Source organism: Psittacula echo (assembly GCF_963264785.1).
Source record: "Psittacula echo genome assembly, chromosome: 7".
NCBI classification, from domain to species: domain Eukaryota; kingdom Metazoa; phylum Chordata; class Aves; order Psittaciformes; family Psittacidae; genus Psittacula; species Psittacula echo.
Genome location: NC_137740.1, coordinates 27119139 through 27407496, shown reverse-complemented (window position 1 = coordinate 27407496; position 288358 = coordinate 27119139). Strand labels below are relative to the sequence as shown.

Genomic DNA, 288358 nt, shown 5'->3' with positions numbered 1-288358 from the left:
AGAAGGGTCATCTTTTTTATTCAGCTTGTATTACCATTGGAACACTTGTAGTTATTCCCCCATCAAGGCACACTAAGTGAGGATGCCCCACAAGACAATGTAAGTGCTGTATTTTATGACCTGAATGCAAAACCTTTATTAGTTTCAACCTGCTTCTGGTAACATGTGTCTAATGTTAAATTATCTCTTTTATGTGGTTTGTGTATTACACTCTAACCTCAGATTGCTTTCATGTGTTCAACTTTCAGGAGTTCAAGAGTTTTTCAGGAAGAGCAGCAGAATGTGTTTTTGTCAATCTGTTTAGTTTTTGCGCCAAGCTGGGTTTCTAATGGGCAATTTGAACAGCAATGACTGCCTGGAAGAGCAGGCGTAAGCAGCTTGCATGGTGCAGACGTGTGAATGCGTGTGCATGGGAGACAACTACCAGAGGAACTCACTTGGTTGGAGCAGGTCAAAGGCTAGAACAACCCAGTGACAAGCAGACCAGGATGAACTGGGCAGTCACATCACGAAGTCCTTATTTTCTTAAGCAGCCATGCTTCTAGAGATACAGGTAAGTGTATAAATGATAGACCTGGCAATGGTTCATGCTGAGCAATGCTGAGCAATGCTGTGCCATGATAGGGGACTGGACTGACAACTCTAGGGCTGCTGTGCTCAATCCTGCTGAGCTGCCTGAGCCTGAGTCAGATTTTTTGACTAAAACTCATGTTTTCTAAACTAGATTTAGATGCCTTGGAAAATGTTTCGGATGAGTGACCCACTGGCCGGTTACTGAGATAGGGTGAGTAGCAGCATGGCAATAGTCAAAGAGGTTTCATACTTGTCATGGTGCCATGTGGATTTTCTAATCTCCTGCCTTTAGAGCCAAGTACCCACAGCCCCTTACTCTACCTTGGCCCATAGTGGTCTTCCAGAGGCTACCCATGTGAAGGATGAAGCTACAGGGGGTTGTATTAATGCACATGGTGAGGCAGGAGCAAGGCAACTACATTATGGTGGGGCAGCACAGGGGTTACAGCAAGTTCTGGGGAGAGGGGTGGAGGCATGCCAGCATGCTGGGGCTATGTGCTAGGGATGCTCCACCCAGGTTGCCTGTGGCCAAGGACTGTCACTGTGATGGATGCCATAGTGTGGGCTGTCAGACAGCATCTTCCTCAAGGCCCGTTCTCTCTCCTCTGCAGAAAGGAATCCAAGGAGCAAGGCAGCAGGAAGCTCCAAACTTCCCTGCTTCCAGTACCTGCTTTGCTCCTCTGTGCTGCAAGCCCTCCCTGGAGGAAGAGGTGGGACCTTCTTCTGTCTCTTCCTGAGTGGGATGATCTCAGCATGAGTCACTTGCGGCACGATATGGACCCTTGTTCCTTTGGAAACAGCGCCCAACTAGCAGCAGCACAGCTCAGCACGTCTCTGACGCAGCTTCTGGAATAGGGCAGGGCACCTTCCTAACCAAAGCATTCAAGGGCAAGGCTTGAGAGTGCTCTAACTTTGTGAATGGCTTTTGCCTGAGAGCGGGATGCAATGAGCAGAAGAGGGTGCAGATGCTGTGGATCCATATCGCTCATTCTTGGTGTCCATTTAGTGTCTGCAAAATATTCACTTTTGAGCCTTCAGGGAAAGCCACAGGAAGAGTAAGTACACTACTAGAAATGTTGGCTGTAACACAAAGGGAGATCTTAGTTTGTTGGTCACTGGTGTCTCAGTAGGGATTCAATGGCTGAGGATTATTCCTGAAACCTCCACTTGAGTCCCAGCCTTTTTGCTGTGGGAAAGTGCCTTTCTCCTGCTTGAGTCTTCTTCTCTGGTCTTAATTTTTAATGTGTCTCACGAGATTCTCATATATCTCCTAGACCAAGACCTTCCTTCCCTCACATAGGTCTACCCTTCCCTCGAGTCATTGGAAAACACTACCCGAAAGCCATTTGTGTCTGAGTGACATGTTGGGCAGTTAATGAACCAGCACAGCTGTGTCAAAGCATCTCAGCAATGAATATAGGCTAAAATAGAAGCCACAGGCGGGAAACATGCAAACCCTTCCTGTGCCAGAGATGAAATCCAGGGAATGCTGGGCTGAATTGCTGGCTTTTCACGCCTCTCACTAATTAAATCCTAGTCTGTAGTCCACTTGCTCACTCTTTCTGAGTTGGTGGCTTCTTAAAAGCTTTATGAAGGCATTTCCACTGGGGCATCTTCCAGTAACAACAGAAATCCTCATGCAACACCTTTAAAGCAGACACATGTAATTAGGTTGTTTTTTGGAAGGTTGGTTTGTTGCAGGCAAATGGCCCATCACAGAGTTTAAATGGCCAGCTTGTCCAGTTTTTAACCTCACAAAGATTTTGTTACAGTTGATCCTTCCCTGTTGGTCCCTGTACCCTGTTCCAAGTAACTTAAATGATACAGCTTAAGTCTATTTAAAAGAAGGGGGTGGAGTACTTCCACTCATTCCAGCAAAGAAACAAACCCAGGCCAGTCAAAAGGTTTCAAGTAATATTAGACGATACTCAAAATATGAAGACATTTGGTTTGTTTAACAATCCCCATGTGGTGAGTGGAAGAAAGTTGTCTAGTTTTTAATCAACTTAATGTTTTTGCAATGCTGCATGTTGAAGTGGGAGTAGTAGTTACTATGTAGACAGTTCTCATAACTTGATGCTGAATTTTGCAGTGTGATGCTTTTGGAAAAAAGTAATGTTATTATCTAAGAAAGTAAGTTCTTACCAAAAAAAGAAAAAAATCGCCTCTAGCCCTTACACTTCTGCATAGAATGTATACACCCACATTTACTTGGGTACACACTTTGAGCTGTACCCAAATACACCCTGAAGTAAAAAAAAAGACAAAAAATCCCTCACCAAACCTTATGGCTTCTGAGTCAACCCCATGTAGTCATGCTCCATTTTGCATTTGACTTTTTTTGTTGTTGGCATTTCTGCAGTTATAAGTCAATGGATGCCCTGAAGCAAAGATTTGATCTTATTTGATCTTTCTTGCCTGAGCTTGTCCCACAAAAGGCTATCGGTAATAAATATTATCCCAAGTGATTGTGGTATAAGTAATAGCATTCCTTACCCAAAGATCATCCAAAAAAAAAAAAAAAAAATCACTCTGTTCACATTAGGAAAGAACTGCTGGGAAGAAAGGTACAAATGACTCTTGTCTCTGCTCTTTATGTCAGATACAGCTCACCTATGAACCAAGAACCAGATAAACCCAGCTGGATCTGAGCAGTCTCTAGTTCTTGATTTCTGCCTCTGTTTTGGTGGTGAAGCCCGTGTCTGAGACTGTGCTTGAACCACCCTCTTCTTCCTTTCCTATATGGAAGTACTGAAATGGCAGCCTCTTTCCCAAAGGGGGAAAACATGGTGTCTTCCCTCTTTTGGCCTGACAGCTCAGGCCAGCTCTGCACAGCTGTGCACCATCACAGCAGCAGAAAGTCCAAGCTTACTCTTCTTCTGTTTTCAAATATAGGTGGTAGAGGGTGAGAAGACTTGAAAGTACACTGGTTCATCTGTATTTTTAACAAAGTGCTTTTGTGTTTTAGGCTTCCCTGTAAAATATAATGATAGATTTCTTCAATAATAATTACAATGGGAAAAAAGCTTCATTCAACTTGCATAAGACTAGCTTTATCTGGGCATGCGTGCTTATAAGAGTTTAATTGTTTATTATCTACCAAAGACCATGAGTTTTTATTTAGTGATAAGAAGGGTCAAAAAAAACCATAAAGGAAGCCCAAACCAGAAACCCCTCTCTGTAGGCTTTTTAGTTCCACCACAGTACACTAGTGATTCTCACTGGAATAGCATGTGGTTCTCTTATCTTGCGGTGAGAAGATAGAGAGTCCCTGGGGAAAGCAGTAGACTGCTTTGAGTCAAGCAATGGCAAATGTGGAGTGTGATTTTTGGAATCTCTGTCCATAATCCGTCTTTAAATGTTCCTATAGTTCTGTGCAGTTCGAATTACCTTAATTGCGTGATGGATTTACAGTTGTATCATTTCAGATATAATTACCTCTATTATCAAAAACAAAGGGGACACGTGCCAGTCTGAAGTATTGAAGACACGGCCTTAAGGAAAGGCTTGTCTCTTCCCCTCACACGTGCACACACAAATATTTCTGCACAAATCCCTGTCTACCTACTTGTCAGTGCATTCGTTGTACCTTGACTTCCAGGGCTGCCTTTTCTTCATGCTTCCAGGAAGGTTGAAAAGACCTTTGATTGATTAAGTTAATGGTCATCATCACACGCCTGGATACCAAAAGAGGTACAGCTATTTGAACTTTGATATATGTAGCAAGACTAAAATAATCTGTTTAACAGTGCTTCCCCAGGGTTTGGAGAAATGGAAACCTACAAGCCATCAAACAAGAGTAACAGGGCACTCAGTGGAATTGCTGTACCTGGTTTGTACAGAGTAGAGCTCTTCACATGAATGCCCTCTGTGCAAGCTAGTAAATCTCATTCTGTAAATCCTCTCTTTGGAGTCCAATTTTGTATTCAGGGTAGGCAACTTGCCTGCAGGATCTTCCAAACCTCACTTGTTCTCTCACTGCAGGTATCTCCAGAGTTACTGTTTGGACCTGTCTGCTCAAGAAGTTCACTGCAAATGGAAGCAGGACTGGACTATGAATTTCTGTTTGCATTTAGGCATTTTTATGAAAACTCTTCACTTACCACTGTTCAGTCCAAAGCTATGTGAGCCCACTCCCAAAGACAAATATAATGGTTGCTGCCCTTTGCTATAGATGGACATCACTAGGATTAGACCATGAGTAGTGTGAGGGGGGAGAGATTATGCTTTCTTGGAATATGTTAGATATAGATTTTTGGGCTTTCTTAACTCGTTTTAAGGTAAGCAATACTGATATACTGAGTGGTATTGTGACGAAGGGCAGCGAGGTGTGTGTGTCTATGTATAAACGTATGTAGTAGATACATAGTCATGACACTGGAGAATTAGACACATTACAGCAGGGTGGTGGCGTTTTTCATATCAGCCTCATTCATCTCTCTGTGCTCTGTGCCAGGAATAAAAGGTTTTGATGATGTTTGGTGGCACGCAAGCAGCCACCTGATGGTCCTGTTGTGTACACACCCATGGATGTTGCCCTGGAGACCTCACGGCAGTGAGGGCGGCATGCCTGTTTGCATCCAGATGCTGAGAGTTGCTCGGAGTATCTTATCCATCAAGCAGGTTAATTGGGACCTTCGTCAGCACCTGCCCCCTTTGCTGTGTGGCTCCTTGTTGTCTCTGCAGAGCTCCAAGAGGGAAGAAGCAGCGTTACCAAAACACAGCAGGAGCAGAAGAGAGTTGGGTTTGGGTGCTGTTTTTTTCATGTAATCATGCATGACTGTGCAAATCAGCCAGGAGTGAGGCCACTAAATCCTTTGGGAGTCTAGACCCCCTTTCCCTGTTCGTAGCACTCTGCCCTGCTCACCAGGGTGGTGTCAGAGGGCGTCCTTGGCACAGCATGTTGCTCTCCAAGGGGGATTCATCCCACCGAATATGGACACAGTAACACCTACACCTGTCTAGACAGCCCTTCTAACAAGCAGAGAGCAAGAGGTGTGTCTAGTGGCTGAGTCATTTTAACCTGAAAGCCCAAATAAGCCTGGATAATCTCCCCTAAAAGTATGCCTATTTCCTCCAGCAGCTACGGATGGAGATACCTGCATTGTAAGGCAAGCTGTCTCTGCCTATTCTCTTGTTGACTGTGGCCATGTAAGCATTAACAGATGAGAATACTGATTTGCTCTGTCCTTGTGCATGTCTTCCAGGTCTTTTGCTGTTTCTGGGTATGAGAAAGGAATAGCCAGCTACTAGCCAGTGCTCCATCTTGAATTTTTATAGCTCCCTCTAATGAACTAGGCAGCTGGAGGTGTGCCTCAGTGGTTAGTGCAAGCAGCTGACCACAGTGCTGAGGCCTTTCCTTGTTCTAGGATGTCATACTCTACTGAGAGCTACCATCAGTTATACACAAAATCCCCGAATCTCTTGGTATCTCCTTTGCTCAAGCATGAGACCATACTACAACTTGTTGTGTTGGGAGGATGCTGGGTCCTATGCTGAATAAAAGCCCACACCAGACTTCAGTCACAGAAGAGATTTTTAAGTGACTTTTAAATATGTGGGCAGGGGACTGCTAGCTGTTCTCCAGCACTGTGCCACTTCCAAATCCTGGTGATAGATACAGACATTAAGCAGAGGCTCTACCATCCAGTCCATCAGAGCACTGCTTCACAGAGCAGGGGACGGATGCAGGAAGTCATCAAGGGTGAGGAGCTGGCTTTAGAGAGTATGTTTGTACACATCTGAAATGCATTCACTACCTGTGATGTTAAGCCATTTTCTGAGCTTCAGTTCATTGTGTTGTGCTCTTTCTGGCTCTTTCATCATGTTTGTATAAGGCATAGGCCTTTGGGTCAGAACTTTTCTTCCTTTGACACTCCTAACTCATTCTTGCAGGCTTACATTTGTTGTTGTTGCTGTTGTTGTTGAGTAACCAGTAATAAATAAGGTTTGGTCAAGGCATAGCTGAACCTCAAAACATCTCTGAGTTGTCTGTAGTATGAGTACCATTGCTCCTGATTTATGATTAGGAGAAGCATGGTGCAGACTGTCCACAGATCAAGACAAAAAATACCAATTTGTGCAGTATTGTATTTAGGGGGATAACATATTCCCTGTCAGAAATTCTGTACACCTGGATGTAGACAAATGAAGAAAGGCCTGAACAGACTAAAAGAAAATACCCCTTTCATCTAGAAAATGTGTTTAGGAAAGGAAATTTTTACCTTGTGTCCCTTTTTTCAGGTAAGAGTTGAACAAGCATCTTCCTTCTAGAGACACAGGGTTCCTGTAAGTGGGAGAACAAAAAACACTGCAGTGAAAACACCCAGCCCTTGAATTCCAAATACAACATTCTCCTTTCAAAGTAAGATTTATATGCAAGAAGACAATCTCTCTTACAGAGTTTTTCCTGTTGCTCAGAGTGCACTCACTGGAAACAAGCACACGATTTTAAAAGATATTGGAAGAACAGCTTGAACACAGAGAAAGGAATGACCTGGAGTCTTAAAAAACAGACAAGCTTTTCAGTAGCTGGGAGCTTGGAATAAGAAGCTGAAAGTCATGTAAGGCCAGTAAAATTTGGGACATTCTTTTTACCTAAAAAATAACCAATCTTGGCTTCACTCATTGGTATCTCTGCTCAGGGATTAAGTTAACTGTTTTGTGGGGAAGCTGGATGCAAATCTGCAGCTGCAGTGGTGAGTTTTCTTGAATGTGTAAAGGGTCAGGATGAGCGAGTGCTTAGGTTATTTGAGGGCTGGTGTTCCTGAGCCCTCTTTGTCTGGGATCCAGACAACCCTTCCTGTTGAGAAACACTGGCCTACTTCTTCAGTGCAAGACAAACAACATACCAGCTCCTACTTTAGCGGGACAGTGGAAGCAGTGAGCTATTTCCATTTAATGCTACAAGCATGTAGTGGCTTCTAGAGGTAATCTAACCAGAAGTAGCACAGCTCCTCTCCGTCTCATTCCTTGGTTTTATTAAGACAGTTCAGGCTTTTGCAAAATTTTAGAAGATGATGTGGGGGCTTCGTGCAAGGAAAAGGACATTGAAAAAAAAATCTCTTTTGAACAGAATGGAGCAAGGGTTTGTTTGTCATGCAATATGGCATCACAGCAATGATGGAAATGGCTTTGCTGCTTTGACATGCTGGTAAGAGTCTAAGCTGTGCTCTGAGGAGCACTTTCTTTGCTGTGTCCCTTAGGAGCCACTGTCTAGGAAATGGGGAAAGGCATACAGAATATGTTTTGACACCTTTCAAACTGGTAATTTGTGGCCATAAATTGGACTGCTTTTTTGCAACTTTGTCCAAGTTACCATGTTGCTACTTTAGAACCACCTGAATCCCGTAGCACTGGCTACTACAATGTCTCTGTCGTGGTTTAAGCCCCGGCTGTAAATCAGAACCACGCAGTCTACTCCCCTACCCCCCCCCAAGAGGGATGGGGAGGAGAATCGAAAGAATGTAACTCCCACGGGTTGAGATAAGAACAGTCCAGTAACTAAGGTATAACACAAATCACTGCTGCTGCCACCAATAATAATAATGATAAGAGAAATAACAAGGGAAGAGAATACGATACTGCTCGCCGGAAAAGAGAGCCCGACAGAAAGAGGACGTGCCCTTCCGGGTAGCTCCCAGTTACATCCCCTGGCATGACGTGCTGTGGTATGGAATACCTCTTTGGCTAGTTTGGGTCAGGTGTCCTGTACCTGCTTCCTCCCGGCCCCCCCTCCTCCCTGGCAGAGCATGAGACTCACAAAGTTCTTGGTCAGTCTAAACATCAGTGTTATCAGCTTTGTTCCCAGGCCAAAAGTCAAAAACACAGTGCTGCAACAGCTACTAAGAAGGAGAAAAACTGACTGCTACTGCTGAACCCAGAACAGTATCCACTCCTTATTCCATATCATTCACGTCATGCTCAGATCCCACATTTTCCATATACCCTCACTCTCATCTCAGTGCACTGTTATCTTAGTGCACAGACCAATCCCTATAAAGCTGCTGAGTCCATTCGGTCCATGATGTTGGGCTCCATCTCTTGTAACAGTCTTTCAGGGCAGGAGAAGCTGTGTGCAGTGTTGGATCGTTGCCTGCTGATGCTGATCATTCCTTTACTGTAGAACTCGTCCGGTTCTATCAAAGTTCATTCTCTGTTGGGATGATGGTCGGAGGGAAGTCAGGGCCAGTCGCTGGTGCCCTGCAGACTTCTAGTTGATGGGCTATAGCAGACAACAGTGTACAATTGAGTTCATTGTCTGTTTTCCCCTAAAATCAAATCCCCTTGAGGTGCACATCGGACTTCCCCATCTTCCCGCATTACCTGTCTGTTTAACCACAGATGACCTGCACAGGGGCAAAACCAGATGCAGGGACTGACCTCAGCAGTTTTTTGGTTTTATTCTTTCTTTAGGGTTGTCTTCTTTATGGTAATTGAATGGTATAGTCCTTTCATCTCCTGCCTCTTATACACCCTTATGACAGTTTAAAAGGATCAACCAATAAGAACATTGTGTGTACATAAAGCCCATATATTCTACTGATGACTATGTAGGCTATTACATATACATTTAATAACTGTATCACATGTCTAGTTTTCTGTGTGTGAAAAGCATAGAGGTATCTATCAACAGAAATAATGCATACTAAAATGCTATGATGTGGTAGAAGGGCTCTTAGCAGAAGATGTGTGGGAAATACTCTTTGTTATGGCTGTACCAACCTTGACTAGCCCCATTGTGATGAACCCAAGCTGAAGAAACCTTTGTACCACACAGTATTTTCCAGTTAATTATATATATTTGTACATCTGGGCGTGTGTGTGTGGACAAGTGAGATCATCCATTCCTTTGAGATTTTTTTATCCTACCCAAAACATTTTTCCTTTCCCGAGCTCCTGGAAAGGAGCTTGACAACAACAATAGAGCCAAGAGCCTTCTCTCTCATCTGGTGTCTGCAGTCCAGTGTCTGCTCCAGGGTGTGGCCTCTGGGCACTCAGGTGGTGTCAACTCCAAGGATTCCAAGGTCCAGCTTGAGTCTGCTGCAGTTCCAAGCTCAGATAACATGGGATATTTTCAGGCCAGCCTGGCTTCTGGCTGGGTTCTTGACAGAAGTGGGAAACAGGAACCAGGAACACATGTTTTTAAATTATTTTTTTCCCCCTTTGTATTTGTCTGAATATGAGAAAAACATAACAAATTAAAGCTCTAGGTTTTGAGCCACCTGGCATCCCTTAGTGGTGTATATTTAAGAGTCTAGCTCACCTTTAATTCAGACAGATTTTTTCTATAGTTGTACTTGAAAAATTCTATTTTAGTACTTGCTTAGAAGTGTTGGGGTTAGTTTTGGTTGTTTTTTATAGAGGTGGGCTGGTTTGTGTAAGGTTTTTTCTTTTTGAAAATGGCATTATTATTTCTTCCTTCCCATATTATCTTGGATCAGAAGGTTCACTGAGATTCCAAACTATGGCTGGCTACAACTTCAGCACATCTGTGACAATGCAGGCCATGACATGCCAGAGAGATGGAGCGTGGTACATACAGTCCGAGAAAGATGTGACAGATTAACACTGCTAATAATGTTTACTGCCCTGGATCTTCTACTAAAATCCCCTTCTTCCAGGTAGTTTAACTCTTGAGACACTGATGTAGCAAGTACCTAAAGAAAACAGATGCCTACAGACAACTGCAGCAATGGTGGACACCTGGAATATTTTGTGCTCCACCAAACAATATTTCTTCGTTGTAGAACTCAACAAAAGTAGAGGTGTGGGTTACTCTTTACTAGCAAGGGAAGACAATTTCTGTTTAAATTCTCTGTGATTTCAGGCAGTGTGCTGGCTGGAATCTGCATCCTGCTCCCTGCTTCCATAACAAGTATGAGGAATGCTGGGCAGCACTGACCATGTGATGCTTATCTGTAGCATAAGGTGTGATGGCTCCAAAATACACCCCTCTTCCCTTGTTCTGAAAGGCCAAATGGTGTTCTGAAATGCTGGAGATGGTGTGGGGGAAAGGGTTGTAGGAGTATGAGGAAAGAAAACAATCAATGTGGGGAAAAAAACCCCACCTTTTCTTCCTCTTTCCATTCATCATCTTCCACTTTCCCTACCTAGAAAGCACAAAGTGTGCAATGACTGGAAAACTTACATAGCATAGGCTGGGCTGTGCAAAAATACTCTAGGTATATCTTGATTTTGGGGATATAAGCAGGTTATATTTATAGTTTTGCTTTGGGTAAGGAGCTCATGAACCAGTGAGAGTCCTGCAGCCCTGACCTACATAAGGGAAGGAGTCAAGCCTGGATTACAGGATCATTAGTTCTTAGCCTAAAACAAGAGGGATGTGCAGGATGGATAGGTGTTATTGCACAGTATAATGCATCTTTCCAAAGGAAGCTGCAGTCTTGTCTAAAGAAGTCTTAACCATGTGGGAGACAATGAAAGTTGATTGCTGCACTCAACAGGATCAGGGTTTCCTTTGTAGTCTCTTTCACTCCCCGAAGGTTTATAACATCTGCCTGGATAGAGGAAAAGACTGTAGAGGTGGTCTGAACATTAGGATTGCTCACCTGTCCCAGAGGGCTGTTCTGGAAGAGGCAGAAACTTTCTCCTGCACACCTGAGCAGTAGTGGGGCTCTCTTGGCAAAGCTCTACCATAGGAGGTATAAGCAGTTTCCAAAATTTGGAGAGGAAATACGCTTACAGCTCTCTCTTCATTGCAATAACTAGTGGGAGGAAAGAAAGGAAAGTCCTGCAATGATCATAATTGAGTTGAAAAAAAAAAATCTCCAGGCTCCAGGATACCCTAGCCACTGCGGTTAGAAAGACAGAGATTTTCCACCTAGCATTGGACAGGCTCTGGAATGAATCCTTGATTTGGGATAGGAACCCTGTTGTTCTGGTTTTATCAGAAGCACACTCTATAATAACTGCAGCAAGAAATTCTGGTCTTATTAAAGTCACAGGTAGAACTTGATGAATTTTGCTTGGCAGAATTGATAGATGGAAGGAAAAGTCAGATCAGTGGAAGCAGTCTGACTTCAAATAGTTGTGATTTTCTGGAAAGAGAGGAGAGAGGGAAACTCTTGCTAGTTTATAATTTTTCCATGCCTCTTCAGTAGAGCTACTGGTATAGTGAAGCTAGAGCCCTGCTTATTATTTGCAAGCATTTATTAAGTATTTATTCTTACATGAAACAGAATCTCCACATTAGGTTCTAGCCTTTTCCATTTACCTTCTTGATTATCTAATTGTGTCCATTTCTATGGCATTGGCTGTTACACATAGTCCATCCATCCTTGCATCTATGCTGGAGAGCAAAGTTACTAGAAGACAGCTATTGCACAGATTTACTAGACCTTACCTGTTCTGTTGGAGCGAGCCACATGCATGCCCTTAGACAGCAGCCCTTAAAGGGCAGCCTCTGCCATGTTGAGCAAGGACTTAGCTGCCTCCCCTAGTCCCAGGACAAGAACTGGCAAACAGGAAGTTACCTTATTGTAAGTGGTGTGCTCTAAAATTACACCGAAGCTTACCTTGCGGTAACTTGCTCGTGTAGTCATGGCCTTAAGGTTTTTCCTTAGTATCCATGCCCACAACATCTAAGCATTTTATGGTACAGCGTACACTAAACATTAATTTCAAATTATTGAGACTATTTTCATGACTCAACAACTTTCTAATGACTGTGTACCTTGTTAAAGTCTTGCAGCTCTTTAATAACAAAGTTTTCCCTGATCCCTTGGCATTTAAACACCCTGTATAACTGAAATGAAATGCATAGCTGAAGTGTTTTTTTAGGACACTTGATTTAAATTGAGCCCAAAGCAGAAAAGGACTCTTTGAACATCTCCAGAGTGGACACTCCCAGAGCTGTCTGTATACAGTTTGAATTAATTATTCCCTTCATGGAAATTGTACAAGATGTCCCCCAGGCTCTTTTTCACTGCCTTGCTGCCCTTTTGTGATAATCCCTTGCTATCCTCTGGGCTTTCTGTGGTCCTAAACTTAACATATAAAGCTATTTTTATCTAGGGGCTAGGGTGTGAATAAATTCAGAGAATGTCTCTCAGCATGACTTTGTGTTTGTGAGCCTTCCTTTGAGTTGATGCTCAAACTTTCTTGCAAGCTGCCTTTGAGCATCCTCAGGTGAAATAGCTGCAGTTATTATATATTATATTATATAAATATGTTATATATTATATGAAGGATTTTTTCCCTTGGGTCGCAAGAGGCAGCAATCAGCCAAGAGCAAAAGGGAAACTTCAAGGCAGACAGGAGGCTTAGGAGGTGGAGCCCATGATCTCTGTTCTTCAGTGCACCACTGCTGCATTAAATGCCCTTGAACGAGTTTCCTTGCCACTCTCAGGTAATGCAGGTGAGACACAGGCATTCATCCCGCAGCTATGCCAGAGCTGCACTATGTCTTTGCTGGGCTTAGCTCAACTCATTCAGCTGGGGTTACAATAGCAGCTTAGGGAGATGCGTTCCCAACCCTCCATTAATTTTAAATGGGGACACAGGTGACTCTAGGGTTCTTGAAAAAGCCAGCCCTTCTAGTTTTATGGAAAAGGTATAATGAGCCAGGAGAAAAGAAGGATTTTGTTCATGTCACTAGTTGTCATGAGTCCTTAGGATGGAGGCAACAAGATCCACAACCTCTTTAATGACCAACAGCAAAGAAAATGCACAGCACAAGTGCTTTGTACCAAAATGCCAGTTCACTTAGCCGGCAACTAGTAACAGGTTACCTACCCTGCAAGAGCCTCGCTGAGCTCCTGCCGGCAGCAGGGCTGCTTCCAAGAATTGAAAAAGTGTTGTAAATCTAGCTGTTTCATCATTTAAACATCAGCTGAGAAATAGCTTCTGCTAAACTTTAAAGAATATAAAAAATAATAAAAAAACAACCCAAACAAACCCCAAACCAAAAAAAAACCCTAAAACCCAAACCCACTGTACTCAGCTTGGGGCCCAGCCATGGCAGGAATGCGTTTTTGGGGTCAGCCAGATAGGTGTCCTAAGGTTCTGCCAGCTGTGCTTCCTCTGTGCTGCAGACCACACTGGCAGGTTTGCTGGCTCAGGTGAGCCTGGTCTCCGTACTGCCTCATACCTGCCTGGCTCAAGGCTTGCACAGGGGTACTACAGAGACCTGCTACAAGCTAGACTGGGATGAAAGATGTCTTAGAGCCAATGTCAGCTTGTTTGTGAGAGGGACAAAACACCTATGAGCACTGGACACCCATAGCACTGGGCAGGACACTATGTGTACTCAGTGGGCTCTGCTGTGACAGAGAACTGGTGGTCTCGGATGTTCTGAACCCATGGGAGCTGCAGTCGGTCAGTTTGGGTCACAGGTAACGTGACCAACATTCTGTCAGGCCATCATCCTTCTTATTTCAACGTAAACACTTCCCACCTGTCCCAAATATGCATGCCATTCTTCAGGACTTTCCAGCATTGCTTACATTTGTAGAACTTTATTCCCTGCACCCGCTCCCTGTGCCGCATCTGTTCCCATCACAGCTGTGGCCACCCTGTTCTGTCTGGCTGACACTCTGTCCACCCTTCCCCTCCAAAATACTCCCTCCCCTCCAAGATCAGAATACTCTGTTTTTATTTATTTACCCTGCAGCTGTCAGTGTTGTGTCTGGGTCAGTGCACTGCAACATGGAGGGACACAGGATACATGGAAAACCCTTAAAACTGTCAATCCTAGTAGTAACCAATATACACAGTGTCAACAAATATATCCCTTGCCCCGCTGCTCCTTTGAAAAGAACAGGTCCAGATGATGGAAGAAATGACATTGTTGGAGGCTGGTGCAAACATCCTGGCTTGAACCAGCACTGGATTTGCATGTGATCAGGGAGAAGAGACAGGGCTGAAGACAGAGTATATCCCAGGGCTTGCCCACTCAATGTTTTTTCGCACTGCACAGAAATGCGCAAGGCAGAGACATGGTTCTGAGATGTTGGGCAACAGCTTTCCTGTCTTTCTGCTTTCCTCACATATTGCTTTGTAAGATGAAGGGAAACCCTGTAAGTGTCACAAAGTGGAAGATGCTGTTGAGGAACAGGAAGCAGCTGCGATGGTGCATGGTGGCAAAGAAAGGCAGAGCCAGGAATGAGTCTGATTTCTTCTGTTTCTCTGCTGATTTAAAGCTGAGTATCTAGACACCAGCTTTGGTGGAGATGAGGCCTTAGCCCTGTTCAGCCACAGCATCCTATAAAAGATGGCCTAGTACATGGGCTCATCAGTGGACCACTCATTCCTATATCAGTGCAAACCTTGTCCTGGTGTGAAGACAGAAGTCTTTAACTTAGTAAAGAAACGAGTATGACTATGATTTAGGGTTGTAGAGAAATAGGAAGAGCTTTTAAGTAGCCAGTGCCTAGTAAAAAAGATAGTTGCTGCTGACCAGTGTTGATTGATGTAACACACACTTTACGTGTTTCCAGGAGGGCTTGCAGAGTGGCTGGGTGAATGGACTTGGTCAAAATTCCCTGCCATGCTGCTGATACAGAACTGCAGTGGCTCTTCTTCATGTTGCCCATCCCATGCTCAGCCCAACAGCTACAAGTGAGGCCGTGTTGTGCAGGTGCTTGTGCTGCTTCACGAAAACAGACCTGCAGGACCAGGTGCTGATGGATGTGTAGGATGTTCTCCCAGCTCTGGGTGTGTGATAAGGAGTTGCTCAGCATGCAGGGCAATGAGTTCAAACTGTCCATTTGAATTCAATGTAACAGGTTATTCAGAGGTTCTGCTCTCTTTAAACAGCTTTTTGTTTCTGCACAGATACTCAAGGAAGATAAGTTAACATTCCAGCAAAGTCCAAAGGTTGTGTGGTACCCAGCACTGCATGCAGAACAGTTAGTTGATTCTCTGGGACGCTGTTATGGCCATTGGGAAACAGGGATGGATTGACTGGCTCAGGGCTATTTTGTGTCAGTAGCCATCTTTTTTTTTAGTATACCAGACACTGTTTTTTAGGCAATCCCTTTGTATCCTCTACCCCACCAAAATGCAAATGCCCACATTATAGCTACACCACTAAACCAGGGCTGTGGTTTCCTGAGTGCAAAGAGCTGAGTGCAGCTGAAGGCAGTGCTTCCCTGCAAACCCGGGTGCTTGCTTGTGCCAGCAACTGTAATTCAGGCTAAGGTAGGATGCACACCTCAGCAGCTGGGTGCGTGGCTGGAAACCAGGTCTTCTTCAGCTGCCAGCTTCTGCCTCAGGCAGTGCTCAGGGACACAAGAGCTGTTCTTTCCTCTGTATCTTCTCAGGGTGTGGGAGAAAGAGGCATCACTTTTCCCTCTTTAGCTCCAGAATGATGTTAGGAATGGCTGGCATGGAGAAAGCGATTTCCTCCTCCCTTTCTCCTTCCCTAAGAATAGCCAGTTTGTACGTCTGTCAAAAACCAGAATAGCGACTAAAGCCCAATTGAGAAAGGAGCAGGTTGCAGCACTGTGACCAGGTCACAGGTGCCTTTGATCAACTTCCTATCTGCTAAGAATCATCTGCCTTTTCCCTGGCACCATGCCAAGTGCTGCAAGGCAATTAGCAGGCACTTCAATGAGAACCTTGCTAGAACCTCTCCCTCCCACCTCCCAGAAGGACATGCTTCTGTCACCCAGGCTTTTGGAAGAGGGAACAGAGAGGTGTAGGCAGGCTGCGGCAAATGGCTTCAGGATACCTGGAGTCCTGCATCTGATGTAGAAGTAGGATTGGGAGCATGAATTAAAGCATGTGTTCAATGGGGACATGCTAGCTCCAAGCACCAAACTTGCATTGTGATTGTCAGTTGAGGTGTTATACTGCTATCTCTTCAACCTGGGGACCTGAGGGCTGCAAAAGGCACTGAAAGGACAGAGTCTGTATCACACCTTTACTGCCATCCATACTTCAATCTCTGCAGCTAATGCAACTTGTTGAGAATCACAACCCTGACCATGACCTCCTTCCTTGCAGCTCTGCCTTTGTCCTCCCAACCTGTAGGACTCACCTCCTTCTTGCATTGCTGCCTCTTCTGCCAACTGCAGCCCCACAGGTTGTGGCAGTAAGAAAGACCTACAGGTGATAAGAGGTGGGAGAGAGAAGATGACTTTTTTCCTGGCAACTTGACCCCTTTACCACCTGGTGTTGGTTCCTCTCTCACAGGCATCCTTTGAGAAGGCATTCCCTCCGGAAGGCACAGAAAGTTGTGATCTACATTTGTATTTATCTGTTATTGGTCTATAGTGTACCTAAGTGATGAAAACAGCTGCCGACAGCCTGGCAGGTTAAGAAAAATTGACTGCCTGGAACTACAGGTTCACATCCCAGCAGTAATATTTTTAGTCCTTCAGATGCAGCTAAACTTGTAGCTAGCAGCTTACTGGGTGTTCAGAGATTGATGTTAATGACATGTTATGCAAAAGTATCTCTTCCAGGACAGAATCTTATTCCTCCTAGTGCAACATATGCAGTTATTAGTCTTCCACCCCAGAAGTGGCCACATGTCTGATTCTGGCTACGTATACAGCAGCTTGTGAAACATGCCAAGACTCTCCAGTATGGAAGGCATTACAGAAATTTAAGACAGGATCTGAGCTATGACAAGCAGAGTGCATGGCATCATATTCCATCGTGCAGCAGGGGAAACAGGGATGCAAAATACGTTCTTGAGCTGAATAAGCCATTTGGACAAAATAAGGACCGAGGTGAACTTTAGTCTCCAAATTTAAACCGAAACCGGATCAGAAGCCTTCTCACATTGATGTGTCACAGTTACCTCATGAAATTACCCCACCTCCATCGCCACCAGCTGTTTTTTGGTGTAGGAGTTTAATTCATAGTTCCAGTTGCTGAAAAACACCCAAAGATTGGGGCAAAGCAAACAGGAAATCTGGTAGCTCAACTATGGCAGGCTGAATCATTTCATTACTCTGCGTTGCAGAAACTCAGACCCCAACGATTACTTTTCATTTTTCTTTTGACCTCATGGGACTTTTTATTTTTTGGAACTGCTTGGTGAGAAAGCATTTCAGATATGAGCATTGTCTTAGGTCTTCTTGCTGCTTCATGATTTGTGGTTAACATGATGCTGGAGAAACCCAGCAAAAATCCCTCTGGTTAGCCCAGCCTAACTTAATCTAGTCCAGCTGCAGCCCCCGAGCACCAAATTGTAACATCTGAAGATTTTCTTCAGGACAAATTAGCACCTCATCACATCCAGTCACCACCTCTACCTGGAGTAAAGGGAAGGGGTGAGCCCCATCAATGGGTGGATGATATGTTTGGGCTTAGTTTGTATTCATGGGGCAGAGACCCTGATCGCAAAGCAGGGGAGGTAAGTGTCTCTGTTCTTAAATGGGAGTTGGAGTAGTGTTAGCTGGAGAATCTGAATTCTCTGTCTCCTACTGGTTAAACTGGTGAGTCTGTGGAGCCTGGATGCTGTTCAGAAGCATGTATCTGTAATCTGTGTTTCTCTTTGCTGTAGGGGAGGCCTGGTGGGTGCAGTGCTGGCCACGTGGAAGGGCATGCACAGGGTGATGGCTTTATTGTACTCTATAGCATAGGTACAATTCCTTAAAACCATGTAGGTAGCAGCATTGGCCTGCATCAGGGTTTCAGCTTGCACAGACCAGTGCTACTATTAGACTAGCTAGCATAGGTAGCACTGGATATGCAGACACGAGAGTTGGCTTCATGTGTAGCAGTAACACAAGAGTTCACCCAGTTTCTAAGGAAGGATTTGCTGAGCTCTCCATTATGTGACTGCATGGCTAGACAGTTCAAAGCTGCTTTGGCTACCCGTGCATCAGCTGTGCTCAATGCCTAGAGTTGCTTGGGGATGTTTGTTTGATTGTCAAAACATTTTGGTGTCAAGGGCCTCTCCACACCTCCTGGTGCGATGTGATCCCCAGTTAACAGACTGAGCTTGACTGTTTGGGAATCCATCCCAGTACTATTTAGACCTGCACAGAGAAAGGGCAAGATACTAACTACTGTGCTGAAATGATAGCTGATATGACAGTACCTGCTTGGGTGAGCAAAGCACTGGGTAGGCAAGTTCTGAAGTAACAAGCAAGTATCTGAACTCATTCATTTGCCCTGGTAAAGGATTGAGCTGGAGACAGCAAAATCTAGACTTGCCTGTCCCACGGGGGCCTGGTGGTCTTAAAGATGACCAGAGCGACTGTTTCTTGGTTTGAGGTGCTGGGTTTCTTTTTTTTTTGTTTTCTCTCTTTATTTTAGTTCTTTTAGATCCTCGGTCTGGGCTTGCCTATAGGCTTGGGTCTGCAGTGCTTGACCATGGCTTAGTGAGCAAAGTTCAGCTGTTGCCATGCTGGGGTTGGGCACAGCTCCTCATGCGCACCCCAGAGGAGGAGCTCATCATGGAGCAATCCCTGCTTCTTCCTCTCATTCCGGGGAGAGGAATGGCTACATCATGTGTAGGTTGCAGCCCCTACACATTAGAAAAGAGGAGCACAAGCTGGCAGGTCTTGGATGCTGGTACTCTCTCCTTTCCAATATCTGGTGCTGTGGAGAGGCAGAGACAGAGGCAGCAGCTGCCAACCTTTGACAGTGCCTGGCTCCAAACTAACCTGGCAATCTCCCTGCTGGTACCCACTCTGTATTCATTGGGATATCACAGCCATCATTGGCAGAAGCACAGTGACTCGCCTGGCCCTCCCTGCACTAAATCCTACTATCAAGCTGATGATCTGGTGGTAATTTTGCTCCATCTGAGTGCTGTAGACCTGCTGTCATGCATCCTGCTCTCCCTGTAGGCAAAAAGCTTCCCCCCAAATTACCCCACCCTCACTTGGTGTACCCACAGCTTCTGGCCATTCTCCAGCACATTGTTTCTTTTGGAAACCAAAAACCTCTGCCCTAGTACCTTATTCCAGGAATATGGCTCTGGAGACCAATGAGGTGCCATGGGGAGATGTGGACAAGTGCATTTTTGTGGAGGTCCCACAGCTGATGTCATTCCTCATTAAGACAGGGAGGTGATGCCCATGTTGGCCACCTGAGTATGGGCATTACTGTTAATGCTGAGAAGCTACTCACTAAATAGTCCCTCCTAAGCCCTGTTGTGCACAGGGAAGGACACTGCACAGCATTGGGAGGGGCCTTCAGAGCAACTCCAGGGCACAAGCTATAAGCTGCGAAATGCAGATGTGTATTGCTGCTATGATCTCTCTTTGTTGTGCTGTCTTCTCTATTCCTCCTGTCACTCATTTACCTCCATTTTCTTTTTATCCCCTGTCTTGCTTTTGTGATGTTATACTTGGTATAGCGGCCTATGCAAAGATGATGCTATACTACAGGGCTGGGCTCATTTCATGCAGGACACTGTCAGTCTAGCCTCCTTGGACATAGTAGAGGTACAGAGAGATGCTTTAATAACTGACTTCCCTGGTCTGACTTTGAGGTTTGGGGTCTTTTTGAAAAAAGAGCAAACATTCATACATAGTTTTCAGTATCACTCAAGGGGGGAAAAAAAAAAAACCCAGTAAAAAATGAAATGAATCTGTTGCTTCTGATTCCTGGGAGGAGCTCCCTGTTGAGCACCTGAATGATTTACCAGTTTGGAGAGGGGACCCCTCATGTCCTTGGAAAGGGTGTCCAGGTCATCTCCTCTGCTGTCATAGAGTGAAAAGTGAATGGTGCTGAAGGCAGTAACAAGTGGCAGTGAGCCCTGCAGTGCCACTTTCAGTGGGACAGCAGGAGCCTCATGGGAATTCTTTATGCCAGAGACTTCTCCATTCCGTGAGGAGAGCCATCCCTATCCATATGCATATCAAATCTATTTGCTAAGCTGAAAGGTCTGACTATAAGAGTACTTTGGGACTTGTTTAGAGTCTTCTGTGGTTTATCTTAGCTGGGATTGTGAAACTCCTTAATAATGTGTTGCAGCTACTAGTAACACAGGAAAGCAAATATCCCTTTCATATGTGAATCCACAGACCGGGAGTAAAGTTAAAGATAACATGAATTATGTTTTACTGCAGATCCCCTTCCTGTGGCACCCTTTGATTTAATTTATGTTATTATTTATTTCAGGGTGACCAGGGAGGTCAATGGAGATTTAGCTGCCAACTTCGTGAACAGGATTTCAACCTGTGTCTGTGATTAGTGATGAAATGAATTCCACAGCTTGAAATCATTTATCCAGGATCTCCAATCAAACACAAACATCCTCTGAGCTTGAAAATAAATGGGGGCTGGAGCCAGCTAAACTGGTGCAGAGATTTGTGATAGATTGATGAGCTGAGAACAGGCTGCCACCCTCCACCCCTATCATCAGAGACTTTCCAGCCGGGAGATGGGGAGGCTTGGGCTGGAGGTGAAGGATATACTTTCTGATAAGTGTTACAGTAGGAGGTGAGAAATATAAGCCCCCAGAGGAGAAGAAGGAAAAAAAAAGCAGGCACAGTGCTCTGTTAAGCAGGGTACAGTTTAGACAGAGCAACTGCTTGTTGGGCTTCTGGCACAAGGGTCAGGGCAAGAGCAGCCCTGTGCTTGCAGCACCTGTTATTGAATGCTACCCGCAGGTACCAGGGCGGCACAGACCATGCTTTCTGGCTGATACAGTCTTTTTCCAGTTGTGTGTGGAGGTAAAGGGCCTGTGAGATGAAAGGAGAGAGCTGATGAAACAGCTGATGAGGTCTGCCCTCTGTGAGATGAAGTCACAGGAAGGCTCGCACTCAAGTGGCTTTTTGGGGTTAAAGCTGAATATGAAGTCTGAATTTGAGTTCCATTGTCACAGTTCAGTGATTTTTAATTGGGAAATTAAATGTTACTTGCCCTTTCCTTTTTTTCTCCTCATAGCATGCCAGCTCCAGAAGCGTGGCAGAGGGTTCAGGCTCTCAGATTAACATGCTTCCCCTGCACCACCAGCTGAATTGAGCTGTCATGGTCAGGGTGGGAGAGTGGTGAGCCTGTGGTTCAGCTGGGGAATGGTTATGCATTAAGCTGGGGCCAAGCAGTCACTTGTACTTCTCTGCCCCCATCTCAGTGTTCATTAAGATTCAAACTGAATTTCTAGTTCCCAGATTTGCAAAAGAAATTTTGAAAGGGAGAATGATGGGTTGGCTGAAAGTGAAGAAACCAGAAAGCAAAGGAAACCTTTAGCTGATGATTTTAACTGATGATTTTGGGTACACATTATTTGTGATTTTGTTGTTGTCGGGTTTTTTTATAACTGGGGTAAACTATACTTCAGAGAGACTTTGTGATACAAGGCATTTTATAAATGATGAGTTAATACTGTAAGTTTTACAACCAAAGAAGATGAAAGAGAGATCTCAGGGCTGAGACCTGTGTGCCTAGTGAGTGAAGAATTTTTGAACTCGGTGACACCCTTTTGCTTAAACACAAGAGCACTGTGCTTGTGGGCAGCTGGCAAGAGGAGCTGATACCAAATGCAGAGCCAGGGGAGCCTGCTAGGCCTGTACCTTAACAGCACCGCATTTCAGGCTGCCTTCTAAAACATCCAGTATGTGCTGGAGATACACAACTGCACATGGCAGGGGAAAATGCTATGCTGATCCTATTGGAAGGAGAAAGGTAGTGCAAAGTTTTCCTTCCAAAGAGGGCAGGCAGATTAAGCTGATTTCGTAATTTAAAGTAGCTTCTGGGGTTCTCAAATTATGCATCTTCATTGGCACTACCTCTGATACCCCAAACCCACACAGTTTGAGTGGTATGAGTAGCTTCTGCCAGATGTTGTGTCCTTTCACATCAGCCCGAGTGCTCCTCACATAGGGTGGCTTTGCCCTGGCTGCTGGAAGGGCTCCAGAGGGTGAGGAGACACCCAAGTAATAGAATTGTTATCTGCTACTGGAAGAAGGGCTTGTGAGGCCCATGGGACACTCTGCTATGCAGAACACACAAAACTCCTCTGCTCATTCTTTCAGCAGGAAGCAACACAGGACAGCATGGCTTTACTTCCCCAGGGCCAAATCAGCTCCACCAGCTGGCTGTACCTATGAGAATCTTCTGGATGGACTTTGGTAGCTTGTAGGAAGCAGGTGCCTCTATAGCTCCCTTGAACCAGTCTCTGGAAGCATATCCCTGTGTGATGATAACAGCGTCATTGGAGCTCAACTCTTCACACAGGCATTGAAGCAATGCTGGCTCTCCTAAAGCTGTCCCATCAGCCCCTTTACAAAGAAATGCAGAAGAGACTTCCTTTTAAGACAAATCTTAATACATTAAAAAAAAAAACAAAACCACCACAACAAAAGGAAGCGGCTAAGGGCATATTTTACTGCGCACTAATGAACTGTAAAGGTTATAGTCTAAATATTTCAGATGTTTCGAAAGCAGAAAAGCAAAAGCACTTCACAAGAAATCTCTTTGATTTCTAGGTTGCTTCCTACATCTTGCTGCTAAAGTAGAAGCTCCTTGAGCTGAGAATCTTTCCTTTTCCCCTTCCCCCTACTGCATACTGCCTTCTAACCACTGAGAGTGGGTAAAAAGTATTCATGTTTCAGTCCAGTACCTTTATGCGTCTCACACTGGAGGGTTTTTTCCATTCTCCTGGGGTTGGGCAGGCCATGATTATCGCTCTAATAGAGTTAATTAAAAGCCTTAGGGCCCTGATGTTTTGTTTTCTTTGGGACCAGACCTATGGCTTGGGCCTCTAAGCTACCTGCTCTGCTGCAACCCTTTCTCTGAAAAAAAAGCCAGGCAAAAATCCAGCAACTGGCTCTTCAGGAGCCATGTGCATGCTACTGCTTTAGCGTGAGCTAGGGGAGCAAATGTCTTGTTTGTCCTCTCCTTGGCGTGTAGCTGAGCTCCATTAACTGCAGTGAACAGCTGAAACCAGGACATGGACAATAGTTCAAACAAATAAGAATGACCCTTAGAACTTCATTAGTAAGACAAGGCACATCACAAAGAAGTCCATCTCCAGGATGGGCTTGATGCTCGGAATGCCACCAGAGCAGCAGTCTGCTCAGGGAGCAGGTGAAGACTGTCAGGTTAGGGGTATAATCACTTATTCTTAGCATCTGGGAGAGCCATCCCTTAAAATGCTATTCCCCTCTTGCCACAGCCTCACTCAGCTCAGTAGGAACCTCTGAGATCAGGGAAGAATCTTTTTTTTTTAATAACTACAGGAGCATAGGGTCACTCCTACATGTGGAATAAGATAAAAGGCTTTTATGTAGGAATTCTGCTGTCCTCTGGAGAGTTATAAAGATCAAAGACTAGAAACAGTGGTTAATTGTAGGTGAGGTTACTACTGTGAAGCAATTAGCCCATGTGTGTGCGTGTGAAAATGGAGAGGGTGCGTTGCTAGCAAACTGAAGTGTCTGCTATAAAACTGCCCTCAGTTTTAGGGGATGGTAACTATTCCCTTGCTGAGTTACGCTTCTTTTGAGTGACCAGTTTGAGTCCACAAAACCTTAGTACCTCACTGGCTCCTGTCCCCTTTGTAACTGAAATATGAGTCTAAAGACCATGCACAGGACTTGAATGATAGATAGAAATGAGGACAAACTATCATGATGTTCTGGAGAGGAAACTATGTTCTTTAGTCCATGAGAGCTGTTAACGTAACAAAGAGGAAAAAGGAGATTTGAAAGATATGATTTGGGAGTCTTGAAGCCTTTGTCCCAAATCTTTACAGGGCAATTCAGTAACTTGAAGTATGTGAACTATTGCTGTAATTTGAAACTGTCAGACCTACAAAACCAGGATGAGAACAGACAGTTTTCCATAAAGCTGAAGGCCTCCAAGGAAGTCTCTGAGCTGTACAGTCAACTCTAGTTTGTTTACTAGTGCTGTGGAAACGGTGATGAATTGTAGAAAACATTGCTATCAAGAGTAGTGAAGAGCGGTTTCAAAGGGAGGGAGCTGAGCTGCAAAACAGCCTTGAGAATTTGTGCCTGAGAAGTATGAGTCTGGAAAGGATAAGCAAAGCTGAACAGGCGCAGCTTTTGGATCCAGGGTACCCAATGTTCAAGAGACAAGGCCTGGGGCTGGCTCTGTGGTGAGCTTTGTCTGGTCAGAGGAACAGACCAAACATGAGCAGTGAGCGATAGAAACTAAGACCTGATGTTTTTGCAAGGGCAATGGCCTGTTCTGAGATCTTGTGTTTTCCCCTCAGAGACAGGAGATACCAAAAAAGCCAGGGAGAAGGGATGGGAGCTTGGAAGCCAGGGAGTAGCTCTGTGTCAAAGCAGAGTAAAAGACTGTGCTTATGAGAGTTATTGAGACAGTAAAGTGAATTGTGAAGAAGTGAGGAAATGGCAAATTACAAGAAAAGTATATCTATCTTCCCTTTTCTTTCATATCAGATGTTCTGTGAAGAGGTGAACAACAAGCAGGTTTTCAAAAAGCTTGAAAATAACCAAAGAAAAATCTGAAAGTCTTCAATCTAGCTCTTTAGGCAGTTGATGTTTTAATTTTTTTTTCTTGATTTGTAATTATTCTTTTTCTTTTTTTTTTTTTTTTTTGCTAGTATCTGTGAACTCTCCAGACTGACAAACTATGAAAAGGCTACTAACACGCAGCTGAGCCTGGAGGCACATGGACTTGTAAGAGTGGCACTAGTCGCATTGTGTAGTCATTGGAGTTCACTGTTCAGAAAGTTAAAATCTGTATCCTTGTTCCCTCCTGGGCTTTTCCAGTTCTGCTTCACGTCCTTATAATGTCTGAGGCAAGACACCTGTGCTCTGATCTTCAAAACATGGCTGCGGCTGCTACTTAACCCCTCTTTTCACAACAGGTATCTCTTCTTCTCTCTGCATCAATGACCTAATTGCATGTGCGCATGTTGACACAGGATGGAAAGAAGAAAGTCTTTAGTTAAGCAATTAGTTGCTACCATTGCAAGTCCTGCCACAAGATAATTGAGCACCATTAAGTAATGTTTGGTTCTGAAATACAGCAATTATCTCAGTAATTGCAAGGATCTTACTTGAATTCTAACCCATTTTTACTGACCTGTTGAATGTTTCTGCTCACATCTAAGCTTCTGGAGTGCCTGGTGTGAGATACTGGGGGAAGCAAGCAGGGAAGCAGAAGGAAGCATGTTCTATTGAAGAGGCTTCCCAGAGCCCAAATTTGGTGGTGGTTTTTGTGTTGCAAGCAGCTGATATTGAGCTGGCTTCACCCTGCTCTTGCCAAGACCTCAGCCTGAGCAGGGCAATCTTCCCCTTCCTAAGACCAAAGCAGAGACAAGGTGGTGGAGCACACTCTGCCTGGGCTAGCACTTGACCTTGCTAGGTCTCTGCCTCCTTTCAAATGTGCAAGTCATTCTTGCGCAGCAGCAAGCTGGTTTCTGGTCTTGAAGATATGCAGTCCAACTCTTCTCCTCTGTAAGGAGCAACGATCTGAGCTTCAAGGGGATGGCATTGGCCACTAGAGGGTAGCACAATTAAAAGCATAAGGAAGTCTCATTTCTTGAAGTCAGACTATCCGTGCTGGGGGATTCGCAGCACGGATGGTCAGACCTCTGCAGACCTATGGGCACGCGGTGTCTCCAGGCTACCTGCTCCTGGATGGATGGGGCAGTGCAGGAGCAGAAGCAAGCACATGGTGAGGAAAGGACTTGCCACGGTGAAGCAGGAGCTTGTGGCAGCAGGAGTAGGACTCCCAGTGCTGCTTCTGCTCTTCCTGGCCACCATCCTGCTTGCTCTCCCCTTATCAGAGTTCAGGATCCCAGAGGAGCCTTTTGACTTTGCTCTACTGCCGGCTTAATGTAATTTCTTGAGTTGTGGCTCTGAATCTAAGCTCAGGTCTGGGACACAACCAGGTCAGATGAACAATACCAAGGTCTTTTCCCGTTTCCTGAGTTAACACATCTGTATAAGACTTCTTGGGTTAAAAATACTAGAGTACATACTGCCCTTCTCTTGGCCTCTGATGGCGCATACAGAGTGCCATGCACACTAGCAGACATGTGACCAGTTCTTAAAATCACACTATTGTATGAATGGAGAGAAATCAGTGCTGGGTCACATAAAAAGCAAGGTTTTAATTTTAAAGCATGCCTCTTGAGCCAAAGGTCAGAGCAGAGCCATCCTCCCTTGAACAAAATCCTCACCACGACACTGTATTAACATGATATTTAAAAATGCAGCTGTGCTCTCGGGTTAAAGTCCTGGCTCTGCAGAGAGCACACTCCGGCAGGATCAGTTTCAAGGATGGAGAAATGTGGTATCTGACGCACACTGGAATGTCTGTCTCCTGATCTGCTGTGCAACAATGCATCAAGCACGTCTTGAAACATGGGCTTTGCCAGTTGCCAGCATGTGCCAGGGATGGGGGATAGTTATGATGTTAAGGAGAAGGCGAATGCTTTTCTTATAGTCATGTGGCTCATTAGAGCAATAGCAAAGTACTGGCAGGGTGAAAGAGCTTTTTCTCTTCAGGGGTATTCGCAGCATGCAAGGAAGCCTCATTGCTTCATGGGAGTCATGATGATGGTTCCTTGCCATGTTTTGGGCAGCACTGGGACACAAGCAGGTGTCCTGCGATAGCACAGTGCAGTGTTATGACACTGCTGTGAAAGAATCTGAGTGACTCAAGGTAGAAATATCTCATTGCGTAGAAAAGGGCTGGCTTGAAACTGATCCTCACTAGTTGCAGGATATCACCACTGTGGTAGCAAGACAGAACAGCACAGAATGCTTTTTTAACCATGAATATGCCCTTGTAACCCATAGGACAAACTGTGGCCTTTGTGCTGTGTATGCCCATTTTAAACCAAAAGATCTATTCACCAGATCAGGTTAATAACCCATAACCCATCAGGCTAATGCCTCTTCAGAGGTGGCTGCTGGTCTGCTGACAAGGACATTGGAAGATTAATCTGCTTTTCCCAGGTTACCCTAATTGTGGGACTCCCTACCCATGTGTACACTAGTTGACCTCCAGGAATTCTTGCAATACTTCATCTTTTGATGGGTTTTATACCATCCCCCTCAGACACATTATTAGGAGGAACGGGGAAAGCCATGTATGTTTTCCACCTTCTAGTTTTCACAGGCTGCCTCAGATGGTCTGGGGCTCTTGAAGTTTTGCTTTGGAGAGGAGTGTGTGTGTCTGTGCAGGGTTATAGTCATATCTAAAGTGAGGGCCGTTGCTTTGAAAAAAGGTCTCCTTCCTGGAGACATGGGCAAAGAGGCAATGGCCTTTGAATGTAGACTCTTCTGGAAGTGAATTTATCTTGTGCCTTCCCTAGTAGCCTCCATGTCCCCTTTGCCTCCCACTGCATTGCTCTGAGTGGTCTATGTGGGCAGGACTGCCCAGGGGTGGCAAGCAAAGACCACAAGGCTCTGGAATGCCTTGCTGAAAGAAATGAACACTCACCAGCTGGCAGCATGGGTATGAACCACTCCCCTGGGGCATTCAAAACACAAGCAAGTACAGTAGTGTGTTGAGTTGTGTATGGTGGCTTTTTCCTTGTTGCCTTAGGGAACAAGCATGTCTCTTGTTAGCCCTTGAGTGGCCTGGTCTGGGCTCTGTATTCAGAGTGGCACACTGTTTCCCTGGCCTGACCCTGACCCTGGAGTGCAGAGGGAGGAAGATGACTGGGAGGGGAGAGCATGGGAGCTATTTTTGCTCCCATATCGCTATCTAGTTAGACTCCAAGATGCTGTCCTTCACTGCTGTATGCCACCTCACTTGCTCTGAGGCTCTCAAGTGTTTACCATTGACAGGCTGCGAGCAGATGGACTGGCAAGAAGAGATAAATTTGACCCAAGAAGATGTCATTTGAGGAACAGCTGAGGCTAATGTTTCACCAGATGTCCCAGCTTTAACCCATTAGGAACTTCAAGGAACTCAGTGTTGTCAATGGCTTAAACACAGTCTGTTACCACAAAGGCAGGGCAAGAAAGCTGTTGTTAAAATTTGCTCAACAAGCCGATATTCCAGCTTTTTTCAAGAGGGCTGCTATGAGCTCAAGCCCAATAGGGGAGCGATGTGTAGCAAGGCTACATAGCTGTCCTTTGCAAGCTTGGTTCAAACAACTGGATTGGTCAAAATGTTACCCATTAGTGCTAAACAAATCTGCTGGTGCATGAACCAGCAGATATCGTACTATGACAATACTAACAAATGCTCCCATTTGACTGGGGTAGCTGGTCTTCGCCTTAGTGATTCTGTATTGAACATCTCAAGAGACACTGCCGTTTCTGGTGCCAGATGAAATATGCTTGCATATGCTTGGTGGCAGGGTACCTCAGGCTGTGGCAATGTGGGCTGCTCATCATCAGGTTGTGCCTAGAAAATACTGCAGGGTGGTGAATGAGCCCACATGAATGGGTGAGAATGCACAGTCACTGAATGAGAAACTTATGTATAGCTGCACTTTCCAGCATCGTCAAGTGAGAGCAAGCACAGCACCAGAATAGTGATGGCTCTGCATCTGCACTGAATGTTTCCGTAACTGCCTGGTGTGGTCCTCCAGGAAAGCTGTTATTTGGTGATAAGATAGGTTTAACAAACCACATTCAAACTGGTAAAATGAAGTTTTGTCTATAAGGTCATCCCCTACTGTAGAGGTGTGGGATTTGTGGGTGTTTGAGCTAGTAAGACAAGCTAGTTGTGGCCTGATCATGGAAACATTTCCCACAATGGCAGTATGTGGCACATTCCACTGATGGCTTTATGCTGCTGTTTGTTGGAGGCGACTTCACCATTCGGTTTGCTGGTGTGGCAGTTCCTGCCCTGGGACAGTGTCTGGGCTGGCAGGGACACAGGCAGGTGTCTGTGTTATTTGCACATTCACACTTTCTTGCTGTCAGTGTTGTGAAAAGCTAAGCATCCTGGGGTTGTTTGCTCTATGTAGTCTGAAAGAGAAAGTTTACAGTGTCTTGTGTTAAACACCTATTTGCCATCTTTAGCTCTGGTGAATTGACCACAATGCATGCTCCCAATTGGCATAGACTGGAAGCCCAGGGGAAACTGAACACCCTCTCATTAGCTGGTGCTTGTTAATGGATGTTTTTACCTCAGGCAAATTTGAGTCTAATCAAATTGCCCTCTTCAAATTAGTTGCCTTGTTCAAGGCTTGATCTGGGAGGTGGAAGAACAACTCTCCTCCCTTTATCTGGAAGAGTGTGAGGGAGTGTTTGGCACTGCATAAGGCTGTTTCAAATGAAGCACTTCTCTTGCTGGGCCTCTACTGGGTGATTTTGGGGAAGTCATAGGCTCAAATTTGCCTCTGTCTTTTCTCTAAAGCCCTGGAATGAAGATCCCTCTTGGCAGTGGTCTGCACAGTTTTCTACCAAATTTTCTAAGATGTTTAGAACTAGATTTTCAGCCAGTATAAACCAATGTCCCCAGATCCCAATAAATCTGTCTTCCCACTGAGGGGATGCCATACATTTCTTGAGCTATTCCTGCTCAGCTGGGAAGATGTTAACACTTAATTCAGGGCCAAAGTGTACCAGGAAAATCCTTCCTTTGCAGCAACTTTAACCTGTGCTGGTCTCAGGGAAACTACTCCTGGGCTCGATCACAAAGCTAAGAGCTTCCTACTGCAAGAATTGCACTGAGGCAGGGATCCAAATGCTCAGCTGCAAATGCCAGCATCTACACGAGCTGCCCAGCTGCTTTCAGATGCATGCACTGTTTAGATGCTGACTGCAGCTGGTTGCTATAGTAGGATTTAGCCAGGCAGGGTCTGCTGGGGAAAAGCTTCCCTCATACAGAGATGAGGCAGTGTCTGTGTTGCTAATAGGACAAACTGGCTGGTTTTAATACTCTGGGACTTGCCGCTGGACAAGAAAAACTACAAAAGCTGCCCCACAAGGGAGAACGGGTTAGTGGTGCTAATCTACACAAGAGAGGCTGGCAATCCCAGTGCTGAGGTACTCGATGTCTCTGTCCTTCTTGAAGTGGCAGGTCTGTTGTGACCGGGGAGGCCAACTAAAAACTGAAGAACAGACAGCAAAAAATCCCTTTTTCTTCCCTAGCAATTATGATTTTGGCTACAAAATGGCCTCTTTTCCTATGTATTCACCTCCTCCCCATTCTTCCTGTCCCTTTGTGTGTCAGAATGGGAAGATACAATAATGAGGACAGGCTTCATTGGAAGTAGTGCTTGGCTGGACAAAACCAGAAGCTGTTTTGTGCACTGGACTGGGGAATCCAGCACCACTGCAGGCAGACCTTCCCAGGCTGTCCATATGTGAATGGGTGTTTTAAGTATCAACGTTTTAATTGCATTTACTTCAGTGTTTTGTTCAGTAAGGATTCTGTATTCCACCTGCTCCTCTCCCCTCTCTTCAAGAGTGCTGGGAAGTTCATCCCAGAAAAAAGCAAGACTGGAGGTTGTGTGTGTCTTTGGGGCTTTTGATAAGAACTATGGAAAGTCCCATAGGTGTGCATTTTCCTTCATTACTCAACCAGACTTGGCAATAATATTTCTTAGGAACCTCTGCTCTCTGTGTCTCTTTTTATGCAGTTCAATTGTTATGACATGTACAGCACCTGAAATTTAAACTCTATTGAACCAGGGCCAACATTTAAATGGACACTGATGGGAATTCTTTGATTTTTGGATACCTGATGTGAATGTCTAACCCCTGACTTTCCAGAGGAGTCGAGTATTTGTGAGTGCTCTGAAATGGAGCATGCTGTGCTCCTGGGTTAGCAGTTTTAATGAGATTTGTGGAACAGCTCTGCTCTGCATTCTCATTTATTCTGCTGCCTAGTAATTGTTAATGTGAATTTTCTTTGCAGAGAAAGTGAATATTTTGTCAGAATAAAAATTGATGGGGCTTATCAGCTTCTTTCTGATTAGCTTCATTAGTCAAGGTTTTGTGATTAGAAAAAGAAGAATTTATTGGAAATGCTATGTTTAGAAAAACTACTCTGGACAGGTGGAATTTTGGGAGTTTGCTAACATATTTCTGATCTGAGATGCAAATTTTTTGGTTTAAAATGTTGCATGAGAAAATTTGGCTTTGTTTTGTTGGGGATTTTTTATTATTTGTTTTGGGTGGGGTTTTTTAATCAAGTGCAAACAAGAGAATAAGGTGTCTTCCCTCATTATACTGGACGAAAGTGTTACCTTTTCAGTATTTGAATGCACAGCCCATGCTAAGCAGTAGAGCACTGTTTCCTTCTTGATGGGTCACGGAAGGCAGGAGTCACTGATGCTACAATTAAGGTCAGACCCTGGAAGGACAGAACAATATTAACCCCCTCGTGGCTGGTGGCACCATTTGTGTTGTCTTTTGGGCAAGGCACCTCGTCTGCCCTTGAGCCCATGCTCTCCTTCAAACTACATTGCAGGGATGCAAACCCACATGTAGGTTGCTTTAGGCAACCTTCTTGGAGCAGTGGGGAGAGGAATCAGTGCCCCATGCTGTCCCTTAGCATGCACCATCCTGCAATGGCAATGGTGCAGATATCTTCTGAGTGACCTGGCTCACCTTTGTACCTCCTCCCTCCTTGCAGCACTCCCAGGTGATAAGAGACCTGTTCTTATAAAAGTCCCGACATCCCAGAGCTGGTGAGGTTGGTGGTCCTTTGAGTTTAAGCCATTCGCAAGCTGTGCTGACATTTGCTTGTGAGCTGCAGGTGGCTATGCAGCCCTGTGCTTCATCAGAGAGCAGACAGTGTTTGGCCTGGCCTCGAGGATAGCCTGCGCCAAGAGTGGCAGGTGATTTCCACAGCAGCCTTCATGGGAGATGCAGCCCAGGGAATCGCTGGGTTCACCTCCAGGACAGCTCTCGGGGGTTCACTGCAGGCCAGGCAGGAGGAAGTCACCACCGCTGCCTGGCTTAGATCTTCCAAAACTGCTGAAGGCAGAAAGGTGAACGAGCAGCAGACAGCAAAGGAAAGATTAATTGGCTGGCTGCCTGAAGGGCTGGTTGGGGTTGTATTTCTTGTTCTTACCCTTGCAAATTTCTACAGGATTGTAAATCTTGAGCTGCTTCCCAAATGTGGAGACTTCAGGTGTGTTTTTCTAAATAAGCAAACCTGAGCATATTTAAGTTCTTTGACTCAACACACAGGAATTCCCATTGGCTTTATTACATGCTGACAAGCATGCTGGGGAAAGCAGAACAGATCAATGGCTGTGTTTGAAGCAGGCTGTAAATCACTCGTGACACCAGGCAGCAGATTGACTGACTAGCCTTCTTCCTCCTCCCCTTCCAGCACACCAGCACTGACCCCAGCTTGCCCCCAAAACACCAGGGAGGGCTGCCTGTAATTAGGGCTGCAAACAAAACCCTGGCCTGGTTGGCAGCAGGCAGGCTTGAGCTGAAGGTCTCTGGAGGAAAAGGTCAGAGGACAGCAGTACAAGTCAGATGAGAAGTAAATCTTATATTGGTTAAATCCTCCCTAGCTCCCAGCACCATTGCACCATGCTATATTTATTATTTTCTCAATGCCCCTGCAAAATCCTTGCTTTGCACGAATGTCTATCCCTGACCCAAGCACATTGTGTGAGTGTTTGATGGCATGGTTTGAGAAACAACGATGTTAAAGCTCCAACATGGACCAGAGAGTTTCTGATGCCAGACGTGGGAATTTGGCCTCTGAAGGGTTTTGACTTTTCGGAAGGAGACAAGATGGGCAGATGGTTTTGAATTTAATATTTTGTTACTGGAAACTGTAGCCTTGGGGTGATAGAAAATCAGACGTAGCCCTGGTCTAGACAGGAGAGGGGTGTGAGAACCTTGAGAGTGCCAAGGACTCTCCTCCCCTGCCCCTGTGTGCCAGGGCTGGCGTGGGAAGCAAGGGACAATAAGAAAAACTGCTGGAAAAATCACACCATTCTTGTTTGAATCTTTCAGACCGCTCTTTTGTTTTTACTGATAGGTTGAGATCATAATTAGGGAGATTATAATTAAAAAATGAAAGCACAGCCACTCATCCAGCTTAGTTGAAACCCTTCTTTCTGGTGGGAGGAGAAAATGAGAAAGATCTAGATTTTTTTGTCCAAATAGAAAAATGAACCTTCTTCGATTCCAGCAGTGGCTTGTTACCTTTCTTTGGAGCTGGAGGAAACAGTTTGGCAACTAAAGAAACCCATCCCTGCATGCACAGAGCTTGCTTCTTCCATGGGAGCACAGGATACTGGGAGTGTCTTGTGCTGGTAGATAAGAGTCGAGATGCCAGGGCTGTGGGTCTGCCCACAGGCAAGATCTTAATTAAAATTTATCTATATCGTATCACATATTTTTCTGAAAATTTTCAGAGTTGTTTCCATGTCTTGTGCTAAAAAGAAGTCAAGAGAATATTTTGCAGGTTCTTTACCGTCATACTTTTTTCACCTAAATGATATCTTTTTCTTCTAAAAAGGTCCAAGTCCTGTAGCGATGCACTAGTTGGTAAATAAGAAATCTTGGTAACATTGATAGAAAATTATTTTCTTCTTTTTTTGCCTCTTTTTTGCCTCTTTCCCCCCCCCTCCCCCTTTTTTTTCCTCCCTCTCCTTTTTGCCCTTTTCTCTTGTCAATAAGAACTGTTCAAGAAGCAGGAAATGCCATTAATGATAGCATCTTCAAGGTTTTCCTCTTGAAAAAGCAGACCTGTAATGGACACCCAAAAGTCCTGCCCTGTGTGTGCAAATAACCTCAAAATTCAGCAAAACACCTTAGAAATCAGTCAGTATCAGGATGGGGTCCTTCCACTTTTGTGGGCAGTGCAGTTGTGCAGTGTTGGCACATGCCAGGGGACTTCTGCCAAATGGAGAAGAGGGAGTTTGAAGTTTGTAGGCACTTTGGTTCCTCTGCCCTGGGAGCGGGCAGGCCTGGCCAGGTTGCTTTCCTTTGTGTGTTTCTGGGGCAAAGCAAAGCATTTAGGAATGGAAACTCCTGGTGAGGAGATAGATTTTCTTTTCCTGCCATCACGCTCTTCTCGAGCACAGCTCAGTTCTACTTTATAGGGTTTCCCTTTCATCTAAAACTTTCCAATTTCAGGCAGGTTAGCTTGCCAAGGTGCACCTTCCCTTTCATAAATATTGCAGTAGCTACAGGCTATGGAGAGTTAGCCAAGCAAGTTCTCTTCATCTATCATGATCTCACCCCTCCCTTAACCCCCTCCTCTCCCGCCCTCTCATTAACTAAGAACAAAAGGTAAACCGTAGCCCTCTCACATGCCACATTAATATATGGTATAATTTTCCAGTTCTGCCCAGTTCTGGTATGGCAACTGTGCGGTTGTGTAGAAAATGGGGCATCCCTCATGTTGGGAACACTGGCAATCTCCTGTCCAAACTTGCTTGAAGCTGGAACATCCTGGGCTGCCCAAACACTGCTGAAATAACAATGAGGTACTGGGCACTTCTCATGCCTCTGGGCATTGGAGGTTGAAGGACCTGTCTCTGCTCCCTGGTACCTAAGCAGCAGCTTCCCGCAGTCCTGTTTCCCTGACCTTCAGCTCATCAAGGGTTGGCAGAGCTGCTGTCTCTGACGTTTTGCAGGTCAGGCTTTTGGGGAACTGGCACATATTTGTGCCCTGCTGTGGAGGTTTCCTCTTCTCTGGACTGGCTGTGCTACAAGCTGTCCTCTGCGTATGTGGGGGCTACAGGGAGCTCTGCAGCTGGCGTACCTGCCGCAAGCAAGGGCTGCTCTGCCTCCCACCTGGGTTGCAGGGGAGTTCAGCTTAGTTCTGCAAACAGAAATTACTTGAAATACAGGTTCTCAGCGCTAAGTAGAGAATGCTTTTTGTTCCCTTTGGCCTTCTGGCACTGCTAACACGTGGGAGAATGGGGTTTGTGTGCATCCTCACTGCACTTCTGTTTGAGGCTCTGTACACATGCACGCGTGTGTGTACATGAGTGCATAAAGATACACTTTAAATAAATATTCTTTCACCGTGCTTCAAGGATACAATTGCTCCTCGTTAAAGGAGCTAAAGATAAATAACTAATATATTAGCTCATGGAGGCATTCCTTTCCTGATGTCCTGAACAGACGATACACCAGATGCTGAACTGTGCAGAATCTTATTAGTGGCTGCATTACAGCAGTGCCCAGAATGCAAGATGGTCTGACCATGCCCACTGCTGTATATAGTGAAGCTTACACATGTATGTAAGCCTGAGAACATAAGATGATGAAATGGGTGAAGGAGGACAGCAGCATCTGCAAAATGATACGGAAATGTTTTTCCTCTCAGTAATTTCAGGCATAACAAGGAAACAAATTCTTCTGTCTCTTTCAAATTTTCAGGGAAAATCACTACATCCAAACAGGACTTTTTTTTTCCTTGGAATGCACAAACAATTATAAACCCCCAAACTGCCATAAAATCTTAAAATTTTACCAGAAGGTAGCTCAGATCTTGCAGCTTGCATGAGAAATGCATTCCATGGAGGAGGACAGTGGCAATTGTGCGACAGTTTTATCATGAATGTATTCCAAAAAACATATTTCTCTTATGTTTTCTTTAAAACTTTTTATCTAGCTCTCATCATCCCTAGACTGAGCAGGTTATACGGAGGCTGAGTTTGCATGCAGGTAGGCTTTGCTATTAGTACCACTCCCCACTGCTGCCAGAGCAGGGAGGCACTGCTCTGCATTTTCTGCAGCCCCTAATTCTCTTTTACTCCAAGTAGCTTTTGTTCTGTGTAGAACCTTTCTTCAGCAGGCTCTGCTGGACCCTTCATTGCTGCTGAGAAGAGTTTTCCTTCCTTCCCTGTTTCTAAAATGCCACCCCTCACGTGCCCACACTTACATCTGTCAAGGACACCAACAGGTGACTCCTTCCTCCTCCTCCTCAAGTCAAGGCTAGAAAAGGCTGTGGCAAGAGGAGCACTTACAAATAAGGCCAGATTTGGTGACCGAGGTCCATGATGCATTTTTTTATTTATACCCATGCACGCACACTTGTGTGTATGTTACAATGACTTCAGGGGACTGGAGGGGACTTTCCACAAGGATTAACTGAGTGTGCCTTCAACAAGGTAATACAACAAACTTGCCTCTGCTGCTGTGTCCTTAATTAGGGCTTTTTATCATATAGCAACTGTATTTTAAAAGATCTTTGTGTGGTTAGCAAAATATACACTATATTTAAGATACACTGCAGGAGTGGATCCTGCAGTCCTAATTTGCTGAAACTCTCACTGGAAAACCAAGCAGGTTTGTAATAGGTGTTCATTTAAAATCATTGGTTTATTCTGTTACTGATAGTGCAATAGTACAGGGATGGTGTCTGCTAGTTGCCACCATGAGCAATGAGTCCTTGCTCCAAAGACTGCACAGATCCAGATGCTGCGTGAAGCCTGCAGAGCATGAAGAAGATTCAGACACTGAAAAATATGCAGAATTTGTGCCAAGTATACTTCTCTCCCTAAAGTCCAAAGTAACAAGCATTATGGTTGAACTGCGTCCTGAAAATAAATTAGGGGGGAAGACTGTGTGCTTTCCTTTCACACTACCCTTCCCTCTGCAAATGCTCAATTCATCAGGTGGATCTGTGAAAGAAGGTGACCAAGCAGTGGCCACAGAAAATGCTGCCAGTGGAGTGTTGACAGGCCCAATGGTCTCTTTCTCAGACACTGAGAAAAGCTATTTGCCATCCTTTTAATGCCCATGGATCCCCCTTGCTGTATCTAAACTTCAGTACAGCATCTTCTGATAGTAGATAGTAGCCCATAGTAACTTCTTGCTTCAAGGCATCCAGACTCTACTCAGTACTGTATTATCTATAAGGTACAGAGAACTGTGGGCATCACTTCATTTATTGATGGTAAAGGCCACTTCTCTTCTGAGGCAGAGACTGTAATGAAAAATAGGAGGTAAAAGCTGTGAACAGTGCACATACAGCAGTACATGTGCTCTCCCACATTACTAGCATTCACCAATGGAAGATTCAGTAAGTGCACCTCAAACATTTGGTGTATAACAGGGGTAATGAGCTTCTGAAACAGAGTTTTTATGCAGTGGGTGGTACACTTGAATTTGAAGGCTCAGGGAACTATTATGAAGGATGAGAATACTGACACTGACACAATGAGGCCAAATCACTTTGATCCTGTATGCAGGCCTTTGACTCTGAGCCACACGTTACGAAAAAGGCCAGTTGCCAAAGCAGAGGTTGGTGCTGACCTGCCCCTGAAACCGTCACAGATGTGGGGTAGGAAACTTGCAGTTAATACTTTTGGGTACAAGAAGAGGAACCTGTTGTGTTGGTGCCCTAAACTGAGCTGAAAATGCTGTGAGAGCATACTTTCTGGAAATGAAAAAAACAAACCCAAACCAAACCCACAAACAAAACCAACTAGGTCTCTGGAGCTCTTTATATGGTGCTAAAGGACAGAGCTGGCACATTTAGGAATCAAGGGAATTAAAGAGTGTGAATTTAGACTTTTCCAAGGCACAATTTCATGTATTGCAGGGAGCTGCAGAAAGGGAGTGATAGGGGTTGCTTTTATTCCATCCCAATCCACTCAGTGATCCTTGACCTTGTCTCTTTTGAAGTTGCCAGCTGTAATGCAGAGAACCTCCTAGCAGAAGTAGCATTCTGTTGTGAGCTTTCTTCTCCAATCTGAGTATCAGTGAGGGAGTTTCTCCGCAGTTAAGGACCTGTCATGGTGCCTCCTAGACTAGCCACACTGCAATCATGGGGACCATGAACCTCATCCTCTCTTTCACCTGCTCTCGCCGCAGCTCCTTTCATGAGTTAAGTGCAAACTGCATTCACGAGCACAGGCAGCCAGGGAAAAATAGTTTAATAGGGTTATTTTACACATCCTGACTCCAGCATGTTTCTGCTCATCCCAGGAGTCAGCTGGTATTGGTAAATTATGACTTGGACTAACCACATTCAGTTTAGTGCCTGCAGAAGCACTTGAGGCTCTTCAACACTCATACTTGAAGAAACACCTGTATAGAGTGGCCAGGAAAGGTGAACAGAGACAGCCTTATCCTGCCCTAAAACCCCAACATGCTTGAGAGAATACGAATGACTCAGCAGAGTGGCTGCTGACTATACCTACTCTGAAACACTCTATAGCTGTTTGCTTTCCTTTCCTCTCTTTCCCTGAATGATGTTTAGTCTGTAGTACAGACAGGTAACATTTTCAAAGGCACGTTTTTTTGGCCAAAGGACAGTCATCATTGAGCAGTGCAGAGTTTTATGGAGACTGAACCAGCTACCATGCTGTTGGGCATGTTCCAGTACTGGCATAGCCTCGCTGGGCCACTTGTAGTTGGTTATTCCATAAGCACTGACATCTCTGTGCTGAGTTTTATTAAGAAATATCAAAGCTCTTTGTTTCTCAGTGTGACATTAGTGGAAGTTGGGCTCCTAAGACACCAAGGGTCTAGGTCAAGGTACCCAGCTTGCTACTCACTCTCACATCCAACACCAGCCTCATCTCCAAAGCTTGGGATGGTTGAGAGTGGTGGTTCTGGTGACCGGAAACTTAATTGTACTCATACTGACTAAGTATTGAGGGGTGAACTCAAAAAGGCTTGGCTATCTTACATCAAAAAAATATCCAGCATTTTCAAAATTAGCCTGGTTGGCAGTTTGATGTTTTGATGTTTCTGTGAACAGCCCTAAATTGAAAAGGTTTTCTTGCTGGGATTTTATTTTTTTCTTCTGGTATCCCCTACAGATGAGAAAAGGTTGAAATGAAATTTAGCCATGTGCTTTACAAGGTTCAATTCAATGTTGGTAGAGCTGAGTCACATGCCTGTTTGACTGATGCCATCACACCCATGAAACACACAACATGTTATTGCTCAGTGGCTTAGCAACATGCACCATAGCCTGCCTTCTGCGGGCTTCTCACCTTTGCTTTCCTTTTCAGGGTCAGTATTTAGCAAACAGAATTTGCAGTGCCATGGTTACCAGCAAGCAGAGCTTGGGACCTTTGAGCCATTTGCCAGTGTCTTGGGTGATATCATCAGCTTATAATATTGTAGTACCTTTTGCAAATTCAGCTTTTCATAGAATTGGAGCTGCTGGGAAAGGAATTGAATTTTTGGGGAGCTCTCAAGATTGTGTCATTTGGTCTCTAACTGCAATGACAGCTGAAGCTTCCACATGCTGAAACACAAGAGAGAGTAAGGGAACTTGTGTTTAAGCTTTCCATACCATCTGCCAGCCCTGACCAGTGAACTGTAACACCCAATGTGTGCAATTTAATCCAAAGAAAATTTAGGCATTTATATGGAAGTGAAGCTGTTCCAAGAGGAAAACTCCAGGAGGCCACAGAGCCACTAAGAAACTTCCACACTGGCTAAGGATTTATGTAGCCCAAACCCTTTCTCTGCTTGTATCCTTTTATGGCTTGGAATATGTCTGAAAACAGGTGAAGTAGTGCTGCTTGCCCCAGGTGTTTTCCCAAACCATCATGATACTTTCTTGGTACTTAATAGCTGCAAATTCCATAAATGTGTTCAGTCACCTCTTCCACTCATGTAAGCTTTTAATGACCTAACTGGGTTTCCAGTGTTGCACACGATCATGCTGTCATTGTGCAGCAGGAGCCTGCTTGCTTTTTGCCTAATATTCTCCCTCCTTTAATTATCAGAGATCCCACTCTGGATGATAGAAACTTGACCAACCCAAGGAAAGTTTTGTGAAAGTTGGATTTTGTGTTACATTTGGTGAAGAATGTTAATATTCTGAAAAATATACAATCTTACAAAAAAATTCTGCTCTGTTCTGGCCCCAGCAAGGTGCCCCAGTGCCCTACAGAGTTTCTAGTGTTTCCTCCATGTGGAAGCTAGAGATGGTAAAGAGAGTTGTGCCAATGCTGTGCACCCATCACTACTTAAAGCACGAAAATGGGGAACCCTGTGTTTTTATGTGAATAGAGAAGGTAAATTCAGGCCAGTATCTATGTAAAGGGTTTACATATGTGTCTGTGTGACAGAGGAGGTCCTCACACATGATGTGGGATTGTAAAGTACATCTATGTGGGCTTTCTTCACAAATAAGTGTTTGGTGACTGCGAGCCTCACCCTAACAAGTTTCGGCATAGGGGACAGCTTTGTGCTGTTTTCTGCACTGAACTTACCTACATGTCAAGGGTACCAGGGCTGGACCCATGTTTTGAGGGTGAATTTGGAGCCTTGGAGTCCTATGGGAGCTGGCTAGCTCATAGCACAGGTCAGGGCCTCTGCAGGCCGAAAGGATTTTCTCCTCCTGGGCATGCCAACTCCTGTGCCCTCAGGCCCTGCCACTCAGAGGTTTTCTTTTGTAGCTTCATCGCCATGGTAAGTGCCCTAAATCAGTCACCATAAGGAGGGGGATGGCTGCGTTCTGGTTCTGCAGGAATGGGTACTGGATAAGCTCACAGGGATGAGAGTACATGGCAATACAGGACCATGACAGCCTGTGTGGGGACTATGGTGAAAGCAAAGCAAATAGGCTACCCAAGTCCCTTTCCCTTTACACTCAGTGGTCTGGCAGCTTCTTGACTTGACTGATGGATGGCAGCAGTGCCCAAGCACCTCTGCATACCCTCCTCTCCTTCCCTCTCATCTTTCACACTGTTGTCATTCCCTTTGCTCTCTAGATGACCGTTTGCATAAGCAGCCTTGGCAAAAAAGCTAGCGAAGGCACTTACAGTCCCTCGGGGTGTTAACAGGCTTGCTGGCCCTCAGAGGTCGGCTAACCTCACAATTTATACATGTTCGTGGGTTTGAGGTTTTTGACAAGCTCAGTAAAGGGCCTGGGAAACTGATCAGCAAGAAAGTGCACAGATGTGTTTAGTGCAGAGCTGCTAGAAAAGCATGGCATTGATGTCTCCTGCTGCATTACTCTTCCAGAAGTCCCTCAGTGGCAAGATAATGTGTTTTCCTGCTATTGGGCAATAGGATTAAGATGTTTTCCCTGCATGTGAATTTGCAGCTCGTCATTCTCTGTGCTTCTCTGAAGATGCAAAGAGAGCTCATATGCACGCCTTCCAAGCTACCCAGTCAAGAGTACCATGGTTTGTAATGCCAGGAGCCTTCATTGTGGCAGAGAGCCAGCTATGATGTCCCTAATGCATGCCACTACCCTTGTTCTGCAGGTTTACATGTGTTTACATAAAGTCCATAGATCTCCTTTCAGGTAGTGGCCAGTTTTGCTGGAAGACAGCATGCTGCTGGGCCAGTTCACATTCACAGACTGGAGACACTACGTACTTTCTCTCCTTGCTGCTTGTGAGCAGGTGATAACTTCCACTTGTATCTCTTTTGACACACATCAGAGGAGGATTTTTTAATGAGCTTTCTTGTCTTTCTGTACAATTTTGTTTTTCAAAGGCTATATTTTTCTTTATTTTGGACTAGAAGGTGGTTACTTTTTCTAAGGTGTCAGTGAATTCTTTTCGTACTGGGGAAGAAATCAAGCTAACAACTGCTTGCCAAGCAGTTTTAAGGAAATTTGCAACTAGTATCCAGTCACAGGAAAGAGGTAACATCTGCCTCTCAAGAGTATACAGAGTATGTGACAAGGAGGGAAAAAATGGTGTGGTGTTCTGTAGTCTCAGAGTCAGACAGGTAGAAATGGGCATCACTAGAGATCAGAGGAGCAGTTGCCCTAAGTACAGAATTCAAATCCTGCTCTTCTGGAGGGGAGATTATAGAAGTCTGTTTTGCACATGCATGTCATCTTTTTTAATCTGACAGGACAAAAGAGGGGAGGGAGGGGATCTTCCCTCCTGCTTACACATTTTGCTTTAAAAGCATTGAAGACTTTCACTTCTTCATGCTGAAGTCTTTGCTGTCTGACTCTTATTCCCATTGGCTGCCTGTGGCCAGCTGTTGCTTCTCTTGCACTTTAGTTAAGTTCATAAGCAGTTACTTTTTTGCCTCTAGTTATTTACTGCCTAGCATAGTCCAAGTTTCTATAACAGCTAAGCACCTAAATCTGGCTACCAAGTTAGCATTGTGTAAGTGATTTTGATTTGATCCTCTCCGAGACAAAGATGATCTGTGATCTTTGAGTGAAGGTCCAAACTTTCCATGAAGCTCACAGATGTCTGGGTCTAGTTGGGAGGAATTCCCCATGCATTACCTGGGCCATTTAAAGTGTGCTTTCTCCTGATGTGACACTTGGGTAGTTGCCTGCACCCATGGTAGTCAATATTCTCAGGACCTGCTGCGGTGAGTATTGCCCCTGGAATATGACTCTTATCTGGCAGACCATGTTGCTTCCCATCCCAACAGCAATCAGAACTGGGCTGAGGTTGAGGTATGTTAGGTTGGGTCTAAGCAGAGGAAAAGGGGGCCATTGAATAGGAAAGTGACTGTTACAATTTCCTTTTGCTTCTGAAATCCATTGCAACCATCACTTTTCACCTCAACAGAAAAAATATTTCACCAAATTTTGCCCTGAAGTATGAGCTCATGTTGTGCAAGCAGACAGTTTTACAGATTTGTTTGCATGAAATTATTCACCCTAAGTTTGTTGGCCATGTATCCACCCTGCTGGTTATTCAGACATTGTTCACCACAATGATTGTTCTGACTATGCAGTAGTCATCAACTACTGCAAGGAGTGCCTGTCTCATCAGTCACCTGCCTGAAGAACACAGTTTCCGCTCCCCAGCTAGCTGGATCCCACGTTTTCATGATGCCCACACAAGCATTTGCAGGACGAAGTGTTCGTGACCTTCCTTGTCTTCTTCCAAGGACCTTCCAAAATGAAAAGAAAACACACGTGCACTTTTCTTTTTTGGTTTTTGTTTTTTTTTTTTTTGGTAAGGAAAAACGTTCTCCATTGTACATGAAGTAAAGGGCTTGAAGCAAAATTGTTCCATGAAATTAAACATTTATTCAAGACCACAGATGAAGGTATTTAAGCATCTAAGGCTTCACAGGAGCACCCAGAGGCACCAACCTTAAAACATTTCTTGTTCTGCAATACCAGGGGTTTGTCAGTCAGACTCTTGGGAGACATAAGATGGAATCTGGAAGACAGCCCAATTCTGAGATACTATTTAGTCCATATTTTAATCTGTAGCTAGAGTATTTTGCGAACAAAAAGATAGGAGTTTGTGAGTTTAATGTCTCTGAGGAATTACAACTTGATCTTCTGTCCTGCTTTTTGCATCCGGTTTTCCGTGTAGCCTTGCCTATGCTTTGCAGGATTGCATTTCTTTGATCAAAATCATGAGAGATTGGCTCAGTTGGGATTAACAATGGCCCATGAGCCTGGCTGCTAGTGCTGAGTTTTAGACATTAGGCACACAATCCCAAGATTGAGTCACAGAAAGGCACAGTCTTTCCTTAAAAGGACCCTCAATATACAAGCAGTTGTCAGTAAATCTCTAGCTAACTGCTATTTGGATTTTCAGGACCTTTCCTTCCCAGAGCTGTGCAGTGATCTTAGCTCTTTTCAAGCTTTATTTTTCCCATAGTGTTCACTGTGGGTGGTTTTTTTTTTTTTTTCCTGTTTTTGTGGTTGCGTTTTTGTTGTTGTTGTTTGGGGTTTTTGTTTGTTTGTTTGTTTGTTTGGGGTTTTTTTTCCCCAAATGCATCCTATTTTACAAGCAACACCATTTTACAGAGTTTTCATTCAAGAAATTAAATGAAAACTTACTGTGGAAAGCAGTACCTCCCTAGGAAAGCAAGAAATATTTTTCAGCCAGTTCACCTCTTTACCTAATATAAATGGGAATTAGAGAAGAGAAAGAAAAGAAAAATAAAAGAATAAACTATGCTGCCTCCATAAGCTGAAGCTATTTACAAACTGCACAGTACATAAGGCTTGTGCCTCCTGCTGAATTGATCACCAGGTGGTATTTCTCATAAAGCTTACCTGGCTCAGTGAAATGCAGGTTCTAGCACCTTTCGTATTCATGCTCTTGACACAGGGACTAAGCTCCAGCAAAACATGTGGCCACAAAAACAGTTTTAATGACTTCAACTGGCCACCTTGTAGTCAGATAGCATGTGCTTATGTGTTCTGTGAGGTCAAGCCTGCCTTTGTTTGTGCCAGGAAGGGCATAGGCATTGTTCACATTACAGTAGCTCAACTATATCCGTTGCTGTATGATAACAGCATCTAGTTTGCAAAGAATTACATTTAATGTGTGAGGAAAGAGAGACAAGTTTCATTTGCTGCAGGCAAAGGCCAGGACATAATCACTTGCACCTTGTCAGATGATGTGCAATAGCTCATAAGGAAATGGCAACTTCATCACGCATCAGAGCTTTGTGTCTTGACCAGTGTGGGAGGGGGACAGGAAGTAGACAATCTAATTTCCTGGCATCCTTGTGTGATGTGTGTCATCACAGTAGCTGAAAATATATCTTGAAGGTATTTTTCCTCAACACTTTTCACTCTAGCACAAAACCAACATATGTACACCTGCACTGAAAAGAAGCCCGTCTCAAAGCAGGGAGCTGAGCTCAAGTCTCCCAGAGTGACAATAAATGTTCTCCAAACACCAAGACCCCTATCCTGAAAGCCAAATGCTGTTGTACTAACCTTAACAGAATTGACCTGCGCTTTCGTTTTAACTTAGCATTCTCCCTAGTGAAGGCACAGCTCCACCTATGCTCTTGTGTGCCCTTTGTGCTGGGATCACAGCATGGGATATTTTTGTAAATTATCTAATGAGCAAACTGAAAAGATAGTCTTTCTAGGGTTACCACTGAAGGCAGAACGTGACTCCAGAGCACAGTATCCAAGCATCTTTCCTTACTATGGGGGGGTGGTTGGCTGCAGTGTTTTCCCTCAGCACCCAATGGGAAGAGCTGCAGGGCTTGAGTTAGCAGTATCTCGGTGATATGAGCCTCCATAGGGTTTATGTCATACCTATATTTCAGAAGTTACAGAATGCGAAAGATATTATTACCAAAGAAGCATGTTGCAGAGCCAGCTCCTCTGGCCTAGCGACACCTTCTTTTTAAAGATTTCTGTGTAATGCAAATTTAAAATAAGGATTGTGGAATGGTTCTCCATTAGAGGTAAAATGAATTTTTCTTGCCCCACTACATCGAGAATGGGATGGTTGTGCAGTAGTAAGCTGACTTCAGGAGAAATCCAATGTACAAAGCTGAGACCTGGTTTGGGAGAGCACAATACTACTGAGCACCGGTTTTGTGTTGACAATTACACTCACAATCTCTCTTCTGCAATTGAAGTGAAACAGAAATTATTCCAGGAACTGAATACTGTCAATATTAATCCTGCTGATGCCTCTGTTAGCTGAAAACCCTGTTCAGATATAGTAGTGCTGGAAGCCAGATGCTTTTAATGATTGAAAAGCCAGGCAAAATATTTTTCTCTGTTTTTTCAATGAAAAACTGTAGATTCTTTTGTTTGTGACATTAAATTCTATTGAATTATTTTGTTTAAGTCTGTAAAATTAATAAGCTTGTAATAGATAAAGGGCTAAAGTTGCCAGTGGTTGGCTAAAAGAACATTTTATCCTACAATTTTCTTCTCACTTTAGTTTACGTGTAGAGTTTGATCTTTTGTATTCTTTTAAGCCATCTCTTGTTGGTTAACCAAAGTATTTCAATCAGAAGTGAAGTATTTGCTTTCCATCTCTGCTCTTCAATGAAAACGTGCTTCTATCTGCATCCTAGCACAGCAGACATCTCTTATTTTGACTATCGAAGCTGCTGGTGACTAGAAAGCAGTGATTTTAGTAGTTCTGGGCCTTCGGCTGAGCAAGAGCTGCTGCCCTCTCCTGGAAGGAATGTCAGATATCTGGTCACATGTAAAAGCATCAGTTCCTGAATCTACGACAGAGCCCTCCACCATTGGAGGACTGGAACATTTAGGACTAAAGCATGTAACATGACAAATGTGGTCCCAGGAGTGGGTTTGCAAGATGCAAATTGGAAACAAATATGGGACTGTGCACCTAGAACTAAGATACAGAAACTTTATGACCAGCTCTAATGGCACAGCAGCACTATTCCTACTTTTTCTATTACTAAATGTGCCCAAGTGGCAGTATCTTCTATTTTGAGGAGTGGAGAAATCTGGAGGTGTATCTCATCTCCCAAGTGCAATGCCAAGAAATTGTTGCAGAATGATTCAGAAAGCCTCTTATTGCCTGTGCATGGGCTAGTCCTCATTGTTCCCCCTGCCTTGGGAAGCCAGTGGAATGACTCACTTCTTCATAAAACATGGCCTTCTGCAAAGGATGAACCCCCCAAAAAAATACAGCAGAGAATGAAATGAGGGCAAAATTCTCAGTCATGGCTCTGAATTTTCACTGTGTAAAGGAAGCAAGAGAAACAAACTGAAAGACTCATTTGAACATTTGCCCCTAAAGCACCAGAGAATTGTTTAAACGTAGAATACAGGGGAGATCAGGTTATAAGCTAAGAAGCAAAGCTAATGAATTATGAAGGGTTCACCTGAAGTTCATCTTGGAAACTCTTCTGCTTTTTGAGATAGAAGAGCGTACACAGATTCCTGTCATTTGTAGGGTTAGAGTATTCCTCCTGCAGGAGATGTAAAACCTCTCTGGATGCTTAAGATATCTTATCTGGCTTTGAAAAATGAAAGGTGCTAAAACTTTTTTCAAAGGACAGAAAATGGGGCAATATTTGACTTAGTGCATTTCCAATGCTAATGCTCTCTGCAGGTCTTTGCTTTTTGACATTTTTTTCTATCTCTTTCCTTTTCCCTACACCATCTGTACAATTGGTTGAACTATATCCCATCCAAGTGCCTTATATTCTGTGCCTGACAGGCAATTCTACTTCTCCATCCTCCCAGGAATCATCAGGCCCAAGGGGATAATAAGCAAGGGTGACTGCAGGATGACATGAACTGGAAGGTCCTGTAAGGGTCACCAGTTGTGATCTAAGGCTTGTGAAGTTTCGTAGGTTTTGAGGAACAAAATGGTAGAAGCACAGAGTGTGTTTTGCTTTCTCTCTCCCAACTTCATTTACTTGCTCATTAAATTCAGAAGCATGTAGCTACACCCATAGAAAATTACTGCATTTCGTAACCTTTAATTGATTTGCGTATTTATAGAGAAACTGGTATTTCGGGACTATCCAACTTTGCCATCACTATCACCTTTTCATGGGTCTCTGATTGCTGCAGAGAAGCTCTGGTGTGTGTCTGCCTGGCATAGACCTGGCAGGTCCACAGGCTAACTTCTTCACTGCAAGTTATTAATACTGAGATCAGGAGAGCTCTTATTTGTAGATGGGGAGATATTTGTTGCAGCATGCTCTGTTCTGTTTGTTTGGCTGGGTGCTGGTATTCCAGCAAAGAGTTCTAAACACATCAGCATGCTGCATTTTTATATATGCGTTATATATTATATATAATATATATATTATATGTTATATATATGCATATATATTATTTTATATGCATTTCCTATACCATTAGGAAAGGTAGGGCCACTGCTGGCATGGACAAGTACAGAAGTACTTCAGCCCAGTTACTGACATGGGTGTAATTGCTCCCCACATCACCTCTCTGGGTCTCCTGAGATCTTCAGCCATTGTAAATTCATGGATGCAGTAGATGTCCATGTGAGCTGGGAAGGAGGTGAGGGTCATTCCAACTCCTTGTCTGTCTCAAGGGAACAATTGCTGAAAATCCAGTTCAGTGGCCTCAGCTTTTGCTTTGATGGTCACAGCTATGAGAAGGTAGTGCATGGCAAGAAAATACTGCTTCATTCACCTTGTTGACCTCAGGTTTAACTTTTGAGGAAGGAAAGCCTTCATTTGCCATGAAGACTGATCACTCAGTGTCTTTTCTGTATCTAATGCCCCTGTTTCTGGAGTTGGTTATACTGCTAACCCTGCTGGCATGAAAGGTGTTGCTTTAAGCTTGGATATTGCAAGAATCTTGCCCTGAATAAATAGTGATTGAGCTCCTGAAAATAGCCCAGGACAAGCACCATCTAACCTGCATCACATGTGTAAGTCAGAACTGAGGGTCAGCTCCAGCTCTGGGTGAGGGGTTTGCAGCAGCTCAAAGATGGTGGTGGTGGGCACGTGACTCAGTAAAGTCTGGTGCCCCCAGAGAGAACACAGTCACAGTGTCCTCTGCTTTGTCTCCAGTAAGTATTTGGAAGATATGACCAGTGTGGGGACTTGCTATTGGGATGTATAAACCTTCCTGGTGGAGCTGCAGCCAGCATGGGGCAACCACAGGCTGTGGTAGGTGGTAGGTCAGACCAAGGGTTCTGCTGTCAGCTTTGGGAACTGAACGTTCAGCCATTTGGGAACTGATGTTGCAGCGTTGGCAGGAGGACAGGAGGCTCACCTGGGAGCTGAGGCTGTGTGATACAGCAGTTAGGAGAACCAGCTGCAGCCCAGAGGCACCTGAGGTCACTTTGTGGTGGCTGAGATTTACTGAGGCTTTCAGACTACGCTGGTTCACAGCAAGCTAAGGGCACTGCATGACCGTAACATGACCTGCCCTTCTTAACCCAAGAACATGAATGCTTACTAAATTTTCTATGTCTGGTGAGAAACACTGCTCTTCAGGAGCTAGACTTGATGCAAGGATGCTTTGTGGAAGGTCACTTTGCAAAGAGCTTTCATTGTAAAACACCCTGCCCACGCAGTGGGACTCTGCAAAACTGTTAGCCCAGAGTTGCTTTGTAGCAGCAAACTGAAGCTATCAGATGGGCATGTGCTCACAAATGCAAACACAGCAAAACAGACCAGAAAGGAACAAGAGACTGTTTTCTTAAAAGCATTTCCAACACTTCCATCTTAATTTTTTTTGTTCCTTTTTTTTTTTTTTTCTTCTCCCTTGTTCCTCCCTTACCACTGCATCTGTCCCCTATTTCTCAATCTCTCTCTTTTTTCCTGCTTTTTGAATGCAGAGCCATGCACATTTGACCACGCACCTCTGCAAGTCCCAGTCTGAAATCAGGCACATTGTGTGAGAGTTTCATTTCACTCTAGCCAAAACATGGTCCCCAGAGGGGCCACACTGAATCAAGCCACAAGAGCTGGGTCCTCCTTTGTTGCACCTGGCCCAGTGTCTGGAACTTATTGCTACATCAGGAACCTTCATGCTCTCTCACCCTACAGAAAAATGACCTCAGGCCAAGCCACCATCTCCATGTTATCTCCTGCTAATTGCAGGACATCCTGGGGAAGATGGTGGTGTTTGCACCTTTGATCCCAATGCTGCAAGGTTGGGTTCTCTCCTCTGCAGGCTCTGAGCAAGTGTAGGTGTTTGCTTTAGGCTATGATGACATGAGAAATACTTTAGTGAGGCGAGGTGTGGGTGTATTGGGGCGTGACTCAGAGGAAGTCAATGTACAGGGATTTGGTTTGTGTGCAAGAGATCTATTCCCTTTAGTTACCAGCATGGGTGTAATTAACTTTTCTTTTTACATTTTATTATTTTGATTATTAATCATGCCTTAGAATGGCTGAGCCAACGAAGATTTCATATGCTATTTCAGAAAGTCAAAGATTTATAGTACCAAGGGCTGGCTTGAGGGAGCCAGGGATTTTGACGACAGTTACTACCTTCTGATGATGGACCAGGACAAATCAAAGAGGCTGGTAGCCTAGGGGAGGATATCTTGCTTTAGAAAGGTAGAATAATGAAGGACATACTTAAAATGAGGCTTGGAGATGTCTTGCCAAGACAGCTTAGGAGAGGATAAGTATGGACACAGCAAGATGCAAAATCTATCAAGTTGCTGTGTTTAACTAGTCCGGATTTCCTTGCCTTTGGAGATGGATCTCTTTTTCTCTTATTTGTTTTAATTGACAATAGATGAGATTAGCTGCAGTTCTTACACAGGGTAAGGACCACTCTGAGGTTATTGAAGTTTGCAGTAACTTTAGTCATGTCTTAAGACATCCGGAGTCAACCTTTCTACAGCAGACAAGGCTGCATAGGTCAAAAGCTTGCCACAGTTTGGAGCCCTATTCTCATTCTGCTTGTGTGCCAGTACAGTTATTGTGCTGTGTATAAAACAATTCTAAGTGAGTTGAATGCAAAAAGGCCACATGGCCCTGCTGCAGGAAAGCTCTTCTTGTTACCACCCTGCTGCATTCTGTAGTGAGATCAACGCAGTGATAGAACAATTTGTGCCAAAACAACTCAGCAAGCAGGTTTTATTTCCTATAAAATTTACCTTGAGAGAAATATAACTTCAAACCAAACGACAATTCATTTTCCAAGAAGAAGAGGGTGGGTTGAAGTGAGAGACACATGAATCATGCTGCCTGTATTTGGCTTCTGCCCTGATTTGAGACTAAAATCAATATGTTAGAAGGTGAGTCAAAAGAAGTAGCTGGGGAACCTTGAGCTAATCAAAACCAGGAAAGGTTCCTACAATCTCTACAAGCCTGTGATGTTCTAATATTCAGGTTCAGAACATTTTTATAATATAGGGCATTGTCTGAATTCCTTTGTTCTGATCCTGTTTTGCCTCGTTGAATGAGAAGCACCTTTTAACGAAGGTGTCTACTTTCCCAGTAAATAGTCAACTCCAGACCTCAATGCGCAGTGTATTCAGTTGGCTAACAGAGCAAAACTGGAGAGGAAAGAACATTTCTGTCACTTGGGAATCTCTATGATATGTTTGCATTCATCCTAAGAGGGAGAAATTATGTCAAGATACTGAGGAAATAATAAGGATTTGGGTTTTGTTTTGTTTTTGTTTTTGTTTGTTTGGTTGGTTTTTTTGGTAATCAAATAGTCTGTTGACCTGGAAATATTGAATAGAACTTCTGTAATATATTTGCTTGAAAGAAAACATTTTTCTGTATCTGCAGGTATTAAGTATTTTTAAGCAGTTCTCAGAAGTTGGTTTAAAATTAAAATTTTTGCTTTGCTAAGAAATTTAAATTCAAATTATATTTGAGCCAAGACAGGCAAGAGAAGGAGAGAGGAGAGGGAGACCAGGTGGTTTTGCCATGGTAGAGCATAAAATCTGGGTCTGTCAATTGGAGATATGAGCCAGTAAGTGCAGCTAGAAAAATGCCATTTAAGCATGTTGCTCCTCTCCAGAAACAAAGTGGGTTTGGTCAACAGTGCCTGGAAGTGGAGCCAGGTCATTTCCAGACTCAAGCTGGTTGTGTGCCATCAGTATAGAAGTATCTGTGCTGTTCTCATTGATCCCAGTAATCCAGGGCTGCTGTGTGCAGAGCCTGCTTGGGTATCTGCACCTACTGCATTGACAAATCTGCATCTATCATGTTTGGTGAAGGGGGATGACAATCTTGTTGCCTGGATGGTTGTAGGTCTTCTTGTTGGGAATCTTGATCTTCTTTTCTATTTCCAATGTTTTCTCAAATGAGGTGCCAGAGTTTTCCTTCTGGTTGCTGAAAGAGTACATGTCACTGGTGGTGTTGGATATATTCTCCAGAGGGTTCAAGGGCCGAAAAGGGAAAGAGACCAGTGGTGGTGAGTGTCAGACATAGTGAAGACCAGGAAAACTTCCAAGCTCCTTGCAGCTTGTCAAATCCCTGGTTGACTTTTCCCCAACTCATTCGTTGTACCTTATAAATAATACTTTAGTCAACACAGACAATTGTGGCTACTGGTAAAAACCACGGAGAGCAACTAAACACAATGGAAATGACTTGCTCCATCATTTGTTTTTACTTCGTAACAAGCAAAAAACATCTGAAAAGAAGTGAGTCATTTTTTTAATCTGTCTTGGCTTTTGTCTGCTCAACAATGTGTCCTTTTTGTGTAGTTGTGGTCTTAATGTGTTGAACTTTTTTGGTTGTGTTTTTTTTAATTTATTTACTTTTTTTTTTCCTGCTTTGCTTTCTTGGTTTAGGATTGTCTCCCATTGACAACAGCTAGCACCACAGGGCTAGAACCTGGTAAAAGACAGCAAAACCACCATGCCTTTGGGGAAATGACTCTTCTACCTTGCCAAGAAACATGTTTGACAGGTTTATAAGCCAAGGTGGAGTTGGAGTTCTCTAAGCCCTTCTGCCCTCCTTGAAAGATGTCAGGTGGGAAGCTCAGCAATCTAATATCTTGAGTAGCATCTTCAGGGTTGGGCAAACTGGTTCAGGTGGAAGAAATTGCAGCTCACACTGAACCTTTGCCCATTTGTTTATGGGCTGAACCTAAATTTTGTCTTCTTGCACACCTCACAGCCATAAACCTGGAACATGCCTGTCCTCAGAGCTGAACCTTCATTGATACTGTGAAAAGTATGGCTGATATCTTAAAATCTTTCCCTGCACATCTGCACTTCTACTCTCCCTTGAGGTTAATTATTTGAACATCAGCCGGTATTTACTTCATGCGTGCTAATGGGCTTCAGGCCTCTGTTAGGATTTACTCCCCACAGGACCACAAACCAATGTGTCCTTTTGGCTTTGCCAAGAGTGTATTAGAAAGTAGGGGCTGTGGGGAAGCATGTGGTTAGCCTAAGCAGCCACTTGTCATTGTTGGAGAGTCTGTGTGGTTTTTATGAGGAAAGGAATTGAATAGTCTTCCTCTGAGTTGACTCAGATAAAATAGGGCAAGGGGCTGAGTGTAGAGGTTGTGGTGGTGGGTTCTTTTTGTCCATAAGGCAATCTTGGCAATTATACCTCCATAAACAAGGAGCTCTACCATTTTCAGTTGTATTAGCCATACCCATTGCTTGAAAGGGTTACCAGCTGCTCACACAGCCTTTGTCCCAGCTGCTATAGGAGAAAGAGAAATTATCCTGATCTTGTAAAAAGACATTTTGCCTTTTAGGGAAAAACCTTCTGAGGGGTCCTTCCAAAGGAATAACTTGTTAAAGCATCAATACCTCCCAAGTCATGTAGTGTGGGAAGCTATAGGATGGCCCCCTGGTATATAAAATCTATGCCCAAGGAAAGGACCCTCTGGGGAAGCAGCTGAAGGGTGACTTCTAGGATATATGTGGAAGGAAGGGCTACAGGGGACAGAGAAGTGATAAAAGATACAGAAGAGAGAAGAAGCTTCACGCAGGATAATCTGAGGCATTTGCTGGCCCAGGATGTTCTGATGCTTATCATCCTGAATGGTGAGTGATAAAGAGCAGGGATATGTACTGTGTCCCTGAAAGCTGGGATGGGCTCTAGACTGCAGATAGCTGTGTCAGTTTTGCCAGTAAGCCACAATGAGTAGGATATCATAAAGAATTGTTCTAAATCAAATGAGGGATTTTGGTTCAAAGTGGCTCAATATCCAGATTGCTCCACACCTATTGGGTTACTTGGCAACTGCAGCTGAATCTGTAAACTTCTGCTCCTTCTGCTAAAGGGGATAGAGGCACTACTTTCCAGTTGCTCAAGCATGTAACATCAACAGGTCTTCTGAGCAGAAAAATCCTTGAGATAGCAAAAATAATGCTCCTCTGGTCTTAAACTCAGCTCAGAAGATGCTTCCAGGGCTCCACATGTAACTGCTGCCCTGCTGCAAATGTTCATAAAGCAGAAAGCCTTCTGTTTATGTTTTTGCTTGCAATTGGCAGGGGTTGGCAGGTTATCTGAATACTCTATGTCTGTATTTGCCTACTTCTAGATCTGTTGACAGTATAAGAGTGTAAATATTTTTTTTCTTGTAAGGAGATATAAGCAACTGCCTAACTATTGACTCAACCGTAAGGACTACTAATTTCAATAGCTAGTTAACAAATCAGCCTACACTCCAAGTATAAGTGCAGTGCCTACTGCTTCTGGAAGGGTTCTGGGAAGCTAACAGTGATCAGCTGCTTGATCCAAGGCTAAGCCAGGGTGGAGCACAATGGTGCTCCCTTTGGGCAGGTGAACCACCTGCACAACAGAGAAGCTGGGCTGGGGGGAGTCATTCCATGGGAAGCACTATTTCAGGATGTCTCTTCCTGTGGTAGCTTCCTGAAATTTGCTTTGCATTTAAACTGTGGCAGGTAATTGCTGGATTTCCTTTCCTTCTCTTAACGTGGTTTTATAAAACTTATACAGCTAACTTGGATGTCTTTACACAGAGAGAATGATAGGGCAGACTGTAGTGAAGGTTTGTGGAAGTATTTGCAGGGGGCTTGCCAGCCTAAATCCCACTTAGCTGAGTCATAACAGCTTTTTTTGTCATGTGGCAGCTGTGGAGTGCGTTTAAGAATTAGTTGGGGTTTATTTTGTGCTGACCTATGCCTTGTTCCAAGCATACAAGCATTCACACTGAATGTACACAGTATATGCAGGACCTGTACCTAGTCATTAGTACTTCTACTCTAAATTTTATTTTTAGTCAGCTTTGAGATACCAGGACATGGCTCAGTAGAAATCTATCTACTCCATTTCCCTGTGCCTTGAAATGTTCTTGAGATGGGCATTGCTCTTGAGAATGTAGTGTAAGCTGCCTGAGTGTATCTGACTCTGCTTTCTATTTGTTCTGCAATTATCCTCTGAAACACTGTATATGCTTTTAGGCATGATTTTTTTTCCAGTTCTGCTCATCCCTTTCCTTTGCACACATGTGTTTGAAGTTCATTTTTTCTAATGGAAATAATGTTCCACAGAGGTCTGGGGTGAGGGAGAGGGAGGAGCTGCGTGTATGCTCTTTTCATTAAGTTAGAAGTGAGCGTTGATCAGGTTCTGTTGGAGTGAGTTTACTTGTATTTTCATGTAACAATAGACCATAAAAGATTTTTATTCTGTATTTTTGGGGTGGGTTTTGTTTTTTGGTTTTTTTTTTTTCTTTGGTTTGTTGGTTGGTTTGGTTGGGTTTTTTTTTGTTTTGTTTTTTGGTTTTTTTTATAGTTTCACTATGTGCATGGATAAAAGGAGCTCAGAATTTAAATAAAAGATGTGATGTGGGGAAATGTCCATTTAGTAGCTTGTGCACATGTCCATGTTGCTCTGTTGGTATTCTGCCTGACATGCAGTGTCTCTACTTTAATGAATTTTTTTGCCAGCTTCCATGGAAAATACCCCAAACTTATCAAACCTATTCTGATTGTCTGGCAATACTGTGAGGCATCCATTATGCCTACAGAGCTGCTGTTTCAGCATCCAGTTACCCATCTGAATGCACAATAATAAGTGAAAAGCAGCTGGCAGTATTACAGGACCAAACTCATGGTTGAGTTACTGGTACCCACACATTATCAAAAACCCTAGCTGCCTTGTTGTTTCACAGCATCTTTTACAAGTAAAATCTTATCATCTAGGTGAACAAAATGGGGTGGGAGAAAGGAAGTCTCATCTCTGTTTTTCTCTACTCTGCCCAGGTGGTTTCAGCACTGCATCTGAAGTTGTGTGAGAGGTCTGTAGCCAGCTCTGAACTGCAGTGCAGTAAGCCTGAGAGCATCTCCCCTGTCTCTTCTCCAGGGCTGAGGACAGCCATGGTGTTGATGTGACAGGGAGAGCTTCGTGAACTCCACAGTCAATCCTTGAAGGGCAAAGCTTCTCAGGGCTCTCTGGAACTGGCCAAAGACAAGAACCAGCACCTCTTGCTAAGTCATCCTAGGGCTATTTAGAGCACTGAAGATCTTGATAGTTTGGACCCATAGCTTCTCTCTTCAGTAGTATAGAAGTTCCTCTCTAAGCTGGCTAGGGAGAATGTGTGCTCTTCTTGACAAGAGTAAGACTCTCCCTGCTTATCTTGCTCAAAATCATCTATTTCACATTCATCATCTGAATTCAATTAAAAATAACCTGCAGCTGTAATCGTTAAGGGCTTTTTTTAACTGAAATCCCTTCATCCCAGAGTATGTGGGATTTCCCCTGCAGTTTCAAGTGCAGGTGGTCAGTGGGAAATCCCTACAAGCCCCTCAGCGTAGGGTTGCTCTTGGGGGCTAGTCAGATGTGACTTTGCATTCATCTCTGTGAAACAGAAGATTGATTACTTCCCCCTTCTATCAATACCTGACACAAGCTATATTAAAAGGGGGACTATGGGATGCATATCTGTTCTTGAGTTTATGCAGTGACTGGGTATGCTATTTGTAATAACCAGTCAGAGCACTGTCCCATGATTGTTTTCCGGTAAGATTGTGCAGCATGCAGTACAGTGCAGGGACAAGTTATGCCACAGAACCATTTTTGTTCATTTTGAACATACAGAATACTAGTTTCCTGAACACTTGTGTGACTAGCATAGTTTATATCATAAAACAATTAGAAGTGAATGGGTTTGGAGAGTGTTTCAGCATTCATTCGTCATCCTTCTCTTATTGTTAAAGGAAAGCTTCCTGTTAAGAACTGGGTGAGGCGCTGCCTTGCAGAAATCTTCACAAGCAGAGTGAGATTCTTGCTTTTGTTTCCACTGTGTGGGAACTTTGCAGAGTCTGCAGCCTGGACTGAACTTCTGCAAAATCCACACCTCCGTCATGGAGACAGAACTTATTCTAGCAGAGGAGAGGACATTGGTTTGACTTGAGTTGTTTTAGCTTTTCTGTCCTCTGTCTCTGTTTCCAGGCACTCTGGTAAAATTTCCTATGCACTTTTTTCTTTTTAATTAGACTGACTTTTTGTGGAAAATTTAAGCTTCAGCGGTTTAGTACTCCTCTCTGACTAACAGCAGAGAAAAATGTTAAAACTTGTTACTCTCTTTTCACCTAACTTGGCATGTGAGGAGCAATAGTTTACCCAGAGAAAATTTGGCAGAGAAACTATCTTGATTTCACACAAAGTCTTGGAGTGTTGTAGTGAAAATGGGTTTTGATTAAACAAAGTCAAAAGCCCTTGAAGTCCTCATGTGTACAATATAAGACGTGGAGTCCTTCTCTTGCAGTTTGTCATCAGTGCATAAATGTGAGCTCTTGGTACCTCTTTCACTGGCTTTGAAAAAGCTTTGGATTCAAGAGCTGCTATTAGGGAAAAGGTTTCTGCTGTGTGCTGGCTTACCTGGCAACACAATCTTTCTCTGACTGATGGACCAAGACAGAAGCACACTCACAGGTGCATCTCCCACCCCGCTCAAATAGGAGCCTTCACTGTGGATCAGTGCTCCCCCAACCCACTCTGAATTTGGGATCTGCTTACTGCACACTCTTTCTGTTTGTAGCTTGAAAAACTGTATTTCAACTTCAGCTGGGGAATTCTGTCTCCTTCTTCCTCTGCCTCCTCTTGTTTTAATGGAACACTAAGAAATGAGCATCCAAAATAACACACCCATACTGGAGCTCATCCAAATTTACATCTCCAAAGCAACTAATCCTACAACCCACTGGTGACTTTTTTCAGTGCCAGGGTGGGTGTCCCTGAGGCCCTGGGTTACACCCTTGTGGCCACTCCCTGAAGCATGGTGCAAAACAGTACCTTGTGCCACTTGGGTTTTGCAGGGCTTCTCCTGCATATGCACATCTGCTTTGCAAGTCACCAGGCCAGCTCTTTCCTTGCAGCATGGGGTCTGGGGTGTGAGCTCAGAGCTACTTCCTTCTGCAGCGAAACCAGCAGTTCTATTTTCCTCTCATGCAAGTGGGAAAGAAAAGCTTATAGGATGAGCCTATTCCCAGGATCTCTTCCTTCTCTGCTGGGATAGATCATGAAATTTTTCAGTTTTAACAACAGGCGAATGAGTCCTGTGATTGGCAGACAAATAAATCAGATTTCCTAGGCTTTGTCTGGTGGTTAATGCAGGGCTGGGGTTTTTTTGTTTGTTGGTTTGTTTTGCCAGAACTTTCTTTCCCCTACTGCATTATATTGAGTCTGCAATGCAATAATAAGCATTATAAATCCACAACAGAGAGATCCCCTGGTGAAGGAATGGATTCTGTGCTGCCTAATAAACTAGTCTCCCCTGCTGGTACTTCTCCTCCATCCTAGTTTTATAAATGTTCTCATTAAGATTCTCTGAAATCTGCTAAGACCCAGACTACTTCTTGAAACCTTCCCTTCAAGGAGAACAGGGCACTTGTGTTTTCTATCTACCTGGGCACCAGGCAGCATAAAATATCTAGGAAGGTATTGAGTATTTTGCTAAACATCTGTCAGCAGCAGTGGGAACTGGCCAATTCTGACAGGAAGGAGACTATGGATGCTGTAGAGGGAGAGGAGGAAAAGCACACTGTCATTTTCTTTTAAAAGCTTTCTTGCAAAGATACTACCACCTCCTGCTGAAACTTCTGTAAGGAGAGATGGGAGCCCACCATTCAGATGCTGTTACAGTGAACCAGGCCCCCAACAAAAGGCATTTTAACAGAGCTCTGGAGGTTCCCTACATGTGATTTTAAGGATACAAGTGGGAACACATGCTTCTTTCTTGTGCTTGAGGAAATGGCTCAGATATTACAGGTCTGTCTCTCTTTAATGGCTTACAGTCCCTGTCCTGTTCCTCATGTTCACACATTCTTAATTAGCACCACTGCATGTATGTCTTACACAGAATGATTTCTATTTGTTGATTCCCAGAAGGTCTTATCAAGGAAGAAGAGCTTCAGCATATGGATGCAATTGGCCTACAGACCTTACCTGAGCCAAGAAGTGTCTCCCTGCTACAGCTATTTGCTACTTTCTCTCTCTAATACCTCTTAAGGGGTGTGTATACATCTCCTAGTGCTGCCTGAATCCCAAGCTACAGGGCTCTACAGAACCATCCAAAGAAGTCTAGTAATGTCCCTTTACTCTGTGCTGATGACATGGCAATTTCAAATGACTTGAGCATTTCACATTTTTGTGTAATCTCCTTAGTGTGGGGACACTCTGGGAGCTCTCAGATTGCAGGGAGTTAAGGGTAATTTTAACTTGTTGAAACACTGCAACTTTCCACAGATGTGAGCGTGGAGTTTTGGGGGGAGGGGTGGGGTGGTGGTGGTGGAGCTTCAGTGTTGGCTGGGAAATGAATGTGTGGGGGAAGCAGCAGATCCATTTGTCTTTCTTCTAGAGCAGGCATTTACTGAATAAATAAGGACATTGGTTGGCACCTCTAACAGCTGCCGTGAAGAAATAAAGATGAAAGTGTGCCAGGGAGATGGGCATGTGCTTATTTGCAAAGGTGACATTTTAAACAGGACTGAGTAGTGATGCTGTCTGTGAAAGCTGATGTAGTCATTTGCTGGACAGTTAGATTGTATTTTACAAGGTTACTATTCAGTCACGTTTTATTGGCAGTGCATTGACAGAAAGATTATTATGCTCTGTGAAATGCTTATCTGTTGTTTGACACTGATGATCTATAAACAGGTATAGAGGCAGGGAGATTATATCTGTCAAGCTTCAAAAGAATCAGTGGATGAGCAAAGAAAAAGAAAAGAAATGAGAAAAACATAAAGCAGTTTTCATAAACGAAACAGCTAAGCAGATCAGGACTCCAGCCTCAAAAAAAGTGAGGAAGAGAGGAAGTATTTTAGGAGTCAGCCAACTAGTGAGTAGCATGGAAAAGGTTATTTAGATCCTTAATGCTCACTTGCAGGAGCTAGAGTATAGAAGCAGACAGTGTCAAAAACTTGCACTTTCTTTCCCCTTAACTTTAGTTGCTCTTCTTGGCTCACTGGGAACAAGTTATACAGTGTAACTGCTCAGAGGAAGCTACCAGTACAAAAAGCTTCTTCCAGTTTAAATTTAGGTAAATAATGAAAGATGTATAACTGGGATACTAAATGCAACATTAACATCTCTTGGGGTCTCCCAGAGCTGGATAAAAACTACAACCTGGCAAAGTGCTGCAGGCAGGACCTGGTGAATCTGGTGTGCTATAACACCCTACGTTAACCCAAAGGTGTGCTTGGTCCCTCTCCCTTGAGCTTCTGTTCAGGATCAGATGAAAGAAAACGTGGTAGGTGAATTGTTCTGTTTCAGCTACAGGATAATGAGGCTTGAAAGGCAGCAGCTCATGAGAAAGATGGCTGTGATTGAGATTCCACAATCCTTGAGTGGAAGCTGTATACAACTGAGCAGAACCTCCATGTCCTTCATGCTCTACCTGAAGTCCAGAACCTAGGGGGTTTTGCTTGTCCTTGAGAAACCTTGAAGAAGACAAATGCTGAGCCAGGCTGAGTGTCTTCCAGCAGCCAGAGAAAGGGAGTTTTTGCAGGGGTATATGGAAGCTGGAGCTGAACATAGCAGTGACAAAAAGCAGGTCATGCTGAAACACAATGCTGAATGCATGTAGTCTTGCTGCAGAGAAGTTAGTTCTCCCTGAGGCATTAGTTCTTGCAACAGAAGATCTGAAGTCCAGGAGGTTTCCTGTGTGCTGGCTGCTCCCAGGGCCTGAGGGCATTCTGGTCATACTTCTATGCTCTGTGGCAGAGTCAGGGCTGCAGGACATTGCTAGCATCCCTGACTGCTGACACCCGGGAGAGATGCAGGGAAAAGGAGCCAGTTACCTTCAATAGCCAGACTGCAGCTGATTGTCAAAGGCAGCCTAATTTAATTAGAGCTGAATTGGATCATTATTTAATGAGAACTGAGACTAATTAATTTTTGGAGTCACAGTATGAAAGAGGCTTTGTTCCTTTTGAATAGGTAATTAAGTGAGGCGTACACAGACACCCTGTACTCTACTGCATTTGCAAAGGGTTTGTTTTCTCTTATCTCTGCCTTATTTCTATAAGCACTTTGGAATTAGGAATTAATTGGTTTGTTACTAATGATGTTGAGTATAATTATATTGCTTTAGAACAACAGACTTCGTGAAAGTAGCAGGTCTTTGTCTACCAGAGGACACTCACCAGCCCAGAATCACTCTGTTTTGTACCTGTGACCACACCGCAGAAGCCAAGATGCCCAGGGATGATAAGTTCTCTTTGAACTTCTCTGAGCTAAAGCTACTTGTGCTCAGGAACAGAGTGGCCAAGTGGGAGCCACTGCAGAGTGACAGGTGATAGCATTTCACTGTACCAGCTCCAGTAAGTTTTCCAGTGTAGACAAGCTTCCATGTGGTTTATCCTCATTTTGCTCTGCCAAAGCAGTACTTTTTCATGGCAATGTTTAGCTGCCTGTATCTGGGAGGAGGAGATTCTGTCTGCTCTTATTGTGCTTGTAGTAGCCCTGTGTGCACCACTGTGCTGCACTGGATAGGAACAGCTTGGCTGTTTTGTTCCTCGCTTGCAGAAAAGCCTCAGCAGTGCCAACATTTGCAAACACAAGTCAGCATCTCATTAGTTGAAACAGCATTCATTTGTAAGACGTGGATTAATATTTTGAGTTCCAATGTTTGTGCAGTAGTCTTGTGTGACTTGTTCCTCATTGGCACCAGCAATTAACCCAGAATGTTTAATACCTAGCAGGAAATTTCCATTAGAAAGCAAACTTGGTGTTTGAGCCCAGCATTTCTTAAGATGTTCTTGATGAATCCTTCTCATTTGTGAAGTTCAATACAGAGAGCTTAATGGTTCTTGGCATATGAGTTAGCACACAGCTGAAAGGATATTTCTCCATGTTCTTTCTTGGGACATTCCTAGTTTTGCATATTTTGTGGGTTCTCTTTGCTCCCTCACTGCACATTTATGTACATTGTGTATACCTGTGGGTGCTTCCATAATAAGTCTGTAAGGAAATCACGTGACTTTTACAAGACTGTTCATCCATGTACATGTGCTTTCTGTGGTGAAACCTGTTGCAAAAGCTCATTCTTTGAAGGTCACAAGATCATGGTTGCATGACCAGTTTAAGTCATTGATATGGAATATGTACTAAAAATTCCAACACAGCACCACTTGCCCTACCTCATTGGTATTATTAATATGAAAGAATGAAAATTGTAATTTCTTATGTGACACAGCCTTATTGGGAAGAAAAGGAATAGTTTATGCTGACAATAGGTAGAAGCTAGGGCAATGTTAGTGTGTCCTCATCAGGATACTTCCCTGCCACACCCCTAGGTTGATTTTTTTCTTTCTTTCTTTTTTTTTTCTTTCTCCTTATTCGTATCTTTGGTGATTCATTCTCCCATTCCAATGTCTTTCTAGGATGATAGCAAAAATTTTTCAGAGGACTATTGCGGAGCGGTGCATGTTTCAGACCCAGGTTCAGACCTGGGGAACGCACTGTTGATCCATTTCTGCCAGCACCACTTTCTACACCTACATAGTCAGCTTTGGAGGAGACCTGTGCTGAAACATGTCTTCAGAGAGTTCCTACAGCCTTAATTCTGGGACTCCAGCCTATCCCCTGTGCTGGGGTCTGTCTGTGCTGTGCGCAATCTCTGCTATAATCATGCCTTCCTATCTTTCATTGCTTCAGGGTTCCTATTCTCTGACAGTCATTAATCTTTTCCTACTCTTGTGCATCTATTTCTACACCTCTCAGTGTCCAAATCCTTTTGATTTTCTTCAGAAACTCTTAGCAAGAGGCATCCTGGTGTTCTTACCTCTAGGGCTCTCTCTAACCACAGAGAGTTGCCTATGTTAGCTGGCTGCCAAAATGGCAAGGCAGTCCTGGCAAGGCAGATTTGTTCTCTGTTTCATTGTGGCTGGAGTTCTGGAAAGCCATGTTGCTGGCCATGCCAGTTGTGTGCCTGCTGGGGGGAAACCTTGGTCCGTATGTCTCTTCCTGGGCAAGGGATCTTTTCAAAAAGGGGCTGTTGCTCCCTTTGATCCATTCCATGTGGCAACAGGAGCAGCAACTGCAGGGCTCTTTGCCCTTTCTCTTAACCTTCCCAGCTCCCTGGCCCGGTCCTGCCCCTCTTCTTGCTCATGCTCCTGCACCACTGGAAATTCTTAGCTGCCTCTGGCATGGAGAGGTGTTTCATTCTCACCTTCATGTGGCAGCAGGGAGAAGGTGAGGTGAGGGTACTGACAGATGGAGCAAGAGAGTCTGTGAGCAGGTGCACTGTGGTTAGGACAGATGACTCTATCTAGTTACTCATCTCAGAGCAGGTCTTCACTTATTCCTCTCTCTCCTTTTCTGGAAAGTTACTGTAACTTGCATATGTGTGATGTTTTCTGCCCCTGTAGGCAGGATGACTTGTTTATTACTACCCAATCACCTGCAAATCACCTGCTTTAGGTCAGCTGCATCACCTAAACACAGCCTGAATCTGCTGGATCCTTTCTCAAGTCTGGTTAGCACAGTTCTTGTCCACTGTAAAAGAGGTTCTCCTGCAGTTTACAGATGATCCGAGTTGAGATGATACTGGATGCATCATGAGGTATGAGGCACACCCTAAGCACAGACCCTATCAGGATTAGATCTTTCTGGATGGAGAGAATGGCCATGCAGTGCTTGCAGACAGATGTGAGCCCCTGTCAGGTCTTAAGAAAAGCCAGTGCTGGTCTAAGCTGTGTGGCCATGGCTATGTTGGTGCTGGGTATATAGGCCTGGGTTTTCAGCCAGGCTTGATTAACTGCATGGCTTTTGGTCCTGAGCTGAATCTTATCTGATTAGGGCTATGTGTCTGCTTGAAAGAGCAGGGTAGGGAGTCTCAGCATACCTACCTACAGGCATGCCACATGTGTCTACAGAAACATAGTTGAGCCCATCCTGATTCCTCACCATTAATCTTCATCTAGCAGCACGTCTTGAGGTCAACAGTCTTGAGACCAGCCAAAATCAATAAAATTCTACATTGTTAACGTATCCTCAGTGCATTGCAGCTGTCCTTACTATGCAGGGAGCATAACTTAATCTCCCAGCGTGACATGTTGAATTTATTGCTTGGTGATGTTCAGTGAATATATAGTGGTGAGTGGGGAAAATCCTGGCTTTTGATTCAGAATTTGTACTACGTCTGTCAGTAAAAACACACATCTGATGTGCTGACTCAAAGCAAGCAGCTCCAGCAGTCTTTCATTGTGCTGCTTTCTTTCTTACTCTGAGCTTACAGTATTGATCTGGTTGATTCTGGGTGAATACAGAAACTGACTGGGTGGCAAAAAGGGAAATCAGAAACAGAAATCATTGAATAAAATTGATCGTTGGTGGAAAGAAAAGTAAGCACGTTTTTATCCTTTTATATAAAGGGAGGAATCATTCAAATTAAGAGATTGTTTTCCTTTTAACTTAGCTCTTGAAGAATGCCACAGTGAATTATTTAATCTCCTTAAGCAAATCCCCTAATCTGTCTTCCTCGCAAGCGTTTGCTCGCAGTATCTATGTCAGCCTCTTAGCACAGGGAAAGTTGCTCACAACACTAATTCCTGTGCTAAAAGGGATTTCTGCATACCTGCTCCTCAGGCTTTTTGTTTGCTGAGCACTCTCCAGGGCATAAAAAGTAGGAGAATACCAAAAGGAGAAAGATACAGCTGTAGCCTGTTAATTAAACTGAATAAATAATATTCCAGTGGCAAAAGCCTTACTTAAGTCAATGAGAATTCTATTGTGACTTGATAAGGCCAGTTTCAGCCCATATCTGGATTCCGTGTATCCTGTTAATATTGTGTTTGTGTTGTTTGAACCTATGCTTATATTTGGGATTTGAACTTCAGGCTGCACTCTCATCCATGAGCTGCCCTTGTGGGAGTTGTCTCTGATTACTTCTCAGGTGGTTAATGAATGCAACATCAAAGTCTAAACCAAACAGGCAACTGTGGCAGAAAGGAAAGCCACCAGTTTCCAGGGCCTGCGAAGAGATAAGTAAGACCATGGCTTGCTTGAGGATAAAGAGAACTCTGTATATAGCTCTGGAAAGCTTTAGGAAGTCTTTGGAAAATTCTAGGGTTTGGTTTGCTGCTTCTTTGAGGTGAAAACAAATGATACTAGTCTGCTGTTGCTTTCTGTATGAGTTGAAGTTGAACTAGAATGACAGAACAGGACTTTCTGGCTTTAATTCTGGGACTAACTTCAAGGAAATCATGGAGAGTCACTTCTTTTCATGCATGGTGTCTCCTGCAGAGTTATTCTCAGTGTGCATGTTATCACCTTGTGTGATACATAATCACCCAGAGGCTAGAACATGCAAGCACATGGTTATGAGTACCCACAGAAACACTGTGATCCCTTGCCCTGATGCCAGAGATAAATGCTTTGACTCTGGACTCTATATTCTCAGAACCAAACCACTCAGCAAACCTGCCTCGTGATTCCACTCAACCCTGTCATAATGATTTTAGAAGAAAACCACAAGAAACGTGGTGGTTTTGGGTCCTTGTCAAAGCACAGTAGAAGAGCGTTGGTTGATTACCTTTTAAAATTAATTTTAACATTACATTTTAACATTCAGAGTGAAAGTCTGGGCAAATACCTAAATGGACTGAAATGTAAAGAGGGTCTTACATATGACTGTGTTAAGAAATCACTTTATTTCATCTGCAAACTTACTGTAGATGAAGGAGATAGTTTAAAATATAACCATGTGAAATCCCACCATGGAAATAGCATGCGTTTCTGGGTCAGCCTACCCTTTCTTAGCTTTCTCTTTTGTCTACAAAGCTCTATTTTTCCTGGTACACAAACAAATATAAACATTCAAACTTCAGCTCTGTGAATTCAACATTTTTTTCTCCTGTCCACTTTCTTCATGCTTTCCCCAGAGACATGGTCAAAAACTAGCCCATGGCATGTACCTGAAAAGGAGGTACCTTCCTCTGTGCACCTGGGGACGCATGCAGTTGCAGACATCCAGCGTGAAGTAAAATCTGTTTGTGATGACTAACTGCTCTAGAGATCACCGGACATCTGACTATTCCTGGTCAAGGGATTGCCTAGGTCAGTGGTGATGTGTGTAATTGCAAAACACTGGGCAGTTGTCCAGGTGGTTTGTGTAGGCACAAGCACACCCTATAGCTATAAGAGTGCTTGAAGCTTTGAACTGGGCAGTGCTGTGGATGGGGGAGGGAGGTGGTGTTGTCAGCACAGTCAGGCAGCTGTAGCTGTGTCTCATAACCGTGGGCAGAGCTGTTGAAAAGGTGACTGAGGGGCTCCAGAGTCTGCAGCAAGTTTCTCTTCTTGAGCTATCCACCAGCCTATGGCCAAGGGCAGCCAGCTCCAGCTCTGCAGGGGGAGCTGGTAACAATGCTCATGCTAAGCAAGCTGTGCTGCATGGTAGCTCTGGCTAGTTAAAGTGCTATCACATCCTCATCTGATACTTCTCCCTGCCTGGCCATTATGCTGAGATGATTATTGCTGCAGCAGACATGAAGGCAACAGGGGGTTTTGTCTTCAGCTGCTGCTGTTGACAATATGATGTCTAAAGATTCACACCTTTTTTCATGTGGTTGAGACATTGGCCCATGAAGGGATACAGCTGAGGCCCTCACAGGGACTCATTGTAGTAGGATGCATGTGGTGTGGTAAAAACCTCAGCAAGAGAAGGCAGATGGACAGCTAGGGGTAGAAGCATCTTTAGCCTTCACAGCCAAAAAAGCTCAGAACTTTATTTGCCAGAGTCCTTTCCAAATGTTGTAACTGCTGATGCTTTAGGGTATGAGCCTTCAGCAGGTGATCTGAATTGCTCATCCCTCTCATTGCTAGTACCAGCAACATCTGGTTTGGAGGCCGCCAGCAAGGTAGCACTAGTGTGTCCCTCTGTGCCCTAGCAGAGAGAAGTTAGGAGTCCTTCCAAAAGGTGCAAAAGCTGGTGCAGCAAAGGCCTCCTGGGATTAATAACAACAGCAGGCTTTTTTCCTGTGCAGTGTATTCTTTCTTCTTCTCCAATGCTTTAAATACGAGTGCAAAGGGTCCTAATGAAGCTAACCTTGCATGCCATAGACAGCTCTCTTAGAGCTCTTCAACGGCTGGAATTGTGAAATATTCGTTGCATCTATAATTAGGGAGTAGAACAGATGGCTAGAGCTTAGTTATAATTAAAGTCTAATGCACAGTAAAATAACCCAATGCAGCCAGTGATTCAGCGGCAACCAAAGAATTTTAATTCTTTCTTTGCTGGGCTTAAGCTTCAATTGCAGGAATTGGGACTTCAGGGAAAGTCTATTGCATCACTTATTACATAGGGACATGGCTTTATATTAAAGGATTGTGTGGAAATTTTTGATTGCTATGTATTAAGTTATATTGTGTGGCCTTACTTACCTTAGTAACGTGAAATCATGTGTGAAAAAGGCATGTGAATGGTTTTAACAACACAGAATCTGCATGTTGCAATCTGTTTTAGAAGAGAAATTCTTAAAGCCTGTCCGCCTGGTAATTGATTGCTAACATTTTAGGGTAAGATATTTGGAAAGAGGCATGAATTAGGTGCTCTTAGACAGGAGCACCTTTTATTTATAAAACTTTTTCAAATGGTGTTGTCAGTAATATCACTTAATGCATATTTAACACCACTTTCAAGTATGGAACGTTAGAGACCTCATGACATTAGGACTGGAAGCCATTGAATAAGCTTTTCGTTTCCTGGGAGCGAGGAGCCAGCGCTAGGAGTCAGCATCAGACAAAGATGCTAACACACAGAGGTGTTATAGTGATCTTTGCAGACCCAAATGTCTGGGGATTTTGATGGTTTGGTGTGGTTGTTGTTTGGTTGGTTGGTTTTGGTTTTTGGTTTTTTGTGTGTCTGTGTTTTCAGTTTGGGTTGGGCTTTTTTTTCCTACTCTTAATGTAGAGTCTACAAAGGGAGGTCTGTTGTACAACCTGCCAAAGGTACAAGATGCCAGCTCCGCCGAAAGGAGAACAAACAGTTCAGGACCATTCCTGGCGACTGAGAAGACACAAGAGAAAATGGTATTATGAGCATTCCTCTTCCCTGTCTTCTCAGATGACTTACTGAAAAGATTCACAGGTATCTAGATGGGATGTTGGGACATCCATCAGTAGATTAGTGATGCACTTGCCAGGGCTACAGCTGCCTGAGAGGTTTCACAGCTGTCCCCTCCTTCCCTTCTGGCAAGCTAGGAAGAGCTGTGTTAAGTGACAGGCTTTCCTCAAAGCTGAGATCAGCTTTGTGTGGCCCCTGCTCTTCCAAGACCTGTCCCAGGAGGACTTGTGTGGCACTCTTACATAGATGTTTATTGTTACCTGATATTATTAGCAATTACCTGATGTTTATTGTGGATTATAGGCAGGCAAGCAGCCAGCCCAGAACTGCTCAGTGCCTAATGTGTGACAGCATCCCATGCCTTTTGGTTGTCCCTCTGGTGCCGTCTTCAGCTGCAGTGGATTTGGGTGCAGGAGTTTTGTGTGTGGTAGGTGGGCTCCACAGAACTTGCAAAAGCTGCTGATTTTAGTAGAGGTAATGCAGACTGGATGATGCCTGGGAATCCTTGAGCTGGAGGTAGGCAGTGGGTTTCTAAACTAATGCTGTTCAAGGAAATTATACCACGCTTTACTCTTAAGAAGGGTGACTTTAAAAAAAGAAGGCATTAATGCTTGCTAACTCTACATGTCTCAAATTTGGGCCTACAGGCTAAAATTCCCTCATCCTCCAGGTCTAGTGCACCCCTGCAAGACAGAGCTGACCTCTGCTTTCGCACACACAAGAGACCATGGTCTCTAAGTGAATTTGGAACAGCCCCAGAAAAACAGCGTGGAAAGTCAGGGAGCTTCGGGGACACTGCAAAAGGCAGGATTTGGCTTACTTAACCTTCTGATTGATGTAATGGAGGGACCTAGCTCAGCTTCGCTAAAACTCATGCTTGCAGGACTGGTAGGTTGTGAGGGGGAAGCAACTCTCCTCACCTTTTTTCCTGCTCCCAGATTGAGTGGTTCTGACCTGCTGCCTCATGAGATGACAGCAGCAGCACTTGGCAGTGAGGCTTTGCAAAGAAGTGCCTGTTGAGCACCTCAGAGCCAGTCCCACGAATATGAGGAAGTTTGGGTGGCTGCCGTCGACTGGGCAGCCGTCAATGACGCTGAGGCAGGGATCACCAGATGGCACTGTTACTTCCACTCGCAGAAACTTGCTCTCCTGCAGGGCAGATGTGAGCTGTCTCCAAACATCTTACATTGCTGAGGTTTTAAAGAGGATGGTTCCTCGAAATCAACTACTGGTTGTCAGTCTGCCCGCTGTGCGCTGCACATTGTACCGGCACTGCTGCTTGGGTCAGGTTTGATCCCCCAGGAGGAGGCACTGGGTTACTGAAAGTGTAGGGTCGCCTGTATGTTGGGTACCTTGTGTAGCTGCAGTTACCCATATGGGATGTCGCTTCTGGCAGGTCTGCTTCCTAGTGACCAGCAATGCTGGCATCTGCTGTCCCATGGAAATGTGGAAATTGCCTTTGTTTGAAAAGCTGAAGGCTGAGTTAAGAGCTTGGGACAGAGGGTTAATCTTTTGCCTGCTTCAAGGGTGCAATGTGTGACGTGCTTAGGCTGAGTCACAGCAGAAAATTGTTTCACTTTGGAAAAAGTGAGGTGCGAAGTTTTGATCATATCACATGCGAGGTCTTGGTTTATTTCAAGGATGCATATATAGGTTATTAACATCAAAGTACATGGATGGGGCTAATGCAAGAAACTCTCCTTAAGTCATTATCTTCTCCATAAAGGCATGTAACACTGGCTTTTCAGCTTTTCCTGAGCTTTATTCTGAGAAGGCAGAATAAAAAAGGTTTTATTAACTTTCACATGTTAGTTAAGTGACACCAAACCCTTACTTTATGCCCACATACTTTGCTGTCACTGATTAAGTGGATTTTGTGCTCCATCCTGAGAGAGACAGACTGCACTAAACATGTCCCGTCCTTACTGTTTTTCAAGCTGTGAGCTTGGGAAAGGAGCCCCATGCCCCTAAATGTAGGCATTCTCAGGCTGTATCTCCAACACAGTCAGGAAGGCAATTATTACTGGTGTGCACGCACCCACGTTCATGGTGACCTGAGTACTGCTGGCTGGTGAGGAGTGGAAGTGCAGGCTTTAGCAGAGGATGTGCAGGTTTGAAACCAGGGCTTCCATTGCTAGTGGTTAATGCTTTGGGGATTTTTGTTTTAATTGCCACTGCTTCTTGAACTCGCTTTAATCCCATTAGTGTTGGTATGCCTGCAGGACCTGTGCTTGCGCCTCAGACTGCAAGAGAGACATAGCCTTTATGCTGGGAACTAGAGCTCTGCCAGCCAAGCAGTGAGTTTTTCTTGTATCCTGTTTGGAAATAAATTCTTTTGAGACCGATGCTTTTGCATGGAGGATGTATTTTCCAAAGCTGCCAAAAGGACAGAGGTTTCTGCTTCTGTGGAGTATGCAGGAGATGGAAAACAGCAGGGGATGATAGCAGCAACAAGACCTTGATATGATTCAGCTCACCTCTGACTCACAAGGAAAAGTTAGAGGGAGTAAAAGATGAGTGATGCAACCATATTCAGTCTACTGCAATTGTGTCCTCCATTGAGGCTGACAGTAAATGTCATCCTTCCTGGTGACTTTCTGGGTGAATCTTTCCAGGCAGACAGCTTGCTGAAAGCTTTCACTTTGCTTCACATAAAACAACCCTCTTCTTTCATTTACTTCTGGTCTGGTGTTGCTGACTATCACCAGCACTTCAGAAGCTGATATCCTCAATGCCTATATATCAACCCCTGAAGCTTCTGATGTGAAAGCCTGGGAGATCAGAGCAGAGTGTGAGAACACTGGGAAGGGTGTGTGGTGAGAAGATGAGTGTGAGACTGTGCTAGAAAACTGACGGGGAAACTGCAGGGAGCTCCTGGTCCTGCCCTCTGTTGCCACCTACCCCACTGCACAGCAGAGCTAAGACAGACCTTCACCCATGAGGGATGTGGTCACCAGTGTTTCTGCTCCCAACCTGGGCTTGACCCTGCGGGGTGTGATGACACCGTGTGTATTTGTGGCGTGGTTCTCGCCAGAATGCCAGACATGCCGTGTGGCAGCTGTACGGGGAGGCCAAGCCTTCCACCTACACAGCTCCTGCCACCCCTTTGATATGCAATCCCGACCCCACAGCGGGGTGTTGCCACCTGTCCCGGGGCGCTCCAGCCTCCAGCCCAGCTTTAGCCCAGGCTGTGGTTCCGCTGTGTCTCGGGAACGCCTGGAGACGGTGGTGCAGCTGCACTGACGTCGGGGAGGGAAATTCCCTCTCTCTGCAGGTCCGTGCTCCCTCGCTGCTGCCTCGGGTGGCAGGAGTTTCCCGTGGGAGTTGGTCGGTGTCCTGCCAGCATTCGAACACAGGGCAGGCTCTCTTGGGGCCAGAGCACTGCTGGGGAGCTGACTGTGGGAGGGGAGCTTCCTTTTGGCCTTGTTTCTGGTTAATCACTATAGTCACTGCTCTCTGTGTCTTAACTTTCTTCACATGTGCATGAATACCATAAGGCTTGGGGTTTTCTTTCCTGTGGTATGACAGGGAGATCAAGCAAAGTTCTAGTTTGGGGTATTGGTGTCCTGGTGTTTGTCTCAGGCCTGGTTCCTTTTGCTCCCTCTTCATAGAGAGAAAAGCCCTGGTGTTTAGTGACAGCTAAGAGAAATCCCTCCAGTGTTCACATCTGCTCTTCCCCTGTGATATTACCCTTACAGTTAGTTTTGTTTGACCAACTCTTCAATGTGTGTTCAGTTTCAAGCCTGCCTCCATACCATCTCCTGGCTATGTGAAAACAAGGGGCAAAACTTCCCCTGCCCCTACTTTTGGGAAAGAAAATCAAACCCCAAAACCAAACCAACCAAACAAACAAAAGATGACCCAATGTGGCCCTCAGTGGTGGGAATGTCTCCGGAAGAGGGGACATCCATAGCTGTACTGAGGTTTTACCATCAGACAGTGATGTTGGAAACTGCATCTGTGAGGATCTTGTGGGGGGTCAGTACGGTCAGGCCGGTACATTAGAAATTAAGTCAGCCTCAGGTAGGCTCTTTGGCTCAGAGTGATCCCAAGGAAACACGCAGAGTTGGCACTTGTGGGAGGCCTAGAGTGCAGTCACAATTAGGCTTCTGAGATGGGTGTTCTGGGCTTGCTTCTAGCACCAGTCTCTGTCCTGGGACCTGGGAAATGGGAAAGCCAGGAGCAAACAAAGGAAGCCACTGACTATCCTGTGGGAGCTGGAAGTCTCCATAAACATGTGAGAGAACTGGAGAAGAGTAAAAAGTGCTTTGCTGGAAGCTGCAGGGTTGGAATAAAAAGGGAAGCAGTGGGAAGCCCATGTTGTACTTGTTCTGGCTAAGTTGGAAGTATGAATACTTTCAGGATTGCTCAAGCAGAGGACTATGGCATGTCCTGACTGACAAAGACTACAAAGTAGGTGGTGATGAGGGGGCAGACATGGAAAACTTCAGCTTTTCCACTCTAGGATAGCCAGTCTTACAGTCCCAGTCATCTGAGTCCTTGCTGAGACAGGATCCTGGAGATAAATGCTCAAGAAGGTTTGTGCTTCTTGAAACATTCACTATACTTACAAGGGAAAACATCAAAATATACAGTCCTTCACTGTGACTGAATGATGCTCTATCACTACGAATGTGATGGAGGAGATACCAAAGGCAACCAGAAAGCTCTGAAAGTAGTTCATGTTGTCCTGTTGGATGGGGCTGGAACATCCCTTTTGTTTCTTTCTAGCTCTATATGATGGCCAAGATGAGGATAGTGCAGGGCTCCAGGTGTGTGGTATCACATGTGGACAGCAGATTGAATCTGGTGTGTATTTTAAAGTCCACAGTTGTTAGCACTGATATGTTCAGATTTAGCTGAAAGAGGAGGATGTGGGGAGTGGTACATTAAGACATCTTTGTCAGCTTCTTTTTAGATATGCCCAGGATTGTGCTGGACTCTTCACTCACTGAGCTGTCACTCGTTCTAGGCCCATGCTTAGCCACTGTTGACCAAGCATGCCCTGAGATGCAAGCATTGCAGCTTTATCTGCACAATGCTGTTCTAGAGCCGCAACTCTTTGCATCCCACCAGCAGCTCTGAACTGTCTATGCCCGGCACTGCCAGCACGGAAGGGCTGGAGTATAAGTACATTTGTTACTGACTTATGCTTGCACTAGGGACAAAAGGTGCTGGAGGAATAGGGAAGATTGTGTGTAGAATTGTGGTATTTATATTTATTAATTTATTTCAGTTTGCTATTTTCCCTGTCCATTGTTTCCCAGTATGGGAGGCAGAGGAAAGCTTGTATGTGCCCAAAGCCAGAAAGCTGGCACTTCTGGAGCAGTAGGATCGGAGACTGGTTTGCTTGGAAGCAGAATGTGAATTGTTATGGAAGCTTTTTCCACCATTGCAGCATTCCAGTAGGTCCTCCAAAGCCTGTGAGGGTTATACTCCTGTTGCCTCTTTCCCCTCACTGAAGTTACTGAAAAGTTTTCTTTCTTCTATTTTCTTCTGTTCACAAAACTCCTAAAATCTTCATATATTTGAGATCTTCAAACATCTGTAATATTTAGTTGCAATTGGAAAATGTTTTCAATGTAACAATGACATTGTGTCTTTCTGTTCCCTTGGTTAGCCAAGCTGAAGACATTTTATTGCTGGTAGGAGGAAATTATTTCCCTCTCTTCATCTTTTTCTAACAAAAAAAATTCCCAAATATCCCACAGACTTCTTGCTCTTAAAAGAAGATCATTTTAACTTTAAAAAACACAACCAAAACGACCACAACCACTCCCCTGGAAACCCCAGGCTGTGAATGAAACGTTTCATCCCCTGCTGCAAAGGGTGGGGCTGATTCCAGGCAGGTCATGAAGCCAGCAGTTGCAAAGGTGTCTCAGAGCAAAGCTGGCATCTCCCCTTCCCTCTCTTCCCTAGCTCCAAGCTGTTCAGAGGTCCTCAGGCCCATAGATAGGACTGGAGCCATGTAAATGCCAGGAAACTGTCTTTCACCCTTGTTCAGGAATGGGCTGGTACACAGGCATGCTGGCACTGAGTTTGGGTGGTGGTGGGGAGGCCATTATAAATCCCCAGCAGTCTCCTCCTGAGGATATAAATGTTTGCCTCTGCTAAAACATAAGCTTGTGGTTGTTTCAATGGAAGCTGTAGAGAGGGTGCAAGGAGGAGTAATGGGAGAGTAGTCCACAGCTGTTTCTTTGGCTGTTTTTCTCTCCCAGACGTGCAAGCAGCAGTGGCAGCGCGATGCCCTGCATTCTTGCCCACCTACACACATGCTTCCTCCGCATAGCCCCGTGCCGTCTGCTTACCACAAGCACTAGAGGCTCGGCCGTAAATCCGCTAGCCAGACAGATCCCTGACACCCAGGCTTCCGCCCTGCTTCTGCAGGGCACGTGCCTGCTGCCGTTTAGCATCACCCTTGCTACCAACAAGGAAACTCTCCTAGGAACTGTAGTGGACACTGAGGATATCACAAACTCCTTTTCCTCTTGAGTTGGCTACCTTTGAGGTCTGCTACTGGAAGACCCCTTTCCTGTGCTCCCAGGCTGCCATGATAAAGTTTGCTAGTCCTCATGAACCCACTCAGACCATCTCTGAAATCGTCAGCTCTTGAGTGTCTCAGGCTCTATCTTCCAGTAGATTTTCTTTAAGGCAGTGCAAATGAGGTTGGCCAAATACCACTGAGCCTTGAGAGCCTCCCAGCTATGTATGGGGTACTGGCAATTCACACACGCACACACCCTGTGGCTTGTGTTTCCACTGCATCCTGTGCTATGCAAAGGAGTACTTCGCAGCTGAGAGGAGCTTGACACAGTCTAACTGCAATGGTAGATATCTCTGCCTAAATTTGTGGTGAATCAACCCACAGCTGAATGTGGCTGTGAACACGGGGAAGGAAGGAAGCTGGGGTTGGGGAGAGAAATCAGGAGATTTGCTGGCTTTTGCAGGTGGTTTTAGTGCACTGTTACCAGTAGGTTTCCATGGCTCTGTTTTACAGCTGGGAAAAGCAAAACGTAGGCCTTCTAAGTTACTTCAGAACATGTCCAGATTTCTGTGGAAGGCTGAAAATGTCCAGCTCCCTGGGAGAAGCAGCCAGGTGCTGTGTGCACTGCCAAAATGAACCATACCATGAGCGATTTGCATTTGCCCAGCCCCAGGCATGAGGGCTCTTAAGGATCTTGGGCAGTTGGTAGTACTTTTTGAAGCTTTATGGAAATATCCTTGCTAGACACCCCCTCTCATCAGTGTCTTGTGAATGAGAGCCCTGCTCCGAGCAACTATTTCTCATTACAATTGTGTGGTGCTTCTTTTTAAAATTAATTGGGTTTAGTTGGGGTTTTTTTCAGGAGAAGTTATTCTTTTGGTGTGAATTGTGAGCTGGAGACTAACTATCTCTTCTTGACTGCAGGGTTGCTAGATGTGTTCAGCACACACTGTGCAGAGTTGAGGTAGTGTAAAACCAGAGGTCAGGCTCACCCTTGGAGAGAAAGGCCAGCCAGAGTGCCAGAGCCAACGCAATGGAAGCCGGAGAGCGGGTCTGAGCCTCTGGATAGGAATTGTCCAGCTTTTCCCTGCTTCCAATGTGTTATGTGGCACTCTGGCAATGCTGGGAAAGACCCTTCTCCAGCTCTCAGAGAGAATTAGGTAGAGCAGTATTTCACAAGAAGAGGCATTTTCACACAGCATTTCTTTTGCATGAGGTTCATGCCTTTAAGGCTGAAATTCATCAGAAAAGATGAGCTCTCCCAGGTTTTTGGGAAAGCACAGAAAAAATGGCCATTCTACAGGCCTGCAGAGGTAATAGCTAGTCCACCATGAGCATGGTAGAAGAAATCCAACAAGCTTCTGGCTTGTGTCTAGAAGGAAACATGAGGTTTCAGAAGTGTACCCACAGCTCAGCTTAGTGCCTGCATATACCTCCACAGCCAAGCTGATTATATTCACACCCACAGACGCGTACTGAAACTGAGTCCTGGAGCCAAGAGAGCATGAACCCAAGCCTTTGCTCAAATGGTTTGTCCAGGGAGAGGACATGCCTGCTGGGTCTTTGCTTAAGGGTGGATGTCCAAAGCCTAGACCAGAGCCAGGCTAGCAGTGTAGGCTACAAGTTTGTGATGGCCCCTGGCCCTCCTTGCCCATTCCCTGGACATATTTGCCACCTCAGGAGAGGTGGCTGCACAAGGTTAAGCACAGTCCTGATCTAAGCAACGGAAGGGGATGCAGCTGCTCTGCAGCCGTGCTCTCTGGGCTGTATTGTCTGTACATGAGCCCTCATATGATTCCCCCTCTCCCCTCTGCAGCCCAGCCTGTCTTGGACATTTCCACATTTCTTTTCCAATGATGCAGGCTACAAGGCATGGTGTTTACTCCAGGGCTCAGCCTAAGAGAAGGAAGGTGTTTTGTATTACTGCTCCTCCACAGGCCAGGCAGGGGAAGCAGTGTCCAGCAGTGAGAGAACCCTGAACCTCAGTTAATAGATACGTACTTTGCTCTCAGTCTCTCTTCCATGGCAAATGCCACTTATTGTAGCAAAAGGTGCTTGGAATTGGCCAGGAATCAGCCCTGCGAGTTTACAGGATTCACAATTCACAGATGTTAGGAACTATCAGGCTGAGTGTGGGTGGAGAATGTCAAGTCTGAAATAGCTCCCCTGCCACCTTGGCACAGGCAGCAAAGAAAATGTTTCCACATGACATTCTTCGAACCAAAATTTCCTACAAGGAAAACTCAGAGGGGGGGAAACAAGGCGCAATTGCTGCCATCTTGGACAGCTCCTGGCTTTTGCTTGGGAGGTTGGCATTTGTGCTGACACCAGCATGAAAGATGCACTGTAGGTGAGCTGTAGGGCAGCCCCTTCCACTCTCTTTGTACACACAAACGTATACATCTGCTTGAAGATGCAATCCCACTGGTGCTATTTTTTTCCTGCTGGAATCCATTTTAATTTAGCTCCTGATTCATATTTCATTCATTCTCCAAAACCACAAAACCAGGATAGGTTTACAGCCTGTACTATTTGGATGAACCATGCAGGGGGAAAAACAGGGATAAACCAGATTGCTTTCCTGAATAATTTTCTGTGTTACTTAAAAAAAAGGGGTGGGAGGGCAGGAGTTGAAGCCTTTCTTCCTGGTTTTTATCCTTTATTTTCAGGAAAATGCAATCTGCTTTTCATCTTTGGTAGTTTATTTTGGTGGGCTTCACTTCACTCTTGCTTCTTTAGGTTCAGGGGCCTGAAAAATATATGATTTCTATTTCCTTCTTACTTTTATATTTTTCTCAAGATATTTGAAGACACTGAGATATTGTTGCTTTTCATATGGAAAATGTATATGTTATTTACAGAACAGTAAAACAATGAAAGATTTCTATATTGTCTCAATTCTCTTTGAAAATAAAGTAAAAAGATATAGAGGGTATCATTAACAATCACAACTATAACTTTTCTTGGGGAGAGGAGGACAGGAAGGGGAGGCAGAGGAGAAAAAGTTCAGAGTTAATTTTAATTGAGGAATTTCCCCATATTTTGTCATTCAGCTTTTGAAACTGTGACCACAACAGACTGTTTGAACTATGGTGTGAGAGAAACTGAGAATTTCCCCAGGCAACTCTGCGCAGGTACTAGCCACAGAGCTGACAAGGAAAGCTTTCAAAGCACAATGAAATGCAGCACGGGAGCTGCACCCAGAAGAGGAAACTCCGGCCATCTGGAGACGAGGATGACCAGCCGCCACAGCAGTTTGTAAAATTGCAAGAGCTGCCAAAATTAAACTGTGAAGTCAGTCAGGAAGGCAACCAATGACCGGTGAGATCAGAAGTTCAGAGATGCCCCAGATGAGCTCCCAACAACAAGTGTGGCCGGCGTGCACCAAAGTTTATTAAGGATGTTGAGAGGAGGGGAAAGTATCTGTGCAGAAGATGCCCAGCTGGTGAGGAGGGACTGGTGGTGATGCTCAGGTCGCTTGATGAATCCCATTGGCCAAGCCCCTGGGAGATCCCACCCATTCGCAAGTGTAAAATAAATCTCTAAAGTTGTACCTCATGTACCACTTGACCTTATTGCTTTTAGCCTGCTGGCTTTATATCGATTTATTTATTTTATTTTGGTTTGTACCCAAAGAGGGGCTCGAAGGAAATGAATTTTGAACCAGCACCTTTCACCACCTTGCAGTACTACCCTGATCCCTGCATCCAGCGGTGAGTCTCTGAGCGTGACGTAACCCTCTCCTATCACAGGTTTGATCTGAGTGTCTTGTGTAATTGTTAACTTTTCTGCTATCGTCCGGTGGCAGCTGGGCTGCACGCAGAAAAAATGTGCTGCTCTCTTCATGCTCAGTGAAGCTTATTATTATTTTTGGCTTTCTAACAGGTTACTGTTTAATTATAGGCATCCGTTTCAGATATCTCCCTTTTCCTCTTTGGCATTAGAGAAAAAAAATACCCAAGCTAAATAACATGAAAGCTGATAGTATCTTTTCCCCGTGTTTTGGAGCAGACAGCTACTCTGCTTTGGGTAGTGCAGGAATTGCTTTAGCTTTCTGTAGTGTGTTTATTTGTTCCTTTAAATGAAAAAGCTCCTGGAAAGAACATGAGCTTAACTATTAAACTCTGAGATTTTGGAATCTAAAGAATAAATAAATAATTTAAAAGATTTGGAGAAGAAAACAACTGCCTTCTGAGAGTCTTTTCCAAGAGTATTTTTTCGTTCTGTCTAACAGCCAACTTCAGAGCCTGACAACCACTCTTATTTTAGCTTTGTTGTTATGCTGAGTTTTATAACTTTCCAGCAGATAAAAGAGCATGTCTGCAGGAGGTATCACAGTATCACATTGTCAGTTTGTTTGTTTCTCCCAATAGAAGGTACTATATTTAAGCATGTAAATGACATGTAGATGGTATTTTTCCAGTCATAAAGTTCAGAGAGGTGAAATCCTCCGAACACAGTCACTTGTTCAAGCTACTTTAAGGCTTGTTTCTGGCTGTATTTTGAAAAAGCCCTGCCTGTTGTCTCACTAAGGCATTTGATTCCTGGAAGGGTTAACTATTAACTCTGCATCTTCTGCAGGGTACTGGGGAAGGCTGCTTGTTTTGTATGGCTGTCTGTTGAAGAAAGGGCCACAGCATTACAGGCAGCTTTGTGATCTCTTTTTTTCCCCCCATGATATCATGATGTGTTGCAATGTTTGTTGGGGTATTTGTTCCCCCTCAGTCTGCTGGGTGCTTGGTGCCACCACTGTGTGAAGGTCCTGGGGAGGAGTGTGGAAACCTGACAGTGAGGTGGGGCCATATTTGGGGCCAGCAAAGGGGAACGAGAGGAGAGGAGCTGGGAAATAGGACACGGTCCTTGGCTGTGCTGCTGTGGCAGAAGAATATGGCATGAAGCTGGGGGTATTGGATTCCCCAGCAAGACCTTCCACAACACAAGCCCCAGGGCTGGCCAGGCACATGCAGCCATGCTTTGATCTCCTGCAAATCCACCCAGCCCCACTGATCCTGTGGGGATGTGCCTGTGTCTGGGAGAAGAGCAGTATGAGAGCCATGCCCACCTGGAAGGCAGATTTGGGCTGGCTGCAGTGGGGTCTCTAGCAGATAAAGAAGTTTCAGTGGCTGGAAGCCACAGCCAGGAGAATTCCCAAATATAAAATTTAAATAAAAATAATAAATAAATCATAAAGATGCATTGGGAAGTGTAGCTGAGCTCGGGGACAGCTGCCCAGCCCCTGTGAACTCCTGCCAATCACATCCCATCCCATGTTAAAGAACAGGTTCATGAAACTGATGCTGCAGCTCAGGCAAAAAAACCCATCCAAAGCACGAATTAAAGAAAAAAATAATCCCTTGCCTGCATTCTGTAGAACTTCTTAAATGGGCCTTTCTCCCTTCAAACCTGCATCCTCCGGCAAGTCAGGCCTTTCACTAGAAATGCTGCTCCTTTTCACATGCCTTGGCAGCGTGATGAGTTTTTAAGTGACTATTGCAGTGTGGGAAGCCTCAGGACAGCTTGGGACGGATAGAGTTTGTGACACCCTTCAGTCATAAAACCTGATCGAGATGTAGCTCAGAGTAATGTGTCTCAGCTGTTATGCATGTCTGTTTACATGAGCCAAGAGTGACATTTGTCCAGTGGTTGAGATAGTTTACTCAGTCTGAAGATATAGATGGTCTTCAGCTTTAGGCTCTGTTGATCGGATATATTCATGATGTGCTGTGTGACGTTTGTCTGACTGATTCAACAAAACTGAATAGTTTTATGATTGCATTTATTTTACACAGTTTGAAACACTTTTGCTTCAATGCAGTCAAAGTGCTTTATTTAGCTAATGCCAGTGTGCTTCTTTGCAACTCTAAAATTACATGTAGTAATAATCTAAAATGCAAACTGTAACACTGAGCTGAGGCATGCTGGCAAAATAACAATAGTGAAAAGTGTTTGAAACCCTGTTAAAATGAGTGGGTGGGTGTGTCACACAGATTTCCCTGTAGATCAGTGTGGAGGGGGAATAAGTTATGAATCCCAGATAGGTCTAAGATTTGTGGCTTAGGTTTACCCTCTGTCATTGCTTCATCTGTTAATCTCTTCACTTTGGAGGCGTCCAGCAGGCAGATGATGTGGGAGCCAGCTAAAACATTTCCTCTGTCAAGAGGTGAATACAGATCATACTTAGGAGCATTAATTAACGTGCCGTTATAATGCTTGTATACTTACTGCCTGTCATTTCACAGCAGTGGAACTGCTCTACTGTTACGATTTATCCAAATAATACAGTAATTCAGTGATACAAATGAGGAAGAATGGCTGGGTGCCCAGACTCCCAGTACTGTGTGTTACTGTTTATGCCACTCTAGCCTCTGTCTCATCAGCCCAGCTCCCATTTAGTCTGTTTATTTCTCTGTAAATGTTGGTATCAAAGCAAAGGACTCCCTGCATCACACAAATGTACAAGCAACTCAGCTAGGGTACAGGACAGCAGCCTCCTTCACAACCCCACTTGTCACTGTGGGCACTGGAGTTCAGTGCTGTAGCTGCAGCCCAGCTGAAAGAAGGGCACTGGGCATTGACAGCGATGTACATCTCTGTGCAGTAGTGAGGGATGCAAATGTAGTATGCGAATGTCAGAAGTGAAGTCAGAAACGTATATCCTGAGTGTGCTCATCTTTCTTCTTAAACAGAGAGAGATGAGATGCTAAAATTCAGCAATAACAGTTGAGCAAAACCCTCAAAGTTTTTCTGCTTCTTCTATAAAGAGATTTGCATGAAATGCTTGAAATCAGTGCTTAAGTATGCTCAACGCCCTGGCTCCTGAGCCTGGGAAGGTGCTGCTGTAAAGACAGAAGCACCTGTGCTGAAGTGTTAAGTCACTGACTCCCATGAATTACTTGTTTGGATGTGCTACCTCCGAGTCTTAAAATGAGCTAGCTCTCTGAAACTGGCAGGATTTCCACCTTCCACAAAGTGCCCACCTAGCTGCAGCTGAAAGCGACTAATATAAGATGAAGAAGGCACTGTAATTATGATCAAAGTCCAGCTGTTAAGAGCCATGTAATTAGTCCCTCTCTCCAAAGACCCCTTTTTTTCCCCCAGCTAATGCCTGGTTGGGGGAGTGATGTTTACAGATAAGTTACTTGTGTTCCTGGAAATAATGGTCATTAGGCTGTTTTACCCAGGAGCTCTCTTATTTTGGGGCAGTTGGGAATGTACCTGCAGGTGCACCAGGCTATGGTCCTCCCTGCTCTGCTCATCCCTTACCCCATGGCCAGGCTAATTGGTGGCCTCAGGATTTCACATCACTGATGTGTTGAAGGCATTCACTGTGGCTCACTCCCTCCTTTTGAGTAAAAGGCTTCTCACACTAGCTGTTCTTTCCTCTTCCATTTCTGGCTTTGTATTTTCAGCACAGTGTGGTATGGCCCAGCCTCGCAAATCTCACTAATAACAGAGGCTTCAGGAACAACCCTGAAATCCTCTAGACTCTGCAGTATCTGCTGGAAACCTGGTTTCTCAGACATGGTCCTGGGTTTTAGGGTGTTCCCAAAAAGAAAAAAAAAAAAAGAATAAAATAAAAAAAAAATAAAAAAAATAAAAAAAACTAAACCAAACCCAAACCAAACCCAACCAGTTATGTAGAAAAACATATATCTATTTTTAGAACAGGATGAGGAGAACTGTCACAAATGATTTGGGGCATGGAAGGGAGGGGAGGGCATGGGGCATGGCAGCATCATCTATTGGGTGCTGTATCTGGTTGGATTTTGGTGGCCAGGGTCTAGTTCCAGCCACCCAGATTGCCTAGCTTCAAAGGGATCTTTTGTTGGGAGCACTGCATGTGTCACTTCATCTTTCTTCATTGGCTCACACATGTATCAAACAAGGCTGGTAAATGGACTGCAATTATCAGATAGGAGTCTCGCCAATGTTAATGCTTGCAATGCAGCACAAAGGTGGAAACTCACTGTGGCTAGTGCTTGTCGTTACTGATAGACAATAATGAAACAGCAGGTTTCCTGCCTTTGGGTTGGGAGTGGGCACGTACAGGCAGAACATGGCTTACCCTTCCTGATCGCAGACAGCAGCATGCTATGCCCCTTCATTGGTCGTGAATCAATGCTGGCATAAGCAGCTCTCCTTTCACTTGGATATTAGCTGGGTGACATTGTGACAGAGCTTTGCTTAAGCATCATAGGGTAATACATTACAAGAGTGTTTCATACTGTGTGCAGGCTCTGCAGAATCCTTGCATTTGGGCAACTGCACACTTTTTCCATGCTTTGCTGAAGAATAACTGAACTCCTGCTACGACAGGGTGGACAGTATCATCTGCTTTCACTTTTGAGATGGGAGCCCAAATTTGCTGTGTAGGCAGAAAACCTGAAGCCAAATAAGCAAAGCCACATGACTTGGTATAGAACTATTTGCAGAAACAGCCAGTGATAAAGCAGGTACTTTCCAAAGACTGAGAGAGGAGCCAGAAACTGTTCTGAGCAGCTTGTGGTGTGCTCAGAACAGCCGGTGACTTTTGGAGGAGAAGAATTGGCTCCATGCAGGAAGGAAAGGTGGAGGAGAGATGGGGAGGTGGTTTTTTAATTGGCTTTAGTAAGCTCTCCTGTGAGGTGGTGGTCACCTTCGTGGCTGTAGTATCCCCAGTTGGACTCAGATGCATGCAAGAGGACAGCATGAGGTGTGCCAAAAATATAGTTATTTCAGGGTAGCCTCATGGGTGGGAGCAGCTCTGCAATGAGGACTTGCTGCCAGCATGGGACCTCTCAGCTGCTCCCCCCAGCACCTTGCTAAGATGTGCACTGCTTCTGATAAGGAGGGGAGGAGGGTATTTATCTCGTCTTTGAGGTCTGTTCTTTGGTTGCTTTCCTGTTCTGTACTGCAGTATTATCAGAAGATGGGATTAGAAGATAGGATCTTTGCAAAACACTGCTTAAGTGCAGCATTCTAAACTCTCTTCAGTTCTTCCTGGCAGTGTTCCCGCAGTCTGCCCATCCCCACCGCTCTCCTCCATTTTGTTCCCGCTGGACATCTTTGCTCTATGTCAGACTTCATTGTGCTGGGTGGGGATGTCACAACCCCTTCACAGTCATTGCCAAAGACAGGACTTTTTTCCTCTTCACAAACAGTATATGCCCCTCAGGAGTGTTATTACAAGAAAATGTTTGTCTGCTTGCAGGTGTTTTTAGTACTGCTTTCGGGATTAAAGTGGAACCAAATCAGAAGTTTTCTGGTTTTTTTAACAGATCTCAAAGGACTGTAAGGAGAATATGTGAAGTCTTTTATATCGTCTTTTCTGCTATAAGGAGACGATACCTAATTCATAGTATCTTTCTCAACTTCCAAAAATACACAAGCAAGTTCTCAGTAGCTCATCTGTTCAGAGATCTTCAGGGTGTTCATAGTACATGTTATAAGTTATAATCTTGCTGCTTTGCATGGTACCTTCTGCTACAAGCTAGCTTGCAATGGCTGCTGTCAATAAACACAAGTATTTCTGGCTTGATACAAAGTAGAAGTGCTTGGCTTTGATTTTTGGGGAAAGTAAACCCCTCTGACATCCTGTGAATGGCCAAGGGAGTATTGAGCACATATAAAAAATATCCGCAGGTGCCACAAGTCATAGAGGAGGAAGGAGGGTCTTGGATGAGGAAAAAATTAAGGAAACTTAGCTTTTAATTTAGTGCTTGGCTCTAACTTAGTTTTGCATTTATGTGGAAATCTTCTTGTGAACATGGGCAGTGTAGAGGGAGCCATACAAATATTGATTTCCGTTTAGTTTAAAATTTTGTAGCCCATGATCAAAACTGAAATAATCAGAAGGAAAATGTCTCATTATAATAGATTTCTGAGGTCTGTTTGACTAGGTATGCTGGTAATAGATAGATAATATCCTTTCATCTATTTAGCTTCATGAAAACAGATATATCTCTTCCTGGGACTTCCTTGGGAGTTTTTGGTGCCTGTTTGTAATCACTTACTACTGTGTAGTAATAGACCATCTCCCCATAGGATTTTGCTGCAGTCTTCTCCAGTCAGGTGTTTAAATGCCACAGGTGGCGTGATGTGATAAATACTGATGCACATAAGCAAGGAGAATTCCGTTAATGCATTGAACTATAAAGAGAACAGCCACCTCCAAGAGTGAGAAGGGGGAAACTGCAGTAAGTGATTGGAGGTTCAATAGGTTTTTTGCAGCATGAAAAAAAGTCTGCTTACAAAACCGTGCTCAGGGAGGTTCAATGTCTGCTTAGTTTAGTAATGTTGATACGTACCTAAGTACATATTATGCTGAAAAATGCATGCTGAAAAAATGCATGGAAAGAAGCTTGTAGTGTGCTGGTGAGCTGGATGCTACAAGCAGCAGAGGCTCAGCTGTGTGTTGCCAGCTGTGTCTGCCTCTACACTGAGAAGTAAGAGTCAGAGCTGGTGGGGCAAAATGGCGGGATTGCATGGATTGCTCTCAGTGGGGTCTATGAGGTACTTGGGACTGCTGTGAAAGTATAGTTCAGCTGGTTCTGAGAGCTAGAATGGACATGAGGTGATCAAATATTACAGGATTAAAACTCTTAACAGAATTCCTTTACACTGTCTTGCAATTTTGATCAATCATATTTGTGAATTTTCCTCTTAAAATATGCAGGCTGCAACCGTCTGGTTTTGATACAGCAGGAGACTTTGATGTATTCATAGCACTCCAGGAGCCACTGCTTTAAGATAATCACAAGAAGAAATCATAAATCACATTAGGTGTGGCAATGTATTGATGAAATTATAGGGAGCCAACCCTGTAATTTCTTAGCACAGTTGCAAAAGTAAAGATCCTGTGAACACCCCAGCCGGTGTTCCCTTACACACCAGCAGTGTTTCTGATAAACAGTTCACTTGTTCCTGTCTTCCAGGACTATAATCTGCTCTTAATTCTTTGTCCTTCATCTGCACTGTCTTGCAGCTATTTTGTGACACAGAGAAAGGTTTTTGCAAATGCTCTTGTTTTTGATAGAAGGATTCTCTGCTGTAGGGCTCAACAATAGCTGGCCTGTTACAGAGTTGCTACCTACTGAAAAATGCAGCCAGCACGGTATATAGTAGATTTTGTTTTCCCATAGGAGGATCCCTAGTGTCAGGGGTGGGGAAAGGAAGCTGTTGTTTGTCATCTAAAACACATGAGATTTAGTCGGTTGCCTGAGGGGTAAGAAGTAGGATCTACAACCGAATTCATATTACAGGAACCTGCACCTAACATCTGCTTTGCTGGCATTTCTCTTTTGCATTTTAATTATTTACTGAAACATGGGATGTTGCTGTTTATAGTTTCCTGCTTCTAAAGAGTTCTGCGGACTTTTTGTATCATCATGATGATTTATTTAAGATTTTTGTAAAATTCAACTTTCCGGAGAGAGTTTGAGAGAAGGAATTTAGATCCTATAGTAGTTCATAGACAAAAGAATTTGTGTAACTAAAGACTAAAGCAACTTTCGTAAGAGTAGGTGCCTTAGGGATCAAAGAGTTTTACCAGGCTCGTAGAGTCATAGAACAGTTAGGGTTGGAAAGGACCTTAAGATCATCTAGTTCCAACCCCCCTGCCATGGGCAGGGACACCTCACACTAAACCGTGTTACCCAAGGTTCTGTCCAACTTGGACTTGAACACCCCCAGGGATGGAGCACTCACAGCCTCCCTGGGCAACCCATTCCAGTGCCTCACCACCCTAACAGTAAAGGACGTCTTCCTTATATCTGATCTAAACTTACCCTGTTTAAGTTTTAACCCATTACCCCTTGTCCTATCACTGCAGGCCATAAACTCAAGTCAAAATGTCACAAGTCTCTTGCATTAGACAGTCTGAGACCTTCCTGTCCTAAAAAAGAAGTGCATATTTCATATTCTTTGCCTGGGGAAGCTGTCCCTCTCCTCTCTGACTATATTTATATGACTAAATTCCCTGCTATGCATGGTATCCCAGGGCTCAAAATCAGCATGGGCTTCATGATTTCTCTTGTATTTCTTCTTCCTGGTGGGGGCCCATGTTGAGATCTGTGTAGGATGTTCCTGTAGCACCTGTCCCTTCCTGCCGCCTCCTCATGTTGTCCAAATTTTGGGAATGCCTGTCCTGTATGAGCCGGGACAGCAGCAACTCAGCACCAGCTGCTCAGCCTGTAGAGGTGTCCATAATCTTCCCCAGGGTTATAGCTGCAGCACACCAAACACCTGGGCAAACAGACTCTAAGAGTTGTTGGGGCAACCCTGGCAGGAAGAGGATCTGATTCCTTCACACATCAAACAGGTTGAAATCTCAGTATGTTTAAAAGAAACTCTGTTCTTGGTAGAATGTGTTAGTGTCCTGGAGGACCATAAGCCATTAATGCTACTGATGGTGATATGGCACAAGCAGGGAAAAGACTGCTTGCAAGAAACAAGGCTTTAAACAGGGCTTACAGCATGTTGCAGGACTGCAACCGCAGTATGAGCAATCGGGGCTGCAAGCACAGCCACGGGATGCTCTATGCACCTCTGCCATGCTGCAGAGTCTGTGTGGTCCAGAAAAAGCACACTTGGTTCCATGAATGCAGGTGTATCAGAGGTGGCAAGGAGATGAATCCTGCATCTCTCGTCTTGTTTGCCCCTGGAGTGTTTTGGATGGCAGAAGTTTTTTGGGAATGGTTTGGAGGGAATTAAAACTTCCTTACAGAGAGAAGAGGTAGAAGCTCCTTACTCTTTCTCTTGCTGACTAGAAACACCACAGTGTTTAGTGCAGAAGACAGGTTATTTAGCCCATTACCAAGGCCAGATCTGAGAACACAGCCTCCTGAATACCTCACTCCTGACCCACAGATCTACATCTAGTATCTTCATCCCACGGACAGGGAGGGCAGTCAGACATCTGGAGATTTGAGCTGAGCTTACCTGGTTTTCCGAAGTCCATGGTCACATGCTGCAAAAGTCTCCTCTTTTCCCACTAAGCCTCACAGCAGCATGCTGAATGAGATGCACACAGCTCGTGGTCAGGAGTGGCTGCATACCACAGTGTCAGAGCTTCTGTGGAGCTGCCTCGGAAGGATTCCACATAAATGCATCGTGTCTTAATAGCACAGTCACCCCATCAGTTCCCATACACTACGTTTTTTGTGCATTTGCCACTAAATAGAGAACACTCTTCTTGAAATGACTTCTTATCTGCTCACCTGGGTGCTATCTGTATGCCATGGTCTTGAGCATGTAAATCAGCACCGTGACTGCTCCTCATATGATGCTTCAACCTTGCACTCCCTGGGAGCAGCACTGAGCCTGATTTCATCTCTGCAGGCATTAGCATCATATGTGAGATGTTGTTGGGTTATGACTGTGTTTTAAAAGAGGCACAAACTGATCTTCGGTTTGTGTTTTTTTTCTGGGTTAACTCAGTTACTGTCTGGGAGAAATGCTGCTCTGGCTTTGGTCCCCAGCCTGTAACAGCTGCTCTTTGCACTACGTAATCTCATTTTTATTGTGTTAGGAAGCAACCCAGTCAGCAACCCAAAGAGATCTGCCTGGTACCTACCCACAACAGTGCCTGTCCCTGTTGTGAGGGACTGGCTGTGCTCATGGAAAACCCTTGATCTGGGTGTTTCTCTCAGGTTTGCTTGGCAGCGTGCTACCCGTGGCTGGTGCTTGCTCTGGTGGCACACACTCCTCAGGGAGAGATAAGCTCAGGATATTTGGTGGTGGACTGGACAGTAGAAAGCTCAGCCTGAACCATGCCTAACTGTATTGTGCCCAACTTGTCCATGCCACATAGAACGAGAGGTTGGACTCAGTGGTGCTCACAGTCATTTCATCTCTGGACAATCCAGAGCTCAGGATTTCAGGGCTCACGTCTGAAAAATGTGCTTACATGTAGATAAGGGGTAATACACAAACCAGACCTTGAACCTGGGCCAAAAGGGCAGTGTGAATGTTGCTAAGGGTTTTCCTTGCTGCCCTGGCTGCAAGTGGAACTTTTCTGCTGGGTTTGGTTCTTTTCTTTCCCACTAGCTCTGGTGTCTTTCAGAGCCCTGTAGTATCTAATGACAGCCAGTTCCTGACATCCCAACTACTTTTCTGAAGCTCTGATACACTTGGCTGAATTGTTTTATCATCAGTAACTAAGTATTTTCTCATTCTGTGTAGCGGTGTCTGTATTAGTGTGATGGAGGTAGACTAGTGAAACGAGAGATGCTGGTTGCAATCAACACTGCACAATTTCAGCAGACAATAGTTAAGAGCCTCATTTCCTGTGAGAAACACTGAAAGCAAGTTCCTTGTAAAAAATAGACAGCAGTGAACTGCTGTAGATAATGTTATTAAGTAAATGCTGTGCTCACAGGAAAAATAACTGGTAAGCAAAGCTCAAATGGGGGAATTTTATTCAGCAAGCCTCAGGAAGGTCATGTTTCTGGCCACTGCCTCTTCAGAACTTTTCCGTTTTCCTTATTACATACCTGATATTACTAGAGAAGAGTAGTGATGAAGGCCTGTAATAGCTGTCTTCTGTCATGACTGTCATCTCCTGAAAATGATCTCACCTGTTTTCATTTCCGGGGCTGTTGCTTTCTTTTCTTTAAATATTCCCTGATGTTGCAGAGATCCGGATAACTGGAAAGGATGCAGTTAACTGTTTTAGACTGCTTTGGGTATTTAACACCTGCCATTTCCCCCTCCTCCCCAGGAAGGATGAGAGGTCTTCCCATACTGTGCAGTGGAATGTAACAGAAGAGATTTCTGAGTCTCCTTCTTCCCAGGCAGCTTGTGGAAGTGCACCAAGGCACCAAGAGTGGGATGATTCTGGTGTAGGCAGTCCCCTTGGGAGGCACAAAAGGTGGTCTCTATTGTCTTCAATTGTAGCTGCAGCTGGGCAGCAGAGGCTGGCATGTGGCAGCAGGGCTGGTGGCAGCCCTCACCCAGCAGGAAACCTCTCAGCAGAGATTTTGTGCTCATCCTTTCCTGTGCAGAGGGGGGAAAGTATCACTCCATTTGTCCTGCCACAGAATTATCGGGCCTGGCTGGCTGGCTACAAAAAGTCTTGTATAAACTTTGAAAGGTAGACCCAAATGCATGTTCTCAGCTGCGTGTCTAAAACTGAGTAAATTATGTCTATTATGTAGACTAAAGGGATTTTTATTTTTTTTAGTGGACTTGAAAATGTTTTGTGGCCTCTGAATAGTTTGCCTGTAAAGTTTATCTTACACTACTTATTTTTGGACTTGGCTTACAAATACCTCAGAACTTCGAGAGCCGGGCCTGGATTTTCCGCTGTGTTGTTTTCGAAAAGCCTTTCTCACTTACTTCAGTGAAAGCTCTCACCTCTGCCCAGCAGCATTGACTCCTCCCTCTCCAGATGGGCACAGCTTTTAACCATCACTGCAAATAGCTTTGGGGAAGGGATTGACTGGTTTTGGTTTAATGTTTCATAAAAATGGACGGAGGTTAAAATTTCCTTTAGTATTTAAATTTGCAAAGCCTGACGACCATGTTTCCCTGGAGGTGGAATGGTGATGGTCTCTGTATGCTTTACAAAGGTGGTGGCACTGCTGTCTGTCAGGAGTAGAAAGGCAAAGATGAACAGGTCACCTAAGGACCAGGGGCACTGCGTCTTCAAGGTGTCCTGATCTCCAGCAGGCTAGTGCTCTAACTCTGGGCTTCCCTACACAGGTTGCTCAGGCTCCTGAGTGGTCTTCTGGAGGTTATGAGGGCTCTGTACCACAGACTAGAAAGCACCAGTTGCAGTGGGCAGGTGAAGGAATTGCTGTGTCAGTGCTTTCACCTTGGCCAAAGCTCCATCTCTCTCAGCCCCTGCTGAGAAAGGGAGTGGGTGTCATGGCTGAGAAGGGGAGGGGATGTTCCCAACTGGGCGAGGAGGTAGTTTCCAAGGATGGGTGAGAAGGGAAAGGTGGAGAAGAGGGTGTCCAAGGTTGAGTGGGAGATAAGAGAGGTCTTGGAAAGTTCAAAGATGCCAAAGGAATCCTTGGAGGGAAAAAAGGAGAATTAAGGGTGACTTGCTCCAACAATTAGGGGATGGTGCCTCTGAAGCCCTGAGGACAAAGAAATGCCTCTGTCATGTAGAAGCGGTTACTGTTGTTTGGCTGATAATGATGACATGTAGATAGCAGATGTGATGAGGTATAGATAGGAGATGTGGTGGGTTCCTGGGCTGTAGGTGTTATTGAAAGTACTCTGAACTTCTGTTTCCAGAAGCCATTCCCAGTAGTTTGCAGGGAGCAGGCCATGCAGTAGCCAAGCTGAGAAGCATGGTAGCAAAGGGGATGCAGAGGGAGCCTTTTTCTCCCAAAGGAGCTCTGCTGCCAACACTAGAGCAGGGCATTGGTGTGGGGCCCAAGGCTGCACTGATATAATGTGCTTTGAGGGGCCACTACAAAGTTGCAAATGCTGCATCCACTTAGGCAGATGCATAGTCTCACTCAAGATGACTCTAACTGAAAGAAGGTGATGAATAAAAGAAAATCCCCGTTGTGTTTTTCAGCATGGTGATTTGAGAGGATCATGCTGTGCAGTCAGTTTCAGTTTATTTGATATAGGTCAGTGTTGCCCATGCACTGAAGGCTTGAATAAAGAGGAACCAGAAAGCCGAACCATCCGTTCCTACCCCTTTCCATTCAGCTCATACACATATGTTTCCAAAAGAGAAATCTAAGTGACAGAGAGATCAGGTTGCACTTCGACAGTGGACTTTAGCAGAATACAGAGATTTTGTAAGCAACACAATCAGCATTTCTCTGAGACAAACTTGCTTTAATACCTCTAAATATCATACATCTCACAACTGAAACAGTGTGCTGAATACAATTGTCATTTGGCTAGACAATAGGAAGAAGCCAACAGTCATCCTTAGGCTGTCCTCAACAGATGCTGTAGGACACCATCAGTGTCACAATCCTTTGCCGTTCTCACTCCGACTTCCTTCGTGTGTTCCCTGTATTTCCTTAGTTGGTGACTACTTCTGAAATTGGGCTTCACCTTTTGGGCAATTAGCTTCTTTCATTTTCTAATGCACATCTCTGTGCTACTGGACCACTTTTCTCTCAGCTGCCTCTCTGCATAACCCAGGCTGATCTTCACATCTTTTTTAGTAAGATATCAGATCTGGGAAACATCTGAAAATACGGGATCTGGTAAAGAAGAATGGACATTTGAACCACTGGTGAAAGTTACGTTCTGTCTCAAAAAAATCCCGTTGGTGTTTGTTATTCTTTACATTCACCCTTCCAAAGCCATGCATCCATCAGTCTTCTTCCAGAGATATTTTCTAGGACCAACACATTAAACAATGTTATATGGTAGGAAAACATGAAGAATTTAAAGACGTTGCTGGAAGTCTAATTTTAAAAAGGTAAATCTGAAAGCTGGGCTAGAAATCTAAAGGATTAAAATAAACACTTGTGAGTGCAGTCCAGCAGGACCTGCTGGAGCTGGGATGGGAGTCAGTCTTTTCTGGGTTCACATGAGCCAAGACCTGTGAATATAGCATCAGGCAGAGAAACAGGAAAACACAGAGTACAGTGCAATTCCTGCTGGGAAGGGGACCGTTTGTTGATGAAGCAGACACAGAGGCATAGATTGGGGTTCAATACAGATCCCTGAAATTCAACATCAATCTCTTCTCTGAGAGGGCTGAGAGCCTGCTTGTTCACCATTTGGCTTTCATTTTGGCTTCCTGCTTTGCAACCATAAACTTGTTTGACTACCAGAGGTCTCTAATGGGTGCTTCCAGGGTGTGCCTTACCAGCTTAGGGTGGCTGTTGCAGCCGTGGGGGACAAGCGCGCTCCACACTTTGGGGAATTCCAGATGACAGTGCCTGCCAGGCGCACACTTGTCCCGTGCTGCCAGACCCTGCTTCCTTCTCCTCTTGCACAGCTGTGAGCTCCATTAGGTAGTGATGTCTACAAATCACTGCAGTGTTAAAATGCAGAGTGGGGGGAATTCTAGCAGTATGTGGGTTGCCAAGTTCCTCTAGTTTTAAAGGTACGATCTGAAAAGAAGCCCGCTCCCTACTCAACTAAAAATACAACCCCAAGATTCAGGCAATTAAGTGTAATGGTCATGAACTTTAAACCATTTGTTTACCATTGCTTCTGATGCACATGAAGGTCTAACTGGAGAAAGCAGAAAGCACATGGACTAGGATTACTGGAGCTGAGGCTGCCAACTTCTCTGCTCTGTGACTTCTCTATCCAGCCCACACCTCTTGGTGTTTGAGGCTAATATATTAATCTATGCCTGTATTAAGGTCTGCTAAGTGGTTAACTGCTGTAAGCATTCAGGAAGAAAGATTAGTTTTTAGTCTGGGTATATGGGTTTGAATTCTACTTCCACCCTGAACTCTGCCTGTGGCTTAAAGCTGGTCACAGCATTTCTGCAGCCTTTATTTTTGTTACTAGGCATCAACATTTTGGTCCCTGCAGATAAATTAGGTTTGGGAATTTCTTGCTCTAGGAAGTGCAGTGCATACTCTACCTGAAGAAATTAAGGCCTTTCTGAATTTCTCTATCTAGACAAGCACAAACTCCTTTTAGAGCAACACCAGACTGGGACTCAAGTGACCGAGGTTGTATTTCTGGCTGCACAACTGTCTTACTGAGTAGCGATGAGTAATCCTATGACCTCCTGGTACCTTAGTTTTCCCACAGGTAAATTACACTGTCTTCCTTTGTAGAGCACTTTGAGAGCTATGAATAAAATGAGCCATATTAGATATCATTATTTAGACATTATAAATTATTCTTTGGGTACATTTGTATAATGTGGAAGTGCCTTCTTCATAAGAGTAGATGTTCTTCTTTTTGCATCAAGGTTTCCTAAATACTTCACGAGCAGATCATTTAGAGGAATATGTCTTGTGGAAAACAAAAAAAAACAAACAAAAAAACAAAACAAAAAAAAAAAACCACACACACACACACAAAAAAACCAAACCAAAAACAAAAAAAAAAGAAAAAAAAAACAACCAACCAAACAAAAAACCCAAACCAAACCACTCACAAAATCTGTAGTTTACAAAGAAGGGCTTCTTTGACCCCATCTGCTTGTCCACTGACTAAGGACTACAGAGCAAGTGACAGAAAATTGTACACTATTGGTAGCCATTTGGTGGGGAGAAGCAGAAAGCAACATTCTGTAACTTTGGCAACAAGCACAAAAAAACCTCCGAATTATTTTGTTTATCCCTACTATGAAAGATTTCTTCTTGCAAGATTTTACACTGTGGCTTTACACCAAGCCATGAAGTTTGGCATCTATAAAACACACTGTTTGTTTCCAAGAGTTTGCACATCATGTGGGAGAAACACAAACCACTACAGGGCTCCATCTTCTGAGGGAAGCTAAAGAGAACTGGAGATGCTTGGATCTCTTGAAACCCAACACAACAGCTTTACTGAGATACCTTATTTCTGCTTTCACCACAAACTCTACTATTCACCCAGGGGCAGATCAGAGTGTTGAAACTCCAAGCCTATTTTGGATGAAAAAACAGAGAAAACTACACCATATCTTGGTTGAGACAGTCTTTTGTGTTCTTGGAAGAAGTTTGCTGGATTCACACATGCACCTCAGTGATGCTTGAGCTGCTCCTTGTCTCAGATCCAAGCCTGTATCAGTGAAAGCAGGTGGCATCTGCCTTTAAGGTTAAAGCTACAGAGGAGGGGCTGTGCATGCTCAGTATCAAACCTAGGTCTTGGTTTCCTCAGAACCTTGTATCTTGCCCCCAGTGGTAAGTCCAGCTTTGATGTTTTTTGGTTTATCCCTTTCTGAGGATGGTTGGTTTCAGTGAAAGGTGGCTTTTGGGGTGAGAAGTGTTGCTGCATTGTAATAGTTGAATTTAATAGTTTTCTATCACTTTTCTGGTGTGGAAAGTGGTTTGGATTTTTTTGCTTGCTTGTTTGCTTGCTTTTCTTTTATGTCTTTGATGTGAAGGTAGGAAGGGGGAAAATGTGGTGAAGAGTGGAAGCATGTCCTTGCAGTGAGATAGTAGGAGCAGAAATGACTTGTTTTCTCTCTGGTTTGTGCCGGTTTATGTCATGCTGGGCCAAGCAGTCAGGACTTTGTTTCCACCTGTGTTGGGATACTTGGCTCCAGGGAAAGGCAATAGCAGTACAGATGGGCTCATGAAAGGCAAATGCTGTTCTTGCTAGGGTTTTTTTGTTTAGTTGTTGGCTTTTGTTGGGGTGGCCTTTGGTTCAGGTTTTTGGTTTGGGTTCTTTTTTGGTGAAGTTTAACATCCCCAACTTTCTAGGAAACCCTGATGTTGAGTGCTGTGTGGGTACAGCTGTAGGGGCATGTTGCTCTTATTGCCATATTTTGCAGAGATCTCACTTAGCAGTGTGATGACAAACTGAATCAGCTGGGATGCAGTCCTACTCCAAGGGGCTGTAATGCAGCTTTTCTGGGGGAACGATCAGGAGGCAGGGAAACAGTGTGCCCAAGGCTTCAGCTCACCAAGTGAATCTGAAAAGTGCTTTCACCTGGAGTCTGGGCTGCTCTCCCTTCAGCAAAATAAATAGGATGGAGCTGAAGTAGACCTCAGTGGGAGTGTATGGCTGGCTGAAACTTGTCCTGGGATTCAGTAGTTCAGGAGCAGTGTCCCAGCACTGTTCAGGGAAACACTGGGGTTTTGGTGAGGTGCTGGTTTTCAGAGAAAATTTAACCTGCAATTTCTGTTAATTAATAATCCCCTACTGGTTTTTAAAGGAAGAGATTGCGGATGCAGTGTTCTATTCAGCTTGGAGTTTCAAGGGTGCTGTAAATCCCTCTGCAGTTCTAAACTAGTGCAGTTAGTGCTCTCTGCTTGTGGGAAGCTGCTTGCTAACTATTTCAGCAGTTATTAGGAAATTAGCTTGTAGACTTAAAAGTGGAGGACGAGTTAGACTATACTCACTATCTGCTTTGTTCTGTCATAGTAGTTAGTGTAACAGCCTGTGTTTGGTAGTGCCTCCCACAATGTGCTTTGTGATGAGTTGTGGGTAAAAGTGATGTTGTCTAAATGTCTTTTAATAAAAAAAAAAGCAGCTGGTAGGAGCAATTTGAACAATGTGAGCTCCTGCTATCTTGTGATTAACTTTAGTCACTCACTAATTATTTTACTGAAGCTGAGCATTTGATGACGTAGGAAAAGACAACTGAAGTAGTGAAATGCATGCATAGATCTTGCTTAGGCTTTAGCTGTTCTTGTGAAAGACCAAATTTGGGCACTTACGTATTCCGTAGAGGAGTACACAGAGGCTACTCCTCTATGTTGAAAGCTATTAAGAAAAATGTCACTAGACTTAGATTTTAAGATCACAGGAAAGGAGACAGTTCAGCTTGTGTGAAGCTTTGTGCTGAACTAAAGTTGTTTTTTTTGCAACTTGGTAGCTTTTTCCCCACCTGAGAGCAGGATGCACCAAACAGTAAAAAGCAATTCTCTCTACCTCTGTAATACTGTATCTTTCTCATAGGTGCCTTGCCTGCTCATAGGGTGCACCTGATCCTGCAGCCTCCTTTAAAAATAGAGCTGTATGGGTAGTAAAGGTGTTGAAGATAGTGTTGAAGGAGTCTCTCAGATTTTGCTTATGTAAAAGTATTAATCAGGGAACTTCTTTTGTGTAGTATGGGAAACCACACCTTTTTCGCTATAGGGTAGGATCTGGTAATGCTTTTCTTGATAAGCCAGGAGCTTGGTTGAGTATAGGGATAAAGATGACACAGCTGGAAAATGCCTTTCTCTGGAGAAATTTGGGGCTGTGTTTAGTACAGGCATGAACTGGTTGTGTCCTTAACTGGTGTAACTCTTTACAATAGCTCTGTTAGCTTCAGAGGCATAGAATTACAAATCTGGCTACATCAGTCTATGCAGCTATGTGCTGCAGGTTGTGGGCACTGTGAGGAGTGCTTGCTTGGGATAGGCTTATGATAACCAACTTCTGCTTTGCTGCTGAATAGGACCACACTGGGTAGCTTTGCCTTCTTGAGACCTAGGACTTTGTGCAGCTGTGAACCAAAGTTGGGCACGTCGTGGCACTGAGACTTTCCGAAGAAAAGGTCTCTGAGGAAGGTCTGTTTTGTAAAAACTCATCTTGGTGAAGTTGGTTGCTGCGTACATAGTAATGAGCCTTGTGTGGATACCTTGGCAATGGATTCAGAAAAAGTGATTCTAGTGTTCAACTCATGGGCAATTGTTATAAGTGGTAAATAATGAGCACTTTGGCGTCTCTGCCCATTCCTTGGAGGTCAGGATTGAGTGCAAGGTATTGAGCAGTGCCTGGGCTCTGTGGGTTGGAGCATGTACTCCCCATTACTCTTCTCTAGAGCTTGTGGTAGTGTTGATTTGCAGGCTTAGGTGAGATCTGCTCTTCTAGGTTTCAGTATGGCACTCTTGCAAGTGCCTTACCAAACTGAAAGCTTGAAAGTAGTAATTTCTGGTACTTGTGGGATAACTGCTGTTCTCAGAGGATTTATGATTATTTATTCATATGTAGTGTGGGTATGTGCTCACATCTGTGAGGCAGAGCTATTAGCTATGACACTTCTGAATTTTATTTTTATCTCCGGCTGTTCATGAACTTTTAAAGGATGTTGGGTTCTTTTTCTTAATCACAAAAAGCAAATGAAGTGATACTCTCACCTATTTTGAGGCATGCCCAGCTATGGCAATAAGGGCTGAAACAGCTTTGATTTTTGTTAGCTTAGGAAAACTGCTCTTTTCAAAGGGCTTGCAGTTCTGTGGGCAGCACAGGTGAGGAAAGCTCTGCTTTTTGCAAACCAGGCACATCCTCAAAACAGAAGAGGCCATACAAATTCAGTAAAGAGAGCTAGATTCCTCTCTGACAGCAGCCAGAAATAGGTACTTCAGGAAAGAGTAAAGGAAAAGAACCACTGTAGTACTATCTTCCCTCTGAAACACTCTTGCGTAATTTTAGCAGCTTAATAATTTAGGGTCTTCCATGCAGCTGCTTAGACCATTGTGCTGAACAGCACCAAAGTGAGCCAAACCAAATGTTAGTCCAGTTCTGTTTGGAAACCGTTTATAGCCCTGGCTCCTGCCACAGCCATTCCCCCAGCAGAGAGCGTGGCCGTTCACCAAAACAACTCTTTGCAGGGTGCCCCTGGCCTTGTAGCAGGAAAGGCAGTCACCTGCCTCCTACTCCAATTAAGTTGAACCCGGAGATTTTGTCAACTGCAAATACACTCAAGAAATTCCTCCCGCCCCCCACCCCTTACATCCCTGCAGCCACTGAGTATTTTGACACGGGTGTAAAAGCTGCTGAGTTTGAATTTAGAAATTGGCCAGTGGGATGAGAATGTGCAGCTGTGGAAAGTGCGAGTGCTCCAGCTTCGTCACTGCTCCTCTTGGGCCCACCTATTTCTGTGAGGCTTGTGGGAGCTTAAGGGGATAAAAATGGCTAAGGTGATTAGCAGATCTGGCAGAAATCAGCTGGCTGGACCAGGAAATAATTGGAGGCAAGAAGGCAGTAGAAAAGCCATCAGATATAGTCTGATGTGGTGGAACTTATTACCATAGAAAATAAAGCAAAAAGAAGGGGGGTATTATTGTTGTTGTTACTATTCACTTGTTCAAAACCAACCCCCTCTTATTTTAGTACAAGACCTCATCTGCAGTGGCTGGGTATATGAAAAGTCAGCTAAATCATCCAAGGGCATGCAATCTAGAGAAGCAACCAGTTAGGGACAGTAGAATTGTATGGAGGTGCTCCACCTGCTGCAAAGGCTGCCCACATTGTGTGGAAAGTTGCTTATTTGGGGGTAAAACAGAAGGCAGCATTTTTATTTTCTTTTTCTCCTGTGGGATTCTTATGACACAGCATCCCAGGGAATTCTAAGGGATATTTAACTTATTGGGAAGTTTCTCCTGTCTAAATACAGCATCTGCAGCAGTATGGAATGTGTGGTGTACAGCTGTGAATGTTCTAGGCATTCAGTGTGTCTCCTCTTTCACACAATAGCTTCTGTTTATGGGATTTCATTGATTTGGGCTCACACATCACATTCAACGTAGCTTTGTGTGTGCGTTTTTTTTCCTTTTTTTTTTCTTTTCTGTTTTCTTTTTTTTTTTTTTTTTTTTGCTTTTGTTTTTTAAGGTTTGTAGAAACTCCGAGCCACTTCTCCTGGAAGGAGAGTTACTACCGATCAGCCATGTCCCAGAGCTCGCAACCCAGGGAATTCCTCAGCCCAGAGGTGCTCCAGCATATCTGGGACTTCCTGGAACAGTAAGTAGCCCTTATACATAACCTGTAGAAGAAAGTGTTTTGGGACAGGATGCCCCTATAATTAGGCTGCTCAGGGGACTGATGTTGGGGTGTTTGGAGTCTTCTGCACCTATTGATTAGGAGATGTGGGTGAGAGTCTGTGATGACTGACAACTCTTGAGAGCTCTCCAGAGGTTCTACATCCAGGCTATGGGGAACAGGTGCAGAGATCAGTAGTGACAGTGACTCTCTTGAAGACTTCTGGTGGTTGGCATTTTCCCCTGAGGAAATGGATTCATTGCTCTATGTCCAGGCTGCATGTTTTCCTCTCTTGCTGATGCCATGGAGGGACAGGAGATGGTGCAGAGGTCATCCAATCAGGTCCTTTGAAGGAAATAAAACCAACTTTTTTCCCATGCCTGACTTGCCGTAGCTGATGCTGAGACAGCTACTGCTATAAATCCTCCACAAGTTCTGTCTTTCAGTGACTTAACTACTGTGCTCCTACCTCATTTTTCTGGTCAGACAAGTGAAATGTCCCTCCAGGCTCTGTCCTGTTCAGGAACTGCTGTTAGCATAGCAGGTGATGAGGTAGTTGTCCATTAGTAATTACTTACTTTGTCCTGAGACTGGTCTGTGGTCATTCCTGAGTCCTGGCTGACACCCTAGCATGGAGGACAAGGTGGGGAATGGAAAATGGAATTTGGCCAATTCTAACTGTGTTACTCTGTTCTTTTCAGGCCAATATGCTCAGTTCAGCCGATTGATTTAAACTTCATCGACAGCCCATCTGAAAATGGCCCTACTAACAAAATAGAGATCAGCATGGACTGTGTCCGGGTGCAGGACACAGAGCTGAATGACCCAATGTGGGTGAGTAGTGAGAACTTCCTTAACCTTTGGGGACAGATGAGGAGTGTTTGCAGGAGCAACTTGCTGCATTGCCCTGGGGTCATCTTTCCCCTCTTGATGGAGGAGCTGTGGCCACTGCCTCTGACCCAGGAAGTTCCTTCTTGCTTTGCCTGTGGTGTCCCACTCACAGAAGCTGGTTGGGAGCATGGCTTTGCCAAGTGACTCTGGTGATGGCAAGCAGAGGTTCTGTACACATGGCTAAGCTGGACGGTGTGCGGCCCCTGGAAAGTCTTCACTCCTTCATGCCTCCCAAGTGCTGCAAGGGGGAGCAGGCTGGCTCCTTACCTGCTCCTCTTCTCCTGCTTCAGCAATGGTGGGAGAGAGGGATGAAGCAGCTAAACAGGCAGAAGAGCTGAGGAGTCTCTTGCACTTGCCTGGTAGCTCAACTGTCATTGCTCTTTCCCTGCTTAGAGCTAGTTTATGTGACCTCAGGGATAAAGTAGCTAAGATAATTGGTATTCTGGGCACAGCTGCAATTTTGCTGATCCAGGGCAGGGGTTATTAATGGGTTTTTCTTCTCTTGAAGGTCAGATATGAATGAAAACTTGGTTTCAGACCATAGCTGGGTTGTTTGGTTTTTTTTTCCCTGGTTGTGGTGTGGTTTTTTTTTTTGGTTTTTTGGTTTTTTGTTTTTTTTTTTTTTTTTTGTTTTCCTTTTTTCCCATTCTGTATTTCCAGATAGGCAAAGCTAGAGAGTGTTTGTAGCCAGCCTTGGCTGTGGGTGTCTCACCAATATGGCTCAATACTGGAATGTAGATGAGGCACTGGTGGTTCATTGCCTTTGGCACAAACTGACCAGCTTTTTCTCAGCAATAGCTTTGAAGAAGCCAGGAACTGTTCTTGCAGGCTGGACCAGAAGGTAGTTCAGGAGTTTGAGCTTTTCATGTCCTCTTTTTGTTCTTCATGGGTTTTGTATACTTTGGGTAAAAATCATGTCTGGTTTGAAATTTGTGTTGGCATGTGTAAATTTTCCTGTTCCTCTGTGTTTCCATCCTGAGAAACTGTGTCAATTAATTCCCTGGCTAATCAACCACTATTTTTCATGTGGCCAACAATGCCTTGTTGGCAGCCTGCATCCTGGCAGTTACTAACCTGGAGGATATCACATCTGCAAAGAAATTGCTCCCAGGTCATGCTGATTGCAGTTCCCAGTGACAGGAGGCTTGATTTGGTACTGCTGCTCCTCATGTGCCAGGGAGAGTGCAGTGCTCTTCTCTTTCCTTGTGATGTCACAAAGGGTAAAAAGGCCACTTTGAGGTTGGATATGTGCTTGGCTAAAGTGGTGGAAGCTAGTCCAAGTGCACAAGGAGAGGTGACTGACAAGTCAGGTTATCTTTTAATTCTGCATTCAGGTTGGGCACAGGCAGGTGGTATACAAGCCTTCAATCAGCATCTGGACCTCAGCTTTTCCCAACAGCATGGCACAGCCCCAGTAAAATGGTGTCTTTTCAGTAGCTAGTCCAAAATATTCTTCATGTTTAGAGGGACTCCTAATTCTCAAAGTGGCTGGTAATGTTCTCTTTGAACTATGTCCCCTTAAAAAACAATCCTTGACAGTTTAAACGTTGTCAGCAGAAATTTTTCTCCTTCCATGCTCTAGCACTAGCTATGTTGAGCACTAGCAAAACCTCCCTATCTCCAGCTCCCCTGAAATGCCTGCAGAGCACTGTGGTAGCTGATGGGCTCACTGGAAGCTGTTGTTCAGAGTCTTTTTCCTATCTGTGGTGCAGTGAAACATGAATGGAAAATCCCTTCCTCTTGTCCTCTCTGAGCATGGCTGAAGTGAGCCCTGGGGCTAGGAGAGGAAGGCAGGCAGCTTTTGCTATGCAATTACCTCTTGCTTATGATGGGTTTGATCCCAGCCTTGCAGGAGGTATTTCTGGAAAGGCTGAGCTGCACAGTGACTTCTTTAAAAAGGGTTTTTCACTGACATGACAAGCTGAAGGGGGAGCAGGGAAATTCCATCCCATCCTCACCCTTACTGTAAGGCAGCGGCTCGGAGTACATTAAAGTATGTACATTAATAAATGTTCCAGTTTGTCTTCGGTGGAAGACAGCACCTTCACTCAGTTCAATGCCGGACAAAAGCCTTTACAAAGCAAAATATGCACTGCAAACCTGTGCAAACAGCCCGTCTTTTAAAATGAGGAAAGCTCTTTTTACTCCCCTTACCACCACCACCACCTCCCTATAAATTTGCAAACATCCCTGACAGGTGACAAATCCCCCTTGCAGAGAAGCCCGTGTTTGCTTTGCTGTTTCTGGGGCTCACAGCCGCTGCAGCTTGCATTGGCAGAGAATGTGTAGCCTGGGGCAAGGTGTTTGCTTTAATCTGAAATACCTTACAACCCTCTTCCCCTGCAGCTTCTCTTTTCCTTTAGATAGCTTCAGGGCAAGAGCTCCCTTTCCACCTGTCTCTCCTGTAACCCCAGTCATGTCACTTCTAAGCACGAGGTGCTGCGTGCAGCTGATCGCAGCTAAAGAGTTGAAGAGGCCAGATAAACACAAAGGAATGCAGCAGAAACAGAGGGGCCCTGGAAGATGAACAGTGAGATCAAGGCAGAGAGCTTTTTATTATCACATTTGTCCTAGTAAAAGAGCAAGGACAGCTTTTCTCCAAAATATACCACCATGTGAGACTGAAATAGGTGCAAAGCAATTAGGACTGGTTTATTTAAAGCAATTGTCCTTACAAGGACTTCAGGGCAATCCCAGTCAGCCTTTAAAATAAGCTTTGCACCTTCTTGCAACTTATGGCTGGAAAATTAAACTTTTAGACTTGAAAGATGTCCACCCTTGATTCCAAGAGTTGTGTTCGTGAGAGAGCTACTATTTGTTTATTATTTCATTTTTAGTGGGGTACAGCTGTTTGTTCACAACAGAGCTGGCGGTGGAGAAGGAGCTACAGTGTTCGGAGCAGTAGCTGAAGAATCTGTCCCACTGGTGGTCTGGAAACTGAGCATGAGTCCAGCCTTGCTGAACCCATCAGTTGTGTTTGTTGCCTTGAAAATGCAAGTATGTTGGGAAAGAGCTGGAAAAGAAGGTTGGGTGACAAGGAAACACCTCATCTGAATTACAGCTCTGGCTCATGCTGAGCCAAGACCTTACAGTTCTCACACTCTTGTTTATAAGGAAGAAATATTCTGCCTGTGCCCCATATAAGAAAGATGTAAGGGTGCTGATCACCATTTTCTACCTTGGGATGAAAAGACCTGGAGGGGACAGGAAGACGGTTTGTGGATTTGGTGTAACATTAGACAGCCAGAAGCCTTCCCCAGCTGTATGCCTTGTGACTGGCTCTTTCACAATGTACTGGGACATCTGTGAGGCTGATGGTTGTGCCCCTTCCTCTCCCATGATGTTGACCACAGGCAGGCTGGGAAATCCCAGCACAGATCTGCCTTTTTGCATAACTGGAGTGAGGGGCTGGTGGTCCTTGTGAGTGCAGAGAACATTTAATCTCTGCCATGGCCCTTGTGTGGGAAGGAGCTGCAGATGGCCAGGAAGGTAAGTTGAATGTCTTTTCCTGTGGGCTCACCGTCTATTTGCTACACCAACCAAAAAGGTGGTCCCCAGCCTATTCCCTGACGAAGGATGTACCCAGCAACTGTGAGTGTTATAGGAGTTTCTTTGTTTTGATTTGGCTTTTTTTCCTGACTGACTAAATACCCTGGAACTACAGGGAGGAGGGGTCTGGAGACATCTCTAGAAATGAGCTGTATGGTGGCGCAGTAACTCCTGCATTGCCCTGGAGGCCCTTGCTGTGTGCTGTCAGCCTGTCATACCAGGTGCAAAATTGCTTTCCTTCACCTTCTCCCAGAAGTCCTTAAAACTGCTCACTAATGCTAAGAGATGCTAGTTTGGACCCAAACAAACCTTGTTTGGGCTAAGGACTGTAGCAGGCAGCATGCTGATAAAAGTGTTATTTGAGGGATTTGCAGAGTCTAGAAGTCTTCTGCCACCATCCCAGAAGCATGTCCAGGGCACTGGAGACCTTGCTGGTGGGAGCAGGAGTGCTGTCCCCAGTGATGGAGCAGCTCATCCCCCTCCCCCTGTACATACCTTCCTTTCATGCCCCTGAGCAAGCCGTCCTCCTACAGCCCCTTGCCTAACCAGTTCAGTGGAATGCCTTTTCCCCAGACAGTCAATGTGGTCAGAGTTTTCTTAACCTGGATCCTTCCCTCCCCATAAAAGAGAGAGAGAATTCCTTGCCCTTTTTATTTTATCTTTTTTTTTTTTTTTACTTTATTTGTCCTCCTTCATCTTCTGCAAATATCACGGGGATTTGCTGTGTGTGGCTTGGTTAGGCATCACTGAGCTACCCATGGGGTGGGCTTCTGCCCTGGGGATGATGGTGTAGGTGCTTCAGACAGGGCTGTGTCTTTCTGGGTTTGAGTCCTCAGCTTTGTTGGCTGTGGATGTCCCAAGCCTGGTGGCTAAAGAAATTTTGGAGGTGCAGCATGTGTTCCATATTTTTAAAAGTGAGAGCTTCAGCTCTGTAACTTTGCTGTTCTCCTTTATACACAAAGATGGAGATAAAACCAGGCTGTAGGGAGAGACTGGATGTGGCCTGTATAAGACATGGAGGTGTTGAGGCTCTCCACTTCAGCCTTCACACTAATGAGTTGGTATTCGATACTTCCTAATGGAAAGAAGAAACCTTTCCCAGGTTTAACCTGCTGTAGGCTCATGGAAGAGCTACCCCAGCCAACTTGCACAGAATATGTTAGCCATGCTGCAGTGCAGTGAGCTAGAGAGGAGGGGGACTGAGGACCCTACAGAGCTACCTTGGCCCAAAGTGGCTGCAGCTGTCTACCTACTCTTAGCCTTCACATCATGTAAATCAGTTCAGCAGTTCATTTAGTGGTCATACACTGAATTCCTGGGTCCCTGGGAGCCTGTCACCTGGGGATTGTGGTCAGGATCAGGTGTGCAATAATATGATGGACAGGCATAAGAAAACCCAACCTGCTGTTCAGAAGGATGTCTATGGAGTCCAATCCAATGCTTTAACAGAGATCAGTGCCTGCACTTCAATATTAATTTTAGTTGCTTACTTGAAAGTGTTTTTCTGGGTCAGGAGAAGAGAACTCCATTTGCTGCAAGGTAATGGTTAAGGAAACAGATGACAGCTGGCTAAGGGGTGGTGGGACTGCAGGGCAGGGAGGGCATCCCTGCGTACTGACAGCAGAGCAAGGAGTTGGTGTGACATGTGTGGTGTGGTTGAGCAGTGCAGGAAGAGTGTCTTGGTGCAGAAACTGACTATGCCTGGTGTGTGCTTCCCAGGTCTGTGGCAGGTGCCACAGCCATGTGTTTTGTTGGGAAATGGTTTTGCACCTGGAGGATAAGGCTGATTTGATAAGTAGATATGGCAAAGTGGGTTGTGTGGCGTCTGTTTCCATGCCTAAGTATTACTGGCTTGACTGCAGAAAGGAAGGAAGGGCTCTGTACAGCACAGGGATGTGATCAAAGCGTTTATTACTGTCTGGTTTGTGCTTGAGAGAGTTTGTAGCTTGCCAAGTTTCTCTTCTTTGTGGGTATTTGTTCGTTCCAGAGTGTGCAAAGAAAGTTGAGATTATGCAAAGGCATTTCCATAATGAGCAAATGCATTATTCTGTTGGAAGTTTCCCTCCAGCGCCTCTCTTGTTTGCAGTTGAACTCATAAGCTCTCTTAATTTAGACTTGTCTTTGTAATCCTGCTGAATGTTTAATTTTCTGCAGTGTAGGTCCCTCCAAATGATCTAATCATCTCATTTAGGCTTGCAGATCTACATCCAGAAATGGTCAGTTCTTTCAGAGAAAAGGTGAACTTAGAGAATGCGTTTCTACATTGTTTAGCAAAAGTCTGAAGACTTCTCTCATTCTGTGTAGTAGGGCTCTAAAGACATATTTATGTTTCTTTAAAGTAATTTTTCACTAGCTCCCTTTCCTGTACTGTTTTGCCCTAGCTGTGGCTGCGGACCATTTCTTTCTCTAGTAATGGCTAGAGAAAGTGGCTAGTGGCTGCGTTTCTTTCTCTAGTAATTATACCAAGTGTTTAGTTTTTAATGCCAATTCCCTAAATTCTCAATGGTATTGGAAGAAAACAAACGGGTGGTCTGTCTGCTATGCTATGTAAGCGTGTATAAAATTCCTTTACATATTTCTGCCCTTTCAAGTATCTTGCTTTGCATTCATCTTGTAAGGAAGAAATTAATTTTAAGCTGAAAATCCTAAACTCTTCTGGAAGAGAGCCATGTGTCAGATGGGATGCTTTGTGTTCATTCTGGCCTGGCTCCTCTGGAGGGCTGGCTTTAACTCCCCAACTCATATTGTTATGAGCACTTGAGGTGGAAGAGTGTTGCAACTGCGAGACCTGTCATCTGCCTACATGCAAATGCTTCCAAACAAAGGAAGCAGTCGCTTCAGAAGATGTCTTCTCCAAGCAGCTAGGCCTGCCTCCAAAGGTTTCCATGGTGCTGCACGTGCTCCTTGCTTAAGTATGGAGCAATAATGCATTAGCACTTATTTTACATCTTTAAAAGGTCTGCACAAACACTTAATTAAAAGGCATCTTGATCTTGGAGCAGCAGATTGTAGGCACTTTTGCCTCTGGAGCAAATTTATGCTGACGGGAACTTCACTCTATGTTTCTATCTAGATGACAGGAGCCCCTTCTTTTCTTTCTTTTTTATTTTTGTTTTCCCCCTCCTCCTCAAACTATAAACATAATTCCCATATTTGTTGGGAACACTTTGATTGGGTTAGAGCCTATAAGTGATAAACCCCTTGGGCAACTGATGTTTCAGCAAGCCACGAAGCACATCTTGAACACCAATAGAAGTGGAGTGGCCACCCAAAAATTTGCTTTTCTCTGGACTTTGTGGGTTTCATTATTTTGTTCATTTTGGGCAAAACCCCAGCAAATGGGGTTTTGGGAATTTATTTATTTATTTTATTTATTTAAGCAAATTGCTGGAAGAAGGAAGATGAGGCCCTTTTCTCTTGTTAGCTAGAAGTAGGGTAACGAATTGAGCTACCCATATCCAGCCAAATGAAAACTTTGCTGAGCTTTGTGGCACTCCACCTTGTGGGGTGAGATGGATGGAGAGCATCTCGCAGTGCTGTTGCAAGCTGCAGTGCTGTCCGTGCTGGGAGACTGGCCAGGCACATGGGACATTCCTTTTGTGCTAAGACAAACCTGGAGCACAGCCCTGGGAGCATCCGCTCCCCTTCCTTGTCCAACACGGCCAAAGCGAATGTGCTGCAGTGAGCTGTGTGGTGTAGCTTTTGTTTTTAAAGTCCTCTCTTGCATTAATTGGGATTCTTGCTTTGAAGAAAGTCTTATGCATCCAAAGTCTCACTATATATGTTGCTTTGTGGTTCTGCCCGCAGTCCTGTTAATGACTATTATTTTTCCTCCAGTATTTCAAGAGGAGACTTTTAAGTAATATTTTCTTCTGAACGTCTCTACCATCTGCTTTCCATGTCACTGTTGCTGATTTGATAGCATTGAGATTAATGAGGGGGTGAATTGTCAGGCAGTCACAGAAAATTAAATCAGTCTCTGTGAAGTGTAGATTAAGGAGTGGTTTGTGGCCTATGTTAGTTTGCTTACTGCTGAATGAACTCTTTGCTAATCAGTGTCTGAATTTTCAGAGATTAATGAAAGATCAAAGGAGTTTTCAGTAACAAATGTAACTGTCACTTTAAAAGCATGTCACTCTAAAAGCAGCGTATCTCCAGGCTGCTTAAAAAGAAAGCAAAGAAAAAGATACCTTAAAGCACTCTTCTCTTTGAGGGCATGGATGGGTACAGTGGACTTCATGGTGATGTGCAGGCTAGACTAAAATTAAACAAGTCAGAAACTAAAGTGTTTGGTCTTCTGGGGAAGGTCTCTGGCCACATAACTGAACCCTATGGCTGTTCACCCTGTGGTGGTTGTTGTATATAGTGGTGGGCTGAGGCTACCCAGATGAAGACCAACACTGTAAAATACAACAATTCTGCATAGGAAACAAGGAACAAAGAGGATCCCCGGTTGCACTGGGTTATAACTTTTGGCCCAGTACATCAGGACAACATAGGATAATGGCAATGTGTTCATGTGAGAAGCTCACAGGAAGAGCCATCAGTTGCAGGGTCAGGGTTTAACCAGAGGTTTGAGAGACTGTTCTCAAACTATTGCAAATGGATAACTTTTTTTAAAAAAATATTGGATTATTGTACGAGATGGGAAGGAGTTGGCAGCATAGCAGAGGCTGGCTAGAAAGAGCTGCTGTGATTGTGCATTTATGAATGGTTGTGTGTTTCCTGAGAGCCATCTGTAGTTTATACAAGATAAGGGAAGAACAACACTTTCCCCTCAACTGCTTATGCAAGAACAATCCTGGTCTGTCAACAGTTGCTCCTCTCTCATAATTAAAAAAAAAGACTCTAATCTATCGCTATCCTGTTTTTTCCTTTCCCTGGCTGGAACGATCTGTCTCTGGGATGCAGGTTTGTGCCATGACCCTGTCCCACCTCTAGCTGTTCATGCTGCTCAGGAGCAATTTTTGTAATTTTCTTATGTAATTTCTTCTCTCTTACTTTTACAAGTATTGGGTGTGGAGATAGGGAAGTGGATGGAGTGGGGACAGCAGTGACACAGGTCAAGCATGCTGTGCTCCAAAGATCCTCATCGGGGGAAAACTCAAGTTTGAATGTCGAGGGTTGTTACTCCAACAAAAGAGCTGTTGATAGCAGAGGCTTGAACCTCTAAGATCCCCTGGTCATGTCTCCATGCACCAGTGTCTGCTGACCCATGCTTTTGCACTCATCAGTGCAGAAGTATCTGCTCAAGTGTCTGCTGACCAGTGGTTTTGCTGGTTTATCAGTTGCCTTGCAAAGATCTCTGTGTACAGACAGTTGGTTCCTTTTACCTCTAAGCTTATTTAGTAAAAGCAACTGTTCTTTAAAGAGTCACTAGTGTAAGTAAAAGTGGAAAAATTGGGTAAAATGAGCAGCAGGAATAAACAGACAACACTTTCTGATAAATCATCTGTATGCTCGGTGCCCATCCTGTCACATGGTAAATGTGGGAAGTGAGTCTCTGTTGCCACTTGGGTGGAAATGACCTCCCTTGATGGGGTTGGAGGGAGTTGGGTTGTGAAGATGGCAGGGAAGGCATAGAGAGACCTTGCATCATCTTGGCTGGAGACCTGGATCTCTTCAGAGGAGTGTTTTGCTCTCTTAATAAATGGAACTCTGCAGCTGGAGGGCAGAGTCCCTAGGGGCTGCATGTGCCCTTCCTAAACCAATATTGCACTGTGGTTGTGAAGGGAACTGGTTTTCTTTCACAATTCCTTTCCACCTTCCCTCTCCCTGCTCCCCCCTTATAGCGTTATCTCCTGACATGATGTCATTAACTCTCTAATTAGCCCTAGGGGTGTTCTGGGGAAGATAACGAGGCTGTAAGAGCTCAAATAAGCAGCGTGCGCAGATGTTTACCCAGGGTCGGAGGGCAGGGCTGTTGTGACAGCCGATTGCCTTGGGGAGAGCATGCTCCCTGGAGGAAGGAGAAGCCGACCTGTGAGGTGGGCAGAGCTGGGCTCTCCTCCTGCCCTTGGCGAATCCATCTCTTTACCCTGCACTTTCAAAATGGGGGGGGGGGGGGGGGGGGGCGCGAGTAATGTAATTTTAATTCCTTGGAAGAAGGGACTGATCCTAAGTATTATGCAGTTGCAGTAAGGGCATATTTCTACCTTGACGGTTCAGACACTTAAGTGCTTTCCAAAGGAAGTTCTGGGCATCACACCTACCCCGAGTAGGTGGTGGAGAAGCCAGGAGGGCACTGAATCTGTGCTCGTGGCTGCAGCAGAGCAGTTAACTCCTGAGAGCTGGGGGTGCCCGTTCCTCTGTTGCATAGGGATGAGCTGCATTTCCCATGCAGTGCACGAAGCAGCCCGCCCAGGGTGCACAGAAGGCTGTATCCAGTCAGCAGCGGGCAGGATGCTGTCTTCCAGCAGCATCTCTTTTATAATTTGTTTTATCTTGCCACAGATGATATTTTTAAGGGGGAAGTTGCAGTATGAGCTGGGCTCTTTTTCCCCTCTTCCTCATGGTTTGAGCAATGAAGACCAGCTTTGCCTGAGTTTTCAAGAAGGGAGGGTGACTTTTATGTTTTTGAAAGCTTTTTCTACTTGCTCTTGAACCCAGTTGCCTGCTATTGCAGTCTATCACATCTGTCCCTGTGAAGTCGTCACTGGAAGGACTCCCAAAACCAATTGGCAGAGGCTTGTTTTTTGAGCATTCAGCAGTTATTCAGATGTAACAAACAAAAAAAACCCAAACCAAGCCCCACATTCTATTTTTTCCCGCCTCCTTCTGTTATCTCAGCCCTAATTTGTAAACATGTCTGAATGAATGTCACAGTCCGTGGTGACGCAGTTGATCCAGATGCTATTTTTGTAGGAGTGGAGAGGTCTGAGCAGACGATTTTATTTCTTTGATCTGCAGGAAATTCTGCATGGGCCTCCCAACAAGCGGGCAGGTGCATGCGCACACACGCCCCTTCTATGAGAAATTACACAATGCCCAATTAACACTACAATTGGGGCAATGACATTTTTAATCATTGTGAGTTAGCGCACTTGCCTTGAGTCCAGGAAGGGTTATTGAGAACTTGTGGGAGGTATCAGTAAGAGAGGCTGGGACAAGCTATAGCAGCATGGGGAACGTGCATTCAAACAAAGAACCTGAATCAGCAGTTTGACTTGGCTGGTGCCTCATTTTGGAAGCCTAGGGGTCTTGTTTGTGTATTACTGCATTCTTCAGCATACCAGCAGGAGTCACAAAGTGTTGCCAGAAGCTTTCTAGAATATCTGAGTCAGACCTGGGAGGATTGCTGCTGAAACTTTCAAATCTAACTGGCAATTATTATTTTTACTTCAGTATTGGAGGTAAATTGTTTTGAAGAGGTTTCCTTTCCTGAGGCTGAGCTGCTCTGCTTCAGTTCAGTCCAACTGAACATCAGAAATGTGAAGTGCCAGGCTTTGCACAGCTCCTGATGCTTTGGGTTGATATCTTTATTTTCTAGTTTGTTCTTTTCCTGTTTGGAGTGGGGGAGACCTAGTTGGACTAGAACAGAGTTAAACTTGTTTGTCTGGCCTCAATATAAAGTAATTCATCTTAACATGTGAGAGGGCCTTTGCCTGAATCTGTTTACTTTCTCTGACTAGGCTAATTGGTATAACAAGGTATAATCTCTATTTGCAAAGATTGTCTTTCCATGACTTTCAGCCATCACAGTTGCAACAGGATTGATGCTGGTGTTTCCCTTGGAGACCTGTCCAGAAGGCTCAGATGAATAATAACTGTCACTGTCTCATTGCTGAGAAGTGAGTGTACAGTTTGAGGAGATGGGGGTCCCTTTGGTTTTGTGACTCAGCCATTTAAGCATGCGTTATTTCAGGGAGTCAAGTTTTCATCTGAGAACCTTTAATGATGCTGCCTCACGGCTATTAGGTTGTTGAACACTCATCCATGGGAAATTTTTGGCATCTGCAAAAGGAGAGAATCAAATGAGACTCCAGGAACTTTTCTTTCTTATGGTAAAGCAGAAAGGCAAGTGATCAAGCCTCTTACTCTTTTCTTGCATCATCAGTGCCAATATGAAAATTCAGGGCATGAGACCAGCCCAGGGAATGGGGGGGGAAGCGTTTTATGAAGGGGGTGTGTTTAGGTCTGAATCCAGTGAAAGAAATTTTACAGCCCTGGCGTGATGAGAGGGATACACTTGTGCGTAGACTGTTGCAGCACTGGTGGGTGCAGTGTCTTGTATGTGCTCTGTTATCTCCTTTCACCCCTGGTAGGGTGGTGGTGGCCTCCTTTGTGTCACTTGTGAATGACTGATTTGCAAAAAGTCTCTCATCCAACATCTACTTCAAGGTGACCGCACTGTCTAATGCCTCTAAAACACTGAGCCAGGTCAGGGCTGTGTGCACAGAGGGCACAGATCTGTGCTGACGTGTCAATTTATTCATGCTATATACACTTCTCCTCATGTTTGACATGCAGATCTCTTTGGATAAACTTCCACATATCTCTGTGTATCTGGGTGTTGCTTCACCCACAACCACCTCCAGCCACCTGTGGGACAGAAGATGGCTGATACCTAGCGCAACAGTGCTGTATAAATGATGTGGAAAAGGGGGATCTTCTGAGCTTCATAGCACAGCTAATGAAAGAGGTTTTTGCAATGACTTGCTGAGGTTGGGCATCTATGTATGTACCTTCTCCTCCTCATTCCTTCCCCTCCATAGCTTTTGATCTTATGGGCCAGTATCAAAAACCTGACAGAATTAAGAAGTCAAAATGATTCTCTGAGCATAGCATAACTTTTCCTCACTATTAGACACAGAAAACCTACAGGTGATTTCCAGCTCCATGCAAACTTTTCAATGGTGCCGCCAAGTTTGGCTGTTGGTACTGTGGCTGCTCCCAGTAAACCTTGTCTGTATCTCCAGATTAGCGCCTGTGTGGCTTTTCTGGCTTGTACCCATCTTGGGTGAGATCAGGTAAGTGTGCAGCCTTACCTGATTTCACCCTAGGCTCACCCAAAGCATAGCCTCCGGTGTTAGGTGGTGTCAGGGAAGATGGAGAGGAGGGGAAGGGTCTGCAGCAGTGGGCTACTGAGTTGCTGTGATGTAGGAAACCTGCTGTGTGCTCACCAGGCTTTTGCTGGTAGTTCAGGAATGCTGAAGGTGCCTGTGGCCCCGACTCAAGCTGGGGTGTTGCTGGTGGTGGTAGGTAGGTTTCTACCTGGCTGGGGAGGGCTCAGCATTCCTCTCTGAAGCCTGTTCTTTGAAGCACCTCCTTGCATAGTCCTCAGTGAGAAGGCATTGGGAAGGTGCACTGGGAACGCTTGTAACCTTTCACTCTTGTGCCCAGCAGTGCTCTGTTGAGCTGTGCTTGCAGTGTTAGAGCTAAATGAGATACCTACCCTGCTTCTCACGGTGAGGAGCTGTTGCAGGGTAGAGAGGGCACTGCAATTGTGCTGCTCTGTGTTTGTGCTTGTGTTGGTTCCTGCCTGGATGGTTTTGCCCCATTTTATTAGAGGCAGTTTTTTGCCTGTTTCCAACCTGGAGAGAGGCTGGTGTGAGCTTGCAGTGTTCTTTAATTCACAGATTGGCAGGAAGTCAGTGATGGCTTCTGCTGCTGCTGTGCTGGAGAAGGCAGCCTAGAGAGCCGTTAGCACCCTAAGGAGCACAGCCCTCTTACCTTCATCTTCCTGTGAACCTGAAGTCCCCTCCCTTTTGTGCCCAAAAAGTTGGGATTAAATGATGCCCAAAGGCAAGGGAGTCAGCGTGGCAGGAGCAGTAGCAGCTCCAGGGCAGAGGCTCAGTTGCAGAAGTGTTGAAGCCACGGGTGGGTTTCAGCCCTGACCAGAACCCCTCTCCCCCCTGAAAAGCGCCTGTGGGTCAGCTGCTCACTACCCGCGGCGGGAGGTTTGGTGTTGACTGTGAGCGCTTGCAGTTCATGGGGGTGCTCAGCAATTAGGCACCGGTCTGCTTGACGACAGGTCCTCAAATAAAACTCTGAAGCGCTGTCATTAGGCTGGGAGGGCAGGCGGCTGTGCTCTGATCTGGATGTTTGGTTTCCTCTCTTCCCCCCTCCCCACCCCTTAAAAGGTGTTTTGTTTCCCCTTGCTCGATGGCGCTTACCCTGCTCTTTGGGAGCAGGCAAAACGATCCGGCTTTTGTTCCCGCCGTGCATCCCGCTCGCTCAGTGGGATGGCGGTGGACCCTTTCCAGTGGGGCGGTTCAGAGCGGCTCATGGTGAGCCAGCTCTGCTCTTGAGAGGGCGGCCGGTGCTGGCGCAGCCCAGACCTTGCACTGCCGGCACGCTCCGGGCATCTCTGCCGGGAGAGTGTGGAGGATCTTGTCTGCTCGTTCAGAGTAAAATCACAGTGAGGCCATTCTGTTCTGCCTGTCTGCTCATTCTGTTCTCTCACAGGTCGAGTCTCGGCTAGGTCCTTCTCTTATCTTTCAGTTTGCTGTGGGCACGGAGTCCAGGTAGATTTTACTGAGCAATACTGAACAACTTCTCCCATATATTAATTAAAAATTGTGAGTCCTTTTGGATGAGTTGCCTTTTTCCTTTTTCCATTTTTTTTTTTTTTTTTTTTCTGCATGCTGCAGCAGCCAGGGGCTCGGCTGTGTCACTGCATTGCCCTTCTCAAGCATTGCATCTTATTCCTGTCCCGAACACTTTGGGCTTTGGTAGCGGCAAAGTCCATGCATGAAAACAAACCAAACCCTGGAGTCTTCTCAGAAAATAAGTAAGTTGAAAGTTTCTTAGAGAGACTCCTTTGGGGCAACGCCATGGCTGTCTTTTGAGTTCCCAAATTCGTAGAAAAGTGACAAGGGAAAGTTATAGTTTCTTTTCTCTTTTCTCTCTCTTTTTTTCTGTTTTTTGGTGTGTCATTCCCCCCCTTCCCTTCGCTTTTTAGAGATTGGTGATAAGGAATTCTAACTACTTAATGAGCTGGGAGAGGCCTCTCTCCATTGGAGTGGAGGACTCCAGGTGGCACTTTGACAGATTGGACAGGTAAAGCAGGAGAGCCCCACCTCCTCCTCCTTGCCTATAGTTAGGTATATAAGGGAAACTTCAATTATGCGGAGAGGCACACTCCGAGTCCTCTTATCTTCCAAGTAGCATCACATATTTTTAGGGTCTTCTAGGGGGTGGGAGGTGTTTGTCAAAATCCTGGAGCCAGAAGAAAGAACAGCAGCATTGATCAATTTGACTGCTAACATGTTGTACCTGGAAAACAATGCCCAGTCCCAGTATAGCGAGGTAAGGATTCTAGGTTTGCGTTATGATATCTTCACTATATTCTCGTGTTTAGTGAGTTTGTGCGATTTCTTCACCCCTGTAGTTCTTAAGTTAGGTGTGGAATACACACTTGCTTTTCTGAAACTTTTGCACTTTACAATGTGAAGTGGAGTTTGCTGCGCTAGATACCTGTATGAGAGTGATCTTTGAGTCTTCACATTTGGGACAGTGAATTTATTTTGGGAAGCTTGATGAACCAAATAATTCTCTTCATTGGAGGAGCAAGACAAAACAGTCGCTTATGGGCAGAGTGTACAGATTGTGTTCCCCTAGCAGTCTGAACAGTATCTGTGATGACAGCATTATAACTCGTTTACTAGTCTTTTATTGCTGAAATTGCTGCTCGTGGTTAAAAGTGGATAATATATAGGAAATAGCAAAAAATGCATTATAAATCCCTTCTTAGATTATCTTTTTAAGTAAAATAATAAGCAAACCGAGGTTCTCTGCTGCAAATGTTGCATTAGCTTCCACACCAATAACTGTTTTACTCAGTGCTGTTAATGCTTTGCCTCATGTCTTACAGCAGCAGTGAGATTTTATATAGGGCTTTGTCTAAACATATATTGTATGAGGATGGATGTGTGTACAATGGATGCATTTTGCTTTCCACTGCTCTTTGCACTGCATGGGCACCAGTGGAACGCAAACTGCAGTTGCAGCTTTGATTTTGTTTCTTTCTTTGTGGGGGTTTTGTTTTTCTCGTTGTTGTTTAACTGTCTTTAACCTGCTGGGTTGATGCGTTGTAAGGTGACAGTGGAGAGAATTGCCACACACTGTGCAAATCTTTGAGGAAGTTACCTGGGGTTGAGAGAGATCTAACAACAATATTGGTTTACATTCCAGTGGAGACAGCAGCTGTGTTGACACTCATCAGAATGGCAATGCAGCAAAAGCTCCTCTGTGTGAATGTGAGTGTACGCGCGTGTGTGTACTCCTGGTCAGAATGCTTCAAGCGGAGGCACAGAGTGTGACACCTAAAGCAGACAGAAGATCAGCCACATGGAAAAGAAAACAAAATAGGAATTGCAGGGCCAAAAGCCTGGCTAGGAGATGTGGTAGCTGGTGAGGAAAAGCCTGTTAAAAGTACACTTGGGGCTTGCACGCCTGGGATCACAGGTTTGCAGTTTGGGGAGAGCAAGGGGTAAACGGAACCGTTGTGCTTTCCCTGTCCCCTTCTGCAGAGAGTACAAACTCCCAGCGTATGCATGGTCCCTTGCTGTTTCTGCTGTATGGAAGACTCAAATTGGCTGCTCCTTTTCTCTTTTTTTTAACTCTTGGTTAATTATAAACTCTTAAATGTGGAGAGAGCACTTCTTGGAGTGTTTGCTTGGCGTTATTTGTCTGCTGCTATCTGATCAACTTTCACTGAATAGCAGCGGTGGGGCTGTGGAGTCCCTATGGTTGACTTGCTAGGCTCATCTGTCAGAAGCGATGAGTTCAGGAGCGTTCTCGCTCCACTTAAATGCCGTTCGTCACTGTTGCTGTCAGAGGAGGGTTTTTAAAAGGCTTTAACTCTGATTTTAACCCTCCCCAGCCCTCTTTTCACATCTTGGATTTGAACATGGTGCACCAGCTTTGTTCATCCAGTGAAGTGTTTGTTGTACATTGGAGAAGAAAAACTCGACATTGACTGGTTTTATTTCTGAGGAAGAGCAACTATTCTAATGACTCGACTCAAAAGAGGGAGACTTGTTATTGCTCAATTATAATATATTGGTAATGATGAACCTCACCCATTCTAAGCCTGAAAACAAGATATAGGCTTTGGCATGGTTTCCTTAAAAAAGAAAAAAAAAAACATAAAATAAAAATAAGTAAAAGCCTCAGTGTGGAAATAGAAGTAGCAATTTGTTGCATCTGGTACTTGCTGGAATTTAGATTTTTGGAGCTGTTACTCCAGGACTGGGCAGAAGGGACCCATAGCAAATCATTAAAAACTTGATGTAGACTGTAGTTTGGGTTTAAAAACAGACAAAATAACTGAAGTACTTTTTAAGTTCCTGGAATCAAATTTTGAGAGCAGGGAGTCCCTTCCCACCTGAAACCCATGTCTTGGGTGCTTTGCCCAGCCGCCCCAGGATGCTCACTGCCTGCTTCCAAATGCTGAGCTCTACCCTTCACACCCAGTGGTGGTACATTGTTCCACCCTGCAGCCTGGGAACCAGCCCTTGTGCAAGCCACTGCATGGGCTGCAGGGTCAGAGTGGTGAGCTTGCACCATCGCCTACAGTGCCCATGCCTGCAAGCATGGTGCCGGCTGCCACGGTGAGATGATGAGTTCTTCCAAAATGGGCAAAATCTGGTTGAGAAAAAGTTGTGAAAGGGGAGAAGGGTGTTGAAGAGAATCACAGCCCTGAATGGCTGGAGGTGGAACCTGCCCCAACCACTTTTCCAGATTAATCTAACCCTGCATTTGATCTGGGTTGACTATAAGAACGACTAAGCTCTTTGTTGGCAGAGCACTGGACTTGATGACCCTGGAGATCCATTCCTGTGTGTTTATGAGTAGGAGATGTGAAAAGGAAGAGAGGTGCTGAGGTGGTTATAATGAAGTGATGAGATACTGATGAACAGAGCCCTTTGGATCTCATTGTGTCTTCCTACCTCGTCTCCATACCTGGAATTTTAGGTGTTGTGCACAAATGGTTGCGGGGAGCATGCACAAAAAATTGGGTGTGAAGTGGGTATCTGCAAGGTTATCCAGTCTTGTCCAAGTTTCCTGTGTGCTAGGAGGGGAGGATGAGAGCGGTAGGTTCCATTTGCAGGCTCTGGATTCTGCAGTCTGGCTGAGATGATGATGCAGAGTTCGGAGTGTTTGCTAAAATCAAATTAAAGCATTGCCAAAAGAATAAACACATCTTTTTCAAACACTGATAAGAAATGTGTTCCATGACTTTTATTATATCCTTCAACCTTCTTAAAGATCTTCCTGCTCTTTGTAAGAGAGAGACAAATTAAGGAATCTTCTTTCTGTTAAGATGTTTATCACAGTTTGGGGAGGAGAGTGGGGGAAAACTACTTTTGGACTAAAACATCTTGTGCTCTGCTTCATGGCTTTTTGGCAGCATTCCTTCACACTGGAAATTAAGAAAAACTGCATACAGATTGCTGAAAATATCTTTGAGGTTTAGGATAGCCTGTTTAGAGAGGTGCATTTTTGGTTATCTTTCTTTTCCCTCTTAGCTTTTACAATAATAATTCAAGGGTGTATTTGAGCTGTAGTGCCCTGGATGTGAATCCTTCCTCTTTGCAGGAGCAGACGTGTGTGTCTCTGGTGGTGGCCTGGAAGGATATCCTGAGGGAGCTCAACTTCCTCAGTAAGAGGAAAATTCCTTGCACCTATCTTGAACATTGGCTCAGCAAACATTAATTTAAGGTTAAGGAATCTGGGAATTGAGCTGTAGCTCATTTTTGAGCATCAGCTTCATCAATATACAGTGAATGTGTGACGGGCTTATTATCATTGCTATCAGCCTGGATTTGGCTGTGAAACACCAAAGAGGACAAAACCATGGCCACTCTAGCGCTGCTTTCCTTGGCTGTTTTTGGCCCATGGCATTGCTCACCTCAGCTGCATTTGGCAAAGGCTCTTCTCCTCATGCCATCCTTTTTCTGTGACCTTCAGCCAAACCTGGGGCAAAGGAAGTGATCTCTGAGGGATGCTGCCTGGTCACTGCCCAGGAAAGCCCCCTGTTTCCCTTCCTCTAGTCTGGAGATACAAAGGAGAAAGGCTCATCTGTGCCATACCCTCTACAACCCACATCTCATCCTATCCCAGGATGAAGGCACTTGGGTAGATGCCATATGAAGACTAGTGAGTTTCTCAAGGTACGTTTTGGCTAAACCCGACCCATTTTCCTGGTTCTTCCTCCTTGACAGTGTCCAGCTGCAATTCCAGCTGTACTTATGTGTATCCATCCTTTGCTTTTGCTGCAATTGCACTTAAGGGCTAAAGTTTTTGTCATGTGGCATCTTCTGTGCAGGCTTGTGAGGCATGTATCTTACTCTTGGGCTGCAACAGTCTTCTGCAAGGATGTAGAGGCCCTATATGACCAAGTACCTTTTTGTGTGGTATGTTTTAAAACTGCAGTTCATTTGCGAAAGTTTAACCTGAGATATAAGAGCCTAAGGTTAGATACGCCTGTATCTGTTGTTTGAAAAGACTCAGGGTGCTACTGCCCTTTTTGTGTCTGCCAATGAAGAGATTGAAGTAGTCTAGAGAGATAAGCAATGGTAAGCTAAGACCTGCCTCTTGCCATGTGCTCCCGTTTCCCTCCCAGCTGAAATAAGAGGACCACTCTGGGGGAAAAACACAAGGAAGGGTAAGAGTTGAGTATGTTTTGGATGAGGGTCCAACCACTTATTGGAGTGAGTTTGTTATAGATGGATGGTCATCTGTTGTTTCATAATAGGTTAACGAAAAATTCTGGTGATGTCAGTCTTGACAGTAGCGGTAATCTGTCCCCCATGTTGAGCAGTGAATTGAGGTTGTTACCTGGAGAAATCCTCCACCTGCTTTAGATGGACAAACTGGACCTTTGACAGTCTAAGGCTATGGGTGCAGCTCAGAAATAGGTGATTGTAACCTGCATGTGAGCGGAAAGAATGAATGTGTCCTTTACGAAAATGAAACTTGATGAGGTTCTGCCCTTCTGCACAGCATTAACTTCTCAGTGTGTGGTGTGAAACACTTCTGCAGAAATCAGGATACTTTGGCCATGTGTAAAATGTCATAACTGCTCAGTAGCACATGTTTTGTAGTTGTCTAGTGTAATTGCATTACCGTGCAAACATTGGAAATTGCATCTCCGTTTTACAATTTTCTGTACTTGGAATAGGGTTAATAAGCAGTATGAAATTAGGGACAGGGGATCTTCTCAGTTGCTGGCAAATTGTTAACTTGCCTCATTTGGCAAGAAACTAATGCTAGATATTTTCTAGCATGAAAATATTTTCACTGTGAGAGATAGAAAAGAGCTTCCATTGCAGCAGAGTGAGGATGTTCTAAGTTTTGAACTGGTGGTTGTAACGGATCCATTTTTTTTTTTTTTTCTGCTGTAAAATGGTCTTGGTTGAGACAGGATGAAATTATCTATACACTTTCTGTTCAGGATTATCTCTTGTGGAATACAAGAACTGCTGTTTTGACTGGTTATTTTTACCAGTCTGATGGCTTGAATCTTCCACAGTATCACCAACACCTGAATTCTCTGATTTCTTCCGACACAGGCCCGGTTATGTTACCATATAACTCCCTCAGGAACTGTTATTCTTTCTTTGTACTTTGCCTTTTTTAATAATAAAGTTATGGTTTTAAGTCAAGTGAAATTGCTTTTCTTTTCTCCCTGAGCATAGAGAAACAACAGAAAGTTGCCTTGTGTTTTTCACCCCATCTGACGGCAACCTTTTGGGTTGTGTCTGCCAAGCTATGCCTGGTAGAAGGGTTTATTTCCAACTGCGGCGGTTTTCTATGAGACACAAACTTCACTAGCTCCATGAGGCAGACATGGCATCTGCAACAGGAAAGTTGTAGATATGGGATTTGAGAGGGTATAAATCGTGTACTTTGTGCTTTCTTTCCTCTGGAAGATGTTGGCTATAACTAGTGAAGAAACTGCTTATTTCATTATCATGAAGGGCTGAATAAAAGCGGGTGTTGCCTGGCTCAAGGCAAATTTTAAATTCTATTTACAAAATGTTCCCACTAAAAAAAAAAAGAATAATCTGGAAACGCTTCAGAAAGGAGCTCTTGCACCGATGGATTTGCACTAGACACTGTTAAGCCCTGTTATTTTTCTGGCACTGCCTCCAACGCCTCTTGAGAATGTGCAGAGTAGGCAATAAAATGAATGCAACTCTTTTAAAGCAAGGTTGCATAAATCATCAGAAACGAGAGGAGCTTCTCATATACCATCATCAACACTCCGTCTATCCTCTCCAGTGGAGAAATGAGCTCAGGCTCTTTGTTTGTGCCCCTTGGCCTGGATTAGTGTCAAGTCACTTTTGGTATCAAGTGGAATTAAGAGGAAAATTATTTCTCTCTAAGGGTGTTTAACCTCAAACTTGTTTTATTGTTTGTTTGATTTTTTTACTTGCATGTGTTTTCTAGGCTCTCTGCTGTGTTGGTGCCATGATCACCTTGGAGTCCCTTGATAACTAACCAAAGCCATGATCTTTAGAGTAATATGTGAGCTTAGCCATGGTTAGGCATGTGGGTGAGTCTCTCCAAGTGAATAAACTTGCTGTTCTTCAAAAACTGCCTGGGTGGTTTTGTTTGGTTTTTTTGGTTTTTTTTTTTTTCAGTTATAGTTTTCCAAATGGAGCTTCCCATCCAAGCTTTGCTGTGATGTGAGAAGATGCTGTAACTGTTGGAGGGATTAAAGAGCTGCTTTCCTCTAGGGGCAAGCCATGGGATAAATTAAAGCCTGAGTAGAGCAGCCCAGGCCAAACAGTAGTTTGCAGGTTGTGATTTGGCTGTGAGCTACTAAGAAGGAAGTGCTGTGAAACATAGGGGTGAACGTTTTTCTTAGAAACAAACTGGCTCCCAGTCAAGAGTCCCAACTCTTTTCTAAGGAAGAAACTATGAAAAGCTTTCAAGGTTTAGCATAGCTGCTTGCAGTTACCTTGACCAAGGAGCAAATGGAGCAGGGTGAGATTTAAGATAATTGGGGGTTTATATCTGTAAGGTTTCTAACACAAGGAGCAAAATCAGTAACAAATGATTGTTCAGGAAGTCTTGGACAAGGCACATGAAAGCTTTAGTTTATCAGCATTGGCGAAGTAAACTTGAATCCTTTTTGGGAATTTGAATCTAAACTTGGTGATTTTGTTTGAAATTACTAACCACTGTTATGAGCTCCGTCCACACACAAACGACAAAAACATGAATACGTGGGGTTTGATGGCTTGATGTTGGGTTTTCTTTTGTGGTTCTGTTTTTTTGTTTTGTTTTTTATTTTATTTGTACTATCTTTCAGTCATTTGGGAATTGATCCAAGAACAGTCAATGATATCTTGTATTTTTACAAATCCCCTGACACTGGTGTTTAACCTGAAGTCTTCATGGTATAACTAAAGGAGCAATGTTTTAACCAGGATGTGTGTTGGTATCTAGAATAGATAGCTCAAGGTGCGATGTATTTCTGGGCTTGTGCTCAGTCGTCCTCTCTGTTTAGAAGTGGACCCAAGTGGCAAGGCTGGGCATGCCTGAAAATTAATGCATTGATGGAAGCCCAGCAGCCTCTTGGGATTGATTCCAGAGTTTGGATCCGGATTAAAATTCCCCCCAAGGAGTTTGGGAAGTGGTATACAAGGGGACCTGGTGAAATTTGAGATGAGTCCAACTTCCTCAAGATGGCAAGAAGATGAATGTTTTTACCAAGGGCAAGAGAGTGGGAGGAAACGCCCAGTTTAGGGAGGGAAGGGGAAATATTTTATGGTGGGGTAGTGTCTGGGAATGAAAGGGATGAATTGTGTCTCAGCAGATATGAATCTTTCGGTTTTAATCCACATCTAGGAAGTAAATACAAAGAATCTTGCCGAATCTTCTGGGAAGGGGGAGAGGGGAGGAGGTGCAGCGCTGAGCTTTTTTGGCTGTGCTGTTGAGGCAGAAATCCCTGTGCTGCAGTCCAGCTGTGTAAGGGACCTGATGCACAGCGCTGGTGCATGATGCCTCAGGAGAGGAGGTGAACAGAACAATAGGAATAGGTGGATGCGCTCTCGCAGCCTGTAACCTTATAGGACTTAAGCATGCTGCCAGCAAAATTGTCAAGTCAGCAAGTGGTCTCTGCTGCATGGGAAATGACTTAAAGTATTTAGTAATTTCACTTGGTTTTGAGGAGGGGAGGTTGTTTTGTAGGTAATGTCACAACATTTTTGTTCATTACAAATACTTCTTGGGGGTGTGATTGCTGAAAGAAAAGAATAAATTCTGACTTCTCTGTAAAATTTGGATTCTGCAGATTTAACTTGAATCCATGAGATCCTCTATAGCCTCTGCAGGCTTTTCCTGGGATTTCTTATTGCTGCAATTTTACTCTGTGTTTTATCCATAGCATAAGACTTGACACTCTCAGGAGCACTGGTGGTGACTGACTAGAACTAAAAAGATGAGTGTATTTCCCTCCACCCTCTTTCAGCAGCAGATAAGTGTGCAAGAAGTACGTAAAAATGAAACTAGAACATGCACTGGCTGGGTGTGATCTAATATTTTTGCAACAAGAAACTACTATTTAAATATTAAGGTGGGAAAGCAGTTGAGATGAGCCTTTGTCAGTCCAGCCCAGTACCTCAAATGTAGCTCTCTGAAGCTGTGCTCTGTGTAAGTGACTGCGGCACCATCTGTTTTAATGTTTGTTGAAGTCAGCAGTATTGGATGGGAAGGTACTGAAAAGTGGATTTGGTCATGCTGTTAGACACCAGAGGGCCCATACCAGAGAACCTTGTGGAAATCCTGGGTGTGGTAATGTGATATAAATGGTTGGAGAAAATATTCTTGATGGTTGTAAGTCTGATGGAGTGAAGTCACTGTGGAAGAACTACTGTTTTTACACGCAGATTGTGTCTAACACATACCCTCCCCCTCTAAATATCAGCTTTTGGATCTGGTGTGTGCAGAGCCTGGCATCTTTGGAAAATGCACGTAACTCCTGCTCGTGTCTTAGAAGTAGGCTGCAGCAGTGATGTGAAGTTGTGCTTCTGACATGCACCATAGAGGAAGGGTAGTTAGGGTGGTCTCTCCATTTCATGCATCCTTCCATACTGAACCCCAACAGATGCTTGGGTGCAGGCAACATCAGCTTGATGCAGGTCAAGAGCTGTTTTAATACAAAAGAAAGTGTTGGAAGGCAAAGCCCTGCCTCCTTTTATTCTCTACAGTTGGGGCATAATCAGTTTGGCAGCCAGCCCTCTTGACTCCCCACTCAATCTTGAAAGATCCTCAGTCTGCTCTTTGGTGTCTCAGGCTTTTGTGAACATCATCCTGAAGTTTTCTCACCTGGTTTGGACAGATGGAATGGCCAAATATATTAAAAGGAAGATCTACTGAATTTTCTATTCTATGGGGACTCTCATGCTGCAGTGTAACCCTTTTCCTTTACTTGCTCTAACTTGTTTTAATTTGCCCTTTGCCCTCCTATAATTCTTCTTATGAATTCTTATATTCCGCAGTTGCACCATGCTTCAAAGAGTGGGTGTGGGGGGTTTATGTATGTGGCTTTTTTCTTTTTTCCTTTTTGTGTGTGCTTAACTGCTTGACTTATTTAATTTGCAGATGATCTGAATTCTGAATTTCTTGTTCTGACTAACATGCTACCTAACTGGAGTATTTTACCTTGGTAAAACTAACTAGCTAGCTAACTTCAACTCCTGGTGCTATTCTGACCCTGATTATTTATTGTCCTTGTGCCCTATGGCCATGCTTTGGTGGTTACAGTGTCTGCAGCCTTTCGTTGTGCATGACACACAGATATCTTGTCCAGCCTAATGCTGCCCTCTCAACACAAATAAAATGCTGCATGTCTGAAATGACTGATAACCATCGATGGTTAGTGTCCAGTAAAGAGGTCAAGAAACAAGGCAGCTTTAATCAACTACTGTAGTTTTCCTCTGCAGTCCCTGTTTTTCCATCCCACCTTCCTGTTTGTATTTTAATAGATTCTTCTCATATTTAAAGATCTTTTTTTTCCTCTCCAAATTTTCAGCAGTTCTGTACAAACTCAGCACATTGGAGGATTTCTGTGCACCTGGACAAGCTAGGATCCCACAGTTCTTCTCAGAGACTGAAATTGGGCAAAAAAAACCAAACAAACAAACAAACAAAAAAAAAACAACCCACAAACAAAAAAAAACCACCCTTGCTGAAATCTTGCAATCTGTCTCTAGTTTTCCTGATGTAGGTCTTTGTCTTCCGTTAAGTTTACATCTCTTGGGAGTATGAGGGGGTGCCTTTCCATATCGTCTGCAGTTATGGCTCTTTAGATCTTTGTTGACATTGTGTTGTCCAGCTGGTAAAAGGAGAATATAGGAAACTCTCGCTCTCTGTTTTAGTTTTAGGAAGCTGAGTGTTTGGGTTATTTAATCAATTTGCTCTAAGATCGTGAAGTTCTGATGTCCTGTGATTTCTTGCATTTCATCGAGACGATACTATATGATTTTTCTTTTTTTCCTCCTCTTTTTGCTTGTATGTTTTCCAATTACATGTCAAATAAATTGCTGTGCACAAGCTCAGAGTAAGAAATGACTGTGTGCAGGGGTCTGGATCTTGGACTTTTCCGGTTTAAAATTGTCTGAATTTTCAAAATAATGAAGCATAGCCTAAATACTGAAATGAAGGGTCTGGCTTTCAGAAATGAAATTGTTTTCTACAGAAGGAGATCTTTTTTTTCAAGAACCCAATTCAGGGTTTGTGTTTGTTGGTTGTTTTTTTTTTTTTTTTGGGGGGGGGGGGTGTTCTTTTTGTGGGTTTCTTTTTTTGTTTGTTTTTCAGTTGTTTTTGAAAAAAAAAAAAAAGAAAACTTAAACCACAGCTCTAGGGAAGTCAGTGGTACTGGTTTTGTATTAATTGGAAAATATGTAGAAATATTTACACAATGTAGGATGTCCAGATTTAATATTTGTGTGAAGTGGAAAGCCCTGTCATTCTGACAGTCCTTGAATTAGACAAGCTTTTTTACATGAACCTGTGGCAGGTGGTAGAAGTCAGGAATTACAGGCATTCCTGCTTTGGGCTGTGCTTGTTTTAAAAGGAACCCTGCTTCTGGCTGAAAAACACTTCTTGCTGAGTTAAATGAATTAACCAAGGGGCGAAACTCAAAGCTTTAGCTGAAAACGAAAACAATTACAGCTGGGGGGAAACAAGACAACTCCAATGCTTACAGCCTTTATGGGTGGACAGAAGCTTGTCTTCATGTTGCTTTCCATTAATTTATCATCTTCTCCAAGCCTAAAAATACCTGCATATGTGGACTTTTAACTTGAGCAGGAAGTTCTGCTGAGCTCAATAGAACAGTGTCTCAATGGAAACAAACGGATTGCAGCCTTACTAGGCATGGCTCTTAAAATTGTGCTGCTTTTGTAAATTCAAGGGTGTAGATGAGGTATGGCATGCAGACTGGAATAGTTAATCCCAGTAAAAATTGCCCAGACTTTCCCCCTCACCCCAGTATACAAAACATAGCGTTTCTCAGGTGTGGTGAGTTGTGTTCGCAAGTTACTGATGTGCACTGATTTCTCCTGTTTAGCTTATGTAGTGTGTTGTCTACCAAGCTGGCCATGGCCAAAAGGCTGATTGGCAACTGCTGGAAGGGAAGGGATGCTCTGTAAAGTAAGCAGAGCAGGCAGTCTTTTTTTAAACTTGCATATCTGAACTTTAAACATGAAAACTGTGCCATGATTTCAGTTGGTCACTTACTGTTGGTTGGAGAGGGGGCTGGGGAGAAAAGATTTTGTTTTGTCTGTCTCTTATTTTTTAATTTTTTTTCCCCTTCTCCCCAGCTGGGTGAAATGAAGGACTCTGTTTTCTTTACTCTGTGCTTTATGTGTTTAGGTGGTGTTGGAAACTGTCCAGGCAACCTGCTGGGGTTATCTAACTACTTAACATGAAATACATACGCAGGACAGTTGTGGAAGGAGAGATATACACACACTCTCTTAATTTTCTCTTCCCTTTAATTTTTTTTCTTTTTTTTTTTTTTTATTTGTTTTTTGGGTTTTTTAGGTTTGTTTTGTTTGTTTGTTTGCTTTTTTTTCCAGGAGACTTGCCCCCTCTGGGAGAAGAATATTTTTTTCTTTATTCTTGAATTTAGTGTCTTAAAATTATTGTGGTTGTGCTTATTGCACAGCTTTGTAGACCTCAAATAGATTCCATCCTAAATAATACAGGAGACAGTACGCAGAAATATTTGTGCTCCCAGGTGGGATTAAGCTGATACAATAAATGTTTGGTTGTGCTGCAACAGGTCTAATAGTGAGGACAAGGGTTACTGACTCCAAGGTTTCTTGTAGCACAATGCACTTCATCATGCTGGGAACCTGTAATGCTACTGGGATGTGAAATAGTCTCATCTTTTCCTGGAAAAATCCATGACACAACAGTGAGATTAGCCAAATCAGACTGATCTATTACAGTGTTAAAAGTCATAAGACATAGTAATTAAAGCTTAGGTCCACAGGTACTATAGCTCCTATCTTGGTAATTTTTGATAACTTTGGTTCAACCAAAGTTATTTGCTCCCTCGCTCTTCACGCTGAGTACACGGTGCACACTGTCATTTTATCTGTGGGCTTCCAAATGTTTGATGTATTTAGCTGTACAGTACCTCTGGGCAAAAACCTCTTCAAAACAGATCTACGGGATTTGTTTCCATTTTAGAAATGGAGCTGTGGAGAGTACAGAGACCAAGAGACCTGTTGTTGGCTCTCTCTGGGGATCTGGGCTTGAGCTGATGTAGGAATACCTGTGCATGTCTTCCTCTCATGGCTTGGAGAAATGTCCAAACGAAGCTTATTCCTCCTGAAAGGAGTGCAGACCAGACGTATGTGAGCTGAGTGGAAAGTCTGACGCATAAAGTTTTTCAGTCTCACTTTTTTGATGAGAAAAGTGGCTAGAGATGCAAACCAAATCACACCTTTCATTGTGATGAGTGAGTTAGATATCTCTTTGGACTTCAGCCCTGATCTTAGCTGAGGGGCATGGGTGGGGCCTTCATTTCTTGGCACTTCTTTGTAATGGCACAAGCAATGCACCTACATTGGGTATTTTATCAGCTGCCTTCTAAGCAACTGGTAAAGGTGCATAGTCTTGCAGTCAGCAATATCTTGATTAATAATTATGATAGAAGCACTTCAGTTGGGCTTAACTGCTTTATTTCCACCCACTAAAACCCTTTGCTAAGAAGGTCTGAAAAAACTGGTTGATTTAAATTTTTCTTGATATATTTGTGGTGTCCATCTTCTGATTTTGATAGGCATTGAGCACTCTGGAAAACGTTCATCCTGCTGCTCTTGAAAGCTGTTCCCCAGCAGGAATCTGAATCTCTACCTGGTCCAGCACTGAAATAATGCTGTAAATTGCTCTTACTGATGCAGCAGGCCTACAGTCCTGCAGCTGTTAGCCCTGGTGCATCAGCTGTGGTACAGTTAAGGACAAATCCTAGAATTAGCAAAGTGCCTTGCAAAATCTTCTTGTTTGTAACAACCTTGATAGTTTATTAGTTTCACCTCCTCTTATCTTCAGAGAATAAGCACCAGTGGTGATGTTTTGCAAGGCTTTTTCAGTAGCTGGACAATGCTTTTAGCCACATAGATCTAGCAGTGAAAATTAAGATTTTGTTGGTTCAGGTGCACAACAGGGATGTGCATTCTTTTGTTGATACGGAGAAGAGTTTTGGTAGGGGTGGAGGCATCTAAGTGTTCTGCACCTGAAGATGGTAACTTTTGCTTTATTTTCTCAAGTGGAGAAACTCTCAAAACTTTCTTTGAAATGTTGATAACTGGGTGGTTAAAAGCGGGAGCTGTGTATTAGGGGATTTTTAGCATGGAAGTCCCCTTGAGAACTTTTCTTCACTTGTGTTACTTCCCTTGTGCTTTCATACTGGGGGGTGTGTGTCTCATTGCAGATCTCTTATTGATTAACACAATGGCTTTAAAAGCGGGCTGTGACCAAAGAACTGGGGTGAGCTTTTGCTAAAGGGCAGGAAAAGAAGGGCCCCAACTTGAGTGGGTTGGGGAGTCTTCCCTGGCACATCAGAACCTACATGCATGGTGGAGTATTTGCATTGCCCTCTTGTGGCAAGTGACCCGATGCCGCTGGGGTCACGAAAATTTCTTCTTGTCCACTACCTTAGTTAGGGAGATCTGTCCTCCCAGCAGCAGAACCCTGATTAAACAATTGTGCAGTTTTCAGTGTGGGTTTTAATTCAGCAGGCTCTCCAGTGAAACCATGACTTTCCCAATCTAGAAGTGTGAATTAGCATGAAAACCTGAAAGTGAAACTGATGGGATGTAGGAAGAGAAACTGAAAGCTCAAGATACCTTTTTTTTTTTTTTTTTAACAATGTTCCAAAATGCATAGTCCTCGATCTAATTGTAGCTCTGTAATAATTTGCAGTTAAGCTTGCCTGAAGGTTTCTGTAATGCCTCAATGATATTAATAGTTTCAGAAACTTAATGGTGAGAACAGAGGTACTGAAAATTAGATAGTCATTTCTGTCAGCTTTGCGCTTATTTCTCTTCACAAAATTGCATTTTCCTTCTGCCAGAAACTGGTGGTGGGACTACATCCTGCAGTTGTTTAAACAACAGCATAGCAAAACATGAGCATGTGCTAAATTCTGGGCTGCCAGCCTGTTGAGAGTTAAGTTCTGAATTAAATGCTGTTGTGTTTCTTTCTGTAAATGGTGAAAGGAGGCTGTGTGTGTACACACACACCCTGCAAACCCCTCTTGGAGAGCAGTGCCTCGCAGACGTGTCCGCAGCTCCTTGTTCTCTTTGTTCTCGCCATCCACAGTGTGGCTGGGGCGAAGGGGTTTTATTGCAGCCGGCGAATTCCTGCGCACGCCTTCGCCGGGCCTGCTGCCCCTCTAATTGTTGTGTTGTCAGAAGGCGTGTGCCTCCAAAAGCCTTATCTGATTCCTCCAAAAGCCTTGCAAGCAATTCAGATGTTGACCCCTTGAGCGCAAACAACTCTCCGCCTGCTTTAGGCATAGCTTCGAGACGAGGGTTAGTGCTCGTCTGTGTGCAAACCCGGCGGCTGGCTTTGTCACTGGGACGGAGCACCTGCCTGGGGAGGGGAGCAAGGGGCCAGGCTGGTGGGACTTAGAGGGGGAGAAGGGGAGTCCAACAGCTGCTTATGTCAGCGTGAGGATAAGTGCGAGGAGATTAATAGTTATTTAAAGAGTAAATGGGGACATGGCATTCGGCTGTGGCATGTGAGTGTATTAAATGCAGTGGAATGGCTGCTCCACTGGTAACATTTAGACAGATGGTCCCTGGACTGAAAGGAATGAAAAGGATCTTTGATTCTCTTAGGGATAACTTTAATTTTAATGCGGCAATTTTTATTTTTTTTTTTTAATTTAATTATTTGTTTTTACTTCCAGGCAGCATCTTCAGCATTTCCAGGCTGTTCATTCCTGTTAACACCACCTGCCCATTTGATGATCTTTCTCCATCATCTTTAGTAGCCTGGAATTAGAAGAAATAGTTTTTAAGTGAAAGCTGAAACACTATTGTTTTGTTGTCTGTATGTCTGAGCTGTTTTAGGAGGCCGTTTTCATCACAGCTGCCTTTTCATCATTTGCTGTTTAGGGAGTGTGTCTGATAGCAACCTCTATGAGGAATGAAACAACTGAGTGATACTTTTACATTTTTGAGAAGTCTTCAGGTCTTATTAGAGTATTCTGGGGCAGGAGGGCAGGGAGATTTGTTTTTTTTAGTAAATACAAAATTATTGAGCTGAAAAAAGACAGTTCCTCATGCAGTACATCAGCATTCTGTCTCCTTCCGTACAGAATTAGCCTCAAGGAAAGACACATACCAGAATTCCGTTAAATAGGTCTTGGCTGGCTGAATAGCCCGCAGGAGGTGAGACATAACTGTCATCTGCATTGCCAAAGCTGCAGTCTTCTTTTGGAGAACCACCAGTCCGGATTGTTTTCTCCTGTGTCAACTGTTTACCATACTTTGAATCCAATTGCAGATACTTGCTTGCCCATCGAACAGGGATGCTGGGCATCTATAACATCCCTGCTGCTATAGATGGGGAAACTGAGGCAGGGAGAACAAATGACTAACCTGAGGCAACACACAGAGTCACTGGTTCACCCAGGATTAGGACTCAATATGTAATTGCTTTTATTACTCTGCTGCCTAAAGGCCTCAGACAAAACAGAGGCCCATTAAGCAGGGCGCTTTTTACATAGTAAGGAGCAATCCTTGCCCTGCAGACTTTGCTGCCTGGAGTAGGTTGAGGGTGGAGAGGGAGGTGAGGTGGCTTGCCCAAGGACACAGCCTGTTGTTGACAGACCAAGGGAGGGAACCCGCTCTTGCTTCTCTCTGCAGACCATCCCAGGTTCCAAAATGAAGTCCCCTGTGCTGTTCCCCACCAGACCTCCTCCTTCCCAGCACAGCTTATAGGAGCAAGCTGATCCATCTCTGGAAGATCCCATATGCTTCACTGAAGACTACAGAGCCCCAGCCTCACCTTGAGTTTTTAAATAAAACTCCATAAAATATCAGCCTCTACCAATGAAACAGCGTAAGGAAGAGCTCTAGTTGGGGGTTTAAATTTCTCTGCTTCCTTCTTTTGTGGAAGGACAGCTGAGATCACAAAGTATTTGGGCATAGGGAGGGCACTTCATCCTTGCACAGGGATCAGCCTGTTTTCCTGCATGGCTGAAATGATTGGCAAAGCTGGGTGTTAAATGGCTTGTCAGAAGTCCCTAGGGAGCTCAGATGATAGCTTCTGCCATTTCTTTTCAGGGCCATTGAAGAGTGATGGTGTGCTTCTCAAAGCTTCCACAGGGCTGGTGAGATTCCCAGTATTGGGAAAGCTTTTTGTTACGAGTCTTGCAGTTGGTGCTCTGACTCAAGGAACCTTTGCTGCTCAGCTGATAATATCAAGTTGTCTCTGGAAATGAAGCAACTGTTGGAAAGAAGAGGAAAGTCAGGAGAAACTAGCTGAAATACTAAGATATGTTTGAGCTTGATGGCTCTGGGTGGGATTGAAGCTTTAGGATGTGGAGGGAAATGAGGTACATACGCAAGGGGAAGAACCAGAGTCCCTTCTGCCATGTCAGCAGCCAACAGCAGAACCAGGTGTGTTTTACTGCTGTGAATTCCTGGTTCATCCCAGAGCTGTTGGGGATGGGTACCACAAACTTTTGGATGCTGTTCTCCCTGAGCTGGTCACAAACTGCACCCTTTGGGCACACACAAGAATGAGACTAGTGTACCCGGCTGAACCCCATGTGTACTGCTCTCCTGCTGCCCTGTCTTCATGGCTAGTGCCGGGTACTTAGGAGGCCTAAAAGCAGGGTAGTTGTGTAACTTTCTTTCCCCAGAGAACTTTCCCAGCTTCCAGCTGTTTGTGGTTCAGAATTTTAAAATCAGATATACTTGCCTTGATGGATTTTTCTCAAGCAAAACTTGTCCAATGCCTTTTTGAACACATGTAGATTTAGTATCTGCAGCATTTTGTGGCAGAAAATTCATGTTTATTTGTGGGCTTTGTGAAGAGCAACTCTGTGTGTGTTTCAACCAAAATCCTGCTCAGGATGTCTCTGTGTTCTCTAACTCCACTATTAGGAGATCATGAAAATTAATTTCCTATTTGCCTTTTCCCATATCATTTATAAATTTATTCACTTCTGTCATATAAAGTTCCACCTCTCATTTCGTTGTCTTTTCCAGGCTGAAAAGTCATAATCTACTGCTGTATTACAGGAAGGCATTGAAAGGGTTTGCTGATTCTTGCCACCCTTTTCTGAACTTTGTTCCCCTCTCATCTCTTTGAGGTGGGGGACTAGGGCTACATATAGAACTGAGGGCATTAGGCATGTTGTTTTTCTGCTAACCTCTCCCTAATCTATCCTTTGCTTTTCTGTGCTCTATTCCCTAGCCTTTGTTTTTGACGTCTTCAGTTGTTTCGTATGTTCTTTGTACCTGGAAGCTACTTTTGGGGCACAACCATGTCTGCTCATTTAAGTGCTATGCTCAGTGGAACTGCTACTTCTGAAGTATGTGGGGAAGCCTTCCATGCTGTGGGCTTCCATGCTACTTGATGAGACCTTTAATTCCTCTTTACTACTGTGTGTGACCAGTCACTGGGAATGGAGTGCATAGCGCAATCTGGTTAAGTGCTATGAACCTTTTCTCCAGTGAGCATTCAGTGCAGTTACTACCTGAGTCAGAGGTCCTAAATGTCTATGTGCATAGCAGGATCGGATCTGCAAGAGGAGCAATCTTTGTGTAGAGCACAAGACCGTCAGATATAGCCTTGTACAAGTTAGAGCCAGTTGCACTGTAACGAACCCAGTGATTTTTATCAGGTCCCTCCAAAAAGGTCTGAGCCTGGGTGTTTCCAGACAAAGGGACTCTATCTCCTCGAGATGACTTGCTGCCCTGTGAATTGCATCCTTGTTATATGCAAGCTCTTTTCCCGGTTTGGCTGTTGATCCACTGTGTGACTGTGAGAAGCTGTACTTTTTCTGTTTCAGTCACCAATGTAAAAAGGGGTGTACCCTTTGCAAATCTCCTTTCTGCTAGTGTGACACATATACGGTGGTGCTGAGATTGTGCTGTGCATCCTCCATTGTGAAGGCCATGCTGTAGATTGCCAGCCTGTGCTAATGTTTCTTCTGTAACATTCCTGTGTATCTCTTTGCCTCTAGCCGCAGTACACAAACCTGGGGCTCCTGAACAGCATGGACCAGCAGATCCAGAATGGCTCTTCGTCCACCAGCCCCTACAACACTGAGCATGCACAGAACAGCGTCACGGCCCCTTCGCCTTATGCCCAGCCCAGCTCGACTTTTGATGCCCTCTCACCTTCCCCAGCCATCCCTTCCAACACAGACTACCCAGGACCTCACAGCTTTGATGTATCATTTCAACAGTCTAGCACAGCAAAGTCAGCAACATGGACGGTAAGGACATAGCATAGCTTTGCTCCTTATCTGGCTTCAGTTCCGATGCCAGTGGTGACATTATTCATATGCTACATAGCCAGGCTTGTGCAAGAATGGAGTGACCCGTGTCCTCTTCAGTGCATGACATGTCACACACAAGAGAGAGATTTATCTTGGCTGCTCTGGGAGGGTGTGGTGGGAATTTAACCCTCAATAATAACACTAAATCCCAGGTGAATAAAATGCCTTACAAAATGAGAGTCACATAAAGTCCATGTGTGATGAAACAGTGGCTCTCCTTTTGGGTCTAGGGGGTATGCCTGAGTAAAACATGAGGCAGGCATAAGCATGGCTTCAGCACTTGCCTTGGATTTCTTCAGCATCCATGGGTTTGTGTGTAGTTGGGCATGTGGGCCGTGCCACAGGGATGGAGGTGGTGCTCCTTGCTCCAACCCATGAAGTGCAGGGCTTTTTCTCCACTTCCTTCCCTCTTGCAGCTGGTGCAGGAACCCCTGTGAGCTTTGCTCAGCCTTGTGGTATTTGGGTTATTTGCATATATGTTTATTTCTTTCTTAATGCTTTGCTCTTGCTGTCAGAATAGTACCTTTGTTATGAAAAAAAGAAAAAGTATGGAGCTTGAAGGGTGAAGCCCAGCTCCTGATTTTTGGTGGAGCCAGCTTGGTTGTTCCAGCTCTAGAAACTTCACAGCCCAGAACAGAGTGTGTCTGGAGCCAAGCATCCTCTGCAGTTCATGGCTCTAGACTAGAAATGTTTGCAGTGGAGAATATTGCTGTCTTAAAAACGTTCAATGTTTGCCTTCCTCTCCTTCAGGCATTTGGAGTAGGTAGAGTGATTAATGTCTTACCTTGTGCTACCTAAATAAAAGCAGGGACTCAGAGACTTTATTAAGTAGAAAAGATACTCTTTCTACCAAAAGCTAAGACCATTGAATTTTATTCTTTCTTTTTTAAACTGAGGAACTACTTTCAGCTCAGATTTAAAGACAAGCTAGCTGGTATTGCAACTAGCAAATAAGCTAGCCCATGTACTCCAATCTTCCACATAATAAGTTATGCGTATTTTAAAAGCCTTTTCTGGTAAAATTTATCTAAAATTGGTAACAATAACTTTGTTCAGAAAAATTTGTTAAATGGGGCTAAAATTTGATAGGTCTGCTCAAGACCTAATTTTTCATTTGTTTACATGTGAAATGGTGAATCATTTTTAAGCGAGATTGAAATGATATGTTTTCGTTATCCGTACTGGCAGTGATACCCCGCTATAGTTCACACTTCTTTTCATGCTGAAGTTTCTCCCCTTACACTGTATGCTGTATTTTTGCTTACCTTCAGGTAAGGGAAATGTTGTTCAGCTCTACTTGCTTTTTCTAAGAGCAAGAAAATGCTGCCCTGGGATTTTTGCAGCCTGTTCTGAAGGCACTTTGAAGGAAATATGAAAAGTTGTTCTCTTTTGATACATACGGTACAAAGAATTGTCTAATGCAGCTGCAGGGAACCAGAGCTTTTGATGCTGTCCTTTCAACTACTAAAAGCGGTCTTTTGAAATGAGGTTTGAACGTATGTAGTAGGCTGTTCTAGTGAAGCTGAAGACAAGTGAACTACTTGCAGGCTTAAAGTTAAGCAAGCACTTCAGATGTTTCACTGTAGTAATAATGGCTTTCTGGGATAGAGGCAGTAGTCAAAGATCAGATTACATGCTGTCTTTGAAAAATAAATAAAATTACTCCTTGGTGACTACAGTCACCAAACATGTGCAGCCTGGGGGAAAACACGTTTTGCTTCCCCTCCTTTTCTGGTGTGGACCATGCTACCAGCGGATAGTGTGCTCCCTGTGCCTATTGCAGTCTGTCTAGGTTTAAATTTGTGTATTTTACTAAAGGAATGGGCTCCCAAACAGCTCTCTGATTAGGGATGAGTGAGTGTGGTCCAGCTGTCCCTGCACTGAGCTAAGTGACCTAGATTTAGCTGCTCATGCAGGAGCTGGTAGTGTGCTCTATGTTGGCAGTGGATGATGACAGTCTGGTGGTGGTGGCTGGGGACCTTCAATCAATACGCCTTTCACAGCAGAACATCTTTCTATCTTCAGAGCTCTGCCCTTCTGCTAATTAATCCACCAACTCATTTCACATGGGCTCTTGAGCAGTTGGTAATATGCGTTCGACAGCTTTATCAGTGGGGTGGGTGGGGAAGGACGTGAAGGTTCTCTTTCCCGCTGCCGTCCTGAGAAATGTGGAAACATGCATGAAATGTTGATGAAAGGAGGAGTGATTTCCCCATCTTCTCAGCAACAGCAAGTTCTCAGAGTTGCTCATCCCCCCCATGTGACTTTATATGCTTTGATTAATGCCTGTCGTCTTTTTTAAATGATGGATTAGGAACTTACCCAACTGGAAGAGTTTCTTCCATTGCAGTGACCTATTAAAAGCTTAATTACTTGATGGCCCCACCCTTATTAAGAGTCCAAAACTTGAAAGCCTTGTTTCTTGGCTCTTTTTTTTTTCTTTTTATCCCTCTTGCTATTCCCCAGGGTAACAGTATTAAGCAAAGGAATCCATTGTATTGTATTTTCCCCTTTTTGAGAGAGGATGAGCCAGGCTGGACTGACTTTGCCATGCTGGGAAGGTTTGGTGGTGACTGGCAGGGGATCTACTGTCCTGGCTGACAGCATGCTTCACTGGAGCTCCTTTGAGCTTCTGGGCTGAGTCATGTCAGATTAGGTCATGGGAGTGAAGGTTATGGGCTTGGTAAAAGGGCTGGTTTATTTCTCTAAAAAGCAAAAGCTGCTTTCATGGGAGGATTAGAGACCTGTGAAGATGCTTCAAATTTCTCAGGTACTTTGTGCATTTAGCTATTTAGCTCCCGATCTGTGTGCTTTGGAGGTGGTAATCTGGAATCATGTGTAGATCCCAAGGTTGTCTCTTTTGGAGGTGGGGGAAAACAGACCAGATACTCACTGAGTACATGCTATGTCTCTGAAAATTGCCCTGAAATATTTGTTTCCCCTAACTCCCCTCCAAGTTCTGCAGACTCTTTCTATGGTGCAGGTTTATTGTCCCAAAACAGCAGACACCCTTTGCCAAGTCAGCAGTATTTGCATAGGATAGGCTGAGAGGGAGATGAGTGTAACATCAGGATTGCTTCTCTGCTCAGGTTTGTGATGGGCTCCTAACTAGGGATTAGGGGATTAGTGGGGGGGAAATGGCCAAAAACTGCAGAGAAACACTAGCTGCAGTTAGGTGAGAGGGTGATTTCATATGTATGAGCAGCTCACTTTGATAATATTACAAATTTTCTCTCTGAAGTCTTTCATGACCTTAAGTAGGAATTCCAGTAAAACATGCTGTCTAATCAAGTTAGGTCTTCATTTGTATGCAACGTTGAACTAATTAATGATGACAAATTGAGATTGGATTGCAGAGGACTTTATAAGCATCCTTGATTATTTTTTTTAATTAATGACCTGGGAACACAAGAATATAAGCAGGTTAATCAGTCTTTTCAGAAGGAAAATCTTTAACAATTGAAACTTTACTGAAGTGTTTAAAAAAAAAAAAAAGGCTTAATAGGCTAAATTGAACAAAGTTTCTCACAAGTTTCTTTCATAGTACAATAAAACCTTCTTGAAAATCATGCTGTGAAGATAACAGCCATTATCATTTGGAATACTGAGGGAGCAGGTTGTTGAGGTTGAGTGAGCTGCTGTATGAATTGGGTGAAGTAAAACCTTAGGCAGAACTGTGTCTCATTTATTGTGGGATATTTCCTCTGTGGATACCCATATTCCCATGCCTTGCACTATCTTCTCCTGTTGTCTGCAGCAGAGAAAACCAAAGCACTTCAAAAGTTTTGCCCCTCAGATTTCTTTTCTTTGTGCAAGTAAGTTGTGTGCCGATCTTCCCCACCCACTCTGAGTGCAAATAAATAAATAAACAACTGCACTGGCTTTTCCCCCTAAAAAAAGATTTGGCAATCACCTGCCACTAGCAGAACCTGTTACATGGGGAAGAACATGATTGCAGTAGGAAAGTAAAAACTAAAGTTGTGTGTCAAGGTAAGTAAAAGTTAACGTTACTGCCAAACACGAGCTATCAAAAAATGAATCGGATCCACCCATCCCCATAAGCAAGATACCACCTTATAAGTCATGAGACACTTCTTAAAAGACAAACAGGTTCTTATTCTCCCCCAGGTTTTTAAGCCTTTGGGGTGCATCTACTAAATTTTTTTTAGAATTTTCTTGGTCCTCATGAGGTTTATGGAGAGAAGACAGAAATTGCTTTAAGTTTTTGAATGAAAAGAGAAATTTATTTGCAAATTTTTGATTCTGCTGAAGACAGACACCCAGCCCTGCAAGACTTGCATAATTCAGGTGTTGGCAATACCTGAGTTTAGCAGTTTATTCTCATGCCCTGCAGTAGGTTGGAGCTGAGCTGGGCTGGTCCTTGCAGGGCTTTGTTATGAAACACAGAGTTCTGCAAAGCTGCAGTCTGTGTTCCAGTCAGGATCACTGCTTCTCCTGCTCTCAGTAAACTCAGTTGTACCTGCAGTATATATGTACCTGTAAGAAAATGCTCAGATTTTGGACTTTTCTTTGCTAGCAAAGCTGGGTAACAGCCTGTGCAACATTCATGAAAGCAAGTAAATGGATTGTGCTGGCTGGGGTTAGTGTATTTGAAGAAGCTGCTTTTTAAGAAAGCTGAAAGGAATACACTTAAATTAGGCCACATGAGCAATAACAGGTTTTCGTGGTTAAGAGTACAGATTCCTTGCCTGGGCTATCTCAGTCTTTTTATTTCAGATTGTTCCATTCCATTTTAATTTTATATGTGTTCTGTGTCCTGAACCACCTGGTAAAATTGATTTCCCCCCCACTCTGCCATCTCTATAAATGAAATTAGAGGACTGTGCACAAGCACAGTGAAGCAGTGAGAGGGCAATTAGATGTGCACATCACCTTGACTCAACAGTACAAATGTGTTCAGTGTTCTCTACATAATCTGTTCAAATAGTGCACTGTTTCAGTAACACTGGTAATGTCCAGTACTGTCCCAGCTGCTGATTATCTCTCTGCATCATACATTAAACCTTCGTTTTCTGTTTTTTGGTTTGGGTTGTTTCTTTTTTATGGCTGCTGACTCTCCCAGTGAACGTACACATGGGGCCATGCTAAGTGTTCATGTGAAATCTTAGCTCTGTTATTCCCTGGTGGTATGCTGGTCAGTGCAATTTGAGCTTTCCAATTTCACCCTTTAATGTTATTTTTAAAGCTGTCAGGAGAAAGGGAGTGGAACTGGTCTTGTTACAGGATTTTGAATTTCCCTGTCCTCAGAGGCTCCTAGTCAGCAGTGGTGTAGGCTTTAACTATTTGCACAGGGTGGCTGAGAAGGGTTCTTGTAGGAGACTCATTTGTGCAGAAGGTCTGTAGACCTCACCAAGAACTGACACTGATTACCTGCTAATCCTTTCATGCCTAAATGTAGGCTTTCTCTGGTTGCTCAGCAAAGTCGATGCTGAAGATAACACTTGTTGCAGTAGGAATGAAGAAGGGAAACGATGCCTGTAATCTAAAGGTAGAGAATTGATCTAGAAGGAGAAGGTGGCAGAGGAGGAGATGGGGTTGCAGCCTTCGGACTCACATGCCTCAGGCTGTGAGAGCTGATGCAATGATGTGAGCTAAGGGCTTGGCTCTTTCCTGATCCCAGTGAAGCAGGAGCATTTCCATGTGTGGGCATTTGTCTCGGATGAGAAGTAGTTAAGGTTTGGCTTTCTTGAGCTCTCTGCAGCTGTGCCTGCTTGAAGAGGCTGTTTCCAGTACCCATGGAGCAGGCAGGGCGGGTGTGGATTGCCACCATAGGTCTCGTGCAGGGAGAGAGGTGGTGATCCCATTTTCCTACTTGAAGATAACAGCGAAGTATTTCCCTCCGTGTGATATTACGAGGCCTAACACTAAGGCTGTTGATGCATATGTAACTTGGCCTAGGTCATCTGCCTGGAAAGAGAAGAGCTTGTTGTCTTTGAAGGAGGTGCCTTTCTCAAGACAGGGCGGTGTTTTCAAGCTGGCAAAGCTGGGAAGAACGAGCCCACCTGTAAGAACCAGCCAGGAGGGGCCTGCTGGCTTCTGTTTGGGTTTTTATGCTTGAGTAAAAGGAGACCTGAGTGCATTAGATTTCCATTAGAATGTAATTGTGCTTTCCCCCCCCCCCCCCCAATTTCTTTGTCACTTGTATTTTGTTTTTATCAGCATTTATCTTCTTCTGTTACCTCTTACAAGCAGCTGTACAGATCCATGTAATAGTTTCCAGAAAATGTCCTAAATGTTCTATGATATAAGCTGTCTTGTTTTGTTTTGGGATTTTTTTCTTTTCCTTTTTGTATCCCTGATGTTTTTTTAAATCCTATCAAGGCACTATGGACTCCCTGTATGAACTCCCCGTATGGCCTGGAGTTTTGCTATATGTTCTTTATTAGACCAGTGTCCTCTGTGATGGCAGAGCTGTGCTGTGGTGTAAGACCATGCTGTCAGGGGTAGTCTGTACCCCACACAGGAAGGATGAGATGGGAAGTTACTCGCTTATTATATGAATTAGTCTCTGCCAGCACTGGGAACAAAATATGTGAGTCTCCTGCTTTGTGATGGCGTGTGCTCTGTTCTTTAAACAGCACAGTCAGTGTTGGACACCCAGCATGCCTGACCCACTGAGACAAAGCAGGCTTCAGATGGTGTGAACATCCTTCTCTTTCAACTAGGATTTAGCCTTTTGGTTGCTATGTTTGTGGCTGATTCTCTCCCAGTGTAACAGGAGAGCAGTTAGAGCTTGCCACAGGTCTCCCAGGATCTGCAAGCGAAAAAAACCCTGAAACATTAGGGTGAGACATAGGAGCATGGAGAAAGTAGACATGGGAAAGGAGTTGTGTGTCCCCCAGGGGCAGAAGATCTCTCTGCTGTTTTGCACAAGCAATTTCAAACTGTACTGGCATTACTTCCCCTGCCCCCTTCAGAAAATTGGTTTTCAGGTTTTAGTTAATTTTGAAGAAAAATTCAGAGGGAGAGAATTAAGTGCAAGAAGCTTTTGTTTTGGTTCTCAAGGAGATTTTTCTTTTTGTTGTCTATGTGGAGAGGAAAAAGTGTTAATTAAACATAATTTTCATCAATGCAACTTGCACAAAAAAGCCCCACCTACTTTCATGAGAAAGGAATAAAGAGAATCATAATCCTGGATTAGATATCTTTCACTGTGCATACATAAAAACAACACCGTGTGAAAAGGGGGAAAATATATATGTGTATATACACACACACACCGAACATACCAATGTGCCTCCAGCAGTATTACCAAAGGAATTAACTTTACAAGAAGGAGCCACAGCCTGGAAAGAAGCCATTTTTCAAATAAAACCTGAATGAGAATTGTGGTTTCAGAGAACTATGAGAAGGAAGGGTTAAAAAAGCATTTACAGATAAGAATAACTGATGCTGGGAAATGAGTGAATGTCTTGAAGTAGGGGAAGGTCCCTATTTAAACCACTTTTTTTTAATTTTCTCTTCTCTGAGTTAAAAACTGGGTTCTACGAAAAACAACACGTAGGATTAATGTAGTACTCTAAATCTTCAAAGTGCTGCACAAATATTACTTCCCTAACCAGCAAACACCTTTGCTTGGTAGGCAAATCAGTAGGGCAGTAGCCATTTTAGAGAAGGGAAACCAAAGCACCAGAGTAGGAGACAAAACTACTGGACTAATAGCTTGTAGGAGTTGTGGTGTTTGTCTGGTTGGTTGGTTTGTTTGTTTGTTTTAATGCTTTGTTGTTTTGTTGTTTTTTTGGGGGGCTTTTTGGGGGGGAGGTATGGGATGGGCTTTGTTGGTTGGGGGGGGGTTGATTTATTTTTTTGTTTTGTTTTGTTTTGTTTTTTTCGGTGTTTTTTTTTTTTTTTTTAATGCTTTGAGTTTTTTGTAGCGTTCAGCATGGGGACTGCCTCCAGGCTGGCTTGTAAAAGCTGCTGAGCTCTCCTGCATTTCACAAGTGCTAAGCATGCAAAGCAGCCCGGCAGAGCTCAAATGAGACATCGGTGGAGTTGCCTCCTTACCTTTCCAAAGGTCATGGCAGGCTGGGCCAGAAAGGAGGCAGCCTGCTGCAGGGCAAGGAGGGTTTCCTACAAAGTTGCTGGTTTCCCCTATACCGTTGAGCTGTATAATTTAAACTGCATCACTTGGGCACTGTTAGCAGATATTTCAACCCTACAGGAAAAGGTGTTTAAAAAAACATTTCAATGACTTTTTAATAAGTTACTTTTGGGTAAAGGTTTTCAGGTAGGCTGGCACAACAGATATTGCTCACCTTGCAAAGATTGCCCTTGGAGATGATCATTCCTTTCCTTAGATAAGCTGAAATATCACAGTTGTCATAGATATTATTTCCCTGCCAACTTGATACAGAACCAGCAGCAGTTTGGTGGTGTGCTGAAGCAAGCCTGATTTTGTTGCATTGGTGGTGCTCTCTACAGTAAGGGCTCAAGCTCCAGTGCTTGGCAGACCATGTGCTATGAAGAAATTCCTACTTTAAAAGAAGTGTCCTGGGTAGGGATGGCTTCTGCATAGAAAGAGCATGAACTTTATTAGGCAACGGAAATCTTTTCATGAGGTTTTGTTATGTGCAGGCGTGTCAGATTATATTTATGTAAACATAGTAGGATAGCTACCCAAATAAGAGCTTAGATCCTCTTGCAAATAGACCCGAGTGTTGATACAGACTTCATCATTTCCAGTTGTTAAAGATAAGTGGAACAAAGCTTGGTGAAGCCACAGGAGGAATGTGCTACTCTTCCCTCATTTTTTTCAGATATATTCTATGAGAGTAGAGGTTTTAAGGAGAGAAAAATATTGCTGTCTGATAAAAAAAGGAGCATTTTATTATCTGCTCATACATGTCATCTGGTGAAATTCATCTAAATTCAGCTTTACTGAAAGCTGAAAAATGTGCTAGGGAAAGCAGCACTTAAAGGCTGACCTGAACAAATGAGACAGGGCTTGGGTCTAAGTTTTCTGGCTCTGTTTTCCCTGTTGATGGCCATGCTGCCTTGGGGCTCTCCTCCCCCGCTGTTGTGTGCCCTGGGGTGCACTACGCTTTCCTCCTAGGGAGAGAAGCCACGCTGCCTGGAGATGCCCTGCTAGGGAGCAGCACTGGTGAGCAGCGGATTTGGCTCCAAGCCCAGCCTCAGAGCTGCTCCTGCCCTGTGATTTAGATGTAATCTGGGTAATGTTGTGCAAGTCATTCCCTCTGCCTCCGTTCCTCCTCTTCCCCTTTTCCACACAGCCACCCTCTACTTTGGGACTGTGTCATTGAGATCCCATGTTGTAAAACTCTTAGACCCCTCATATGAAATGCCTGGAGGAGGAACAGCTGGGGACTGCTGCTGGCTGTGCAAGTCATATCATTAGCCTCAGCTTTCAGGCTTCTTATTTTGACTTGTTTACAGAACAGCTTTTGCAAACTAACTTTTGAAGGAACCAAGATATCTCCAGGCTAAAGCTTGAAACTGCCCAAGTGTCAGTTGGGTTATTGTGTCTCCTGATTGAGCTCTCAAGCATTACCAGCATCAGGCCCACCAGATGTGAAAATCTAGTGGAGAGGAGGGCTACGGTGTGAAGGGAAGCTTCTTCCTTTTATGTAGCCAGAGCATGATGCTGTACCATCACTGCTGTGCAAGCCGTGGTGCAGAGCCTCAGCAAACTCACCCTGCCACTTGTCGGGGCTTATTAGCTCAAACACATGAGCTGTGAGTGGGAGCTGACTTGCTCCTGACCTTGCAACAGGAGCAGAGTGAACCCAGATTTGCTGTCAAACCTGCAGCCAGAGCTCCTTGGACCTCCCTTAATATATAGCGCTGGAAAGTATTCCTGAGGGGAAGGAACGGGAGCGGTGCCACTGGGTCAGTGCCCAGCCTGGAGGGTGTTCACAGAGCCTGCGCAGGGCAGGCAGCACACTGCTCTGTTTGCATTTGAGTGTCAGCATTGCCATGGGTGGGAGAGAAAAAGTCTTCCTGTGGGGTATTTGTCGGGTGGCTGGGCACTGAATGACACCTGTTCATTAATAACTGAGGTGGTGGCTGGTTTTGCAATGAGTTCCTTGTCTCCCATCTCTTCTCCTGCAAAGTACTCATAGTACTCATTCTTAGTCATTTTTCTTTGACCCATCCTTGGTGTATTATTGTGGGCATATGAACAAAGGGGACCCCAACAAAAACCAGTCTGTGCATTTCTTGGTGTCCTACTAAAATCTCACTGTAGTGGCACACATAAGGGAAGAGGTGAGGACCCCAAGAAAAGCTTCAGAAGTGTCATTGTTAGTCCTGTAACGTTTGACAAAGACAAAGCATATGGACTGATTGCTTTACAATACAGTTTCTATAAGGAATTAATAAATTTTACCTTTATTTGTCATCCCTTTTGTGTGCTGACTTCTTGGATGAGTCATTTTTGCCCGTTTCCTTTGCCATGCCCCTCAAAGGTGCAATAGAGGTTGAAGTCTTCCTTTCTGTGCAAGATCTGTGCAAGATAAAGATAGGGAGACCTGGGCTGGACTGGTGCTGCTGGCATTTAAGGAGAGCAGCTCCATGCGTGAGCAGTGTTCCGGATTGAGTTTTCAGGGACGTGCTGGAAGAAAACAATTTCTGTGCTGCATGTCTTCTGTTGTGAGTGCAAAAGTGCTCTGATGCTGTTAGCCACTGTGCTCATTGCAATGTTTAATGTGAATGTTTTGTTTCAGTATACTAATATTCTGATTCATGTTTTGCAACTTGTTTCAACAAAGCTTCCTAAACACAGAACTCACGGGGGGAGTTCTCTTAAGTGGGATGGCTTGGTAGCATTTTAAGGACTGATAAACTACATGGCTTGGTTAATGATAAGGAATAACTAGCTCATGACCCCTTCCCTCTTCGCAAGCAGGTCCGAGCTGCTGCCAACCACCCCTTGCCTCTGAAAGCCAAAGTCCTGGGATGCGGCTTACTCTGAACCCCCCAGATTGTGCCACATCCACAGTGTGACCCCCAGCATAACCTGCTCACTGGGGAAGTCAGCATTTCTTTGCTCCCTAGAGAAGCAGAGCTGAGCACGTAGGCAGGCACTGACTGCCAGGAAGTGGTGCAGGATGGTCGGGTATTCCTGAGTGCTGGGGACTCTCCATCTCTGTGCAGTGTGCTGCCTGCAGCCCGCCTGGCATGGCTCAGAAAGGGTGTAACAGTTCACTAAGCTTTTTCTATTACTATTATTCTTTTTTCTTTATTATTATTATTATTTTTCCACTGGCCATACCAATCTGATTACACCTTCAAGGTATCATCTGCCCCTAAAGCTTAATTAAGGAGCTCTTGTCTGACTCGTCACTGACTCACCTGCCACTGTATGAGCTCATGTCTGACTTGTCCTAGGAAGATAGTGAAATATGTCAAGCCTCTCTGAAATATAACAGGTTTTTGTTTTATTGCACCCCTGACATTGCTGTTGGCTGCTGCGGAGGTGAACAGAAAGACAACTGCCCCAACTTGGTTACATTTATCTAAGCTTAGTTGCTTGCCTCTTTGTGCCTTGAAAAACCAGATGGGGTTTTGCTTGCACAGGTGTAGGTATGTTAGAGTTAATAAAAAAAAATATTAAAAATTAAATAACCTTTGAGTTTTGGCTTCAGGCAAAGTAGGTGAAATGATGTGTTTTGGAGATGAATGTTCTTGCAGGAGGCAAGATGTAGCTTGCAGGAGAACATCTGCAACCAATCCATTCTGTATGAGATGGGGCCAAGACTTGTTTGTATCTCACTACCTGTTCAAACATGTTGCACAGCAAAAAGAAGTTTTCAATGCGTTGAGGAAGGGTGGGTAAGAAGGGAAAGAGACATCAAGCTGAATGTTTGCTTAATAGCTTTGATTTCTTCATTAAACTTTTAAGTACTTTAATACTTCCATTAGCTACTTTCAGAGCACTGTAGAATCTGGGGTTTAGGTTCATTTTTGTGTGTTTTTTTCTCTCTTTCTTAAAAGAAAAGAAAGAGGAAAAAAAAGAGAGAAAAAAACCCTACTGATCTTTGTGCTGCTAAATAAGTTTGCTTTCTGGCCTGGAGTGAAGCTGGTAACCATTTGTTACCTTTACATACCCGCCCTGAGGACTGTTGGTGGAAGGGTGTTCTGTAATAGATTGATCAAAGAGTGTGCAGAGATTCAGTTACCAGGCTGACTGCCTGGACACCAGAATGCAGCTTCTCAGTCAAATGTTCCTTGCCTGCTATTCCCATTTTCTTTGTTCTGTAGGAACTGAATGTGGAATGAACATCTAGCAACTGCAGCTTGCAGAGCTTGTTTGCTTGCCTTTAATCGTGCACTTGAAATGCCGCTTTCTCAAGGCCTGTGGCAGCGTGGAACAGTTATATGACTCAGGAGCAGCTGAAGTGGTGAGGTTGCTAATAGAAGCTCTCATATTGAGGTTCTCATATCGTTATACTGATAGTTCTCATCATCATACTGAGCTCTGCATTTTTGGGGTTTTGTTTGGGGTTTTTTTTTAAGCTGACTCCTGAGATGCACATGCAGCTGTATTTCTAGTTTGCATATATAACTAATGTGAGTTTTGAATGCGCAGACTGTGTGTGATCGGGATCTGTTGTCAGTGGAGCGTAGCAACTGTTAATGAGATCTTTTTTCTTGTCTTACGGGCTGGATTCCCTGCTGGGGATGTGAGGAGAACTGATTCTGGCTGAATAAGGTAGAGAATGTGAACACAGTGTGTCTAAAATCCTGCCAGAGGAAAGGAGCATGCATTCAAAGGGCTCTGTTGTATGTAGATGGGTTTGTAATACTACCTGGGTAGTATTTTGCCAGTGCTTAAAACCAGCAGGCTACAACTTCTATGTATATTTTTCTTTCCCTTGCCTCACACCAAATCCTGCTGTGACTTCTTCAGCAGAAGTACTTGTTTAAGCGAGGCAGCCCTAGTCATGTGCTAACGCTCTTCAAGGCCCCAACACCCAAGCAAACTAAGGAACTGCAACATGAAGAAATGCCTGTCCTCTGCCTTTGATGTAGACAGAGCTCTTCCCTTGTGCATTTGCTCATCAGAATGAGGTTACTCTTACTCCTGTGTTTTCATGCATTTGTCAAGTCCCTTTGACTCTCAGTGCTGCTGTTCACCTGTGCTCTCTGGCTGGCTACCAGAAGGCCTCCTACAGCTTGTCCATGCTCAGCAGGCAGACACCCACACTAGGGGTAGCCTAAGGCTCCATCCCATGCTGTATGGACTTGTTGGGCTGTGCCTGGAAAGAGAACTGTTGTGTCTATGAGGTGCTGCAGCAACGGGTTGCGTTTGTTAGCTCTAGCAAGTTGCAAATTGACTGTAACAGTCTGGGGTCTATGCAGATATGGCTTGGCAGTGTCTGAGCTCCTTTCCTCTACATGTCACATACTGGGTGAGCATGTGGCAAGACAGCAGTGCCTGCAGCTGCACAATGGGCATGCTTTTAGCAGGCGTTAGGCAAGAGCACTGGTTGCTTTTACCTTGCCCTGCAAGAAGCATCCTCACCTAGAGAGGTAGTCAGGGCTGAGTTCAGGTGCAGATTGTACCTCACTACCCACGCTTAGGGCTTCAGATGAAGGTTTTAGATGGCCCGCTTATCTTTCCTTGAGTTCGCTCTGCTGGACTGCATAAAAAGCCTAATGGTAATTCAAGCTGCTTGAACGGTCTCTGTCCTGATGCACTGGTGACTCACGCAATCTTCCTTTTCTGCCTTCAGAACTGTGTTGCCGTGACCCTCTTGAGCAACAGCAGAGCTCGTCTCTGGAGACGTCTTCTTTTGGAGAGAGTTTCCAAAATGGTCGTTTTGTTTGCTTGCTTTGAAGGTTCCATCCCAAAATCACCAAGGATGGTGGCCAAAGCCATTTTGTGGGAAGGACACTGTCTTAGTCAAGCATTGGCTTAACTCTCTGGTTTTATCCCTCTCCTGTGAAAACATTGCCTTTATTCCCAGGTTTCTCCAGCCACCCCTATACCATACACAGAAATCTCCATTCACTCTTTCTCTGAATTACATGATGTATTTATGCCTCCCAGCCCACTCCTACATTATGAAAATAGGTCCCTCTTGCTTTTGCAAGGACTTTTCAGGAAACCTGCTCTTTGGAGAAGCAGCACATGGAGAAGCATTCATCAGCCTGTGTGGGAATGAGGTACAGGGGGTGTATTTTGGTTTTTTCCCCTTGGCTACATGAGCAGCTAAAACCTGTAACCTACAGGAGTTGGAAGCTCCATGCAGAAAATTAGCTTAGGTTGGTGGAAGAGTTGAGATCACATTTTTCTTGGCTAATTAAAGGATTAAAGGTGCTGAGATTTAGAGTGAACTGTCAGCGTGCTACAGAAGAGAGCCTTTGATGGTTGAATCCAACTTGAGATTAAACAAATTGCATTTAAATAAGAAATATGTGGCAACAGTTACAGTCTAGCTGAGCCTCTATCATTTGCTGTCCTCCAGGGTCAGGTAGCTGGTGTGCTGTGACTAGGGCTTCTCCTTTCCAGCCAGCTTGCTTCTTCCCAAGTGTTTACCTCTGGATTGTTTTGATCTCTTGCCCCATGTTTTGCGAAACTTGGCTTACTTCTTCTCATCTAGTGTTTTGTGCAGAGGAGCCTTGTACACTACCTTACCGGATTATGATCCTGCTGCCCATGCTACAGCAGTAGCATGGTCACATCCTTGTGGTGTGTGTTGTCATATCTCTGATCCTGTTTAGTTGTTCTGGGTTTTTTTGGGTTTTTTTTGGGTTGTTTTTTTTTTTTTTTGCATCCTGGTGCTTTGCTGTCTGCAGCTGGAAACACTTGTTTCGCTGTGGACTCTTTTCTGTTGTGGAGCTGGGTGAACGAAAAGAGTCTTTTGGGTTATGCCATCAGTTTAATGGTGTTTTCCCCTACGTAGTGGTGGCTGATCAAATTCTGGAGGGGTGGTTAGATTCTGCAAGTTCAAAGTCCTTGCTTTCTTTGGTGCCAGTTGATTGTCTTCAATGGGCTACACTTGCAAATAGCTTGACAGAGTTGGTCCCAGCCCTCCTCCCTCCTTCTTGTTTCATCAAATTCATCAAGTTTCATCAAATTCCATCAAATTTGATGTATTGCATCAAATTCAGAGTCAAGTCTTACCCTTGATAACACTTGCAGTGGTGCAAACTTATGAGATTCATAGTAGCAATCTTGGGACAAAGCTTGCTTCCTGCAAGAGCAGGAATTCAGCTGCACAGCATCATGCAGGAAAACAGCATGTTCTGTCCGTGGAGGTTCCGCACCTTTCTCTGATGCATCATGTATGAGCTGTAAGGAAAACAGGAGTGCCGGACAGTATGAGCCAATAACTTCTTCTGATGTTGCAACTCTGTCTTGCTTTGCTCCATTTTGTTCTATTTGTTTTTATGGAGGATGGGGCTTGTCTTTAGTTACCTTCAACCCAAGTAAGATTGTGATGGGGGGTTGTTTTGTTTGGTTGTTTGTTTTCTTTTGTTTTGTTTTGGGGAATATGGAGGAAATCACAAAATTGAAATTGAAAAATCTGCTGGGATTCCACAGTCATTCAAGAACATAGCATTACTTACTAATTGGGTGTGGTTAGTTGGGAAATCTGACTTTAAAATTATGTTTCCCAGAGAACTATTCCTGTTCTCATTGTTATACAGTAACAGACTGCTTTTGGTTTGGGAAAGCAGTCTTGCTTTGAATGGGATAGGTCTTCTCACGAAGCATCCATGGCTTGGGGTCTTCAGAACCTGCAGTTTGCAAACAAAGCAGTGCTGAGCCATCTTCTGATTGTGGTCATGAGGATTTGCATCTAAATCCATGTTCATTCTTGCTATATTTAGGTCATGCAGTTGACATGATTATCTTTCAATTAATAAGTGAATCAATTGCTAGGTATTGATTACTTGCTGTATTCTGTTTCCAGTAATTTAGAGACCTGTAGCTATGTCATGGAGCATTTGGACAATTATTCCTGTTGAGTTTACTAGCAGGCTTGCAGATTTGCTTCTAAAGTGCATCCAGGTCCATGAAAGTTTGCTTTATGCACTTCTGCATTCTTGCTGAAATAAGAAAACAACCTAAGAGTTGGCTAAACCAGGTGTGGACTATGCTGTGTTCAAGCCTTCCATTTCTCATGTGATATGTTACTGCACATCTTCCTTTGGCTTGCATGTCAGCTGGGGTGTGGTTTTCCATTCTCCTCTTGAAGGGTAGGAGATGCAAAACTGAAGATTGTGATTTCTACAAGAGTGTTAGTTAGGACTGCTTGTAACATTTCCCAAGATCATTGCAAGCCTTCCTCCCTTTCTAAGTGTTGCTCTGCTGAATGTCTGTCTTCCCTTGCCTGCTGCAGTTGTGCAGCTTCAGGGCTGCTGGAGAGCATGAGAAAAGCTGGAGGAATATCCTAAGCCTGGGATGGGCTTGTTGGTCTTCCCAGCAGAGAAGATGCCACAGCATTGACCTCACTAGCTGCCTGAGCGTGAGGTGCTGCATTCTAGAGTTGAAGACATCTCAGTGGCATGATGGCTGCTGCAGTGACACTGCTATGTTCTTCAGTGTAGTTCTTGACAAGCTGTTTCCCACGGTATGTAGGAAAATCAAGGTCTCAGTTCAGTAAGGCATGTAAGTGAGTGCATAACCTCTAGCACGTGAATATTCCCTGTGAAATCTATTGGATTCTGTTGGAGTCAGCAAGGCTGCTCCCATCCTTAAAGGTAGGCATCTGCTTAAACACCTTGCTGAATCATGTCTTGACTTTGAAAGTAGGCTCAGGAGAAACCACAAGAGTTTGACTCAAGGACTGTGCTTAGCCAGGTCATTGAGGATGGAAGGAGAGGGTTGAGAGAGAGGAGGATCTGGGTGACATACAGATTCCCAGAACCTGACAAATGCCAGTAATAGCTAGCGACTGTGTTCTTGCCTGACTTTCTTGCCAATCATTCCCAAAGCTTAATTGTATGAATAAAAGGTTTAAAGGTTTGACTTAGTCACCATTTATCCTAAATATGCTAGAGCTGCTGTCATGCTTTACTGATCTAGCTTAGATCCAAATTATTACATTTTTGTTTCAGTAAAACTATAACTTGCTCAGGTGTGATTTTTGTCTTTCCTGATCTTGTTTTCTCTGTGACTCAGAACTAGAGTGTACCCTGTTGGGTTGCTAACATTTACAGAAAAGGTTTGGTTCAGCTGGGACCTTCTATCTTCTAGGAGGAGGATAGGGCCCTTATCAGATGGTCTTCATAGAAAGAAAGAAAATTTGTCTTTTCTCAGTGTCCATGTGTTTGTTGCCTTGCTCACTATCCTAGCCAGAAAAGCTTTGTTGGCTTTTCACTTTAATTATCAATGAAATGCTCTGCAAGCAGGAGAACAATATTTGCATAGATGTAATTCTGGAAATTGAGTGTAATGTGATCAGGAAATGGGACAGGCCCTGGCTGTTATCATGGAAGAGACTTGCTGCTACCTGCACTTTGTTTCAAATGTAATAAGGTCTGACTCAGGAAAGTTTCCTGGACGTTAATAGAGAAAGCTCCCTTTTGGCAAGGGCCTGGTGCTGACCTTTATGCACAGGAACAAGAGTTTTCTTGTGAATTCATTAATCTGTTCTGAAAGGACTGCTAACAGTATGCTGACAATTTAGAGGGAAATGGTCTCCTTTGGAGCAGAAAGGCAGGGGTGTGTGTGCATGTGTGTGTTCAGGACTTTCTTTTTCTGAGATAGAAGCCAAGGAACAAGGCACTTGTGTGCACTGCCAGTGAAATCTCAGCGGGAAGACATGATGCTACTTGCAAGGTATGCACAAGACAAGACCAGAGGCGCCGCACTGCTTGATTACTGTCAAGGGCTCAGTTGGAACTTGCCTTTGCTCTTTGGCCTGCAGCATTTATGTAGAAATTGGGGACGCTGCTGCCTTCTTCCAAAGCTTTGCCTTGATGGGTCCTGCCCACATCTTAGGCGGGGAGGAAGGGGGGGGGGGCTCACAGCCTATGAAGTAAACAGGAAAATTACTCACCTAAATGATGCATTTCACCGGCATTGCCGCTTTGAGAGCCTGTCAGATTTAATACTTTCTGTCTTTCCTTCCATCGCCTCCCATAGGTGTGATTAATACTGTATTAGAAGGATGAAGTGGAGAGATATCTGTACTTTCCCTCGGGGGGGGGGGGGAGGGGAGAGAAAAAAGATGACTAGGAGAAAAAGGGGATCACCTTTTTCCATTGGAGCCACTCAGTCTTTGTTGAGAGTACACATACAGAAAAGCGCTCACTGACTGACTTGGCTGGTGGCCCCTTATTTTATCATAATGTTGAAGTTCACAGCTGAGACCGTTGGTCTCCTGGTTAGCTAGTAGCCCTACTCCATGTGGTGCAGTGGCTGGTTCCCCACTCAAGAAACAGCCAGGGAGTAGTCCCACACTTAGTCACAGCATAACATTGAAATAGGCATGCCCAGCCAAGAAAATACCCACAGAGTCATCAGTCTGCTCAAACTGCTTAAGCATAGGCTGTCTGGAAAGAGTAGAAAAGCTGATCCTCATGGTTTATGGGAAACCAAGAGAGGCATCTCTTAGGGCCATGTGCACAAGGCTCAGTATGTAACAGAAGGCCAACTACATCTTCAGTAGTGTTTTAGGAAGAGAAGAAATAATTCAAATAATCTTTATATGATCTTCGGGCATTGTTTGTCCTTTAAGTAGATTCCATTGAATCTAAACCCTAAGTCAAGAAAGAGTGAACAGGAGAGATAATGTATGACAAAGGTGTTAAGTATGAGAGGTTTGAAGACATTAGACCTGGTTTTAGCTTTGAATACCTTGAATTTTCTCTCCTGTAGCTGCCTATCAGAATGAGAGTGTGCAAAGCTGACCAGCCTGCTTCTCCTTTGAGCTTGCCAATGACCCAGCTAGGAAGCTGGACCCATATTTGACACATACCCTTACTTTTGCAATATGCTGACCCTGTGGCATTTTGCAACTAGGTCAGCCCTTTGGCGTGAGCCAGAATTTGGGTGTAAATCTGTCACGATCTAGCAAAGTGTCCTGCTTTCTGGAGTGTTGTACTCTGTGGAAGTGTGCCTGACACCTCTGGATCTGACTCTGCTCCTAAATTACAGGCTTGGGGGGTATGTTGCTGATAGAAAGGACTATGTTGGCAGAAAAATTTCAGTGTGTGCGTTTTGGGTTTTTTGAGGGGTGTTTGGGTTTTGTTGTGTGGGGTTTTTGTTTGGTTGGTTTGGTTTGGTTTTTTGTTTGGTTGGGTGTTTTTGTTTTTGTTGTTTTTATAGGGTATTTTGTTTGTTTGCTTGCTTGTTGGTATTTGCTGGGTTTTCTTTCATAGCTTGGCTTCCCTCTGCTGTAACAGATACTGTACTAATGACTTTACTTTCCTCTAAGATATTAATGAAATCCCCTTATTTGCAAATGAGGGAACTAAAACCAGTTTTGGAGTTAGGTCTTACATCTAGCATTTCCTTGTATCTTAGTTCGTTCCCTTGGTTTTCAGCTGATGTGGAGCTACCTGAGCCTATGACTGTATCCCAAATTGCTGAGCCAAAGCCTGTGTCTGCTCTGTAGGGGGCTGCAAGGCTTGACCTGATTGGGATTCTACAGCTGACTCATGCTGATTAAACCAGGTTGGATTTGGTGTGGGCAGGCTGATTTTGAAGAGCATTAGGATTTTTGCTTTGCCATTTGCTTATCTTAATTGTGTATGCACAGAAACGATCAGTAGGGATAACCTCTATGTGCTGCTATGTTATTCTTTCCTTCTTATGTGTGAGTTCATCACCCTTTGACTTTCAGCAGGGGACAAAAGCGTCTGGGAGATGCACTAGAACTTGGTGTCTGATTACTCCAGACAATGTTTCCTCTGGCTGGTTAGAGTTTTTTGGAGTTTGGCTGGTAGGATAGAGCATGCTGGAACATGTGGACTTGAAACAAATGAGATCTGGGAGGCTAATCTGAAACAAACAACAGCCTTCCTCTTTGGCTGAACCTGAGACACATGATTGTAAGAAGGTTTAATCCCCCACGCCAAGCTAAGTGGAGGTTTGAAGTGGCCAACTGGAACTTTACTTAAAGCAGTCTATGAGCAGAACAGGTTCTGGTGCTCAATATCTGAGGCTGAGGCACGTGAGTCAGAAGTAATATGTGGTGGGGTGCATTTGCTCTCAGGAGCCTGAATATGTTCTTTCCAGTTCATTTCAGGAGTCCTTTATAAGAAAATTCTGGCTGTCTTTAAAATACCAGTTGAATCAGACCTTTCTTCAGTCCAGCTTTGGCTTCACAAATGCCCTTATGCAGAGGCACACTGACTTGAGGGGGCAGTGGTTAACAGTGCTGTCAAAAATTAAACATATGCTGAAGGGCATTTTGGGGGGTCAAGTCTTGTAGTTTTTTGCCTGTAGCTTTGGTGTATACATTCTGGTGTAATGAGTTAGAATTGTCTGGAGGGACTATTGCTGGTTATGTCATTGTCACAGCATCTAGCTGATGTGATGCTTGGGGTCATACTAATCAACTTATTTACCCTATGTGTTTGCTTACATGAAACTATATGAACCATATGCTTCCCTGCATTACCTGCAAGCAGGTGTGTATATTTTATATAGGTGCATATACTTGTAACTTCAGTGTAGCGCTTCATTTACACTGGATTCTCCTCCTGCTAGGAGGATGTGAAACACCTGAGTGGAGTTGAGCTGAGAAAGGAGGGAAGAAATGCAGTGGAGTTATTAGTGGAGCTTCTTCTACATTCACTGTAAGGACTAAAAATCTTGCTATTTTTCTGACTCCTTTATTAATGCTCAATAATTGAAGCAGATGTTTCTCAAATCCAATTTTAACTAATGTTTTAGCCTGTCTTGTTTTACTCCTCACTCACTGTTCTGCCAAATTTTAACACTTAATAGCCTTTAGGTGAATTTGGGTAGTATGAGAGTGGACTTCCTACAACATAAGCTTGTTAGTGTTGTATCTTCTTTAGTAGTCAAGCTGGCTGCTTATGTTGTTGTGCATTTGTAATACAGAAGTCACTGGGAGCCCTAGATATCAGCTTGAGAGGCTGAGTTGAACAGGATAAAATGAGCCTGTGTCCAGTCCTCCCCCCCACCAAGCAAAAACAAAACACAGAAAAATCCCTAATGCTTGAAGTATAGCAATGCAGCATGAGACCACATCCATGGGAAGCTCTATTTGCAAAGTCATCCTAAAGAAAAGTCCTTTGAGGAAGGAGATATCACACAGTGTTTTAGTTATGGTCTGTAAATTAATCATGTTCATGTCAGTTAATCAACAGAGCCTATGAAAATAACATCACTGGGAGACACGCTGATCCTGTGGAAACCAGCACAGTCTCCAGAGCCTACGGTGCTTGCAAAGCACATGTGCTTTGGCCAGTTACATTGCATCAGAGGGGACCATGCTACAGCTGGGATAATTCTTGGGTGTTTTGCGTATGTGTGTAAACTTGTGTCTGTGAGAAGCTATCTGAAAGTGTACCTCAGACTTTGAGTAATAACATACAATAGATGCTCCCTGTGCAAGCTACTTTATCCAGTGAAAATTCCCACGTTATTTTGTAATGTGGGATCCTGCTGTCAGTGGGCACTTGCTAGAACCCAAAGGGGAAGGTGTTGTTCAGCATTGGCTCAGCTTTGGCTTTCAGCACATTCACTTTTCTTTCATTCCTTCACCTTGCAAAATTTCCAGTGCGAAGTAGACTATCAGAAGTGCAAATGACCAGACATTGTTAGCATCTGAAACTCATTTGGTACTGCAAGAATTTCAGTTTGGAAACTGGATACGATACACAAGCAGAGTATGAGTTGGGTGCGCAAGGTAAGGTCATTCAACTGCAGGAGTCTTATGGTTTTGGTTTATAAGGAAAATAATTTCAAAAAGATTTTAACAAATGAAGGCTAGCAAAGGAAGAGAACTTAACTGACAAAACCAAAGGTTTCCAGAGTTTGTTGGTTTGATTTGGGTTTTTTCTCTTGAAACAGAATACTTTTCAGTTAATTCTTTTTTTTTTGTTTCGTTCATTTAAAAACATTTTCGAGCCAGACCTCAGGACGTCTTAATTTGTTGATGAAATAAGTCTGTAGATTGGAAACTGAAATGTAAATGTCCTCAAATGTAAGATTTTAAAGTTTAAACTATTTCACAGTGCAAAACTGTGAAATCATTGTGGCTTTGCAGGCAACATTAGGCCGGAATATTCCTAAAGCAGATACTACATCAAGCTAGTTTTGAATTCAAATGTCTGGGACCCTCAAGCAAGATACTGAAATATGGTTGCATGAAGGAAATATCTCATTTTCCTAAAGAAGGGAGAATCTAGCGAGTGCGCTGAATTCAGAATTTGGAGGAATTTCAAGGGGTCTCCTATAGCATGACCACTTTTGTGTGTCCCTGAGCACCGTCTTCTCGGCCTGCTTCAGCCCCTTCTTCTGAGGCAGAGCGCAGGGCTGGGGCTGGGTGTTTGCGGGGTGGTGATGGGGGTCTGGACGCGATGCAGAGGAACTCGCAGGTGGTTGTGAATGGTGGTGGGAACACGGTGCTGGCACTCTCTGCCAAGGCGAGCAGGTGACTGTACACGCCGCTCCGCGCTGCTAGAGGGGGGGGGAAACTGCTTTTCCCTCCTTTCGCATCGCGCAGTGAGCCGCGGCAGCCCAGCCGAGCGCAGGCTTCTCCGAGCCCCGCGGCAGGCGGCGAGGGGCGATCCGGAGTACCAGCCGCCGTCCTGCTGAATCCGTACCCGCAGGCTACGTTTCTCCGTTCTCCTCCCAGCCACCCCTCCCCTTTCCCGGTTACCTAAGCAGGTCAACGCACGCACACACGTATATTTATTTATTTATTTATTTATTTATCTATTTTTTCACCAAGGTTTCCGAGGTGCAGCTCCCGGTCCGGCGTCGGGATTGATGCCTGCCCCGGGGCACTGATACGCTGCTCCCCGCTGTTTCCGCGCGGTTGCCGCGGCGCTGCCCGTCTCCACGCCACTCGTGGGTCGCGTCCCCCTATCCGCGCTGGCGGCCGGGGGAACGCGGGGCCCACCTGCCTGATGTCAACATCTCGGAGGGTGAGGCCGGGCAGGAATGTGCCGCTCCCAGCCCGGCGCAGGTAATTAATCCCTGCGACTGACAGGTGGCAACAGGCGGCCTTTGGCTGCGGCTCCTGGGGAAAAGCGCTCGGAGGAAGGATTTTAACAGCTCCTCAGCTCCGGTCGTGCGCGGCGGCAGGGCCGGCGCGGAGCAGAAGAGCTCAGCGGAAAAATGAAGTCTCTGCAGAGGCGGACGCCCTTGAGTGATTCGCTGCCCTTCCTCAAGAAGGGATGAAAGGATGACATGGTGGTTCTTTTTCCTTTGCCCCGAGGTGGAAAAGTTTGGTCAATGTCTGCAAAGAACTGGCAGGGCAGCATCCTGCCGGGTATGGCACGGTGGTATCCCTGCGATGTTTAGAGGGAATGCTCAGGCAGGCGATGCTCAGAGGCCATGTCCTGCTCACTGGTGCAGTGGGCTGTGTATGAGCCCAGGGGTTGTTGTCACATGTAGTAGATCTGTAGGCACGTTGGGGTTGGTGATCACTGAACCTGTCAGTCATGCCCATTGTTTGAATGTCTGCTACGTCCACTAGCAGCAAACTGATTGCTTTTTCCTGAAGCCTGCTGAGATAGAGCACCTCAAACTGGAGCTGGAATAAATTGGCTAATAAGTGGTGGGTTAAGGTTGTGCGGAGCCAAAATCTGACATCCGTGTCTGCAGCACCCCTGGTAGAGCTGCCATTGGGCTTCTTTGCTGAGCATCCTTTCCGTACAAGTCAGTTCCTAAACCTGTGTGTGCACATGCACACACTGGTATCTGGTGTCCTCCCATACCCTCAACAGTTTTTTGTGAATGCAAAGGTAAATCACTGTTCATCAAAGCAAAAACATTTAAGGTGCATGTGTGAATGCATTAGGCTTTTATTCTTAGTATGTAGCTTCCTTTTTTTCCTCACTACCTGTTTTCTCCTGAATGAATAAACCTTAAGCAGGAGATTTGCTATTTCTTCATCACTCTCCTTGTTCTCATCTGTGACCATTTTGGTGCAAGTAGATGTTGTTTTCTCACTCTTCTAACTGGTTCTTTTTTCCCCCTCTTGGAGTTAGTTGATAGGGGAGAAAGCATAACAGACTGATGGCTTTAACACATCAAGTAAAATGAATCTACTCAGTGTTTAACTGAGTTGAACTAAAACGTGACTACTTGAAAGAAGTTTGCAAAAGATTGAAAGACCTGTTGATCTAAGCAGAAGGGGCTCAGGGAGCTGTCATGCCATAAGCCAGCCTCTGGGATCACCTTCAAATTGACATCCATCAGCATTCATATTGCTGACTGAACCCCACTCCTTTTAAAGACTTATGGACTGTAATCCCTCAGCTAGACAAGATGGCAAAACAGATACTAGGGGTAGATTTCCAAAGCACAGTTTTGGGGATTTTGCTGCATCAAAGTTTTGCAGGTAAATTGAATTCTCAGTGAAAAGCCATTGCAGCTCAATTTGAACCGTGCAGTTACTTTCAGGAGACTTCTGTCCTTTCCAGCAAAAATTCTCCTTTTGAGAGGTGAACAGTGGTTTGCTTTCTCCTTTAAGCCACTTGTTGACACGCCTTCCAGGGAAGAGGCTTGCTGAGAAATCAGACAGGTGTTGCCTGATGGTAGCTGGCGTGTGTGCATTGTGGTACTGAATTACCAGCCAGGGTGCCAACAGTGGGTAATACAGTATGTCTGCACAGGCAGGTGGGGAGGGCAAAGCTGCAGGCGCTGGAATGTTTCCTTCTTTCCTTTTAAGATATACTATTAAGCAAAAAGCTAAGTTCACTTGTTGTTCTTAGCAATCTCTTGAAGTCTGCTTATTTGGACATGACATACAGTACTTGAACACCAAAGAGAAGTCTGAGCCAAAGCTCTTTCCTCTCCCTCTCAAATGGTTACACGTTGCCAATATCCACTCTATTGTTTTAAACAGCCTTCTGGTCTTTGTATCTGGTAGAAGTGGTGTTTGCATTTCTCAGGCAGTTGGCACAACTTTTGTTCCTGCTGCCCTATAATGGCTATTGTCATCTTGCTAAATTATAGGCTTGTTGACTGGGTTAAGCTCATTTTTGGCATTTTTGTTCCCGATTAATTTGTTTTCCTATTCAAGCGAGTAACAGAAGTGCCTTGATTTACAGTAATTTTCCTGTTTTCTGGGAATTACTCATCTTGTGTTCTTGCCCCTTATACAGTGAGCATCTCTCAGTTCCTGTAGCAAAATGGTGGGCAAGGGGACTGTCATCTCCTGCAAGGTGGGGCAGTCTGGAGACCAATGTGGAGAAGCACCTGTGCCAAGAGAGGCAAACCTTGCTTGCAGGCACTCTCTGAATGCACAGGCAATTCCTGCCTAGGGTTTGGGTTTGTGGTTTGGTTTTTTTTTTTTCTGCAGCTTATTTGCTTTGAAATCTATATACAATATCCTGTCTTGCTCCGTGGATATAGTGATTATCACTGATCCAGTACGAAATCACTATGACCTAGTTGTTGGCATCTATTTATGCCAATAAATGGCTGGGTGTCAGGTTACCTCCGGTTGCAGCAAAGTTGGCAGGGTGGGAAACTCAAGACCCTTGCTGTCTGACAGCAGGTACGCCATGAATGGATTTACACGGGTGTTAAATGACCGGCTGCTCAGTGTTTACACGCTTGCAGGCGGCTGTGCTTGGGGTAGATGTGAAATCATGGCTGTATGCCATGTCCCTGAGGCCCGTGTAGTGCCCGTGAGGCTTGAACACTTTCTTGCAATCGGGTGACAAAAACGCAGCACAGCCATCCTTCTGTCTTGTCTGTCTCTGTGCTGGGTGCTGCTGCTTTCCTTCCTGTGCCCTGACCATGTCCCAAAGCAGAGGTGGGCTCCTGGTCACCCTCCTTTTCTGACATGCCAAGTTCAAGGTGTGCTGGCCAGAGACTGAAGCTTTGAGTCTGCCCTGTGTTTTGGAGACATATATATGGATATTTCATTGTTGGACAGGCTTGTTCATCATAAGCCATTAGCCCGTTGCTGCTTGCTTTCTGTGAATTTAAGCTACAGGTCCGATGCCTTCCAGGGTGGTTGTAGCAAAAGGAGTCTGACAGTTGGGGTACCAAAGGGTGAATGATGAGCAGATCTCTTCCTTTGCTGGCAGAGGGACCACACTGATCTGGACTCTCAGTATCCATGCTGCTGTTGGGCTCCTGTCCTTCTGAAAGTAGTAATTTTGGGGTTGTTTTTTTGGTTTTGTTGTTTTGTTTGTTTTTTTTTTTTTTTTTCCTGACACTCCGCTTCCCCCAGCTTGTAACCCCATCTGTTGTCTTTGAAGATCTTATACATAAAACTAGAGTCAACACCAACACCCCTGATATGTGACAAAGGGGTGTGTATCTCTTTTCATCTGTCCAATTCTCCAAATGCCTGCAGACACTGGACACTTTGGCTCCTGGTGTGTGCTGTGCCTTCCCTGCACCATTGCGCTTCCATATTTATGCTTTCCTTTCAGCCCACGGCCCTTGGGTGCCCAATTTCTTTACACTTCAATTATATCAAGGCATCCAAGCGATTAGGTGGCTTTTTGAGATTTTTGAGGCTTTCTTTCCTTGAAACCTTCACAATGCTATTAGCAAGCTGATGCGTTGAGGGAAACAATGCTTCCTACATTTTCTTCTTCTAAATCTAAGTGATTCTTTTCCTACTTCTTGAGATGAAAAGACAACATAGTGAGCTCACTCTTACCTTCAGTAAGAAATTGCTTTTTAATTAAAAAACAATAAGGAATTTCAGGTAAAAAGATGTATGGTATAAATCACCATCCAGATCTGTTTCGCAACTTTTATTTTTGTAATTGTTTGGCATGTTCCCCATTTCCGAGGGCTGGGTAAATCCTTTGTGGGTTTAATCTGTAGCCTGGAGGCACATAAAATACATTGCACAATTTGGCCTTTGCATTTTTAAAGAATTTTTTTCCTTAGCTTAAATACCTGTAGCATCTTCTCTGCCATATGGACGGGTGGTGTTGAGTGAGGAAGGAAGGGATTGGCTTGGCTTATTTTTAATCTCTCTCTCCTCCCTGGTGTCTCTCCCAACTTTGGTTTTTCCTGTGTTAGCAACGTGGATGTTTTGAAACGCAAATAATCCATGACTATCGCTAGCTAATCCTTCTGCTGCCGCATCACCCACCACCCACCCCTGCATGCGCTGGCTCTTCTAATCGCAACAGGGTGGATGGCCACATCTTGCTCTCGACCAGTATGAACCTGCCAGTGCTATGTTTGACCATCTGGGACTGGGGCTGTATCTGCCATGGCTGCTAGAGATGGTTTTTGAGAAAACAGCCACCTTGAGACTTTCACTTTTTTTTCTGTGCAAGAGCCGAAGAGATGGAAGTGGGGAAATACCAGCAATTCCTGTGGGTTATGTGGTTAGAATTACTGGAAGAACTCTGTACTTGCAAATGTGTGAGCACCTGGAGAAAACTGAATGCCTCTGAAGCAGGGCACTGATGAAAAATACTGTGTTCTGGAACAGCAGAGGAGACTGGAGACTCTCCTTCTTGGGGGACATCCAGAAACATAGGTTTGGATGACTGTACTATGTAAGAGTTGCCTTGCAAACCATACCTGCTAAGCACACGCCCTTATTTCAGTAAGGGTGTTTGAACAGAAACCAATGACTTCAGCCCATGCCTTGATGTTTTGCTGAGTAAAGTTTTTCAGATGTGAACACACTTCGGGGAAAAAGCTGCACCACTGTTACTGCTTTAGGGGGGAACATCTTAAAAGAGGTATGCTTCAAGTTAGCACAGTGAATAAGAGCATCTTGTTCTGCTCCAGGTATTCATTGCACTGTCACAATTTCCCTTTTGGAGTCAACTGCTGGGTTGTGCCCTAGGTCTTGCCATGGACCTGGTCTTCGGAATTCACCTTTTTTGATTATTATTTAAAAAAAAAAAAAAAAAAAAATATTATTTTTACCTTTTGTGGACATAATATTTTGAGTTTAGAAGTGTGGAGATTGCTACAGAAGTAGTAAACAGAGGTGTGAGATGTTTTTAAAAGTTGACTAAAATGTCATATTTGGTACAACTCCCATATTGGTCAGGGTCTTGCTTTCAAATGCTGTTCAACTTGAACGCTGATGTTTTTATTTCAACTCTCTACAAAAGTAGGAAGGCTTCTTACAAAATAAGACGCAACACCTTGTGTGTGGCTTCCAGGATTACAGTGTGCTGTGAAAAGAATAGTAACCATTTTGTTAGGAAGGTAATGTGTGTCTCTTGTAAGAGTGAATGTGTGCCCAAGAGTAATAAAGACTATTTGTTCATGTAAAAGTGGTGCTTTTTAGGAAAACTAAGATGTAGATTTATATTCTGCTATTCTAAACTGGGCAAAGGTGTAGAGCTTTTGCCACTTGTCTGGAAATGTGGCTTTTATGTGATCAAATGCAATGCCCATGCAGTAGCTGGTGCATTCAGTGATATATGCAAACCCATCTCAGTCCTTCTGGCATGCATTCATTCCTAGCTGAACATTCTGACTCCCTCTTGCTCTGTTTCCTCATCCAGTATTCCACAGAACTGAAAAAGCTGTACTGTCAGATCGCCAAGACATGTCCCATTCAGATCAAAGTGATGACCCCACCGCCTCAGGGAGCTGTTATCAGGGCTATGCCAGTCTACAAGAAAGCTGAACATGTCACCGAAGTGGTCAAACGCTGCCCAAACCATGAGCTGAGCCGGGAGTTCAACGAAGGTAAGGGAGGCAGAACATTGCTGGCAGTCCCTCTCCAAAGCTGCTCATCTGACAAGTGACCAGTGTGGGGATTTGGTGGCAGCTTTACAGAAAACCTGCTGGAAGCAGACCGCCCTGCAACATCTTGTGCAGCTTTTTATTTCCCATGCTTAGCAGGAAGCTTCATACTATACTTTAGCTGTCCCTGTGCAAGCACGCCCTTGGGAAGAAAGTACCGAAATAAATCTCACGCCTGCCCAGGTTGGATGGATGTCTGTCCCCATGGCAGGCAATGCCCTTCTGGCAGCCTTTCCCTGCTATGCTTTTGCTCCCACGATGAGAAGCAGCTGTTCTTGTGTTCAGGAATGAGCTTCCACGTCGCTGGGACAAGGATCTAGTAACAGGATGCAATATCATCTCCAGCCCTTAATCCGCGCCTCGAAGACGGAGGTGCTGTTTATCTCTGGCAGAATAACACTAAGTGCCAGCATCAACTGTAGGCAACCTTCCTGTACATTTAACACTGTTGGTTCAGTATTAATGTTTTAATCTTTTACTTGCTGCTTCTTGTGTTAGTGAAGGAGCAGCAGTTTTAAAAATGTCCTGGGGTTTTCTGCAAACTCATACGCTGGGTTCTGTTTTGTCTTTGGTCATTTAAGTTCACATAACTTCAGATAAGCATCTGTTTTATTCTATGTGCATTATTTATCTCCTACTGTAAAAAAACCCTTGTTGGTGTCAGTTAGCAGAATGTCTTAGTAGCACAGATCCCTTTGCTGATTGTAAAGCAGCCATCTAGGCAAACACAAAAATAAGCAAGGATTTACGAGTGCAAAATCAGAGAAAAGTGAACAGGTCTTCAAAACAGTTTTTCGTATTAGAAAGTGCTTTTCTAACAGAACTGAATTTTTTGAGGGTTGATACCTGGGTCAGTAATAGAGTTTTTATGAAGGAAAAAAAAAATTACAAATTTTTATTCTGAAGTAATTATTTCTCTAGAAATACGATGTATTTAGGTTAAGAAATGAACAAAACCCAATTGAAACAAACACAACAAGTTCTTGAGATGAACCTGTAATAGGCTTCTCTTCTCAGAATTTTGTCATAGGTTGTAGAAACACTGAAGAAAATTTGCAGGAAGGAGACTTTTTTAATTATTCGAAAGGGGCCTGTAAACAAAGAAGATTATGTTCCCTTCTGCCACTGCTGTAAGCAAGCGGGATTTTTCACGTTGACCATTAATTAAATGCATATTTCTCTTGCTATTTGAATCTTTTTTAGCTCCTTAGGATCAAGACTGATAGGAGACAACAGAACAGGGCTAACAATTTATAGAAAAAGAGTAGGAATTTAGACTTGTGGGAATTTGCTTTGTGTGTGTGTGCTTGGGGAAGGAAAAGAAAGGCTTTCACCAGGTGTGAAAATCCACATGGAGTTATCTTCTGGAAGAGCTGCTGTGAGCTGCCATTCAGTTGACATTTGGGCTTGCTTAGTCTGGGATCATGAAAGTTCATGTTCAGGTTTACTCACAGGTATCCAGTGTGAGCTTGTGAAAGACTCTTGCTTTTGTTGTCTGGCAGCGGAGACCTTGAGAAGGGATGCTTCAAGGATTGGGAGGCATGTGTGTGCTCTGATAGATGGATGGTTTCTTTTGGTGGAAGATCTTGCTGCCCTGTGTGTGATCTTGCTTCACTAAATGGTGTCTCTTGTTTTTTTTTTTGCCTCCTTGCCTTTTCAGGGCAGATTGCACCTCCCAGCCACCTGATCAGGGTGGAAGGGAACAGCCATGCCCAGTATGTAGAAGACCCCATCACTGGGAGGCAGAGCGTGCTGGTCCCCTATGAGCCACCCCAGGTATGTTGTGAGCTCAGAGTGGTGGCATCCCAGTATACATAGGGGTGGGGGTTGAAGGAGTCAGGATCTTGTGCTTTCCTCATCCTCATCACACTGAATCTCTTCCTCCTCTTTGTCAAAAATGAGCTTTCAAACACCCTCTCTATCCTTTGAGAGTAGGAGTTCTTCATTTCCTTTAAGAAATCTTTGCAGTGTGGTCTCTTTCATGCTAGTCTGCAACACAGCTGTGGAAGTACCAGAGGAGAGCCTGGAAAAAGCAGAGCTTTCTGTACGCCATTTTTTCTGCTCATCTCCTTTGTCTCATCCAGGTTGGTACAGAGTTCACAACAGTCTTGTACAACTTCATGTGTAACAGTAGCTGCGTGGGAGGGATGAACCGGCGCCCGATCCTCATCATTGTGACACTGGAAACCAGAGAGTAAGTAGTGTATCACCTTTGCTTTGCAGGTGGCCTTTGGGCTCTTCTTCTGTTTGGGGCAGCATTGCATATGCTTAGGGACAGCTTGATGCAAAGGGCTGTAGGATAGTCTTCAACTCTCTTCCCAGCACCTGGGGTATCCTGACTGGGAAATGGGAGGTTTGGGTCTGTCTGTGTGAAGTTGAGGGATGCTGCTGGCCTGCATCTAAGCTGCCAGCTGACATTTCCTCTCACCTCTCTTCCCAGTGGGCAAGTCTTGGGCCGCCGATGTTTTGAAGCCCGCATTTGCGCTTGCCCAGGCAGAGACCGCAAAGCAGATGAGGACAGCATCCGCAAGCAGCAAGTCTCTGACAGCACAAAGAATGGTGATGGTACGAAGCGCCGTAAGTAGCTGGCAGAGCTGGGCAGATTGCAAATCGTGGGTGCAGGTGCGACCTTGGCTCTTGTGCTGTGGGGATGTGCGGTGCTGTGCATGAGCTTGGAGGCAGGAGGGCATTAGACGTCTGTTCTCCCAGGGTCAATCAACCTGAAAAATGAGCTGGTGTTCACAAGATGGGTTTGTGGGTTCCCTTGCAGCACTCCCTGTGTTAGATTAAACCTACCAGCAGTGGAGGGATGGGGTGTTTATTTGCCACCCTAAAGTTTCATGGCTGGGATTCTGTAACCACTTTTTGAACCTTTACTGCTTGTTTGGGACTGCACTGTCATTCTCTGCTCCTTCTAGCCAGCGTCTCATGCTGCGGCATGTGTCTTCCAGCCACAGGGATCTAGATTAAGATTGCATATAAACCCTTGTGTGCATTGGAGGTGCTCTGGCAAGTGGCCTCTCTCTGCTCTAAAGAGTGCAATGTACTCATCAGACAGCACTATGTGGAACACTATCTTTGGTTTCCCACATATGCTTAGCAAGGTACTAGGCTGAATGAGGCAAGATTGGAGAGGCGGCTTTGTTTTTGCAGTGAATTCTGCATGCTCACTGCCTGTTCCCTTCATGGATCGCTGATCCACCAAACAGCTCCTGAGCACTCTTATGCCAAAGCTTGCAGTCTTTCCTGCAAAGAGCCAGGGCTTATTCTAGGTATGGCTTTCTGGCGTTTTGCCATATATCCAGTGCTCCTTGGATGATGTTTTCCCAAGCAGTATGGCCACCCAGCATCCACAAAGTTATGTCTGCCTTATGGCGCCAGAAGCTGCAAGAAGAGTTCCGGAGTGTCTTAAGCAGAGATCTTTTCAGAGCACTGCAGATCTGAGACTTTTATGTCTCTCTTGTATTTCCATTTTTTTTTTTTTTTAATTTTTATTTCTCCACACACAACCCTCCCCCTTTTTTTCTTTTCTTTCCTTCCCTTTTTTAATGGGATGCTTTTGGGGTTTCTCTTTCAGCTTTTCGACAAGGAACTCATGGCATACAGATGACATCTATCAAAAAAAGACGTTCCCCAGATGATGAGCTCTTATACTTGCCAGTGAGTTCTCTCTGGTTTTGCATTTACTTTGTTTAGTATCTTCCTCAGTGACTTGAGGCAAGTCAATGGCTTACCTAGACCTCAAAGAGAACTGAGGATGGGATGTAGATTTTTGTATTACTTTTTTTTTAATCCCTTGAGCTATCTATTTTAAATATATGTTCCAAACAAAAAATACAAAAAATTCCAGTAGCTGCTGACTGGCAGTGGTTTGTGCAAGGCATATGGGAATATCCCAAGGGATCTGTCTGTCCTGGTGGAAAATTGCCTTGGAGACCTAACTAGGTTTCCTCCTCTGTCATTTCTGGATATGTGGCACTTCCTCTAGAGATAATGGGTGTTGTCTTACTGACCAAGGTGGATGCTTCTGTGGCTTTTGTATGTATTGCCATTGTAATATAGTGGTAGAAGTGAAATATGCTGTATTGTGTAGGATCAGAAAGGGCAAGAAGCGTCTGTAATTGGCCATTTAGCTGCTTTCCCATAAGCCACATTTAGTTGGATAAATCACAAACAACCATGGTGTTCCTACAGGAGAAGGGAGATCCAAACCCAGCACCCAAATTCAAGTACTCATTTTCCTCAATGCATGTAAGATTCAGCAGAAGATCTGCTTACATCTGAGACAGCTAAAGATGTTCTCTGTCTAACGGATTGGATCAGAGTATTGCTTTTGTTGGCATAGATTTATATTGAGCCAGATGACAAACCTAAGATGTTCACTAACCTTCAGTGTCAGATTATCACTCTTCAACATGATCTGCTTTACCTTTAGCACAAGGTTTAGCAACAAGGTTTTGTTGCATATCATTGTGTAGAAACAGAGTATTTTCATCCTGCAATGGTTGTTTACTTGACTGTACCTAAGGCTCACTAAGGTGGCTGTCACTGAGGACTATAAATGCAGTCCTTTAAGGCTTTCTCTCCACACTCCCCACCCCCCCCCCCCCTTTCCTTTTCCCATGATCCAGGTGAGGGGACGTGAGACCTATGAAATGCTACTAAAGATCAAAGAGTCCCTGGAACTTATGCAGTACCTTCCCCAGCACACAATTGAGACCTACCGGCAACAGCAGCAGCAGCAGCACCAGCACTTGCTCCAGAAGCAGTGAGTATGAGTGTGCTTGCAGTGATCTGTGCAGTGAGGGTGGTGGGGAGGAGGGAGAGAGGAGAGAGACACAGAAGACCTCTGCACACTTGCTGGTAGGGATGTGGTGTTCAACTGAGGGCCGAGCACTTCTACTGCAGTGAAGTATAGTACTGCACTGGCAAAATCTTTTCCAACAGGATAGCGGCTTGTTAATTCTGTGGTCAGAGCTGGTAGAAATTGATGCCAGGAGTTTAGCCAAAGCCAAGTTTCTGTACAGAACTTGGGAGACTCTGAGTTTGAGATCCAGATTTCATGACCTGTGCAGTAGGACAAAGCAGGCCTCATTCCCCAGGCACATGTCCTGACTGCTTTCAAGGTCCCCCTCTAGTCTCTTGTCCCACACAGTTCACCTTTTCGCTTTGGAGGGTGAATGGCAGGTTAGCACCTCGTTCTTGACTTCCAGCCAGAGCCTTAGGTACAGGGCAGTAAGGCAGTGCCACTGAACAATCCGCACACAGAAACCAGCTGCCTGTGCACACCTGAGCTGGGGAGCACAGGCTGGGTGTGCTCTTCTCTTGTCTGGTCCATGGGAACAGCAGCAAATGTGTAGCCATCCCTATGCCTTCTGCAGGGTATCCATCTCGGTATCTTGCCAGGAGCACGTGGAGCTGGGAGTGTGAGCACCAGCTCGACCGAGTGCTTGAACCCTGCTGTTGTATATCTCTGGTGCTATTGGAAGGAGGGTATCTCAGTGGGATATAAATGCTGTAGGTTCCTCAGCTATAAAACAGGAAGCTGAAAGTTGGGAGCCAGAACTAAACACATAATACATTTGTGATCAGTGGGAACTTCGAAGAAAGACTCTACATGTGCAGTTTTATAGTGTTTTTAGAAATTGCACCGTCACTGACTCTCCACATTGCACATGAGAAACTTTCCATCCAGGCAGACATAGGCCCTATCTGAACTCAGCTGGTATAGCTGTGCCAGGATTACTTTGGGTGGTGTAAGTGCCAGGAGGATGGGGAGAAGAAGAAGAGCCAAATAAGTGTCTGGTTTCCATTTTCCCTTCTGTTCCCAAAGCTTTGCAGTTGCAGACACTGGGTCAGAGAATGACTTCCCAGACAGACTGTAAGTGGTGTCGCCTGTGGGCATTGCTTCACCTGCCATATCAGGTGACAGAAAATAGCCACCCGGGCTGTAGGTAGCTACCAGCGGTAGTGCTTAGGATCTCACACGTTCCTGCTGGTAAGCTCACGTCAGAGGCTGCGGGTATAACTCATTCTCTGCAGAGGTTAGCAGGAGGCCAAGGCACCACATAAGTCCCACTTGAGCCTGTAGGGATTTATTTTGGTGCCTTGGCCTTGTCTCAGGACTTCTGCAACGCCACGGCTTTCTGCCAGATCTCTGCATGTGTTCACATTTCAACCTGTGTGTATTCAGTGTCAGCTGGAGTCTTGTGGAGGTGTGAAAAAAAGCCTTGTGCCAAAACGGCTGGAGCATCCAAGGGCTCTGGACAACTTTTCAGGGCACTTAAAATTATCATTATTTTTATCAGTCATCTGCACTGTTTATACTATAGCTTGTATTTACTAGCTCCTAGGCACTGCTGCCTTTGTACACTGGCTGCATGTCTTCAAAGCTCCACCTGAGCTACAGCCATCTCAGTTGAGAAAAGGTTTTGTAAGCAGAAATGGACGGCAGCAGATGACTGCTTTCCCTTGGTGCTGACAGTTGCTTTGCCATAATTACTGTTTTCATTCTTCCTATATCAATAGGATGGGTTCCTGGCAACAGAGGTTGGTATTTGTGTTACCTTTAAGACCAGCATGTGTAAGTCCAGCCATTTAATTTAATGAAACTTCTTTTGGCATGTCTCCTGGCACTTGTCCAGTTGTATACTCATTTTTCTCAGCTGCTGAGTGTGCTCAGATACTGGGGAGAAAGATTAAGAGCTCTTAAAGATACCAGAAGTGGGGAGAAAAATAACTTTGAGTGTTTGTCCAGAGCTGCTGCAGTTGTTACTGCCGACAGCTTGCCATCAAGCATCAATGCATGTTCAGGCAATAGCTACATAGCTGCAGTTGGGTTCTGGTGCTTTTTCCTCTATAATCCATGGTTTGACTTAAGTTCTGAAGGAATGTGTTCAGGGAGAAGGGGCATTTATGCTGAAAAGACTCATAGACACAATTCCACCCCAGAAAAGAACCATAAATGAGCTTTAGGTCTCAATGTGAGAATGGGGAGAGAAGACATTTTGTGGCAACTGGTTTGGGTAAGAGCAACCTTGAATGTGAGCAGGTTGCTGAGGGAATATACTACCACTGCTTGCTTGTCAAGCTAGTAAAACCCAGCAGCACAGTGACACCTTTGCAAGTCTATTCTGGCTTTAAAAGAAAACGCCTTTCACTTTGTGAGTAGGGATGTACTTTCAAAATTCAGTCTGATTTCTTTCATTCAAAGTGTGTGTTAAAATTGGGAGCTAGGAAAGTGAATATGCAGTGACCAAGTTTGAATGTGTAGGAACTTGTAGGTACTAGCAGGGCTCTCTGGGGATGGGATGTTTGCGAGCTGCCTTTGTCTCTTTCTTCTCAAAATGGAGCTGCACTACAGTGCTCCACAGTCAAGCCTTGATGGAGGAATTCCTTGATTTTTTCAGTTCAGTTTTATGAGCAATGGTTAACACAGAAAAGCTACCTAGGTGTGTGGGAAGATGTTTCCCTTTTGTTCCTACAACATGGAAAGCTTTATCTTTTTAAAAAAGTAGGAAAAGTAAGGATGAAATGATCATGGTGAGAAGTAGTTTTAAAAAGATAAATCTGTCATTTGGAAAACAACTGTATAATTGCTTTCATGCACATACAGACCAGCATTGCATTTGGCAGGTCAGCAGATGCAACCATCTTACTGTTCTGGACTAAAAAAGGCAAACCTAGCAATAATCTGAAAGCTTTGTGTCCCACAAAATGACCAAAATACTGCAATGCTCTATGTTGTACCAGACCGCACATCTTTCTCTGTCTCATCTCCTCTCTCTGTTTGCTCCTTTGTGCATGGTTTTCTTGCATTTACTGTTATGCCAAATACCTTCATGATCATAGGTGGGAAGTTTTGGGGTTTTTTTTGCTGCAGTTTCCATTCTTCCTTTTTCACTGCCAAATCCTGGGGCCCATATTTGAGCAACAGCACACACATTTATTTGGACTTCCTTTTCATGGTCTGTCTCCATTTGTTTTAAACACCTATTTGCCAGAAGATCTCTGCTGCCAGAGGTACCAGAGGTGGCTTGTGCATGAAAGTTTTCTTTGATAGACTGCTGTGAAATACAATTACCATCAATATTCCCAGGGAGTATCTGCACAGCCTTTTAGGGTTTCACTGGAAAACGCTTTTTCATATACAGCAAAATTTCCTTGGTGGGTTTCGCACTGTTGTCAGTCTTTATTTCAATTCTTTGTCATAGCACAGAATCATAAAACATTTCATGTTGTAAGGTATGCATAAGGATCATCAAGTCCAACTCCCATGATTGAAGGGGTTTTGCAAAGTCTTCCAATGGCTACCAAGAAGAGGGCTCTTATGTCCAAGTAGGATCTTATATCCCAGCAAATGTTTCTCTTCTACAGCAGCTATTCTCCCGCTGGCTGCCTTTCAATCTAGTGAGTAGCACAGCTCATTATCCAATGAGAAGGAATTAACCTCCTGAGTGAGGTATGACATAGCTGAGTTATGCAGCCTGGAGTGTTTCAGTGAGATGGTTGCTGCAAGGATCCTCACACTTGCAGTCACAGGGAGAGGGTCTGGTGGGGAAGGTGTTCTTCATACCTCCACCTAGTTATTCTCATTCTTGGTGTGGAAGCTAATGTGGATTTTTGCATTATTTGGTTTGGTTTTATAGTGCTGTGATTGCATGTGTTGTGAACTGCAGGTATTCAGATAGTGTTCTCATTAGAGAATTGCCAAGATGAAAGTAAGCAAGAAAAAGTGGAAGATTAGGTATATGAAGACATGCTGCATTTGCTTTGCTGGCTCTGAGAGAGCAGTGCCTTCTGCATCAGTTGGCAGCCCCAGGGACCCCTTGGCTTTAGTGCAGAGGGTCCCTCAGCTTTGAAAAAGAGAGTATTTGAGATGTAATCAATATGGCCCTTTAACAGAAGGCACCATCCTTTCTCCTTAGCACCAGCTTCTGGGTTTTAAGTAATTGAATTTTGAAGTAGGCTCAATGGAAGCCACTTCTCTCCTTTTCCCCTTTGGCTGAGTTTTTTTTTGCCTTTTGTACTTTTTACTGGGAACTGTATCAAGACACCATTAGCTAGCATGAGACGGGAACACAGAAATCAGATTTCCCTATCAACTAGTTCTTTTTTTTTTTTCCTTGCCAAGCACTCACTTGTACCTGGGGCTTTCCAGCTTTCTAAATCTCCCTGTCACATATCCTCACCATGGGTGCTAAGGCATCTGCTTTTCTTCTCCTTCAAAGCCCACACTGTGATCATGAAGGTGGATACTGACTGTTTCTCTCTTGGTGGCTGGTGAAAGGTCCTGTACATTCATCTTTTTCTTTTCTCTGGTTCCTTCTCTACAGTCTCCTTTCGGCCTGCTTCAGGAGTGAACTCACGGACACAAGGAGAGACCCTCCCAAACAGACCGATGCCATCCTAAAACATTCCAGCCCCCCAAACCCATCAGTATATCCATAAACTGAGCTGATGGGGTCACTTTGCCCAGTTGGCAGTTCTAGGAACAGTGGGACAAATACACAGCCTGACAGCAACAGAGTAAATAGAGCAATATTCTGAAGGGACTCAAAATTTGCAAGTCCAACAGACATTTGTACAGACCTCTTAGCTGTGCCCATAGCATTGGGAGGTCAGGAACCACAATGTCGTCTGTCTTGATGTAACGTTTTCTTCCCGGTTTTGTAATGTGTTCATACTCTTTCCTCTTCTGTATTTGTGAAACTCAGCAGTGTTTCTCTGAGCAGGTCTCAATTTTAAAATGCCTCGTCTTGTTTAACTTTAAAAATGTGTTTATGGGCTGGGGTGTGGGGCAGAAGAAGGGTGTTGTTTAAACAGTCTGTGATAGTTAGTTTGGCCTGTTTTAATGCCGGTCATACAGTAATAGTACAAGTAACTGAAGTATTTGTACTGCTGGACAGGAGGTAATAATTATATGAATTGGCATTGGTAACAAATCCATTTTATTTTTTTTTTTTTCTGTAGAAATGCCCACTAATTTGGCATCATGAGTTGTTTCTCATTTCTAATCTTAAAGGGTCTGACTGACATGAAAATTGTAGGGAAGACTGGGTGACTGACTTTGTGCCAGCACCCCTGGCATTTATCCAGCTTTGCTGAGTTTAGGAAGGTCCTTCCTGACTCTGTGGGCTCAATCCAAGTGGGCTGAGCTGCACAGGCTGAATGTGAGGTTGAAGTCTTTCCTTGTTATGACATCCGTGAGTCTCTTCTCCCTTTGCAGCTGAGGATATAAAGGGCAGTGTCCAACACTGCTTGTTGCCCTACCTGTGAAAAGAGGTTTGAGCTTGACCCTTTCCTTACAGATATTCAACAGTTATTAGATGTTGCCTTAGAGTTTTCATCAACCATACTACATTTTACTCCATCACTACAAACCCCACAGTACAAAGGGAAAGCAGTGCCAGCGTATGCCTCAGGCCATGCCCACCTTGTCCATTAATCCTGCAACCAGTGGCTTTTGCTTATTGTGTACATGAAGTGCATCCTCGCTTAGCAATTCTTGCACAGAAGACTTTTTCAGCAAGGACTTGTAAATCCTTGCACTGCTTGTATCAGACTTTACCTCTGAAAATCATTTGTATGGAGCTTAACAAGGAGGATTTGAATCATTTGGAAACTTCATTTCTCAGTGTCAAGCTCAGACCAGCGCAAAGGAGAAATGATCAACATGCAAGTAACGTGCCATGGACTTAACCTGGCACTAGGTGTGGATACTGGTGATGGGGGAGCAGCTGTTTGAGAGTGGGAATGATGCCTGCTGGGGCTTTCCCCGCTGGAAGGTGCTCAAACACCCTTACATGAACAATAGCCCTTAATGCTGGTACAGAAGTGTCTTTCAACCCACATTTTCAGCCAGTGGCATCTCTCCTGAGGAACCCTCATGTTCATGGCCGCAGGAAACAGGAGTGTGAAGAGCTTACTTGAAGGTACACCAGGAATGACTTCCCCTGTGAGCTTGTGTCTACCCAGATCAACAATGGCTGAAGAGAAGAGCTTGGTCACAAGTGTCAGTGATCAATAGCCCCTGAAAAATACAGGGGGCTAGGTTGATACTGTTGAGAACCTGTGTGCCTGCAGTGCAGTTGATACTGGATTTATTTGAGTCAGGTGCGTGCCCAGCTCTGATCCACTTGTGGTTAGGTACAGCCTAAAAAGAAGGTGCCTCCCAAATGCAGAGTGAGCCCCCTGGCCACCCACCAAGGAAAAAAGCCTGATACAGTGGAAGAACACTTTTATCTCTGAACATCACATCATCTGCTTCCAGGCAGCAGAGCTGTGATCTGAGCAGGTGATGACTCATACTAACATCATCTTTGGGCGCCATATCACATCTCTGGATATCTCCTTTGTTGTCTTAGCAAGACTTGTTCTACCATAGCAGTGTGGGGGAGGGCTGATGGAGAAAACCCCCCAGAATTGTGATTTAGCATAAATAATAACTAATTAAGCACTAGTAGTGATTTTTTTTTTCATATAGTTGCAGCTCTATCATTGTTCCTTGTGTAAAGCTAACCAAATCAAGTACCTCTCTACTTTGCCTGAAAACCCCAGGAAGGACTTTAAGATTACAAAGAAGGTAACTATTGCTCTGTGCCTTTTTATTTGTGAGAAGAAAGGCTATTCCTTCCTCTGTGAGAGGTGGGAACCTGAACTGCAAATGCAGCCCAGATGCAGGATTATGGCATTGTCAATCTGTCCTTCCAATGAAGGCTTATTCCTGGATCTTGGGTCTGTCTGCTTGTGGATGGCAATACCGAAATATTGCAACAACACACACAAACCTGTATTTAGAGCTCTGCTCCACAGCCTGTCCACCAGCAAGTTTGAGGAGGCAGCCCACCAAAAGGTACAAGATGTCCACAGCCCGTGCAGGGAGATTCCAGCTCATGCTCCAGTTCATCATCTGGTCTGACCTCTAGGAAATCTTCGTACCATGATGGGCAACAGAGCACCTGAGACTTCCACCAAATAAGCATCTAAACTATTTGAAACTTACTGCTCTCTGAAAGGGCTTTCCAACCTGTCCTCCATACCTATAAGAGGATAATGATAGTGAAGCTGGTCCTAATGGTGATTTAATGTGCTCTCCAGCTTACAAAGTGGTTATCTTAGAAGGTACTTTATTTTTTTATCAAATAACCTGAAGCTGGAAGTGATTGGAGTTCATTGGTCTTCTGCAGGTAAAAGAAGAAAACTTTTTCCCAGCTGTCTTTTGATTCTTTGTCATCTCTGGGCCTTTGGAAAAGCCTTTTCTTTTCAAGGAATAGCAGAGTGGAATAATAGGACCTCATCAGTCAGTGAGGTTATATCATATCGCATAGTTGATGTATATCCACTCCCTGTATTATAGCTCCATTTCCTGGAGAGCAGACTGCATCTGCTGCCCTCCATGGGAAATTCCCATACCTGAAATCTAAGAGGAGTCATTATTGCCACCTTTTCCCCTGTGCTGTAGTTACTATGTGCCTAGTGACCATCAGGGCTCCTCCTTTCCATGATCCCATTTACGCAATAGCTTGTCCCAAGTCTACAAACCACTTGCGTGGTTTAAAGATGCACTATTGCTTGCTTTAGAATAGCAGCTATTAGAGATGTGGAGAGCAAGGGCATTGCTCTGCTTTTTAGTGTCTCCCTTCATGGGCCTTCAAAGCAGATAAGTGCAACTGAGCATCATCTGTGTCACTTGTGCGCCATTACTAGGCAACATCAGTGACATCCCAGTGTTACATAGCCCAGTGGGCAACCTTACATGAAAAAAATGTTACCGATGGTCATGTTGACCACGTGTCAGCTTGGGATGTAATCCTTGCTGCTCCTTCTGTGGCTAGTGTAAGGAAAGGCAAACCCAGAACTGGCAGCTTTGATTCTACTTGGGTCTCTCTGCTCTGTGATTAGCTCTAGGTCTTCAGGGATAGAAAATTTTAAACACAAGGGCTTGGATGAAATCTTAAATGCTCTGAGCCTGAGCTGCCCTATTCTTAATGGACCTTAATTTGGATTAAGGCTGCTTACATGATGGTGTACTCATCTAATGTGAATGAGGAGTCTGGGACTTGTCTACTGAATCAGGTAATTGATCTATCCAAGTAGTTTCCTACCTCTGGTGAAGGGCTGAAATCCAGTAAGCTGGGAAAGTGCAAAATTATATAAGGTAGCTTGTGGCCTGAACTGTGCCTCTTGTGTGGGAAAAGGAATTTCCTTCTTTACCTCTTGAGGTGATCACTATATGCCTTGAAGCGTCACAGACGATTGCCCTCATATGAGCTTGCATAACTACAAATGTTATTGGCTGAATAATTACATAGCCTCTTGAAGGGAGAAATATCAGTTGCAGAATGTGACTCAGTGCCTTTCGTATCAGACTGTTCCAAGAAGTTATAATAGTCTCTTAATTGAAGTCCTTATGCCTTGATATTAAAATGCATTTCATTGGCAATGATATCAAAGAAATGTTAATGCTCCTACTTCTAATCTTTCTTGAGACATGGTAGGTATAACTTTAATGAAAACCACTGTGCATGATACTCTTATAATACCTGGGTTTTTAAAAAAAGGAAGGGAAAAAAAAAATATATATATTTTAAATGAATCCTCAAACACCATGTAGTCTGTGTGTTCAATACCAAACCATTTTGTTGTGTTTCTGAGGCTGTTGCTATATTGATGTGTGACATTTATTTTCAATAAAATTTTGCATCTTGGTTTATCTTAGGACTTTTCTTTGACTAGATGGCTTTCTCCAGACCTTTTACATGTCTGCTAATGTGATGGAATAGTTGAGTTGAAATGAGCATGGGTATGAAGAAAAATGCTTTTGTTTCCAATTTTATTCACTTGAGCTTGATTGTCTTAACCTTGATTCTTATGAGTATGAATGAGATAAGAGTGGAGTCCTTAAGCTGTATGTTAAAGTATGCATTTGTTTCCTATAGTGTAGATTGCTTTGGGTTGGCTTGTGTTCGCCCATCTTTTTATTTAAAATCCCCGTAGTGTTTTCTAGTCTTCTAACTAGCTTTGCTGAGATCAGTGTTGGTGGAGATGGCAAAGTTAAGCCCACTACTGACCTCCCTGGAGAATCTTGTTTCAGCAACAGGCATCCTTGGCAAAAAAAAAATGTTTCTAGTCAGGAGCTCTCTGAATAAAATCTGCCCTGAGCTTGAACAATGCAACTAAATCTTTTTTGGGAAGTCTTTGATTTGGAATTTCACAGTGTACATGGTGACCTCCTCACTTGCATATCATGCAGATTTTGCCCTAAGAGACTATTTAGATAAGTGTTAATTTCAGCTGAAGCTCAGTTAAGATAGGTGCCTGAACCTGTGAATTAGAAATACTCATTCTGGTCCTAAATCCAGAAGCCTCTGAGGTTAAGGGTGGTGTCAAACCTGACTTGAATTTCATGGCTGGCCTCAGCTTTCATAATTGGTGAATTGAAACCTCAGGTCTGAATCATTCTCTTTACCCTGAAAAGTTGGGTCTGAACTTCATGGCTCAGTTTCACTTCCCCTTGGGAGTTGCTGCCATCATTAATATTAATTTGTGAAGCTTCTTGTGCTTTCCACTTCCTTGAGTCTATGAAGTTTGCTGGATCTTGTCCTGCATCTTCACTGCCAAAGGACAGTTCACACCCTTCTGTACCTCCTGTAATTGTGTAATTAGGTAACATTTCTTCAGGGCCTTAGATACTCTAGCCTGTTAGCATAGATGTTTTCTCCGCCCAACACTGCAAGTCTTAGAAGTGCAGGAAGCTGGAGACAATGTAATTGTATGAAACTTGACCTTGAGTGCTGCAGGTTTCAATAAATTATCTAGGTATAAGCCTTTTCTTTCCTTTTACACTTTGCTTATTTGAAGTAATAACTATTCTCTTTGCATAGAAGGAAAGCCAGTTCTCAGGGATTGGTGTAACCAGTTATACCCAGACAAACAAGTTTCCCAATGGGAAATAAGATGGGAATGCGCCCTTGCACATTCTCTGGGGGGTCACGATGATATGGACAAACAAGTGCCAGGCTCCGCGGTGAGCTGGACAACCTCTGCTCTGCCGGACAAGCATGGATTTTGTGGGTATGTTGTGTGGGGGAAGCATGCCTGCTTCCCCAGCAGCTTTGCCTAGTCTTGCAAATGCCCCTGGTGTCAGAGAGAGAAAAAACTGCTCTCTTGTGGCATGGTGGTTCTTCGCCAATTGGATCCGTTTTAATGATAATTTTCTGCATATCCCAAGTAAGACCCCACTCCAGATGGGATGCCGCAGCCGTAACTTGATCTGCTGGGCTGCCGTTCAGAAGCAGTCTGGTCTTCACGCTCTGGATCACTTACAAGGCAGGATTGCAGCTGGGACCCTTGGGGGTGGGTAGAGGGGGAGCTCACCAGCAAGCCTCTCTGGCCTGGTTCACAGATATGCTGGATGGAGTTTGGGGCTGTCTGGACTTGAGGAAGGCTAGTGCTGTTGTCGAGTGGTTGGAATCTGATACTCTTTGCAAGCAGCCTGTAGGATTTGGATATCAGATTCTCCTTAATACCAGCAAAAGCTGTATGTTAGTGTCCCAGGCAGCTCTGACCATCTCAGCAGCGGTCCCTAAGGTGTATGGAGTTTGTCTTGAGCAAAGAGCCTCTGGCAGTTATACATATGCCTGATAACAATCTGATTACATGAATAAATAGGAATTTTGGGGAAACCAAGGTAATAAATGTGACCCGATCTGAAAATGGTTTCTGCAGTCAGGATATAGGGGTAGTTGCCATGGTTTGAGATGACTTCCGCAGTTTTTGTTCTAATGAAAAAGTTTTTGACCACAAGGAAAGCTTAACTTAAAAATGAGCATTTTGAGTTTTGGCAGCTGTTTGCTGGCTTTGCTTACGTTGTTTTCAACTGAAAACCTTAGAAACCTTTCCTTAAATAAAAAATCTGAACTGAAAGTGAAGCTTCTCTTTGTCAGTGTTTCATGATTTGTTTTATAACTGTCCAGCATATCTGGGAAACTTCTTATTTACTGCTATTTACTCTCTCTCCAATGATCTTTATCTGTGATGCTCCTAGGGTGTCAGTGATTTCACTAGCAGGTCACCACTGCCACAAACAGCAAACATAGCCGATTGGGTGCGTACTCTTAACCAACTACTGTGATTCCTGTCCTTAACGTCTCCTTGGTTTGCAGGACCTCCATGCAGTCGCAGTCATCCTATGGCTCCAACTCTCCACCACTGAGCAAAATGAACAGCATGAACAAGCTGCCCTCGGTCAGCCAGCTAATTAACCCCCAGCAGCGCAATGCCCTGACCCCAACCACCATCCCTGACGGCATGGGAACCAACAGTAAGAAACCCTTGTTGCTGCTTCTCCTGTTTTATGTGTGCTCCCCGCTAGTCTGGGCAAGGAGACTTGGCATCTCCAAGCCGGTAGTGTTAGGCTGGGGAGCCTGGAGTACTTGCTGGAAACATGCAGAGCCAAATACTGCTTACTGCTGTGCCACAGGGCAAGGCTTCAGCATCTTGCTGTAAGCCTCACAGAGGTGAACAGAGCTACTTCTTGCTGCACGTCTGGCTGACTGCACTGTCATCTGTCTTTCAAGACTTGTTTTTTCTTCCTTTCCCAGCAGAGGAGATGCAAATGTTGGCAAACATTTTTTTCACTCTGTTCAATTAAGACACGTCTTAGTTTCAAAGGAAATATCTGCATCTCGCAGCTCTGTAACCTGCTTCCTCCTGGCTGCTGAAGAGTGCCCAGCAGCCCTGTAAATCCAGGATGACAGACATGGTTCTGGGGGCTGAGTTTTGTTGCCCCTGTTTTTTAATTTCAAAAGCACTGGACCCTTGCCCACACCTGTTGCTGATCCCCTTCGGCTGCGCTCAGTGTCTCTGAAAACAAAGCTATTTGGCTTCTGTATTGGGTTACGCTGCTGGCTCTATCCTACTCCCCTCCTGCAGCAGGGAAAGCTGAGATGAGGCTTGCTTAGTTGCTTAGGTTTCTTAGCCTGCTTGTAAGGGAAGGTGATGTGGCAGTGCTGCCGCCGACAGTTATTCCAGTAAGGGGAGAGCTCCTGAAGGACTGTCTGTCATCTGGTCCTTCTGCAGATTGCAGCCCTGCCTGGAATTCCCCTTGAGCTTGCTCCATGCAGGGCTTTGCAGAAGATTTAAAGCTGCTTTGTCAGTGGGTGCTATCCTTTGGTGCTGTACTGGGGGTGAAGCGGTGGTCCAGGTATGCCTGGGTAACAATGTGCTCCTCCTTCTCTCCTCCAGTTCCCATGATGGGCACCCACATGGCCATGACTGGTGACATGAATGGCCTCAGCCCCACGCAGGCGCTGCCTCCTCCCCTCTCCATGCCTTCAACGTCCCACTGCACCCCCCCTCCTCCGTACCCCACAGACTGCAGCATCGTCAGGTGAGCGGGAGCAGGCTGCCCAGCGCACATTTCCCACCAGCAGGGAGTGGAGGCCTCGTTTCAGGGGTCTTGAAGGGTCCTGCCAGGGCCCTTGACCTGTTCTCCTGGAGCATTGGATCCCAGTGGGTCTTGGCAGTCCTGGGGCTGGCACCCTCTAGGCACCAAGCCTTCAACCCCCACCTCTGAGCAGCTGAGAGAAACAGGGACGTTGGGACTGCAAGAAGCCAAGCGATGCAGCATCTGTTGGACTGGTGGAGCTGAGGGTACCAGGCAGTCTTTGCAAACTTTTCTTTTTTCTTTTTTCTTTTTTCTTTTTTCTTTTTTCTTTTTTCTTTTTTCTTTTTTCTTTTTTCTTTTTTCTTTTTTCTTTTTTCTTTTTTCTTTTTTCTTTTTTTTTTTTTTTCCTTTTTTCCCCCCTTTGGCCACCCGAGACAAGCCATGGATGGGTTCAGAAGCTCCTCTGCCCTCCATGAGGTCAAACAGGTTGAAAGATGCTGCCCATAAAGGAGGAATCCTTTATGTTCAGAGAGGAATGTGCTGACTTGATGTATTTTGTGTGCATGATGTGTCTGAGCCCCACTGCCTTGCTGAAGCCCTCTATCCATGCCGCAGGCTGCTGTGGGCTCAGCCACCTTCTGGGTGAAGTGACCTGGCAGGATGGCCCATGTGAGCCTTCCTGCCCCAAGATCCAGGCTGTGCAGCACTGGCTCTTGACTAAGGCAATGTGCTGCCACAAGGGTTGTCTGCTAGGTGCTTAGCTGAAGGACTCCCTCATTTGTTTGATATGGCAGCAATGTGGCTTGCTGGCCTGGGATGTCTTGGAGAAGGTCAAGCAAAGGGTGAAAGCTTTGTTTCCTGTTGCTGCAGGTTGGCTGAGTGTTTGGTTTTTCTGTGGTTTGGGCTGTTGCAGCCAGGGTGATCCTTTTTCTTTCTCCTTCCTTCCTTCCTCCTCTGCAGCTTCTTAGCGAGGTTGGGCTGCTCATCCTGTGTGGATTATTTCACGACCCAGGGGCTGACCACCATCTATCAGATTGAGCATTACTCCATGGATGTAAGTAACTCCTCACCATTTCCTTTGTTTGCACTCTTGGCCCTGCTTTAGGAATGGGTCAGAAATCCAGACTCAGCATATTTTTATTTTATATAATTTGTTTGATTTAAGGCTGTTGCACACAGAGAAGACATATTGTGAGGTGAAAAGTGGCTGGACTTAGGGCCAGCGTTGTAACTGCCTTGCCTGGCACAGAGAGAGAGTGTCTCCTCCTCCCCACCACTCTCTGTTTTAGCCCCAAAAATGGCCCCAGCCCACATGCCTGTTAATTCTGCAAGGCTTGGTTTCAGTTTACACTGCTCTGAAACACCTCACTCGCCTGCAGACAAGTAGGCTGTCCAGAAGTGGTCTGTGTTTTTCCCTCCCTGCTTCTGTTTTCTGGCCTTACCTTGATCTTCCCTTGCCACTGGCGTCTCAGCCCTGTTTTGGTTTTGATCTTTTTTTCTCTTGCATGGTGCTTGCTGCAGGGTTGCTGCTTCCTTTCCTGTGCCATTGCTGTCCTCCGAGCTGGCTGTCCCAGTTTTTTGCCCCAAGATTTTGCGAAGCTGTGGTGCTTTTGCTTCCTAGCATGGGCTGCCTTCCTTCTGCTGCTGCTATAATTAGAAAAGCTGACCCAAATTAACCAAAGCTGGTTGCTAATTTTTTCAGAAGCTGATATCACATTTCCCAGAGTCTAGGTAATGCTACCCTCAGGTACTGCACCAGAGATGATGAGGCCTCAAAGTTTTGTAAGGTTATATGTCTGTTCGTAGTTACGTTCAAGTAAGTAAGGCAGTTTCTATAGGGTCAGACCCAGAGCTTTCAATACTGGAGCTCAGACTTGAATTCTAAAATCTTTTTGCAGGCTTTGAAATAAACACAGCAGTTTTCAAAGCTGTTGAATTTCTGCAGCCCAGCATCCCCTGCCGTAGACAACCAGCAGATCTTCCAGAGGTTGTCTTGGATGCCTTGCAGTCCAGTTAAACATCTAGCTTGAGGTCACCATATCTCATGCATAAATGTGTGTTTTGTGTAACTTCAGAACAGACCTTGTGTTCTTGCTGCCTCTTGGCTGCTGCACACTCTTGTTAAAAAGTGAACCACCACCTTCAGGAGCAGTGGTTTGTCTCCTGTGGTGCATCATGGCCAATTTCAGCAGCATTGTTGGTTAGTAGGCATTTGCAGAGTGGCCCAGAGGCTTCTTCTGTTCCCAGCTCCCAGCTTACCCAGGTATCACCCCGTTAAGCGCTCCACCTTGCCTTTCCAGGATCTGGTGAGCCTCAAGATCCCAGAGCAGTTCCGCCATGCCATCTGGAAGGGCATCCTGGACCACCGGCAGCTCCATGACTTCTCCTCCCCTCCCCACCTCCTGCGCACTCCCAGCGGCGCCTCCACGGTCAGCGTGGGCTCCAGCGAGACGCGAGGGGAGCGGGTTATCGACGCAGTCCGCTTCACGCTCCGACAGACCATTTCCTTCCCTCCCCGCGACGAGTGGAATGACTTCAACTTTGACATGGATGCCAGGCGCAACAAACAGCAACGCATCAAGGAGGAAGGGGAGTGAGCACCATGGACCCCGCACCACCCCGCCTCGGCCACAAACTGCTCAGCCCTTGTCTTCCTTCTGCTTGGTACTGCACCCCTGGACGAAGGGCGGAGGGAACCTTCTTGTTCATTTATTCTGAGTTATGCCCTTGATGCTGTCTAGGTCATACTCCTGGACCACAACCTCCACCCCAGCTCTTGCAAGGGGAAGAGCGGGTGGTATTTCCTTGAAAGCCATTGACCTTCTTGAGAAGGCGGTGTTCTTGTTTTGTGTTTTCCTTTGGGGAGAGGGCTTCTTTTCTTGACTTTCGAATCCTCACACACCCTGTGGGCATCCTGACCTGCAAACTTGTGTCTCTCATCCAACAATCTCACTTTGAAAAGCAGGAAGGTGAAAATTTTCTTAAAAGCAAAAAAAAAAAAAAAAACCAAACAAAACAACTCATCTCAACCCCAAAACCAAATGCAAAAAACCCAAAGCCACCGAACTCTGAACTGGCAGTTCATTCGAAAAAGAAATGGGAATTGGTCTGCTAAACGTTGCACTTAACCAGCCTCTTCCCACGGAGCTGAGTGCTCTGTTCATGTGTAATAGTCTCCAGCGGAGACAGCACATGCACTTTGCTGGGCAGGCCAGTGCTTACAGCCACCTGCAACTCACTTTTTCATTTTCCCTCACCTTCTCTGGGAAAAGAAACAAAACTGCTGTCTCTTCTTGTTTTGAATTTACATTCATATCTATGTCCTGGTTTGCTTGTTTCAGGATATAAATGCAATTACAGCCACTGGTCACTCTTGAATTTTGCCCTCGACCCATCCTTTAGCCATTCTGTACTACTACTGACATTTAAGCTAGAGAATTAGGCTTTGCCACATACGCAGCCTGGATAGTTTAGCATAAGGATTTGCCTGCCTAGCCTCCAGTTGAACAGAGAACCAACTGAGAGCCGCATATTGATTTGTAGGGCTTCAGCTATCCTAAACCCAGACAATCTTTTACTTGGACCATGCTAGATTGGTTTCATGCCAAGTAAAGTAGAACCATCTTTAGATATATCTGTAATAGGCTGGAGCCTGTTGCGGTTTGTTGGTGGTGACTATAGACTAAGTGATGAGCAACTAGAAGTGGAGAGTAAAAAAAGAAAGATATTTCCAACTGCCTTGGAACAGGGATGGGTTCCTGGCAATATGAGTGTTGCTACTGCAGAAAGTCACGTTTACATGAGAAATTGATTCTTCTCTGTGGTTGGTTTTTGGTTTTGTTTTTTGGATTTGTTTTTTGTGATTTCTTTATTGGTTCTACAGCAGCTGTGTTCTGAAGCATTTCCTCTGGCTGCCAGTGATCTTGTGGACAAGTAACTGAACAGAGAACATGTTTTCACATTTATATTGGCCAAGGTAGTGAGACGCTAACATACACAAAACAAACCTAAATGGAGGAGCCCAGCTCAGCACAGCTGCTCTCAAGTTGGCCTGCTCTTTTTAACAGTAAGCCTGACTTTTCGTTGGTTTTTTTTAGCTGAGGAAAGATGAGAAAGCAGCTTAAATCACTTCTCATCCTACCTTGCTATAACCAAATCATCTCGTTTCAATGCAGTGGCTTTTTTGTGGGCCCTGCTGTGTGCCATGTATTTCATTTAAGCCTGATATTGTTAGCATCCTACTCCATCTGTCTGTTGTGCCAGGTCTATGATGCATTCGAAGACTGCCTTTCAGTAACTGTGCAAGCCTATTTTGGATAGCTCTAACTGGTATTGAAAGATTGTTACCCTGTAAAGTGTGTATATAAATATTTTTTTGTATGTGTAATTTTTGTTTCCTACAGCATAACATGTCGATTTTTATTTCTTCTTGGGCTACCGGGTCTGACAGAACCACAGTAAAATGTTGTTTGTTTTTCTGTTTTTGTTTTTTTTTAATTATTATTTTTATGCAGAATGCTTACAGTATACCTTGTAACAAATGGCTCGTCACTGGACAAATATATTTGTGTTTTTCATACTGAGATTCCTGTGTTACTTTGCAGTTGAGGGAGAGGGGAGCAGGTACTGGAAGCCTGTTTTATCATTTATTTTGTAACACTTCAAAGAGCAGTGTCCTAGATTTCAAAGTATTTAACATGCTCAGTGTGAAAACTTACTATGTCTTTTTTGTTGTTGTTGTTGTTTTCCTATATGCTACAAAAGAAGCGAGTCATCCTGCTCTTGACCTGGTGCAAGAATTAATTCAGCTGGGCAGTGTTAGTGCAGGGGAAGTGTTAGTGTGGATGCTTTGCAGATTCCTGGAGATGAATTGGGCTGTGCCCTTCTCACCTCCCAGGTTTTGCATTACCATTGTGTAATTCTTCTGAGCTGCTTCAGTATTGTACCAACATTGATGCAAAAATACTGTCATTTTAGGAACTAGGAAGCTTCTGACTATAAAGGTTAATGCAGTTAAGGCTGTGCCCAGAGTCTGGGTGCAAGAACGTCAGTATCTGTCTTTCAGCTCAGCAGTGAGATGGTCAGCAGTCTGCTTTTCTGCTGCATCACTAATGATTAAAATATATGCTGTGAAAACCTTTCTACTGTATACCGCTATGGAGCCCACTTCTGTATAACTGGAATCTTCAAGTGAGTTTGAACTGCTGTAGCTTTTACCCTCCTCTGTAGAGCTGTGATTTTTTTTTGTTTTGTTTTGATACATCAAAGCATATGGGTTAATTGAGCTGAGAATCTGCCAATGCTTGTAGCAATGACAGTGTTGCCTGCACCAAGACCTGTGTGTGCTTTGGAACACCTTGTTGTTGAAGTCAATGAAAATAAAAGCCGAAGTGAAAATGACACTGAATTCCCAAACAATTTCTTTTGTTGCCTGAGCGCCTTCTTGGAAGTGAGCAGGAGTCTTTGCTGCTGCTTCCTCCTCTGAGCAGTCAGGGCCCAGTGTTGCCTTTGCCCACGTGTGCAGTTTTCTCATCCCCACACCATCCATGTCACAAGGGTGTGTCATAAGGTGCCATCGCACACCCATCTGCCTTCTTTCTGGCAGATCGAATGGGTCAGCCCCCGTAAGCCTCATGATGAACTGTGAAGTCTTCTGGCTTTTGCATTGTTTGCATGGCTCTGGTTTTTTTTTGCCCTCTCACTGGGTTTCTTCTTTCTGGTTTTGAGCAGGGCACTGGGAAGTGCCCTGTGTTCAGTGTTCAGCTCAAGCACAATGGAACTGTGGTTTCTGTGTGCCCTAGTTGGGAGGAAGGAAGGTACACTTGGAGCAAGCAGGGTCAGTGCTGCCCTTTCTTATCTCCACACTTGTGGAACAGCCTTGCACAGCCATCTCCACTACCCCCGTGGAGCCTGGGGAGGATTGTCCTCATGTAACTTACACCAAAGGCTTTGTGCATCACCCTGAGAATCCTCTCTCCTACCAAAGCCATTTCCTTTTCTTTGGTATCTCAATAATTCTTTCAAGGATTTGAAAGAAGAGCAGCTCAGAGCCGGCGGGGTGGCTGTCCTGAAAGTGATGGAGTGGCCTCTGTCAGCACAGCTTCATCAGTGGTTTCTATATGGGGCCCATGTCTGTCTTCTACAGATTTCCCTGATCATGAGTCAAAAAAAAAAAAAAAAAAAAAAAAAACCAAACAAAAAAAAAATCCCACGAAGATCTCAGAAGAATGAAAGTCCATGGGTTTCCTTAGGAGTTAGCTTCACATTTACCATTAGGGTAGGGAATGCCTGTCTGATTTATTTGGTTCTGGTCACTGTTTCTTTTCCCCTTTGGCAAAAAATCTAGACTCTGGTGAAAGCAGTTATCTCTGGATATCAATATCCATAGGCCTGTTTGCACTCTGGCAGTCAGGGATTGCTTGAATGTCATGTTAAAAACTAGTATTTGCCCTCAAAGAGGGAAGTCCTACTACAGTGGCTGCAAGAACTTGCTGTTTCAGCTGATAGACTCTGCCTCTAGATGAGCAAATTGGATGAGGTGAAATAGGACTTTAGTTCCATTAACCAGGTAAGCTTGAAATATGTTTGCCAATGATTGTAATTGGTGTCTGCTGCAATCCACTGTTGGAGTAGGGAACTTCTGCATTCCTTAGGTTACAGCAAGGATTTCAGGAGTGAGGAATCCCAAGCTGGTTCTCTCCCTTTTGCCCTCCACCCATACTCATTGGAATTTTGTCTTTGGATATTGGGATGCTTTATATGCAGGCATGAGGTTTTCAGGGCAGGGATCCATTACAAGCTTCCAGCTGTGTTTTGCAAGCCTGGGTGGACCTCTGAAGACGTGCATGCCCTTCTATGCTGCTAGTTCTAAGTGTGCTGAAGCTAGCAGTCCCCTGGAATGAAACTTATCTGGACACAACAAACCTTGGCAAACCTCTGAGTGGAGCCTGTAAAGGGTGCCTTGCTCATTACATTCTTCCTGCCCTGCATGGCTTAGCAGAAAGCCTTTCCTGACAGCAAAGAGCCTGCCTGTGTTGTGGAGGGAGGAGTGCAGGACCTGGCCTCCCGCTCTGCCTCTTTGCAAGTAGTTTCTCAGCAGGAAAACTGTGTGGGCAGCCCAGCCCTAGCACCCAGTGGGAGCTTGTGCTACTTGGCCTTCTGATTCACTACGCTATAAAATGTACAGCTTATACCAACTGTGTGAAGGTCAGTGAGCAGCTACTCCAGGCCGTGCAGGGCTCTCCTGCATGGCCTGCTCTGTGCGGCAGCAGTGCACAGCCACTACCGAGATACAGAGTGTGGCCACCTGAGCGTGGGCTGTGCTTGTGCTGAGCCTTCACCAGCCACGTTTGGCAAATAGTCTCCCCTGACTGCCAGGCTCAAGCTAGTGGTTTCTGGATCCTGAGATATTTTGTCTCTCTGTGACCCATGACAGCAGCAAATTGTCTTCCTGAGCCTATAGCAAAGGGCAGAGGTTGGAATTCTGGAGCCTTACTGTTGATGTTTGGATACACTGGCCATGAACATCAAATAAACTGGGAGGAAAAGAATCTTTATGCTCTGTTGGAAAGGACTGGCTGCATCTTTCTCCCAGCTTGCTTCCCTAAGACCAAGGAGCCAAAATTTAACACAGAAGTATATGACAGTTCCCTTTGCTACAGCTTTCCTCTCCTGATCCTGGCCCATCCCTGATCCCTTTTCTTTACGCCCAGCTTGTCTCAGCTGTATCTACCATCCCTTCAGCACAAGGCCTTAACATCAGCACTGTGGAACCAGCTGGTTTATTTTGTGTGTATGTGCATTTCTATTGGTAGGTGCTTTTCGATCAGTGAGGAGTTGGAGCCTCTCTGCAATCGCCCTCCATCTGCCTGTGGATGTTACAGGGCTGCCCACTGCATAGGTGAGTGTGGCTGTGTTCCTCCTTAGCTCAAACTGGTCAAAGTCCTTTTCTGAGGAGGTAGGGGGATCAGTTGGTTTTATCAAAATTGCTTCCTTGTAAACATTCCTACAGTGTCATAAGTTTTGTTCTTAGGAAACATCAGTTCTGCCTTCAGGAAGTGAGCCAGATGCCTGGAACCAGTGGTGAGTAAAGGGAAAGCTATGTGAGATTGGGGGGCAGAATATTCAGGATTTGGGGTGGAACATGGGGGCTGCTGCTGCAGCCCCAGCACATGGGCAAGCACCAAGGGGTATCTCTGTGCATGGTGTACACTGTGTGCCTACAGCATGGAAGCCAGGGGTCCCGATCACACCAGCGAACATTGCTTGTCCCCAGTGTGTTTCTGCTTTGGTGGCTGCAGTCACAGTAGTACCATGCCTTGCTCTCTTCCCACAGCAACGTCATACACAGGCCCATGAGCAGCTGGATTTCAACTTGATAGCTCTAAGATTCAGTGTTCAGCGAGGGTCTTCATGCATCATTCAGCTGATTTCCTCACTGCTGCTGCAGTGCACTCTCCTTGCTTGCAGTGATAATGTGAGCATGGCAGCCAGCGGCTTTTTTGGCTGAGCCACTTCCCCAGACGATGGGGAAACATGCTCCAACAGAAGGTAAATGCCTTCTGGCATGCTCAGCAATTACTCACAGGCAGATTGGCTGATATCAACCATTACAGCATGCAAGGGAGATGCTTACATTGTCTCTCCCAACTGCCTAGGGTAGGAGATTAGGTTCCCTGCATCATCAGTGGCAAGAAAGTCCCTGGGGAGCCATTCAGAGCATATTAGCTTCCCACTCTGAATCGTGCCCTGGAAGATGTGGTCTCATAATTGCCTGCATCAAGGCCAAGGGAAGACTAACCTTGTTTGTTGACATTGAGTGGGATGGCTCTGTCCGTGCAATCAGCTTTGCCAAGTTCCTAAGGATTGTGGCTCACTGCGAAAGGCACTCTCATGGCACAGCCATGTACAATCCAGCAGCGAGTAAGTGTTTGAAGGGGTCTGTGTGAGGGAAAGAAACTGATGCAGGATCTGAAGAGAAATAAGGAAAAACTAAAACATCTCTTCCGCAGGCAGGCCATTAAAAAAATAAAATTGAGACAACGGGAGATCTGGCTGCACTGCGCTTCCGAGTACATCATCTCCAGCCCGCGCTGGTTCCTCTGTGAAGGGGATTTGTAACGCTACCTTCATCGTACAGACAAGAGCACAGCAGCTCGGAGGGCTGCGGCAATGCGTAGTCCGCGAGCGGCGAAGCGGAGCCGGACGGGCGGCTGCCTCGCTGCCAGGGGAGCCACTGCCCTCTAGTGGGACCCCCTGCGGACCCGGCGCCTAGCACCTCTCCTGCTCTGCGGTCCCGCAGCCTCGATCAGGGATGCAGGGACTCACTGCAGCTGAAGGTGGCTGTGGCTGGCGGCTCATGGTGCCAACCCTCCGCCTCCTGCCACCGTTGTCGTCCCATGGGGGTGCAACCCGAACCACTGAACCTGTGCCCCCTCTCAGCCCCTCAAATGGCTCCTGGGCATCGGTTTTATAGAACTGCCTATTTCAACACCTTTTCCCTTGCATCCCACATGCAAGAGCTGCAGCAGCAACTCTTGTTTGCTTATTTTGCATGCGTAGAGTAAGTAAGTGATCTACTGATGTTTCAGAACAAACTTTACTGTAGTTGCTTCTCAGGGAAAGCTGCTGCTCTCTTGCCCTTTGCTGTGCACCCAGGGAATCCCCAGGGCTGTGCCCATGCCAACCAACACCAGCACAAATGAGAAATTCAGAGGAGGAAGACGAAAAACCATCACCTGCCAAGCCAGCAAACTGCTGCTCTCACCCCAGGCTGCAAAAAGCCTGAAGCTGTGCCCTCGGTTGGTGAACCAGAGATGTCTCCAGAGCCAGGAGGTTGGTTGGAGGTGCACTGGGGGCAAGCAGCCCTGCACAGTTACCTGGTGCTGCAACACCTTGCAGCTACAGCCATCATTCAGCAGCACCCCAGGCTCCCAGTGCCATGCATGCTTGCCCAAGGACATGAGATGTGCCCCACCTTCCCTCCACACACGCACACAGAGTCTTGGCGGCAGAACTTCTCCTGCCAAAGCGATACACATCTATTCTTACAGCTGAGAAAATACCACCAGGTATGTTGCGGGGAGCACACGAGGCAGCCAGGAACTCCCACAGCAGCACCTGGCTGGAGCAATGGTGGGGGGCTCCAGGCTCCTATGCTGCTGCTGCAGCAGCCAGCTCAGCCAGTCTGGGTGGGGAGCCCAGCACCCTGCCAACCCGCCTGCGGCACCCAGCTCCCCACTGTGCACCTGCGTGACTCCGTAAGGTGCTGCACACAGAGGGACGTGCTCCCCAGGGCTGCTTGCTTGGAGGCTGTGGTCTGGCTCCAGCTCAGCTTGGTGGTACATGCTTTGAAAGCTCGCCCTGCTCTTTTAATGATTCTGCCCCATGGGAGGTCAAACGTGACAGCAGTCCCACCACCGGGCAGGCACCCGCTGCAGTTCAGGGCTGTGCCACGGAGACAGTTTCCAGCTCCCGAGGAGATGGCTGGGGAGCTGGAGAGGATGGCACCCTCCTTGGGTCCTGAGTGAGGAGGAGTGTGCAGTGCTGGCAGCTATGGGCAGTGCTTGTGTGGGATTTGAGCTCCATGGCCACGCTCTGCCCACCGCTGCCCTGGCCTCCAGGTCCCTGCCTAGCTTTCCTGGGCTGGGTCACTCTGATCTGCAGGAAGCAAAGAGGGAAAAGTGCCCACACCACTCATTTGCACATGACGAAGTGATCTGGGTGATCTGGGTTCTCAGGGGTGGACAAGCCATTGTCAGGCATTTTTCTTCAATTATTTAGCATTCAGCCCAAACATTTCCAGGCACTTTCCAACTTGGCCATCCCCAGTCTCTACTTGCACTTCCCTTTCCCTCATCAGCAAATGCAACGTGAAGCTGGGCAGGAGCAGGTCTGAAGGGGAGTATGTTGGAGTGGCCCCTTGGTCTTTTGGAAGGGATTTTCAGCTCTGTCCTACAGCAGTAAACTTTGGGAAGATGTTTTCTAGGATAGCCTCTGATTTCCTCCACTTTTTCCTGAGTTTCCTAAAGAGCACCACAGGGAATCTGCTGACTTTTTCCAGTTTTCTTCCTGAGGTTGTTTTTGGGTTTTGGATGGTTCTCTTTAAGTTTTGTTTTGTTTTCCCAAATCCTTCTGTGAGCTTGTGATTAATACAGCTTCTGATTCATTGGAAATCGCCTCTGGAGACAACGCTGAAGATCTCCACGTGTGATCCATCTTCTTCTTGGTTACATAGCCCTCAGTGCTGGAATTGGGTAAGAAATGTTACAACAGATCCTAGTGCTCAGTGGCAGGGATGTTAGGAAACAAAATACTGCACAGTGCTGCGTGAAAAGCTCTTTGATTTATTAAAGGCGTGGGTGGCTGAGCAGTTGCATCAAATCATCCACACACCATGGCGAAATGTGAGATAAATGTATTGATTTCTTACTCCAAGGACACTGTCAAGCGGCCCTTGTTGAACCTGGGCACAGTTACCAACCTGAAGCTGAACATGAGTATTTTCGTGAAGATGTCTTTCACAGAAACAGGAGGTAAGGGGTCACCTTTACCACAATGTGCCTAGAAGGTGCTGCAATGCCTATGTGTATGAAGCCTAGCCCTACAGCAGTGTCCAGCACCCTTCCTCCGCAGCAGGATTTGGCCCTCTGAAGGCTGATGCAGAGCTCTTGCATGCTGAGCTGAGCAAATAGCCAGCCCTGAGCACTGGCATGAGTGAGCTGGTCCCTCCCTTATGGTGTTCAGCTCTGGCCTGAGCCCCAGACTCACAACACCCACTGAAAGGCCTGAGCAAGGCTTCTATTTGCCAGAGGAGCAGCCTGTGGCAGTGCCTGCCTGCCAGTGAGGGTGAGGGATGAGGACGCAGACCTCACTGTTTGCTCTTCCTATAGAAGAGCTTTCTTCCAGCTTGAAGAGCTATGGGTAGCAGGACAGTTACTTCTATTAAAATTTATATTCTAGCCTTTACTGCCACTTAATTAGTGACTTGAACAGAAGGAAGTCAGTGTTTAGGAGCTATCAGCAGGTGGGATCGTGCTGTGCATTGAAGGGTAAGGGCTTATGGTATAAAGACATGCACCAAAACCACACACAAACTTGATTTGCACATCTCTAACAGCAGTGGCTCAGCCTGCCCCAAAGAAGCGATGGCTGAACATGTTCCACCTGGACCTGAAACTTATCATTTCACCCAAGCGTAGAATATTAGCAAGTAACCATTAAGGTAAATGTATTACAGTCAGGCCATAGGCAGCATCTCCCACAGATTATTTCAGCCTTTCCTTGGAGGTGAGGAAATTGGACAAGATGAAAAGCCCTGCCAGGGATGCCAGCAGCTCGATGAAGGGCAGGAGAGGAGGTGAAGGCAAAGGCACTCTCTATCCCATGCAGGCTGTGACCCGCTGCTGCCTGGAGAGGTCTCAGGAGCAGAGAGTGCTGGCTGAAATGTCATTATTTTTACTTTTTTCCTGTTGTTTTTCTCAGTGGTGCCCCAATGGCAGGGAAGCAGCACAGAGTTACTGCAGTATTTCACAAGAGATGAAGCCCAGCAAGAGAGTCTGACTTGGGAAGGTATGGACCACAAATTGCAGCACTTGACTCTTTTACACATCTTCAAGATAAATGAGTAGAGCTTTCCTTCTGCTCCATTTGAACTGAGGTGAAGCTGGGCCCGAACAGCACTTTGGTTAACCCTTGCATGTCTGGTTAGGCCAGGACATCTGGAATACCTTTGAGAAGGCTCTCAGCTAGTTGAGGCAGCTAAATCAAACCCAGTGAGGCTGCAGAAAAGGGTGCCCAAGACAGACATCTATATTAATACAGGTAAATTTCCTAAGCCTGATTTTCTTCCCATTCGTGCTGGTTTAGCTGGTTGTGAGCATCCCTGTTGCATGTGGAAGAAGAGCAATGCTGATTGGGGTGGCCAGGCATAGTAGGGAGGAAGAAGCTCTGGGTGATGCTTCCGGAGCTGGCCTGGATTTCCAGGCAGCAATCTGCCCTTTTCCACCTCCTAAATTAGAACAGGATGATCCCTCTGGTGCATTTATATCTGTTTGTATCAAGTATGTCTGCAAGCCTTCAGACTTCCATGGCCTGGCATCATGGCGACTAATGACTTGTAGAGCTGCCAAAGGAGGGGAAAGCAAAGAGTTCTGTTGGGGTTTTCCTGAAAACTTCAAGGTGTTTAGCAGGAATCAGCAGCAGCTATGTCATCCCTTGGGAAGATTGGAAGTGCTGTAAGTGAAATGCAGTTTGAAAGCAGCAGGGGAGAACCCAAGTCGTGCTTGGGGTATGCACCATTTGGGTTTCACTTCCAGGCCAGTAGTACACGGTGTTCACAGCTAGGGCAAATTGGTGCTGAGGGATGGAGACTCTTCTGCATGGCCTGGAGCATGGGCTACCCAGCGGTAGCTTCTGACCTGGAAATTTTCTTTTGCTGCTGGCCCCATCATGAGAGCAGGAGAGATGTTTGTTATCTTTTGTCTGGTGGCACCAGCGGTTGAGCAAGAGGAGCAGGAGGCCAGCTGCCGGAATCTTATTCATGCCATCCGGAGCTCCTACTTAATCCTGCTGGGTGGAGGACTCGCAGGCTTGGTAACATTCCTGGAATGGTGCATCTCACCTTTCGTTTCAGTGTAATTAGTCTGAAAGGAGAGAAAGGATGTGCCATCTTCCACCTCAAGGGGAACTGTTAAAGATTCGTTATGCTCCCAGAGCAAACACAGTTTGTAGGTTTGGCCCCAAGCAGTGATGCTAGCAGCTCCAGCCAGCACCATCAGTCCCAGCCATGGGGAAAACCCTCCTGGGCTGCTTTGCTTGCTGCGAGGGCCGGTGAGTCACCTGAGGAAGCACAGGGCATGGCCGGGCTGGGCAGAGAGTCTGTGTATACTTTGTCCCATCCCTAAGTTGCTGTCAGGCCCATGTTTTGATGTGGGAACAGTTATTCTGAAAGTGTTTGATCAGAGCACCTCAGGGTGTCAACTGCATGTGGCTCAGGGCTTTCCCTGGGGACCTTCGGTGACAAACCCCTTCCCTACAGCTGTACAAAATAAGTCCAAGCTATAAGGCCAGGACTTTCAGCGATCACCCCACTGCTGATGAGGAGCTCACAGCCTGCCCTATCTTCACCCTGCACCATGGACTGACTGCTCGTATTAAAGGCTTCATTTTTCCTTTGACCCATTGGGCAGAGCAAGGAAGGATGGACTCATGCTAGAGCTTTTTCCAGTGTCCTTGGTGGGAGGCATAAAAACTGCTGTGTGAGGTGTCTGAGGGCTTTCCCCAGTGAAAAACAGTTCCTCTGCTCAGAGGAGCCAGGCTGTGGCCCTACCGCTGTAGGCAAGTAACTGTCACATAGAAGACAGACATGAAACTACTCAGCTCCTTCTGCCTCACCCAGGGCCAGAAGGGTTTTTTTGAAAACAAAAATAAACGGGAAAATTCAGCCTCCACCCATCCACCCAATTTGGACGGCAAATCAAATAAAACAATCTCGAGCTGGCACCACAGGAGCAGTGGATGCCAGCTCCCAGCTTCTCACATGAGGTGTCGAAACAAAAAGAGATGAACAAACAACCCCCAGGTGCCTGGGAGCAGCAAACTGGTTTTAAGATGCTGGTGGGTTGTTTGTTTCCTGTGTGGTGGTGGGAGCAGCCTCCCGCATCCCCCACGGCACTGAGCAGCTGCCCCCCACAACACTTGGCCACCCCTGGACCACAGGCACATGTTGATGGGGCTCCACAAGAGTGCCTTTGTGCAGAAATGCTTGTCACCACAGCTGGGTTTTGTGGGCATCCTGACGTGGGGCAATGTGGCCAGTGACTAACAATGTGGCGAAGGGGACGTCAGGCACAGGCATCATCTTGGCTGTGTCCAGCCACTACAGAGAGCCCTATAGGGCCTGGTGCCAAGGTGCCTCACAGCACTTGTCCCATGTGTGCCCGGTTACTGCAAGTAATACGAGGTTTTTGAAATACATGGCTTTTGTTTCAGTGGTTTTCTACCCAAAACTCCCCTAAAAGAGCTACGTACAATACGAGGTGTCTCGAAGTTTGCCATGAACAGACCTCATCACAGGTCTGACGGATCTTTGCAAAATTTGCCAAGGGGCCCATGTTCTCCCCTCTTTAAGGGGGATTGTAAGAGAGTTTCTTCTCCACCTTTGCTACAGTGCAGTTAAAGCACCGTGAGCAGTTGGGAGGTGCCTTGCAGGGCATTCACACTTCTTTCCAGCTTCTGCCTCATTGCTATCAAATCAATTGGGCTCATTTATTGCACTGGAGCTGCCAAAAAAGCATATTGGTAACAAGCGGTGGCTTCATTTCTCACTGACAAGCAAGGACCAGCTTTTAGCCTGGTTCTTTCAGCCGGCATTGAGTGCAGAAGCACTGCAAGGAGGAGCTGCTGATGCTGAGCTGTACCAGGAGGTCAGCCATGCTCCTAGCACGGCCGGAAGGAGCCAAGTCAGTCCAATACAATGTGTTTCCCCTTAACCTGGGAGCAAAGCCATCCTAAGGCCACTGAAAAAAGCCATGTGTGACAAAAGGGGTGTTTTTTCTGGTGTTTTAACCCTTGTGCTGGAGCCATTGGCTTGCATGCAAGGCATCACGGGAGCTGCCTATCGGCTCACCCCATCACAGCAGCAGACTGATGGTGCCGCTACCAACTCTGCTCTTAATCTCATTACAAATAAAGGAGGGGTAGGAGCTAAACTAAACTCATATTAATTCCCCCTGCTCTGCCCTGCTCAACCTCAGGAAACACCTACTAGAACTGCCATTCTTATTATCCAAACCACCCCTGGAAATGATCATTAGCTGACTTGCTCCTTTGCCAACCATGTCCACTCGCCAGCCTGACACTGTTTGCCCACAGGGCCCTCGCGTTCCCTGCTCCTGCCACGGCACGCACTGTGGTTGCCTGCACCCGCGCTCTCTTTCCATGGCTTCACATGCTGCCCGCTGACACGCGTCCAGATCCAGACTGAGCCTTGCTCATCTGAAGCTCGCCAGTGCTTTCACCCAGAAACAAGGTGAGGGTGGCTGGGCAGCTCTCTGAGTTGCTTGTTTTGATTTCTTTAGTTCCTGCAGTGTGTTGGACTGATTTTTGGCAGAGTTGGCTGGTGGCCAGGGGGTTGGGACATGTTGGCATTTATGATGTTTTTTTCTTTTTTTTTTCTTTTGCATAACAAAGTTTTGACAAATGAGAAGGAAACAAACTCAGTGCCAGCTTTCACCATGTGTTCAAAACAAGATAAACGTAATGCTGGGCTGGCCATGGTATCTACCAGACCTGTGGAGACAGAAGTTTGCTGGTGCAGTGTGTGCTCTGGGGACAGAAAGTGACCCACACACCCTACACTGTGATCCAGGAGGATATGGGGGGACCCTGTTGTTCTTACTGACACCCATTCTACCTGTTCATGTGGGCCCCCCAGCCACAAAGTGAAGGCAGGGCTGTGCCGGAGGTGAACAAAGGTGCAGGATCTGGCCTTGTACACAGCTGCACTCTGTTTGGTCTTGAGTGCCAGGGCTGTCATGGGCACCAAGACATCATATACGTGGAGCCTGAGTGCCTGCTGTTGAAATAGAGTGGTGGGAGGAGACGCACATCTACATATATATATATGTATGAATATATGCCCATTCGAAACCAGGGAAGAGCACAGCATCATGGGACCTGGCCAGGGTCATACCCAGATGTACAGACAAGCAGCAAGATTCCCCTCAGGAAAAGGTGGCTCTTCTGGTGGGATGTGGGCATAGGAGTAGTTGTGGAAACAAAAGACATGCATGCCTTGTTCCTTTTTTAATATAGTTCTTCCCCAAAGCAGGACTAGCCCATTTTTATCTCACTGCCAGCTGTTTTGTTCTTTTTTCCCCCAGGCTGGGCAAGGGTGTGGACAGGAGGAAACAGCCTTATTTTTAATGACAGTTTTTCATGGGAAGATGTTCAGCTGCCTCTGAGTGCTCAGGTTGGCTCTGCCCAGCTTTAATCAGGAGAGATGAGCAGTGCTCACTGCAGCCTCTGTCTCCTTTCACTCACAGCTTTTTCCTAGCTGAGTTGCTGCAGCTGTCAGGCAGCCCCCAGTCATAATGCAAAGATGACAAATCTGTCCGGGCTCTGTTCTCACCCATGACCACAGTGCCTCCAAGGTGGGGAAACCCTTGCAGAGGGTCTGGCTAACTATAGTGCAGCAGTCAGCAGGGATGGTGCCACCCAAATTGTCCATCACTGGGGCAGACACCAAGCAGCAGGGTAGGGAGACAGCACAGGGATGCAGCAGCAGGATGGGATGGAGTGACAGCAGAAGAGGGCCTTCAGCCAGGCTGGTGGCTTACAGGGTTTGTCGCTGGCTCTCCAGGGGTGATCAAAGCTGCTGTATTTCGGCCTGTCAGTCTAGATCCTGGAGAATAAAGGGGTTAAAAGATTCAAGTACACCATAATTTATAAGCTTATCATGCACTGGCTTGGAATCAAAGCTGATTAGTCATCATTCAGTGGAGTTGATGGAGACTGACTTGTCCACATGATGCTAAGCCTCCACAGCAATTTTAGTGAATTCAGTTGCTTACATTTAGCACCTCAAAAGGTCTCACAGGCCGTGAACATCCCCAGGTTTTATTAGACTCTGTAGCCACTGGACATAATATAAAGAGCCTTAGATACTTCAGACTTGACTATGGATTCAGGAATTTGTAAATACCCACAAGTCTCATTTTAAATTGAGGTTTCAGGGATGAGCTTTTGGCTGGAGAGAAACTTTCAGCAGCCACTTGCATTAAGGCATGTTTATGGGATGGATTTGGCTTCCCCAGCCCTCAGCAACCCCTATCAGCAGCCTTGTGCAAGGGGTGACCAAACTTGGCTTGGGCCCACTTGAATGTCAAAACAAAAACAAAGCTCCTCTCTAGTAAAGATCCCCTGGCATTGAGTAACACTGTGCAGCGCTTTGCTTCCGGAGCAACGGCCGCACACAAGCACATGTGTGCACACACACAGAGCCACTTCAGTTGTTGCTTTAATTACTTTTTAATTCTATTCTATTTCCTTTATGAGTTGTTTTCATTTGGGTTTTTTTTCCTCATTGACTGTCATAGATCCCACCTTGCATGTATTATTAGTATTAGGAGGGGCACAGCAGAGTTAACAAGGAACTGAGACACAGTTCAAGCATCTCCAGCTCCCATTGCCAGTGATACAACTGGGGCATACACAGCAAAGTGGCCGAAACCTAATTAGGTTGTGGCTCCCTTCAGTGGCCAAGCCTTGACTAGAGGAGCTTGGAGCTGGCCCGGGAGCCATGCAACTTGCTCTGAAATGCGTATCAGCTTTATTCTAGTGGTGTGACTTCAGACACTGCCTCTGTGGGGAGCTGCTTCATGTTAGGACTTTGGGAAACAGCAATTACCAAACTGGCAGGGCAAAACCAGGAGTAACCAACATGAATCAATGTAGCAGGAAGCAAAAATGTTACTGCACCAGGTTGCCCCTGGGGCGTATTTGACCAAGGAGGAGTGTATATATTCAGTATTATTGTTAGCTTGCTTTCTTTCTCCAGGGATGAGGGTGCCCCGCGGGCAGTCAGGATATGACCCTGACAGCTCTGGCACATATCAGGCCCCTACATCAAATATTAGAGTTAAAATACATTTCTCAGAGATCAGGCCACCTTGGTGGCAACCCATCCCCTTCAGATACAAAAGAGACCCAAAAACCCAGAGAGCTCTGTAACTTGCTCTTGTGAGGCTACAGTGTGCCAATAAACTTGGCAACCACCTCTACTGTTGCAGCAGAAACACAAATCCACTTCTGAGCTTGACTTTGCCAGAGCAGCAAGCTGTAAAAACCAACAAAGAGGAAAACTGCCATTGACTCTCTGCATTCCTGTTTCCTGGCTTCAGCCTGGCAAGGACCACAATCAGATCTTGGTGGCAGAGCAGTGCAGTGAGTGACATGGCCCAGGCAGCCCCGAATCTTTCCCCTTCTTGGGCATACAGGGGTCATGTTTGTAACTGAGGTGTGAAATATTGCATCCTTCTGAGGCTCCTTTCCTTCTTGGCCAACAGTTTAAGCACCTTGCCTGGTGCAAGGCACCGTTCTCCACCAAAGCTGTTGTTTCATCAGAAGCCATCTGGCACCCCATTTTGCTCCCCAGCCTCCTGTGCATCACAGAAGCACATAGGGGCTATAACATCCTCCTCCTGCTCTCCAAATTACCCAAAGCATGCCAATGGTACCTAAGTTAATAGGTAACCGGATACGGAGCAAAGGAGATGGACAGGCAGCCAAATGTACACACACAACTTTGATCCTGTCCAGGCTCCCCACCATGCCTGTTCCAGAATGTGGGGTCTTGCTTTAGGGTTTCCTGCCCCATGCCCTAAAGAGAGAGACACCACCATGAGATAAACCACACACCCCCTGCTCTCCGCTTCTAATATTTGGCTAAAGAAAGTCAAAGACAGACACAGACATCATGTGTAGTTTATTTTCTCTGGATTTAGACACAGCCCTGGCTAACCACCACAGCAGCAAACCAATTTCGACAAGCATTCCCTCCTGACAGAGGACCAGCTGGTGGTGGGATTCCTGCAGCCACCAGGAGGGCAGGGGATGCACCGTGCTGCCTGGAGGGGCAGCTCTGCAGGATGCACTCTGGCAAATGTGGTTGTAAGGGGATGGCAGCACAAACGCATGCTGAATGTGCAGCATGTAAGAATCAAACCTTGGATGCAATAGCATGGTGCAGACAGAGGCACAATGTAATGTGTTTCAGCTCTCCAACTGCCCTCCCCTTCTTCCCCCCAGACTTCCTCTGGATGTTTTGAAAAGGGGAGTTTCTTTCATGCATCCCAGGCTATTAGCAAGAGAAGGGAGAGAAAACAAGCAACAGACCCTATTCCACCAGAGTCCATTGCAAGTCAAACCCCCTTCATGCCTGTGCACAGCTTATGCCCCTGCCCAGCAGATGCTTTCTGGAAGCTTTGCTCAGAATTAATACTGAACACCAGCATTGCATGGCTACAGAGAGATATGCATTTTGCTAGGACTTAGGTTTTCCTTTGTTTTTTTTTTTTTCCTTAAAAAGTGTATTTCAAATGGTGAAGGGCTCCAAGATGGAAAGGACAACCATAATTAACCTGTGCTCCAGCACTGCCCGGGTCTTCAGCCAACACTTAGCAGGGGCAGGAAGACTGGTCAGTTAGCACACCTGAGACATTTCTCTAGCAGAAGCTAAAGAGAAGCAGCTGTTTCTGATTGAGGAAGGAAAAAGAAACACACACACAACAAAAAAAAAAAAAAAAAAAAAAAGAGAAAGAGGTTCTCCAAAGGGATACAGTGGGATTGAATAAATCCTGAGAAGTGCTAGAGAACATGGGATGCTGGAGGCAATCAGCCCCAGCAGGAGATGCTGGCACAGGCATGAGAGGTCTCAGCAAGAGCTGTGCTAAACACAGAAGAGGCATTCCTGAAACTCCACAATCATATTAATCTGTTAATTTATACAGCATCTCTGTACAAAAATAGAAGGGTTCTAATAAGATTAACAATATTAAATAAATATTTAATAGAAAAAGTCTTTGGCCTAGTTCATAGCTCATCCTTTGGGTTGATGTTCATTTCATTGGGTCCTAGATGCTCCTGGTCCAACATCGCGATCACTTCATCTGCCTGGATTCGCTCCTGCAAGAGGGGAAGAAACCATAGCAGCAGTGTTTCAGTGCCTGCTCTCAGCTTATTCAGCACTGCTCAGCCTGCTGAGAGGACCCACAGCAAGAAGTTTATCCAAGGACCAGCTGTGTAGTTGCGAGGACAGGGGACAGCCTGGGCATTTGCTGGGCAAAATTAATCAAATCGGTTTGCACCTCAATATCCAATCCCCTTCTCCCTCCAGGGGCCGCAGTGGCTGGGGAAGAATGTGGAGGTTGCGTGGTGCAAGGCACCACAGCCCAGGTATTCCAAGGCATCTGGATGCCCAGTCCCATGGACTTCAGACTGCCAAACTGTCTTTGAGGACCTAGCAGCAGCCATCACCCCAGCCTCTGACCTGTGGAGGGCTGTGGAGGACTTCCCCGTTCATCAAGTTATTGCCACTAGGTGTCAGAAACGTCCAGCCCAGCCCTACACAGCCCTCCTGCACTCCACTCAGCACCTCAGCCCAGCCCTGCACCCTGCAGGATCAGGGTGATAGGTGTCCAAGAGCATGGCCAGCAGGGAAAACCATTTGGCTCCTGGACCACCAGCTCATGTCCCCATAGTGCAGCGGATGGGAATGCTACTGCGGGGGTGCAAGGTGTGGGGACTGGAGGTTGAAGGTGGCCCTGGTTCTTTTGGGATGCTCAGTACCCCCCAGTTCCCCTTAAATCATGATGGAAGGACTCACCAACTCTCTGTAAAGTGGGTCCAAGGTGAACCAGAGAGCCACAGCACACCGCTGGCCTTTGGTAACTGCCTTCACCCCATGGGGGTTCTCACCGCCTGATGAGAAGCTGATCATTCGCCCACACTTGGGCTTGATGGAGGCCTGGGAGAAAACAAGCAATACCGGGGTAGCAAGGAGCAGCACAGCTGCACACACTGGCCATGTCTGGGCTTGCAGCGGTCCAGGGTCTGAGACCTTACTGGGCATTTCTCTGCATCACCCCAGGACAAAATGAGTTGCTGCTGCAGTAAATAGGGAGGTGTGAGGCTTAGTCCTACTGCACAGACATCATGCAGAAAGGAGGTAGTACCATGGAGTCCTTGCAAAGCCTACAGGTGACCACCTACAGCAAACAGTACCATGGCATAACTCCAGGAAGGTTCAGGCTAACCCTGGCAAGGGCTGTGAAACAGCTCTTTTTTCCCTCTGCTGAATCCACAAGAGGTAACCTTCAGGACCTCAGGGGCAGAAGTGCAACCTCAGGCATATGGCGATGCAATCTACCCTCCAGCACATACTGAACTCCAGAGCCACAGCATGGTGCCCAGATCCTCTATTTAACAATGGAGGTGGGTGTCTCCTATGCAGAAGTGGGGTCTCAGGCCTGAGCCCCATCCTCCTCAGGGATTGATGCCCACCACCATGAACCCCTCTGGAGCAAGAGACTAAGGACAGTCACTGCATATGTATGAGGGCATCACCTCACGTTTGACCACGAGATGGGGTTGGGACTCAGCAGTCCTCCAGCAGGGACAACTACCAGTCATCCTTCTGCCTGTGCAGGGGTGGTGCAACCCCCTCATCTGCAGGTTTCCTGCTCAAGCAGCCTCTGGGAAGGGAAGAGGTCTGGTACCTCTGCTAGCAGGATTTTGTATATACTCTTTGCAAGGTAGGAGCCACAGGCTGCCAAGGGAAGCCAATAGCTCCTGAGCATGAGCTACTAAGGAGCAGCATTTGTTCCACAGCACTGACTTACCGTCACAGTTTTGGCATCCATCTCAGTGAAAATGAACTCGCCTCCTTCAAAATCTGCATTCATGTACAGGAGAGCACTGGGGAAGGAAGCGGGGGACGCCTGTGAGGGGAGCAGTGGGGAGGACTCAAGACTGACCCCCACCTCTGGGGCAGATCCCACACTGCTCCATCAAGTCATGGGTAGCAGTCCCACTGAGGAGCTGGTTGGGGCTACCCGGGCTACCCCCATTTTGGAGCCACAGCTAAGAAGCAGTAGATCTCACCTTGGCTAGGGAACAATTCCCACAATGTCCCCTAGGTCCCACGAGCTCCCACCCTCCCATTTTGCACTAAACACACCTGACAGAGACACAGTCCTGTGGGCCACAGCTAGGATCTCCCAACCCTAAAATATCACAGCTGTTACAGTTAAACTCAGCTTGAAGCTTACCCATGATGCTTGCTGCCACCAGAAATTACCTGTTGGATCTTACTTCTGCCATGGTTGGGATGTACCAGTTTTAGGTCTGTGAAGCAAGATGCCCTACCTTGAGGAGGGTCCCTGGGAGCCCTTGGGAGCAGCTCCCCCTTCCTTCCTACCTGTAATCCCGGAAGGTGTAAGCAGGAGGCTCTTTCCAGCACTCATTGGCCTCAGGGTCCAAGAGACAGTTGTCAGCGTGGATGGGGTGGCTCAGGTCGTTCCTCCTCTCCTGCTGGCCTAGGCAGGACCATGTGGAGGAAGGAGGGAGGAGAAGGGGTGGATGAGATGGAAATGTCATGCTCTGTGGGGTCTGTCATGGGGTGGGAGCCTGCCCCTACCCCACTCTGGGTGGTGTTCACAGGTGAGAAGAGGAGAGAAAAGGCTGGAGAGAAAAGGCAACATCTGAGGACTCAGATTTGCACAGCTCTGTTTGTTTCCTTACTGTGGGGAAGTGAGATGACGAGCTGGGCATGAGATGGAAGGAGAAGCGATGATGAGAAGAGGCAAAGAGAAGAGGGAGGAGAAAAGAAGAAGAGTTGGAGACATGAAAAAAAAGAGATATCCCAGGAATTAGCTCCTTTGGGATAGCATTGCCCACCCGTTGCTGCTACAGGGACAGTGACTTTACCCAGCCCTTGGCCACTAGTTTAAGCACCAGGCAGAACAAAGCTGCTCTCAGGGTTGAGCCCTCACTTGTAAACCCCTGTGGAGAGCTGACCCCCTCCTGTCCCCCCAGCTCTGCCCTCCTGCTGGCCCCCCGAACCCTTACCAGAGAGAGCAGTGCGGCACACCAGGTGGGTGTAGGAGAAGTAGAGTGTGGAGTTGAGCATGAAGTAGGACTCGACAATCCTGCGAGCCTTCTCGCTGATGTCGTAGAAGAGCCGGGCACTCTTCAGCGGGACACGGCCCTCGTAGCCGTACTGAGCAAGGAGAAAGCGTGAGAGACAGTCAACACCATGCACCAGCTGGGAGGGAGGGCATGGGAGAAGAGTAGGAGAAGGGAGCTGTACCTTGAGGGCTTTGAGGACGGTGGCTCCTTCAAATCTCTCATTTGGGGTGTGGGGGGAGGTTTTGCCCCGGTAACCATCTCCAGCCAACATGATCCCCTGAAAGACAAGACCAAGGGTAAGGGGTGAACTGGTTTCTCAGAAGAGGAGAAGCTGCAACGGAAGCAACTGGCACTGTCTTCCCCGAATACCCCAAGGCTGCATTCATCAGGACAAGTGAGTTAGATGGGAAGGCACTGCAGTTATCCATAAACATTGTCTATTCTGAGATGCTGGAAAGCAGCCACCCATCTTCCTGCTGGGGATATTCAGGCACCCTCAGTCACTTCCCAGGCTCAGCTAATGATGAATGAGAAGGCTCAACCAGGCTTTGTGGATGGGCAACCTTTGGGGTTGTATATAACATGGGTCAGAGAGCTATTTCTGCACAGGGTCTGTCTTGCAGCATATTTCTAAGAATGGCCCAAAGAAGTGGCTCCCATGCACTTACATGGGTGTGTTATGGGGACAGGCATCTGACTGCTCTCCACAGGCATCCTGGCATTAATTCTAACACTAAAGAGTAAGGTACAAACTTGGATCCTTTCCAGTGGCTGATCACACATTCAGCCCTCACAAGTCAGATGCTGGGGAGAGCATCAGGCGCTCAGCCCAGGTGACAGTCATGTCCCACCCAGGAACATCACCTACTCACACTGGCCACCCTGTGAAGTTCTCGGCACTGCTCCTCTGAGATGACATTATCCAGTAGTACTCGCTGGGTACCATTCAGCTGCTGTGAGTTGTAGACAAACTTCACATCGCTGTAGAGAAGCGGACCCCCTGATGGAAAGAGAGACACAAAACGACCCTGCTGAACATGCTCTGGCCTCATTGACATCTTGTACTGTGGGTGAGGGCCAGCTGAAGTCACCTGGGTGTGCTGCCAGGGAAAGAAATTCACAGCAGAGAGCAGAGTTTGGCCTCACATCACCAACAAAAGAAACAGAAGCAATGGAAACACCTGGAGACGAAATCAATCTGCTGCAAGAGCGTCAGCATTTTCCACCTTCTCATTAGCTTCCTTGCAAATGTAAGGACCACAGCCTAAAAGTGCCAAAGCCTGATGGGACGTAATGAGAGACATGAACATCAGCTAACTTGGCTCTCCTGCCCAGCATCCTACGTCAGTGAAGGTCGTAAGTTTCCACTGCATTTGTGCTGTGTGGATCTTGACAACTTGGCATGCAAAATCACTTTCTGCAATTGTCATCAGTGTTTTTTTTTGTCTTTTGAACACATAGAAAACCTAGTGTGGTGCTGAGCTTGCAGCAAGTATCGCTTGCTCTCTACCAAAAAAGGTGCTGTGGATGGGTGAACTGGAAGATCTTGAGGACAATCTTCCTCTGCAAAGGAGCTGCCGTGGCATGAGGAAGAGGGAGATTAGCTTTTCACATGAAGTTTGGATCCATCCCATAAAATTTGCCTAATCAGAAAAACATGGTGAGGACACTAAACCACCATCTTCTGAAGCCTCTGCCCCTGATCTCCTTGAAGAAAGAGAATTAAAGAGATGGTGACAATAAAAACCTAAACCAGATGTTTCTCCAGGAGGAAGGTGAAATGCATCTAAATTGTGAGGAAGACTATCTCTTGTCACAGAATCACCATAAAATAGAGGAAACAGGGTCACAGATCTCCTCTCACCATGTGGCACAAGGAAACTTCTCTGTTACACTGCTTTTATAATTGCTACTTTCTCTGTCTGTTGGGGCGCACTCTGTGTTTTTGGAAGGTCTCCTTGGCCTATGGAGGACACATAACCCTGAGGGCAGAGCCCTGCCACTAGCCCATGACTTTATTTTTGAAGACTTAGGTCTCCTCATGGTCACTTTGCTGTTCTTGTTGCTCAATAATAGCATTTATTATAAATGCACCTGGATCTGAAACAAGACTCTGAAATCCAGACTCCTGGCACACTCCAACCCAGGCTGAGTTTTCCAGCTCGGATGTTGCTCTTCCCCAGCCGTAGGCACATGAGGGATGAACCTGGAAGCCATCATTCACCACTTCCCCAGCTCCTTCTGTTCTTCCCAGGGAACTAGCAGGGGCTGCCCTGTGCCATGAACACTGAACCCTTGTCCCATACCGGCAGTGTGCTCCTGGCTGCCTTCCACACCCCCACTGCCTCTAAGCACCAGCAGAGAGACCTATTTCCTGTGTGTATGCTCTGTGAAAAACACCGCAAAGAAATCGGAAAATTCTTTGCGCTTTTGGGAGTGAAGGAAGTGGTAGAAAGGAGGAAGGGGAGGAAAGAGAGAAGTACAGAAGAGGAGGAGTACAAAATTAAAATGGACTTCTCTTTTTCTCTTTTGACCTTTTCTCTTCTTTTTTCCAAGTGAAAAGAGAGAAAGGAAAAAAGACAACAGAGAAAGGAAGCAGCTGGATGGACAAAAATACCATTCTCATTTTGAATGGTTTCAGTTTTCTTTGCAAACTTGAAAACATTCTGCAACTAAACCAGTATAAAAGCATAGAGAGAAGAAACAACAGAGAAAGACACACTCTGAAATTATTTCATCATGGAAAGCAAACAGGCCAAAACCAAATGTAGCACAACCAGCTCTTGGCTTTGCAAGCTCTTCAGGATCCTCCTGTGATATTTGCCTATTTTATGTATGGCTAAAGAAGGGATAATGATACTTTGAACATGACACTCAGCAGCTGGAGATAACTTGGGCCATGGAAAGCTGTTAAATTCCCCAGAAAAAGCACAACCATCCATTGCATCATAGGGAGATTTAATTGCCTGCTGCTGTGGAGCTGACCCACTAGAGACACAGAACACCTCCTGGCTGGAGACCCATTGTTTTGCAGCAAGGAGCATGCTTTGGTATTTGGCTACAGTATAATTTTTCAAAATTGTTATGAGAGAAATCTTGTCTTTTGACGTTATGGTATTTTCTGTGCTTCCTGAAAATGTGCTGAAATCCGTTGAAATGTCTGCTGACAAGCCTTAAAACTGAGTGATTTGATGTAAGCCAAGACATCACAAGCCAGTCTGCAAACAGAAATGGTTGCTAATATGCTGTGATCCAGCACATTCAGCAAAGCATCATGACCAGACTTCCCAAAACTTAATGCCTCCAGCATCCGTCCTTCTGCAGCCTGGACAAGAGGGAGCATTTTAACCTTAGAAACACCTAAAGGAAAAAATACTGTTTGCTGGTGCCACCTTCCCCACGGTGAGGAGGACCCAGCTCCACATCTCAGGGCTCTGTAGCAAGTGGCTCAGCAGGTGGGAAAAGCAAGTTCTAAAGCAGAGCAATGATGATGGGATCCACAGATCCAGAAATGCTGTGGCATCATTGAAGACTTTTTTGTGTCTTAAACAAAATTTCAACCCCCTCAGACAGAATTGGCTCTCATTGCTCAGCAGCCAACCTTTGCAGTCTACAGTCTCCACCAATAGGAAAGTAACCTGATTTTGTTGAAATGTATTCATCAGACTTACCCTCCTTCAACTCTCGATCTGATTTTGGCATGGGTTTCTTTGCCAGGAATAGCCTAGGCCCTTCCTCTGGTTCACTGCTAATACTTGATGGGACACTGAAGAACAAGAGAAAAAAAGAGCATCATGACTTGGGCCACAGGTCTCCGGTTTCTGGGAACTGCACAGTTTCACCCTTTGGAAACCAATACATTAAAAAACTGGACAAATTGGTACATTCTACAAATATCACAAGCATACATGTGGAAGTTTTCACCCTGTCCATGAAAAACAGTGTTTTTCTCGTAATAGGAGCAACAGTTTCCACCAGCAAAGCACAGACACCAACAAACATGAACAGCAGCACTTGACTCATTGACCAAGTTCCCTCTAGAATGGTTTGGAGGCACTCAGCTAAAATAAGGTGCTTGAGGAAAGTTTGTAATTATCAACCATGATGGTGTGCTGGGCTGGATGGGCAGCACCCATTAAGTGGCAGGCTTGTACCCTACCATGGGGACATCCCAGCTGCAGGGACTGGTGAAGCCACAAGCTTAGCTGGGGTAAGGGGTGGCTCACCTGTGCTCATCCTGGCGGGCGCCATACCTGTTCCAGTAGTTCTGCAGGAAAAAAGAGAGGTCATGCTTCTTAAATTAATGCTCCAGATGAAGCCAGGGAGCTACCTGCTCTGCCTCACTCCCAGCCTCTCTGACATCAGCCAGCCTCTCTGATATGGATCTATCCCACACAACTTTGGGCAACTGCCTGGGGTCACCAAATTGAAAATGCAACCCCAACCCAACCTGGAGTCATATGAACAAATACAGAGGCAACCCAGCTTGTCCAGCCTTCTCTAGCCCACCCAACCACCATGACAGTGACTGAGAGCCAGACTAGGCTGTGTCTGCATTTCCTTCATCCTGGGAATGGTTGCCTTCCTTGCTTTGCTATCAACATTTTCCCATAGGGAACAAATCAGGCCAAGATCCAGCTCTTGAGTCACTTACACGGGACTTGCTTTTTAAGAAAAGGGAGGGGGGAAGTGGTCCTATAGCTGTGAACTCCTGGAGGTCCTCGCCATAGGAGACCCAGGAATTACCGGCTCCGTGTAGGTGTATCCAAGGCCGGCTGCAGCCACTTGCAAAAGGTGAGACTCCAGCTTATGGCGCCTCAGCAGCATTTTTGCTTCCTGAAAAGAAAAGGAAAAGGGGAGTAGTTGCCCACGTAGCTTTCACAAGACACAGACAATACACCTGTACTTCAAGAGGGGTTTGTTTTTCATGCAACACTGCAGACTCCTATGGGGTGAGGGATACCTGGGTCATGCTTTTGAGCAACCACAGACACAGAGCTGAGCCACTAACTACATTACTCAAGTGGAGGTGTTCAGCAACTCATCTGGGAAACTTGCACCCCCAAAATACATGGCAAAGTAGGGACTCTGGTCAGGCTGTGCCTTGGTTCTCCACGTGCGATGCAGAGCCCACGGAGCAACCCACAGAGCCTGGTGGTGGGTGGACTGCAGCATCACAGCCTAGGATGTGCTCAGGGTACTCAGACAGGGACCACAAAGTACAAACAGCTGAAGAGCGCCCATCAGAGGGCTTCTTTTTTGAATTAAATAGTTCTAAACAAAACACTGGGGTTTCCCCTAGAAAATTACTTTGGAAAGCAAAAATCAGATTTTTTTTTTTTTTTTTTTACAGAGAACTTCGGAACACTGAAAACACTGACATGTTTTTGTCAAGTTTAGGTTTTTACCTAGATTCACTTTCTGAGAAGAAACAATAACTGTTCTAGTTTTCTTCTTTATCATTTTCCTTTTTAGTGTTTTATCAAATTCACTTTGGTTTTCCTAGAAATCAAGGAATTTGCAAGGGAATGAAAAATCCAATTCCGCCCTACCCTCTGCTTATGGCATAAGGGGAACGAGCCCCCTAACAACTGGGATGGGATGGGAGGAACTTCTCCTTTTCTGTATTGTGAGAGAGGCAGCCCCAGGGCCGCAGATAAAGGTTGCCCAGACCGAAGAAGACTGTCCCACTGGGTGACTGAGCACATACTGTTTGGTTATTTGACCCCAGCCTAACCCTGTGATAGCAAAGCTACTTCCCACAAAGCAGGCCGAGTGCTGAACTCCAACCTCAGTGACTTGAGAGTAACATTGACATCCTAGCCTTCCCTTGGGAAAATATTTCTCATCCCTCTCTTAACAAAGGTTATCCTTTGCTCAGTGCTTCATTGCATTCCTCCTCTGCATCTCCCCTGGAGCATTGAACCCAAGGAGGGTTTATGTTGCTGAGACACTCGTTCATCGCCCTCCCTGCCCTTGCTTGGGCTTTGCTAAGCTGAAGTCCCCATTTAAAGAAGATCCTACCCTCCATTTTCTCCCCTACACTAGTGGCTCTGAACTCACATCCTGACAATTAGCTTTGTCAGCTAGTTCAGCATTTCCACATCTGTTTTCAAAGTGGTCTCACTTTGGTAAAGCTGCCAAGCTGCTTCTATTTCCAACTGAAGCTTTTGTTAAAGCTTCCCACCTAGGCTCCTAGATGACACTCACTCTTACCTTTCTGGGTTTCACAGTGTCTGGATCCATTGTACCTTCCAAGAGACCCTCGTAATAACTTGCATTCTCCAAGACATCTTCATCATCTGGGTGGAAGAGGAGGTAGGACTTGGCACACTCCAGGGCTTTTACATAGTCACCGACTGAGAGACAACACAATTGTTATCAGGGGGGCAGAGGAGGAAACAGCCTTGCCAGTAGTGCTGGGGGCTCTCAAGGAGCAGGGCAGGGCAGAGCTGAGGAGGGGAGCTGCAGAGAGGGAGGGCACAGCTTGAGCTCTCCATCAGCTGAAGAGTGAGCCCCATGCTTTACAAGGCTTTTTTGATGCAAATTTGTCTTAACTGCTCTATTTCACCAGCAGGGAAACTGAGGTACAGACACATGACTTCTCTGTGGTCATGCAGAGGTCAGATGGGATCCAAATTGGATTACAAATAGGCAGGCAGAATGTGGATGCTGTCCAGCAGCAAACTGCTTCTCTTCTGTGCAGCATCTTTCAGGGCTCTGGGGCAGTTTACCCACCACATTAAACCTCTAATTGGGCAGAGGAATAAAAAAGCCTGTACACCATGCACAAAATGCTTCTGACTCCTCCAGCTTTCTTCCCATTGCATTGATGAAAGAAGAAGCTTTATGTTTGAGTAGCAGTTCTGTTCCTCACTCATTCTGCCCTTTTCAGGGAAGAGCTCTTAGCACAAGCCTGAGATAGCAGAATTCTGCCAAGATTTTCTTTTATGTAACAGGACATAATAAAATACCATACAGGACCACACAACTGGCAGTATATTATAGCACTGCCACCTCCTGATATTTTGCAATGTAGCCAACTCCTGCAGCTTGACTGTTAATATTAAAATATTTGGTAATCAGTAAAAATTGGCATCTTGGAATAAGCTTGTCCTAACTTGTGTATCTATCTATAAATATATTAACTTAGAAAATGCATCAATTGGTTTTAGAAAATGTGGAACATATAAATCCCCAGAACTTTAATATCAAAAGGCAAATGAAACAACCCTAAAAAAGCATCAATTATTTAAAGAATAAGAATGTTTAAGTCAAAGGATGGACTTTTAAAACCTGACTGATGACTTTAAACACTTTTACAGAAATGTTTAATTGCATTTCAGTCAACCTGATATTTGAAGAGCAAATTTCCAATGTCCTTTCCTTACTGACTCTTTCAGACCATGCCACTGCATCACAGTAGTGTGAACATCATGTGGTAATACCCTGGAATGGATTTCCCCATGAAACAACTCAAACTTGCATAAAAAGTAACAAAACTCTGCAAGCATTATGGGGAACAGAAAGACAGCCTTTACCTCTGTAATAGGCAAACTGCAAGTAGTCATAATGGAGGGGAAGGAAATTTTCAATGGGTGAGATTCGGCCAGAACGTGTGGCAAGTTCTCTGACACAGTCATGTTTGCAGGCCAGGACTTGCATGTAGTGATCTGCCAAGAAAAGCGGGAGAAAACAGAGTGAAGTGAGAAGGATGGTGGAGGTGCTGAGACGAGGACAGACAGAGGTTAAATATCCTTGGCTGAAGGACGTGCAACTCGTGCTGCTCTGGTCCAGCAGGTGACAGCACACCTAAAGAGCTCAGGCTTTTTTCCAAAGCCAATGGAGAGTTACAGTCACAATTTTGCCTCCTTTGACAAATGCCTTTCTCCTTCTGTCAACTGTAGAGGGAGCTTGAACATCTCTTTTGTGTTCCAGGAGCTGCTGCCTCAGCCCAGGAAAGACTGATGGGTGCAGGGATATGCAGGTGGCAGGCAGCTCTTCAACCCCAAAAGCCAAACCAAAGGTGAGGACACCCACAGAGGAAGCAGAGATAGGAGGACAGGGTGGACACATGTGCTGCCACACGAAAGCCATCTCCACGCTCCCTTCCTTCAGTTCATCTTTAATCCTCTCCTTGCTGCAGCAAGAAAGCTCCTAAGCTCACAGGGGGGGTTAGATGAGGGTCGGTGCAGGTTCTCAAGCATGGCAAAGCAAGGCACCTGCAACGCAAGTCCGAAAGGTCTAAGGTGTAAATACTGGCAGCAAAATCCCTGTTTGCTGCTTCTCAAAGATGAGAGATCTCCCAGGGAAACACAAACACATGGTAAACATCTGCCATTAGCAAAGTTTCTTAATTGGTGGGAGTCCACAATATAGGTGTTGTATCAGCTGTACAATTTCAAAGCCAATGCTGACATCTGATTCCAGTTTGGAGTCTTTGCTGCAATGTACTTACAAATGGACTTCACTTGTTCTGTCTTCGTACACCATTAAAAACCTTAAGAAAAAAATATGGGCTTAGAAAAAAAAAAAAAAGAAGTGTACTCAGCTACTAAAGCATTCCTCTGAGCAGCCAAGAAAACAGCCTAAGGAATTTGCAATGAAACCAAGTGGAAACTCAGAACAGTCCCTATTTGCTCTGGGCAGGTAGTCTGGGTAGTTATCTGATCTACCATACACATCCAGGGTATTACATTAAGAAAAGCAAGCAGGAAAAGGATATAAATAAAGTTATTGTAATTTAAACCTATTTAAGCATCCTAGACCTGACATAATCTATCACTGAGAAGCATTGCTTTTTCTTGGTACTGTCAAGGTGCCCTAGAAACTGGCTATATAGACAGGAATCAGTTCACTGAAATGCATCTATCCCTATGGTGGAGAGGTGAACCCCACATAGCAACACTGCAAATCAGCCTGAGATTGAAAAGACAAATCAGTTTTGAAGAAACTTATACTCTCTTTTCTTGTTGTATTAGTGTGCCTACTCACTTCTGAAACATCTGGGTCTGACTGCCCTGGACCCAGGGGTAAACTCTGGATTATGCTGTCCTGTAAAGAACCACTTAGTTGCATTATGTATCTTATTTACCTGTGTGCGCCCTCACTTCCCTGCCTCTTTGGGTGCCTTGATGGCCCTGGGATTTGGAGTTGTTATTCCTAGGCATATCTGGCCAAACCAAGACACAGCACTTGCAGAGACCAACCAGCTTGTTCTCACTCCCAAGTGATGTGTTGGGTTGATGACCACCACATCATGACCATATCTGTGCTGCAGCACAGAAATATCTTCTCTGCTCACCGGAGCCACAGTTGACTTGTACAGCACAGAAGCAATTTAGCAGAGACCTGTTTGATGAGCAGCAGCTTTCAGTGAGAAGAAAGGTAGGTTTTCTTTGCCAATAAAGGCTGATCTCTTGGAAGGCTTGATATGGCATTTGGTGTCCTGGTTATGGCTTTAAAAGCAGGCATGACCATCTGCCAGATACACTGGTACCAGATCAGACCTTACAACACTTTTGATATTTTCTGCATGGGTAAGTAAATCCAACAAAGCAGCTTCCCATCCGGTATGTTGGTGGTTTCTCAGCTTGGTTGTTTCAATTAGATTTCCTGTCTTGATACAAGCAAAAATTAGGCAAAACTGAAAAACAGTTTGCAAACAAATGAAGTATTTTCCACACAAGAAGGAAAACTGCAGAGCTTGGTGTAACTCCAAGGCCATGAGCAGATAGATAAATAAGATTCCTGTCACCAAACAAATCTTAATTTATTGCTTTTCTTTCCTTACGACTAATTAAATGTAATCTCATTTCTGCTGTGAATGAACTGTTTTAATCCCCTCTGGCTCAGAGCCACACATGCAAATCTGAAGATTACACAGCAATGTTCAATTCTCTCCAGAGAATTCAGTCAAGATCATAATTAGGTGGGCCTCCACTAATGACAAATCCATGCGTTTGGATAGAGAGGAAATCTATGTTCTGAGTCTTTTTGGCAACTTTCCTGGCCATCTGGAGTATGACCAAGAGGACTCTGCTGCTCTCTTCATATGCATTGAAAAACAAAGAAAATAAAAACAGAGGCCAGCAATATCTAGATTTCAGTGAGGTATGTGAGACTGTGTACAGGGGAAATGGAGGCAGTTAATGTTAAAGCACCTATACTTCCAGCTCTTATGGAGAGCTGCAAGTGCTCCACACATCTGGAAATGCAATTTTTCTGGCCTAGCTCTTATTCAGGACCAAAATGAGATGTTCTAGTTCCCTGTCCTCTGGATTTGCATTTTCTGGCTTTCCAAGCGCTTCCTTCAGCGTTACTTAGCAGCAGCAGTAATGGAAGGGAAGACACTTCATCAAATCTAGCCAAAGGCCCAAACTCAAACATATTTCAAGGCCAAGGGTAAGAACACTAAAGATGCAAAAAGATCTCACCTGCAATAGCTTCATAGAGGCCAGCCTTATATTCCAGGTACTCATGTTCCTCAAATCTCTGTGGTCCCTCGCACATGATCTGGCAATCTTCATCCTCGGAGTAGTACCCTTTCAATGCACTCTCCAAGAAGCCAATGGCCAGCTCGTACTCCTCCTTGTCATAGTGCTTTACCCCAGCACTGTAGTCTTCCTGCAAAGTAGGTAGGCAGAAGACAAGACCATGAGTGGGCTATGCTGCTTGAACCACAGCATCCTGCCCTTGTCAACTGCAGGTGCTTCTCAAAACAGGCAGGCAGGGACAGAATAATCTCCAAGCACTAGACACAAGCAGTTGCACCAAACCATGTTTAAGCCATCGACAGACTTTTGGACCAGTGGGATCTTGTTAACCTGCATAAATGCTCTTCTGAACTCCCACATACTAAGGGAAACCTCAGTGCCACCTCTGGATTATGCATTATTTGAAAAAATGTTTCTTTGTTTTTATCCTCCTACCCAGCAATTACACTGGATGCCTAAGGAAAAGACTGCTCTTGATCCAGGCACATCTCTTAGAATAGCCCCTACAGAGCACCTCCATTAATTACACAAAAAGAGCCACTCCTGCTTCCTTGTGTCTTGAGAAATCACAAAACTGGGGGCAGCCCTGGCATTTGTGCTGGGCCTTCACTTTGGGGAGGTGGAAATAGTTGCCACTCTCCTGCCTGCCACCCTGCACCATCACCAGCAAAGCCACAAGCACATATCCTGCCCAGGTGGGAGAACCCAGCTCAAAAGATGACCCCGGAGTTCCCTGAAGGGAAGAACAGAGCAGTGTGCCTTGAAAAAGCAGGAGCTGGCTTGACTTAAAGAGAGCTCTGAAAGGGAGAGTTTGTTTTCATGTATTGTAATATGGACCTTGGTAAGAATCTCCCCATTCAAAGATGGTGCTCTCTTAACCTCCTACATCTCCTCTCTCGGTACTGCCTGACACTTAACCCAGGCACCTCTTTAGCTCAGACTCACCATGTGCTGCTTGGCCTCCCGGTCAATCAAGCTGACCTTCCCTGCTGTGTTCTTGTAGTTTTCAATGTCCTGCTGTACCTCCATGTGCTCAGGGTTTGCCATGAAGAAAGTGTGAGCTGCATTTGCTGCCTCCTCCAGCTTGTTCAGCTGTAACAAGATAAAGAAAGACCAAGTGAATTTGTGATGTAGGAGAGTGAACACAGCAGTTTATGCCACACCTTCTGACACCTTTATCTCTGACACTATTTTGACACCACTGGTCTGGGCAATGATGGGATAGTCAATGAAAACCTGTATGCAGAAGCTGTATCAAGTTACTTTGGATTAGAGGTTCAGAACTGAGACAGAATCAGTTTCACCCTGGAGAGATCTTCACAAACAGACAAAAATGCTAGTGCTAAACACACCCACAGCAGCTGCCGGGAGCTCAAGGAGCAGGACAGATGTTCAGGTGAAACACCAGCATGACTTAGCAGGAGAGAGAGGGGCCACTTCCATGGTTAATGCACTTGCTCCTGAAAGAAAGCCACTATCACTGACTACTGCAGATATCTACTAGCAAGATGCAGAGTCAGGCCACTGGGATCGGTCTGCAACCTGAGCAGGCTCACCCAAGCTTGTTAGCCAGAATCAGGCTAATGCTAGCCTTGGCAAGGCTATGTCCAAGTACTCCTTGACAGCAAAATCCATCCTCAACCCTGTGCCACTACTTCTAGGCTCCTGAGGTGCAAGAGCCAGGGCGCTTAGGCATACTTATGGTATGCTGCTGTCATAGTACAGCAGCTCACATGCAGAAATCTGCACATGTACCCATAAGACAACCCAAATAGCAAAATTATGAGAACTGAAAAACCAGCCAGGCATATAGTAACTAGTTTAATCTCTGACCTATATTTATCTTTAGAGATGTGGTTGAACTGTCAATCATCTGAGCAGCCACCTCATCAACAGGTGACTTATTACCTCAGCAGAAGTGTTTGCAACCTTTTTTAAAATTAAAATACACATCCAATTACACATTAATGCCTATTGAACCAAGTGGGATTGGCATCTGGGTGAAATCACAGGGCTTTCTCCTTGAGGGATGCCCTGACATATGTATCCTATAGCAATGTGGCATGAGCGGCTTATGAAAGTGATGAAGTGCTAAGGGAAAAAATGCAAAGGATTTGCTCAGGGCACTTGGCTGCAGTAACAGCATGGCAAAACCTCCTTTTTTATGCTGAACATTGCTCTGAGCAGGAACAGCTAGAGTGGGGCAAGAGTAACAGGTTTGATTTGGCTGGACAAAGGAGAGTCCCCCTGAAAGCCCCAGGTCAACACCAAATCACTCAGCAAATCTGCTCCTATTTGGAAAGTGGAGCTGCCTACCAGCACTAATAAAATACCCCAGTTGTTTAACTGGCAGAATGATGCCTCCTTTCCTACTGCCCCCAAAGCTTGGCAAGACTCCAGAGAAAACAGGTGAAGACATGCATTATTTTGCAAGGTAACCTTCTCTTAGGGCAGCATGGAGGATGTGTTTGTGTTTTGGCTGTGAAGGAAGAAGCCGATGCCTTTTGAATCTCCACTCTCAAACAAAATTTCCAAGGCACATATTAAAAAATTATTGTAATGGGTTTCCTTTGGCTTTTCCTCAAAATGAGGTGGAATTAGAAAGTGCAGCAAGCTGCTGAAAACAACTTCTTTCACTAAAAAAAAAAAAATTGATGTCAGTGATTGGGAGCCCAACTTAAAGTTGAGGGAAGCTTGAAAGATGCAGAGCACATCGGGACAGGCATTTAGGCTCCCTGGACTCAGTGTATCCCCCAGAGAAGTGCCCAGCGCTTTCATCTGGGCTGTTGAGATTAGGACGTGTGCAAACACAGTCTGCAGAACAAACAAGGGGTCTACCATGAGTCAAAATGGTGGTCACTGGAGACATCACGGCTGTTTGAAATTGCTGGCTGAGCTTGACAGGGATGCATGTGTGATTCTGATTAGGGAGACACTGAATGGGACCAGACATACAACTATTACCAGGGGGTTTGTGAAACTGGCACTTTTATATCAGATGAGCCATTCTGGACGTGCTCTCACATTGCTTGCTGGGGCATGGAGACATTTTGAAATCAGGTGCCTGGATACATGAAGACCTGCTGGAGGAAAGGCCCAGCCATTGCTGCAGGGCCAGACCCACTCCAGCACAGCTAAAATCACTTGTGTGGTTCCCTGAAAGGCAAGGAAAAAGCTGGCCAAAGAAGCACGCATGAATACCCTCAAAAGGAAGATGAAAGCTCTGGTCAGAGAGCATCTCAGCCCACTCCTCAGATCCGCCCTTTGAAACCAAAGCACCGCTGTGCTGCAATGCCCACAGAAACGCAAAAAATTTGCCTTGTGTAAACTTCAGAAGTTTTTCAGGATTAGCTCTGTGCTGACAACACATGCACAGAAGCCAGCTTTTACTGCAAAAACAACATCAGTTCCAGTCCCCCTCTTGGAGTTTTCCTAAGATCACCACTCTTCAGAAAAACCTCCCAGCTTCCCAGACAAGCAAAATGACTGTAAGCAATTTTTTTTTTCAGGTCAACACAAAACCCCCTCAAACCTCTTCAATGTGGATTTTCTTTTTTTTTTTTAAAGAGACATTTCTATTCAGAAACATGCATCCCGTCTTGAAAAAGCTCATCTCAACATAACCCCACCCCGAAAAAGGTCATCACAGCTGGATAGCACCTGATACAGGACAAAGGATGGGCTAGAGCATCTCATGATGGGAATTTTCAGGTCATGCTGAGTATAGGTGGGACTGGCACCGCAGCTGGTAATTAGAAAGGTTGAGATAGGGCAAGAAGTTTGTTGGAAACACGTGAGCTGCTGACCCAATCCAGAGGACTTCTACTAAGCCACTATTTGAGCTGCTCAGGAGAACTGCATTCTTCCATGGCACATCAGAGATGTCTGTTCACAGGCAGTATCCTGTCTGTGCAGACTTAAAAGGGACCAAATGCGTCTCAGCAAGGGACTGGTCCCTGAAGACACAGCTGCAATTGTCTGTTGTAGGATGTTCTTTTTTCCTTTGGTACTAGCTCCTTTTCAGAAAGCTGTTAAAAACACTCACAAATCCTAGGATGGGCTTAGTTCTTCCTGGATAACGTCCACTCCTGTGAGATAGGAAGAGTCTGATTTCTAGGCACAATAGAAAATGTCTTTCCCACCCTTCAAAAAAGGCCCATGCTGTGTATAGTCCTCCTGGCTCTTCATAGCAGAGATGACCTTTGAGGGTTGCTAAGTGGACTCAAAGCAGAACATTTCACCTCAACACTTTTCAATTTGTCATGTCCCATATTTGCCTCAAAAACATCCAAGTAACAGAAAGAAGCCAACAGCTGCCAAGTTTAGGGGAGTTTTTCAGTGGATGTGTGTATACAAAAGAGAATTCCTAACTGGTAAGACACATTCAGAGTCAAGCACTGACATTAATTATGAAGCACTCTGGGGAAACTTTTGCCAAAACACTTTGAATTCATAAGAAGCAGAATATTTTGGTTTCTAAAGGTCTGGGCTGGGACTCAGGACACCTGGACTCAGTTCCTGGCCCTGTCACAATCTCACTGTGCAGTCATTGGAAAAAACATTTTGTTTTCTTTGTGCCTGATTTTCCATTGTTTTAAATGAGTAACAATAAAAATACTAGCATTTTTTCCTACAGGGCAATCATTTTGTTTATTTAGATGGCAAGCAACTCAGGGACCATAAGCATACGCAAGCACGTAACACAAGGGGATTTTGATGTTTGTACAACCACTGCTGAATGAAAATCTGCAAGGAGAAAATGACAACTGTAGAATCACAACCTTAGTATGTGCTCTAATGTCTGCTTGTTCACCCCACTGAAAGGATATTGAGGGGCTATAGCTGCAGCTTTGCACCAAACCCCATGTAATTTGCCCAGAGATGACACAAAAAATCAACACCAGAACCCCAGAACTGAGAGAACCCCAGGAGCACCGTGTCTATTTTGATCTTATCACGACAATGGCTAGAGACAAGAAGGGGAAAACACAACACACCAGTGTTTACCCCAGTTCTGGGCTTTCATGCTGAAATTATTTTTTTCCTCATTCAAATGTTAGGATTATTTCATTTCACAGAAAAAGAGGACAATTATTTTAAGCAGCAAAACCTCAAATTAAGGAATTTCAGCAAATTGCAAATGCTCGGTTTCATTCCCATCTGGGACAGTGCTGGCCTGGACTTCAATGTGACTGCAACTTCCGACTTCCAGTAGTGGCTTGGATTAGGAAGGCTGTTTTAACTGGAACATTAGATAGAACCATAGGCTAGGGAAAGGACCTTGAATGAACATTTTGAACATCACCATACAATTGACTCCAAGTCTCATTGATACCATTGAGAAAATGGAGCTTTGATGGGCTGCATGATGGAACATGAGTTAACAGTTTCCTAATAGCTCATTGTCATTCTGGTAACTGTAGAGCTATGTATCAGCCAGTAAACTGCATACTGAGCAATCTGATTTGTACCTGTAATGCCACAGTCACAAACCTGCCATGCTTAGGAAACAAACTGTCTTGCTGGAACATGTCTAACCTTCTGTTTGATTTTGTCATAACCTCGGCAGCTGCATCCCTCAAAGAGAGACACAGAGCATACATCTCATCACTAACGCTCACATGAAAAGAGCTCAGACTGGCTCAGCATCACGTGCAGGCAAATGCTCCGAATTCACACTTGCCCTCGCTATGTGCAGATGAATGAATTGCGACTGAAACTCACCTCATACCGGGTGCTCAGAAAGCTTGCATAAACCCTACACCACACACCACCACCATGGTTTTAACTATAATGACCCTAAACTTGCAGCCCTTGAAGTTTGTTCTCTGATGCTTGGCAGCTGGGATAATGAAGTGGAACGGGCAGTGTACCAGGTCTATGAAATGAACATTAGACAGCCTTACAGTCTGCTTGTGCAACCACCACCACTTCGCTTGCACACTGACATAGTACCATTTATGGGCAGAAGATGCTGTAGCCGGAATATCTACAGGTACTGAGGTGCTCCCAGTTTACCTTGAAGTTTTCTTGGCAAGAACAAGGATAAAAGTGTAAAAGTCAGAGTATTCTAGACAGAATATAGCCAAAGCAGTATTGATTCTGACCACCTGAGACAAGGAGTCACAGGGCATGATATAACCAAGACCTCAGACTATTTTTCACAATGAGTTCCCATTTCTTTGAACTATTACCAGACATTGGTAACTGTCATGCATTCCGTGTGACTGTTATAATCCAACCTACAGCAAGGTATCTTCAGCATGTAAGACACAGTTTGAATAAGAAACTTCTTTTTTGGGGAGGGAAAGAGAAGAGAGGCTTACACACTGAAAAATTTATCAGATCCCTCAAAATCCCAGCATTTCTTGCCATATCAAGACTGGACCTACCTGCACAGTTAATTGCTGAGTGCCTGAGCTTGGTATGGAGACTGTGAGAAAAAATTTCAGACTATATGGCTGACCTAGAAACCAAAGTCTCAAACAACTGTTCAAAGGTTTGCTGAACAGATAGTGGTTTTTTAACTTTTCCATAGGTCCTCTGCTGCTGTGCTGTATCAGAGATTTAGTGCACTGTGCTCTGCAGAGGAGGAACACTCTGGACTTGATAAACATAGATAACAAGGAAAATAAAAGGCTCACTGTCACAAATGATTAATCTCATTGAGTCTACGGAGAGTTTGCTACCTGGGCAAGTAGAAGCAAGTACCAATGAGAAGGCTACAAATAGCATATGACTTCCTCTCAACTATTTTATTATTGCAATTAGAGAAAGGAGAAAGTTTCCAGAGAAGTTTTCCCTCTGCTGATGGGATTGCATATATTCCAAAAGGTGCTCAAGCTGTCTGCCACCCACAATAGCAACCACTGGCCCTGCAAAACACTAAAATCAGAGAGAAAGGCAAGCATATGTCCAGAAAGAGCCTTACTAAAGTGTAAGGAATAGGTACCAAGCGACAAAGATGTGAAGCAGCCTTCGAGTTCATTAGCACATGATCCCTTGCTCTCCAAAGAATTTACTAGTTTCTTGTCCTCCAATTCAAGATAAATATGGTTGGACCCTGTCCTCGCTGCTACTGTGACAGGGAGCAATAGCGGTGCTTTCCTGGAGGCTCCTCATGGATCTTTTCAGCGGTCTTCTCCATTTCCAAACTGTGGGCAGCCTCCCTTCAGTGTGCTTTGTACGCTTCCTCTCAGACCATCCAAGTGTGCCCTGCTGCTCACCAGTCACTCTGGAGGACCCAGATCCAAAACAGAACAAATTTGGAGAATTAGTACAGGGAAAACTTCTCACCAGAAAGGAAAATTAGGAAGGGTTTGGGTTTTTCCGTTATTCCAACAAGCAATTTTTCAATACACAAACACATGCAGAATGGTAGGTATTTGGTCAAAAGAGCTGACTAAACATTGAATTAGTCTCTGGAAAGTGGCAGATAATTAGAAATTTAAAACCAAACTAAACAAGCCACTTGAGTATTCTTCATGAAACGAATTTTTTCAATTAACCAAGGCCAGAAATCAGATTTCCTAACAAATCTCTCACTTGAGCCATGCTGACAGTATTGTGTGTAAGTGTACATGTGTACGTGCCCAGCAGACTGACTACATCACCCCACCCCACCCCGCCTGAAAAGAACATTTTGCACTGAGAAAGCGAATTAGGCTGAGATGCTTCCTTCCTCCTTTCCTTCTCCAATGTGCTTCTCTTAAACTGTTTCCAAACAGGTAAGAACGAAGATTTTTACACATTTCTGGCTGTGCATTGTATGCTTCAGTGCATATATAATCTAACAAATACTGCACACAAAGCAGCGCATTACTCACAGCAAGTGACTTGCAAAACCACTTCCCAGCAGGAAAGACCCTTCCCACATAAATCCGCATAGCAGGCAGTGGGAAATGCATTTGTGTTTACTGAACCTTCGTTCTCACTGATTGTGAAAACACCGAGACAGATTTTGTCCTGTGTAAGCACTCAGTTCCAGCATACTCTGATGACAGCTAAGTTGCATGTGAAACAGTGTTTTCAGACGAGTAAAAATTCCTTGAACATGCAGCATGGGCTCTCCTGGCAAAATCAAACCCCCTACAACTGAGATTTTAAAGCTTGGGCAAGAAACCTCTTTTAGATGGGATTCTTCCTTCAGTGCCAGTAGATGACAGCCAAGATCACAGATAGGAGCTGGCAGTACACAGATTTCAGCATACTACTCTGTACAGAAAGAGGTCACTTCTATCAGATGATAGCTGACCAGTTGTCCCCTTCCCTTCACCTGCAAACATAAAACCACACTGCCAAGACACAGTGGCCACACCACAGTCAGTGGTGTGAAACAACCTGGACCACGGGCTCCGAGCAGCTCCTCCAAAAGCTGTGTCTGGCTAAAAATGGGGTCTTTCTCTATTTTTAAGGATGTCAGCATAATTTGAAAGCTAAGTAAGAGCTTATGATTTTCACTGGAAGAGGTGGAAAGTATTCAATGCTCAGGAGTTTGTGCAGATGGTTAACCATGAGGCTCCTACACCCCAGAGTTTTCCTTGGTCAGGTAATTGAAGATGAGCCAGTGGCCTTTGGAGATGAGTAGCATGGGAGAAGCAACACACTTTCAATCTAATGGCAACAAGCAGTGGTAGATACTAAAAGATATGGGGTATAAAGCTAGCCAGGATTTCCAGAGCAGAGGTTTTCTCATGCATGTCCTTCCTCCTGTTGTTATAGCATCCTTGTGGCAGCCCCAGTCATCGCACACCCAGGATAAGGCCATGCATTTTAAAGTAATGAAATGGAGCAGCTGGGAACAAGCACTATGATGTGACTATCCCCTTCTCACAGACCACCAGCAAGAGTCCCATGGGCCACAGGCTGGTCAACAAATAAGGAGCTTTCATCTGATATATTGACTGATAACAGACAGAGAGGCCTGCACAGTCCCCTGCAGAGAGTCTTGGAAACACCTGGGAAGAAAGAGGTGAATCTTACTAAAACCGCTGGCAAAGAGCGGGGGAGACCTTTGCCCATGAAGAGAGGAAAGTCGAGGCTAGAATGCTTCAATCTCATCTAACTTAAAACTGATTGAATGCATTTAGGGAAAAGAAAAAGAACAAATCAAAGTTGGCAGTCACTTAAAAGGGCTGTGGGGTGCATCAAGGAAGTCTGAGTCACAGGAAGAAGCAGACAGGGCATGCTTTCCAGCAGCAGAGGTGCCACGGGAACATAGTCTTCCAGCCTTAGGAAACCAAAGTCATTTGATCTGGGCCAAGAACAAACTTATCTGTGATGAAATAACTGAAGCAAAGTGATGACACAGACATGGAATGGAGAACACCTGGGAAACGATTACTTTTTTATAGTGTCTAAGATCCCAACACAAGTATAATCCACAACACAGAAACAAACTTTACAGTGTTTATTCTAAGGAGGTTGAAGGCCAAAGTACACTGCAGCACATTGTTATCAGAAGACTTGCTATCGGTAAAGCATTTCATTAAAACAAGTGACATGCACCCTCCTCTTCCAATGAGGGGATGAAAGTTATACTCTTGTGACTAAGTTGATTAGCAAATACACAAGCGATGGTGAATAATCTGACAGCTGTGTATGACAGGTTGATGCCATGCATGTAACAACAAGAATAAGGCAACGCAGCTTATTCTGACAAACTTCTGGCTATCAGTACTTCTCCTGGGAAAGGACCAATGACATTTGTCCAGTATGTTTGCAAGAATGCAGAAAGCATGTCAGAGACTGGATCCAAAATTAGCAGAACTGTCACATATTCTTTGTTTTCCAGATCCTGCATTTTCCCTGCATCTTCCCTCTCTGAGACCCATAAAGCAGTATCTTTACAGTTTAGTTAATTTTTTCTAGCATCCTGCCTTAATGGACATTGCAACTAGTTGCACTGCACTGGTTGATAACATCAGGCACTGAGTCAGACTCCTGAGCTGTCTCCACACTGGTATCTCTACAGCAATAATTACTAAAAGACTTAAGAAAAGCCCAGCAGAAAAATCAGAGGCAAGCAGAAAAAAATCTTACGGCAGAAATTTTCCACTCTTTTCAAAGTTTAGCAATGGCTTAGCACCTTTTAAAAGAGTCAGACATGATGAGTTGTTGAATGCCCTTCATGAGCCAAAGTTTCCTGTGAAAATGCACATGCTTGTCTGCTGTTATCCAGTATCATCCACACAGCTACACATGCCCCTAGAAAACACCTTTCTGAGAGGATGCACAGATTACTCATGACCATTCTAGAGCATGACTGCTGATAAAATGATACTGCTTTTTTTCAGCCCTCTTCTGATGTAAATAGAATTTTCTCAAATAGCTTATCTAAGCCCTGTTCCAAGCCTGAGGACTGCCTCTCACTTCTCTTCCCCTGAGCAATAGAAAGCTCAATTCCTGAAGAAGGTACTGACCGACTGATAGTGATTATGGTCAGTTTACTTGACTAACAACAGAACATCTGTTTGAAAAGCAGACTGCAGACCCCTGAGGGTGGGCTGCAAACAGGACTGTGCTATCTGAGAAAGGTATTGTTATCTCTCAGTTCCCTGAGCCACAATGGGACAACAAAGGGAGAAACAAACAAGCCATAAATCCCAAGGAGAAAAGAGACTCATAGTGTATTTATACATCTTCCCTTAACCCAAAACCCATGACAGTCTTCAAGGAAATGGCTTTAATTACCATGTTTTTTTTCCAGACACAACCGTTTCTGGAATACCTTTCTTAGGGCTCAAGTCATAAGCTAATGGATGACAATTTTCAGCTGCTGAATGTTTGGAAACCATCATAGTAGTGATAGACATTAGGGCATTGCATACCTGATTAGATAAAGCATCAGATCAGTATTCCAATTCAACATTTTAGCATTTAGCAAAGACTGAAGACCTACAGATCATGGGTGGGCTCTGCTCACCATGAGGGGAACTGATCGATACCAAGAGAAAGCAAACTGAGCTTATGCCTTAGGTGACTGTCCCGGGTTCAGCAGTAGCAGTCATTTTTTCTCCTTCTTAGTAGCTGGTGCAGTGCTGTGGTTTTGACTTTCGGCCTGGGAACAGCGCTGATAACACCGATGTTTTTAGTTGCTGCTCAGTAATGTTTAGTCTGACCAAAGACTTTCTGAGCCTCGTGCTCTGGCAGGGAGGAGGGGAAGCCGGGAGGAAGCAGAGACAGGACACCTGACCCAAACTAGCCAAAGAGGTATTCCATACCACAGCACGTCATGCCCAGGATGTAACTGGGAGTTACCCGGAAGGGCTGGCTCACTGCTTGTTCGGGCTGGGTATTATCGGTCGGTATAGTAGTGAGCGGTTGTATTCTCTTCCCTTGTTATTTCTCTTATCATTATTATTACTGGTGGTAGCAGTAGTGATTTGTGTTATACCTTAGTTACTAAACTGTTTTTATCTCAACCAGCAGGAGTTACATTCTCTCAATTCTCCTTCTCATCCCTCCAGGAGCAGGGGGAAGAAAGGGCAGGGGAGGAGTAGACTGGTGATTCTGATTTATGGCCTGGGCTTAAACCATGACAGTGACCTTGAGGAAAACTGGCCTCTTTGAAAAGAGGCTTTTGTGCTGATCTAGTAGACTCACCACTACTGGGCCCATTGGAAGCAAAGCTTGTAGAGAAAGAGGGAAACTACAAGGAGGGAAGTTAAAATAATTCTCCATTACCATCTCAGCTGGTCTGGAATGCAAAGGAAAAGTCTTGCAAGGGGCACTACCTTTCCCTCAGCAGTGGCCAGGGGTGGACACCCGTGGGCAGAGCGTAAGGACATGTCAGGTACACAGTGACCCTCACACCAAGGGTATTGTCGGGGAAAGCAGCAGCTTACAAGCTTCCTGAATCACGATTTGACTCCAGACCACTGTGCTTAAAAGCCGCTGATGGACCTATCCTCTAAGGTGCTGTGTAATCCTTTCTGGAACACATTTATACAAGCTGCAATAAATAAGGGATTTAGGAGATTTTAAGACATCAGTATATTATTTTCCCCAGAGTAGATTCGTGGCTGAGAAAGACCTACCACTGTGTTGTGTTAGAGTTTTCAGAAGAGGTGAGGTTGCTGCAAAATACACCTGCAAACACATTTACATGCCTGGAAGGCAAGAGCCATTGCAGCAGCACTGCAAACTTCCTCGGGATCCTCCAACTTTTGTTCATTACACAAAAACTCAGACCCATCTGAATAAAACAGGGATGTAAGCTGCTGCTCGGGCTCTTGGTGCAGCTCCAGCATCTCCTGTGGAGTTACACCAGGGTGAATTTGGCTCATGCTTCAGTGAGATGGCCACATACCACTTGGACAATTGCCTCCATACATGACACACATCTCAAGTCTCAGCTGGATTTGCTGCTTCTGAAATGAAAACACTTCGCTCACTTTCCCCAGCCTTAGCTTGGTAATCTTTACTAAACACTTATCAACTAGACAGCCTTCATTTCCTGAGAGCCTGGACCTAATCACACCAGGAAACACTCTGCTTTTCCTTCAGACACTGAGAAATGCTGGTTTCTGAGCCCTCCTCCTACAAAATCAAACTTCTGTCTGCTTAGTAGCGGATAGGGTTTGGGGAAGGAATGCAGCTAAATCTCAAAAGGCAAACTGCAGTGGTTATTCACAGAGATGCCCTGGCTTCACTCTACATCATTAATAACAATAATATGTCACATCTCCCCTCCATCCTTTATTAATCTTAGCTGAGCCTTGCAAGGCCCCTGCAAAGAGGTATCACTTTCCCCAGCTTGCAGGTAAGGGGTCTAATGTTTCACGGCAAATCAGAACCAGATCTCTGGGTTGCCAGCTTCTAACACCATTCCTCGAAGGAATGAAACAAGCTCCCGCAGCTCCATTTCTTTATCAGCACATTTGATACGGTGCTGGGATGAAGCAGCCTTTGCCAAATGTGCTGGACACAGAACAGCACTTTCAAAACCCTCCTTTGTGCCACAGGGCCAGCTGGGATGTCGAGCTACAATTGCACATTTGTAATAGAGCTCAGAATATCGCCATCAAATCAAACTGTTGGTTAATTAGTGTATGAAAAAAGCCCTACAAATGCACAGTAATGGAGTTTTAATGCCAGTAGCGCCAAATCACAAGATCTGCTGTTGCATCAGTTTTATCCTGTGAGCTGCTCAGCCTGTCCCGGTGGGCAGCCAAGCAGCAATTGTGGTGCCACATCTTATGGGAGCAATCTACAGCAAACCTGCTTGGGCAAGAAAGGCGATGAAGACTTCTGCTAGGGGGTTGTGCTTCCTCTGACTGTGGTTTCCAGACAGTCTCATTATTCCTACTATCCCTGCTCATGAAAAAGCCTACAGAAAGTAAGAGCAGAATTGTGGCCCTCCTAGTGCTGCAGTTTTCCCTTTGCACGAGTTGGTGAAATGGCATAGACGGGATGTGTGGGCTTCCAGTATGGCCAGTGCATGTGTGTCCAAGCGGTGACCCAGGAGGAAGTGGGCACATGTCTTTCCAAGAGACAGATCAAGAGATGTGCCCTCTACAAAGGGCTGATCAGCAGCACATCCCACATTTTTCACTCTGGGTTGAGTGAAAAAACTTTATCTTTTTTCCTTCTCCAGCCAAAAGCTGGAAATAAGACACAAACCTAGTACCTTAGACAAAAGCAGTCCATGGACTGGAATCCTGGGAACTGGGATAAACCAGAAGGGAAGCCAACGCATTAGAGCAAATACTTCCCATTTATCTCTCCAGCATTGACCAAGCACCAAACTGGAAGCACCAAACACCCTGAATGAGACAGAGCTAAGGTTTTTTCTACCACCATCCTCCCTGGCCTACCATCACAAACGTGTTGCCAGTGATGCATTGTGGGGGAAGATGCTTAGCCCTTAGGCAGGAAGGCTTCTAAGCCCCGACACAGTGTCCCACACAGACTGCTGCTCAGGCACAGGGACATCTGCAACAGCTGCTTGCAGAGCAGGACTTTAGAGAAGAGACTTGTGTTTACCACTGAAACAAGCACAGAGACAAAATACACCAATATCTACCTCTGAACAGATAAATGCTTGGTCTGCATGGATTTTTGTACTGAAGGCAGTTATGGATAGAGTCAGGCTGGATGCCAGGTACACAATGAACAAATATATAATGTTTAGCTCCAACTTCTGACAGCCTCATGGCCCTGCTTGCTGGAAACCCTGTAGAGACACACTCCTCCACAGCTCCACAGCCTTCTTCACATCAGGGGCTTACAAGCATCCATGGTGGTGGATGTTCTTCACTGCCCTCTTATCCAAGTGCTGGCTCCTCTGTTTCTCAGCTGTCAGTGGCACCAGGAAGCAACATCTTGAAGTATGTATGTGTCACTTGTAGTCACAACACAGGTGTTTATTCCATTAGTGCTTGCTTTGGTGTGCCTGCCCGAGGTGGATGGGGAAAGTGGCTGCTTGGTGCAACTCCAGTGAAGGATGCCTCTGGAGAGGCAGCCCTGCCTGCAACTATGGGATGAATAGCAGCACAGAGCCTGCGGGGAGTCGGACACGAATATCACGCAATGGCACACACAGGCGGTGGTGTCTCCCACAGGGATGCTGGCAGGGATCCCCCCAAGCACAGGCTGTTATTACTCACATTCTGCATCACAGCTGCCAGCTGCAGCCCCACCACTGATGTCACCCTGGCAGGCTGAGAAACACTGCCTGCTGTCTGGGGCAAAACTGTTTTCTAGTATGCAAAAATGAGAAGCTGTCTGCCCTGCTGAGGACACGTCTGAAGCCATGCCCTTGCCAGAAGCCAGTGTTTTCTGAGCACTTCCAAAGGGAGTCTGGTTTTCTAATTCTTGACTCTGGTTCTGAGTTACTGGGAATTCTTCTACCAGTCACTACATATCTCCATGACTCAGTTTCCCTGTTAAACAGGAGCACAAACGTTTTGGCCCTTGCTGCTGGTAAGCTGAATGACAGCATTTAAATACCTCAGATGATGTCTCAGGGCTTAAGACATCACAAGATTTTTCTGTTGATCTTCAAATTATGCACCGGTCTCCTGTGAGAGCTCACTCAATCCTTCTAAATGGCTCTTTGTCCCTGTTCCCATCCACACCCTGGCTCCTCTTTGAAAGGCAAATACCATAAAAGGCTGTTTATAGAGACCGAGATATAGAAAGAAGTCAAACAGGGTCAGGCTCACTACTGCTTTGCTGCCCTGAGCTGCGGCCGGGGAGGGGTGGTTTCCCGCTCCCCCGGCGATCCACGGGGAACAGCAGCCCGACTGTCCAAGGAGCCTCTGATGTGGGTGGGTGTCTCCTGCCCCTTCCCAATTAAACGTTTTATCTCCAGTGGAAACAGTTAAGACGGAAAAGGCGGATGATGCCAAGATTAAGTAAGAGAATAAGGAAAATAGCCAGCGTCCCTAATCAATCATGCTTGGACAGTGAGGGTTTTATGTGCACAAAGACTTCAGTTAAATTCTTTTTTGCATTTATCCACAAGAAAAAAAAAGTGGTGGCTGAAAAAAATGCCAGATGATGATTCACCCTTGCTCTCTGCAAATGTTTCCATTTTGTTGAAAACCCAATTTGCAAGCTCAGGAACCCTCAAATTTTTTATTTTTTTATTTTTTTTTTAATTAAAACCTGGAAGCAGCTCCAATGACAGCACAAGACATGGATGAAGGCAGAGGAACTCTGCCATCCAGCAGACTTCATGCTGCTAATTTCTCCCTGGCCTGGAGCAGCAGAAGCAAACCGGTCACTCTCTCCCTATCTGGTACCATAGATTCATAGAATCAACTAGGTTGGAAAAGACCTTTAAGATCACTGTCCTGGGTTCAGCAGTAGCAGTCATTTTTCCTCCTTCTTAGTAGCTGTTGCAGCACTGTGTTTTTGACTTTCAGCCTGGGAACAGAGCTGATAACACCGATGTTTAGACTGACCAAGGACTTTGTGAGTCTCATGCTCTGCCAGGGAGGAGGAGAAGCCGGGAAGAAGCAGGGACAGGACACCTGACCCAAACTAGCCAAAGAGGTATTCCATACCACAGCACGTCATGCCCAGGATGTAGAACTGAGAGTTCCTGGAAGGGCTGGATCACTGCGGGGTGGGGGCGAGGTACCGGTTGGTGAGTGGTTGTTTTCTCTTCCCTTGTTATTTCCTTTATCATTATTACTATTAGTGGTAGCAGTAGTGATTTGTGTTATACCTTAGTTATTAAACTGTTCTTATCTCAGCCCATGGGAGTTGCATTCTTTCAATTCTCCTCCCCGTCCCTCCAGAAGTGGAGGGAAGAAAGGTGGGGGGGGAAGTGGACTGCGTGGTTCTGATTTACGGCCTGGGCTTAAACCATGACAATCACCAAGTCCAACCATTGTCCAAGCACTGCCAGGTCCACCACTAAACCATGTCACTGAGGGCCTCATCTATACAGTTTTTCGACACTTCCAAAGACAGTGATTCCACCACTTTCCTAGGCAGCCTATTCCAATATCTAGTCTAAACCACCCCTGGTACAGCTTGAAGCTGTTATCTTTTGTCATATCACTCATGTTATATCTAACTCCTTTCAGACTGTTGTAGAGGTAGTTGTATAAGGTAGTTGTATAAGGTCCACGCTGAGCCTTCTCTTCTCCAGACTAAACAACCCCAGTTTCCTCAGCCGTTCCTCTTAAGGCTTATTTTCCAGACCCTCAAGTATGGGTTTTCCCTGGCATGGAGAAAAGAATGAGTAAAGAAACAGGTACTTCAATGCAGATTTTTAAAAGAAAATATGCGTAACTACAATAAACTTTATTGGTAAGGATCCTAATCATCATCTCATTCACAGAGGTCCTTTAACTTGCTAGAACTGCAAGGGGCAGTGACTGAAATACAAGCCACAGAAGGCAGCGAGATAGCCAGCATGTAATGACATCTTATGGACTCACGCCAAACACCTGAGTGGAAACCATAAGTCCTGAGAAATCCCATCAAAACCCGTGAGAAGGATCTGCATTTTGCATCCCCGTCCAAAGACAGCATCTTCAGTACAGCAGCCCCTTAGAAACAGCTCAGGAGTCATTCCAGTGCTAACTTTAAAAGACATCACTTAGGAAATCATCTATAATTTCGTATCTCATCTCTCATGAGACCCAAAGCGCACTTGCTCAGCCTGAGTAACCCACAAAACCTAGAGTCTAAGCAGTAGGCATGGCTTCCCCAAAAAACCCCTAAACCTGAGTTCTGTCTGCAGCAGGCAATGGTACACCACAGACCATGCAGCAAATCGTGGGTTTCCCAGGTCCCACACACCACCATGCACCATTAACAACATCTCAGAGCATACCATGCTGCAGAGGGCAGGAGCTGCACCACTATCCAACATTTCTGTTCTGAACATACACTTACAGCCAGCTATTGATGGATTAAATATGAGGGGGAGGCCAAGTCACAAGTCTATTGTCTTATTTACTCACTAAGCCTCCTGGCACATGCACCTAACCATAACATCACATTTAATTTTGGTTTTGTTAAAAAACCCAACAAAACAAACAACCCCCCCCCAAACAAACAAACAAAAACCCAACCAAACAAAAAACTTTGGACTTGTTTCCACAATCATTCTGTTCTATTTACTACACAACAGCTGTTCATTTCAAGATGCTGTTGGAAAAACACTCATCTGCTCCCAGTCCAGACTACTGTTAAGAAGCAGAGCATACTTCTCAAACTAAAAAAAATAAATAAAGATGCTTTAAAAAATATAAACATGAAGAACATTGAACAAATGTGTTTTGGTAGTTGCTGAGGCTAATTCAAAACATAAACCACTGCAGGTGTAAATTCACCAGAAACACATGGCTTTCCATCCAAAATAAATGTAGGCCACACAATAAAATCTGCACAACCTAAATGGTGACTTGGTTGGCAAATGGAGGCAGGGGCAGGCTTGCATAGCTAATACCAGTACTGCATTCAGCGCCCTGGGTTATTATTTATAGATGTTTCCTATGACAACAGCATGCCTCCCCTCTTGCTTTTTGGGAGCACTTCCTTGGTGCAGGATGCTCCTGAGCCTCTATCCACGCAGGGAAGCAAGGCTTACTGAGCTGAAGCCACTCTGCAAGTCCATGAAGCAGGGAACAGGTCACAGGTCTCTTGGTTTCATTGCAAAGCCCAGCAAAGCATGGCACAGCAGGGCTCAGTCTGGAGCCTGTTTTGGGGTCCTAGGCTGTACCTGCAAGCCCTCAAGAACTGGCAGAGCAAACACAGCTCACACTGCTGTGCTGTGGCACAGGCGCACACAGCAACCATCCCAGGAATGACACAAATACAAAGAAAAACTGGTTGCCAGTGACAGCAGCTGAAAACTCTCTGGCTGCCAGACCACAAACAAGCTGGAGACGTTTCCCTCCCTCATCCTACTTGACATGAAACCTGAGCCAAGTTCCTTCTTCAGCAGCTCTTCAAAGGATTTACCATGAGACTGTCTGTACATCTGATTCCTGGTTGCACGGATCGTCCTTGCACTGACAAGGTGAAAAGCCTATGATTTATAGGGCACTGGTGGCAAAAGCAGTATCTTGTGATAGGTCAAGAGGGTCAACACCAACCTCCAATTTTCCATCAACCTTGGGCTAGATTTTCACCAGACCAAAAACAGCAGTAGCAGCTTTCAACTCTTCTGGGAAAAATAAGAGTTGCTTTGAGTGAAACACCAGGAAGGGCCAAGCTTTTCAATAGCTACAGACCTTAGCTTGCCTGGGCATATGGGCAGAACAGGGTGGGCTTCTCACTGCAGCTCCTTCAGGCAGCACTAGGTTAACACTTGAACTCAAAGATCTTAAAGGTCTTTTCCAACCTAAATGATTCTATGATTCTGTGGTCTGAGGGTACCGTTCTTGGACACCTCAAATGAGGGCTGCCGGGCAATTGCCACATCTCATTTGCATGCCATATCACACACTTTTCTCTTGTGCTGAACAGGTCAGCTGGATTGCAAGCACTTCAGGTCCCAGGCTATGCAGGGAAAGAGGGACTTATATGCCCATTAACTGCAAAGACGAATAGTCCTTTTCATCACCCCTACCACGGAGAAGCTGTTACATACCTGATGACAGTGGTCCAAAGAGGCAGCCCAGAGCAGGGCCCTCTAAGCCAGCTGGCCAATGCTGCTGCAGACTCCTTGTCCTGTGTCTGAGTCAGCTGATTTTAGGTTTAGGTTTTAAGATGCCCTCACCCCAGAGAGCTCATGAACGAGGTTAAAGGAAGGCGCCAGAGAGCAGTGATGGTAAGAGGGATACAATAAAGTTTAGCTTTTGGAAAGCAGATGGGCCCAAATCATGCAAAAAGACTTTACGATCCCTCAAGCAGGAAATTAGTGATGACACACTGTCATGTTGCTGTGTCAACAGCTGACACATCGCAGCAGGGTAATTTCAAGGACGCACAAGTTATTTTAAAAGCTCTCTTCAAAACTGCAGAGCTGGGGCACAGGAGCGTCAAAAGCCTTGCAGAGAAATGGCTTTGCGGAAGACCTGCTGTTGTGGGAGACCTCAGTCCTTTAGGAAACAGCCTGTGCAGAAGAGCTGCAGCCAGCCCTGCCATCCATGGAAGGCATCTGGGGTTCACCACAGACAGCTGCTGATACAAGACAAAAGCACCAGCCTCCTTTCCCTTTCCCCTTCCAAAATAACAGTACTCTGACCCAAAATGTGTTCAAAGGGTTCATTGTTGTCTGACCAGCATATGTGATTCTTGAAGCTAGCCTGGAAGTCTTCAAGGTTGTGGACAAAGTTCTGCATGTCTCAAACATGCTACAGTACTTGTGAGAGTCTCCTTTATCCTTAAGAGGGGCTTTTTGTTTGCTTTTAACATTATGCACCAGAAACAAAACATTCCTCCCTTCTGCTGCTCTCCCTCTTTCCTGTCGGAAGCAGCCACTGGCATTTTCACTGACAAAATCACCAGGCTGTTATTCTAAAGGTCTGCATATTTACTTTCTCTGCTTTTTTTCAGCAGTAGGGTGCAGGAGCCAAACCCTTGAGAACTGACCTACAGTGTCCTGCCATGCTGGACACCATGAGGAATATCTCCAGGAAACCCTGGATTTCACAGCACTGCCAACTGGAACTGCATTGCCGCTTCCAGCAGCAGGTTCAGCACAAGGCACATACTCAGATATCAGCAGAAAGAATAAAACCCATGTTTCTTTTGAGCCTCAGGGAAAGGCTACCCCTATTCAGTCAGCACAAATCCTGCAAAACCCATTCAGTCTCTAAGGAACATCTGCATTTACAACCTGATCTCATTTTCTGACCCATGATGTTAGATACAGCCTCTGTTTAAATGCATCTCCCATGGGGTTTTGCTTTTCAGAAAGCTTCTGCCTTTAGGAGAAGTTTGCTGGAGTTACCAAGTGAGCATACACAGCCCTCCTCCTGGAAAGCAGCATGTTAAGAAATGTCCTGGGCTTACACATCAGTTTGCTTGTTAACCTCACTCTCCTGGCCCTGCCAAAGAAGCAGTTTTGGAGTGAGGAAGTGACAGGGAGACTTAAATTAGAAAGCTGGTGAAACAAAATGAAAGAAAATCCTCTTCAGCTCTCCTTGCTTGGGTCCAGCAGGGAAAAAAGGAAAAGGGTGTGCAAAGCATGAGAGGTATCAGACCCAATGCTGAGATGGGCTCTGGCCAAGCGACCTTTTCTTCTACCAGAGTGTAACACCCTTTTCAGCTTTCCATCACCCGATCTAGGAGAGCAACGACTGTGTCCACACTGCTATTCAGCATACAGCATGCAAGTCAATGCACTGTATGGGCATGTCAATATGCTGTGTAGGGTGCTGCCAATCAAGTGGCCCAAAACCAAATTCTCCAGGTTTGCCTATCCACAGTATCACAGTATCACAGTATGCTAGAGATTGGAAGGGACCTCAAAAGATCATCTAGTCCAATCCCCCTGCTGGAGCAGTTTCCCCTTCAAAGCTTCTTCCCACGCCCTCTCACAGTTTGGCAGATTAAATCATAGAATCATAGAATAGTTAGGGTTGGAAAGGACCTTAAGATCATCTAGTTCCAACCCCCCTGCCATGGGCAGGGACACCCCACACTAAACCATGCCACCCAAGGCTCTGTCCAACCTGGCCTTGAACACCGCCAAGGATGGAGCATTCACAACTTGCAGTTTGTAACATACTGGCTCATAGCTAGCTGCTGCGCTAGCTGGACTAGTGCTCCTGCTGCAGCATAGTCACAGATGCACAGAAGCAGACAGGGTGGCGCTCAGCTGACAGCTCTCCTCCCATCCAGCTCACACTTCTCCCATCTTCATCACAGGGACACTCCTAAGACACATCTGCCTCTGATCATCACCATAGACAGGCTGGGTCATAGAGGTCCCTACACGCCTTCTGCCGTCCATGGTCAGACATTAACTCCACAGTTTAATAAGCAGTTATATCAAATCTGCGGATGGTGAGAGAGAAACTTTTTAAGTCTGCCCACTTTATCCTCAGCTTGCAGACTCAACCCAAGTGACGTGTTTCTGTTTCCCAGCAGTCCCAAGAACAGATTTTTACCTTAAAAGATGTCTGAGAGAAATAACAGGAGAGGTTCTGTACTGGAAAGTCTGGCTGCTGATGCAAAGAGATGCTGTTAATTGTTGTGGTTTATTTTACATGTTAAGCTAGAAGTCACAGTGGCAAATGCTAGAGTTGTAACATGTGGGTTTACGTTGGGAGCATAAGAGATGCAGTACTTCTCTGACCAGGGCTGAGCTTACTCTGCACACTGTCCTGGCTGGTTGTCCAGCTGATGTGACCAAGTCCTGCTAGGAAGAGTTCCTAGCCCTTACGAGCATGTGTTCTGGCATCATGCATACTTACCACAGCTATGCTGTTGTGAGCTGGCATCATCCTTCAGGCTCTTTGCATGTGGCCATCCAGCCAGTTCTTTATCCATCAAGTGTTCCACCCATCAAATTGATGTCTCTCCAATTTAGAGACAAGGATGTCATGTGGGACAGTGTCGAATGCTTTGCACAAATCCAGGTAGATGACGTCAACTGCTCTGCCCCTGTCCACCAGTTCCGTAGCCCCGTCATAGAAGGCCACCAAATTGGTCAGGCAGGATTTCCCCTTAGTGAAGCCATGCTGGCTGTCACCAACCACCTCCTTGTTTTTCATGTGCCTTAGCATGCCTTCCAGGAGGATCTGCTCCAAGATTTTGCCAGGCTCAGAGGTGAGACTGACTGGTCTGTAATTCCCCGGGTCATCCATTTTCCCCTTCTTGAAAATGGGGGTTATATTTCCCTTTTTCCAGTCATTGGGAACTTCACCTGACTGCCATGATTTTTCAAACATGATGGACAGTGGCTTAGCAACTTCATTCGCCAGCTCCTTCAGGACCCGCGGATGGATTTCATCAGGTCCCATGGACTTGTGCACATTCACACATTTGCCAGTGAAGATCAAGGCAAGGAAGTCATTAAGAACCTCAGCCTTCTCCAAATCCAGGGTAGCCAGTTCTCCCAAAAGCTTCCGGAGAAGGCCCACATTGTCCCTAGTCTGTCTCTTGTTTGCTACGTACCTATAGAATTCCTTCCTGTTATTTATCACATCCCTAGCCAAGTTTAATTCTAACTGGGCCTTAGCTTTCCTCACCTGGTCCCTAGCTTCCCAGTCAACATCCCTGGATTCTTCTCAGGCTGCCTGTCCTCGCTTCCACCTTTTATAAGCTTCTTTTTTCCCCTCTAAGTTTCCTCAGCAGCTCCTTATCCATCCTAGGAGGTCTCCTGGCCCTCCGGCTGCACTTACTTCTAGTCGAGATGCAACACCCCTGAGCTTGTAGCCGATGATCCTTGAATATCAACCAACAGTCTCGGGCCCCCCTGCCCTCTAGGGCTGTATCCCATGGAACCTTACTAAGCAGGTTCCTGAAGAGGCCAAAGTCTGCTCTCTTGAAGCCCAGGGCAGTGAGCTTGCTGCACGCTTTTCTCACTGTCCTGAGGATCTCGAATTCAACCATCTCATGATTGCTACAACCAAGTCTGCCCTGGAGCATCACGTTCCCAACCAGCCGCTCCCTGTTGGTGAGCACAAGGTCAAGCATGGCACCGCTCCTTGTCAGCTCCTCCATTACTTGCAGGAGGAAGTTATCTTCCACATAATCCATCGCTCCAGGTGCCGCCCCCTCTGAGTCCCTGCTCGCCTCAGCAGAGCTACTGGCTCCTGGGCAAGGCCTGGTGAGGGCTTGAGGCTCCCTTGGCGACTCTCGCCGCTCAGAACTGAGGCTCCCAGATGTGTGGTTTCCCCTCTACCTGGGCTGAAGGCTCCTCTCTGGAGCTGCTCACCTCGTCAGTGGCCAACAATGACTAGTTTAAATCAGCCGCCGGGGCCTGGACCTGCTCTGACATGATGGACTAAGCAGATCCCTGCTTTTGGGGTTCACAGTCATCGCAGGATACACATCCCAGAACACTTACAACCAAGTTAAACCTAACCCTTCTTCCTATGCTTATGTCCCTGAGCCAGGATGCTTCTACAGAAAACCCATGATACCCAGTCCCCCACACACACTTTGTACAAAAGCCTTTGACAAGTTTCAGCCTACTGCTGAGATTTGGTAGCCAAGTTAATAACTCAGGTTGGTGACAGTTCAGAGCAAGGAGGATGACAAAGTCAGGCTAACTTTTTCCCTACAGCCGGATAAGAAGGACAAGCATCAGGAAAGGGAGGAGGATGTTGTGCCACAGCCCTTGGGAAATCCAATTGCATGACTGGCCAGGAAGGGTGGATCAGATCCCAGCCAGGCAGGACAGATGTTGTCAAGGAAAGAAAAGGTCTGTTTAGGGCTTTCTACCACTAATAATATCAAAACAGCATATTGCTTTAATTGTCAGTCAAGCAGAAAATGAAACGGTGCAAAAAGGAGAAGCCACAGGTGAAGTAGACTGGAATAATGTGATGTCTGCAGGAATGACAGCCTTCAAGTGCCCTTAATACTCAAGGTTTTTTTGCTTGCACATTGGGAGGTCTGTGAGGTACAAGCTATCAACTCCTACTCACCAGCCCATGGGAATCCTCCCACACTCCTGCCTTTGCATTGCTGGTATCTTGACAAGTATCTCCTCCAAGCTACAGCAAGCCCTTGGAAAACACGAGTTGGATGGTCCTCTCACCCACTCTGATGTGCTGGACGAAGGACATCCTCACTTTCTACCTCCAAGAGCCATTAAAGTGCACTTCCTTCAGTGTCTTGGTTCTCCTGAGCCGGGTCCATCACGCCCCACCTGCCCCACAGCCCAGAGCCTGGGCTCACTGGGGCAGGATGGGTTTTGTGACATGACTGTACACTGATCAACACTGACCTTTTCTGACTCCCTACTGCTATGGCAGCAAAAATAAATAAAGGCAGGAATATGAAAGAATTATTTGAAGCAACTTACTGGAACTCTCTAAAGTATTCCTAAATTAGCTTTTATTTTTCCCTGCAGATCCTGTGTAAAACCCAGAGCACGATGGGAGGGAAATGGCATGCATATGAGAGCGCATACTAGCAGGTACCCTACAGTGGGGAATAAAGACACTGTAAATCCTCAGGATGTTCCCAGGCTGCAGTTTCTTGAAAGCATTGCAGCTATCATCTAAACAGTCAAGCATGCTCATACACAGCAGCAGGCATGTTGTGACAGATGCAAACTGTGTACAGTGTTTGTACAGACATACATGCACTTATCTATGATGCATATATCATAACAAGGGCAAACCATATGCCTGGAGTCAAAGCTAGGTGGAAAGGCTGAACGTAAATTGTCTACTAATTCATGGAAATAACAAACCGGTCTGCAGCAGGGGTTAGCACACTCCAGAGCTCAGCTGCCCTTCAACCCCAAACTAGCACCAGTGAAGCTCAAGAAAGCAACTGGAAACTCCCAGGTTGTGAGTCTCAAACCTCAGCCTGCTCAGAGCTCTATTGAACCCGCCACCCAGCAACTGGCACAGGGCTTGGGATGATGACAGAAGGCTCCATGCATGAGTACTACAAATCTGCCAGCCTTTGCAAGAAGGGGGCTACAAAGGGTTAAAGATAGGGACACTACACCTGGCTGTGGGTGAGCAGGATGATGGAGTTGGCAAACTGCTGAGTCTCCTTCCCTGGGATGCTAAGACCGGATGGCTTTTGCTGCTTTCAGTAGTCTGCACAAAGAACAGATGCCTTTTCCATACACAAAACAAATTACTTCCTTGCTCTCAAGGAGACACTTCCCTCCCACACATCCATCTAGTTGCTGTACATTTACAGCTCCTCAAGGAGAGGAAAAGACCCCACCGCACCTCAGCTGCTTGGCACTTTCCTTCCCATGAGCAAGCAGACCCTTTGCTGCTGGCCTGGCAGAGTGGGGTCCCCTGGGAGGTGAAGGCCAGCAATCGTGGCCAGGATTTGGGGTGAGCTGACTGCTGGCAGCACTTCAGCTGCCTGTGCCAGAGAGAAAATAAATAAAAACCAGAGGGCTGGGCAGTCAGTGTTGTTAAGTATCTGACAGCTGGAAAATGTGAGCAGCCATTGTTTGCAGCCCCCCCCCCAGCTCCTCCTGCCAAACAAGTCTGCTGAAAGCAGCAGTAATAAAGCATAAAAGCCAAGACTGGAAATATTGACTCCCCTTTCTGCCCTGCTGCTCCCACTGAAGGGACTGGGCTGCTCTGAGCTCACCCCATCTCAGCTCATGGACCCACGGCTTCCCTGCACCCCCAGTCCCCTGCCCTCATTCCTGCTTTGAGGCAGCAGCTCTGGGATTTGTGCATGGGGAGGCCATAGCAGGAGTTTTCTCATCTTTCACCCACTCAGAACAGCTGTGCTCCATCTTCACACACAGCACTCATGCTGCTGCTGTCACAATGGGGGTGAGCAAGCTGCTTCGAGCGCAGCTTCTGTCCCCACTGAGCTGCTATAGGGAGAGAAAGAGCAAGCCAGCAACAGCCCGCATCACCAAAATAATCAAACACATTACTACTGCCCCTTCTCCCAGCCCCACTGATGAAAGATGCTATAGAGCCTAGGAGCTCCTGGCTGTCAGCTGAAACAAAACTGGTCCTCTGCAAGCCTGAGAAGTGACCCTTACACTGCTTCTTCAGTGTGCATGAAAGTTTTAGCATTGGCTTTATGAGAAAAGAAAGAAATCCAGAGTCATTCCCAGGGTCAAACTGATCTAGTGCCAACCTGAGAAGAAGCATAGAGAATGCTGCATAGAGGAACCTAGTTCAGAGATGAAGATCTGATGGTAAATTTTGGCTTTTTTCCTTTAAAGCTTCCAGAGAATTTTAATCAAAAAAAATCTTCAAAGTCTTAATCTGAAAGCACTAAGCTCAGTCACTGAAAATACATTCCACTTCATCTCCCAAAACAATGGGCAAGTAAACCAAGGAATCAGTTCCAGGAGGTACTTTCAAGCAACTCAAGTTGCATGGACAGATGTTGTGGGACTCCTTTTCCTAGGTCCACGTATCAGGCTTCAGGTTTGTATCTGATCACAAGCAGGTGCCAGGCTCTACTGTCACATCAGTCAAAGGACTGGAGGGAATTGCCACTGGTCTTGTTCAACCTACCCCAGACTTCAACAAGAAATGAAGAATTGCCTTCATACTAGCATGAGAATTGAAACTGACCTGTGTTCATACCTAGATGCTCCCTTTCACATCTTGATCAGTTCCTTCTGCATCTCATATTGATAAACTTGCAACCTACCTACACTTTTTAAAATCCTCACACACGAAGGCAAGTAGCAGTTGGTAAGCAGCACTTACAGGTTTCCTTTTCTTGGTGGAAGTAAGCAGATTTGACTATTTTGTAATAGCTAGCAGCTCAGAACAGACCCAAGCCACATGGCCTGGGGAGGTATAACCACACCTTCTTCCCTCTCACATCCCTGAAAACTCCTGTGGAAACATAGAGAAGGACTTTGCATGATGTGCAACTTCTACATTACTAAAAGACATATTCCCTGGCACATCCTAAAGGAGATTGCAAGTAAAGGGATGTTCAGCTTAGGCTGAACCCACTGGTAGGATACAGAAAGTACCATCCTGTTTCAAAGTGTCCTTAAAACACCTGACAGCACATCCACCCCGCAGGTTTCAAGCCAAACAGCAGTGTGAGTGATGATGTGACGGCCACCCAGACACCTGCTCCTGGTTGGTCACAGAGGAGGAATTATTTTTGGCCATGACAGATTTTCCTGTCCTGCAGATCTGCTAACTGCTAGGTTCTTGGAAAAGAACAGGGTGGGACTATGCCTCTCCCTTGTGCTCAGATGGAGGTGCAGACCCATTCCTGCATGCACCAAAGAACATGACTCTATTATAACCTTCTGATTTGAAAGCTCAGATGTTGCTCAACTGGAATTGCAAAAAACGAGGAGGAAATAATTGAGAAGAAACTGAGACTTCTGGCTTGGTCTTTTTCACCTCATTGTCTCTCTGACACCTGGCAATGTCCTTTAAAGAGTTTGGTGATCATGTTTCAAAAGTAGTGTCCTGAAGTGATAACACATGTGCAATGAGGTATCTCATTAGCTTACTCATGTGGGTCAAATCCTGTGAAACACTAAATGACACCAATACCCGCTGACCTTAAGAGCCCTTTGCTCAGCAACACATCATTAGGTGATACAACTGCAACAGATCTACAGCAATAGAATGACAAGTACACACCTCCATGTACATGCAATAGTAATAACTGAAATCCCAAAGACAATTTTCTCACCACATCTCCTGCCGAGTCCCACACACTTCCGGAACAAACAGGAGGATTCTGATCAAGGCAATTCTCAGGGGTATAAGCCACATTTTCCCTGGTGTCTTCCTTACTGGATAGTTACTAAGTCCAAAAAGAGCATCAGGACACCTCACAGCAGCTTGTTTCAAAGCCTTTGTGCCTCCTTCCAGGCCAGCTGCCTTCCTCTGACTCGCCTTCTTGCAACTGGGAAGCACATATTTAATTACATTCATTTATGTTCAAACAGGCCTTCTGGAAAATAAGTGGATTAAAAGCTGGTCTGGAAAAAGAATTAAATCCTATTGCATTGCAGCACAGCCTGCGTACTTGGGCTCCTATGTAATGCAGGCAATGGGAAGTCTCCTTTGCAATAGGCATTGAGGATTTAATGTTACAGCACAGCCAGCCCTGCTACCTGTGATATGTTTAGCAGATGCCAGAGACACACAGCCTCATCCATCTACCTTTGATCTTATGTTCTAGTCCTTCCTTCCAAGTCTAAGCAGTCATTTAACCACTGCAGAGGCTCAGTACGTTTCTGCAGATTTATCTGAACTGCTCTCTGAACTCGCAAGGGTAGGAGCTGCACTTACTCATCTCCAGAAAGCAAAAGCGTATAGTCATTCAGAACCTCATTCACCTCACTGTCATCCAAGACCCACATATAGATATTCTGCTTGAACACGGCCTTTCCATTGCAGCAGGCAGTCAATGCTATAAATGAGCTGGCTGGGAGCTGACTACTGAGTCTGAACATCAACACCTTCCTGTCTGTACATCCCATCAGTGAGCATAGCCAGGCCAGCACTGCTCAGCCTCCAGCTTTCCAGGAGAGGACCCCTCTGCCGGTAGTGAAGAGACCAAGACCATGTAAACCTTTCCTACCTCTAGATCTCAAAGTCCTACAAAAATAGAGACAAAGAGTCAGAATTATGAAGCACCAGGCATGTCCACCCCATGGGTGCAAAGACAGCTGACTGTACATAGCACACACAGGACTGGAAGCAGTGAGACTTCTCAGCCCAGAGATCAGGACAACGCAGCTGGGACAAAATAAGCACATTTCCAGGATGCTGTGCTGAAACAAGTTAAGTTCTACCTGGAGTTTTTCTCAGCTGAGGGCAGAGCAGTATGCAAACGCAGCCATACTCTTTCCAGACCTGTGCAGGTAGCTCTGCTCCATGCTAACTTGCTGGCTCAGATTGTGGCTATCACAGGACACCCACTTTCCACACGTCCAAAGCAACCAGGGGGATAGCTAGAAACAAATCTCCAGGACTTGTTAAGCCCCACGCCTTCTCTTCCAATCTATACCATACCAAGCTGCTGGCTCTCGGAGTTGGCTTTTTGTGAGGAAGAAAAGAACTGACAGGAAAAAGAAAAACTTCAAACAGCTTTTGCAGCCCAGTGAAAAAGTTCAGCACCATTTGTCAGACTATTAAGACCTGCACAAAACCACTTTGCTTCAGGCTTCCTCTAAGTTTTCACTCTCAGCATTGCTTGCCTCCCTTCCCTAGCACAGCAAGAATACAGAGCAGGTATGCTCTTTCCTTTAATTAAGCAGTAACAATTAGGCAACACATTTTTAAGCAGTTCTCTTGCAGCCGAGCTTGCTGATCCTTGGGAAAAGGCTGGCTTCAGCATTAAACCAGCACCTGTGTTCAAAGTGTCAAATCACTTTGTGAGGAAGAGGGAGCTTTATATGCAAACAATCTTGTCACTAATTTACAAGAAGCTTCCAGTGAATTGCCCTGGCTTTGAGCCTCAGCTTCCTCAGGGACAGGGCAAGCAAGGATGCTGCAAGAAGCAGGGTTTTTTCTAACAGTTGAACCAGAGTGGGGAGACATAACAGGAAGATTATCACTGAATATTTAGTATTGTACAAACCCAGCCACCAAAAGCCTGTTAATGGAGCGGTCCCTCTCAGCACAGGCTTGGAGAATTTACTCCTCTGTCCCACAGGCTCTGGACTGAGGTTTATTACAGCAGATTGCATAGGAGAGATGCTGTTTTCCTCTAGTCCTTTGGAGCTCAATTCAGAGATTGCTGCCCCCTCCTCAGAAACTCCTCAGGAAGGACCGAGCAGATCAGGGGGAAGGGGAGGACTCCATTGCACTGGCAGGGAACTGCACCCAGTTTTCGTCCTCACTCCAGAGAGAAACCAAGGACTCCATGTGATCCACGTGGTGCTGAAAACATATTCCAAAATCCCTGAGAAAAACGCTGAGGAACTCTCCAACAGACAGTGTTCAGCAGCTGCAAAGTAAGCGATGCCTGGAGGACGGTGTCCAAGGCACCAGCTCAAGCTGGTCAATCTCCAGCTGTGATCCACTGGGAAGCAGCCACACGCAACAGCAACACTAGGATGGGTTCCCAGGCAGCACCGCCGCTCTGTGCTTCTTTTGCCTCCTCTCCATGCTTTTGGCTTCCACTGGGATGTAAATGGCTGTTCCTCTCCTGCTTCAATGAGAGCAAAGGTTGCCAAGAACACCCAGTAAACCACATGCACATGCTCCACTTCTATTTTGACTGAGTATTTACAAATTTCCAAAGTGCTGAACCTCTTCAAGCCATTCAGCTTCTGCTTTAATCTGTAATATCTATAGTACTTCTGAGATTTTCCTACGGCTATCCTAAATTAATGAGAATAGGAAACTAGGCTTCATCTGTAACCCTAAAGGTCAACCACATCATTTTGCTTCAACATGACGAACAGGCCGGAAGAAAACAAACATATGGAATTTCCCAAAGGAAGATAAAAGAAGAGCCTTGTCCCAGAGGAAACCAAAAGCCCTAACCTAAAAAGGATGATTCAAAATAGTTATTCCTGTCTGTCTAGATAGTGGTAACACATGCAATGCCTGGATGCTAGCAAGATACCCCAAGCCATGTGGGTTTTCCCTGTTATTTTGAAGAGGTGAGAAAACTTTTTTTTTTTAATATTTTAGGAAAATGACACCATAAAAATTTTGTATTCAAGATTAAATGCAGTTTTGCAGATCTGAGGGAAACCCCAGGACAGCCTCAAGTGGCTTCTCCTCTGTCCAGCCCACAACACCCGTGTTATGCTGACAGCACAGCTGCTAGGGCAGGAATCCTACCCCAGGAAATGGGAAGGGCTTTACAGCCTCAAATCACTGGAAACACCAAACAGCAAGCTTCAGATTATAAGTCACCTCACCAGATGTGATGATACCCTGGTTCCACCAACGTGGACAATAGCATGCACTGCATGTCCTGAGCTCCACAGGTTGCCCCATCTGGTACCACCAGCATGGAGCACTGCCATGGAGCCTTAGCTCTGAGACAACGGCATGTAGATTCCCATCTATCCAGAAATGGGTGAGATGTACCCTACCACACGCATTTCAAGGATCCAGTACCAGTGAGGTAAAGGCAAAGCCACATCTCCAGCTATGAGAACGGCTAATTCTGCCCTTGCTGCCCAAACAGGCCACCACACTCTAAGGGAGATGTCAAAAGATAAGAGAAATACAAGACAGTCACTGATAGCTCAGAACTGTGGGAGTGGAGGACAAAGCATATCAAAATGAGTAATAATTGTCTGAGGGGACTGCACAAAGATTGGAAGTTGAGGTTTTCTGCTTTTGCCAAGGCAGAAGAAAATCCAGCATCCGCTGGTAGTTTCTGAAAGAGTCTCTTTCTCTAACCATCCCGATTTCTGCCTACATGTGACCAATGGAAAGTAGTAGCTGTGTGTCACCACTCACAGTCCAGCACCCAGTCCTATATCCCAGACACTGTGCAGAGACTCAGATCATAATCCCCACAAGCATTGCTCAGGTTCTTGATGAAAGATATGAAGTCACGCTCCAGGTGAAAGCAGACAATGGATTTAAATTACATGTTTGCTAGCTGTGTTTTCTCTTCAGTAGAAAATAATCAGATATAAAGAAGCATCATGAAAGCTTCTCCAGGTGCTTCACTTTCTAGCCAGCATTCTACTGTCAAAGTAACATCCCTCATTTCTAATTCATGTACGGCTTCATTGCCTTTAATCACACTTTCTCCAAATCTGCAAACTCTCTTTTGCCTAAAGCACTAATTTCCATTACCTCAAGAGGTATCAAATTCCAGACCTTTGCGGCAGTTTCAGGTTTTCGCACTTTGGTTACAGACACCTCATTAGCCTCTCCACATCTGGTCCAGGCTACAGGGTGTTTGTTCGGTGACACGCCAGAATCAGTCGACACGACTGCCTGATTATGTACAGGCTCCAAAGTGTCTCATGTATAAAAGGAAGAAATTAAGCAGATGGCCCGCTGAGCACCGAGATCTGAAATTTTCTTCCTGGAAAACTTCTGGCAACCCCAGTTCCAAAAATAATGCTAGGAATAGCCCTCCATGTGGGAAGGAAGCATCTTCTAAAAACCTTTGATCTCTGTGTTCCAGAGGAGGAAACTGACACATTAATCACAACATATTGCCTAATGGGGTTGCTATCTCACACCACAGGACAAGACCAAAGTGAGTATTTAAATATTGGTGTCCAGCTTCTGAAAGAAATTTACTGTGGATTTCTTTTTTTTTTTTTTTCCCCATGATCTTTTTTCAAGTAACACAATAGCAACATACCAGTTCAACTCTTCCATAATCCCTACTGTCATCTGTCCCCTAAATCACCACTTGTCTCCTACTGAAATTTTTTTCCAGCAGTTCCCACCCAGAATTTTATGCACATTTGTATATGTGTTTTTTTAATATATATGCATTTTGAGACTTTTGAAATACAATGAATCTATCTATGGCTACAAGCCTCATTTTACGAATGAGGCACAGAGACACAGCGGAGCATGGGCATGCACTTGGTGAGAACTTCAGTGATTTACATCCAAGGGATAAATCCAGGTAGTCAACACTCCAGAATGACCTTGGAGTGTCCCAAAACTGCAGGATAAATGTCACACACACACGTGTCTTCCTCCACCCAGGTTTCATTGCAATCCAGAAAGTACAGGAAAAACGCTTTCTGGATTGGACTTCTTTGCACGTACCCTCCTCTCCGTAACTTGTCACCACTCTCAGAGGTCATCTATGGAGGACATTCATTCCTGCCTAAAGCTTTACCCAATCAGTGTGAAGGGCCTTTGTCATCTAACCCTTCTTTGTGAGAATGCTTCCTCATTTTGGAAACAGCATCTCCAACTTATCACTGGCCCCTTTTCCCTATACTCCAGCAGCAGCAGAGCCAAGTCTCTGGACACAGGAGCACATTGCAGAGCTCGCATCCTCTTACAGAATTGTCTGTCTATAGAGACCACAAGCTAACAGCGCTTGTTTGGATTCCTTTCCTGGATAAAGCCTTGCTTGATACATTTCATTTTCTCCACTTCTTCCACTTTCCTTTTGTAACATGAAGCAGTACTTTTTCCTCTGAAATTGGGAGCATACAGCCTTACTTTCAAGGTGTTTATAATTTTTGGCCCATGCAGTCTCAGCATCACCCTGCCAAACCCTACTTGCTGCTTGGAAGACTGACAAAATATGATCAGTCATAAACAAATGAACTTTAACTCCACAACAGGAGAGAAGGGAAGGGGAGGAAGAGAAAGGGAGAGGAAAGAAGGAGAAGGGAGAGGAGAGTTAATATTCTATACTTTTTAACTATAACTTTGGTAAAACCAAATGCAAACAGTATGAAAAGGGAATATGTAAAGATCTTTGAAATCGATATTACAAGGAGGTAGATGTATTAGAGCAAATGTTATCAGACATCTGTCACTTTTGCTCTTTTGAAGTGGCAAAAGATGACAACCCTACTGCAGAGCGACAGCACACTTATGGACTGGTCCGCTATCATCTACCAGCAGTTTATAGTAACTATGAAGCCAGGATGAGAAGAAGACAGGTTATCAGCTCTCTTTGGAGTTGGAGAGAACAGAGTGAGGGGGGAAAGGTGAAAAACACATCTCGTTTTCTAAAGAGAGCTCATCTAAAAGCTTTAGCCTGAAGGAGCACATACTCTATGACGCTTTATTCACAGACATTACTGTAATAGAGATGCATGGGTTGAGCTGTTTATTGATGTTCACCTCTGAAAAGGGATATAGGAAAGCAGAAAACCAGCTACCAAATTTGGATAGTTGAATTTGGCATAGCAATCTGAACTGTATTAAGTTTCCATCCATTGGAGTACTACTTGGAGGAGATTCTCAACCACTGTTCTTGTATCCTCTGCTTCCACTTTGTAAAACAAGTTAATTTACAAAGAATCTGAGTTACCTCAGAGGAGAAGAATGATGAGAGACTTCCTCTGTCTGGATCTGATAATTCATTACCTAGTGGATGGGAATTTGCTTATATGGGTGACCATAGACAATTCAGTAACACACTAAGCAGCTCATTGTCTTCAACACCAGATGAAGCTTCCTGGTGCTGTGTAGCTGGCTCAGACCCCATTCTATAACCTTATGCCATTAACCAGTTCCCAGCAGGGCAGGAGGCTCCCTGAATGCCATCTGCTTTCACAGCAATACCATGCAGCTCTATTCCTGGTCTCTAGACCCCTCCTCATGAATTCAGCAGTGTTTTCCGACACAACTGTCAGACAGCAGCATCTAGCATCTCCCATATCTGCTGGCACAGCAGAGCACGTGTGGCCATTGCACTGCACACCATTAAGCAAGGGTTTAGCACCATGAACTCTCTTGCCCTGGGAACTTGAGAATCTCACTGCAACACTGAACAACAGGAAATATTAAATCAGCATCTCCTCTGGAAAAATACTACAAGAAACCACTCCTGAGACCCTTCTGTTCTTGCTCTTTTGGCCCTGAATCCAGCTTCCTCAGCAAATTACCCATCTCAAACAGGAAATGCTGCCTTTGTCCATCCTATCATCTCTGAAACGTCTGCTCATCTACACAGGCTGTTAGCATTCTCAGGTAGGCTTCATCCCCACTTGGTCTGTATCTGTAACAGGCCCCTCAGTAGGAAAGCCCTTTCCACAAGCACTCTTCTTCAGGGAAAAAAAACCCTATTTTAGCCCTGCATAGTTTCAACCCAGCCTTGGACTTACACCTGCATGACAAATAATCTGCAGAAATTTAAGTGCTGGAATAACTTGAAGAATGTGTACTGCTTTTGCAAACAGCGTATCTCACAATAACATCAGTCTTAGCAGTGCCACTGCAGGACATGAGCCTATGCTTTGGGAAAAGTGATCACAAGCTAAGCAAGAGTCCAGCAGAGTTGGAATGGAAGCAGGAGGGAAGAGAGAAACAAAATGGCTCTACAAGTTCAGCTCCTGGAAGGAGGGCTGAAAGTACCAGAGTTTTTCAAGCTAAAATTGAAAAAAATGAGACTGGTGCTGAAAACAACCTTCAAATGTATAAAAGGCTGATACATAAGAAGAAAGGCGAGGAGGACCCAAAATATACCCACTGGTTTCATTTGTAGTGTGCAAAAATGTTTATCTAGGTATCAGGAAAAAAAATCCCCAACGTCAAAGACATTTTGCTTTGGGAATCCAGGATTCTCCTTCTCAGGACAATTTAAAAACCACCTCTGATAAATACCCACAATGTACCTATCTCATAGCAGTTCCTTGGACTAGGTAAGTTTTTAAGTGCCTCCGAACACTCACACAAATCTGTGGCTTTTCAGAATTAAATTCAATTTCTGAAAGACCTTGAACACTTCTTGTTCAGAAAATTTCCCACGACACAGGATTCACATAAGTTCTTAATGAATCATCACAATTACTAACTGTCCTTAATATTGAAAATGAGCATCCTATTCATGCTCTGAACTCACCCAGTTCCAGGTCCCAGCAGACCCTGTTGCAGGTTTATCATGTGGATCGCAGAGACTTCTGATGTTCTGTTTTTCCCACACTCCCCTGTGACTCCTCCAACCCACTAACCTCCCCATCCTGCCTCCTTCTTCCCATACACAAATATACATGCACATTATTAATAAGGCACACAAGTCTATATGTCAGTCACCTGCATGAAAGAACAATTTAAATAGCATCACTTACACAGTGACACTGTCTTCTTTATTTTAACTGGGTTGGGTTTTCTTTTTTCAGGAATTTCCAGACTTCTGAAAGTGTTGACTGAGTCACCAGTAAGTAAATACATTACAATGAGAGGCAGCAAGAGGAAGGACGTGACTATTTCAGACCAAAGGCAAGTCTTCGTGCAAAGCATCATTACACTTTGAAGGGACAGTGGATGCAAAACCTTTGTGAAAGTTCAAAAGCAACCAGACATATTCATAGAGAGAAAATCCAGTGGAGGCTCTCACAAGTACAGACACCAGCCTCAGATCTAGACTGCCCCACAGCCACCAGATCTGGAGGCTGGGCTAGCATTTGAGGCAAGTGTCACAACATTTTCCCTTCTCTTTCCTTGAGTGCCCGGGGCTGGCCACTGTTAGGGCCCTTTATTCTAACCGGATACAGCTGCTCTTCTGTCAGTTGCCTAAAAGCAAAAACAAACCTTCTCCTCCCACCATACCATTAATCATCTGGGTTTTAGTGCACATGATGTTACTAAGAATAACAACAGCAATAAAAAAAAGCCTGGGACAAATAGGTTTTCTCACTAGAAAATCCAAATGTGGTTTCTGCAAAGCATGTCCATAGTCTGTTATTGCGAAGAGCTTCAAAGGAGCAGAATTGCAGGGAAGGGTTTATGACACATCTGGTATAGGGGTTGAGTTTATCTCCAAGGGATCTTAATTGAAACAGAAAATTCCCAATTAAGATTGGAATCCCTAACAACCTTCCCAGCACTCAAACAGGAAATTCTAGGTGGGAAACTGCTTCTCTTCCAAAGCTGCCTTCTCCTGAAACCAGAACTCAAAAGACCCCTGTTTGGCCAGGCAATGTGCCACCTCTGATTTCGTGCTGCTCTTTGCGCCCTACCGAACCCAATGGTGAAGACCTGACTAAAAAGGAAGATGAAAAAAAGATGCTTGACTTTGAAAACACAGGAGCAGAAAATTAATCTGACATGCAAGATCAGTGCATCAGGCACAGCAGCCACTTGTGTACCCTGCCTTATTAGCCTTCCCTTCTGCTGGTACCCCAAGCGTCAGCCTAATTTACTGCTCTCCCCCAGAGTGTCCATAAAGCCTTTGATTGTTTCCTGGCGCTGGGACATTTCAGCTGTAGCATCTATTGCATGAGAAGCATCAACAAGTCACTTGATGAAATGCAGATGAGCACTTCACACCTTTTAGGGTAAAAATAACCAAAGGAAACTGGGATTCATCCCAAAACACACTAGACAACTCACATTACACAGGGGATGATATACCTGTCTCATTTCCAACCCTTCACCTCCTCTTCTCTAGCAAGATAAATGGCAAAGAAAACAAACCAACACCCAAAAAGTTATTTTTTTTACGTAAGGATCCAGTTTCCGTGAGACAAGTCTACTGTGAGCTGGAAAATAAACCAGAGCCCTGCTGTTTCTCAACGGCCGAAGTGAAGAGGCTGTGTACAACCAAGAATGAAAAAGCCCATGACTCTCTACATTTTCCAGGCTCCATTCCAGGCTAGTTGCTTATAAATCAAGTTGTGAAAAAAGTATAGCAACTCTCTTCCCGGAAATGATCTCTCTGAGACAAAAGTCACAATACAGGCATTTTCTAGCATCTTCCCCATCTGCCTTTCCAAATCAGCACTACAGTAACTTCCCAGGCCAGCACGGTTTGCCAGCTTCAGGTGCTGAACAGGTAACATCAGAGCCCAAAACATCACAGACAGAAAGAGTCCTGACTCCCCAAAGCTGAAGCAGGAAGGTATTCAGCTCTCCAAGAGGCCAAAGCCGAGATTTGCCTCTGGAACTTCACTGTTCGTGGCAGTTGTCAGTACTCAGAGCTTCTGAAAACTTACTTGCTCTCCTATAAAACAAGACACCGAACTGCAGACTCCTGATTTCAAATTGTTGTGACCAAATGGCTCTCAGTGAGAGCCAGTGGTCCATTCTGTGACTTTCCAGATAAAGCCATGTTGGCATTTCTACTCTGACCTATTCAGTGTTGCTTCTGTTGACACAGTGCAAGTACAGCAATCCCAGTATGCCAGTAAGGGGCTAAGAATTGGGAGCAATTACCAGAATCCATACGTCTCAAGTCTTCAGGTGATGAGCTTCCAGAGCCATAGGATCAACCATGTTTCCTGCATGGAAAATACATGAAAATCCAGGTCCTTCCTCTGCTCTTTCCCTGAAGGATGTATCAAGTCCCTTCATTCTATTTTTAGCTGAAACCACAATGAGCAACTGGGAGGTCTGCAAGAGTGGAAAAACCTGGGAAGTCTGAAATGCAGCCTACATCATCTCTGGGCTGCAACTACTTGACTCAGCAAGCTGTGAGGGAGTAAGACCTGCATCTGTGGTAACCGAGAGCCTCCTCCCCCCCTTGCAAAAATGTGCAGCTGTTGCACTGCCAGATTCTTAGCAAGCAGTGTATTCAGAGCTGAAAGTGAGGTGAAATAAAAATACTTTCCTTATCTAGCAGATTACAACAAGACTTTTTCAGTGGGGAGTGTGAAATGTCAGCTGCCTCGGGGAAGCAGCTCTAGCATCACAGCTTTTATAGTAAAATGATTTCACTGCTCTGTCTACTTCATATCACGCTTGAAACAGCCAGAGAGGGTACCTGGTGGTACGTCTGCATCCACTGAAAGATGTGGCAAACCTCTGCCTTGGCAAACCTCTGCCTTAAGGAATATTAAGGTAAGACCAAGAGTATTTCCCCCCCTTACACCTCACTTGTGGATTTGGTTAGGTCTGGAAGCCCAGGGTGGAAGAAAGTGGCCATGCTGGTGAATCAGATAGCATCTGGCATGGGAAGGAGATCCAGAAGAAATGCAACATGAATTGCAGGCAGCAATTCACACCTTCTGCCCCACAACAAGTTTAAATCAAACATTCACAGCTTGCTAATGGAGACATCGCTCTTGTCTGCCTGCCAACACACACAACTCAGCCCAGTACCGCAGTGCAACCTTCTTCCTTCTGCAGTTATCTGCAGTGAAAATGTGTAGAGCAAAACCTCCTACCTGCACATGAGTTTGAACAGCTATGCATACATGACTGAAATGAATTTAAAAATGGAGAAAGAGGGATGGACTTCAGGTCATCAGAGACACCCAGACTGTCCGGAGCTGGGCACAGAGCAGACCTGCTGGCCCACTTGCCATTGCTAGCCTTCTGTCATACATTGCTTTTTGGTTGTTTTGGTTTTTTTTTTTTTTTACATTTTCTATGGAAGGCAATTTACTGGGGTCTTTCAGTCTTCTCAGCTGAATAATTCTAACAAGTCACGGTGTGATCTGTGGCAAAGCACATGATCAGACTCCTAGCCTCTTCCTATCTTTCCATTTTATTGGAGTGGTGGGTGTCTGATGCCCAGAAGATTCTGCTCACAGTCATAAACTAAGAGCAGTAAACTCTCATTCCTCCTTTTATCTTGCTGAACTTGTGCACTCTTGGTAATTTATCTACTACATCAGTGCAAGCACTGCAGGCTCTTTGAGATGAAAGTCCATCAACTCCAGAAGTCTGTATACCTGTTACTAGCTCTGAGCATCCCATCTGCTTGCACAGAGCAGAACCACTGACCCTGTGCAGATTACACATGAAAAAATCATAAGCTGGAGAGGAAAAAAGAAAAAAGCCATTACCAGCATGAAAGAGGAAAGCCGTTACATGAGTTTTGTGTGCTTATTTAGCTAAGGTAAGCTTCTTGCCTTGGACCCCCCACAGCACAGACAGAAGAAACAGTTTTTCTTTCTCCAGACTGAGAAGTCTTCTCATCTTTTATTCATACTCCAACAACTTTGTATAGGATGTGAGCAAATAACATCGATCATTTCTGTCTGATTGCTACCTTGCTGCTTAAGCAACAAATAATACGATTAATTGGGGAGAACCTCTAGGGGAGAAAACAGAGGCTCTACTAAACATAAAACACCAGCTAAGCACTGTGAACTTTTTTAGAATTCCCTAAAAATGAAGAGCAGCTGCCTGGCACCAATCTCCCCAAGCAGCAGTAACTTCAGCATTTGGAGCAGCTTCTGATGCTTCTGAAAATAGTCATGATCTTGTGCCAAAGAAAATGATCCCTTCATTTTATAGGTGTCTGAATAAAAAATTAGAAAAAAAATGAAAATGAGAGTATCTGAGGAGACACATTTTGTGCATCGCCTAGTGTCTGAAAAGGTGTTTTCCTTTTCCTCTCTTCAAGTGTTGGCAAGTAGAACTTCACTGAATGTAAATTGAGAGTTCAAGGGGTTCAAACAAAAAACGTTCTCCCTTGATGTTCATTTTTTTGGGGTAAGTCCACTCAAAAAAGAGTTTTAAAGATGAGATTTTAGGCTCTCTACATAGCAGTGGCGTACACTGTCAGTGCCTTCTGATGTGAAATCTGACGGGACAATAAGCTGGGAAAAAAATATGTTTTTGCTCCTGGATAACACTTCTGGTCTACGTTGCCAGTAGCAGGAGTCAGGTTGGAAGCAACCTTGACAGGGCTCAGTGGTGAATGTGGGAAGAGGACTCTTGTGCCAAAGAAGTTATGTGCCATTCTGGGGAGGACTGAAATCCCCTTGCTAGGAAACCTGCACCCAGGAGAAGGAGCAATAGAGAAATCTTATGACTGCCCGTTCCACAGTGCCCTGTTAACCCAGTGATGGATCACTGAAGCAACATGTGAGCCTCTGGGACAAGTTCTAGAAAGAAAGCAGGGAAAGCTCCCACCAGAGCATGACACAAAGCTCTGAAGTTATTTAAAGTATGGAAAATACCAAGAATTGCCCATGAAACAGCAGCTGTTTGGGACCAGCCTTTTATAAGCTACTCTAAAGAAAGCACTGAATATCTTACTTATGTTGAAAATTACACAGTTCATTTCCATATTTAGTGCAGAGTTGCACAGAGGTAGCTGGAGGACCGGACACATTCATACTCCATCTTTAGCACAAGTGCCACCCAGATCCATATGTGCTTTTGGCCTTCTACCCTGTATTTAAAGTACAATAAACTCTACTCTGCATTCAAGGAAAAAAAAAAAATAGAAATGAATCCAGACCTTTGTGGAGAAGGTTTCAGTGAAAAGGCTGGCTGCTTTTCTGTGGTTACTGAGGTAATGAAACTTCAACAGGGGCTCACACAATGTCAGAGTGGAAGAAATTCTAAGCATCTACTAGAGAGGTTTTAAGTTACTCAAAAGCCTTACTGATAGGGTTTCAGAGCCAGCTACTCTATTCAGGCACTAATGTGCAAGCGAACACGTCTTTCAAAACCACATGCAGCCAGCTATTCATACTCCCAGTCTTGTTCCCTACCATTCATATGTAGGAGTGTGAAGCAGCAGGGCAAATAAAATAAATGACTTCACTCCTCCAGGGATATGAGCAAATGTGAACAAAGAAGCAAACATTTACAAATTCAGGATGCCATATTTTTGCCAAGTTTTCTTCCAGTGGGGACCTCTGAAGAATTCAAGGAATACAGCTACTATCTTCTTTCTTAAAGCTCTGCATCTATGAGTGCACACGAGCGTGTGTGCAAAAGCAAGCTCTGAGCTCTCCCAAATCCACAAGATACCCTGCACATCTCTGCATTACAGAGCAGTCTAATTTACTAACTTTTGTATAGTTGGTTACAGTTTACAATCTCAAAGCAGATTTGGGGTACTGCACCACATGCCAGGTAAGCGTATCCCTTTGGCTAAAACAAAGGCTAAAAGCTCCCGGAAATCCTCACTTTGTACTAGAAAGGGTATTTATGAACAGACTAAGATGCTCCCAATTGCTAACCTGGGAGACATCAAAAGAACAATCAGCTCCATTGTGAGTTTTCTTCTGCGACAACACATGTAGCTATAGTTCAGAAAAGAAATGCGTATGTGCTTGCCACTGAAGACCAATGCCCTACAAAAGAAAGTTGATATTATAAATATGAAATCTTCGCACAGGATCTAGCTGGTTAAAAAAAAAAAAAAAAGTAATAATAATTTAGGACATGCTTCATTGATGGGAAAACTTGATGCACACTACCTGAGAGCAACCCTGGTTAAACCTCTCCAGCTACCCGGCCTGGAAGACCCGTCCCTCCTGTGGAAGGACCAAATCCCCCATGTGACAGCACTGACTGCCAAACAGCTGGTACATAGGTTTGACAGTGCTTCAGGGTAGAAGTGAAGTTACACAGGCTTCAAAACTATGATGCAAACAAGATACTTGACAAGTTAAAAGACAGCTCTTTGCCTTGTGCAGCGTCAAGACCCTGTGAGATACTACCATCAGGTCCCTCTTTCCACACAAACTCTTGCTCCAGTTTTCTGCACAAAGGTGTTGAAATACAACTTTTTTTCAAGGTCCTCCTTTCAAAACAAACTGAACCCATCACTACTCATTCCCCATTCTCCTCCAAACTTCTACAGGTGAGTGTCCCACAACAGGATAGCATTCACGTGACCTCCTCCTCTGGTTTGACACAGGAGTTTGCCAAGCACATTTGACAGTGTAACTTGTTTCCCCCAATTCCTCTGCCATTTCTGTTCCCTGCCCCACTTTTCTCACTTACGTTTCTCTTTCAACTCTGCCATGGGAGGAAGACAAGCTGAAACGTGCTGCACAGCTGAAATTACAGTTCACTCCATGGATTTGAAATTAAGCAGAATATCGACTTTCCAAAAACCTTCACATGGATGTTGAAATAGTTATTTTTCCAGCAGTGATTTCATTTTTCTTTTAAATCAGAGCAATCTGAAAACTAGATAAAGTCTTGCTGCAAATGGAGAGTCACTCTCAGCAACTCTCCTCAAGCAGCACAGCTGCAGGCAGGATGAGCTGTCACTCCTGCTTAGCCCCATGGCTGGCTGGGCTATGAAGATGGGTTTGACACTCCTTGCAATAGCTTGCGCTGATTGTAAGGGTTTTACTGATGAGGTTCAACAGAAAGAAATACAGAGGTGTTCAGAGTAGATTCTCAGGGGAATTTGTGGTGTGATGATAGGACAGGATTTATGACACGGTGTGGTGATGTGACAGAGGGATAGGATTGGGTTCAAGACACTGAGGACTCTCACTTCACCTTCCATCTTCAGTCAGATGAGTCCTTCTCTGTGAAATGAAATCTCTTGCCCCTGGACAAGGCAGCTGGGTTTCCAGATTCAGCCCAGGTCCCAACCAGAAAGTATATGTAACTCAGAAACCACTCAAAAAAACCCCTTGGGTCACATTTCCTACAGTGATCCTATCAGGCTTTGAAGGCCAAAACAAAGGAGAACCATTATTCTGCATCTTGGTAATAATTTAGGGCTCCCAGTCATCTGAGATGCTCAATTTCCCAGAGATCCCACAGATGTCATCAGGTTTTGAAGGAACTTTAAACAGCAGCAGTAGCAGCTCAGGGAAAAGACATCTGGAATAAAATATACTGAAGGTCTCAAAGTCAAAAAAGATCTCTGCAGAAGTAATAATACCTAACCACAAATGTTTGCTGCATGAGTCCTGTGCTGCTGAGCACAGCTCCATGTGAAGCAGCTCTAACAAAGGGTCGTATCTGAAGTTGACCTGTTCTGGACCGGCATGGCTGTCATGTATGTCTCCTCTTACATATGTAGGACCCTTGTGACTGTTCATACCACTGTATCACTGGTTTCTGCTGAGAGTACAGTTAGCTTACGCTCTGCTAATAAGCCAGGCAGCACTGTTGACTCCGAGGAACCACTGCCATAATTGGGCTTTTCCCTTGCAGTACAGGACATCTTTAATTAATTTGCCACTGTTTATGTGTACAGTGCCAGTCAGAGCTTACTCACAGTGCATAGACATCATGCAGCGCATCTGACATTCTCCAAACATGTGATGTTGGTTATGTCTTACAACGACGAGTGCCTGGTATATCATTACTGCACATCAAACTCATTCCACAGATGGGCAAATGAGGGCATGGAGCGCTGGGCTGGACCAAAGCCAACCATTTGTGTCCTGCCTCAGGAACTGTTGCTGGTGGCCACAGCAGCTCTTGTCTGGTGCCACTCCAAAACAAAGCACAGTTGGGACCATCAGGCGGTTGCTACGTATAAGCAGGAGGTCTGACAGATCGCACCTAAGTGCTGTACAGAATGGAAACACTCTGGATTCAAAATATGTGGTTCAACACACAATGCAATTGTGCTTTAGTAAGTCACCTAGCATCAACCTGAGCCATTAGAACTGATGTAAGTCGAGAGCCAGTGGGAGCTAAGGTTGCAACACCTTCAGCTCCCCCATGCAGGTAAATAAATGTGCTGCATGAAGCCTGCCCAAGACAGGCTTCAGCAGTAACCCAGATGAAGGCTACAGGCCAGGCATGGACATTACCTGAGGAGGGAGCTCTGTGGCAAACAAAGTTAGCTGCCTAGAGCTGAGTAACTGCCGAGTGGATGCACACACAGATAAAACAGGGCACTGCTGTCTGTCACTGCAGCCAGGCAAAGGGGACTGCAGGATGCTCATACAGCTCAGAATCAGGCAAATCAGAGAGGCAAAGATTTATGGGCACTGCTGGAGATGACTGCCCGACGTAAAGGGGGTTGGAACTTGATGATGCCCTTTGCATCCTTTCAACACACAGGACATGCTCACAGATAGCTACCAGCAGCTTGCAGCACAGCCTGGGCTGTACAGAAGTGACACACAGCTGACAGCTGCTGAGTGGACAAACTGCTTCCTAAAGCGGCGCACTGCTGTTTTATTTGCTATTTGCCTGCCTCATAAAAGGATCCAGTCTGAAATCAAGTTTTATTAGCAGCAATAACAGTGAGCCAAGGTATCTGGCTGGGAGGAAGAGACAAATCCAAATGGGCAGTCACAGCCAGCAAGTCTGTGGTTGATCCCAGAGCACCAACTCCAGAGAAGCAGCAGAGCTAGCAACATCTGGACACCAGGATGCAAGGAAACAGAGTAAGACTGTCAACCAAGGGATGAAGGAAACTACAAGCTGCCAAATGACATTAGTATTTAAAGCAAAAGGAAAAGAAGTGACCAAATGAAAGAGCAATTCAACTCGTGCCACACTGTCTGAGGAGGCTGTGTTGGCTGTTAGGCACCACAGTCTGCACGAACACCAGCAATGCTGGTGCTGGGGGCTGCATTTTGGTCCACTTATCCCCCAGGTGAGCCCATTCACAGACAATCCAGGTGGGGCTTAATACCCTCTGCAATAATACCCTCAAATCAGCTTCACAGCTGCATGCAGCTGTGTGAAAAGGGTAGTTCTGCCTCCCCCAGGAATGGAAGTGCTGGAGAAGTCCCTGCAAGCCTGTAGACCAGCTTCTCCAGCAGCCCACAACAGGGATTTGCAGTCACTTCAACGCCCTCAAATGCCTATGCACAGTGTGATCTCTAGCACAGTAATTCACAGCACAGGATGCACCAGCACCACTCGCTCAGGCTGCAGCAAACCTTGCCCCAACCTCCTGCTTTCAGCAGGAATGATCAGCAGGACCAAGGAACACCACCAAGCAATAAAAGCCTTTCCCAGAAGTGACAGGAGGCCCCTTTTCCCTCACCCACTTCCAGAGATCAACGCATCTCACAACTCTTCACAACCTGCAAACACTCACCCCCGACCAGTGCAGCCCATATGTCAGGCAACTCCTGTCTGTTCTCAGTCCCTGTGACACAAACACCAGCATGACAGGTAGGATGCTTTGCAACACATCTGAAAGGGACACGGGTGAGGTGAACTCTCTCAAAATAATGGGGTCTAACTAATTCTAGCTTCTTTAAAATAGAATGAGGTTTAACAGTCCTTAAAAAAGAACAAGCCTTTATCACCTACCTACATATCTCCAAGATTATCCTTAGAAAGACTCTCAAGAACAAAATCTTTTGTTCAGTGAAGCATCTCAGGAATACCGGTGCACAGAAAGAAAAACCAAGAAAAGAAAATCCACTTATTACACATTTCTGTAAGTAAGAAAATTTGGAATAAGGCACAATGCATTTTCCTCCCCATCACTCAAATATTTAACTGAATTACAGATATTTTGCATGAGGCTGGCAAACCTGGGTGGAGAAGTGTTTTCCAGCAGCAGCGCAGTGCAACATACCACGAGTCAATGCTCTTCCTTTCAGACTATTTCAATGAAAGTGCAGTTTCTCATCTGCTTCCAAAGAGACAGAGTAACTCAGGACATGAATGCCCCAGAATATATATATAAGCCTTAGAACAGGCAGTACCTTGGCAGCAAAAAACCTCTTTAAAAACAGATCTTTTTAAGCAAGGGAACCAACAGACTTTGCTTCAGTCACAGCAACACCTTCAGCAAATATTTTGAAGGATATTTTCCAAGTTCTTTCTCTCTGTACCACACTGATCTTTTCTGGGAAGGAATACGGCTGGCTCCATCTTCAAAAGAAGTTGCACCCACAGCCCTGGGCTATGAACTTTAGCACATCTCCCCATCACACCCTCCGGAGTCCAGCCCCATCCTCAAAGAGCTGTGGGTTCAGGCAGCGTCCTACCTGCAATACTCTCACACAGGATTTGCCCACCCTTTGTTTTGCAGAAGGCTGTGCACCCTTTGCAGGCAGAAGGCTTTCCGGATTCAAGTGCTCCTGCCTCTGACCTTGACAGGATATAGCATAATCTCAGGCTCATCTTTCTTTAGCCACATGCAAGATCAAGGCCATCACTGCAGCAGGTTTGGAAAAAACATGGTGAAAACAACATGCTGGTGCCTTTACAGCCATTTTGTGATTTTTAGAGGATTTGTTTTGTTTCGATTCCACTGTAAAATCCATTTGTGCTGGAAGGGAGAAGAGCATGTGGAAGACCCAAGGAAGCTTTGCACTGAAGAGGTGCAGAGAACCTGCTAAAGGGTCTCCATGCAAAGGAAGGAGTAATGCCACCTGGCAAGGCAGCAAGCAGAGGTTTGGCTCTGCTAGGGGAGAAACCCACCAACATCATGCAGGTCAGCGAGCAGCCACGTTAGTATCTATTGCCATTTATTGCAGTCACAGCTGCTCTCAATGGCCGTGTTATGTCCAACCCCATTTACACAGCTATACGCCGTGGAACCCATACAACACTACAGACAGCTCAGACATGCATGTGCCTGGAGACAACTGCACACAGAATGATATTGCCCTGAACAAACCCAGTAATGGGAGAGAGCACCATGTGCTGCTTCTGGGAGCCCGCAGCACCCCCAAAACATGCTTCTGATCTGCTACCAAATTATAAGTCCATAACCCAAGGGCACAGCTTGCTATAGATTTTTTAAGGCACAAACATGAGTCTGGGTTTGGATGTAAATCTCAGTTTTCAAGCAAATATGAGCCACTGTCATTCAGCATGTTCAGGGAAACCATTCACAAACCTGCTGTTAGTGCTTTAGTGTAAAATTCTTGGGACACAGGTACATTTTGGTGGTGCGGAGTTCATTTCTGACAAAATCATTTCATTTTCTTCTCCTGCAAGGGTTCTCTGCCACCTCCCAGATGTTCCCTCCAACCTTAATAAAACCTTTAGTGCTACAAAGACAGAAATTTCTCCTGCTTGTGGCTATTCCATATTTAAAACCTCCTGGCTGCCCTGCACCCCTGGTGCCAATGACATTCTCACAAGCAGCCCATCTGCAGATTCTACCTGATCTGAGAACCAGCATCAGGGCAGGGAGCAGATGGGAGGTGGCAGCTGCCACCAGCCCACTTCTCCATGGCCAGCCTGTCACCTCTGTGCTGCGAGGGAACACGTTCATTAGCACAACAGCGTGGTCAGCGTGCTGTCCCACACCATATCTCAGCACAGACTCAGCCTTTCATCCAATCCTGAAAGAACATGGTTTTTCTCCCTCCTTTTTTTTTGAGTGAATAAGAAGCTAGAAGCGAGTATTTGGCCTTTACGACTGATGGGATGCAGCCAAACTCTGCCATACGTTCCAGCTAATACATGTGGGCTTGGTTTCCCATCCAAGAATGGAGAAAAAAAAAGACATTTATAAGCCAGGATTCAGCAGGAGTATGTGGGAAGGAAGGGGTGGGAGGGGATGCTATTTTTGTTGCTGTAATTATTCGGTGGCCAAATCCTTGACCCTTGACGTCAGCTCTGGGGGGTCTGTTTAACTGACCAGTTGTCATGGAAAGAAGGACTGGTTGGGAGGTACAGGGTGACAGGGAACAGCTCTTTGCTGCCTGAACCCACCCACAGGCAGACCCCCTGCCTCTATTAGTCATCACCAGCTCACAGCCAAGAAATAAAAATGTCAATACCTTATTGCCGATACATTGGCTGGAAACAAAAGCATCCAGGAAACTTCGCACCCTCCTTCCTGCCTTCAGTTACTGTTAAAAAGCACAGGCCAAATCCTGAGCTCAGTTTCCCCAGTGTAAAGGATAAGAAAATCTATGGCCTCCAGCTGGGTCACTCTGGGTTCACATTGATTTATCCAAACTCAGCTTGGCCTCGGTCCAGACTACACATATGGAAATATGCCATGTGCAGAGTACAGGGGTCCCTACTCCTCGGAAACAAACCCAATCACAATGACTAATTCATACCACCTCAGAAGGAAAATACTAATATAAATAACCCTTGATTCCCTTGCTGCAGATGTCAAGCACTGCCTCAAGCCCAGAGCCCTGCTAGCAAGGTTCCTGCAAAGCTCAGGAGGTTGGCAGCAAACAGCTCAATTACTGACATGATGGTTTCTCATTACTGCCCATGCCATCCCTGGTGAAATCACCAGTTGTACAAGGAAATGGGAATAACCCTTGTTGAAACCTCAGGCACAGCTAGTGAGTACTGGCCATTAGTTTGTTTAGCAGAGCTAGATTGAACTGCTCATTCACATGCAGTTTATTATCAACTGCCATTAGTTATTACTGTAGCCAAGGACAACAAAAGGACTCAGCAGATGCCAGAGCAGAGCTCACTAGGATGTATGGATGAAATTGAACAGGCAGTACAAAAAGCCATTTAACAAATCCCAGCACAACGCAGCACACAGACAGGGCAGTTCAGCCGCAAGGCTCTGCCAAGGAGCAGCCAGTGGAGGAAGCCAGTGTGAGACAAGTGAAGAGCAAGGTGCAAAAAACCCACAGGAAACTAAGGAGATAAAAGAACAGGAAAGAGGCAGGTTCCTGGGTTACAGCACATAATCAGGAATCTGTTCTCCAAAGCAAATGGTCTCTTCTGCACTACTGATGGCCAGTTTTGCTGAAGGTGGAATGTTAACCTAGCTCAGGAGCTGGGATGCCTTTAGATCAAGACCTCAAAAGACCCAGCGAAACCATGTGAGTCTTGCCACTGCCTTAACCATCATGCAAGTCACCAGGGATTGCCAAGAAATAAGGAGGAATCCAGGCTTACCTTTCATTCTCTAAAAGAGTGAGAAATTTTGCAGGCTGTGACTTGCCACGAGTACATTTTGGAGCCCTGGCATGATTGCATAGCTATGAGGTGAGAAAGAGGAACTTGGCAAGACAAAAAAAGTAGTCATGGCTATCAAATGCTGATTCCTAGCCTGTATGAAATGAGCTTAGTGAGTCTAAGACCAGTTAGTGCTGTTTGTGTCCTGATCTGCAGTGCTGCTGAGCACAGCTGTGCTAATTTACTGTCAATTGAAATGATGTAGAAATCTGCAGACACCATAGTTTTGCTTTTGGATTTGCTCTATTTCAAAACAAACGAAAAAAATCATACAAAAATAAAAAATTTAAATCAAATTAAGAAAAGAAAACCCACATATCAGGGAGTCACTATAATCATCTAGTGTAAGGTGTAAGTTTTAGTACAGCAACAGCCTGAAGTCAAGGTCAGAAAGTCAAAACCACATCTCTTATGAAGACAGCAAAAGTCCACTGTAACTCTAGGTTTCAAATGCCAGCTCATGTTCAGGACAAAAATGCATGCCTAGTCCACATTTGCTACTGTCAATATTGAACCACTGGGTCACCTCTTTTCCCCTCTGATAATACTTTTAACCCAAAATTAAACATTTCTGAAACATCTCATTGAAGTGTGCAGCAAGAACAGGGGCAGAGACAGTTGGGTCAGTGTCCCTGACCCGACCATCAAGACTCAGAGTTTTCCATCCCATAAACTGAATTTATTTTTATCTACATTATTTTAACTCTCTGAGCACTAACAACTACCCTCTGGTGAGGACTAGGAATGCTCTCTCAGGAAAATCTAAATAAAGAGACGTTCCATGGGCTTAGTTATAGGATCTACCTATTCATCCACTATCTGAGCAATACCAATTCTCAAGATTAAAGATAAACAAACACCATTAATAGTAATAAACTAAATAATAATGATTATCTGATGGTTCTACTACAGGTCTTTGTTTGGGATGTGTCATATAAATCCTACAAAAGCAAGATCAGCTGATCAGGCAGAGCTCAGGACAGGTGGTGGCTGTGGCAAGAAATAGCCTCAGTAGGCTGCTCCCACAAAGACTCTTAAGTAGTGGGATTTTGCATGTTATTCTCATTTTACTACCCATGAAACACTGTAAGTGAAATCACCACCTTCCCCTCAAAGGCTGTAGCTCACCCCAAGACACCCTGTTATCTGCCTAAGCCCATGCAGCATTGCAGCAGGAAGAAAAACAGAACAAAATATTCATGGAAAATATCAGTGAAACAAACCAAATTCCCAGAGCAACTACATCGGTGAGAATTCAAAATTACTCCATGACCCCTAGGTGTCTAGGGACACATTCAGATGTGTGTCAAGGAGACAAAGGACTCTGGCCAGTGCAACAGCACAGAGATGGGCTGCAGTGAGTACTTACTCAAGGTGGAAAGAATTCAGAAGGAGATGTCTTAACTGTCATCCTGGGGCTTGCTACAAGCACTCAGAGACAGACATCCAAGTGTGGCTGGTGGTAAGGCTCACACAAGCACAGAACGATGTGCTTCTGTGCTTATGTGACCTGGCAAAAGACAGAACAATCAGTCTGGAGTAGTTAGAGGTTTTACACACACAAGTGTCCTCCCTTGAGCTTAGATTCTCATAAACAGGGAGTTTTCAAAGGCAGAACTGGAGTAAGGTGATAATCTGTATCACAAAAGTTTCTGAGGTTTGGGTTCCCACATTGCTTTTTTATTTTATTTTATTTTATTTTATTTTATTTTATTTTATTTTATTTTATTTTATTAACTTATCTATTTATTTTCCTCCTATAGACTCTTACCAAGGCAGTGTTGTGTTTGTGTTGCATTTCAGAAATCTTGGTGCCCTATGTGGGCAGGACAGCACAGTGTGACCCAAGGACATGCTCCCAGCAGTGCCTCCAGCACTGCCCCATCACCTCTAGTGTGGACGACCCAGCAGAGAAGACAACACTAAAAAGTCAAAGTCCTCCCCAAACAAGACCACTAGAAAGATTAAGCTGCTTGTGTAAAGTTTGTGTGACCAGCGAAAGATTATTTTTCATTTATTTGAAGGACAAATCAACAGTCTTCCCTACAACACAAAAATCCTAAACATTATTGTTTCATGCTTGCAATACATGAAATCGTGTTGGTAATAGAACTGAAGCACACCTCTGACACTGCAAGGGAGAATTCAAGACAACAACAGAATAAGCCAGGTATAGTCACACTCTTGCACCTCTTGGTCCACCTACAACCTAACATCACTGAGAGAGGAGCAATACCTTACGTGCTGGAGACTGGTTTTATTTATTGTTTTAACCCAAGAATAGACTAAAAAACTTTTCCTCATCTAGATCCAAAGTTGGTGGTTACACACCACGTATGTGCAATTCCTGGTATGCTTCACCGATGTGCAATGGTACATGCAGGCAAGTGGGAAAATGAGACCATTGCAAGTCAGCATCTACAAAATGGGAACAAGCGGTCAGTAACAGCACACCAATGTATGGAGAAAGTGAAAATGGGCTATAACAATCAACTCACCAAGCAGGCCAGGGGACACTGTGGCTAGGAACAAAATGAGATGAGGGAAAGAAACCTCGAGGGAAGGGTTAATAGGGTACAAAAGAGGCAAGACCTGGTTTTGTAATTGATACCATGATTAGCTTTTCCAGATTACTTGTTATTTTTGGACTAAATGACTTTCAGGAGTCTAAATGGGGACTGGAAGCAATGCTCTGTCAATGTGATTGGTGGCAAACCGTCCACAGCAAGCTCTAACACAGCTACCGAGTCAGCAGTTCACAGCCAGCAAATATGGTATACATTATTTCCTTCTTCTCCACTCGCTCTGAGACCTAGAAAACCCTCAAAAAAGGGGGGTTTGGAACATCATGGCCTGCAGGCCAGGATTTAACAGAAAGAAGATGACTAAGGCCCTTAAGTGAGGCAGGCATGATTAATAAAATATTTAGAGGGCAAAGAGATCCCCCCACACCCACCTGCCAAGCCTAGAGGGTGTTTCAATTACAAAGACCAACCAGACAGCACACAGGAGAGAACCATCAGCATAAGGCAAACTGCCTTTCTGCCCACGGGACATGACATCAGAAATCCACTGAAGGACCATTCCTCTGGGGGCTGGAGAGCCCACTACATGCACTACAAGAGTTAAACCACATATTCTCATCACCTTGTCTGTTTCCATATCTTCTCAAAATCCATCTCATTCTAACTGCCTCAGCTAGCCGTACCCCATGTATTTCTGAATTTCCTGAAAACATTAGCTATCCTAGGAAAGGGAGTTGTCTTCCTACTTACAGGCCATATGCGGAAACTGCAAAGACTTGCAAACACATTTGGACTTGGGCTGCTTTTTCAATACAATTTGTCTAGTCCCTGTAGTTAACCTCAGAGGTCTGATCCAGAGACCAAAGTCCATAGAAACCTCCAACCAAATCTATAAGCTGTCCCAGTCCTGCAGTGCACCACAGTCTTTCCTCACATCATGCTGGAGTCACCAAAACCACTCAGATCACATCTCTAAAACAGAATGGTGGTCTTCATAAGACCATGGTTTCTATTTAAGAGATATATAGAGAAAGAAATTAGGAAATAATTCAAGGAACTGCTAGGATGACATGGATTTAAAGAGCTGATGGGACACATTCTTACAGAGGGATGCCGCTGGTATTTCACCTATTCACATCATCACCTCCCTGCCCCTTTGTGCTCCATGCATGAGTATTTCGAGCATCTGCTTAGAAGCAGGAGCAACCCAGATGCTGCTATGGTCCACTAGATGGCAAAGAAAGTCCCAAACCTCCTATTGTAACACCAGTTTTCCACCAGTTCACTGCAGAGACTAATCCACATCGCCACAACTGGGTCACTCTGTGCTGGTGCGTGCTCTGCAATGAGAGACCAGTGGCAGCAGGAGACCCCAGCCTGCTTCCAAGGCTCATGGGATGGCTCTGCTGCCACAAAAGCAGCAGAGACATGCACAGGGCTGGCCAATATTTGGCCTGTGCATCTATCCAGCAGGACTAAAAGCCTTTGCTTTCCATACCCCACCAGAGTGTTGCAAGGATTAGCTCATGTATATTCAGCACCAGTTTTCAAAGCACTGCACAAGAGCCAAACCTTTCGATTTTTTTAATCTGCTCCTTGTTCTGTCACTCCCTCCTGGAGGGATGTGTTTCTCCCCTCCTGAGAAACAAACAAGCACGAGGTCAGCGGGAGTGGGAGGTGGGAGGCACATTCCAGGCTGCTCCTCCTCTCTCAAACCACAAATGCCACCAAACCCTGCCCTCTGTTCAGCCCTGCTGACACCTTGCACAACTGCTCAGCATCCCAGCCTCCCCACGCAGCCTGGGGAGGGCCGGACAGGATGCGCAGCAGGGTGTTAAACCTCATCTCATTTCCTTTTTAGTTTCAAGGAGCAAAACGGGGGTGGGGTAGGGAGGGGGTCAAACAGCCACCCCTGAAGCCATGCAGCCAGCCCATGCACCCACAGCAAGGTAGGGGGGCTCCGCACAAGCCCTGCTTTGCAGCTCTCCTTCTCTGTCAAAGCACCGAGCAGATGCTGCAGACAAGGTCTTCCTGGAGGCTGCATATGCCAATGCATCCCAGCCCTAGGGGAACATGACAAAGCCTTGGCATTCAGCCTTGGCATGATGGTTCACATTTGAGTGTATGTAACTATGTAACTGCTAGATATTAGACCTTGTGTTTTGCACAAGTGCAGGCAAATCTGACATGCGGCATTTTCTTCTAATCACAGACTTGTTGAGCCAGATCAAAAGAGCAATGCTGGGAACATAGTTCACGTACAGGCAGCAGCAAGGGGAGGATGTGGACAAACCACAACAGGTTACTGTGTGGGACAAAGCCAATCAAAATGTAGCGTACAAAATCCAAAAGCATCATAAAGAATTAAAGAAAAAGGTATTAAAACCATAAACAGCTCTACTCAAAGAATATCTTCCCTTGGCTACAGTGCCCAAAAACAGAGCATCCATGCAGAGAGCAAGAACATCCGCTACTTCATCACAGAGCAGCAAAATCAAAGTGTTAGAAGGAATATAAAATCTTCAGATGTTGCAAAAGCAAATTAAGATGAGTCACACATAAGAAAAAAAGACTGCTTTCAGCACATTGCTTTGATAAGTTTACAAGGCACTTTTAAGTGAGGAAAATAAACCCCTCAGACCTAGTAGAAGCAGAAACGGAAGAACAGACAATGCCCAAAATCATCTGCATTTTTGTATACTGATTTTACTGAAATGGGAAACAAAACCCCATACCATAATTTAAAGAGCTTGTTTGTTTTGGTTTGTTTTTTTTTTTTTTTTAATGATCTTGGCATGATCAAACCTTTGTGACTCTGGGGAAGGCTTTGAATTCAGGAGAAGAAAACACTTTATTTTTTAGCATGACACATTTAGTGTCACTGCCCACAGATGGCACACCTGTGTACACAGATGTGGCGTTACATAGAGCATCTTTCAGGGAAAGGACAGCAGTAAAATTCTGCCAGCTTCACTGGGATCATACATGAGCCAAATTATAGTCCCATTTCACTCCAGGAGTTCTTTCAGGAATTATACAGCACATGGGCACCAGAATTTAAGCCAATACAGCTGTAGTCCTGGCTTGTAAAAATGACATTAAGGCAACAGCAGAAAAGGAAGTACAGGAAAAAGCAACATCACTACAGTTTTCCTAAAGGTTTTAAAATGTAGTAGCTGATGATTTGCTTCCTTGATCTGCTGCTGTGCAGGCACTGGCACTGCCTAGGGCAGATGTTTCCTTCTCCAACTAGAAATGGATTTCAGCAGAAACACCCTCCCCATGCTCCACTGTACAGGTCTTCACCTATTAAGCTGCCTATAACAACTAAAAGGTTATGAATGCGCTCAAATACAGCACAAGTCCAGACGGAAATGTTCCAGAAAGGTTTTAAAAACCCATCTTGGCATGAAGTAAAAGTCCCACAGTAGCTGTCCTTACTAGTCATGAACAGGAAGTCTTACTACAGGTACCTGGCTTGACAGAGCACAAATCTTGAACTAAAAGAAAAATACCATTAACTATCCTGGTTTGGGGTAAATTTTGTTGTTGTTTTGGGGTAAGGGGGTTAATTCTTTTTGGCAAGGAAGTTGAAAGAATAACACCATTTTCCTCAGGGAAGGTAACAGCTACAAGGCAGATTGGGATAAGAGGATGATATTCAAGATGTCAGTGGTGCTGAATACTGACTGTACAATGTTATGCAAAGCATTTCATATCACATAACAGGGTAAGGGCCACCAGATCTCAGTAGCAGAGATTCTACACCTCTCAGCTTCTCACACACTCCCAGCTTCTGGATCAGAGCGTAAGTTGAGTTTATTCGAAAGGGAACCCCTGGCAGAAGGCATCAGGATGTTACTGTGGGGCTTCTGGAGGCCTTCAGAAAACTGAGAGCAGATCACTTTCCAAATTATACTATGTTATGCTGAAAGACAAACAAAACCATCCCTTCCCAAAACAAAAAAATAAACCAGGAAAATTCTTCACTGTCAGGGTGGTGAGACACTGGCACAGGTTGCCCAGAGAAGTTGTGGCTGCCTCATCCCTGGCAGTGTTCAAGGCCAGGTTGAATGGGGCTTTGAGCAACCTGGTCTAGTGGAATGTGTTCCTGCCCACGGCCGAGGGGTTGGAACTGAATAAGCTTTGAGGTCCTTTCCAACCCAAACCATTCTACGATTATGAAAAGCACAGATAAGCCATGGCAGCGCAGAGTCCAAGTTGTCATCTGGGATGCTCTCTTTTGGGAACAGGCCATGACCACTGAATGGAAGAGCGGACCAGAGCTGGGCAGCTTGAGAGAGATGGAAGGGGAGCACCACACCTGGAATGCTTCGGAAGGATGGAAGAGCGGATAACTTCTGGGAGGAGGAGGTCAGGAGGGACGGTGCGGGGGACAGCCCTGCCGGGGGGGCGGGCGGTGCCTACCTGGATGTAGGCGCGCTGCAGGTAGCTGTAGGGCACCCTGCGCTGGAAGTCTGCGCGAACCTCCTCGGCGGCGCGGTGGCGGGAGGCGGCTCCCAGGCGCGGTTCCTCGCAGCGCCGCACGCAGCCGGCACGCCGAAGCACAGAGCTGAAGAAGGGCAGATCTCCACCGGCACCCGGTCCAGGCGCCGCCAACCGCACCTGCCCGCGGCACAGCCGCCGGCACCCCAACCGCGTGTCCCGCAGCTCCCGCCGGCTGCGCAGAGCCCGCTCCAGGCACCGCGCCGCGCCCGCGAAGTCTCCGCGGTAGTACGCCTCCACACCGGTGGCGTACAGCGAGTCGAAGGGCTCCAGCGGGCCGCCTTTCCCCGCGCACCCGCCGCCGGCCCGGCACGCTGCCGGCAGCAGCAGCGGCAGCAACAGCAGGGCCCCCCAGAGCCGGCTCCCGGATGCCATGCCCGCCGCACCGGCGGGCCGTGCAATGGGGAGCTGGGGTCCGGTACAACGAGGGGTGTGGGCACCGTGTAGCGGGGCTTGGTGCGGTAGGGTCCGGAGGCGGGCTTCAACCGGGGGCGGGGCAGTAGCGTCCGGGGGTCCGCACAGTGGAGTCCGCCGCGGTGGGGTCCGTGCAACGGGAGCTGGACACCGCACAATGGATCACGGTGCGAAGATGTCCGGGGATCCGCGCAGTGGGAGCGAGGCACCGTGCAACGGTTCTCAAGTGCAACGGGATCCGGGGACCGTGCGCGGGACTCCTCTGTGGGTCTGCCTATGCAGTGGCGGGGGCCGCGGCCCGGCTTCATGCACGCCCGGCCCTGTGCCGCCCTCCCGCGCTGCCGGCACCTCTTAAAGGGCCCCGCTCCGCCAGCCCAGCCCGGCCCGCCCCACCGCCCCGGCCCGGCCCCCCCCCCAGCAGCGAGCGGTGACGCGGGGCGGGCGCCGCTCGGAGCATCCCCGCTGCCCGGCTCGCCCGCTGTGCAGGGCTTTTAAATGACGTCGTGAAACGTACATCGCCCTGGAGTGATTTAAATGGCAGTAGCAGCCTTCCTTCCCTCTTTTCCCTTCCGTGCCCCACACCTCCTCCTGCTTCCCCGTGTCCCCGCGGCTGGCGTTGTTGTTCGCAGGATGCTTTATTTGTCCCCCCCTGGGGACAGCCAGTTCCTCGAGGCTGTTGCTCGGAGCCATTTTTCGCTGCGTTCTCCACCCTCAGCCCCTCTTGTCCCGACAGCATCCCTCCTCTGGGAATCCTGCAAATAAATCATTTGGGACGGGCACAGTGAGTGGCTGGTGAAGCCTTTTCAGCTTCCAGCTGTGTGTTTGTCTGGCTTCCTCCAAGCTTTCTTCTTCCAGTGCTGCAAAGGCTTGTCCTGCCAAAAATGTTACTCGCGGGGTTTTTTGCCTGTATTTTAAGGCATTCTTGTGACAAGACACTTGGCAATGCAGCCCAGTGACATATGAAAACACTGTCTTAGTTGCCATTTCAAATAATCTCAGTGTTGAACACCTGTCTGCAAAGTTTTCTTTCATATTAACACAATTCATTTGGCTGAAATCAGCTGTTCCTGTGTGAGAGGGAATGGGCAAATCCTGAATCCCAGTAGCTGTTTTACGGTAAGCTGTTCTGGGCTTGACGACTTCAAATCTTGTGCATACAGTGCTGTGGGCAGTAGTCTCTCACAAGAGATTGTGGCCTTATTTCAGACATTTCATTTCAGACATTTCATGTCTGAAATAAGCTATAGATGCCAGCTATCTTTTCATAGACTAAAATAGCTGCAATGCTTGAAACCCATTTGGGTCCAGATTTTGTTATTGTGTTGAGCCAGATGTTCCTCACGGTCATGCCAGGTTTTCCCCTCTGCATTTCTAGTGGCTTTGATCAAATTGTGCCTTGTTTATACTGCTGTGTCCAGGACCAAAACAGGGCCCAACACCCTCTCTTTGAGCAAGTGACCAGATTATGGAGTCTGGTTTACAATGGTTTCACTAAGGGAAGGGTTTTTTCCACATGGCTAGAGATTTACTAGAGTTGTTGGTGAAGAGCTTTCCCATCTGGCAAAGATTTCATAACAATCTTCCCCATTGCTTTCTTGTAAACTGACACAAAATGTTTTAAAGGTTTGGGTGTCCCTCCATCCTTCTCCCCTGACAGACTGGTGTGCTGGGGACAGTGCTCACAACAGGGGGACCAAACACCCTGAAGGGAGGTGTCCAGCAGGAGAGGTATGTGGTATAACCACTTGCCTATGAAATATGAGTTCTCAGATCCAGATAAAGACTTTTGCAAGGGCAGAGTTATCAGCACTCTGGGGGAACAGGGGTGAAATTATGAGTGGCCTACTCCAGCCTTCTCAAGGGTCACAGAGATGCCACTGGTGACTGCACAAGTTTAAAGTGGGAGTCAGCTCTGCCCCACATCACAGAGATAAAGTATCTGGCTCCTTGGGAGCACTTTCTGAAGGATGCTCCTCAAATGACCTATTTGCAGAAGTGCTGTATGTAATTCTATATTGCTTCCAAGTCAGCAACATCTCTGCGCAGTGATAACATTGACGCCCTGCACAGGAAGGAACACAGAAAGTACTTTCGTGAGAGAGAAAGAAGTAAAACAAAATGTTTTATTTCAGTTTGCTGCATTGTCTGATCCAGATGTTTCTTCTTTAAGTCCTTTTTGAAACAGTACAGGAAAGTTTCTTAGTTCTGACACCCTGCAGCCCAATTCTGCTGCATCTCCTCTAGAGTCTTCTCTGTAGGCACCCACTAGGACCGAAGTTCCACTATCCCCACTTTCTAGTTCTCCTGCTTAGGGTCATGCTTTCTTTGTTCACAAAGTTTGTGCTTTTTCTCACTTTGATGCTTCACTGCTACCTAATTGCAGCAAAGAGCTCAAAACCGGTTGGCATATACAAGCACCCAATCCAGGCTATCTCTGAGGCATTCAATGCCCTTGCTTGAACAGCTACTCTTATTTTCATACTGCTGTTCATTGCCTAAATGAAAAGTCAGCAATCAGGTGGAAAGAACTTTGCTGGTCCCCCGACTGGGGGTCTCATTCTTGCAGAAGATCTGAATGATAACAACCCAGCAGTAGAGTTGCTGGAGCCAGCATCATCTTGGCCACGGTCTTTGAGCTGGAAAGGAGCTGGGTTTAGAAGCCTTGCACGTGTAAAGGCAGGATTTCACCCAGCAGAGCAATTGTTAGTTTAGGATGTTACAACTCTGAATCAGGCCCCAAGATGCCCGAGATATCCTTCATGCCTGTAATGAAAGGAATAATTCTAAATATGTAACAACTCAGCCTGTGTTTAAATGTTGATCTTGGCCCCCGTGCAGTTGTTTTGAAAGACTTTTTCCTACGTAAATAGAGTCATCTGAAGCTTTTTTTCCTTGAGGAAAACTCCAATATATGGGTCAAACCACTGATGATTTGGCAAAAAAATAAGAGCAAATTTTAGAATGCCTTTCAAAATGGCTTTTCAGCATGCATTTTACAAGCAGACTTCAGTTTCAAACCCTCTCTGTTTCATTTGTAGACTTCCCTCCATACTTAACTCATGGACAAACTTTGTAATCCCCAAATCAAACACAGGTGACCTCTTCAGCCTTAGTGAGAGAGAGTTTTGAATCAGATGGAAAAGTACAACACACCCTAACTGAAGGGCTTTGGTCTTTGCCTCATGTACCAAAGTACAAGTGTATTGAATATATCAAAACCATTATGAAGTATTTAATCATAGAACAGTTTGGCCTGGAAGGGACCTTCAAAGGTAATGTAGTCCAACCCCCAGTGATTAAGACCCGATCCAGACCTGAATTTTGTAGAATGCCTTCATCTACCCAACTCCTCTTTTTATCTGAGAAGGTGTGGGAGAGATTGTGTCAGTAGATGTCAGGAAATTAATACCAAATAAATAAGCATAAGCAATAATAATCATGAACCACATTTTCAGGATTCTCCTTACAGGAAAAATCCACCAACAGAGTTGCATAAAACTAGTCTAGGTTGGGGGTGGGGGTGGGGGGAGGGAGGCGGGGGGAAGAGGAGAAGGATGAGTGATCAAGGAGGAATTTTCTTTGTAAATTAGTGTTCTTGTTACAGCACATTGTAGCACATTGCAACAGAGCAGGATACGGATGGAGAGAATACAAAGTGCATGCTGGGGATGCCACTGCATCAGCTACAGGTTGTACGTGTTGGTTTCTTTGCTGCTGAATTACAAATCTGAATCCCCACAGGTGTTCCACCATACATTTGAGCCTGTCTCTGAGACATTGCTCGGCTGGGTCACTGATGACTTGAGGTCAGCACAGGTAAGCTGAAGGTCTTCAATTTTTCTTCCTAAGCCTTTTCACTTTTACTTCCTTCTAGGCTCAGGACCTGGGAGCAGCTGACTCTTATCATTTTCTTCCAAACAGACATCTGACCTGTGATCAAATGCTGTATGTTCTTCTTCATGAACTACAGTCACAAGAACCCGGGATGTCCTCTGTCCTAGCAGACCTCGACCCTGACATTTCCCTAAAGCATGTCCGTCTCATATTTTGCTGATGACAGCTTCTTTTTTTTATGACTTCCTCTTGACATCCGCAGTGACATTACCTCTGCAGACAGTCAAAATGACTGCCAGCAAAGCTTTGCTTACAACACTGCTGTTGTGTATCCTTCCACAACACACTGTCAAGGTCATCTCATGACCTCCTTTGCAGCATCCAGTAATGTTGCCTTCGCCCAGGCTTGTCCATATCTCTCTCTGCTACACTCCATTATTAATACCAGCTTTGACAGCTCATTCTTTTCTTTGTCCTGGTCTGGCTTGACTCTGCTTCAGTTCATGGGACTTACTCTATCTCTGCCTGTTTTGGACAAGGTTTTGTGATCTAGAATTTGTCATCACTTCTCTACAGCAGCACAAACCAAAACTAGCTCCCCAAATCCATCTCTGCAGTGATCCTTCAACTGCAATTCTCAAGGCTTTGGACATGTGCTTTAGTTTGCAAGCGCTCAGTGAAATCTCTGTGCTGGATCTGTTATAAGAACCTTAATACAAGAGCACAGACAAGTACAACACAAGGCTTGCTGTTGGCACTCAACAGAGAAATACAATCACATAAATCACATAAGAAGAAGATCCCTGTGTCTTCCCATGCGTAGGCAACAGTATAACCTTATTAAATTCCAAGCGCCTGTACACTTGGCTTACTCAGAAACTTGGACTCTACTGCTGCTATAAATTAAAAACCAATAAAAGTAAAGTTCAAAAAGTACAAAACACACAACCACAGGCACGCTGGTGTTTTGGAGGGGTTGGCCACATGCCTGTGTTTTTCAGCTTTGATTTAAAATACCTCCATGGGCTATATTATTTAGGATGACAACAACTGATAACACTTGGGAATTATTATATTGTGCTCTGCATAGCACTTTTCCTACACTGACAGCACAAAAAGTTTTACATATCTAGAGAGGCTTGCTGTTATGAAGAGGAATGTACCTAAAAATAATATAAACTGAGAAAATTTAATCATAGACTCAAATGACACAGTTATTTTCAACACACAGTCCAGAGTTAATGAAACGTGTGAATGGTTTCATTGTGTAACAGTCTGAACTTCAGATGTGGTGGTTTCAGCTTCAGAGGGTGAACAGGGTCCAATTCATGACTGCAGTAATTGGACCAAAGTTGGTGACTAAAATGACAGGTCAAGTGTAGAGTATGTGCACCCACAGCCAGAGTCTGGCTCTAGATCTAGGAGGTCTAGGTTCACCATTCACATGGTGAATGGATGGCAGTAGACAGGCTGGTTGAAATGGCCTGCTTGAGTAAGGTTTGAAGGACATGAAATTTATTTAGGAGGGGTAAAGTCACAAGTGATGTTTCTCTCCAATGTAACTATGGTACCCTGTGATGGTGTGTGAAAGGAAAAGAAAGATAGGGGATGGTGGAGACATGCTATACATAGCAAACTTCCTCTTCTGTCCAAAGTGAGGTGATTGATGCAGATGAGAGTGTGTGAATGGAGTGGCCCCGCCTTCCACATAGCTGGCATGGATGTTTGAGGACTCACCACCTCTCCAGAGAAGAGCTCCTCACAAAAACCGTAACTGTGAAAACCTCTGGAGTAAACATCTGGTGGATTTGATCCCAGGTTTCTGTGTGCTGGCAGCTCTGCTGCCTGCAACAGGGCTGTTCATGCTGAAAGTGTAAGGACTGAGCTGCTGTTGAGTGACATGGGAGAAGCACAGTTTGTGAAAGCCAGATGTGGGCATCAAGTGGGACAACAGCGAAAACACTCAAGGGCCCCTCAAGAGCTACTTGAAGCAGTTTATATCTTCTAGCAGAAATGTTGAATAAATGCCCATTAAAATCAATACAACTGCCCCTAAATCCAGTTGGGCTGTATTTTCCTCTGCATGACCTCATGCTTGTTTTTCCTGTGCATTAACTCATAATCTGGGCATTTATTGTTTTTGTCATTCCTTTTATCAGTTCTCGTCTGGTCTCGAAATATCATCCAGCATTTAGAAGACATTTAAAAATAAGATTACATGGAAGCCATGGGGCTGCTGAGCCAGCTCAGGTAGATGCTACAATCCACCACAAAACGTAACTTGCAAACAGCAAGGTTTCCTCCACAGACTTTTCTCCCCATGTTGTCCAGCAGTGAGAGACTGGTTTCCAAGAGTAAATATTTCCTTTCCCTGCAGAGCTCTTGATGTGAGCCAGATCCTGACTTATTGTGGGAAGAAAGAAGGAAATGTCAGGCAGGGGAAAGAGGCCCACTTGAAGGGCAACCCAAAGGGAGAGAATGGAGAGTGGTCACAGGGGGAAACCCAAAGTCCTGCCTGTGAAGGGTCCCCCACAAAGTCTCCCGAGAAGCGGAGAGAGCTGCAAGGGAAGCCCAAGAGTCAGAAAATATCCGCTGAGGAAATTAAAAACAAATTTGGCAATGGTAGGACATGCACTGTGGAGAGGAGCTACCTCAAAGAGGCATAGCGATAACCAGGAGTGCTTCCTTTCCCCAGCAGGACCACAGCAAACACCAGCTGCTCTTGCCTCTGGTGGCACAGCAGAGGCAGCGTGGGGCTCTTGTGTTGCCAGTCTGTCCCAGTCTGAATTTTTCTGATGCAGCGAAGAAGTGGGGGGCTGAGAGGCTATTAAACACATTGAGCTCACTTCTTTCACAAGCATCGCGTTCCTTGTGGCTCCCCTTTCACAGCCCATCTTTCTTGTACATTAATGCAGTTCTGACTAATCTGATCAAGAGATGTAAATCAACACTTACACCACGATCGGCTGCAACACAAGGGAAACTGGAAGAAATGGTGTGCAGTTAAGTATGTCAGTGTAGCTCCCTGATCTCCTCAAAGACCTGGCCTGGTTAAAAGTCAAAAATCCTCATGAGGGTGAAGTGATGTTGGGGTAGTGTGCATGCAGGGGCAGAGGTGTTTAAAGCTATATTCCAAAGTGCATTTGGCTGAATAATTTTTACTGCAAGGTGCTAGGTTTATATGGCACTAGTTTTCATGCTGGAGAACCCTAAAATGCTCTGCTAATGCTATACACATAAAGCTCACTGCACTACAGCTGCTAGGCAGACAGGTTGCCGGCATACTGCTTCCCACTCAGATGTGGGAAGGGAATAACTAACCCAGCACATCTCAGCAAAATCCTGTCTTAAGGGAAATTACTCCTGGGAAAGGAAGCAGAACTTGAATTCTTAACATTTTATGTAATATACAGACCTCTGGGTGTCCTGGTCTCTCCTCACAGATGTAATTCTGGAGGTGGAACACTGAAGCCAACTATGTGGCCCTGAAGCAAATGAGATGATGCACCAAGACCTTGGAGTTGTGCCGGAGCATGCAATGGGTCAAGCATGGATTCACTTGGGAATGGGTCCATAGCAGCTCCTCTGCATTGCTTGGTACCAGCTTGGTAATAGCAGCAGTGCGGGTACCTCCTGGCTCCCAAACCATGAGAAACTTTCTGACACTTGACCAGCCCTAACTGAGAAGCCTGACCAAAAGGAATCTGGAGAATGAGGGTCTGTGGCCAGCCAAGGCATGCAGGAGATAGCATCATCACTCCTCTCATCCCATCCTTTGTACCTGTATCTGTAACTGGGGAAAGCTGGAGGCTGCACAGGTGCTATGCAGAGCTCCTCCTGCGGAGAAAGTTCTGGGAGGGCCGGAATGGGTGAGTGAAGGAAGAAGACTGGAATAGGTGGCTAAGTAACACCATTATTTGCAGAGCTGCTGCAGGCCAGTGGAAAACATTCAGTTTGGGAACAATTCTGCCAACCTGAGCATGTGCCCTCATTCTCTTCATTATTTTTTTTTTCTTCTTTTCCTCCATGGATAATTTTTAGGCTTCTATAAAGCTGAAGTAAAGCTGGACAAATTCCTCTGTAGCAGCATATTTACTCTGGTTTCAGAGCGGTCTAAATGGGTGAGAGAAAATGACAGCAGTCACAGAAAAAATAGGTGTCAAAACCAAGGGATACGGTGGAACAGTCGTGTAAGAATACAGAGGGACTCCAAGACAAGAGGGACTTGCTCAAGATGAGCACTGAAACCTGTGAGATCAGTATCTGCTGTGAGCTCCCTTGTGTCACCCTCTCCTTCACTTCTATGGGATGCCAAGCACCAGGGATGCCACTGCACCTGGTGGTGGCACTGCAGAGGGTGATTGTAACATCAGCTGGGAAGCATATGGCAAGAGCAGCAAATCCAGATGGTGATAATGAAGTGGAGAGGAGCAAATATCCTGTCTCATTGAAGTGTTACCTATAATTAGAGAAATTGCAGAAGACAAACACTGCTGAAAAATAGGAAGGGAAATTGCCTCTATGCTCCCTGTGGTGTAATGCTCTGTGAAAGCTGATGTTGCTGTGATTAGCATTTGTCTCTCCAAGCGGAGTAAGAGAAGGCTTCAGAGGGAGCAGATTCCCAACACCCAGGCAGGGAAGCAAGCAGCCTGAAACCACTCAGGACTAAAGAACCAGCTCTCCTGACTCTTCTCTCTGAGACCTGGCACGGGGACACCTTTTGCTTGGTCAGGCACCGCAGGCGAGCACCCCAGCAGAAAGGGTGTCACTGGCAGTGACTGATGAAGGCTGCTCACTACAGCTTCAGCAGTTTCTCCAGGGCCTTTTTTGGCTGAGGATGGACTTGGAATAAGAGGAAGCAGGTCTCAGCCTTACTGTAATCACTAAAAATAGACCCTAATGTGCATTGCTCCCTCTCTCCTAGATTGCATTAACTCTGGGGCTTGTCAAAAAAAGATTTAAGAGGGTAGCCAACAGGAGATCTTTGAACACAGTAGCAAGGACTCTGGTTTTCCTTAATTTTCTAGTTTTTGCAATATAGCTTTTAGCGAAAATAAGTAAGCCACAGACAGTGCTTCTTTTGTATCGGCTCCTTGCACTAAAGGTCTCAGCTGTTAGAAATTAGAGTGCGGTTACTTCTTTGACCCCTGTAATTTCTGTGGAGAACAGTGATCTGGTCTCACAAGCATTCCCCTGGCCAAGCCTTCAGGACTACGAGTGAGATTTGCTCAGTATGTTAGGCCAATGGTGCTGTTTGAAGTATATGCTCAGAGAAAGAGAGCTAAAAACTTCAGCAACCTTTTGCTGCATTAATCCATCAAACTCTGACAAGCGGATGGCTCAAATAAACTGGATCCTTTATGAAAGGAGGAGGCAGGATTCTCATGAGAAGTGGATTTTAATGGCAAAAGAGATATGTGAAAGCTTTAATCTTTGTGCCAGGGTGTGTTTCTGTTTAAGGAGATTCTGACCTTATCAGCCAGGAAGGGTTGCTGTGAACCTGGCTCTGCAACTGGCCAGACTGTATATTTATTTCTTTAGAACAGCCTCCATTGTTCCAAGTCAGGAGGGTCATTCTGAGCAGCTGCTGCTGAAGAGGCTGGCAGGCGCCCCAAAGCAAAGGTCAGCAGAGCATTTCCAAGCAGGGTGTAGGGCATTTCCAAGGGATTAGTGGCTGGTTACATGGAGATGCAGTCGTAGAAAGCATCTCAGAAGGTCCTTGGAGGCAGCTGGATGCTACACAAACAACCCTGGAGAGTGTTTCCCCACTCGCTCCAGGCAGGCTTTTGAAGCTCAAGACTCAAATTGAGGCAAAACGCATGACAGCACACTTCTGAGGGAAACAGGACTCTTACTTCCATGCTAGCACCACTTCCCATGGGACGCGAGTACTTACTGTGACATGGGTAGACTCCAAAATCCTCCTTTGTCACTATGGAAGAAGCAGGCAAAGCAACAAGAGGCCACTCTGAAAGCTCAGGGATGCTCTCAGCCCTTGGATAGAGGTGGCAGATGAGCCTTAAGAAGGAATAAGGCAGCAAAGCCTCCAAAATTTTCTGAATGACAGTGTAGAAAATGCCACCAAATGTGTGAGCCCCACAGAAGAGTGGGTAAAGAGGCAAATCATTACATTAGATGGGATCCTTTGGTGTTTCACACAACCAAGCAAGGCTGTAAAAGTGACAGAGCCCGAACAAAAAAAGAATCAGGGATGATGGAGTATGTGATCAAACCTATGCCCCTTTGGAAGTATGAATGAGTAGTCACTCTGCTGTTTCGCAGAAAGCAACAGAACTTGGGACAAATTATGCTGATACACTGCAGGATTTTCAAGCACATCTTGTGCTAATTTTCCAGGCTTCTGGGAAAAGCAGAGCATATGTGAGATTTTGTACCTTGTTAATTTTATGGAGTGCATTGAGTAAGGGTGGATTTATTTTCTGAGCTAGACATCATTTCAAACATCGGTTTGTGTCTCTCCATTTGGGATGCAGGGTACTGTTTTATTGCCTTGTATAAATTGCTTGTTGTTTTATTGAAGCATAAAAACACTTGGCAAGGCTACAGCGCCCCATTATCTTTCAATTGGGTGGGCAATAATTCCTTAAACAAACACAAAACCTTATTAAAGTCTCAAATACCTAGAAATCAAAACTTAAGAACAGGGACATCCAATGTGCTGCGGGTAACGAAGAAATGAATGTGCTTTTTAACTACTGAACACAATTAAATCTGGAAAACCACCTTGAAAGCTAAAGTAAAAGCAAGTCTGCTGTTAGCAGTGTTTCCTTGTTTTTCTTTCTGCTCAGAAGCATGTTACATTGCTAATACCCTACTGGCACTGACCAAATCTCAAGGAACTGCTGATATTCTGCTTCCAGGTAAGTTTACAGATCCAGCAGAGAAAGATGGCAAAGGAAAGGCTGGCAGAGTTTCTTGTGTTTGGCCAGCCCTTGGAGAGGGTTGTGTGCCAGTGCTGGACTCTGGGGCTGTTGCTGGTGCTTCTTTGTACGCACACGGAACGAAGACCAAGTCAACAGCTAACCCCCTTCTGCAGCATTTGTGTTTTGTGAAAGGTGACCTCATCTCAGACAAACCTCAGCACATTCATCACCAGGAATTTGTGAGTCATCCCTGGGAAACTTCTCCCTCTGCACTAACCATATGAGCAAAACAGCTCACACTGCATTGGCCAGAGCTTGGCTGCCAGGTGGGGTTTCAGGCTGCCCTGAAAGCAGCTTGTGGATTAGGATCCTGCATATCAGTGGTGCAAGGAGGGGCAGTGCTCACAGATTTTTCTTCAACCCATTCTCCCTAAAGAACAGCACCCTGATAGAGATGCAAAGGTCAGTCCCTAAGCCAGGTGAGATGGCTCACCTACAGTACAGCAGCTAGAAACAGAGCCTAAGGAGAGAACATGGCAAAATCCAGCTGCGCTGACAGTGCTGAGGGCTGTCATTGACAGCAGGGTCAGTGCCACCAGGCCTGTGACTGAGTCACGTTCAACTCCCCAGCTGCTTAAAAACTGCCACCACCTTTGGCTCCTGTCCTCAGCACAGCATATCTTCCACCAGAGGTTACATGGAAGCAAAGAAGCCTGTCCTGAGTGTTACACCCCAGAAATGAAGGGTCAATAGGATCTACCAAGAGCCCTGTGCCCTAGTTGAAAAGAGAGGCTGCACTGATTTTTCAAGCTCATGATGGTCAGGTTGAAAGGAACACCAAAGGTCTGTGACCCTCTTTCCTACTCATAAATTGTGGCAGGTCTCTGCAGGGCATTGACAACGGCTTGCAGAGGCCCCAGAGCCCCCCTGCCCTAACAACTGAAGGTGTAGATGAGACTGAAGAAGGACCTATGTTATATAGGTATGCTTTTAAAGCATACTTTAGCTCCAGGACAAACTGAGCATCACATCAACAGGAAGAGATGAACAAGAAAGTAGAGAACCCCAGGCAAAACAACACTGCCGATGTTACAGTGAGGGAAATATCAAATCGCACAGCACATCAGCTGGTGATAGATTTTCCCTAATTGGTGCTGTATCCATTACACATAGATCTTGTGCTTCCACAAGAAGAAACACTGTCCATTAAAGGAACCAAGGGAGGCCTTTGGTTTTCTAGAGGGACTTCATCTAGCATGTTTATTTTAAGAGAAACCCTTCAATATTTGAACCCAACCCCATGGGCATTTGCAAAGAGGCCCTGCTAGTCAGATGTCTTCCCCAAATTTAGCATTTAGGAGAAAGGAAGCTAATTTCTGCTCCCAGATGGGAGGATGGTGTGGAAGGATTTTGGGCAGCTGGAGGAAATGGCAGTAAAGGCATTAGGAATTCTCATAAATCATCTGTGAGTGTTTGGATGCTTCATTTTATGCTTATGCCAACATGCTTACTTTCTGGGCCAAGCATCACTGATTTTGTTGGAGTTTCCCCAATAAGGCTTGGCAAGGAGAAAATGGGACCTTTTTTCTTTAACTGTGTGTCCACTTTTTCATCACAAAACATCACAGCAATTCATTTTTCCCTACACTACACCCTCAGGTTTGCACGCACACCATTTCTGAGTGAATAGAGTGAGCTTCTGAGCTAAAGCAAGCATTACTTGAAGATTGTGTGTGCCCAGCCTAAAAGCTCTGTCAAGGCTGAGTTGTTCTGCTCTGAACACAGAGCAGGTTTAATGCAGAAGTGGGCTGTGTTAGCCCCAAATACAAGGAAATCTGCTACTGGTGTCAGGAGTACTTTGTCTCTCTGTAGTGGTTTGGCTACAGAGACTTCTGCTGCACTTAGCACAGCAAAACTAGAGACTGAGACATTTCAGTGACATTCAGCAATCTGGCAGTGAGACAATAAATCCTTGCATTTGGGAACTGAGATACTGCTTCTCCTCATATCAAAGGGGAAGTCCCTGGGCAGGCATTCAAGCATACAGACTGCCCTCATCTACCCCCCACCTTCCTCCAGCCATCCTATTTGCCTTATATGTGTCTTAGCTGATTTGTTCTTCTCCTTTATCCAAACAGCTAGGAGATAAAAGATAAGAGTGCGTCTCCTCTGAGCATATTTTGAGCCAGATTTTTACCCTGTATCAGTGCTACCTGCCTATTTCAAAGAGATCTCCACTGATTTCCAGCACAGTCTGTGAAGCACAGAGCTGAGATCAGGTCCCTGGGCAGCCACTTCTCCCTGAAGGGCTGAGAGTTGGTTAAGATATAACCAGTGCTTCTCAGTACCAAATGATCTCTCACAGTGACAGGTGCATGTGAGAAAATTCGGACAGAGATCTCTGGCCACATGTGATATTTCAGTGACTGTCAGGTTAAATATAGTAATCCTGCTACCACAGAACAAGAACCAGACAGCTATGTTGGTATACAAGCTGGTCTAAGTGTTAGATTCATGGTCTTACCATAAGACTAGGAAGCCACATGATCTATTATATATACGGGAAGTTTTAGAATGTATACGTATTATGGCAGCACTCAGGGCTTGCGCAAAGTGCTGTACAAATGCAGAATAAAAAACCCCAGTCTCCTCTCTCAGGATCTTGCAACATAAAAAGAGAAAGCAGCCAGATATAGAAAAAAGTAGGAAAAAGATTGCCTTATTATGCCTAAAAAAACCACCATCATTCATTCATTTACTCACCACATTAATTGACACCTATTTCCTTGTGTCTGCAGTCACATTTAGTTTCACAGGACAACTATTAGCTGGTGAAAGTGGGTACTTTGGTTGAGAACATTGTGTAGGGACTGGTCTCAGGGTGCTTTTTAAAAGCGCAGACTAGGGGCACATCTTTTTAGTAATACTTTTAGGATGAGACCTGATTTAGTCCAGCCATCAGATGTCAAGTCTTAAATAAGCGATTTTCCACGGGTTTTGCCACAAAAGCAAACAAAGATCTTGCAGACTCTCTAAGGACAAAGTAAAGCTGCTGCAGTAGGCTGAGTAATTAGTGGCTGCTACCTGAAAGCTGCTGCTCACAGCAGCTGTGCCACACCTGCTGTGATTTGGCATGGGCTGGGAAGAGGAAGATCATAGTTCTATGGAAAAGTCTGCTACATGCCGCTGAGACAGATCTGGCAGACAGAGAGCACAGACTCAGGGTCAGGTCTCTGCATGAGTTTCTTACCTCTCTAGAACCATGCTCCCAGGATTCTGGTAATGTTTCAGCTGCAGTTTGAAAGCTAGAGGTGCTACGTATGTGCTAAATGCTGTTCCTAATTGGAGCTAATAGGTATGATATTACCGGCATTTGTGCCAAAAAGAGCATAGGGGTTTGTATGACTTCCACACTAACCTATAAATCAGCCTAGGGTCTTTGGGAGCTTAATGCAAACTGCCTGTGGAGAGCGTGGGTGAAGGGTTTCCCATCCAGAGTCACAGGTTCATAATAAAAAACAAACCAAGGGAAATCTCCTCCTTCCCATCACACCACCCAGTCCCAAGTTATGAAAAAGGTGCCAGCCTCCAGCTGCCCTCCCTCCCCTTGGTCCCAATCTGGAATCTTGGACTAGCGGGAGAGAAATGAACCCACAGTGAGTTATAGAAATTAAATTGCTTGGCATTCATCTAGGAAACAAAAAATCTGAAGGGACATCAAAGATGAGCCTGACCAGGTTTCTGAAAGAGCCATAGAACCTCAAGAGACCCACAAGATTAACGCAAGCCCAAGGGAGGTCAAAGAGTGAGGGATACTGAAGGCAAACCACAAATAAATGGCTTTATCACGTCATGCAAGGAAGTTCTCTGTTCCTAAATTGGCTAAGCAAAATGAAGGATAATTTTTCTCCACCACACATTAATCCAAACCTTGGGAGTAATTTATGATGAAAATAAGCTCAATGTTGTACAAAGGTGGCTTCTTTGTGGGTGAGACATGGTCAGGATCCTCACGAGGAGAGGAGAAACAGAATGGAGATCCCACTTTGCAGACAGTCATCTACAGTGGATTTTTAGGGTGAATATAGTAATAGAAGAATAATGGGGTTTATACATCTCCAGACAAGCAAACAAATATTTTTGGGAGGCATAAGCAAAAAGTATTGACTGTGTATATGCACTGAATTAAGAAAAAAATTAAAATATTATGAGAATGTGACAGTTGTACTGCCAAACACCCTGAAATTAGGGGTATCAAACCTAAGGCTGCTTTATTTTGCTTCCTGCTGTACCCATTAGATGAATGTACAATAGGAGGCCTCCAGTGCACACTGTTCATTACTCTCCCTGCCACCTTTCCCCTCAGCATCATGGTTTGCTCAGACCATAGAGTAGACGTTCATATCCTATGAAACAATTCCGTGTTCTGTATTCTCCTCGTTCTTCTGCATGCAGCTTCAGGTCTTATTCAGTGCAAGTGTATAAAAACAGCTCTGAGGCCATAACTTCATGTTAAGCTTTTCTCAGATTGTTTTATGCTGTCCCTAAATGCTGTTCTGCCTTTCATCAATTTCTTTGCACAAGAAAGAAATACTATTACCTCCATGTTAGCAGTATAAAGTCAATCTACACAAATTGAAGGTGAAATGAAATATCAAATTTTGGTGTGGCTTCTGAGACATCAATGTGGTGATTTTTCAGGGTATAGCATATTTAGTGTATGTAGGACACAATTTCTATGGACATCAGCCATTTCAGTGAGCATCCGCAAGCACCATCACCCTGAGCAAGTGCTACCAGAAGGTTTTCAGGCACCTGTAACTCGGCCAATTTGGGGAAAGCAGAAAAACTCGCACTCAAGATGGACATGTTCTGCCAAACCTTCAGGCTTGGGCAGCACTTTGTTTTCTCAGCAAACCAGAGACAAGAATGATCAAAACTACGTATGTGTCCCAAATCTCAGCCACAGAGAATAGGACAATTATAGCTGAAACTTTCCAAAACCACGGAAATGCCTGAGGTAGACAAGCCACATGGAAACCTTTCTAGTTCAGAGTTTTTGACAGCTGCAGAGGAAGGTCTTCTGCTGGCAGGTGCTGCCCAGAAGTGCGGGCGGGCACCCAGCCCATGCTCTGCACCTATTGTGCCTATAGAGGCAATACTGCCGAAGGATGGGTTCCTGCACCATGGCTAAGCTGTGGCCTCCCTTCCAAGCCAGATGTCCCCACACTGCTGAAACAGAGCCCTTATGAGTGTGACTGAACCTCACGAAAAGCAACATGAATACAAAGTGGCAGCGGAAGCCCTGTATAGCCTCTGTATCCTTCTCTGATGCTGAACAGAAGCTCAGATTATTTTCAGTATCAACAACTATTTACTGGTCTGGGAGGGACTCTGCAGGATTGAGGCACAAACTTTGCTGTCACAGCATCCAGTTTCTGCTCCAGTGAACAATGAAAGAGCAACTGCTGGAAAGAGGGAGAAAAAGTGCAGTGTAGCAGAGGCTGGTGTGCAGCATGCTGAGCTAGGGCCACTGCTCCTGGCAGGGGCTGTGCTAGGGTGGCCGAATGCCCAGCTACTGTATGATGGCAAAAGCACAAAAGATTGAGCTGGACTGAGGCCTTGGTGTGGATTTAGTGGGGATGTAGGGCTGGACATGTCATTTCCCCCGAACTGTAAAACAACTTCTGGACATTTTTGCTTATTTGAAATAGCAAGTGTTTGAGTGCTGGGAAATAGGTCAGATAGCATCATTATGCCTAGTTAAATGGTCATGGTGGTTTTTAATTAAACTCATAACTCTTTTTGATTGCTTAGTCCAGGCTTTTGTGCAACATCACCAGACACTAATAGACAAGCGTGAGATGAGATGTAAAGAGCTCCAAGATCCCTGTGGCTATCCTGTAATTGCCATTGCTGTGGTAACTTTTACGGCCAGGTAAACTGCCACTAAATCATTTGCACAGCAGATGTTGGCTATTCTGACTGCAAGCAGGTGCATCTGCCAATAATGTTTAATCTTCTCTAATGAAATCCAGAGGATGATGGCTCCAGAGCAAGGGTAATAAGCTGTTAGGAGTCCTGCTTGAGCTGTCCTTGCTCTACCTTGTCTAGAAATATGGAGAAAAGAGAGCAAAAATTAAACTGGCAGGAAGGTATATGTATGAGTCTTGGATCCATTGGTGGCACTTGAGTCCAGAAAGACAGACGTTCAGCACAGTTTTCTGAAGAGTACGTGTCTTTGTTACCCACGGTCAACAACAGGTTGGGTGGGCCCACCTCATGATTTACTTAGTCATGGCTTTACTGCTGGGGCTGCCCTCAAGCAGGCAGGTTGGTTATTGTTCCCTAAGCAAGAGGAGCTGCCACCTGGCACCAGATTGAAACCATCAGGCTCATTTTGCAGAGCAAGCACTTGACTCCTTCCCAATGGTCTTGCACAATGTTCCCATGGATGTCCCTGAGGACATCTCAGGACATCAGGAGCAGAGAAAACTGGAGATAGCTCTTCTCCTTCCCAATCCTGGATGGACTACAAGTAATTCAACTGATGTCCAGGAATTATGGGGTTCACGGCACCTCTTTCTAAAAGAAGCCTGCTTGATGCATGGTACATTTGGGGTTGCGGAAAAATTTACAAAGTGTGCTGTGCCTGACAGCTTTTTCCAGGAGGGCTTTGGGTCAGTTTTCTTCCAAGAGTCTGCATTCAGTTACAGTTTGGAATATGTGATCTCATGGTGTTTGTATTTATTCCTCTCACAAAACCGTTTTTACAGCATCAGTATCTATAGGTTACTATGAGGCACCAAGTGAAGTCATTGTAAGGTCACTCACAGCATACTGCCTCCTGCATGGAGCACATCAGTTTGGCTGCAGGATAGCTACAGCTGAAGTTACTTTCTGTAGCTATGAACTGAGGAAGCACAACCAAGTGATATTAAAGTAATGAAATAACACAATATAAAGGGAAAATATGTTACAGGAAAAACACTCCGCTGTCTAGGGTCAGTTATAAGGATTTGATAATGGATGGGGGCTTCTCCATCACCTGTTTCCATGCTAGGAAACTAAGCAACAGGCTCAAAGGGCTGTTTCTTTCATGATTTCTTCAAAGAGCCTCTCATGTCTCATAAATGAATAATGTTTCCGTACTGAGATACTCTGTATCTAGCCCAAAATTCCTAAGCTCTCCTGGGAATATCCACCCCCTTCATGCAAGTGACACCGTTGTTACCTATCAGTATAACAGGAGGCAGCAAATTGGCCTCGTGCCACACAAAAGGCTTGGCTCTTACATGGGGTGTTCTTCTTCCCTCTTCTAAACCCATTTTCAGAGGGAAAAAAGTATGGAGCATGGAAACATCCATTATGTGGGACAGAAGCACCCCACAGGAGCTTCAGGAAATCAGAATCTCAAAGGTCCTCCTGAAATGAGCTCTGCTGCATACACACCTGCATGAGCCCACAGAATGGGATTTGGACCTTGTGCCATTGCAGTGAGACAAACACGGGCCTTGTGGGGAGTTTGGCTCATTTGCCAGGTAAGCTCTTTGCTCAGAAAACAAATAGCAGCATCTGC

At 45.1% G+C, this 288358-nt stretch overlaps 2 protein-coding genes across 8 annotated transcripts; one reads left to right on the top strand and one right to left on the bottom strand.

The window, feature by feature from the left end:
- Positions 1–78025: 78025 nt before the first annotated feature.
- Positions 78026–181902, top strand: TP63 (tumor protein p63; the record flags this gene model as incomplete). 7 transcript variants are annotated; one of them, XM_080623871.1, is made up of 14 exons in its annotated part: positions 78026–78087; positions 98495–98623; positions 99343–99475; positions 132762–133016; positions 161673–161859; positions 163577–163692; positions 164001–164110; positions 164357–164481; positions 165494–165576; positions 166548–166684; positions 178083–178240; positions 179164–179308; positions 180266–180359; positions 181606–181902. In XM_080623871.1, the coding sequence occupies 14 exons, from the start codon at positions 78026–78028 to the stop codon at positions 181900–181902; spliced, it is 2031 nt and encodes a 676-aa protein (XP_080479997.1). The 7 variants fall into 7 exon arrangements, with proteins under 7 accessions (XP_080479997.1, XP_080479996.1, XP_080480001.1 ...); XM_080623870.1 differs by having other exon boundaries at positions 164357–164493; XM_080623873.1 differs by lacking the exons at positions 78026–78087; positions 98495–98623; positions 99343–99475 and adding an exon at positions 114290–114331.
- Positions 181903–199897: 17995 nt separating this feature from the next.
- Positions 199898–270022, bottom strand: P3H2 (prolyl 3-hydroxylase 2; the record flags this gene model as incomplete). The annotated part of the gene is made up of 15 exons (XM_080624157.1): positions 199898–199990; positions 200691–200831; positions 201706–201781; positions 202284–202401; positions 202934–203084; positions 203175–203270; positions 203866–203993; positions 206665–206759; positions 207220–207260; positions 207740–207829; positions 209210–209352; positions 210535–210666; positions 213430–213619; positions 214435–214581; positions 269570–270022. The coding sequence occupies 15 exons, from the start codon at positions 270020–270022 to the stop codon at positions 199898–199900; spliced, it is 2094 nt and encodes a 697-aa protein (XP_080480283.1).
- Positions 270023–288358: the final 18336 nt, after the last annotated feature.